The sequence below is a fragment of the Anopheles nili genome, chromosome 3, assembly GCF_943737925.1.
Source record: "Anopheles nili chromosome 3, idAnoNiliSN_F5_01, whole genome shotgun sequence".
In the NCBI taxonomy this organism is placed as follows: Eukaryota; Metazoa; Arthropoda; class Insecta; order Diptera; family Culicidae; genus Anopheles; species Anopheles nili.
In genome coordinates, this window is record NC_071292.1 from 18,404,332 (window position 1) to 18,638,232 (window position 233,901).

Sequence of the window (233,901 nt, forward strand, 5' to 3'; positions counted from 1 at the left end):
CACACATACAGATATTTCGCACGAGCGGTTGATTGGCAAGGAGCGATAGCGTGTGTGGCATATTAACATGATTGGTATCTTTCTCTGGAGTCGGACCTTTCTGGGGCCTTTTTCAAGAAAATCCGCTCGCACACCCCCACTTGCGGGTGGGTGCCATTTTCATGGCCAACTGAAAGGCAGCAGGGTAAAAAAAAAAACAAAAAAAAATACAAAATGCAGTGCCGGTGAGAGCGGAAGGCAACGGCAGCAATAAAAATCAAAAGCAAATGCACCAGAAAGCGCTGGCTCGGTGCTGAATTATGCAAATCCCATCATTTCCCGCCCGCCCGCGAAAGGGCGTACGTTTCGCGAAGGAACCGTACCGCGAAGCGTGCAAAATTATTGCGCGAACGAAGGCATCTTCACGTTACGCATCGTGCGCCACCGCGTGGCATGCGCTTTTTTTTTTTGCGTGGTCACGCTGCGTGGGGATGGGATTTTTTTTTCTACGATTTTTCAAAGCCACATCCAGGTAGGCGACGTTGGACGAAAAATCGATCGTCTTTGGGAAAACGGGGCAGATTTATTAACCACTCCCAATGGGACGTGCTTTGATTGAAACAGGCTTTGATTTAGGGCCTTTGAAGCAGGCTTTTGATTTTATATTAATATATGATTTATTTCCTTTAACGATTCCGGCATGATGCCTTTTATCATCGACTAAAGCATACATAAATGCTAACGAAATCGTTTGTAATTGACCACAATTATGCCACATTTAAAAACGCAAAGCCAAAAACGAACCACCCATCCGGAGACGGACGTGTGTGGGTGCTTTTGCTCATCTTATGCTTCATCTTTAAAAAATGACGCGCGACAGCAGCCCAGGCAAATGAGCCTCACCTACGGGCATTTAATGTTCAGCTCGGCGTGACCGGTGGCTTTGGCTAAAAAACACGCGCTTGAGACACTTAAGCTTTAATTAGGTCGATTAAGCATTCAGCCGCGCGCAGATGTGTTAACTTTCTCCGCGTTGCTTGCCCGGTGGTGGAATTTTCGTGACTTTTACCAATCGACGAGGCGTCGACATGAGAGGCGAGAGAGAGAGAGAGAGAGAGAGAGAGATGGGGAAAAAAGCGCGCGCGAACTGGAGCTTATCGGTGTGCTCTTGAAGCAACGAAATGGTGCAGATGGCATGTGGATTATCGTCCCAATGGTGGACTATCTTTTGGGCAGCTTCCATCTGGCTATCGATTGGATTCGGGATGGCAAAGCAATCAGGATTAAAACGGAGAGTACTCACCAGCTGTCAAGAACACCCTCGAGATGTCAACACTGACAGCTGTCAAGCTAGAGTGACAGTTTGGTAGTATTCGCTTACTTATTAGCCCTCAATCGGTGACTTACCGGGAAAATCGTGCGGTATCTTGTAGCCCTTCTTCCTGCTCGTACCAGCCTTGGTGTTGAACACGTGGTAGCTCCTGTAACCTCGCATATACCGGTACAACAGGAACAAGTCTCCTCCACCGGCTCCCATCGGTACTGAGCCACCCTTCGTCTTCTTGCCCTTCCCTTTCGGGGTGGCATTTCCGTTTGGGCGTTCCGCGGTACTGCTCGATTCGGCCGAGCTCGATGACGTCATTGTCTGATCCCCCGGCTGCCCTCCCGCTCCTCCCGAGGTCGGTGAGATGGTGGAAGTGTACGAGAGGCGGATGACGCGGGGTAACGAGAACCGCTCAAGGAACTGTTCCGCAATCAGCGGTTCCGTTGTCGATTCGTTCGAGCTCAACTTCGAGCCCTTGCTTTCCCCCGTCGAGCAGTCCCCGCCACCACCACCCATCCCACCACCACCACCAGCACCACCTCCACCGGAGGACAACGAGTTAAGCTTGTACCGGGTGGTTCGCTGCCGCAGTAGAGCCGCATTTTCCAGCTCATTTCGGCGAGCTAAGCGTGCGTTTTCAAAATCCGCCACCGAGAACATGTTGGCGCTAGTGTCGTGGGAGTTGAAACGTCTTAGCTTCGGTTTGTTGCCTTCACGACCCCCACCCGGGGCCAGGATCTGCAGCGGGAGGTTCGTTTGGGAGTTGAACGTCGAACCGGCTACGAGGGAGTTTCCGCCTCCACCACCACCACCACCTCCGACAGTGGTGCCTCCTCCACCAACGGCAAGGCTCACGTTGTGGCCGATTTTTGCCAACAGAAACATTGGGCTCGGTTTAAGCTTGGCGCCCTTGGGCTGCTTGGTGCCGGCTAGCTGTTGGAGCTGTTGCTGCTGCAGCTGTTGCTGGTGCTGCTGGAGCTGCTTCTGCTGGGCGGCGGTTGGTTTCGGCATGTGTGGGCTCGATTCGATCAGCCAGTTCGCCAGGTGGCGCTGCCGTTCGTACTCGATGCTGGCACGTTGCTGCATGTCGGTCATCTTGAGTGCGTCGGTCATGATCATTACTGGAATGGAAAATAAATGGCGAAGAAAGAGGGACATGAAAACTCACGTTTTTATTGTGCCATTTAACCCACCACGTCACGTGGTGGGGCATTAATCAAATCTAGCGCTGCACTATGGGCTTGGAACTGTAGCTTTTCGTGACCGAGGAGAAGAAATTTTGATGAATATTTCCTCCTAAACCTTTACTGTTTGTGAATATTTCGCTCAAAAGAGGCTGAGAAGGCGTTGTGTTCTAATTTCTGCTCATAAACAACGTGCTCTTGCAGTGTGAAAAGCATAATTTAACCAAATTCAACAGCTTCCTTGCCCACCGTACCGAAAAGGGATAGTATTTGGAGCTGGTGCGTCCATTTCACGACAAGCCACTTTCACGGATCGTTTTATTTGTGGTGCAATATATAAGGCAGCAAACAAAAAAAGAAGAGATGAATAGGAAAACATAGCCAAACGACGGTCGTGTACTTCCGCATCGGCACCCAATCGGCAACCCCTCCACGTGGCGTAGCGTAAAGTAAATTATTTGAAATTTTATTAAAATTTATTCACGCCACACCTTTGGCGCGTGTGATTTATCCCCGACATCCAGGCCCGGTCGCGCCTGAAGTACACGAACGAGTAGAACGATCCGTGAAAGTGATCAACCCCTAACGCGCGAGATGGCTAGAAAAGTGGTCCCTGATCGCGAACCAGATCGCGCGTCGTCATATTTCCTTGCCGCGTGTCGTGACATCGCGCACATAGAAAGGGCATTTCGCTAGCGTGCCCAAACCCACGCGACTGGATCGGGCTGGCCCAGGGATTTTGGGGCGTCTGCATCGGAATCGGATACGCCGATGTGGATTTAGATTCAAAGCGTCTTTTGTGCTCACGAGTGGGGAGTGAACGGAAATAACTCAGCCCTTCGACCACGCCACAGTTGGGTGGAAGGTTAGAGGGTTGCCACAATTGAGCCGTCACGTTTTATGGGCGGTTTATGTGCATTGGCCATTTCTCCGAGGGCTCCAGCGTTTGGTCCCTCGGTTGGGTTCGAGCATGAGTTATGCTGTTTGTTTCGCGCTTTTTACGGCGATCATTTGGAGGGTAGGTTTATGCGATGTTTACGCCGGGTTTTGCACGAGCATTTAAAGAACCTCGATTTGTACGATCGAGATCATCCAAGGGCGGCGGGTTTGTTTTGTCTAGCGGATAGGCTCTTTCTTCTCTTCCCGGTTGGTGTTGCTCCATTTTCATTTCATTTCATATCTACCAATGCACTATCTTCATCCGATGCACTTCTCATATTTGCATTTTTGAAATTTATTTGCTTATTAAAGAGAGATTTTTATCCCATTTTCCTCCAGGATGCATGGTATATTTTTCTCTTAATCTTATTAGCACGATGTCAGCGTAGTGTCTCACGAAAATTATTAAACCTATCTGGCGGATCGCACTTGGATAAGCAGCATGGTATAATTTCTCAGGTGCACTGTTTTTCGTTTGTGTGAAACTTGTCTTTTCCTGCACAACACTTTTCCCAATTAACGCAGCGAAAACGTTGCCATTGCTCTGTGTCCCTGGGTGCTGTTTTACAATGAATATAACGGATTGCTGACCGAAATCCAGCGCTATACATAAGACGCCACCCTTCCGAGAAGCGTTTCTTTTTTTTCTCAACCCCCGAATGCATTTCACAATGCACCAAACCGCATTATCCCAACAATGAATCCACTACGAACACCGAACGCCCTTACGCTTCATGTCACCGGTCGCGATGGCCTTGAAAAGGGACGCATTTTTCTTGCGCTTCGCGTCCAAATTCACCACCAGAAGCACGTGCATTTTGGGGCTTCCCGACGCCACGAAATCACTGCACCAACTGACGGCAAACCAAGCTACCTGCCTGTCGCCGATGCCACCTTTTTTTGCTTTCGTTTGCAAATTTATTCGCACCACCATTCGCCACCCCGTTTTTTCCTCCCCACGAAACGTAGGGGGTGGGTGTGGGTGTGTATGCATCGGTTTATCATTCTCTTCCCACCCAGCGCTGGGTGGGATGAGTTGGTTATGCTTTATCGGGCAGTTTGGAGTGATCTGCTAATGAGCGTTCAGCACTATCGCACCACCGGAAAAGGGAAAGGGTTTTCGGGTAAAATTGGCACCGATTGCTCGAACGGTTGGGGCGCTTCAGGTGGGGGTACAAGCGGTGCAAAGTATCGTTTGCTTTAATGAGGGAAAAAAGCTCGCTCGAACGTGTTTTTTTACGCATTGGAGTGGTAATTGATGCGTGCGTTGCTCATCTTAATATGATCTTGTTTCCTTTTAATAAGCGCGCGTATTGGGAGATTTTTTCTTTTGCTTTAATGATCTTGAAAATGGTGGTTTAATATTTTTTTTAAAAATCAAGTCACGATCGCAGGGCTGGGCTATCTTTCCGTGCTTTGCCCACACTCCCGTCGAGATCGGGATCGCGATCATTGCAAATGGTGTATCTTTATTTTGTTCACACTTTGGAGGAAACTGTCGAATTTTGCTGACGCATCCAAGGAGCGAAATAATCGAAATAATCAAAACCGAATGCCCTCCTTTCACGCCGCTCTCGCCAGACACGCCGCGGTGCATTCGCTATCGCACATTTAATCCTTATTTCTTTCAACACACGAACGATCACCGTTCTGCTGCTGCTGCGAAACATTCACACACCGCGAGCCCTCGCCGGTTGCAGAAGCGCCGCTTTTCACGCCGTTTTTCCACCGCACCAGCCGCAATTGACCAACCGCGTGCGTTGCGATGCATTTCGTCCGTTTCGGGCTTAATGATTAATCGCAGCACAGCACCCCCAAGGGTGAGGGCTGCTGCTACTGCTACGAAATCCCACTCTGCTATTTTTCTTTTCGCATCCGATCCGAGAGGAAAAATCCATTCCCATCGGCCCAGACGCGAGAGCGCGCGCGTGCCACCCTTTTTCGTTAGCGAGCTCGTTTGGCTCGGGAAATGATTCATCCAATCGAGGTGCAATTGCACACGCGCTGCACCCCAATTCGACGGCCCATTCGACACCCATTTCATGGTGGGTTTTTTTGTTGCTTCTTCACCTTCTTGTGCTTCTTCTTTCACCGCCATCGTTTCCCTTTCACGATGGTGGCTGTTGCGTTTGCAAAATCGGTGGCGCCCTTGCCTTCGGACGGGTGCTGCATCAAATGTCGATTTGCTTTAGCGCAGTCGATGCGTGTGGCAGCGTGTGTTTACTATTTTCTTCTTCTTCGCGATAATCCAGCTCTCCGGTGGAACGTGAAAAAGCTGCTTTAATTGCACATTTTTCCGTCCGTGTTGTTATTGCCACCCTTTCAGTTTCGCTGATCGCTCTCTCGAATTACAAACCCACCACGGTGATGATGGCACGGTGTGTGATTTTTTTTCCATTTTTTTTTCTCGAAGGGTAGCTGGTGCAATCCAATACCCCTGGGGGCCACCCGGCGATGGGAAATATGATCTCGAAATAGGGCCCTTGCGAGGTTCCGGGCGTGGTTTTACATCCAAAACGATCGCCTAAACGATCGGTGCAGGTGTCGATCGAACTGTCGCGTTTTGGGATCTTATTTTTTTGCTCAACCTCCCCCTCAACTGCTTCCTCCTCCCCGGTGATCGGAGCCCCTTTCATGAGGGGCGCACGTGCAAAGCGATCGAATCGTGATCGAATTCCGGTGCGCCATCGCACGCGTCCAACGCGATGCATAATGCATGCGTTTTGGTGGACTTTTGCTTTCAATTTCGCGCGTCTATCCTCTCGACACGCTGCTCGAGTTGGAAAAAAAGAAGCACGAGGCAATGGAAAAAGGAAAAGATTTGCCGGTTAATAAACACCGGTACCGGAGCGATGATGATTTATGTGCAGCGCGGGTGAATTGCAAAACTCGCCGTGGCTGGGGCCAGATTTCACCGCCGGTGGCGCCTGGTGGGAGACGTTTGTTCCGTTTTGGGGTGTGTTTCTAATTTTTAATTTCCCAAATAAACCACCCACAAAAAACACCGCCTTCCGCTCAACCGGGGTGGTGAATATTAAGCTAGGCTGTTACATTACGAATGCGGCATGAGAGAATGGGTACGAAAACTGCCCGTTAAACATGTGCATCGTTGTGTTTTTGGGCGGGCAATTGCTTAACATATTAAGTTTATTGTCGGGAAGCTTGAAACATGCTGTTTGTATTACAAACGGGCTTTTTAGCATGCCTAATTGTCGCAAAAACCATGTAATGCGTCAGCAGTTCAGCAAAGAAGAGCCAAAAGTGGAGACAAAATAATCTAGCAAATCTTGAATAAATCAAATTTAAATTTAAAGAACTAAAATTATTGCAAAATTAGGCAAGCATTTAAATGTTTAAAATTAAACTATTGCTTTAAAACCTTCAACTGAACCTTTTCGTGCTCTTATAAACGATCCTTCAAGCCCCTCTTAAACTCACCGGGGTCCATCTAACGCCATCTAAGCGACCACTGGGACTGTTTCGCGTGCTAAAAAGTTTATCACCTAATTAGACACCTGGTGCAATGAAATCCCCACCGTCTACGGAGCCCGCCGACGACGCTAAAGGCGCTTATCCTGATCGGTGGCGCTAAATTATCCGCCCGGCTGATGAACGAGCACACGCATCGAGGACACGAACACGCACACAACCCACCGAAAGCGCATCTGCATCCGCATCTAATGAACGGCCAATTAGAGGGTGCACTAAAAGGGTAAGCTTTATGTCGCTCGAACGCACCAATAAAACGATCGTAGCGGCTCTCTCCAAGGACAAAGAACGTGTAAGCCCTTTCATCGCCGACGGGGAGGCAAACCGTGAGGCTGCGAGCAAAGGGTTTGAAAAATGGCCGCAAATGATGATGCACCATTTGCGACTAATGAGGCTGCTGTGGAGGGTGCCGTGTTTTTTTTGTGGTCCTGCATTTTCCCTGCACCGTGATGAATCACGCACTGCACCGCAAACCCCATCGGAGCACGCGTATTAATCATGACTAGTTTATGATGATAAGCCGGTAAGTGAAACCGCCTATATACGCCCTTCGGTACGCGCGCTTCTTCACCCCTTACCAGCGGGGGGATGAGTTTTTAGTCGCGCACGAGGACGAGAATCGAACGAGTGCGCCGACGGAAAGCAGATAAGACCATTTTACCCTCGATCGACATCGATGTAATTCGCGTATGTGTTCTGTTGTCTTTCTTCCCCCCCTGGTCGGTCGTAAACGTAATTACAGCTTTATCGCCCGCCCCCCTGGTCGTTAAAGCTTATCGGCTCGAGTGATGAAAAATGTCACTTCACTTGATTTTCTCGTGCGTTCACCCATGCGCTTGCCCGCTAACCGACCGTGGCGTGGTGACGCGTGGTGTTTGAATCGAACGAAACGGCACCAAAAGACGCTTGGCCAAGATGGCGAAGACGCGGCCCATGAACACACCGTCGTAAATTCGGTTTTGCGATGAATAAATCATTGCACGGATCGTGGACGTTCGCTTTCGAACGGTCGAACCGATCCTCCCGCATTAATGCAATTGTGAGCGCGGATCGAAAACTTTCCATTTCGATTCGCGCAAGGCACACAAGGATACGCACCCTCCGCAGGGTGTGGGGAGGGAGCAAAGAAAAAAAAAGGCCGATCACGAGAGAGATTTGCATAACAAACAGATAAGGACGGTACTGTTGCTTTTGAGGGGGTGGTTTGTTGGGGTGCTAGGAGGGCAAAATTGCGCACAATCATACGCAGGTCGGTTGGTTATGAGTTGAGAGTTTCGAGAGACGTGCAGGAATGGTGACGGTGCTGGACGGTCACATCATCGGAATGGGAATGAAACTGGTGTTTGGATGACGTTAGATGGCGTTAATTGCAATTGGAAAAAAATCCAACCGGCAGGGTGGGATTTAAGCTGATGGAGGTGTTGGAGGAGGTGTGGATTTTTTGCTGACTAACGTGCATTATTTACAGATGTTGGGAAGTGATCGAGGACTAATGCTTGTTCCTTTCAGTATGTCGTTAAAGAACTCGGGAGCGTTATAAAAATACTTTAGATTGACTAGACAGCGAAAAGACAGCGAATATTATACGACCCTAAAGGTCAGCGAAACCTTATCACAACAGCCATGGTAACGATAATTATAGAACGTTTTAAAATCTGACATTGCAAATGTCAGTCATGAGCAACCGTAGCCGATATGAAGATGCACAAAAAGCGTGGGCAGCATGAAAGAGCATTTAAATCCCCGAATATCCGGTACTGATCGTTCGATCTCATTCTATCCTGCACGGCACATACGATCGTCATCTTACAGACGCCGCTCGCACACCCATTGGATGCGATCGAGAATGTAGAACACATGACAAGCACCGCGGATCAATTTGACACGTGCGGTGAGATATTTGCAGGTGGGAGTGAAAGAGCGAAAGCGAACAGTCCAGTTAACAAACACATTCAGATCGGGGGAGCCCATTTCATTGTTAAAAAATCAGGTCAAGGTTGGACGCCTTACTAGTCATGCGCAAATTAGCGTGTGTTTTAGATAGTTTAGAAGTTTTAATTTCTAGTTTCCGTAGATGAAACGTGTAAGTTTTATATTTCTGCAACCGTCTCGAGTGATAATTAGATTGTTAGCTGAATTGGTGCGGGATAAATTGAGCGAAAATCGATGAGCGTCAGTAGGCTACAAAAAGTGATGAGCGTCAGTAGCTTGAAAAGCAAAATGGCGTCCCGTTGGCATTTTGGCTTTGCGCCTTACCTTAGTTTTTCGCTGTTCATAGTATAATGAATAGTCTAAAAAGTATACTAAGTGGATCAATACTACGAATTGATAGTATTTAGTGTAAATAATGTGCAATAGTGTCAAAATAGTGATTAATTCGGTTCTTTTGAATAACCGTTCCACCGTGATTGGATCGTGATAGTGATGAATGGGTGTTTGTGGTGAAATAAATGGCCCAAATGCCATCCGTGTTGTGCAGTGAATAGGTTGGGGATGCCATTGTTTAATTTGGCAGGTGTCAGTGATAAAATAAATAGGCCCTAATGGTGAGATTAGAGGTTATAATATCATCCGTGTTGGGAAGTGAATTGGTCTGAGGTACCAGTGATAAAATGTGAAATTAAAAAGTGGTGAATTTTACGGTGGTCATTGCGCATATCATCTATCAACCAATCAATCAATCAATCAATCAATCAATTGAAATCATCTATCAACCATATATTGCACCAGATTCGGATATATTTCGCCAGTAATGCTAAAGCACTACATCAGGTATGTCAAACTAGCCATGCGATCTATAAATATTTTTTGAATATTATTTTCCTAAATGATATTGATTGGTGCAGGGGATTTTAATTTTGAAATTTGTTAAACTGCTATTTGTTACGGCTCAAATCCTCGATTCGAAATTCAATTATTAGCCTGAAATGGCAACATATGATCAATCGTGTCGAGCATTTGTTCCTTTTTATCGCATTACTTTTGCATTATCTTTTTACTGTCTTTTGTTCAACATCGTCTTTGTTGCTTTGGAAGGAATAAAAAAGGGATTTGGTCAATGATTTGTTATTCGCAACACCAATAAACGCTTTTTTCGTGTCTCCAAATATTCCCATAATCGTTTCTGTTACGAAAGTCTTTTAGGGGCTTTGGCTTATTGTTTCCTTCATCCAATCCCAAAAGTTGTAGCACTCAACGTTCGTTTGGTGTCATCGTTTTGGACGAGCGTTCGGATGGATTTTACCATCTCCATTCCAACACGCGATCTTGTTTTTTTGTTACACTCCATCCGCCTTCAACTCACCCATCTCCAGTGTCGATCTCATTGAAGCCGTAGCTCTTTAAAATCATTATTACGCACCCCCCAACTGTCCGCCCGCAACCGATGGCAATCAAAATGGGCTCACGTGTCTCCCGCCCCCCCCCCCCCCCAGCTCCCCTAGAAGTACCTTCCTCTCACCTCGCTCGATGCGAAGGATACGCGCAACGCACGGCGCACTTTCACTTTCACGCTGCAATTCCGCGCCTCCATTCATCAATCATCATCATTTACATAAGGCTCCGCGTTCACCCTCCGAAAATATCGGCTAGCTGGTGATGCTGTCCACTTTTCTTTCCACCATGGCCAAGCGCTGGTGGGAGCCACGCTTCTAAAAAGACTCCAACCCCGCAAGGACCGCGTGCGCCCTCCCATTGGGTGGGTGGGTGGGTTTTATGGGTGGTAAGGGTTATTTATTTACCTTGCCATTGCTATAATTCAATTTTTGCGCCCCAAACAATCGTCAAATTCCACCCCCGAATGGATACACGGTGGCTTTTTACCGTTTCTTTTGCGCTTCCCAAAACGACGCCATGTCGTTTTGTTTGTGTTTCTTATTTTGGACCAGCTCGTTCGAAGGGTGGTGTGAGCGGGTCGGAAGGGCAGGTTGCGTATACTACCCTCTCCCCCTGCAGCATCTCCCGGATGCTGGCCACACGAACATGGCATCATTATGTCGGAGGGCGCCCACTTCGAGCCATTGATGGGGCGGGTGGAAAAGTGGACCCCCGTTGGAAAGGGTGCTACAATTATATCATAATTAGACGCCCCACGAGTGCGCGGGTGCCAGGCAAGTGCTGGGGAGGGCAATTAAGTCGTGCTACGGTCGGGCTTTCAGTTTGGTATATTTTTTTTTTGTTTGGTTGTGTGCAGTTTTCTGTTGACCTCCCTCGCGTGTCTGCCGAAATTTAAATACCCCACCCAACGTGAGAGAGACGCCCACCGAGAGAGAGAGAGAGATCGAGTGCAATATTTACACCATTATGCTAATACTGCGCTAACAAACCAACCAAATAGGCAAACTCCGGTGAACGTTGCCCGTTCGGTTATGGCAGCCTGCCGGGGAAAAAAGAGGCCCGCGCGAGAGAGTGCTCTTTCGCGTTCGATACGACGGATCGGAAAAGCGATATAATTGCGGCTGGCATAATTACACCCACGGGTTGGATGCTCGAGCGAAGAGGTGTACCTGCACTTGCGTGCTGTTGAGACGTGTGGTTGTGTCCGGGATCCTCGTTCGATGCTGATAATGATCGCATAATTGCAATCCAAAGAACCACGCGCGAGACGGAAGTGCGATCGGTTGCTTGATTTGGGTGCAAAGTCGGGTTGCGTAAGTTGGCTTGAAACCCCCTCCGAATCCTCACATTTCCGTGGGGTCAAATTTTCTCCTCCGATCCGACTGATTGGCGGCGTAAAAGGACACTCATACCGCCTGAAAAGGGCTACCGGAGCCGACGGTGCGGATTCGCGTTGCAGTTGTTATGATTTTGTGCGAATTTCCTTCGCTTCACGGTGATGTTTGTTTGGCTGAGAAAATGCAATCCATTTCCCCGGTTCGGGTTGTTTCTCGCCACCGCCGCCGCCGCCAAGAAATCCGATAATCGGCGCGCCATTTGTCGATTGGTTTCAGGTAGCAGAGGGCTCAGAAAACAAATCGTAAAAAATAGAAAACAAAATACTCAACTCCACCTCAGGCAACAACTATGGGCAGTTTGGCTTCCGGAGGCAGTGATGACGGGCTTAAAAATTCCCATAAAAGCTGCCCCGCTGATATGGGTGCCTTTTTGAGATTGCGTCCTTATCGCGATTCCTGGGAAACAAATCTCACCAAAACCCTCACAGTATACGATGCTGTCTCGACGATCGGGAGCTTGAAAAAGCCGCCTTTAATGAATATGTAACATGATCGACGGCATTTGAGGAATGGCAGTGGGAGACATTTTCGTTTCCCTCCCCCCCTCTCCCACCCACCAACCACCTCAGATGCTCCAGTTCCAGGGGATGGGCGCCAAAGATTGATGGCGGCAATAAAATGCTTTAATTGTTTCGGTTGATTCTCCGTTTCGCCGTGCGGGATGCTGGAAGAAGACTCCCGCTGGCTGCCATGTGGTGCGCAGATTTTGGTTTCGTTACATTAAAAAAAAAAAGAAGTATGAGGTTTTCAAATCCCCTGAGAAAACAACACAGGCGGCTAACCGCACTATCGGTTGCCGCCGCCGGAGCTGGAACGGATGAATCTGCCCGGTTATAATTAGTGAAAGATTTCGGTTGGCAACACGCAACGAGTCTCTGGCATGACTGAGGCTCGATAAAGACCTCCGGGGGCCGCGATCCGGTGGTTTATTTTTATGATCATCCATGACAGATTCGGTGAGTCGGTGCGAAATCGACACTCGTTCAGCTCGGTGATGGATGTTGGCGTACATTTTATGCCGCCGCGTTGTTGTTGTGGGTCTCTTTTTGTGCTTTGTCTCGCTCCCGTCTCTTCGCGGTGATTTATGAAGCAATTAACGAAACTAAAGCATGTCGCACGATGCAGTTGCAACACGCTGTCGGCTTCGGGGGCTTTTTTTCGCTTTCTTTTGGATGCTTATCTCCATCGAAATCAAGCCCCGAAGCAGCGAGATATTGCGCTAATCGCGTTTGGCGAACACGTGTGAAATGTGGCGTGGAATAGCTGAAGCTCCGGCTCGATGAGGCTAGAGCCGCAAGCGTTTCTTTAACGTTAAATCCGATTAACGGGTTCCCTGCGAGCAAACGATGCACTCGCATTCGAACGCAATGAAACTGCTTGACCGGTGGGTGCGATTTGGTGGCGCATTTCTTAATCACCCTTGATTGGCCCTAATGCATGCGGTCGATCGAGATCTGTTCGATATCAATTTATTGCGACACCCGAGGCACGAGCCCCGCAGGTTAAGGTCGTGAGCCACGAAGTGTGCCCACGGTGACGGTTTATTGTCCCCCCTTTTGGGCTCGAGAAACGCGAGAAATGAAGCGAGTGTAAGGCATCCGGAGACCGGTTGCTCATTATAGATGTTTAGCAATTGCGAATATTTTAGCCCATCACGCTGATGGAGCGTGATTGCTGTGGTTTTCTGGGTTGTTATTTATAAAGGAAAATCACCTTGATTGCAAAATGTTTTCGAAAATCATTTTGAAAGACCAAACAACTGAAAAACGCGAGAAAATAACTCTCGAAAATTATTGCATTCTCAAGCACGCAAATAAACGACGTTAACCTAGGGCCATGTAGCTCTTTAAAACTTATTACTCTTGATACATATGTTACCTCCATCTTATCATCATAATTGTGTCCGTTCTAACGATTTCGTTTATCATCCCGAGGCAACCGCTCGAAACCCCAATCTTGGACCACCGAATTGAAATGTCAAACGATCGATCTTGGCGGTGCAATTGAACTGGTTCAAACCGTGGCCTCCGGCGTCGTTGTTGGGCGCTTCCAGCCCTCATATAAGCGCAGACACTACCGAAGGTCGTAGAGCGCGTTTCCCTGGTCTGGCTCCGGTTGATCGTGCGAATGATTTATGACCCTGGCGTCGATTGGTAAACGGTCGACAAAACGCGGCGCGGCTGAGATATCCGTTCCGATATAGGATCCGGCGCACGGGTAACCCGGCGACCTTTTGCAACTAATTTGGCCCGGCGGCCAGCAATCGAAAGCTAAGCTAGGACGAGTCCCGCCCGGTTCCTGCAGCGAAAGGTGGCGGCATTCCAATCCGTGAGCACTCGTCGTGAGAGCTGTGTACTAGCTCTTGCATCGTTGAGTGTGTTGAAGAGTCGGCGAAAGGCGGGCTCCCGACAACAAGTCGTCTCTGGGAGTGTGGGAAAGCGATAGGATCTTCCACCGTACATCTCTGGAGCTTGGAAAAAGCCACACCTTTTGCAACGTAACATGTTGCGTGTCAATGATGGTAGATGATTGCGCAAATCGATCATGCAGTTTAGGGGAACAAAGCGTGAAATTCACAACCATTAAATGTTCGTGTTTGAAAGCATGTTTAGGTTTTGAAAAATAAACATTAACGCATATTTGAGTAGTCTAGAATGATGGCGATCACACAACAATCGATCATCGGCGCTATATCGACAAAACGAGTCGACATTCCGCGGCATTCATCAATCCATCAGACAGCTGTCACTTCTTGATGACAGTTAGTAGAAACTAAACTGCAAGTACGCTATCTTTCGTCAAAAACGAACAATATAAACGTTGCCCTCTCGTATCTCCTGTCTTCGTTGCAATAGAAACAAATCTGAAGCAATCACGTCGCGCTCATAAACACAACCACAACCGCCACATGGCAGTGGTCGCAAATGCAAACGCAAACACAGTGTCTGCGTTTAATCCAGCCCTCCCTCGATCTCGTGGCTCGTGCTTGGAAGGGCGCCAAATGCGCACGAACGAAACATTGCACAATGTCGCTCGTCAGCAGGAAGCGAACTTAGACGCTGTTCTCGTCCACGAAGACGCGGGGAGATTGCAAACGCATGTGCACAATTTAATGCACCAAACAAAATGACACAACGTTTCAAGCAAAAGCCTGCGCCGGGAATTCTCTGTGTTGGCGGGTCTGGTGACTTTTTTTTTCTTTCTTTCTTTCCCTCACTCTCTCGCTGTTGATCGAGAGTTAACAAAGGGTGGAAAAAAGGTACCTAACACGGCAGCTACTAACCCCTCGCGTGCGCACACACACACACAGTCACATGCGCACGTATTTGTCAGGGTCATAAAAGTGCAATCGAAAGCGGAACTGCGGCGTTGATAAATGAAACATCGGCGCTCTCGCGTATGAGGGGGAGCTTGCTAGAGAAGAAGGGGTCGCGTCCGTAAGGGTGATGCACCTCTTGGCACCCTTTGCTACCTTTACCCCAGCACCAAATGGATTAGAATAGTCAAACGAAAGTGCAAATCCAAACACACACACACACTACTCGCCGTGGTGTTGTTTGGTTCTATGGCCACGTACCCAACGATTCCGATTCCGGGCGAGAAGGTGGCCTCATTTTGCAACTGGCAAGACCGCGATCTGACCACACGGAACTGGCACGGAGTGGTCAACTCCGGCGAAGGCAACACAACCTATGTGAGTTTCGGAATTATGTTGCAGCTTAACCGGGTTGGTACAGCGGCGGGGGATTTTTATTGCTCTTTACCGTTTTTATTTTCCACTTTTTTTCCCCCTGCCATCTTGCCGCTTGGGTTGCACGGTTCGCTATTGTGTGGCAGCTCGCGACACCATATACTGATCGCTGGTAGCCCTCAAAGCGCGGAACCGGCCCGGGGTACAGCCGATTAGCTCGCGAGCGCAGGATTAAACTAAACGGTTTCCAACCCGCCACGGAACGGCGCGGCCGCGGTGTTATGAGACAGTTATCGTAAACATATGTACCGACCTCGATTTGCCGTTTGTTTCGGCCACGGGAAGGGGGTGGGAAAATGAAGGAAAAACACAACCGAGCACGGAACGTGCCGTGACGAGATAAACCTCCCCGGCATGCATCGGTTTCTTGCAGCAGCAACACAGGAATGGGGCAAGTAAGTGTCGAATGTCACTTGGGCACGAATCAATCCAATCCCTCGCAGCTCTCGCGGGCATTATGATGTTTCTATTACTGTGTTGCGATCGCGGAAAAATGGGGCTAGAAAAACAAGCAAATTTCTGCCCAAACGTGTGGGACGTCGGAAATCGGATCCGGCACACTCCTCCTGGTACACTCTTGAATCGTGAGTAAGCGGAGTGGGAATGTGTGTATGATGGTAAGAACGGTCCAATAATGCCACTGCTACTCGACGAATCGGATGTCGCAGCCAGGAGTAAAGCCTATAAAAGGTGCACGCTCGAAGGCAAAGAATCGACTATTAACCCCGATAGATGGTAGCGAAATATTTCGTAAATGCCCAAACCACCCAACCTCCATTGTGGCCCTCTGGTGGCGGTGGTCGTAAGCTGCCGCGGCGTGATCGACCCTTTACGTGCTGCAGCACATCCGCGTGTCTGGCCCAGGTTTGGTGAGTTAACCCTCGGGCACTAACCTACTGCCGGGAATGGATTTTTTTTCTTGCCATCGGTATCTAGTGCAAATAATTGACCAAGCTATGGATGCCGGCCACGGGAAAGGTCATGCAGTGGTCAAGAAGGTACTGCAGCTTCCATCTAACCGTCCGAGCGTTCTCTCTTTGGACGTCACTCGCCGTAGCACCGGAATTTCCATTCGCCTAATTTTATTCCTTTCGCGCTCCCGCCTTGGAAAGGATACCCGAGGGTGAGGAATGCACGTAAATGTATGTACCTCATGACTACGCAAATCGTTCTTTGCGAGCATCGAACGACGAGCAGGCTGCATCTACCGTCCGGCTGCACAAAAATACCCCACTAAAAGGGTGGTTTCTTCGAGGCGGAAACCCTCCGGCGGGTGACGCACAATTTATGGACACCATAAAAATATTTGTTCCGCAATGAAATTTTAACGAGATGCACAACGGCGGGCCGCATTTGGCGGGTAACGTCCGGATGGGTGCATTTTCGTGAAAAAGACAACCCTCCCGATCCCGATCGAAGGTGATGGTGTGGGATGTTCCGCGTTCTTGTGGCACTCGGTGAGCGGTAGAAAATGGGAACGCATTGGACGCCGCAAGGTTCAAAGCCATTCCATCGATGGACGCAGCTTTTCCGCCCTCGGGAAATGGCACGCAGTAAATCAAAGATTGATCACTTTTGCAGCTGAACTCGATGGGGTGGGGGAGAGCGTGTCTGCAGTGACACGCGAAGGAAGATCGGGTGATCTGATGTTGGTAGCGCTATCTCGGTGTGTGACAATGTCGTACGCTATTCGATGACCCCGTCGGTTGTTTGATTTCAGTGTGCTGAATTTTGATCGACACCGAGGGGTCTTTGCGAAATTCGCGAAAAGCGATTCAACAGTAGCGTGTTGTATATTATTATTTTAAACCACACCCTGGGAAACCCTAGAGCATTGATTCAGACGTGTCTGGTTTAGATGTTAAGAGTTACTGATGTCTGAAACGTTAATATGTTTAAATATATGACAAATTATAACATTGATTGATTCTGTACCTTACTGAGTGCGAGATTTTATCTATTTTCTCTTGAGCAATATAACCGAGTCAGCCCGGGATAAGGCTCTCAGCGGCTGTTGGGAGGAAATGCCTTTCAGTTTACAAATAACTATACAAACTTAAATACGACCTGGCCGTCCATAAATAAATAATAGTAATACTTGAGTAATAGATTTTTTTACTATTTTTTCATCATTCCAATTGATCAGCTGCCAATGTTCTAAATGCTCAAATACCTTTAGTGTGAAGTTTCTCACCATTCACTGTCGTGAATTGAAGATCCACGTCTGGATTATTTAAACCGTAAAAACAAACCACATGCCGTCAGTTCGCATTTTTCAAAATAACCACAATCGACCGTAAACCAGCGCGCGACTGGCTGATCGATGGATCGTTATCTAAACAATGCGACCCAATTAAGGCGCCTTAAAACAAGACATCTGCGCGTAGCAATCCATCACGCCGTCCGGCTACCCAGTTGTGCGGGTCTGTTGTGACAGAAACGCCTATTAATACCTCTTACACTGCCAATAGGCCCAACAGCGTCAACAAACAAACACCCCAACTACCACCGTCGCGTGATCTGATTATCGCACCACCATCGCTCATCCGACGGTGCCGCCGATTCGAGAGCCAACTGCCCTAAAGAACTGGCCTGTCCGTTGGGAGGGAAAATCGAAAGCATCTCGAAAATGGAACCCCCGCCCCAAACACACCCTGGAGCGCATTTGCGTAGTGTTTGGTGGCTTTGGTGTAGCTGAAATCAGCTGAAACGAGCCTCTGGATCAGCAAGCTAGCCTCCAGCCTCATTTCACATTCACGCAGATCGTTGCATCACAGTCTGGGCGCCCGAAAATGCGCCCCTCGTTCGAAATTGGACGATTTTCGTCGAACGCTCCTCGAGATCGCGCGTACAGGGTGGATCGTAATCTTGCTCAATTATTATGACAAGCTTCCTTCCCCCCGTTGGTGGGTGTTTTCCACCCCTTCGAATTCGTCCCCTTGAGACAAAATGGCGAAGGAATGGTGTGGTGTGCATATTCCACGGAGCGCACGTTGGTCACTTGCGAGGTTGCGTGTTGTGAGGCGCTGAATCGGAGGGCGCCTCGGGCCATCGGTGGCCACGGCAGAAGGAGCAGATGACAAGCGATTGGACAAATTACGACCGCCCCTGAGTTTGGGTGGGGTGGGCTGGTTTTGTGGGCACCGATTGGGAGATCGAGAAAGGCGGGTTTGGGTGGGAATCGATCGCGGTCGGATTAGTTAGCTTATCTTGGAGGTTTAAACCCAGCGAGCCCACTTCAGGGAGAGCCTTTCGCGACCTTACGTAGCTCTGCGTCCTCTAGATGGACGAGAAGGCGCTTATGGGAAAGCGCATTTGCCTTCTTTTCCCTCGCTTCGGTGGTTGTTGGAATGGATTAATCACAACGTATCGCGTTGATTTGCGGGCGCATATTTAACGATTTCGTTGCGCGACAAGGATAGATTACGACCGAGAGCGCGCTGGGAACGTTTAATTAACCGCTTGTCCCTTTGGGTGGTGGATCTAGTACGCTATGATCGAGCGACATGGTTTCTAAGGAGTTGTTAGGGCTGTTTTGGACGCCTGTCTAACGAACAGCGTCACAAAAACATTAACTCTTATTGCGGGAACGGGAACTCGCTTACGATGGGCTATAAATATGCAAACATTATTGAGTTGGGCATTTTCCGGTTTTGATGAAAATTGGTGCACATTTTCGGACCTCCACCACAGGGTGGCAACGCTACGAATTATGCTCGCTACCATTACGTCCTTCCATGTAACGCGCCATCGAACGAGCATTAGCGGTGTTGTAATACCGAAAACTGCATCGCGCTGTCGCGTTTCAGTTGAACTAACGCTGTTCCTGCAATACTTCCACCAAATGAGGCAGGAACAACGACACGAGTAAGTGGAACTAAATCTCCATCACTCAACGATAATTCAGCGTTTCTGCGCGCGTACCAATTTGCGGTCGCGTTTTTTTTTCTGGGCGCTTTTGTTTTGTTTTTTTCCTTCTACCTTTGATGTATTATTTTGTTGTTGTTTTCGTTCTTTCCTAAAAGCCATCACCGCCGGTTCGGCTCGGTGACACTAAATTATGCTCGAGCGCTTTCGCTCTCGTCCAGACCTTGCCGACACAATAATGGACAATAAACATGTCCCAAATGGTTTGCCATTCTCCCATTGTCAAACACTCTCGGCCACCAGTCAGTGGACGGAGATTTTTTTTCCTATCCAAAATGTCAATTGTCGAAAAAAAAATATACCCCCCCGATCGTGGTCGCATATCAGTGGGTGGTGGTGGAATAAATTATGCAATTTGCGATACGGTTGGGGGTTTTTGCATGCCCCGGGGGCACCTACTTGACCGTTAATCGATCACCTTCGTTGGTGCTTTTTCGTTCTCCTACTACAACATTATTAGACAATCACACTGGGGCATTGCCAGTGCACATGAGCCACTAAGTATCCATTTAATGTTGCTCAAAGTGTGTTGTATTTTTTTCTCCTTCTTTTTATAACCCTCGTTGACGTGAACGCTTGGGAAAAGTGCCAACTGCAACATCGGTGGCGTTCCTTTCGCATCAGCAACTGGTGCTCGTTGGGCGTTAAAGGCACTAACAAGCTGCATTATGCAGGCGAATGGCGGCTTTTCCGTGCGACTGATTGATACCGACACCAAGCCCACTGTTGAGATCACGTGCCCAGTGCTGGGACGTGATCGTGACACCCTGTCCCGTGGTTCGTGGGAGTCGCCCTTGCAGCAGGAACTCGTCTTGTTCGTTCCGTGGTGTTTATGCCAAAAAAAAAGAAGCGAACGCAACAAAATGACCACAGAATGAAAACATGGCGTTTTGTTGGAGGTCTCTCGTGGTGGCGTTGCATCCAACTTAAAAGCTCATTACACGCCCCGAATGATGCTGTTTCTTCGATGCCCTTCTAGCGTTAGCGCATCGCTTTACAACGCGATGTCATTGTGGGCTCCGGAATGGGTTCTTTATTAAGTGTGAGGAGCGTTTCTAGACACCTGCAGAGTGGCATGCATATTAATAAGATACCCCATTTACCTTGCTGCTTTTTTACCAAGCAAATCCGGACGCCCATTCTTCGTCCATCTCCGTACCACCAGGGAGGCAAATTAATACGAACTTGCGTGCACAATAAGCCACGCACAAGAACAATACGACACCACCGAAGGACGCGCCTGAAGACACGATTTCTTAGCCCGCGATTTAATTGCAAAGTAAACGCTCGCAAAACGAAGAGATCGGTGTCACTCGTGCGAACGGAAGTCACCACCCCGGCAACGAGCACACTTGTCCAACCCCCGGGACGAAGAATAATAAAATTGTTCAACATGGGATTTACATAATGGCTCTTCACCGGATGACCTTCGCCCTAAAGCCCGCCGCGAGTGGGGTTTGAACCGAAAAACAAAGAACGCGACCCTCCAAACCCCAAGAACCAGCTCCAACTTCCTGTGACCTTGCGAAACCGGCCGCCTGAGTGAGTAAGAAATCGTTTAAACTTTGTCGCACATCGTCGTCGAGGGGACGGAGACTTCATGAGGAACTGGCGTGTGTGGTTTTCGGGCAAGTTTTGGGTACTTTAGTCGCGCATATGACCATATTAATCACCGACCATGCGCGGCAGAGGTCAATTGACCTAGACCTCTCTCTCTCTCTCTCTCTCTCTCTCCCTCTCTCTCTCTCTCTCTCTCTCTCTCTCTCTCTCTCTTTCTCGAACCGCGGGTCACCGATGCTGAACGGGTTGAAGCGGTTTTATTCAACTTCAACCCGCTGCCGTGACCTCGGCGAAGAAGTCCGCCGCTGGCAGCTCATTTGGGAGAGCTGCTTACGGGGGTAAATGTAAGTAAAACACACCACCCCGATGCTATTTGTTTAGAGCACTGGGTCAGCAGCAAACCTTTGCATGATTCGGTCCGGCAGATAGACGCGCATCAGCGTTTTGGTCAGCGAAAAGAACACGCGCCCTCTGCCCATCGGTTCTACTCCGTTTAACTTTGCGCGCTGTTTGTCAGGGCTGCTTAAGTGAGAAAGTTTTGCTACTTTGCTTTTTTTTTTGGTTGGGTGCAAAATGCGCTACCCAACACCCGGCCCGAGGTTGAGTGATGGCACATCGTCTTCGGAACACTGGCCTGTTCGTTGGTCCTCGCGGGTGACTTCCCTTTTGTTTTTCGGTGGAAGTGGAAGTGAAATCACGCCGACGTGACCTCGATCATGTGGCCGGGGATGAAAGACGATCGGTGGTTTTGGAAACGGTTTCGAAGCATTAACGCATAACGTAGCGCTGGCATAAACGACACAGCGAGGCAGAACCACCCTTCGTGGAGGATCAACATTGTGGCGCTTGTCCGCGTTAATTATACTCTGTGTGAATTTCACCGACGTCACACGCGGCGGGTTCCTTTATCCTTTGGCTGTTAAATGCCGCCAGCAAGCTTAATAGACGTTAGACACGCGAATAAAACCACCCTTTCGGAGGTTGAAAAAGAGAGTTTTCCAGAAGCCAGCTCCCGTCCGAAGGATCTCACTTTCGCAAACGGACCGTTTGAAGTTGTCGCGATCGTAGCCCCATCAGACACGCACAGGAGCGCGAGATGTCGTGAAAGCGAAAGCAAAACCTCCTTCAAAACCTCCTCCAACACACGCCGCATGGGTGGGAAGTGAGATTTTCCTCCGTTCAGACGGCCTTGCACGTTGGGCTAGGTCCCGTGTCTCGACGTCGCTTCCGCATCGCACAGTTGCTGCAGCTGCGTATTCACCAAACAACCGCCCATTTGTTACGTCCACTCACGTGTCCACCTACGCGTGGTAACCGCAAAGAATTCCTCACCAGGGGGCGACACTGTGCCGCGCCGTGTTTGGGAAGATGCAACGTGCGTTTCTTTCGTTTGCGCGTACGATCATGAACTCAAAACCACCTTCACTCGATCGTGTTGTGTTGTGCTGTACTGGGCGGTCAGTTTGGATCCAACGAGTTGACCAAAAGACTCGATCCTTCCCCCCCTACATGGGGCCAAAATAATTGATCGTGCGAGTGTGCGGATGCTGTCATGGCGTCACGCGGAGCTGTCGAGGATTCCAACCACCGCAATGGTCCTCGGGGCACGCGAGTCTGACGGGGAATTAATAGCAGATTACGTTACGTCGGACATTCGCGCCGTGATCGTGGGCGAATCGCATACGGGGGGGGGGGTGAAGCAATACGGTAGTTGTAGCTCAAAATGCGTGATATAATCAGGACACCTTGAGCCGTTGGCACGGACGGCAGGACTTCCCTGTGGGCGCATTGTTTATGATAAGCCGGTTTTCTTCTTGTCTCCGTTCGATCTCGCGCGGACCTTCGCGATTAGTATCTCGCGCTAACGCAGTATACGCGCCTGTCATCGAGTGGTTTTTTTTTCAACACCCCACAAGCCCACCGAGAGTACCTTTTCCAGCACGCGGATTAAACCGTTGTAAATCACTTCATTTGAATAGCGTTTGCCGAGAGGTGCGAGACGGTGAAGAATCCGCTTGAACCGCCGACGGATGGGTTGTCCTTGAGACGTCATTATCCGGCGTGTGAGGATTAACTTCCCTGGAGTGCGGTTCAATAAAATAGCCAAGTGGCAATAAATGTAAGGAGAGCTAATCAGTTTAACGCAAAAGCGCCGAAGAGCCCGGTAAGAGCTTCCGTTATTTATGCACACGGCGGACGTTTTGTGGCCGTCTTTTCTTTCTTTGCCGGATAGTTTAGCGATCGTGGGAGGCGCGCGTATCTTAATCCCCGCGGCAAGGAATCAGCGGCAGGAATAAGAGTTTACGATGATGAGTGATCGTAAAAAACGGCTCTGCCACGATCGGTTGGTAGCATTCTATTTTCCTAATGCTGCCTGTTGCTATATTTGGTGATTTTGAAACACACTTGATTGGTCGAAGGTGCTTCGAAAGGTTTGCTTCTAATTCGCGGACTTTTTGTTTCGGAACTCGACCACCGAAGAGAAGGGCTTTCGCGTACTCCTTCGAACATGCACACCAACAAAAAGCTGTCCTCAGGGTTGAGTGAACAGAGGGGAAAGCTTTTGTCATCCGGTTCGTTTCAACCCTGCTCAATGACAGGGCGGATTTACACTTGTAAAGTGAATAATCTCACCATAAACATATTGCTTTATGCACCCAAATGTGATCAAAAAACCGGAACACTCGGTTGGAGTACGTAAATTGCACGCTTGATAACGATTTACCCGTGGTACACCTTTGCACTTAGTTCATAATGCCGACAGCAAGTGGCGTTCATTATTTCTTTTCTCGCTTCATTTTCGGATTACCTTCGCCAAATTCCGCCACCGCGTGCGCGGTTACATTTAACACCTCCACGAGGGGTGACTTGCAAGCGCCAGACCCGAACCGGCCAGAGCTTTCAATGCCACCGGCGTTTCGTTCCGTGCCGAGAGGATCGAGAAAAGGATGCGAAAAAAAAAAATACACACAGGGGACATCGTCTCGATGGCCCTCACCCTGGACCTTCGGACCGCGCGAGTGTGCGAATGAAAAAAAGAAAATCTTCCAACACAAAATCCCCACCGGTGCCCAGAATTGACCACAATCAATATTCACATACGCATTCGGAACCGCATTGAAGCGCCAATTACTGCACACCCTGTTGGTGGCGTGGGCGAACGAAGGTTTGTTTTTTTGTTGCTGTTGTTGCTGTTGCTGCGGGGTTTCTGAATTATACCCCCATCTGGTTTGGTGAGTCAAAAATTATAGCACCATCTGCGCCCGTGTGATGGCATTGGTCCGAACCGGAACGTGGGGCTCATTTATGTCAAGTGTCATATAACGCGAGACTTCTTCATTTGGCGTGGAGCAGCTTCTCGGAAGCTCGATCACGAGCGATCGTGGAGCCACTTCGACTGGGCATCCCGTTGCGGGGGATTGAACCGATCGAATCGATCCGATAATTAATATCGAACGCACCGACGAGTGGTGTCCATAAATTGGAAGATGAACATTTTGCATCCAAGCGCTGCGGATCGGATTCCGTTAGCTGCCCGCGACGGTGCACGTGGGTTGAGAGAGTCCTCCAAGCGTGTGGATGTGCCCGGATGCCGGTGTTTTCTGCCCAGATGCACCTCTAGACCGACGGTTGACCGCACAACCCGATCGAATGGCGGTGGAGTCCGTTTGAGCAGCGAGTTGGTAGTAAAATAAAAACCAAACGACCCGCACAAAGCCACCGACGAACGCCACGCAGTTGCGCTCTATGAGGGTGGCTTTTCGTTCATTTTCCACCCGCAGTTTATTGGGGACGAACGACGGACCTACCATTTGAGGGCCATCTCGCGGTCGTGCCGTACTCCGGATAACTCCGGAAACCGTTAGGGTCGATCGGGTTGGTGGCTTTTTTATGGCGAGTGGTGGTCGCCTGTTATAAATTGCTCCTTTTTCCTTCCTTCGTGATCGTCCGTGCCTGGGTGTTCGCTTGGAAATTCGCAATCGTGGCCGATTTCTTTCGACGCGACGCGAAAAATGCAATCAACGCGCGCAAATGTCAACCGATCGCGCACCAACGCCGCCTCGCGATCGCCGCTTCCTGTACGCGCCAACACGACCTTGGATGGTGGATGGCTTTTACCGGCTGCAATGGGTGTCTGGGCGAAACTCGTTCGATTTAAATAATGCCAAAGGAAGCTGAAAATGATTGATCGCGCACGGGTGCCGTGTGGGGTATGGGGAGTCTTTTATTTTACTTTTTTTTTTTCGTTGCATAAATTAGCTTAATTTTTACGACACCGACTCGCCACACGTCAACGCCGGCTGGGAGTGATGATGGCAGCTTCTTTGGGGGGACGGAGTGAAGGAAAGGTTTCTTTTCAAATGCTAAAAGGATGTTGTGCATCATGATGTTGCTGCTGGCATAAAGGCTGACAAATGAGAGCTTGAAGCGAGGTGATGAATCGTGTAGCCCACCAATGAAATTCATCACGTTCTTATCCCATTTGATGTAGAATATAAGGTGATCCTTTGACAAAAATGTGCACAAATAAGAATACCATGTAATACTTTTGCAATTTCCGCTCTTTAAAAGTCGTATTCTAACGATCTTTATTCTTCTACATTTGTATGATCAAGCTCGATCATTGAGCCATCCCAGCAGCGCTAAATACATCCCTGTTCCTTCCCCCTCTTCCCTCATGGAACACCGAAATGGTTGGTAATAAGCGATAAACGTAAAACACAATCATCGCCACCGCGCATCGGTATTCAAATGAGGCAACATTCTACCGTGCCCACTCGGGGCGGCCCAATCAGCAGAACGGAACAGCCATTTCCCGGCAGGCTCATTAATTTACGATTGCACCATCGCCGCCATCTGCAACTCCCATCGGATCCTCGGGCGGGAACGCAAGCCTCCCCACAGGAGCGAAGGCTCATTCGGGATCATCGGCACCAGACTGGCCCCCAGCCTGGGCCATCATAATTTAACGCACGCTGACCTGCACAACCGTTGCACCTTCTCACCGCATGCCGAGGAGGCTAACGTCATGCTAACTAGGGTTAGTCAACTCAATCCCGCGTGCGAGAGGTTCTTGTGGCAAATTATGCCGCCCCAGACGCGCGATAACAACCGCGAGTGCAACTTCTTTTTTTTTTTTGCAAAGGAAAGTGCATTCCCGCGTTTCCACACACACACACACACACGCAGACGGTGGCCGGGAACGCAGGTATGACGCATCTCAGGTGCAGGGTGAGATTAAAATGTATTACTTTGATAAAAGCACTCACTTTTGAAGTGTTGTGGAAAAAAAAATAATGAGCCCTCTGAGCAGGCGAGCTACACGAACACGCGAACCTGGCCGCGAGACGGTGAGATTAATAGCCCAAACCGAAAGGTGGGACTATAATTTATACATTTCCACAAAAGCACCTCCTCTCGAGGTGAGGTAGTAACCCCCCACACATCACCTTCTTCCCGCCAGCCCACCAGGGGCGGTGGTTTTGCTGCAATGCGCTTCTCTGCCCGCTGACGAAGATGGGCACCACCGGTTGTCTTGCGACAGCTCTGCGAACTGCTTCAGCGTCTCTCGGGGTAGTTCTACGGGGTGGCCCTCCAGGGGGTTGTATGCTAATGACGCTCTCGCTCTCTCTCTCTCGTTTTGCGCCGGTTTTCCTGCACTCCGTTAGAACGCACCCGAAGGCACACGGGGGCTAGTTTATCTCAGCTAGGTTGTTTTTTTTCGCCAGTTCGCGCACTACACGACACTCTGCCACACACACACGCACTCGTCGGTGCAGTGGAGGGCGCTTTATCTCTAGGCAAGGCCCTCGTGTCTCCCCGTTTCGCCCCCAGAAGGGTCTAGTCTCGCGTGAATAGATAAGCAATTGAAAGTGTCATTTTTCATATTTCGGAACCTGTGCAAAGGACGAGGCGCAGGATGGCTGGCTGGCTGGCTGGCCGGGACTTCGACTCGCCAACGCCGTAGGGCGAAGAACCGTGGCCGTGGTTGGCCGTTTGTCAATATTTGCCCCGAAGAGGTTACCGCCTAATGATGACGCCCGGGCTCTGGCAATGACACTGGTCGAGTGAGGGTCTTCGGCCTTCGGTTGAGCACCAAGGGGGCAGTGCGAGATGGGGTGTTGGCATGGAAAGAAGGACTCATGAAGAAGTCGGCAGCATTTCTACAGCGCCACTCTTACAATGTTGTAGGACCCGTTCTAGGAAAGGCATCAACGTATAGATTTTTTTTTGCTTTCACGTATAGAGGAACCTTTTTTTTGTGTTGGGCGGACTTTTTGTTTGCATATACCACCAAACCGGATCTTCATCCGATGGGAAAGGAGAATTTTTGACCAGTTTTTAAAAGGCACCCCATCCAGCTTCCACTCGAGCCGGTTAAATGGCGGTGAAAGTGGAGTAGAATCGGTGGCAATAAAAATCGCCGAAAAGCGGACCCTGTGCGAAAGCTGGTGCGGCTAACAATAAACAAAACCAGAAACAAAAAAAAAAAAGCATACAAAGAAAATTATAAACTCAACGTGTTTTATTAGTTCCTGTTGTGTAAGAGTGCGCCCAAGCTAAAAACCACAACCAAACGCGCGCCACAGTCACAGACGAAACTGTGGCAGCAAAAAATGGGCAGCATCGTGGGGGTAATTTTGCGGCTCGCACGACATGCCTTTAATGTCCCTTCCGAAACATTAATAAATTTAACACGACAGCTGGCTTGCAATAATAACGCCGCCAGATGAAAAACAACACACCCATTTTCTCATGACCTTGCACCGAAACTCGGCGTCTCCGGGGTTTGGCGTTGGGGTCTCAACATAAAAGAGCACGATGGAGGAAGTGAACACGAAACCCTCCCCAGTGGAATGAAAAAAAAACCCCACGAATGCACCACAAAATGCGGCTGGGAGAAAAAAAAAAGACGAAAAACAAACAATGACACCGCGTAGAAAGTGAAACAAAAATGGAGCGTCAAATGGAGCGACAACACGAACGGACGGGTGTTAAGGATACCGGATGGTGGTAAGGTCTCGAAGCGCATCGATCGAGTCGCGACATCGTATGAATTATGTAACAGCCAGCCCTCTTTTTCGAAAGCCCACCCTTCGCTCCTCCGAGTGCGGTCAAAGTGACGTAAAGCGAGAGAGAGAGAGTCACTCTTGACTGGGGGGAACGACGACATCTCGAAAATCTCCTGGGAGCCTGAAGCTGCGACCTCACCGATCTGCATACAATGCTCCACGGTGCCCTCCCGATCTACGATCTCCTGCTGTGGGTTCAGGTTTGGCCCCGATTTGGAACCCCATTCGAATGGTGAAGCTTTTGCGCGGGTTGAACCTTTCCATTTCCCTGCGCTAGGTTGGGGTCCCTCTGTGGTCGGTTGAAATCTTCTTTATGATAGCCATAAAACACGTTGCCAGGGTTCACTTTTGGCACACCCCTCGCTCTCACCGGTCCCGGCCCAAGCCACGGCTCAAGGTCTTTCGAGAGGTGTGTTCGAGGGTGAGGGAGTTTTCTTTTTTTTTTTCCTGTTGCTGATCGACCAGGATCTAGCGGTGCAATTAAGCGCTCACCACCCTAAGGATCCGTCAAGGTGGCTAAAGTTCTCGAATGGGGGTTAACGAAAAAAAAAACCACCCCACAAAATTCTAACGGACAAGTCAGCCCCCCAATCAGGCGGGGCAGCAAATTCTGATCGTTAGTGTCTCAATTTTATTAGGCGCGAAAAGCATGCCGCCGATCGTACCCGCTGCCAGCAAGGGTTTGGCAAGCGCCCTGTGCCCTAATCGCAACAATGGAGCCTAATGGGAGAGGAGTGAGTTAAAAAAAAACACACACACCAAGCGATTCCCAATGGGCGATGATCTGCGAAATTTCACCAATAATAATTAATGCCAAACGCGCGACCCACGAGTACCGTTGGCTAGCGGGTGAGGGTTTGCGCATTTCTTCCGCCTATGTTTTATTTCAAAACCCCTGACTAAAAAAAACCCCCATAGCAAAAGAAACTAACGGGGTCGTTGGAGGTCTCTAACGGGTCGTGTCCTTAGCATCATAAACCGCTCACGTGTGCATACCTGAGTGATGTCTGATGTGCGGCACCGAAATAACGCCACCAAAGTGGCCAAAGAATGTGCCTTTCACGCCACCCCCCCATGGGGGTGAAGTAAAAAAAGAAAACCCCCGTTCGATGGTGTGGCCTTTTACCAGCATCTTTCTTTCGGGGTGGGAAAATTTCCCGACCAGCAGGCGCAGGTTGTCGCTTATTTTTGCAAAATGCACTCCCACATAAACACACGCGCACGTGCTCTCTGAGAGGAATTGCATGCAATGGGCGATAAATCAATGCCCGTACAGTTACGGGCTTCCCGTATTACGCCCGCCACCCCAAAAAAGGGCTCACCAGCAGCACCAGCGTCTCGTGTCTCATGTCCCACGGTGGACGAAAATATGACAGCCTCCGTAATAAAGATGGAAAGAAAATAACGAACCCCACCAGCTTTTTTCGCGGGGTCATGCAGAACCACGGGATCATGTAAGCACACACGAGTGCCCCGTTACAAGCTGGGCATGGCGTCCTTTCGTTAGAAAGGAAATTAGTTCGTTACGTCACAAACTACCCTCCCACCGCGAGGTAACCTTGAAAGCAGCAGTAAATGCACGCAGAAACACACGCACACACGCGACCGATCGCACGGGCAGCATAAATCCGTAACCGTTAGCGCATGGTGCAGTCCAGACATTAAACGTCACGCGGACGCAAGCACGCACGAATGCACGCACGCTAAGGTGTGCGGATTTTTTGTTTTGGTTTTCGTTCTCTTCTTACTTCTGCGGGGTTGGTGACGGTGCTCAAAACCCACCACCCGTTAGGTTGGCCTTGTCTGCTGGTGGAACCTCCTCCTTCTCCCGTTCTTCGAGAACTCCGATCGCCTGCACGCGTGCGTATTTGACATTTGCTTTGGATGGAAAAATTTTCAATTCCACGCCATGTGCAACCTCCCCCTAATTTTTTTTTCTCGATTTTCTCGACGTCATGGCGCGGTTTTGCGATTGCTTTTACTTTTGCGAGTGCGGTGTCTACGTCCAAGTCCACCGGTTCTTGGCCCCTTCTTACTGGAAGGTGTGTTTGCGTGTGTGTGTTAGTTGACTCTGGTAAGGGCTGGTGACCGATGTTGGCAAGGTTCTTGAGGCGGAGTAGCCCCATGGCTTTGGGGCGGACCGTAATGAGGTCTCCGCAAGTCGAAGAAAAACTAATTTGCTAGATATTAAGCAACCTGCTGGAAGTGCTGTTTAATGAACTTCCAACTTACTGCACGCCGGGAAAGATCATGCGAGTGTCATGACTATGCCACGATCAGGGATGCAGTTTTAGGGGTACTAAGCCTTTAGCAAACCCCTTCGAAAAACGCAACATATGGTTGGTTTATCTCCCCGACTACGAACATTTGAATTAAGCACAGGTACGCCTTCATCAAACGATCAAACAAAAGCCACCGCAACGATCATAATTAGACACCGGAGGTGTCTAAGAAGGTTCACAAAAGGCCGCACCGGCACCCCCAAAGCAACTTTATCGCTCGCGCGCACACACACACGCCCTCGGAACGACCGAACAATGGCGCCAGAAGTCGTTAACCTTCGCCCGAACCAGAACCAACGCGCCAGCAGAGAAGGATGCAATTTGTCTCCCAGATCACACCGTAAAGGCCTATCGATAGGCGAAAAAAAAAACAGAGCCCCGTATCGGCATAAATAAATAAAAGCTGGACTTTTTCCTCCATAATTAATACCTTTCGCGGGCTTGATTTCATAACTTATCGATCCGCGCACGGAGGCTGCGCGCGGGAGCAAGCCGATGGAGCCATTTCGCGTGGTTTTTCCCCGAACCACGCAAACGGAGGCTGCTGCGTGTGGACGCGCGAAAGGAGCACGCAAAAAAGAAACGAAATTAGCACGGCATGGAAGAGCGGCAAAAAGGAAGGAAGAAAAGGGAACCGAAAGCGCACAGGGTCTCTTCTCTGAAACGTGCAGCCGTTGGTGAGGTTCACGACTTCTTCGAACTTCTCTTCATTACGTCTGTGTTCGCGTTGCAAGCCGCTTTGCATACACGGCCGTTGAGCTCGAGCTGCGCAAACGAACAGGGAAAGAAAATTGTGTGCATCGAGCCATTGACATTGGGTTCTCTCGAGAAGGCTCGCAATTATCGGAGAAGCCACCCCACGGAGCTTCGCATCCTTTTGCTTTTGGCTCTGCGGATCGCCACTTGAGACTGGACGGGTTTCTTGTTGATGAGAAGCAAAAAAAACCACTCTCCGTCCGTGATGGTAATTTCACTTTCTTGTCTCGGGTCTCGGAAACAATGACCATTGGTTGTGCACGATCGAATAATATTGCTTCGTGTGGAGTCCGTGGAGCTTTAGGATGGATGCTGGTGGCGAAGTATAATAAGAAAAACGTCACTCCAAAGCCAACGCCTTTTGCCTTTCGCCTTCGAGCTGCAGGACGCAATATGAAGCGCGCCAAACCGCTCCAACTCTGCTGCTTGTAAAGGCGATCGCCTCCAAGTACGCTTGGTGTCAAGGTTAATGAAAACAACCATCCGAATGCATCTGCCCCTGCAGCCCTGCGGTCATGTTCTGACCGCTCCGCATGTGCGATCGCGTGGAATTGCGGTCGATCCTTGAACTCAAAAACTGCAACGGCCCGCTGGGTTGTGCGAAAGTGGAGCGTCCCCGGGCGTGTGTTGCAGGCGTTGCGCTTTTCCACGTCGAGTGTGTGGCATTTTTGGAACTTCTGCCGCATTTCCTTCGCCGCTTTCGAGCTGGTGGTGTGACGCACGAGAAGGGCACACGGCTGGTTCGGGCCGTATAGGGAAATCCGGCTCCAGCTCGAACTGGAGAACCTTGGCATGGCGTGACCGCGGTGAGAATGCGCACTGCAATGCCGTCGCGCGAGAGCTCGCAAACCAAACATGTCCCGGGCCCCGGTTGTGGGTCGGGTTCTGGTTGCGATCATCAAAGGGCGCTCGGGCGGCAAAGGGCCTCGCGGATCAACGGGGAACGAAATCCGATTCGCAATGCGCGGCATGACAAATTGAAGGTGACAAATCATCGGTCCATCATCGGTGTCGATAAAATTCCAGCACACTCTGGTACCGAAGGGGTGACCGTTGGGTGATCGTCCTGCCGGCAGCAGAAGGGTAGCATGTGCGCATGAATATTCATCCCTTCATTTTCATCACCGTGGAGACGGACTAGAGTCTCGCGATCTCTTGGTCCTGTGTTGGTTAACGTTGACGTTCGAACGCAGGCTTTGAAATGGAAAGTACGGTGGACGGTTTAGCGTTTGCTCGCTAGCAGAGTTGGTCAATGACCAGTGAAAAGGGGTTTAAATGATTAAATGCGACGCTTTTGGAAGATGAAAAGGTGGCCTTGGCTTCTTTGGGTAAGGGGATTAAACTGTTAAGAAGGCACGAATTTGCTTACCTTGGTAAATAAAGTCATGCGCGACGTCATAAAACCATTTTATAATTCTGAAAGGAGAAGAAAAAACGAAACACTGTTTCAAAAGCCACAAATGAAAAGTTGGAAATGTGGATGAATAAGCAAAAAAATGCCAACTGTTACTAAATGTCTACGGAAAGGAAATAATTTACGTCAAGTAAAGTTCCCTTCATTGGTGACGCAAGTCATATATCTATTACTGACACTCATCCTGTCGCGGAACTGTCAAAAAAATACGAGTACTGTCAAATAACCCCACGGGATATTACACGAAGTTTTCCACACGTGTGTGGTACCAATTGATGCAACTGATCAAACTCAAGTGGACGGTAACTGAAAAAAAACCCGATCCATCGTGTTCTACATCCTACATCATCGATGAAACAACAACAAAAACGTGCCACGCAGCTGTTCGTTCCCATACGAAGCAATAAAAAAAAAACACACTCCCATGCGCCAGGTATGCGCACTTATCCACCCCAGTATGGACATAAATATGCATGGGGTGATCAATATTTGAAGACATACACGGGACATCGCGTCATCGACACCCCACTTGACATTGAGCAGGCATGGGGCGCAAGTCAAACAGCCAGCCAGCTGGAGACCATTTTTAGAACACAAAATGAGGGGTTATAATAATGGGTTCGCGAATATTTCAACACCATCGGTCGGGTGCGGGTGTTTCTGAAGGACTCCGGGCTGTCTGACGAGCAGTGATGGATGGGAGATTAAAGACGAATTTGGAGACATCTTTCGGAAGCGTTACAGAGAAGACAAAGCCACTTAAGCTTGACATGTTACCGTGGGTGATTAATTCACTGTTATTTGCTTCTAATATTGCTACCGCAAAAGAAGTACTTCAAAGCTCGTGCAGTGCAGCTCTGAATCGTTCACGTTTGGTTGATGCAGAATTAGTCACCTCCCAGAACAAATCATCCGAATCAATCATCCCTTTACGCCGCATTTTAGCACTCCTCGCTTCGCAAACGGCACCGCGTTCGATCACCGTGTAATTAAAATTACCATTTTTCCTTCACGACGCCAATGTGACTTTGCGCACGCCTGGTATATACCACCTCCGGCAAGAACGCGCTCTAAGTCGGCCCTTTTTTATATTTTCGCAACGGTTTCGTCCCTCCGTCTCGTTCGCCAGCACAAAACGGGGTTAATGAAAACTCGGCGCGTCGCGCAACGAGCCCACTAAAACAATAGGCACATAAATTAATCTTTCCCGAGCCACCTCGAGGAGGGTGGTGAGAGAGAGTGAGGGAAGGTGTTTGTCACAGCTTTAAGGGGGTGGATGATTGCACACCACCCCCTTCGAAGGGGGTGAACTCGAGATCGGCCAATCCGGCTGCCGGCGGAATTCGTTCACACACCGCTCAACAGTCGTGAGATCTTGAGCCTAAGGTGTGTAATCTCGGCTGTGCGTGGCTGTTTGTGTCCCAATGCAAGGGCACACAGGGCCACCCGGTGTAGGCACCCGGTGCACGTGGCACATGTGCACGGAAAGCATGAAATCGCGTGTGCCCATGGTACTAACGGATAATCTCACGCGGCATCGTCAAACTCTTGCCCCCTGGGGGGCTCGCAATTGGCTGGGTTTTGCCGATGGTTAGCAACGTGAAAGACGAAACGGGTGTGCTGTTGATGGCCCCGTGGTGCAATATGGCTGGCCAGTAACGTTTTCTAGATGTAATTTTCACCCCAGAGGACAATAGCGACCCGGTCCGCGAGCGTCACCGAAGTTCTCAAACGTAAACTGCCATTGTTTGATTGGCGGTGGCGGTTGCTTTTGGAGGGGAAAAAAGACAAAACTAAAAACCTCCCCAAAAGTGCCACCTAACGAGATACACCCCCCCCCTCTCCTCCCCCCATTCCCTTGCATACCACATCCATCCTCGAGTGTTGGCTCACGCGTTACGCAGAGCCGTGACATGCGCCGAAACCTGGTGACGAAGCGCTTGTAATTAATTGTCGAATTGTCAAAGACCTGCGCGGCGAGAGAGTGCAATACGTTGCGGAATCGGTCGCTAGTCGCGCAAAAGAGCCCTCCCCTCGGATTACATTTACATGCCGTTTTGTGTAACCGATGGTGCGCGAGTTCCCACGGCACAAGGCGCGCGATGTCCACACACCTGTACGCGAAAGGAAGCCTCCGGTTGAGGTTGAGACGCTCTTGGTAAGCCCGACAAAAAAGTGCCAGCAATTCGTGGCACATTAACCGCGGCTCGTCAGCTAATCGTGCGCAATCGGCCACTATTTACGCGTGTTTCCTGCTCGAGTGATGCGGCTAGCTGTGAAACTAGCGTGCTATTGTTTTGGAACGTGATAGCCTGCAACGCCATAAGCGGACGTCCTCTCTAGGGGTCAGAAGAGAAGAACACCAACACGCTCACGCATTTAAGCTCCCTTTAAGTCCCTACCGCGGATCGAATGACCCGCGGTGTGGCCCTGAAACGGACCCGTTGAAGGTGATTTGGTGCTGTGGTCCATACCATGATGGCCTGACGCAATTCGATCCCTTCACGGTGGGCAGCGGAACTTATCAAGCGGCAAGGTCGCCGTCGGGAGCCTACACAGGCTGAGCGGTCCTTCGTTAAAGCAATCAAGGAAAACCGCCAGAATCGGCCGGAGTGTTACAGGCAGCTTATTGCTTAATGCTTCCTGAGGGTGCCTGATTGGATTGCTTGAGGTGTAATCATCATCCAACACGAGGAAGGCACGATCAGGCAGCGATCGTGTAATGCGCCCTCGAACATCGCCTACCAACAGGGTGTCATATGACACCACGATCACTTCCCGGACGTACTCCAAAGCCATCAGCGTGCTGCATTCCGATGATGTTCCGTGTTATTTTTCACGCCACTTTATCTGCAGAAGAACATCGCAGAACACATGTGTGTATCTCAAGCCCCCGCATGTAGTACATGCACGCAACAGCATAACAGCGAACGATGAGATCATCTTTGCCTGCTTTGGGTTTCAGACGGGGCATAATAAAAAAAAACCTACTGCTCTCGTGGCGCCCCGCCGCGCCCGGATAGTTTGATTGATGTGCCAAAATAAAATATTTCTCCATGCGTGTACCTCATCTGCCGAGAGTGTGTGCTGAGACGATAGCATCAGTCTGTTCGGTTCTTTGGTAACCGATCCCGTGCCAGCGGGCCTGTAGCATGGATGACCTCATTTTCTGGTGGTGCGGGCTCAAATTTCGGCACAAAATATCCCGCCGATATCGAAAAGACGGCCCAATGACCTCCGTCAAGGTCAAATGGAGGAAACGCAGTGTCTATCCAGGATGGGTGACTTGTGGCGCGTCTTATCACGCGCCAGCATGCATCAAAAGCAATGCCGACAGGGTGTGAACACTGCAACCGAACTGCGTCAGACTTGCTGCAGCTGAAAAGCAGTGTTTCGCTGCACAAAGAGTGTGCATTGTGGTGGCTTAAAGTCAATATTTGAGCATGCTTTCGTGGCAGGCATGAGACGCTTGTCGTCTGTGGGTAGGATTCTTGTGTTGGCTAATATTGAAACACACGAAGGCGCGTGTGAAGCTGGCATCAGTCCACGTCCACGGTGGTGGTCTTGGATTTTGCAGCTTTTGCTGCAAAGCACAAAAGGACCCTCTTGCGCTTCGCGGACGAGGTGTATATTTACCTACACTCGGGATCGAACACTCGCTGGCTACGCTCGGTCTGGAAGGGCTGATATCATATCTGTAAGGAGGACAAATGCAAAAGAAATAACGAAGCCGTCAGTTAGATGTTGAAAGGGAGCGGTGTTTGTTTAATGCAAATGCCAGCTTGGCAAATAAATCAAAAATAAACGAAACCGTCTCGACAGCAGAAGCCCTTTTTGGCGTGCAATTTTTTTTTCTGTCCAGTGTTCACCACAACTAGCTATGCAAAGGATTGTTGATATTCGCTATCACACACACCCGCCAGCCCAAAGGGTGCCAATTTGCAATCGGTTTGATTTTTTTTCTTTCTTCACCACCGACAATCCAGCTGCGTGATAGTGAAGCCCGCTTCAAAAGCTCCCGAGACACGCTCGGGGTTTTTTTTTTGCTTTCTCCCACAACCGCGGTCCTAATGAGCGGACGCTAAAAGGACGGCTCTGTGACGCAACACGTGGTGGGCTCGAATTGGCGCGCGCGCGTGTGCGAGACCCCGGCAAAGAAGGTAGCAACAACAACAAGAAAGAAAAAAAAGGCCAAGAAAGAAGAGAGCCGTCTCCATCCATCACGACGCAGGCTGCATAACCGTTTCCGTCGTCGCGCCTTTTACAACACCCCGTACCTGCACGGAGGGCGGTTCCCTGCGATCCTCGAACCGACCAAAGTCCAGCTCCGGTAGGGTTTCGTGGTCGATTACTTCCCGCGAACGAGTGATACTCGGTCGGTTGGTGATGGAGCCGATGTCGGCAAAGGCGTAATAATTTAAATCGAATCCAACCACCAGTGGCCAGGTCGGTCTTTGCTCTTTTGCGTTCCAACAACCACCTAGGACGGTTGGAGAAATTAAAGGCATCGACTTGACGAAGGGAATGGCTTCCCAAAGGCCGCCCAGCATCAAGTACACCCAGGTTTCTCTCTCTCTCTTACACACACGTGGCTTATCACGCGTCATCTCAATGTGCACTTATTAGGAACTGTGGGTTTTTTTTCTAGCCTCGCTTGATCTTTCCCGCACAAGATATATCCCCTGTACACGCTCGATCTCGCCTTCACCGTGGTGCAATCGTAACCGCGTTCAAGTTCCGGTGTGCAATGCGCAGTGGTGAGCAATATCGTTACGAATGCGTTACTAGCTTTGCGCGTGCTCGTTGACATAATTGAATGCGCCAACGGTTCGCTGGAAACGCGTGATCTGTGGTGGATGAGTCAATGGGGGACTTCAGCTTTCTTGACGACAGCTATTGGAGAAGTTGCGTTTCATTTGATAGTGTTTTAATTCCAAAGAACTACGCCGTATCTCATGGCCGTGCATGGGATTTCCAACCGTTTAATGATGATACGTAATATGCAAATATTGAACCATGTTTGTGGCTAGTCATCTTATCCGTTCGTGTTGTTGCCAACTGCATTTCAACGTAGCCAGTGAGTAAGACAAAACGAATCAAAAGCAAAGAAGAAAAAAACACAAATTGATGTCGGTAGATAAAACCCTGTAGCTCCACGCGGCACAACCGTGGTTAAGAACCGAATAATTCGAAGGTTATCCAAACGGATAAGAAACCTCTCCACCCTCACAACCGGAACCGTAACGTGCTGAGGTAATGTCTTACTCACAAGCCTCTTGGGGAGTGAGGCATATCTGCAGCATTTGAATTCGGGCTAACAAATCTTAATGCCCAGGCGCTTCATTACGGAGCTCGGAGCCCAATGTAGCAACAGTTATTACTGTATCTCGAAGCATATGTATATGTAATGGGGGCCGATTTCTTTTTATTCTCTCGCACGGCTGGGTTGCTTGGATGCGTCTGCGGAATAATTCAGAACCATCGCGAACTACCGTTTGCGAGCCGGATCTGAATGGTAATGAACTGACCGCCTCCCTGGAAGGCTATATTTATGTAAGAATCGGCTAACCAACAGTACCTCTTGGCAGTGGGGGTGTGCGTGTTGATCGAGATTTGTAGTGAAAATGGAAAAAAAAGTATGGTACACTTTGCTCCGTTTTCTGTTTTTTCCCTGAGCCGTTCGTTTCCGTTCGCCGCGTTTAAGAGCGTATCTTGAGTTCTTGGACAAAGCTTCATGAGTAACAACGGCGCTATATGGCATATTAATTATCCCCATCGTAGAGAACACTGCGCCAAGATCGAGTTATATTTCTGGAAGATGGGATGATGGACGAGATTTAAAAGCTCGCACATCTACGCAAACAAACCCCACTGTAAGTACGACGTACTCCTCGTTCTCGAGTTGCTTTCAATTCGCATACGATGATTCAACGTTTTGCGATCATTCACCATTCATTCCGCACATAAACACAACTTCCACGATCATCATCAGCAAGACAACGAAGACCCAGAAACACCACGTTGGCCGACAACCCCAACACCCGGTTGGGCCGTTGACACAATTTCACCTGTTTTGGGCAGAAAACGCACACACCCCGGCGTCTGCTAATGTGAAATTCCAACACCCCAGGGTGAGTCAGGATTCGGTCACGCGGAATTCGATAACCGGACCGTTTCGGTTTCGGGTCTTTTTACTTTTGCTACCAAATCAGCGAAAACCGCGCCGCACATTCCGGTGACGTGTTTTGCGTGAAAAGAGACGCGCTTTTTCGTCACCACGGTCAGCATCTCATTTTTCCCGCGCTCAGGGTTATTGACATTTCCCACCACCTCACCACCATCTAGCGCATCTTCCGGACATCTTCCAGCGGCGAGTCTCCAGTCTGCGCCAAACCAGTTGCGCCCGATAATCGTCGAACGAATTGGCCCGACGAATGGTCCGGTGTAGGCAAATTAACTAATCTTGTGGCTCGACCGGCAAGCGTGGATTACGTGCCTTCAAGCAGCCGCAGCAACAGCAGCAGGACTATGATGTCATCGAGCGCAAGAAGTCACCACACACCGCCCAGCAGACCGGTAGCACTAACCTTCAAACCAGTTCGAGAGAGTGTTTCTGCGCGAGGGCTTCGACGGCCCTACACGTCTCCGTGGGTGCTACCAATCGGACCATGAGCACGCCAAAGAAAAAGGACCAGACGCGCGAAGATGGGCGATGTCATCGACGAGAGCGAGAGAGAGGGCGAGAGATGCTTTGGTGCGATGTACGCGTTCTGTGACGAGAAACGGGTCGTGTTCTGTTTCGCGAGTTTTCGATGATCTTCTCACGATATCATCCACTCCACACGAGAATCCTTCGATAGGGACACGTAAAACGCCTTCTAAGGTACACTCGCCAAAGGGTTTTCGGGGTCTGCGAATGGCAAGATCGCGCTCGAGAACCTACGAAAAACCCCTGCCCGGATTAAGCCCGACTTCGGCCCAACACGTGATCGGCTGGAAAACCAGTTTCCGCAAAAAAAAAACCCACATTCTGAGACCGACCCGGCGTGGCGAGTGGCTTGTGTGGGGTGTTCCACCCTCTTGTGGTGGTGGTAGTGGTCAGTACAGCCCCGTTCCGTTCCCGTTCCCGTTTGGTGGGTCTTTGAAAATGTGCCCCTCCTCTCGCGAAAGCCGGTTTTCTGTCGTCGCGCTTGGTTTCGCTTCTTGCCTCTGACTCCAGAGAGCACGAGCAAATTTGCCGACCCCGTGGTGACTACGGCGAGGACGGCTACGTCGAACGTCAAACCAGGCACCGGGGCGTCGTCCTGCCTGCGATTAGTGTGGAGTGTACGCGCGCGCGTGTGTGTGTTGATGTTGGCGCGAGGTTCGACTTCTTGACGTATTTCGCGCGCGCGCGCGAGCGCAGATTGGATGGTGGTTGCTTTTGCGAAAGGAAAATACGACTTTGGGAAGCTGTGTGCCAGCTGGGGAGTTCGGGAGTTGCGGAGAGTGGTTTGGAAATTAGGTGTGACCGTGTACGCCACCATCCGTTCGCCAGGGGGGTGGTTTTCGGTTTTAGTGTTGTGCTGCGATTTACGACTCGTCCAGAAGCTCTTGATGTACTTTCGGTCGTGTCCAGCAGCACTTTGCGGCACTCGTGGGGCTTAGACCAACACAAGAAGAATGAAAAAAAAAAACAGGGGGTTTGATCGATGACTCCGTGGATCACGAGAATCCATTCTCATCGCAATCGCCCTGACCTACTTGGTGTTGGGGCCGGGTGTGGATTGCAACTTCGTTTTCGTGTGGCAGGAGTCCAGGTTCTCGATCTGAACGTCAAGTCAACGAACTCTCCGATCGTTCTGAAGTACCCCAAATCTTTAGAGATAACAAAAAACTAGACCATACTCCGTGACTCGTTTGCGTCCGTACTCTAAAGATGGAAATGGGCTCGAAATCAGGTTCGAGAACTTCAGTAGGGTTTTCTCTCGATCGCTACTTAAGCCACGCAGGCTTGGGGTGAACCGGAAACCACCTGGTAACAGCAGCAAAGGAAAGCGAGCTCCCAAAAAATCCTGTCTCAGTCCCAGACCGACCGGCTCGAGATGACGACACACACGCCTTCGCACCTATCTTGCAGAGTACCGTAAAATCTCCATACCCCGTTCGGTGGACCAGTTCGGACCTTCCGTGGAGGGCTTTGGTACTTCACTTCCACTTTCCAACGGCCACCATCACCACCGATCCTCGTCCGCCAACAATGTTGCAAACCTACGGGCCAGAAGGGCTGCTTTTCACCGCTGCCTTTCCGACTATCGGAAGTGTAGTTGCATGCATGGTGAGTGAGTTATTGGAGGCAATTTGTTTGGGTGTGTGCTGTGCAAAACCGTTGCAACTAAACCGCCGCATTACATAAAACCCTCGTGGCCCATACCGAGCATAACCACGAGGAAGCTGCGCGCGCGGTAATGAAGCCGGGCTCGTGTTGGGTTTCATTTTGCTTTGCATGCCGAAAATTAGTTCCGCTTTAGTGGGAAACGTAAATTGACTGAGGCTTGGGCTTGGGAGAGGGTTGAGATTTAGTTTTGCTTCGTTTTAATATTATTCTTTAGCAGGGAAACTAGTATTTATAAGCGTGATCGCGTAATGGAATGAAACGATCGCGCGAGAGCAGCTAATTCATAAACGTGATCGCGCCCTAATTATGCTGGGCGCTAAGTAAGAAACGGACGATCAGCAATCGTAGCTAATTCCCCATTTTTTTTCTTGGGGAACACCTTCCGCATAACTAGCGCGTATTTTGGGTTGTACGACAGCGTGCATATTTCCATTGGTTGCAAGAGCCACAAAAAAGCCCCAAATCGCAAAGCCGTGCGCGATCTCTTTCCGGTGTGGCGCAAAACCGGTGCCCAATTGGGCGTGGAAAAGCGCAACACGCTAAGCCAGAGCGGGCCAAAAAGCCGTTTACGTCAACGCGATTAAAGCCCCCGGTTACGTGGTGTTGGTGCTCGACGGTTCGGTTTGGTCGACATTTGGACGGTTCCGGTGTGTCAGGGCAAAAGAAAAAAAACGTCACCTCTCGTGGCTTGGGAAGCCATGGTTTGACCTTATTTCGATCGCACCACCCGGTAGACACAGGGTGTCGCGTTTCGCAGACGGGACGTTTCTCAAGCGGCTGCCGGGAGACAGAAAGAGAGAGAGAGAGTGTGCTGAAAAAGAGAGCAAACACGATTGATTTCATCCGCGACGATCGCTTCCCAAGGCCTTTCGCGGCTTCCATCTTCGGTCCTTCAGGGGGGAGATCGATTATTAACGCATCAAACGACCCATCGGAAGGTATTTGAATCCCCCCCCATCCAAAGGGAGGCCGCTATCAATCATCGGCCTGTGAGACGGAACACAAACACACACAGAAACAGACGATCCTGATGCGTGCGTGTGCACAACGCTCACGGCACTCAACATTGTGGTGATCGATCTGTTGCTTGAGCCATATCTTTGCTTGGTTTCTCCTTCCTTAGGGGTTGATGCGCGTTTGGTGCGCGATTAAAATGTAATAAAACTCGACAATTACTCGTGTGCGCGTGCACCAAGGGGGAAGGTCACGAAGGTCGTCCATTGAACTGAGCTGCAGCTGCATCTTGCATACTGCAACAAGCGCAGCTCGGTAGATAACGTATCGATAGGCTGGCATGGCACGATGTGTCGGCTTGATTGATCACTGCTTGACCGATAAAGCTAGGTGGGTCCAGGAAAATAACCTCTTTTTTCCATGTCGTTCAGTCCCTTCGTCGGTGGATGAGTGCAAGGGCTCCAAAATTGCTTTCAATGCCCGAAATGAGCTCAGCAACGGATCTACCCAAAGGGACTTTTTTACGTGAAGAATGAAGCAAACAAAAATTTCAAGCAATCTGGGCCTCAAGGGAGCATAAGGGAATTATTTTTTGTTTGTTAAAGATTGTTTAGCAAAAAAAATGAAAACTATCCGATTCTCCAGACCAGTTGATCTCGCAAGCTGCAACCTAAATTTGTGGCTTTTCGTGCCGTTTTTGTGTGTGTGTATATAACTTCAAAAAGCACCCAGAAAGAGCGAAAAAAAAATCGAGAGCATCTCATCTCCGCCCGGGGCCGAGTTGATCTCATTGTTCGACCCAAAACACCACCGAAAAGGGTTGCAAGTTCACTGGTAGCAAAAGGGAGCCCTGGGCCGCTCCAGGGCCGAAACATCGACCATGAAAGTGTGCCTAATTTAAAGAGTGGACGTAATGCCCACAATAATAATAGAAAAAAATAGGGACGGGGAACAAAACTGCACGAGCTTTGCTAGTACCAGAGACGTGTAACAATGGCGATGCACGAAACGCGTGTTACACAGCGCGGTATAAAGGAGGTGAGATGCTATCATCAACTTTCATCACGCATAGGGGGGGGCCCATTTTTCCTGCGGCAGCCGAAGAAAATTGTTCCCCGATCCGTCGATGCTCCTTTCCAACCGGATGGGGTGGTCACTTTACAATCACGAGGGCTCGCGAGCAACGTTCGGGAACGTTGAAATTAAATGGTTAGTTAATACACGCTCACCAGATCGCGGATTTCAATTTTCATCTCCCACCCGACGTGTGACGTTTCATCGGCATGGGGAGAGGGGGGGGGGGGACGAAAGAAGACGAAAAAGAAGTGGAACTCCATTTTCACTCCATCCCCACGAACCGGTGACCTAGTAAGGTGCCGATCGGTGGCTCATCTTTTGCCGAATTTTCGCCCCCGAGGTCAATGTGGTGTGAACCAACGCCTGGTTGAGGGTGAGTTTTTCCTCGCGCACATCCGGGAAGGGGGTGGAGTTCTATGCCCCTGCTTCCCTTCCCCCCTCCCCCACGAGTCCAGGCCAGTCCACGTTGGCCCATAAATTATCCTGTCCCGTTGGGGACCATCCCGGGGGGGGGGGGGGGTGCGAACTCTTTTTTTTTCTTTATTTTTTTGTATTCAACCCCTTCTCGCCATCAATCGTTTTCTCAAACGGTGTTTCGATCATTTCACAACATCGCATCAACCGTCTGCAGCTGGGGGTCCCATTAAGCCCACCGAAAGGAAGAAAACACGCTCTGAAACACCCCCATCGCACAAGAACGAGTGCGAGAAAGGAAGATGCTTGAGATGTGCTCGGAAAACATCCCCTTCGGCGGACGTGAAGTAATGATAGGTGCGCACCACCAATCGAGAGACAAGCACAATCTTCTAAAAATCAATAACCCCTTCAAAATTCGCCTACAATGGGCCCCCCCTGTGAGAGAAGGAAGACAGTCTTCGACCGATCGTCCAGTGGGAGAGACTTAAAACAAGGCGAACACGAGGGGGTGTTTTGGGTGGGAAGTGAAAAGCAAACAGGGCCCAGGGCACCAGCTGGCGATGACTTTTTGGTCTTGTGCGCTCGTGGTTTCGTCGCTGCGCGCAAATCGCTAAAACCTGCGCGATGGGTAACGGTTTTGCGTAAGCCCCTTCTACCCAGCTGAAGCAACCCCTCCCGGAAGGGGGTTGAAGGAACCAGAAGGGGAGTCTGTTCGCGGGAAATTCTTCCATCTAACAGCATCTTCGGGCAGGCGGGTGCGAAACAATCGGTGCGAAATTATGCTTCCAGCTCGAGGCCTCGGCGATCAAGAACTGGAATTATAGAACATCGGCTCACAAGGGAGAGGAGGCGGGTCGTTAAAACCAAATCGATGTACTACTGCAGGAAGGCAGGCGCGAACCATCTGCTTGATCGGCTGAGTGCATCCGCGATACGCGAGTCTCGATACTAGAACAATTAAAGCGTTTTTTTTTTAAAGAGGCGAGGCGATAATTACGAGATTCTTTACGCGGATGGAGCACAGGCCAACAGAATGGGGGTAGTTTTCTGCTTCTGCACCGTAAGTTGTTATCTCCCGGTGGGGCACGAGATGAAGGTGAGCTTTTTGTGTATTTCGGTAATGGCTCGTCAGAGTTTTTTTTTATTTTCATTCAACCCTACCACAAATGCGGAACGTCCGACACACCTTTTCGAATGGAAACGCCACACGTCGGCTCTTCCGCAAAACCGGGGGCATAAATCTCGGGGAGGAAACAATGTTTAAAACGCCTTCTCCGCGGGCATTTTACCATGTACGGCATTAACACCGCTCGCCGTTCTTCTTAAGGTCACCAAGGTCAGAGAGGCCACAGCACCGAAGTCGATCGAGCTTTAAATGCCCCCGCGGTGAGGTTCCGTTGGTTGGTTTGCATCACGTGGTGTGGCGTGGGGTTGTTTTTTTTTTTTTATTTTGGCGTAAAGAAGGTCCGAAGAAGGTCAGCGAATGTGTGCCTCGGTGTTGACTGTACTGACAAATCGGCACGGTGGTATGCAAATACCACACGCGGAACTGGCCTCCCCCGGTGCGTTAGATGTAATGATGGCCCCGATTTGATGGCGATGCCCATGTTTGGGTGGAAGGAAGCGGCGCGTGTGACGCTGTGCGAGCGAGCTGTGGCATCGATCAAAGGAGGCGTCCTTTAAAAGGCTCTATAAGGAGGGCGATTTGTCAAGAAGTCAAACAATTTCCTAACCAAAATGTTAAAACCTAAGCGACAGAGAGAGAGAGAGAGATTTGTGCGTGAGAGTGGAAAAGTGAACAAGTAAACAAGACGCGTTAATCAAAAGCAAACAACGCTAAAGAGTGCAAAAAAAATATGAAATCAAAGCAAAATTATGGGAAAATTTCAACGCAAACAAAAACAAATGAAAAAAAAAACACACGGTAGCGAAACGAGGCAAGAAAAACATCGCGGGGGCAGTTGCATCACGGGGGTGCACAAGAGGGAAAAGCCTTCCATTTCAAACGGCCACCCCCCCGGGGGGTGCAACATTTGGCTGCTTGACCCACAATTTCCCTCCCCATCGTGGTAGAGCGGCATAGCTGCAATCAATTTCCCAACCGAATACGAATTTTAATGCTTCTGTTTTTCCCCACCCCCGTCCACGTGCACGCTCTTCTGCTTTTCTCGTGCCGGATCGGTGCCAAGTAGCTGCCATCGCGCCGCGTAGGTGGGGGATTGCATGTGAAAATCGCAACCGAAGGGAAAACTAGTGCGCGCCGGTGGTTTTCACGCTTTTAGGAAAAACATGTGTTTACGCTTTGCTTACCACCGGTTGCGTGCGGCGTTCGTTTGCCGGCGATCTTCAACGCCGTTCGGTGGTATTGCCGATGAGGGTTTTTCCGACCCAAGCGGGTGCCAGCGCGAGTGGTCTAATTCCCATGCTATGCCTGTTGGATGGCAAAATCGAACGAGGGAGCAAAAAAAACGACGTGTTGCAGATAGCTCAAACCCACAGTGGCTTGAGGCGTGTTGAAGGCACCACTTGAGCCGCTCGTCAACACACGCTTTTGGTGCTTGGTTTCCTCTTGAGTTGGGTTTGTAAAACCACCGCAAAGCAGCGTCCTCCGTCACGCCAATTGGCAGCCTGCCAACGCACTGCCTGGCGTTCATTAGCATCGATTAGTCACGTGCTCCTTCTCGCGCGCGGCAAATTAATGTCCTTATCGGTGGTCCGATCCAAGGTCTGGTCTGGCGTATGATTTCAATTGCAATAAAGAGCGTTGCTTTTCACACGCAGCGTGCATTAGGGGTGCATTTGCATTTGCGAAAGCAGCGGGCACACCGCGGAATGGCAGCGAAGGTTGCCGAAACCCAACAGCAAAAGCGAGCGCCCCGTCTGGGAACGGGTTGGAAAAGGGCGTGAAAAGCCTGTGCACATACAAATATTTCGCATCGTTTGCGGGCGCCTCCAGTGGGTGGTGGTACCGCCCGGTTGCACATGTAAGTCAATCGGCCAAAGACGGGCACGTCGATTAACGGCGCGATTCCGAGCCCTTGTGTTGAGAGGCGAACGTTGAAAAAACGAAAAAAAAATAAAAGCGAAAGGGAAAAAGCGACCGGTGGAATTTTTGGGGCGGTTTTCGGTTTTTTTTCATTCGATTAGCCGCCGGAATCGGTTACGAGACGGCGCTTAGGTGCCCCGGATCCACACGAACCCTCCGGGTGCTTTGGGGTTGAACCGGAGGGCGATCCGGATTTGTGCGCTACTCTCCCGTTTCGGGCGTGTAAACGGGCGTGTAAATCGGCCGTAAATGAGCCGCTGCATTTATGAGCCACCGGGTCGATCGTAACCGCATTGAAAGCGCGATTGATGGACGTTTATGACGGCTTAGCTTCTCAGAAGCATCATATTTACAAACGTTTTTTTTTGTGGTGTGCTTTTCGAAAGTATGTCGTTTGGAACGATTTCGGGTTGGTGAATAGTAATTTTGTCATTATAACAGCGGGTTCGTCGTCTAGCAAAAGATCGGTAATAAAAGAGCGATAAATTAATCTGTCAATTATGCTCGCAATTTTGCATTTTCTTCGCACTGTTCCGAGAATGGGATTTTTTTTGTTGAATATTCAAATAACGCCTCATATTACCTGCTGGCAAGAAGACGTTCAGACACCAAACAAAAAATCAGCACAAGAAAATTAAGAAAACCCCCGTGAGTTCAACAGGATAGAGAAGGTTTCTCTTTCTCCAGCGAACAAACAGAAAAAAAGGGAACCCAATTTGTCAATTTGTTCACCCTCCCGGTGGTCCCTATAAATCTCTCCCACCGCACGGAATCGTCCCATTTGTGAGTTAGGAACCCGCAGACAGTTCCTCCGCGAATGGTTGGTTTCCGTGTTTTTTTTTTGCTGACTCCTCATTTTGCAAAATGGCGACAATTTGCTAATCGGCTCGCTAAGGGCTGGCATCGTGCTGGGCATTTCGTGGCCATTAGACGGTGGCATTAATTCTGCACCACAGGACCACCGCCCTGTGGGGCGAAATGGGTGCGCTAATAATGCTTTCCGGCGTTCTACGGGGGATGAAGATGGAACACCAAAGGAAAAGCCTTTCGAAAGAGAGGAGGAACCGGTTGTTTCGCGTGTGATGCTGCCGTTGCGGGATGAAGCGCACTATTTTTGCCCATTAATGACTGAATTATGAAAATTTTACCCATACACTATGTGGAGGAAGACGTTCTAAAGATAAAAAAACGTGAGCAACACTCATCGATCTCGTGCTACAATCTGCGGGCGAGAATTACATGAATCCAGAATGTCATGCTGGTTTCGAGGGAGTGAAAGAATTCCTCATTAAGATTAATCTCCCCCACGAACCGCTGGTATCTGCGGGGAGTGGAAAATCACACGCCAAAACCAAGAAAACGTAGGAAACGAAGGAAAACGAAACGCTAACCTGTCGCGGGGTGAGAATGCGCTGGACAAATGGCCACCAATGACACCAAGCGGGGCTGGCCAGCTGGGTGCTGCTAATGATCAAATTAATAACGCCAAAGGGCCATCGGGCAAGAACGCCGCACCGTAGGGCAGCGGGTACGGGTGCGAGAATCCTTCCCGAAGACAAGAATGGGGGGGGGGGGAGGGGAGAAGGGGGGCTGGCAAGGTCGGCCGGTTCGCGTCCACGCAGCGGAAAAAGGGCGTTGAATATTCATGAGCATTGGGTAACGGAATTTAATTGGAGTACGAATGCATTCCCCCAACGAAACAGCAAGCCGATGGCAACAGAGAGCAAGAGAGAGAGAGAGAGAGAGAGAGAGAGAGAGTGAGAGCACGCGCTTGAGGGGCTTAAAAAAAGGGCCCCCTCCTCAAACGAAACAATCCGCGCGGAGTCGGGCTCTTTTGTAGGGCTGACACACATCGAGATCAGCGTGTGTTTTTCCAATCGGTGGAAAAGCGCGCGTGTGTTTCGTTTTTTTTTCGAACCTCTCTTCTCTTCATTCAAACCCAACAGAATGGGGTTAGATTGGAAAATGATTTACCTAAACATGGTGGTGGCTGACGAAGAGGTGAAGCACACACTCGCACACACGCGCGCACGCAGCTTACCGGCGAACGCCCTTAAACCAAACGCGCGCGCTAATCGGGCGTGATTGATTTCGCCCTCCATTCCAAAACCAACCCCCAACCAGCCGGGTGAACCACGATCGTAAACCACCCCGATCGTGCGTTTTGGGAAGGGCCCTTTTCGGAAGGGCAGAAAGGGGTGAGAAACGCGTGAGCGAAACCAACGGACGAAATACACACACACACACAGATACACTCGAAAAAAAAAAAGAACTAGAGCTCGCGCACGAAACAGAAGCTCATTTCTTCGGAGATCACCGTTAGACATAATTGTACGAAATCAGTCGATGCCAATCAACGTCGGTTCGTATGCCACTCCACTGCTGGGTGAACGGGTGGAAAGAGAGAGGGAGGAGGGAAGGGGGGGGGGTTTGGGGGCCACCACCAGGCCGGGCAATTATATAATGGGCCGTTGCGGTGATGATGTGGTGACTCCGCGATCACTCAACTCTCTCCCCCAATGCAACGCGCCAGAGTCAGAGGTTGTGTGAGAGGTAAAGGAGGGTGGCGGAGTGGGGTGAAAATTGGTCTGCGGATAATCGCGCGCATACGCATTAAGTGCACGGCGCGCGAGAGGTGATCGAAACGAAAAAGGTGCGTCAGAGGGGGGTGTTTTTTCTCGCCGCTACTCGGCTTCACACGCGCGCAAGCTGGTAGCTGGAAGTATGCGAAAGTGTAACTACCCTTACGGGCATCAGTGGCCGTCAGCTGACCTCCAGGCCTAGGACAGTGCCGAGTCCGGCCTAGCAATGGTTCTTTTCAACCTCAACGGCAGATGGACCTAGATCTCGTGCGGTTTTGCACTACCGCATTACCATACGCAAAAGAAACCGCATTACCATACCGACTCTCACGCCACGATAGGGGGTAGAAATGCACCACCCACCCCTATTAAATGGCGCTGTTTTTTCCACAGTGAGGTGACAACCCACCGGTGATCCCGGAACGAAACACCCGTCCAGGTGAACGAGGTAGTTTTGCTGGTTTTTTTATTTGTTGTTTGCGATAGGTCAGTTTTGCTCCGCCGCAGGTCCATAAATCATCCGCTTGTTTCGCGATCATTTATTAAGTCACCAAGTCCGAGACCCGCGGCTCAAGATTCCGTGTAGGTGTTAGTCTAAACCACCGCTAGTACGTGCGCTCGACTAACCAGCCAACCTAACAGGCTTCGGTGGGTAGTTAGAACCGCCGGTAGTCGTTGTACCAAACCAACAACGTCCCTTTTGGCTCGACAACGCTACACACACCGCGTAATGAGAAGCATTAATTATGGCGGTCTTGGAACCGAAACGGGCCCCTCCTAGAGGGCGGCACAACTAGCTACCGGGTTCGGTCAGATCGCGCCCACGATTTTGTGCGACGTAGCGAGCAGATGCATTTGTGGCCAGTTCCGAGACAGACCCAGGTGGACTTGCTAAAAGGGCATTCCAGAGGTACCGGGATAGGTAAATCTCGGAGGTGGATGGCCTTGGAAACAAGCAGGATGGCGCATTCCTGGACCCAGAAGTACTGAAGTTTCCGCAGCAAGGATGACGTTGGTGCGACGCCTCCACACTCACGTGAGAGCCAGTCGAAACAGGGTCGTCACCTGGAGACAATCGGTTGTTTGCGCGTAAAATTCACTTAAATGGCAGCAATTAATTCCACGGTTCAGTTTTGCTTGGTGTGAGCCCGCCTGCCCATAGCTGCATCGGTCGCGAATAATAGTCGCTCAGAGGCTCAAGTGCAATAAAGTACTTAGTCAAATTGGCCCATAAAACGCCGCCGTCGGTCTCGAAAGGGAGGCGCGTTCAAATAAATCTGCCTGCTCGGGTGTCGCCTCCTCGAAATGTGGAGGAGTCGATCCGTGGTACTGGCCGTACTTTCGCTCTTTGTTCCAACACACACTCGCCAGCCAGGGTGGTTCTCTTGTGCGCTGCCACAAAATGGCACCCGGCGGTTTTCGCGCATAGTGTCACGGGAGGGTTTTTCGGACCGCCGGTTGGGTGATGTAATGCAAAGCAACAACCAAGCACCACGTCCAATGGTGTTTCGGTGGCTTTTTGCTGTACGAAAAGGCTTCGCTAACCGTTCGAAAATGGCAACCGTTCTGGTGGTTGCAGATTGAAGAGAAGAAACCCCGAAAGGCGGGTGAGAAATTGAATTTGAATATTTATTAGCGCAATCCCGGGCGTGCGCGCGCGCGCCTGCTCGACGGAAAACGATCACCGAAAGTGATCGTGTAGGAAAAGTGTTCGATCGCGAACCTATTACATCGTTCCCTGTGTGTGAGGAGGCTCGAAAGCAGGGAGGCGAGCCTCGTGGATATCGTAATTAAGATATCAATCTTCGCGCTTGGCATTTTGTACAAATACAGCGCGCAGACGGAGCCAGAGAAAGAGCCAGCAAGCGAAAGAGCTTCCACCAAGGAAGGTGTGTGTTTGTTTTAAAATTGAAAAAAGCCTCACACGGAGACTGCCAACTACTGATTAATGGAAAGCCCGAACCGTCCCATTGGAGATTAGTGAAATTAATAAGTTTATTAAAGCGAACAGCAACATCGATTGGGTGGAGAGAAAACGAAGGAGCAAATTGAAGGCTAAGTGGACCGCCGAAAGGGATACGGTATTCACCTTTCCGCCTTTTTCAAGCCACCAAGCCCAGGGTATATCAGTTCACCATCAGTTTGCATCGAATAGCGACAGCGACGTTGAACATGGCATTATCGGGACTCGCGGTTTGCAATTCGATCACGAGCCTTTGGGCAGAAACTAACGAGAAAACAGCTGGGTTTGGTGGCCTGGCCGTACAGGATACATGTAATTTTCGTGCCCGTATTCCAACCAACGTCGTGGTGACATAATATATGTCTCCCTCGGTCTCATCACCCGTTCATTATGCGATGCTTTTTCACCCATACAACGCTGCTCCCGTGCATTCCCGAGATCCCATCCGTAATTGCACACATCGAGTGCCATTTTTTCCAGCCGTTTGATGTGCTGCGGATTCTCAGACGGAAGACCGACGGACGAGGGAAACCATCAATCAATGGCAGGCGAATTCCGTATCATTACATCCCATCCTTGACGCCTGCGTTGTGTGGAGTTGTGTTTTTTTCCTCTTCATGAAATATTGTTTCCCCTTCATCGGATGGTATCATAAATCATGCCACACTCGCGAGAAGACGAATCGATGTGAATGCGGTTCTAGGCGATCGATTGACAGAAAGCTAATTTCTAGCACAAATGGTTTAGAGCCAGACCATTCCTATGCAAATTGCGGAGGTTTGTGAACCTTCAGAGATGTTTCAGCTTGCATAGCGTCGCTGAAAGAACTTCCATCGATCTGTGATGCGGTTCTTCCTGTAAGTGGTGAGGTCATCTTCATCTAGCCATCGATCTTTCACCCGATCCGTCTCCTTCCCGTGGGCGATCGTCACGCATACGTGTGCGTTTTGTGCAACCTCCCTCCGATTGCAGCCATTTTGTCGACGCTGCAGCCATCCCCAAACAACGTACGCAGCCATCACAGGACGCAGCTGCAGCAACGCAAGCAAAACGCACCCCAACGGACAACCTTGAGCCATCGTCCCGTGTGTCGAGTTTTCCCTTTTTTGGGGAGAGGAGATGGGAGCTACGAAATGGAACCTTTACTGTTTAAGAAGAACAGCTGGAGAAGGAAGAAAAAACCGCACAAACACACCCGCAACCGCAACCGTGGAAGGCCGTCACAGGGGCATTATGCAACTGGCGGCACCTTGTTTTTTTTTTTCGCTGTTGTTTCGTCCACTAACCCGAACCGGGGTGCTAACGTGGCAAACGGTTAACGTGGAGGCCTTCGGACACGTGTGCGTGGTTCGAACCAACCGGTTAGAAGTCGTGGAACCAACCCAACACCACCTTCAGGAAGAAGTAACTCTTCATCGGTTGTCAACGAGCGTCTTGGGAGTTTTGCTTCCCTTGGGGCCGTGTGTGTGACGTACTTTAAGCTCTCTATCTGCCGTTTTAGACGTGGACGTGTGACAGATTACACTTGAACGTCCGGACGACGCACTTTCCTCCCCCATCCCTTGCATCCCTCCCATCCACCGCAGGAGGCGTGTGAACACGCGAACGTGCGAATCGTAGTGATGCACGCGATCAGAAATTAGCACATAGTACACGCACCGCGACCAGCTGGTTGGGGATAGCGAAAATGTCAGTAATTAGCGGCAGTGGTTTGGCTAATTGCCGCTCGTTGCTTTGCGGGGGTTGATCCTGCCTGTGATCCGTGAGGGTGTAGAAAAAAAAACCCACCCACCGCTTGTCTGGGAGTTGTGGGGGCGCGCGTGACAAATTGGCGCGCCCTTTTGCTGATAGGCCGCCGGGTGCTATCGGGCGCATTTAAAGCGAACCAACGACATGTGGACAACCATCGACCCGATAGGTGACATAGTCCGAGGGGCTATCTCCGGTGTCGGTGTGTGCGATAATTGCAGCGTGTGACGCCGAGCGACGTTACTCAATGGTGCAGTTGCGTAATAGACGTTTCTTTATGCGCCCTTACGCGGGGTTTGAGCGGGTTCCCTGTCGACGCCGGATGTAGGTCAACCGAAAGGGGAGGGTTTGCGATCCACTTCCAGTTGCGACCCGAAAGCATGAGGGATGAATGCAGTGAAAACGCTCCAGCGTTTGGAGTAAACCGGGAGCCAATGGATAACTGTAAAACAAAGCAAAGAACGCAACCATTGTTGGACAAATAGACCTGACATTCTCGCGGAATGGAGTTCGCGGTTCGGTTGGCATGCCAGCTGATCGCATAGTGGCTCGTGGAGTGGCTTTATTTGTGTCTGGCGCACCATCTCAACCCGTACCCCACGGGTTAGCCCTAGCGACCCTTCGCTCTGTGGGGTGGGTTTTTCTATTTTTCTTTTTTTTTATTTCTTCACCCCTATCCCACCAGTAGCACCCCATTATCTCGCACCCAATTTCCGTCACGTTCGACGGAGACCATCGTTGGCTCAAACACCACCAGCAATTCGCTCCATTACGATCGAAAGGAATTGGCTGGCCCCAAAAAAGGGGTGAGGGCACCCCACGATCGGGAAGAGTGGGTTTGAGGAAAAGCGCGTTTTGTGGAAGCGTTTTTTTTTTTGGGAAAATGGCAGACAAGGAAAGTCTGATCGGTGGTAAAAGGGGCGGCGGTTCAAAACCGGAATGTGCCACACGTTGGAAAGGAACGCGAACAAACGGACGCACACGAGCAAGAGCAAGAAATAATTGCCTGACCTCATTGCGCGGAGGTGCGCATTTTTCGGGTTGGTCCGAGGCTTGACCGGTACCGGAAAACCAGCCCATCGGAGGGTTGGAATCGGGTCGGAAATGGGTCACTTTCGACACTCGGGTGTAGGGCTGGCGTCAACGCGAATCATCTTTTGAACTCTGCTCTGCTGACGTCGTCGAGTGATGGGTATTTAGCGTTCCATTAGGTCGGTGGAGTGTGCCCTCCAGACACAAACACACGCCAAATGGCGGATGTGGATGGGTCGCATTTTTGAATAATAGCTACAATAAAACTGTAGCTCGCCCTCTCGAACATCTCTTGCGGCAGAATCACACTCTGACCTGACGTCATTTTACCGGTGGGCAAATAAGCATCGGCTCACGATGGAAAGATGTCCGTGAATTACGTGAATAAACGCTTACGATCCATTCACAATGCGATCCGATTACTCACGGACCTATAGCACCCGGGGAGATATCAGCAGCCAGCTACAAGCAGTACGTTGTTTGTTAGATAACACGCTGAGATTCGCCCGCAGGTCTGTTTGGGTAGAACAAGCAATCTCAGGAACGAGTTTCTCGTGTCAACGTCACGTTATCCCGCCCAGATGACGTACCACCGTGTTGGGAAAGGGTGTCTCACAAGCCTTCCAGCAGCACAAGAGGCCCTCTTACTCTATCGGAAACACATGGCAACGAATCTACATCGCTATTTCGTTGTCACTTAACGAATGCAAGGTGATAACCTTGGGTGGTGAGTTCAAACTCCCCTAAAGCTTCAGGAATACCGGCATCTAGAGTTCTTTGCCATTTGAAAATGCAGGCAGGCCTGGTAGACCGTTGAACAGGTCCAGTAGGAGAATATGTGTACGGATAGCTTCTAAAGGTTTAGCGCTGTGGGAACGTTGCGTTTTAGAGCTTCGGGGCACGTATGCGAGCTTTCACGAGTTGTTATCTCACGTTGCGGATGCTGCTTAGAACGATCGCGCACCATGCTAGATTGCTGTAAACCATTACCGAGGTCGTCGGGGAGGGTTTATCAGGTTGTGAGATATTTTATACATCACTAGCGCAAGGGACAGGTTTTTGCATAATTCACGACACAACCACACAGCGGGAAGCCTCATCGCGTGCATCCTCTCGTGCGAAATGTTGCGGCCCCATCGACATTCTCCTTCGATCGGCATTTTAGTTCAACATGCGTGGCCACTGGCAAGAAACGGGCTGGGGGTGTCTCCGGTCAACAGGAGGCGAAAGTGCGACACGAGCCACCCCAAAAAATGTTCGACAAAATTACGCAACCTTTCCATCAAATGGTGTGGCATTTTTTTTGGTTTCTCATCTGGTCTTGACTCTGGCCAGCTCTCTCGTACTCTCTCTCTCTCTCTCTTACACACACCCCGAACGTGGCAGGAAATGAGAGTGACGGCAAAATGTGGGGCCGCCGGTGTGACTTCGGTTCGGTTGGGTGGCGAACCGGTGAAGGTTACAATCTCGTGGCGTCATCTTCCTGCGTGTGTGTGTGTGTATTTATCCGTATGTGTTGCTGCAATTCCCATCACGCGCCCGATAAGCTGAACCCAGCAGAAAGCCTCGCACAACTGCAGCGAATAAAAAAGGGAAGGAAAACGTGAAGAAAAACGCGCGACACTGGCTCAATTCGAAATGTCTGCCCGCGTGCGTGTTACAAAGTCCACGGAATTGGGTTCCATCTGCGCGGCCGTAAAGTGTGTCGTGGAGATCTTGTTCGATTTTGCGATTGTGATCGAGCTCGATCTTCTCGTCTTTGGATGCCAACAGCTAGTGTGCGAGTTTTGGCTCCCCTTTTTCTTCGACGAGTGGCCATTTCTCCAAAGCCTCTTTCTTGCTTGCTGTACATTAATAGTAGTACAATTAGGTTAGGACCGAGCTCACGGGTGAGTTTATTTGGTGAGGAACATGACCGTGTTGCTGCTTGGAACATGATCGTTAAAAAAACAGCTTCAATTCCAGAAAGAAAGGTTCTCCCCCCCAAAAAAAAGGGCACCCTGGTCACTGGTCATTCGTTCTCGGTTGTGATGGCGTTAGATCGCGAACCACTGGCCAGCTTAATCCTTCTTCTAGCCCTCAAAATGGTCCCGTTAAAAATCAGACCCCATGTTTAAGGCGCGTCGGGCCCTTTTTTGCCTTTTGTGCCCTTTGCCTCACTCATCCCCACAGTGATACGTTTATTTCGCCGGTGGATCTTCTCCGGAAACTATCACTTTATCCAGAACCTTTTGTTGGTCTTGTTCTTGTTGCTTGCGCGCGTCCCCTTCGCTAAAGGGGAGAAAAACAGGGCGATCGCTTCCACTCATTGCGACCCCACAGCTCCCAGGGTAAATGAAACCGAACTCCCTTTGCTCCACGCTTCGCGCTCGTTTTCGTGGCGATCGCGTTGGCGAGGGTTTTCTTTTTCCCACCAAACCCCAGCTAGCGGGTCTGTGGGACGGACAACCACCGACGGGTTGATCGCGACGACTCGCCTAGACGGCTTACAACTACCACCGTTACACCGCTAGAGACCACGACCGCGGGACCGTCATTAGGGTGCAGCTGCGTCCAGACACTCGCTCCAGAGGTTCCTCAATGCGCTAACGGTGGTTTTAAGGAAACCTCTTCCCATCCCACAGCTGGACAACCAAACACCCGGCTAGCCGGTTGGTGTGTGGAGTGGGCAGAAAAATTGAGTAACAAAAAAAAAACAAGCGATTATTAATAATTTCATCCTGCACACGCCTATTTGGCGAAACCGCCAATGACGATTGATGACGGTACAAATTTGCATCCAGAACGAAGCCGATGGCAACGAACGGTTCTAGGGGTCTCCGAGTGGCCGATAAATTACACGGCCGATAAATATCAGGGAAAGCCGAAAATTCGACCTGAGACCTGAGATCTGGAGATCGATCTGTGTGAACGGCAAGAAGCAAACAAAAAAAAAATACACGCTTCTTTATTACGTCCGCCGATCGCGAACCTAACGGGAACGTGAAGGAATCCAGATTAAGTTCTCAGATGTTTGGCGTTTGGGGGTCGAACAACAGCAAGAACAAGGAAAAAAACCCCAACCAACATCGCCGTAACAAACAACTTCTTCCGGAAATCTTAATAGCCTCGAACGTGGTTTTGGTCGTGTACGAAACCGGACCCCCAGAGAACGGATAAGGTTCTTCTCTTTCGAAGGAGAAAAAAAGGCACGCTCTCGAACGCCGATTAATGAGCCGATTGGGGATAAACTTGCGCGCCCCCTCCTGAGTAAGGATTATCAGCGAGCTCGAAGATTGCGCAGATACGGATCCCCACCCGTGGAAGATAAATCAAACGCCATCGGTCCGAAAAATTCTAACGGCTTCCCTAACCGCGCTGAGGACATCGACGACAGATAGCGATCTACGGAAGGGATCTCCTTCGGTTTTCCGCCACCATCCAAATTTGTGCACCTGTGCCGGTTGGGCGAATGTGTGCAAGCTTTTTCCGTTCTGCGATTGTGTGTTCTTTTCGCATGTTTTTTTTTTTGTTTGCTTTTTAGATGGCATATTTATGGGCTACAGGCCGTGCGGGAGATATCATTTTGGGCGCTCATAATGAGGTGGAGATTTCTTCGACAAGATCAACCGATGGAATGGAGACGTTCATTTTGATTAGAAGCCGGATTCGGTCATTTTCCGCTAAATTCAGACCTTATCGCTAACTGGCAGAAGAGGTGAAAAAAAAACGGAATCAAACCCACCCGGGGTCGGGTTATTTTTTTTTTAAACCAACAATCGCACCTTGTCACTCTGCCCGATAAAGCCATTGCTAGCCAATGGCACCGTAAAAGGGCAAATGAGTCGCTCGCTTGCTGGACCGTAAAACAAACACAATAAAATCGCACCAACCCGCCGCCGTAAGTGTGATTTTTATTTACGCACAATTGTTATAACCTTTCGTTCGCGGGTGTGTACTCACGCGGGAGGGTGACATTTACGACGCAGGGTGGAGGGGTGATATTATTGTGCTTTAATTAAGCCCAAGGGGTGGCTTGAGGGTGGCCCTAAACGGGGGAGACGCCGTTGCTGCTTCTTAGCCGTCTCAAGGACGAGCGGGGGCTTTTTTATTTTCCTGGGATTCAATTTCCGTCCTTCGGCGAACTGGAAACTCCAGCTCGAAGGTCGAACGATCATTCCGGTTGCGTAACTTTGCGACCGGAAGGGATGAATGCGAGCGCCATTTACTGGGGGTCGGTTTTGAACAACTGAAAGAGCGGTTTTTTTTATAATATTTGTTTTTCTCGAAAAAAAAACATGTTTTAAAACATCGGTTTGATGTGACTTGACGCGATAGCTAGCTGTTTCGGTTTCATTTTACTACTTGAACTTCCTTTTGGTGGAGTTCGCTTGTGAAGGTAAAAAAAAGATAACTTCTTATCGTCCATTTCCCGTCAGCTTCAACCGGAAATGAGCCGCTTATTACATCATCCCGCACCTGACTTAACAAACCCCCAAAATGACGTGCCGTGTGTTTTGCGGTGACCATTATCAGTCGGTTTGCAAAACGCCTGCCGTGCCGTGTAACAACACACGATCGTCAGGTAGTGTGGGCGAGCTTGTCTACCTCAAAAAAAGCCATGCCACCACAACAAAATGCAAAACAATGTGCGTGTTTTTGTGTTTTTTTTCGCTAGCCCGCTGCGTGCATTAGTGCATCCGGCGCACGACGGGGTCCCATTATCGTTCGACAACTAATCAAACATCCGCCAGCGGGGTACACACGGTTGTTGTAAAGCAACGGGAAAAGCGAAGGGATCGGTGCGATGAAGAAGAAGAAGAAAAGGAAGCAGCCCACCCTTGTGTGTGCTCGTTTAACGCACCCACCTCGACGACCTTGAGAGGGCACCGCAAGGAACCGAAGACTTGGCCACGAAAGCTGCTCCATCACGAAGGGCAGCCCCGAAGCGCCCTTTTTTCCCACCTCCACCCGCACGCTGCACACCTGAATCTAGGTGGGGGGGGGGGTTGGAAATTTGTTTTCCCTGCACCATAATTGCAGCAGCATCGGTTCACCCTCACGTCTTGTTTCTCATTCTCTCCAATGCACCAACAGAACGGTTAGAGCACGCCACGCTGGAGAAGAACGGTACCTTGGTGGCACGACTTTTAAAGGGCTTTTGCGCCACGATCGTACGCAACCTTCCAAACCCCCAACCCCCTTTTTCCACGACTTCCCGGCCTTGCGCGAGGCCAACGCAATGTGACGGTGGCGTAACGCGTGTGACGAGGGAGGTGAGAGCGAGGGTGCGAGAAGTGATCATCATTAGGGTGCAAAATTCCGGCACCACCGCCCGTTGGGTTTGTGTAAGGGGGGCGGGGGGGGGGAGTGGTAACGCAAGGGAAATGTGAGGGAAAAATGCGTTACGAGCGCAATCGGTGCCGCCGGCGAGCCCCACTGGCTGAGGGTTTTTTTTTCTCGCCAGGTTGTTTAGTAATTATCGAATTTGGAAAATGAAGAGTTCCAGCCCTCTGTGCGGGTGGAGGGCAACGAAGGTGCGTTGGTGGAGAGGGCGAGAAAATATTACTACGCGCTGGGGAAGGAGTTGGGAAGAGGCACAAGTCGTGTTCTCTCCCATCGGCTCTGGAGGGCATGCAGAGCATTAGCCTCGAACCTCGGAGCACGAACGTTGCACTTTTTTTTGTGGTTGTAATTTTTGAATTGGGAAAAGAGAACCCTCGGCAAGCGGAAAGGTGAGGCGGGTGTTGCAGAGTGCATTGACCCGCGTCGGAATCTTAAGGGTTACACGGCGAGGGCATTTTATGCAGCTGGTTCTAAGCTGGAAGTAAGCGATTTGTTGCTATCATATTTTGTATGCGCATTTTTATAAGCTAGTATATTTGGGTGTAGTTTTGTAATACATGTAGCATAATATCCTCAATGTGTCAATTTTTTTATAAAATTTAAACATCTTAAATGAAATGTACATGCAGTGATTTTCTTTTCACCTAGAACTGAATATATACATTATTTGAAAGTAAAATTTTGCTGACAATATTAACTCAAATTTATATGTTAATTCATACTTTTTAAAAATGACAATCGAAATATTTTAAACTGTAAGGTGTCTCAACGTGAAAAAACAAACCAGCCAGGAGAAATATCACCAACTAGCATCGTCCCAAAACAAACCCATTAAGTCGAAAGAGCAAACACGAGACCCATCTCATCAGAATCCGGACGCAAGAAAGCGCCAGCAGCTTTCAGAACTAGAGCAGGCCTGATTAGACGAAACAACACGCGAAAATTAAGATAACACGCCGGATAGGCAAGCGTGCTAAATGGGTTCCTTAATTTGGCGTTGCCATGACATTCGAACGGATAAAAAAAAGAAAGAAAAAAAATACACACAAGCAGAACGATCAAGGCAAGCCTGCGAACGAATGAAGCAATGCAATAGCGCCGTGTAATGGGGCCGCTTGTTCGGTGGTCGTGTTAATTTAGATACCCCGGATGAAAACTAACCTTTAAATGAAATGTGTTTCTAGTAGATAGTCGAAAATGAGTGGGAAAAAAAATGAAACAAAACTACACAAACATAAGCACGTACACAAACAGACAGCAGAGTTCAAGAATCTCTTCGCTAGGAAGAGGGCGGAGAGGAATTTTAGCATTTTATCACAATAAAACATTGAGAGTTCCTTTACCCTCGCCCGGGGCAGTGGTTTTCCCAGCCCCGTGAGGCTAGCCGATGATTTAAGTCACCGCACTTGATTGTGGGCTCGGTGGCATTTTAATGACGATAAAATGTACCCCGTATCGTAACGACATGGTTCGGAAACAAACGCGTCCGAAGAAAAACGCTTTTCTTGCCAGGGGAAAGCAAGCGTTTTTTTTTTGCTTCTGCCCCCCACGACAAAGGCATTCGTTTTCCTTCAAGTAAAACGTTGGTTCGATGTCATAATGTTGCTCTTTTTTTTCTCTCTCGCTATTTGGCGTGTCCAACAACATCCGCAACCATAAAGTTGCCATCAATTTCGCTGCTTGCTAGAACCTAACGAACCTGAGACAGGGATTTTTTTTGTTTGCTTCTGACTTCGCTAGAAGACTATTGGGAATTAAAACGAACCCCAACCTAGCTCGCGTGGGGAAGGTGGAGGAGAAAGTGGCCGTTTGAAAGTTACCCGCCACCGGGTCTTAATTTACAACCAATTTAACTACTACAAGTACACGAATAGAGCGGGTGTGGCAGGTTACAAGCTGCGTTCTAAACCACGATCAAGCGCAAACACCGGCCGCTTTTAGAGCGTTCATTGCCTTTTCCCCATCTCGAGCAGCCAATGTTGGCCTCAAGCGATTGCTCTCGCTCCCATTCGTTTCACTGTGATTCTGCTGCTGCTTCCGATTGCTGTAAAACCGAAAACGACTTCAACCTTGAAACAATTCGGTCCGGTTTCGAGCGAAAAGCCAAAAGCCCGCCCCTGGAAAGAGGTTATCCCAGACGGGGTGGTACAACCCTTCGCAGGCATACGACCGAGAGCGGACAAATATTCTGATGAAAAACCGCGGTTCAATGCACTTCCTTCCCCGGGGGGTTTGAGCAAAGCGATAGAAGAGAAGAAGTGAAGAAAAAAAAAGCATGGGTAAGAGTTCGCGTGTGTCTGAGATTTTTGGTTTTTTTTTTTCGCGCCTCATCCGAGGTTCGTCGCTGGTGCGATCGTCGATGTCTCTTGTTCTTGGCTGCGACGGAGCGCATTTTGGGTGAAACGGAGCGAGCGAAACAGCGCGATTATTGTCCTCGGGCTCGTGTGTGCTAAAACAAAGGGTGAAGAGAAAACTGGGCAATTTTGTGGCGTAAAGAGAGCGAGAGAGAGAGAGAGAACGAAAAAAAAAGGAAAAGTACAACGAAACGGCGTACGAAAAATCTGTACGCAAAACCCAGTGGATGGAGCCCGCGTGCCCGAGCTCCTCCGTTCGTCTGGAGGGGAAAAAATGGAACCAAAAAATTATGCATGAATTGACTAAAAGCAAGCTCGCGCGAACAGGCACTACAAGGTTGGCACGCTTTTGGGTGTCGCTGGACTGGCCGAACCCCAGGACTCGGGGGCTTTTTTGTCGGCGAAGGGGGCTGTTGCCGAAAGGACATTGGCTCCTGCGCCCACGAAGGGGTGCCAGTTACGTTAAGCTCGCCCCACGATACCCCATTACGGCTGTATCATTATCGCTACACCGTGCCGTGATTGACAAGCGAATCGGCTGCCCGATAGCAGTGGCCCCTTTTTGGTCCAGGTGTGGATGGGTTTACTGCGTATTTTTTTTTTTCGCTTGCTCTCTTACCTCCTAGATAATGCCCGGCTATTGGCCACTGATTTGCATGATCGATGCGTACGATGCGAGGCCAACCGGAAAATAAGGACCCACCGTAGGCGCGAGAACACATAAATGGCTTTTAATGGTGCGCTAATGAGCCGCGAGAGAACAAAACAAAAGCACATGCATGCAGCCTTTGCCGACGGGATGAAGTTTCTTTGCTTCTTCTCTATTTGAGTTAGAACCATTTGCGATCGATTGAAACGTGTTTGGTTTCCCCACCCCTCCTTCCACCCCCCACGCCTCCACTTGTGCGACAGGAGTTGCAACTAGCGCGCAAGGATCGTGTCAAGATAAGACGTCGAACAAATTGACTTGGAGCAAAAGTACACTTCCAACAAGCGGTGCGAGCCTTCAAATCAGAACCATTCGACCAGCAGGCCCGCGCAAGGAGGTTTATGATAAAGGATCATTAATAATGTCCACCGATCATTAACCAACCCCTTCCTCCCTTCCTCACTTCACTGGCAACCTATCGTTCACAAGAAAACCACACTCGATCAATTATGCGCCCGCTAGAGAGCACGATCGATGGACCGGTGCCAATGATGACTTGGGTTAAAATGACCGTAGGTTTGGAATGTCTACTCTCCCTCCCCCCTTACTCGTGTGACATTGCATTTGCATGATCCCAAGGTGAACGGTTAAACAGACGTCAGCGAGCGCGGCGTACGATTAATAACGGTGCATGTGCGCGAGAGTGCGTTTGCGGGTTGCATAAATGCATTAGCAATCGTTTAACGAACTCAAGCCAACACCGCTGGACAGGGCGGACCATTTTTCATTCTCCTCGCGATCGCACTGAGGCTTATCTGGTCCACATAAGCTCCACCAAAACGGCCGGGCGAAGATGGCAAGGAAAAGGACAACTTAAAAATGTATACGGCACAACCACCCCCTTCTCTCCCTGCCCGAGAACACTCACCCCAGGATGCTCCTTCTTCGGACCGTTGCGGCTGCGAGATGCGGATTTTTGCACGCGAAACAGGAACGCGATACTAAAAGGAAAACACCACCCCCTCTTTCTGCCGATCACCGATTGTGCAGGGTGTGGGACCCTTTTTTTTTTGGCTCTTCGAACCTTCACCGTTTTTTTTTTGCTTTATTTTTCGGAACTTGCACTCCGGTTTGCTTGCAGCACTACCCGTGGGGTTTCGCTCGCTCTCTTCTCTCCGTTTGCTTCGGTTAAAGAACTTTTATTTTTTGCACACCCCAAACGGTACCGAAAAAGAAAAGCCCACCGCGCGCGCGCGCGCACACACTTAGCTAGTTGTCTTCGAGCACTGGTTGTTTGTTGGTTTTTTTTTAATATGCTCGCTTGCTCTCTTTTTGCAACTGTGGCCTCTTCCGCACGTTTTTTTTTTGCTCGATTCCTTTCAGCAGGAAATTAATCCGATCGTTTGGGATGCGGAAGATTTCGTCATTCTCTCGTCATTCGCCAGCAGCACACCACACCCGTGAACCGCGCCGGAGATGATGAAATTTCTTTTTCCCTCCCGAAACTTTTGCCCAACCTGGCCGAGGATCGAACACTTTCGTGCGTTGAAATCGCGAAACAACACTCTTTTCCGGGGGCCGTACGCGCGCTATATGGTTTTGATTCTCCGCAGAGAATCAACCCTCGAGGGTGCTAACCGCGACTCTCGAAGGGTTGCACTCGCGACTATCCCGTGTGTCAGCTGGTGCCTATAATTTTCGCTTGGGGGGTTTCTCCGTTAAACAATCCGCAACCGTTGCGGGCACCGAGTGGTTTAACTATCCGCACACTCGGGCGCACAGAGCCCACACGATACGTGATCGTACAACTTAAACGCAAACACCCGAGAAACGGTACGCACCATCCGGCTAACTCGAAGCGAATAACGCTCTGCAGGCCAAGCCCAAACTGAACGAGGTCCGGAGCCCCAATGTAACGCTTGGGAGCGGGTCCTATCTCACGGCGCGTTATGCTCTCGCCGTTGTTGATCTCTTTGGTTGGTGGTTGGTGAGAGTAGCGTGGTAGGTTTTCCACTGGACGTTCGCTCCGTCTGCTGCATCTCAGCATCAGTTGCAGGCCGCTGATTGAACATTTGGTTTTAGCTGGGATTGGGGTATGATTTTTATGTGTATACGACCTGATAGCAATAGGTTATATCTCTGCAACTAGTGTGAAATTAAGGCATTGAACTATATTCCACAGTTTTACATTATCAGCACATATTGACCACAACGAAAATGTCACTTTGAACATGAATATTAATGCCATAATACGTCGTTATGGATGTTTTTCATTTGATGCAATTTCAATACATTTGATGCTATAAGTTTTTAAAAATGGAATCGTAATTACGTATGATTATCATATACATTTTTTTACATATTTCATGCATTTTTTCTCAAATTTATGTCAAATTTATTTGTTGATCTTATAGTTTATAACTGATTCTGCATGTATTTATTTTAACATGATCAAATACTCACATAAAAGCAAAAAAGCAGTATTGCAGAATATTTTTTGTTGCTTCGTTGATCAGTAACAAATGTGGTATAAATCCAATAAGCTAATGTTAAAAACAATGACTTCGTCTAAACAGTAGCCCACGAAACGTGATCCGTGTAGAGCTCGATTGTTTGAGCTCAAATTGCTCTCTCATAAGTTCTGCTCTCTTCGTCATGTATTATGAAATAGGAGAAACGAGCTTGAATTGGACACATGGAAGTTATTTCATCGATGTCTCTCTCTTTGCTATGAATTCTCTCATCATAGTTCGCTGTATCTACTACCGCTCTCAACAGCAATTGTCTGACCTGAATGTCGATGTCGACATTGGCCATTCGCGCTGAGTGAAGTAATCAACGTGCATTCATAAGCGACTTGTTTCCTATAATATATTTTTGAATTGATTTTCATTTTTTTTACATTAATTTGTGGGTCTAATTTTCCTTACTTGGTTTATTGTTTTTGCGATGGGGTGTAATTTCCTATGTTTGACCAAACGTTGTTACCATAAATTGCTGGTATTGTTTTGGTTCCTATAACGCTGACAGCTGTTTGTCAACATGACTTCTTGTTGTGCCAAATAACGTCAAAACAAATGAGGTCAATTTCGAATTTTTGGAGGGAAGCCACGCTCGCACGCGCCTTTCTCTCTTGGCTCCCATTTATTTATTAATTTTACGTTGTGAAGTCAAATAATTCTCCTTTTCGACGATTACGACGGCAATGGACCCTAACGATGCCACGTTAACCTGTGCCGTGAATTTGGAGTGGAGCAACCAGCAAGGCACGACCCAGCGTAAGTTCGCCAACAAACAAGCCACGCTCCGGCTCACCCGGAATGTCCTGAAAGAAATGTTCCTCGAGGTAACCGCCGACAAGCAAACACCGATCCAGCTAAAACTGCGCAGTGTTAATGTACATTCGAAGTTTATGGCCGAAGGAAAAGCGAGTATTAAATTCAACGACGAAAAGTGCACCATATTCCTATCGAACGCTCCGCCCGGGCTGCTGGTTCAGTTCCTGAAAGTGATTTTCGTGAAGCTCACGAACTCCAGCAGCGGCGGAGGACCATCGAAAGCCGCGATTGGCAAAGAGGAACCGTTAAAGAAAGCACGTGCCCTTATGGCGGCTGGGAAATCCCTCAACCAGTACGATGAAATTAGCCCAGTAACGACGGCGGAATTAGTCCGTGCACGCAAGCTGGCCATCGGCAGGGGTTCCGTCACGACTCCTTCACCACCGCCAAAACGGAAACGACTGTCGGATGATGCGTTGAAGGATGGAACGGATAGGCCAATGCCGAAGAAGCTGTACGCACCATCGCCTCTTGCCAAAGATAATGTAGCAGCAGGGATTGATGAAATTAAACTGAATGAAGAACAGCAGAACATTTTAACGGTGTGCCAGTCGGGTCGGAGTATATTCTTCACCGGATCTGCTGGAACGGGTAAAAGTTTTCTGCTACGGAAAATCATCGCTGCTCTTCCACCCGATGGTACGGTTGCAACGGCTTCGACCGGAGTTGCCGCTTGTCTGATAGGAGGCACAACCCTACATTCGTTCGCTGGCATCGGTGGTGGCGATGCGACGCTACAAAATTGCTACGAAAAGGCATCCCGACCGATCACGGCTCAGGCGTGGCGGAAATGCAAAAGATTGATCATTGATGAAGTTTCCATGATCGATGCGGACTACTTCGAGGTAAGTTTTTGGGAGAAAAAGAACACCTCAGTATATTCTAATTAATTTGTTTCATGTTTTTCTTGTAGAAAATTGAGGCTGTAGCGCGGTACGTGCGCAAGAACAACAAACCCTTCGGAGGGATTCAGCTAATTTTGTGTGGAGATTTCTTCCAACTTCCCCCAGTAAATAAGGTTATGGATCGATCGCAGCGTGGCCAATTCTCACAGGGCGCGGATGGTGGAGGCCGTGTGCGGTTCTGCTTCGAGTCGAAAGTGTGGCCCGAGTGCATCCAGATGTCGTACGAGCTGCGGATCGTGCACCGGCAGCGGGACCAGGAATTTGTGTCGATTCTGAACAGCATCCGAATTGGACGCGTGACTGACGAAATTACCGAACGGCTGCGTAAGACCGCAAGTCAGCGTATCGAAACGGAGGGAATCCTTGCAACGCAACTCTGCTCGCATACCAGCGAAGTGGACGCGATCAATCATGCGAAGCTGGAGAACCTTCGAAGCGAGGAGAAAATATACGACGCAAAGGATAGCGATCCTTACAGCACGAAGCAGCTTGACCAATTGGTGCCAGCACCGGCAAAGCTAACGCTTAAAATCGGCGCTCAGGTGATGCTGCTGAAAAACTTCAACATTGCCGAGGGCTTGGTAAATGGAGCACGTGGCGTTGTGTTGAACTTTGTGCAAGGTTTGCCCCTGGTGAAGTTTAAGCACCGCGAGCTGCTAGTCCGGAGTGAAAAGTGGACCGTTAAGACAGGCGCAGGCATGGTGATGACACGCACGCAGCTCCCGTTGAAGTTGGCTTGGGCGTTTTCTATCCACAAATCGCAAGGTCTTACGCTCGATTGCGTGGAACTGTCGCTCTCGAAGGTGTTCGAAGCGGGCCAAGCTTATGTGGCGCTAAGTCGAGCCCAAAGCCTTGAAAGCATCCGGGTGCTGGATTTTGATCTCAGGCAGGTGTGGGCCAACACGAAGGTGCTTGAATTCTATCGAAACCTGCGAAAGCAGATAGCAAACGAGAATCTGATGATGCCGGTAGCGGTTAAGAGCGCTGGGTCGAAGGATGCTCGTCTCAAGAAATCCCTTTCTGCGCTTGGTCTTTCGAAGGCGGTCATGAACAAACCGTTGATGACGATTAAGTGAGCAGTATAGGCTTGCTCTCGAATAGTTGCAATTTCCCTATGTCAAATAGTTATACTTTTCGCTCCCCCGTAACCTTTAGATTAAAATGTATTAACAATTCTTTTTCATCGTGTTGCATGCGCCTTTTGGTCTCCTAACGATGTCTATTGCCACCGAGAGCGATATGCAGATGTGATAACTGATCGGAGTATTCGGAAACCAGCAACGCATTTCAGACTGTCACTAGGGTTAATATTAAACTAATCATTAGACAAAATTGAACTATAAACTATTCAGAAGCCTTATAATAGGTGGATTGCAGATTAAAATATTTGCTATATTTGAAGAGTTTTAATGATACGAAAAAAACGAGAATTTCAAATTAACCATTATGTTCCCATTATTTTCACTGGGCTGGATAACGATATGTCCCATTTTTCCTGTGACTTAAGTACCGTTTACATCAACCAACGATTTGCTTTTGAATTAAACAAATCTTTTCTCGAACGACTGAATTTAAATGTTCTTCTACAGCATTGATTAACATATTTTTATGCGATTATCAATGTATATTTCAATCCTCGGAAAATTAAGATTTTACTCAATTTATTTGCAACAAATTTTAGCTTCACTGTTTCCCATTGTGCAGAGTGCTGCTGTCAGCGTGACAGATTTTCAAAACTGATACGAGCACCTGCAAGAAAAATGCAACGTGAAGTACAATGTTATGAATTTCCTACATTATGTTGTTTCTCCTTCGCTACAGTGAAGCTTAGAAACGGTAATTGATCTGAAATTTCCGATTGACTCAACCTCTCCATGATAACTTTATCAGAGCACTTCTTTTGGGACGATGTCAAAGATTTATCTAACGAAAGCACCACCATACAAATGACGTAGTGCAGTTTTTTGCAGCACCGCCTGTAGCACGTTCGCGTTCGCGCAGCCCACTGTAGCGATAGCTGTCAAAACAAACGCCATATTTGTTGAACCGTCGTTGCGTGCGGAGGTGCGTTGCGCGAGCTCCCATTCATAGCGTAAAGTGTTTTGTGTAGAGTAAAGTATTGTAAGAAGTTCCCACACCCACCGGGCTCGGGGTATCCTACAATCGATCTCCTAATGTCGTCGGTGGACTCACGTAAGGGTCCTAACAACGCACCTAGTATCCTAGTGAACGTAGTGCACATGCAGGTCGCAATCGACTAACGTGAAACTGAAGAAAAAAAATTCTAAGTGCGTTTGCGATGAAATGGGGAAGAATTAGAGGGTGGAAGAAATATGGTTTTCTCCTCATCCTTACGCCCCAGCTTGAGCCCGTTCTGTTGCCCTTGTTGCAAAGGTTTTTCTAGTTTCATTTTCCACCTTACCCGGGCGTGCAAAACGAGAATCGGCCTACCTGCGTGATAACGAAGCGCTCTATTGATTATTTTCTCCAAGTGTGCGAGAATGCACGTCGTGCGGGGGTCGCCCGTGTGTTGGCTGTGTCACCGTGTTGTGTGATTTTTGTCCCCAAAGAAGGTGTAAGGATTGCGGAAAACCGTGACCCACTGGCAAAAAGGACCTCAAGGAGGGAAAAGAAAAGTTCGGCATATTATGCCCCAAAAGCGCACGTTTTTTTTTTATTTGCGTGAGCTACACTGTGTTGCAAGTTGCGGGAATAAGTGCCGAAAAGAGTTCGTGTCCCAGGCCAGGCCGCGAAAAGTGCGGCTCGCGTGTCGTGTGTCTGTGTGTGTGTGTGTGCGCGCGCGTTTTTGCCCAGAATCGCAACCCCGCTCAGAATGCACCCGCCGAAATCGTCGTCTCGCGCGATTGTCGCGTATGTAAAAACTGAATGAAGGAGGGGGGGGGGGGGTGCAATCGATGGTGGAAGCGGACGTGCAGCATCTTGCCGCTCCCTCCCCCCGCCCCCACGGGTTTGGAGCGCTTTGGTTGATGAGGAGTTGGAAAGGGTTGCTCCGGGGAGGGAGAGTCATTCCGAGGCAGGGAAAACATTGAGAGCGAGGCGAAAAGAAAAACAAAACAAAAAAACAGGCACCCCACACACGCGTACATCCGCCAAAGTGCCCGCGCCTCCTTTGCACAGGGTGTTTCTTCCCCCTTCCTGCCCGTCCCCATGGTCTAGGTGCACAAGCCGCTGATGACGTCGAGACGTGTAGCGATTGCGCGTGTGTGTGCGCGCACGGTGCAGATACTTGCGTACACACACACACACGCACACGCGGTCCCGGGGTCTGGCGAAAAACAAAAATCGACATTCATCCCTGCCGGGAGGTGGTTGATGGGTGGGTTTTTTTTCTTTTTGGGTGGGGTAGGGTTTGGTGGCAAACGCAGCAGCAGCCCGTCGTCGCCGCGAAATGAATTTACCACAGCATACACACACACACGTACGGATACACACGTGTACGACTGGCTCTTATATGCATTCGCGTCTCGCGCGCGCGTCTTCTCGCGGCGGGGTGAAAATGAAAAGAGACGTATTTTTTTTGTTGCTTCTCTCTGGCCCTCTCCTCTCCTACCCTCCTCTTCTCCTTGCGGTAACCGCCGCTCAAGTGCAACCGTCCTGCTGCGAGGTGGTGGTGTGCGTTGCAGGGAGGAAAAATTCGACCACCGCTTTTCCGCCGGGGTGCGTTTTTGGGAGGTTGCTTTTCATTGCTTTTCTTCGCGTTTTTCCGCCCAGCCTGCTCGGTTTTGTTTTCTTTTTTTTGGCGTGTTAGGAAGGAAAATTCTGCTCCTCGCGAGCATGCCATGCTGCCGGGGTTTGGAAGGAGAGAGCGAGAGAGAGAGAGCTGCGAAGTCGCAACAGGAAACGGAAAAACGTTTTCGGTCGGGAATTGTGCTCCACCCCCCGAGGGTCACGGATGGTGGTTTTGGTGGGGACGCATGGAGGAAGAAGACAGGGAAGAAGTTTTGCAACAACAACAACAACAATGGTGACGAAAAGAGAAACGATCAAAGCAAGCAAAGTAAACCCCGCCATCGGCTGCTGTTCCTTGTGTTAGGCTCCGCGAACTTCACACCCAGACCCACCACTTACCCTTCGCCTAGACGTCCGCGTGGTGGCCAAAAATCTCTCGCTCTCTCACTCTCTCACACGGCATATGCACCGCGCATTCGGCGCACCGTGTGTGTGTGTGTGTGTTCCCCCGAAAAATTCAACCCCGTGTACGGAAAGGGAAACCCTCCGCGATCCGTCGACGTCTCGCGCGAGTCTGCTGCTGAAGTGTAACCGAGCGTATTGTGTGTGTGTGTGCGCGCGCGAGCGAGTGAGGTGATTGGCGCGAAAGAGCGCGAAACACCCGTCTCAACACGTCGCTCGCGGACAGTTGTGCAGTTGTGTGTCCTTTGGCGGTGGTTAGGAAAGCCCTGTGGAGGTCTGCTGGTAAAGGAGTGACACTGAAGCAGGGTGAAGAGAGGGAACTCCCCGGAGTCATTTCGCACCGCGGGTCTAGCGACGTGCGTGTGTGTGTGTTTGTATGTGCGCGCGCGCGCGTTCAATTTTCGGCTAGAGGCAATTTTGTTCCCTTTGTCAGAGCGAGAGGTGCGATGGGAGGAAGGAAGCAAAGCAAAAAAAAAAGAATAGAAAACGCGAAACCATTGCCGCGTGGAGACAGGTTGGGATGTGCGTGTGTGTGCACTTACGCACTGTGCGAGTGAGCGAGATGGCGGATGACGGATGCGAACACAGAAAGCCGTCAAATGCAGGCGCGCGCGCTCGAGTTCGCTTGCGTGAAGGAGAGCGCGCGGGCGCGTGCGCGTGAGCGAGAAAGAGAACGCTGGTCGAAAGCGAGAAGGCAATAGCGCAGCACAGCGAACGCATATGTTGGCCGTGGACGGGTAGAGTGCGCGCGCGCGCGTACGCGAGGGGTCAGACAGTCAGACAGACTGATTCCGAGGGAACCTTTTTCCCCTCTACCACTTCTCTGCCCCCTCTTCCACCACCAACCGTTGTCCTCTTGCCCACCATCGTTCCCCCTGGCGTCGTCGGGAACGCGGGCGCAAAAGGAAGGGGTTTTGCCGCGCAGCAGACAGCAGACGTGGGAGACGTGTGGTGTATGTGTGTGTGCGTGTGTGTATGTGCACAGCATGACAGGACGTTTGAGGTGGTCGAGGAGAGCGTGCGGGGGGTGTGTACGATTATAATAAAACTCGAGTTGCGTAAGTGCACGCGAGTGAACGATGTGGAAGGAGGCGGGTTGGAGCTGGCGCGAAAGGGGATGCGCGCGGTGACGTTGGTGGCGGATTCTCGCACGAAGGGCCCTCGAGAAAAAGCAGAAGAAGAAGAAGAAGCGCCCGGGCATAACACACAATTGCGCACGCGGTTGCTGGTGCTACCTCCTTCATTGTTGTGTGCGCGAGAAGAGATTCTCTTTGGTTTTTTTTTTTTAGCAAAATACGGTTGTCTTTTTGTTGTTGTTGTTATTATTGTTTTGTGGCTCTATTTTCGCATTCCTATCGTGACGCTGACCGCGGTCAAAGGGATGTATACAACCGCACCCTCATGTCTGGTATTTTGAGTCTTTTTTGGGCTTTTTTTCACCTCAAAAGGCATCCAGAACGTCCAGATCGTATTTTCCGTTCTCTTCCGCTGGTTTCATATCGAGAACAGAGCGCATACAAATTTCAAACAAATGCGAATCGTGGTGATTCTCTCCCATGCGTCTGTCTGTTTGGCGGACTCGTGCAGTTACTTCAAACGGTGCTGTCAAAATCAAAGCATGCCAAAAAAAACCGGTCAAAACAATAAACCGATCTAGTATGCGGTATCGGTATCGGTTTGTGCGTGTGTGCGCGTGTGAGTGTGTTTGGCGGCCCGTTTTTTTTGCATTACAATCGGTCACAAAACGTGGCTTCCTTGCGGTGATGATGAACCGTGCGCCACGCAAAGAGGGACATCCGACGGTTGAGTTTTGTAAAAATAAAACCGCATTTTTTACTCTCTCGGGTGCGTGCGTGTGTGTTGCTGCACGAAAATTAAGCGCTAAGAGGAGCACGGGTGAAATGAATTTGCTAAAATTTGAGCGCGTGTGGTGCGGAGAACCGCAACGAAGCCGTCGTGTGGCGGTTTTTTTTCTGGGACTGAAAAGAAGGTGGACTATTTTGACAGAAAAAAGAACACAGGGCGGGTTTTTGCAAGGATTTTTGTATTTTTCTGTGCACAACTTTAGTAAAATGTGTTTCTCCGTTTCGCTGTGGCTAATGTTTTTCTCACCCCTTTTTTTCTCCCCCCGTGGTTTTCCAGCCGAAACCGAGTGAGTGTGTGTGTATGCGCGCCCGCGTGCGTGTGTGTGTGTTTCTAAGTGCATCCAGCGTGCGTGTTGCATTTTCGCGACATCCTTGGGAGGCAACAGAAAAGCAAGATCAACCTCATCCGGCCCGGGCGCAATACGCGACAGAGCCCCACACGCAAAAGGAGGAAGCGCGGCGAATGAAAATTGCCGTGTCCAGCAGCCGGGGCGCTGGTGGGTGTGCCGGGAGAGGTGTGTGTGTGTGCGAGGTGGTGAGAAGAGATAAGGCTGCGAGAAGGCAAACAAATAAATAAAAATAATAAAATAAGCTAGTGGCCAAACGACGCGAGCGCCGCCGCCAGCGCGAGGAGGAAAGCGTGAAAAGAAGGAGCGCGGAGAAAAGCAAGAAAAGCGACCGAAGAAGAAGAAGAAAAATAGAAGGCGCGAATCGAGAGAAAAGAAAGATGGCTCGCCAAAATTATGCCGCACTCGGTTGCCTCACGCGCACCGGCGGCTGCTGCTGCTGCTGCGGTGTGCGATCGAGCTGATCGCGCTGTCTACCGTTCTCAGTCGCACAATTCGCGCGCTCTCTCTCTTACTCTCACGGGAGACACGCACTAAGCGCGCGGAATATGCAGATTACGCTGGCGAATGCGCACCACCGCGAATGAGCCCGGGGCTGGCGTGAGATGATGGCGCACCGTGAGCCAAGTGAGCGATGGTGAGCCACGCGTGATCGCTCAGCGTGAGAAAGAGCTCGCCCCAACGGAAAAGGCGATATTGTGTAGCCGTAAGGTGTGGTGGGGGAAAGGGTGTACGTGGGAGTGTGTGTCCCCTGGTGTGGAAAAGCGAAAAGAAGAAGAGGCAACCGAAAAAAAAAAACCGCGAGTATGGATGCAGTGCGGGGGAGCGCGTGAGAGCGTGAAGCGAGAAACGAGGATAGAAAGCGCGCGAGTGCGCGCTATAGCGAGAAGCGAGTGGCCGCGGTGGTTCGTGAGCAGTGTGTGAGCACGTGAGCGTGAGCCTACGCCACGGTGAGTGAGTGAGCTGAATTGTGGAGTGCAAATAAGCGGGGGTTTTTGGTGATCGAATTTCGGAGGGCGCGTGCAGTGAGCGTGCGTGCGTGCGTGCGCGAGGCCGCGTGTGTTGGGAGTGTTGCGCAGTTGTGTTAGTGCATGTGCGTGTGCGCGTTGTTTTTGCAACCCCCTGCCGGCGTTGTGTTTGGGGTGAGCAAAAAAAAAAGTGGGCCTCACGTAGTGAGAGAAGCCTAGCGAAAGTGAGCTCGTGCGTGCACGCAGGTTTATAAGCGTGCGTTGGGTTACGTGTGTGTTTACGTGAGTGTGTGCGTGCGTGCGTGCGTGCGTTAGGAAGCAAACATGACGGAATACGTGCCACCGCACGTCATCTCGGTGCTGAAAACGTACCAGGACAAAGCACCCCGCAGCCTGCACGGACCCGGCCTTTCACTGGTACACCCCAGCAAGGCAGGTGCGATCGTTGTCGGTCGCTCAGAGACACCGGATCTCCCACATGCCAGTGGCGCTTCCGGTGGAGGCGCCCAACAACATGGCGCCCATCATCACGAGCATGGCCGTGACGAGGACGGTGCTGGTGTTGTTCAATCACAACCACCAACGAGACAACAGCAGCAACCCCTTGGACCACCGGTACCAGGTGTACCGATCATGACCACACCCGATCCAGACTGCGGGATCGTACAGATGACGGTGCTGGAAGGCAAACGCATCGGGTGCTTCCTGTTGGGTGGCGAAACGCGCCTCTGCCTGCCACAAATCTTCAACAACATCCTGATGGACTTCAGCGTGGAGCAGATCAACCGCAGCATTCAGGAGCTAATGATCTACCTGTACAACTGCACCGACCAGCAGCTGCAGGAGTTCAAGCGCGCCAACATCATCCCGGACACGGCCAAAACCTGCGGGTTGATAACGCGCACAAACGCGGAACGGCTCTGCAGCTCGTTGCTTCACCAAGCGCACGAGTTGCGCCCCCGGCTGAAGGGTGGCGGTGGGGGTGGTGTCATGAACGGGTCCTTCCGGGTGTACCACAGGTGCTTCGGGAAGGGTGAAGGTTTGTTCCTGCCCGAGCTGTACAGCTTCGAGGAGCCAACGTGCATCGAGTGTGCCGAGTGCCGGGGGTTGTTCTCGCCGCAAAAGTTCGTGTGCCATCAGCACGAACCGCAGGAGATTCGCACGTGTCATTGGGGGTTTAATTCGAGCAACTGGCGCTCGTACATCCACGTGGCGGAGGCTGAGAAAAATCGGGACGAGCATGCGCTCGTGCTGGATAAGATCTGGCAGAAGGAGCGCGAGTTCGAGCAGGAGCTGGAATGCGAGCGGGCTTTCTGGATCGCGAGACGAAAGGTAAGAGGGGGTTGTGGGTGGAGTGTGGGAGAGGGGGGGGAGGGGGGTGTTGGGATGGTCATGAAACTATCTCCCAACCCCCCCCCCCCCTTTTGTATAGGTTTACTTCTCTTCCTCGGTGTTGTGAGCAATCTTTTGTTGTAGCTTATCAAACCACCCTTTAGAAGGGGTTGTTTCAGGCGGTATTAGAAGGAAGAGTGACGAATCTTTTTTAGTGTGTGTTTCCCTCCGATAAGCGCTAGCTGACAGTCTGCCAAGTGTCTGGCCAACCGACGTCCTATAGTTTAGTTCCGTTGAAGCCGTAGTTGCATACGACGCTTCCTTCATGCAGCTCGTGAATGGTCTAGAATTTCTGATATTGCAATGCAAGAATGTGCAACGCTTTGTGTTGTTGGCGTGCTATTATCATGCACATGGCTCTGTTCTTGCGCTTTGTGCGGCTCGATAGCAACAAGCGTGCAATATCGCGCCTTTAGCTATATGTGAAGACGTCCTATTCGCGTGAAAGATCAACCCCTCAGCAGCGTGCATTCTCAATTTAGAACCCTAGTTTTCTCCACCCCAAGACGCGAGTGGATGTGTAAGTGCCAAAGTCGAGATCGAAACCACTTCGCTGGCAAATGCAACGCCTCCAGCAGCCAATCTCGAGCAGCACTTTGGAGGCTATCGAAGACGAGCATCACTTTTGTGTCACCAGCTGGGTTTGTCGCCTCCCGAACGGCATCGACATTGGTGTGACATTTTGGGCCGCTCGGAAGCTCCTGCAAGGACACACTCGCTTGCCAATTGTTTCCGGCGAACCTTTCTTTACTCGCCCGTCGGGTAAAGCATCGGTTTCCGGCGCCGTTTGAGCCCGTGGAGAAGCGTTTCTTTTGTCCCGCCAGGCAACGCCGGGTTTCTTCCTAAAAAGAGTTCCATCCCGTGGTGTGCTCACTTCAAGATTCCCTTACAAAGTTTGGGCTTTGTAAAGTTTTTTGGGAAAAACAAACCCAAACCAACTGTTAACGGGGCAACAAAACAGTAGTGCTGCTGCGTATTTGCTGCTTGCCTCGCGCACTTTACATCCATTTTCCCATCACCTTCTGATGGCACCCTCGAGGGCAATGGGACGTAAGGGTTGAATTGTGGCGCATGATTTTTTTTTGCTGTGTCTTTCCTTCACTTCATTTTGGTTCGATTTTTTTTTTGCTTCATCCCTCTTTCCGATCATGTGAAGCAGTGAAGGGTGAACCCGACACAAGCGTAAATATAAGTGGCGTTGATACTCCCCAAGCCTCGTGTCGTTGCAAGTGCGTGTCGTGCGTTTAGTTCTCTGGTGATGTCAGCCACTTGTGCCAAGTGCGTCTTTGTCACCGTAGGTGCGTATTGTTGGGTTTGTATTTAGCGAGGGAAAAATAGGCCCCTTTCGGTACCTCACTACACGCTGGGTGGTGTGTAAGCGACCACGATGTCTTCATTTTTCCCATGACACGCTGTCCGATGAAAATCGTGGCGGTTTTTTTCTGCCGTTCCATGCGCAATTTAGAATTATGATCGGTTTGTTGTCTACATCTGTCAAGCCCGTTCTACAAAGCATGTGGACGTGGAAGGACAGACAAAAAAATCGCAATAAATTCAACACCGGAAAGGGCTTTGAAAAATTCCGCCCAAATGTCTTTTTTTGATAACGATGCAAATGTCGTGTAATTCACAGGTTTTTTTTTCCAAGCTCATAGCTCTAAACTACGAATTCCACGCTTGTTTCACGCGCGAGACGTCGTGTCCTTCCACTGATACGCCTTCCAGCAGCGCCAAGGGAGTGTGGAAGGTTTTTTTTTAAATTTTGTTTGCAAAACTTTTACCGCCCGCTTTAATGCTCGGTTTTGAGCACCGCCGCCGCCGCCGTGTGGTCTTTTGGGCAATCGAGGGGGCAAACGAAACAACCTGAAGAGGGGTGAAAACTCACCAGCAGTAGAGGCGCGTCAGTTGCAACACCCAAATCCACCCGTTCAAGAGTGAGCGAGAGAAAGAGAGAGAGCTGGAAAGTGAGCACAAGTGAGTGAGAAACGCATTCGAAGGTGGCGGTAGACGTTGTTCATGCTTCTGCTATTGCAGCTGTACGATGGAGGGTGTGTGTGTGTGTATGTGCATGCGAGTGTGTGTTTGTGCGTCGTTGTCGTGTTGGCTTTTTTTTGCTCTCCTTTTTTTCCGTTCGGCGATTTTCTTTTTCGCCACTCCAAACAAACTTTTCACGGCCATCTCTGGCGTCGGTGAAGGTGCGCGCTGGTGGTGGTAAATAGGGGTAGAAGAGTCGCCTACCATCTCCACCCTTTCCCCAAGACTCTTCATTCCTCCCCCTCCCCCTTATTGCAGCTGGTGTAACGAACGATATGCAAGCAACCGTAGGCCACGATGACGATCGAGAAACGTCCAAAGAGACCGCAGTTCGTTCACACTCAAATGGCGGGTTGTTTTTTTGAACAACGCGTCCAGTGGAGGCGGTCTATTTCATGACCATTTTAATTTTTGTTTTTTGGAGTGGGTGTAAAGCTTTTGGGTAAAGCCCACCAGGAGGAGGCTCGTTTATTGTGCGCCCATACACACCCATGAATTGGGCTTTCTTCCGCTCGAGATTAAGCGGGGCTTAATCGTGATCGCGATCGTAAAAGGTGCCCGATAGCAGGAACAAGATTTATGATAGTCTCCCGGGCTCTTTTGACGTATCGTGCGAGGGACGGAAATCATATTTGCACAATGTACGATTTGTTGTTATTGCCAACCCTTAAGGAAAAAGGGGGGATGTTATGTTTGTTTGACGTAGGCAAGCGAAGGGTTTTAACCAATGTTTGTACAGCTTTTGAAACCAATCTCCTCGCTTCGGCAATGGATCGTTCGTACCCTTCCAGTTGATTCGATTGTGGGTCTCTTCGATGTGTCCGACCTTGACGTTCGTGGTATGGTGAAATGGAAGCAAAAAGGTGTCGCAGGATAGACGCTCAAAGACGTCGTTTTGAACCGGGAACTTCGATGAATCGAAGCAGAAAATTTGAATGGCCCCAGTGAGCAGCATTGTGCTAAAGATTCACTTGCAAACGCTCGTGTAAAATAGTTCTCAGTAGGCAAAATTAAAGGCTGATAGAATTTTAGCTTAAGTTGGTGCTGCTCCTTCGCTTCGATGAAGATACCGGCGGTTTATCAGCTGCTCGCTCACAGCCAGGCTAAAACTGACGCAAATCGTCTATACTTGCGTCTTTTTGCACACTCTATCCCTCTCTTTTATTCTCTCGCACTCACGCTAACGCTCTTGCGGCAAGGAATGCGCTCGTGGAGTGCAATCTTGCTTTTCCCACGCCACGGGAAGAGGAGCTGACGCATGAGGACTGCTGCATCCGGTGCAGTTGGAATGCAGTTGCACTGCTTCCACTTACACATTCCCCCCTGCGGTCGGTCGCTTATATGCGTACTTATTTTATGATCCGCGAACCGCTCCCCGAACGGGGTCCGGTTGGTCATTTTGTCGGTGTAATTAAATCGAAAACTAACTCAAGGGTGGTGGAGGCGCTTTTTGGAGGTGTTGCGAACATCGTTAGAAAGTGGCAGGGTTGAGTGAGAGAGCGTTTTAACAGCTTGTAGTTTAAAAGCGGTAGTTCTTTTCAACATTAAAGGTAATAATAATACTAAAATAAGCTATTTGTTGACGAACCAGCTTCGGTTTCGATGTAAATTATGCAGCTAGACTCCTTCGGGTTATTTTTCATGAGATCGTTATTTTAAAAAAAATCCCTTAGAAAAAAAAACACGCAAAGAAAAGTGAATTTTACAAATAAACCGCGGGAAATTGATTTATGACCATCGTGTTGACCGTCCGAAGGTCTCCTTCTCGCGCTCGCACGGTCGCGTTTTGATTTTTGGTTTTCAACAAACCACCCTTCCAACAAACCACCCTCTATCAACCCCTTTTTCGTCCATCCCTTACCCAGCGCTGCCGCCGTTCGAGGGAGGGGAATTGCTCTCGGCATCGGTGTGTGCACTCACGGTTTGGCGCGCCATTTTTAGTACATTTGTGGCCACGTTTGCCTTCCCTTTTCTGCTGCCCTCTTTCACATGCCGCTGTTGTCTAATCCTTGGCAATCGTGCGCCCGTCGAAATGCTGACCTTCGGAGCGATTTTGGCGCGTCCCGTTATGGGCGGTGCAAGGGGAGGGGGTAGAGTGCTAGGGGTTGGAATGTTTTTTTTTATTGTTTCTTTTTTTTTCTTCCCCCAACAATCCTCTTCTCGACCCGCACTCTCGACGATGATGTTGCTTCTTTCCTCCGTGAGGCGCGGATTTTATTAGTTACCCCCCGGGAGAAGATAAGGCTCTTCTCCCTGGGAGGGGTGGGAATGCAGGGGGTGGTGGTTTTGTTTTTGATTTGCTCTAGTACGGGTGTGTGTGGGTATGTGTGGATTGCGGAGGGAATAGAAAATGAATCGACCTTCGCGCAGTGAGCCATTCGAACGGCTGTGAATTGAAAGCGAGACGAGAATCGCATCCCGCGTGATTTTGCATTCGGATTGTGGCCGGTTTCAACTGAGAGACCGCATGGTGGTAATTGGAAAATGTCGGGAAAATGCTGTCAGATTGATTGTAGATGCTTTGTGGCAAAAATTGAAGCTTATATTGTTCTTCTGAAGTTGTGATATGATTTGTTGGTTGGGATTTTTTGCTTGTAACATTTATTGGACTACTGAAGTTGCTATTTTCTTTAAAACCCCATCGATTCTGGAAGCTATAATTACAACAAGACCTTAAATCAAGGTGAACATTTCGGATTTTAGATTGTTGTCAAATCGAAATATTAGGTTATTTATTATATTAAATGTGAGATTTTAGGTTAAAGCTCAATGAGGATATTTTTTTGCGGTTATATTGCTGTAATCCATATTGCTGACCATGTAGAAGGGGATTGCACTTGTTTTGGGAGGGTGTTCACTACTCTATTTCACGTTCTCTCACCCTCTTTTTCTCTCGCTTGGGTCAATGTTTGATGAGACACAATCACAAAACCCCCCCCAAAAAAAATTGATGCTTTTACGACCCCCTTTCGATAGGCCAAGGTGTGCGTCGACAGACAACACCCCGATCGTTCGAAAAATGACCATTCGAAAAGGTCATTGTGACTTGATCGAGTCTCTTGTCTCGCTCACTCTTACACTCGCCGAGGGTCATCTGTGTTGTGCGTTCGTCCTAGAGAAGGCCATCATCATCATCAACGGTAGCCGCCATCGGTCACAACATCGAATCTCCTATCTCTCTCTCTCTCTCTCGCGCTCTCCATTTGACCGTTACATTGTTGCCGGCCTGCCCGGTTGAATGTTGATGTTGTTTTTTTTTCTCTCCTTCACACCCGTGGTCAGTGTTGGCGTGTTTTTTTTTTGCCTACGAAAGGGGGAGGATTTTCCACACCCCCTCCTTGATGCGCGCAACCCCTTTCTGGGGGTGCGCAACCCCAGCCATTTGTTATTGTTTGTGCGACGTGCGTGTTTTCTTTCGTGCATCAATCCCAGCTCTCCTCCAGGTCCTTCGCGGCCCTTTCTGCCTTTTCTCAGTAACTGATCCGATCTGGGGTCAATTTTCGCCAGAGGCACGTCGCGCTGAAAGCACAACTAATAATCGCGATTACGGCTGTGTGAGCCGGTTATGGAACTCCCGGCGAATGATCGCGCAGACACAACAACGGCCGTTGGGGCGGCCAAATGTGATTGCTAGGGACAGAAGAGAGACGGAGAGACTGAGAGAGAGAGAGAAAGAGAATAAGAGTGGGCTGAAGGGTGCCGATGATCATCAAAATAAGATGCAAAGCAGCAGCAGCAGCAGTCTGTGTGACGCTCTCAAACACGGGTTCATGACCCGACAAGGCTCTAGGACGAGGCCGGGAAGGTCATGGAATTTAATTTCGATACCCTTTCATGTGTGTTTTCCCCCCGGGTTTACTTTTTTTTTGCACACCGCCACAGTTCAATCACACCTCGAGTCAAGGGGGTGAAAACTACCAGCCCCCCCACCCCTTAGGTCGCTTTCCTTGGGCGACACCCGAGAAGGATCGTTGGAAGTGAAATAGATTTAAAAGTGCGCTCGGTGAAGTTTACATTTCCATGCCGAAGTACGGCCACACGAACGTGGGGAAAGAGACACGGGCGGGCAAAGAGGTACGCACGAGTCTGACGTCAGTTCGTTCGACAATTCCGCGCCTTTTTACTTGCAAATCAACCGAAGGCCAGCGTGTTTGAACGGGTCGCGGTTTTATGCGGTTGAAATTCGCTTCTGCTGTCTGTTTGTTGCTCTCCCGGTGCGTCTCTGCAACGGTCATGGTCATGTAGAGGAGGGCCAGGAACCCAAAGAAAGAAAAAAAAAATAAAACCACCTCACAACCCCGAAAACAAGCAACAGAAAAAAATACACGCCACGGCGCGGCCCTACGTTCTTGAGGCCAATCCGCCTCCGGTGATGGTGGTGGTGGTTGCGCGGGGAAGAAGGTTTTTTTTTTGACACATTTGCTAAATTTAGCTTTTGCTTTTGCACCGCACCGCACCCCCCCACCCCATCAACCTCCGCGCACCCTGAACTCCATCCTTCTCCCATCCGTTCATGTAATCCCCGGACAGAGCAAAAACAATCCAAATGAGCTCCTTTTCGGCATCATCATCATCATCAACATCATCAACATCATCGTCCCGTATGTGTGCTTCGATAAATGGGGAAAACCAAACGAAAATTGCCGGCTTGCTGGGGTGGGAAGGAAATTTAACGATCATTTTCAAACGGAAGTCAAGGGTGATTTCTTTTATTGCATCCTGCCGTGTTTGGTGTGCGTTTGCGAGATGTTTTGCAGGTCGGAAAATGCATTTAAATTAAGCTTTCGTTTTCTCGACTTTTTGGAGTGATTCGTTAAACTAAATTTCCTGTATCCATGGTTTATTTTTTGTCGTGTCGTCTAAAGGTCGAAACGATTGACTCATCGCTTATCTTGCGCTGGTGTCGTTTTCGTTATGAATGTTTTTTTTGCTCCTTTCCATCAATTTGGATGGATATTTTGCAACCCCAGCTACTCCTGCACCCTCTAGCGGTAGCGATATAGGTTAAACAAATACCTTTCGCACACCTGACCACCCGTCCGGACCGCCGACCAGGGATCCAGCGCGAGGTGTGGAATTTTTGTTTATCTTGCGCCGTGGTGTTGGAAGTTTTTCATTCATACTCGGGAAGCTCTTTGCTGGCCTATGGCTGTCAGGTACTGCCAAGTTACCACCCTACGTTGCTTAGCAACCCCTTCCAACGCGGGTGGGATAGTTTTTCGCGTGTGACCATCCCATCCATCATGTGTACGGAACGAACAAAGACATCAGGGCGTGAAGGTCTTAAAGCCCTTGTCTCTTGGACGATTTGTCGAAGGAACACACGACTTGTGAGCCTCATTTCAGATAATTGTTTTTCTCTTTTCATTCGAGGAATTGATAAAGATCGTGTAACATCGCACACAAGCTTTTCCAATTACGCGTCAACGATGGTGCAATGCAATTGTGCGTTAATTCGTCTCGTTGTTTTAAACCTGGCGCCCCTAAAATCGATCACGAGAAAGGGCTGATCATCTGAGGTCTGACCACCTCATCACGTCACGACGTCAAGGGCTCGTAAGGTATTCCTTACGGCGACGAATGTGTGTCACGATTTAATGGCTAGAGCTTGATGCGCTCCAGCGCTAAACTATTGGGATGATTTTAAACTAATGACAACCATCAAAGCTCGCGCGCGAGCGTGTGTGTGTGTGAAAGTAAGCCACCATAGGCTCCAAAGATGGGTGACAGGTGAAGCAGGTGAGAAGAAGACCCCACGGCCCTCTGCGCATGTGCCTCCTCCTCCCTCCAAACCCTCACGACTCGTTAGGAAGGAAGTTGTGCGCATCGGCGTCAGTTGCGCGCGTCGGTTAGATCGAACGTATGAGAGTGACAGAGAGAGAGAGAGAGTGTGTGTGAGCGAGAGAGATTAAAATAGCTCGCGCGCTCGCGCGTTCACCGCCTTGTGTGTCTGGCCGACGTCTGGGCGTTTGGATATTCCCCGAGTTTTGTGAGTCGCCGCGCCGTGACGAACTCCGAAGGTGTGGTGGTTAGCAGACGTCTGTAGGGTGGGTAGGTGAATGAGGGATTGAGGGGTTGTATCTTTTTTTGGGATGTTTCTCAGCCGACTAATCCTCGCTCGATGAACCACACACACACCGTCTGGCGCACGGAATGAAGGAATGAAACATAGTAAAGACGCTGAGGTGCCGTTCTACGATAGGTCTTTCAGGTGTGCGCAGATATGAGCGTAATTGGAAAGGATGTTAGGGTGGTAAAAGGGATTACTCATATCAACGTTCTTGGGTGGTGTCCTTCTGTGCTTTTTTCGTTAATTTTTGCGACGTTTTTCTCGATTTTCCATTGCAATATTCCACTGCATTTATGATTGAATTAACCCTTAAGCATGGAACTCTTTGCACTATTTTCTAGTTAAATGGTTTTTAGTGTATTTGCAACATATTGTAGGTCAATTTGACTTTTGATCTTGTCTTAAATAATGTTCTAGTCCCCTCCGTAAGGTGTTAGCGATGCACCAGCACCAATGTTTTTGCTCCTTTACATTACATTCCAACGGTTTCATGCGCTGCGGCTCAAAAACACCACATAGACCACCGTGTCTTGCGCACTGTGGCCAGCTCATTCGAGCGTGAGGGCATATCTATTCTCATCCAAGCCGCGTGGCCGCAGCAAACGATCATCTCCTCACGCGTTCTGATGCGCTGGTCGCGTTTGCGCGAGAGCTGCACAAGCGAACATATGCGCCTGCAAGGGTTAAACCCGCACAAGGGGGTTTCTTTTCGCTGTGGCTGGGTGATTCGCTGGGTCGATCGCGCTTTAGGGGTTGAACAGGCGGATTGAAGGGAAGTTGCATGCGCTGTTAACCAGAGCTCCCTTCTTTTTCGCTTCCTTCCCTGGAGCGTTTCTTAATTCCATCCCCTCCGGATGTTTGGGTCGCAAAGAAGACACCCACCGAAGCAGGTCCGAAAGCAAACGCGCCGTTTCGCCTGGTTTTTAGCTCTTTTTAGCTTTTTTTTCTCGTTTGTCTCGTCTCGTGGTTTCGATGGCGCTGCTGTTTTTTTTATTATTCGTTTTTCTTTTATTTTAATTTTATTTTCTATCGCCGCCGTTTGTGCTCGCGGTGTGCGGCCTCGTGTTTGTGTGTGTGTGCGTGTGCGTATGTGCATCCGCGCTCTCCGCCATGACCCTCCCCCCCTCTTCCTCCTCATCCCTTGGAGGTCCATCCACCCATTGCAAATCCTGTCTGATGGGGCGCGTTTTCTGCGGCGTTCCCTTTTGCTGGGTCTTTCGGTTTTGATCGTTCGTTAAATTTCGTTGAGTACACGGGCTTCTTTTTCTTTTGCGTTCTTCGTTGTTTTGGCCCTCATTCTGTGTTCCATCCGAACCCGTTTTCCGTGCCGTTTGTCTTCGCGGTTCGCCTTTGTGGCCCCTCTTCTGCTGGCTGCTTTTTTCCTCCTATCCGTGGCGTTCTCTTCCTCGTTTCGTGATGTGTTCTTTTTCTCTTGCCTTTTTTTTTTGGCGTTTCACTCATCCCCTTCTTTTTTGGGAGGGCTTCTTGTCGGCTTCCTGGGGTTCCGCCAAGCTCGTTGCGCTTCTTTTTTTCCCACCTGGGTGTCTTGGTGGGTGCGTTTTCGCGGTTTCGGCGGGCCACAGAGAGTCCGATGACCGGCGCGAAACCTTTTCCAGACACACACACGCATGAACACACACGCACACACCAGTGGTGTGTGGGATTTGGAGCGCGTCTGCCAAAGTTGGGGGGCTCGCAAATTTTTAGATCAACGAAGGAAGACAATTGCAGTCAAAAACACTGCCCTAATAGGGGCAGATATGATAAATGTGACAATTTTTGCACTCCCCTAACAAAGGCGTCAGTCGGTTGCGAGATTTTGCATTTGGCGTCATATTTTGGTGGCGTCTTCGTTTTAACATTATTAACACGTTTGAAGTTTTTCGAATGTTTCACGACTCTCGATGAAACTGCCGCTCGTCTTTTACTTTATTTTACTCGTTGAAATGTGCCTTAAATTTATCCATTATTTCGTGTGTTGAGATTCCGTAAGTCTCACTAAATTTTCTCTCGTTCTCTTGAATTTGCGTCTATTTTGAACCGTTTCGCTGTGCGGTCATTTTGAAATCGATCTTCCAATCCTCCAACTCACAGCTAACATTCCAACGAAGGACGTTCCAGTGTTTTCGGTAATTTGGCTATTTATTGTGCCCCCGATCGTTTCCCCGAGGCGTTCGCTCGATCATTTGGCCACCAGAAGACCCACCGTGTGCCCTTGTGCCGTTGCCGCCTTCGTTTAACGGCTGATCTTAATTCATTCTTTTATATTTTTTTTTTCGCTGGCCAACGCTTCATCGGCTCTTGATCGGTCCCTTCCGGTGGCGGGGCAAATATAAAAGATGGTCGTTTGCGTTGTGGTGGGGCCCTTTTTTAGCAGTTCTTTGAATGCCTTTTTTATGGCATACCTACGGCTTTTTGGTTGTGATCGAGTTAAGAACATCGTAGATCTTTACTAATTCCTCGCTGGTTTGGGGAGCTATTTATTAGTGCGATCGGAATGAGCTGTTTTAATTCGCGTTCGCCTTGTTTGCGCTGGCTTGGGTTTGTTTTTAATGCTTAAATTAATTTTCCTATTAACTCATCACCTTCCCTGCCATATGACACTCAAGCCTGCCGAATGGGTCCTATCGTCTCGACTCCCTTAAACCTGGCTCCTTCGTCCTTTGCGAGCTCTTATTTTTTGCCCCTCAATTTGCACCAGCAGCATAATCTGCGTCTGCTTCAGATCCAGTTCGTTTTGATCGCATTCTGCTGCTGCCTTCGAGAGATGCGCCCCTTGCGTTTGCATGTGTTGTGCGTCCCTGTTGGGGCCATCATTTTGCCCTTTTTCTCATGCACAAATCCCCATGTGAACGTGTGTGCGTCTGCGAGACTCGTCTCGCGAGAATCGAGCATTCGAGCACATATGGTCGGTTGGACGCCATCGGTGCTGGAAGATTTCTTTTCGCCCTCCCAAAAAAAAACACGTTTCTGTGTGCAACGACGTCGAGACACGGTGGCTCAGTTGGTGGAGATGCGTCTCTTTTTTTTTCTCTTCTCTCCATCCACCCAATCTTTTCGGGGCTCCGCGAATCCGCGATGGAAGCGGTTTGTGCTTTTGTCGTCACGTTTTTTTTTCTTCTTGTATTTCCACCCCGTTTTCATGCTGTTTCATCCACCACCTTCAACGGTCCTGTTTGTCGCTGGTTTGTCTCCAGTGTCGGTTCAGATTCCTCCGTCCATATCCCCCCCCACCCCCAACCCCCCATCATCCGCCCGTATCATCACCACCCCATACAACCCACCACCGCAAAAGGAAACGAGTTTTCGTTGCGTTTTTTGGAACCATAAAGATTTTCGTTCGCTTCTTGTGTGTTGCGCGTTGGCTTCCTTCTTGTTGTTTGACCCTTTCTGCCTTTTTTTGCTCGCTATTTTGCTTTCGTTGGCGGTTTTTTTTTATCCGTCTCTTCCTCTCTTGGTTCCTCTCTCTATTTGCTGTCCAATTTTTTTGTTGTTGTCTTTAATTTTCAGCATCTTCAAACCGTCCTCCGGCCCACGGTGGCGGCTGCTGCCGGGTTTCGGGTTCTTCTGCACTGCACTAAATTCATGAAACAAAAAAAAAATGAAAACGCGATGCGAAAAACCCGTTTCGTGTGCCCAACCCGGTGTCTCCGTGGCCACTCTTTTCCTGCCCCTTAGGTGCGGGTTGGTTTGGTTGGATTTTTTTTGTGTTTGTCGGTCGGGGTACGTTCCGTCGTCTTCTCAACCTTCTGCTGCTTTATTTTTTTTTTGTTAAGGCCCGTGGATCCGTCAGCGTTCGTGCGCGCACACTCAGTTGACAGTTGCGGTTGCCCGATCGTGTACGGCAAGGCCGCCACGCAATCGGAGCGTTTTCCCATTGCGCTTTTCTTGTGTCCCCCCCCCCCCCCCCTTCAGCCGACCATCGGAACCGTCATCATCATCGCTGGTGGATAGGGCCGTTGTTTTTGTGTTTTGAAGTCTTTCGGTGGGAACATCGAGCCCGTGATTCTCACGGGAACCTTTCCCGGTGGGCTTCTTCGTGTGTGTGTGTGTGTGAGAGAGCGAGAGAGAGAGAAAGAGAGAGAGAGAGAAGGGTAGCTGGATGAAGAGATGGTGGGAGGGCAGCGTAGTAGAGCTGCAGATGCTAGTCAGTCTCTAATACGGCACATGTTTCTTCAAGTCGTACACGCTATGGTGCTCTATAGGTCTGGGACCGAACGTTGGGCTTTTTTTTTCTGTCGAAGCTGTAATTTACAGGCATTAGAAACGATTTTGTGTGGATTACATGATTTAATGTGATAGAACAATGATGATTTGTGTTTAATTGGCATTCTTCTTTTGAAGCCGCAAACACACATTTAAAACAGAGCTATTTTCTTTGTCTGATTCATGGGATCGTTTTTGGTTATTATTTTCTGATAATTTTTAATTTGCAAATATATAATGATGCTTGTTTGTTTCTATACCTTCTGGCGGTATTTTTGATTTTAACGATGGGTAAAATAACGCCATATACGTAGTACATTTATTTAACAAATTAAATTCATACATTTTATCTCTTTTTTTTCCCATTCCAGGTATGTCGATTGCACCTCACTCCTTAGCGATAAGTTAAAACCGTTCCCGGTAAGCCATTTCTAGTACCATATCATTATTGCGCATCCTGATGCCGCCGGAACCTCGCGACCGGAAGTGCAGCAAAAACCGGCCGAGGCGTAGAGTGGCGATAAAATTGTTCGATAATTGATGCGTGTTCGTACGCCTAACGACACGCGACTGATAACCGCGATGTCCGATGAAATGTCGCGACCTTGCACTGAAAAAGAAACCGGAAGTCGGTTAAGCGCAACCTCCCCAAGCACCACGCGCATATGCTCCTCCTTCTTCTCCCAAGGTCAGCCTCGTGCCTCGCGGAATCGTGCCCCATTTTATGCCCATGCGTTTGACGTGAGAGAGAAGAAAAAAAAACACACACACAGAAGGGAAATTCCACATCATCTTCCTTTTTCTCGCAATTTTTCCATCACCACGCCGAGTCGTGATAGAGGACGGCCCTCACTCGGTGACGTAAGGACGTGATTTGCAGCTGTTAAGAAGCCATGTGCCACGGCGTGTCGTCGTTTAATGGCATCAATACCGCGAGTGTGTGACACAATGATGCACTTTGGAAAGCCTGGGGTGTGGCGCCGTGAGCGAGGGCTTTGTACACGCATTTCCAGACAGCACCTCCCCCTCCTCCCCCCCTACCCCCCACCGTAGACAAGGCAGCCGCCGTCGTCGTGTGCTTGTGCACGATAACACGGAAGGCATTATCACGCCGACTGGCGGTGTTTCAGACTCGAGAGCAAGTCTTTCGCCCCTCCGGGCGCTTATCAGCTTATCGGCATCACATCACGTGTGTGTGTGTGTCGGTATTTTGCAGCCGGAACGAGGCAACGGTCTGGCGCGCAGCGATTAAATAGAGTTGTCAAGGTGAGACGGCGCGCGCGCGCGCGGTCGCACACACGCTTACGCTGGCGTTGTTTTCCCTGTTCCTCGAGCGCAATGCGGCGCCATGTTTGTCGTCCTGCTGGAAGGGGGAGGGTGGGTGTTTGGCCAGGGGAGCCAAGGGTCATTTGCTGGTGCATCTGGTGGAGGGTGGAACCGGTTGTGTTTGCCTCCACTGCAGACGGCGTCGGATAGCGACGGACAAATCATATGCCGCCAAGGGCAGGGCAAGAGGAGCTGCATGATAGCATGCTGGGAGGGTGGGTGGGTGGTGAGGGCTTTGGGAGGAGGTGTTCCGTGTCTGAATGAGATTATTTTAGCTTATTTGTCTGCTTCAACTACATCAAACGGAGCGAAATGCGCTGTAATTGATATTCGTGAGAGGCATTTTAGGGGGAAGTTTATTGTTGTTTTTTCCAAAAATTATCTCCAAAATGTGGCAAAAAATGTGTGTGTGTGTTTATAACGATCGATTGAATATTAGGTCTACAGGCATGTGAATTAGCTTCATTTTGCATTCTTGTTAATTTATTTTTGCATTTAAAATTAACAAAATTTTGCTACCTTTAGAAACCTCAATTGGAGCTATATTAACATCGTTCTTTCTGTATTAAACTAAGTTTATTTGTGACAAAAGAGAGCCAACCTTCCAGGGGCATTTGTTTTCACAACATTTTCAGCTCACTGTGCTGCAAATGCACGCCAGCAATCCAGACATGGCTTCTTCTTTAAGCAGACAATCAACCCCGTACGTGCACCATTTTAATCGGCACATTTTACGTTCGATGTAAACGTTTTTCCCTTGCTTTCTCGCTCGCTCACACGCTTCTTCGTACGGTTTAATGTTCTTGCCCCATTACACTTTGTCCCCTCTGGTGAGAGTAGTCCCTTTTGGAGCTGACGCGCGGTCACGAACGCATTTTTGATTCGCTCAATTTCTTCCACTTCGATGTTCTGTTCCGGTCCGGTGGCGTCGGAATGTGTTTCCTGCTGATGTTTTCATTCCCTTCTTTTCCCGCCACCCGCTTTCCACTCACATTCGTCACTCGTCTGGTTCGTCGTTTGTCTGGGGATGGTTCCTTGCATTTCCAAACCGCTTTTTTTTCCTTTTTTTCCTCCCCCTAAAGGGCTGCTTGAGAAATGAGTTTCTTTTGCTCGACGCGCACGTACGAACCTTGCGTTTGCGCATTGCACTTGCGAACACTTCGTCGACCTCTTTATCTCTTTCTCTCTCTCTCTCTCTCTCTCTTTAGCTACCTCATGCCTTCTCTTTCCGCCCTTTTTCCGTCTCGCCAACCGTAATTTTGTTCCCGTGCAGACACACGGCAGTTGCACCGGCCGGTTCTTGGCGTGGCCAACCCATCATCATCTCGTCCATCGTCTTGGCTCTCTTTCTATTGTTTTCTCTCTCTCTCTCCCGGATCGACCGATTGACCTTCACCGACCGCGTGGCGTGTGTGTGTGTGTGTGTGTGCTAGAGCGCCCCCTCGCGGTGGTTTCTCGTGGTTGTCTCTTGCGTTTGTCTTTTTGCGCGTACCAAATTGGCCATTTTGTCTGTACAAAACGAGACGACTCTCCCTTCGAGACGGTTTTTTCACGGTCACCCCACATCTTTCGTTTTCTCCTCCTTCTTCGGAGGCTTCCTTGTCTTCGCTGCCGAACACTTGCACATCTCCAAGATGGGACCGGTTTTGGGTTGGTTTGCGGTGGCTTCCCAGGTTTCCCGGACCCGGTTCCGGTTTCCGGGCAAGCTGCAACCGGCTGCTCGGGAACCACTGGATGGGAAGGAAGCGAAATCCTTATCAGATGCATCGCGTTTTTTCAAGGGCAAGAGCTACACCTTGCGTGTGCAACGACATTTGGCGCGGCAATATTCGGCTTCTTTTCGTCCATCGCACACGGCACGAGAGTAAATATTGTTTCGGTTTGTTCTTGTCCGAATTGCTCCGTGAGTTTACTCAATAAAATTACACGACACAAACAAAGTTCAATCCGATTGTTCATTGAGCTTTTCTTGCTTTTACAGCGTTGTTTTTGGAATGTAAACACTGCAGACTGATTAGTACGCAATTTGTTCCCCCTGCAGGGTTGCCTAACTTTTGCTGACAATTGCGGTGGAAGGTGGATTTTTTCACCCCTTTCGTGGTTTGTTTTCTCGACAGAAAGTCAATGAATTCGAAACACCTTGTACGAACGATGTGCCGCCTTGCTCGTGGCAAATGGTCTGCACCGGAAAGTAAAAGTGTGAACGTGGCAAAATCGCTGCCGAAGCTGTCTTGCATTTTTCCAGCAACCATGTGTCGCGGGGGTTTGCTTTTTGGGTGGCTTTAAACTCCTCGCTCGTCGAAATTGGACTCCTCTTCCGTCTTTTGCTGCAGCGCTGATTCGAGCGCTACACGTTCGATCACACGCGATGAATTAATAAAATCGATACATTAATGAAAAAACCGACTGAGAGATCGCCGCGGCGGTGGCGGTTTCGCAATCGTTTTCAAAATGTTTCTCAAGTGTGTGCAGTGTTTTGGTTTTTGCGAGTGACACAAAATCGTCAGCAACACTCTGGCGCTTCGTTTTCGGTCGCTTTTTTTTTGGGGGAGGAAATCAAGGGTTTTTTTCTTGGCTCCATGAAGGTTGAGCCGGTGCTATATTGTATACATTATTTTTATCAACAAACAAATTTGTTGGGATGGGCGAAACTGTGGCACAGCGTTCGCTGCCCTTTTGCTTGGCGGTGATGACTTTTAATTGTGTGGAACGTTGATTTTTATGAATGGGTGCGAATGTTTAGGGCTTCATTCAAGGAAATCAAGTATTAAGTACAAATGGTGTTAAGAACTGGCAAAATTGTATGATAACATTTTTTTGAGGGTTTGGTGAGGTCTAGTCGCTATGTTTAGGCTAATATTGTAACTATCGCTAAATGTGTACCTATTTATTTTGCCTTTTTGTGCTGGCCCAAATATTAACGATGAAAGTAGCTTAAAGGCAACTCAGAAAAAAATATCTTTAAGTGATTGTGTTTGATTGTAGAGTGAAATCGTAAAACAATGGTAACTTGAAAATGTTTGTTATTTTCGATGTTTCTTTGATTACATTGTAGAAGAGTTCTGAGAATTCGATAAATGCTACATCGTCCCCTTTAGGCCAGTTTCATTTCATTCATTTTTACTCGGTAATGGAGGTTTTATTTTTTATTTTCGTTTTATCCGAAACATACTTCAGTTCGGAGAACATTCGCTAGTGTCTCATTTTCTAACTATTAAACTCTATAGCTACTTCAATTCAATACTTTTCCAGCAGTAATGGCGTTCTTTGGCATTTTTGCACGTCATTTGTTTAGATGGCTTTGTCTTTCTAACAGCCAAGAACGGAAATTTGAATGATAACAGCTCTATTCGCAAGCTGATTGCGAGTGGAATTTTCTCACTTTGAAGTTCAAAGATAGCCAACACTAGTGTGGTATAGTATAGATCGAACATTTATTGTTTGCACTAGATAGTGTATTGTATTGTGTCAGATTATTGTTGATTTATTCCATTTTATATGTACGCGCTAGTCTTTGTTTGTTTTACTTTGACAATAAGTCTATCCCTCGTCATTCAACAACACAATACACACTCTTTAAAAAACGTTCGGTAAAGCGCTGATAGTTTTTTTTCATGTTATTTCATGTCTACCATATCGGTTGACAAATATTTATTCTCAGAATATTTGTCTCGATAACCAGTCGAATGGCACTGAATTGCCGGTTCTTCTGCCGATAGCGTGTGCAAACTGTTTACCTTCTGACGGCGACGCAGCAGCGACGGTAAACAGATTTATCATATTTCGAGACGTGAACAAAGTGAGCAGCAGCAGTTGAGGTCCTTCTTTCATGGACGAACTGTCCCTTCCATACAATGTATCGTACCACGAACTGAGCTTGATTCCTCCCACAGCTGCCTGCACGAATTCGTTTTATGTAGGCGCTGAACGAACCGAAAAAAAAGGAAAACCAGCGAGCAGATCTTAATTTGTCTCCCATCTTGCCCAGCGGTATTATTCCTGCTGACTTCGATTACATTGTTACGCTTACCTTCAGCAATTCTTCCCGTTGACAGTTTGACGTTCGTTCGATCGCGCGAACGCGGCTAATTTTCCCACCCAGCCACATTTCCCAGCAGTCCCTCGCCGGAGGTGCCGTTTCGGAGCTCCATTTGTGATTGACTGGCCTGGTGTTGGCGCACATTGGCCTTGTTATTTTTTGTTGCTGTTCCTCCAGCTCGCCTTGTCACGGGGTGGAATGGCATCAACACGCGGTTTGCGCTGATATGGCTGATAGAGCACCGAAGCGAGCTGCACGATAAAAAGTAGCAAAATGCCGCGAACGGATAATTGCAATGCCATCGGCAAAACGCCAGATGAACGGCGGTGGAGTTGCGAATACAAAAAAAAAACTAAACAAAGCTTAAGAGGACACGACGGTGTGTGTGTGTGCGGTTCGAGATTAGCTTCAGCTTGACAGGTGAAGTGAAGTGACAACACGAGAGCGAAACGTTGCAAAAAGTCCTTCCATTGGTGGAGATTAGTTTGTTGCAAGTTGAATCGAAGGAAAGAGGAGGCCAATTGCAATGTAAGCATTATTTATCTGTGGTTATTTTTTTTTCTTGTTTAAACGACAACGCGCACGAAGGAAGTGAATGAAGTCATTCATTGGTGCTGGCTTGTAACAGTAACAGCTCGTGCAATGACGCCGTTACGATCGATCAGAAGTCATGTTACGGGCAGCAATAAATGTGAGGTTATTTATGCTCCACGATAAATGCATATGATGCCTTTCGCTGGGTTCTGCACACCCTGTTTTTCAAGGGCTTCCCCACACCTGCAGTCGGTGCTGATAGTAAAGCATTTTGTGGGCGTAATAGCTCGAGAGTGAGAGAGAAAAAAAATCGCATTACCACCTCTAGCGAATCTAGGGCGTTCAAGGCGACAATCCTCCTAACTGTCGCAAGCCCTACTTCGACGTGGTGGTCCCTTCAAAGACGTTTTCTCACCCCCAATCAGCCAGTTCTAGTGCTTGCTGGCGGCACAGGAACGAATCGCGCGATCAGAACTTAATGTGGCAATGAATAATGTGTCGTCGCCGGGACCGGATGGAAAAAGGGACACACCACACCTCCGCCGGTATCGTGACGTGGGATCTTTACTTTTGAGCGCACATGAACTGGCGCAAAAATGCCGCCACTGAGTAAACTACCCTTCCGCCGAGGGACCGACCGACGAGGACGAGATTGATAATGATCGATATGCATCTGTAATGTGCATGTGGAGCTGCGGGAAGCGAGGCAGTGCGGTTGGTCGCATTTACATATCAAAGCGAATGTGAAGTGTGATTTTTCGCTGTCAAGGCTACCTTCCTGGCTGACCTAATAGTGCTTTGCTATTTTTATTTGCCTGCAGCCGAGGGAGTTATAGAACTTTCCATGTTAAAGTTAGTTTCGTTTTGAGTGGTCTTATTTCCGATTTAAAACCCTATTAAATTGAAATCATGTAACATTAATTTGGGAAATGTAATGAAAGGTTTTTTTTTAAAGCGATATGAATTGCCTTAAGCCTTAACATTTTTCAACATTAGTTTCATATGTTCATACTATTTACATCGGAATGCTCATACTGTGTTCTTTAGAATGCTAATCGTATATTATTGCCCCCAAAAAGGCCTCAATTGCCCTAATAAACCCTCGATGGTCAAACACGCATGGCACATAAAGCGCTTTTCCGTGCGTTTTCCATAACGCACGCACCTAGCGCCTATTTTCGCACACACCACGCGTACGACAAACACCCGAGTGAGCTTTACACGGATGGCCTTTTTCTCCACCCCCTGTTGTTCTTTGTCATCGCATCGCACCGATGATGCACCGTCGTTTGGCGTGGCTTTCCATTGCAATTGCGCGAAAACCGCAGCACCCTCGGAGCGGTGTATCGAGCGCTAAAAACCCGTCTAACTAATGCGCAAATATTCAAATTAGCGGCATATGAGTCGAGAACCCACCGACGTTCGTCAAAAAATGGCCCATTGTTCGGCCAGGGCTTTCGGCGTCGTTGGTGGGAAAAATTGACCGTGTGCATGCACACCTCACCCGAGCTCGGGCGCGCTTTGATCTGCCGCCTTACGCGAGAACAGAAGCGACGGAAATGGGCACCATCGTAACCGCAACTTGCAGCCTGCATGTAGTTGCATTGCAAGGGTAGGGCTTTTGCACCAACGGCACGTCTGTCGTCTGCTTCCACCTCATCCCGTACCGTGCCACGTGACCTACGCCACCTCCCCACACATCGTGAGGCGTATCGAACGAATCGAACCGATGCGCGACCGTTGATGGACCGTTTCTCCGCACCACCACCGTGATGGTGTACTACTGGAACTAAAAAGGGTTGTTGCGCTGTGTGAGAGGGCCCAATGTGACGCGTGCGAGCGAAGGAGTGGTACTTCAAGATCACCCACGATCACCAGCTTCGCGTCCTATGATGAATGCGGCGTGATGCGAGCGTGCATCGATTGCGTAATGCGGTCTCTGGGTGGGGTGGGACACACTCGAGTCACGTGTGTGTGTGTGTGCGTGTGTTTGTGCACGAGGATGGTTGCCGTGTTCCGGACGTGATCCGCTTTCTGCAATGAATCATTGCATCGAAGCCTCGAAACGACGGGGATGGGGCACTGTTTTGTGGGTCTGTCCGTTGCGAGGTTTTGGGTAGTTAATCATAATGGGTTGTTGCCATAAATTGGGCTTCGATGCATTGAATGCAAATGTGGGCGGTGTTTGTAGTGTTTGGGGTTGACATTTGCGCGGACATTTGCTATTATGCTGGGTCGCGATGGACCTTTGTTGTTAAACGCATGACACGTCGAGGGAGAGATTTTGTTTCGTAATTTGCAAATACGATTTGGCAAATGCATTTGATTTGTCGTTTGTTTTGCGTTGTCTCTTCGTTTCCACTTAGCAAAATGAGGATTATAAAAATAAATGTATAAAAAATTGTATTAAAATGTTTACATATTCTGTATGCTATGTTTTGTAGCTTAACGTTCACATTTAATCAGCCTTTATAAAATTGATTGAATAATAGATTAGCTTGTTTTTTTTAAATTAAGATCTACTTCTAAATTATTCTGTTGTCTGTTTAAAATTCAACCTCCGTGTGCCCTACGTGTTTTAACAACACCAAACGGTTTCTGATAGGCTCCCGAAAACGCGCTCGTGGCTCGAAAATGATATAATATTCATGAAAATTGATCGCCCACATATAAAAACGTTCCGTACCTGTGCCTGTTGCCGGCGTGGCTCTCGCTCATCGCAGTATGTTTTCCATAATGGCTCTCCCAACCGTCGCTCAGGCCGCTAATATCTCATAACCGCGCGAGGTATTATTTATGCGAACATTGACATTATTTCGACCGTTTTCGAACCACCATCGCAACAGGGCACAACATTGTTTGGCCATCCTTCTTGCCGAACCGTTTTTAGCTACTTTCCCGTCTAAAACCACCATCGTCTCCTCGCCGAGCAGCCACCTTCGGTACAAGTCCTTCACATTGTTGGCTGTCGCTGCAGGGCGCGCTGCTCGTAATTTATGTTATTGACATCTAGTTCAATTGCCACCTCGTCTCGAGGACCAGCAGCGTGCGCTGCTCGATCGATGAAGACGTCGTGTGTCCCCTTCTGTCTGGTGCCGGTGCTACCCGAGGGCGAGGGCTTCATCACTTTTCAAGGGAAAGTGAGTGCGCTTCTCCCACGATGGGGTGGTTGGAGGAGGAGGAGAAGGTGGTAGGTTGACGGGGAACAACCGATATCACGTCCGACGAAACCATCTCGCCGACCGACGGACCAACCGCGGAGCAATTAACATTCCGATCGTTTTATTTGATTAGAGCACGCGTGTGCACCGCCACGAGTCATTTTTGTGTGTTCTGGGGTTCTGGGGGGGGTGCTTAGGAAGGTGGAAGAAGGTGGCAAATCGTCTGGCGTGCGAGAGTGTGTTGGTGTGGTGCATCCAAAAATATGCAACCCGCAAATACACACGCGATGCACCGGGTTACGGTTGAGCCCCATGCTTGAGCGAAATCAAATACCAAGCACTTAATTGTCCTGTTTGTGTATGTGTGTGTGTGTGTTTGTGTGATTTTCTTCGACCCCACTCTCGGCACCACAAATCCTCCCCCCCACCCCCCTCCTCCCTTAACCCGTCTGCAATTCAGGCCGGTTGGATGCACTTCTCACCGCGCGTCGGCTTGGGAGGGTTTTAGATTGTAAATGGTTTCATCCCGCGCCTGTGCGATGGTGTGCGTTTTCCTCTTCCTTAACGTGGGCTCCTCGCGGACTCGTCGCTCTGCTTAATTCGAAGGCTTACGGGCGTCTCGGGAAGGCGGGGGTCGCTTATTTTCGGCTAGCGCGTCGCGGTGCAATTAATTATTATTGACAAGGAACATTTCGCTGAGATGCCTCTTGCTAAGGATCTCGTTCGGTGACCGAGCGCCATAAATCTTGGGCTGTGGGACACGTCGGAAGGCTTCTTCTCCTCACGCGGTCGTTTGTTTGATGGCACTGGTTAAGGAATCTGATCGATTGGGTAATCCGTGAGGCAAACGGTGGGGTCGTCTTACAATGTTGAAAGCTCGTCTAGGGCTGGTACTTTTTAAGGAGCTATTTTATACTTTGGACTAAGGAATGATTACATTCTAGTGATATGAGATATTATGCTTCAGGAAGCCTCTAAATGCAGTTCAAAATTAATTAAATTTTAAGCAAAGTTATAATACGTTTTACAGTATTTTATACGCAATCTCATAAGCGTTAATGTGTTCCATTTTAGAACATTTGCTCTTTTATTTTCATCCAAACACACATAATCTGACCGCGCTCAATGAATGCATTAAATATTCCATTTAACACTTCTCCACGTGTATGAGCATGTCAGTGGAAAATCGATGGCCACATTGCATAAAGCGCGCCTGTGCCCCCAGTCGCAGAAGGGCTGTAGTGTCCGAGACATTCTGCCGCAAGAAAGGATCCAAAAACCGGGCACCACAAGAAGGAAGCCCTTCACGCTCGTCCCCGGCGGCATGTGTAATGCATTTTCCCTGCTCAGCTGTGCATGTGTGTGCGCTCGCGCGCGCTATTTCCGTTCCGTTCATACAAAAAAAAAACGTTACACATGACGCACACACACACCCCAGACGATGGTGCAAGCTCTCCAAGGAAGGCTGCTGCCATGTGCTCCCTTTTGCGAAACGGCTGGCCTGCGTCCGTGTGTGCATAATCTTTGTTCGCGTTTCGGTTTGCGCTTGGGGGGGCATTTTTTTTTATCATTTATCCTGCCAAAGCACGCTGCCAGTGGGTTGTGGGATATCAAGGTGCGGTAAAGCGGTAGCTGCCCGTTATGTTAATCGCAACATCGCCGCATCGCGTTCGCGATCTTGCGAAACAATGCAAACCTCGGCGGACACCTGGGTTGGATGGGTGAGAGGGAAACCGTGAAAATGCACCCCGTTGCAGCCTGCAATCAGGAAAACCCATCGGATTCCGGACGGTGATTTTCTCGCCGCGGCGTCCTTTCGGAAGCCATGTGCCGTGCGCGGTGTCGTGATTTTAGCGGCAGCTGCGAATGTTTTTAAAATTCTAAACGCTCGCCTGCCGGCTGAAACTGGGCACTGGAAAAAGGGCTGCGGAGTTGCATAAGCAAATAACACGCATCGTGGCGGGCATTTCAATGGCGGTTCGGTTTCGTTGGGCTCGGAATGGCCGCCAAGCTTTCCAGCTGGCTAGCCATATCCTGGGCCGGGACCACGAGGTAATATTGCCGTGGCCTGCGTCGAGAGAGAACACCATCGATACACAAAGGGTTCCAAAGTATCGGACGCCCTTTTCGAGCTTTTACCGAGTGGGAGTTGGGTTGTGCGGACGCCCATGGTTACTTTGGTGAAATTCAATTAGCCGATCCCAGCTGGTGGTGGAAGCTGCTGGTGATAAAAGGCCCTACGAGCTCTGAGTACTTCTTGCACACTGCCCGGTTCGAAAGCAAGTTTAATCTTCGGTGCTTTGTTAGCTGCGGTGTCGCGTTTGGGCTTTCCGCTGGTCGAGCAAACAATCTCGCCTCGCCCGATCGGACGCCCTTGACCCTTTCATAATCTGATCGCTCGCCAGCTGCAGATTTAGATGCAGTTTGCGTCCATGGTGCTGGGGCTGAGCTAATTTATGCGTTGCGAGGCAGCAGTTATGCGCGTAATGAACTTGAATGTTTTCTAATGGGATGCATCGGTGGACAGTGTTGAGAAATGTTTATGAGTGGTAGGAACAATTTACGACAAACCTGGGTGAGTTGCTGTATTCTTGGATTGGATGGAACATTGGATTTTATGATTGAAATAAGTACCAGGTAGTATTGAACTGTATTTGTCCCGATAAGGGCAACAAACATATCTTATTTTTTCTCGTGAATAATATTATTTTTTTTTGTGGTTTTTTTTATCAACTGTACGAAGGTTCAAAATAATGATTAGATAAGTTGCACAACAATCTCAAGTATCGTACAATGTAGTTGTAACAAAAATCGAACAAACATCAGGAACGATAACACCCAACTCTGGCCACAAACGCGCCCTGCATCCCGAACTGAGCAAATTATCAACGGCGATGAAACGGTGTTTGGTCGTGCAAGTACTATTTCGTTACTCAATTGCGAAGACTGCGAGTTTTATATTACAAATAGCACAAAGATCTTGACTCATCGCAGACATACAGTCGTTAGCAGCCCTACACCCGACAATCCACACGACACTGGCAGAAGCGCAAGCGAGAGAATTACAGAGCACTTCTGTGTTGCAAATAAGCTCGCCCCGGCGGCTTTACATCGCTCCGGATCATGACCAAACGACACGGACCAGACCCCCGGTACGCTGTCAAAACGATCCGCCAACATGTTGCCAACATGACGGCGTGTTCTTGGCGGCACCGAACGTGGCAATTTATCCCTCTCTATCTCTCTCTTTCTCTCCATTGCCCATATCGTCCCGCTTGTGCGTGCGCGCGGTACACTTGGTGGAGAAGATGAGCTGACATCAAATAAATTTAACGTTTATCTCGACAAGTGTGCCTCTGCTTGTTGGGGGATGGAAGCTGTGTGGGGGACAGGTGGTGGAGCCACCACCCTTTGTCAACTCCCCCAAGGAGGGACGGATGTGATGCACATGCGCACTCGCGGGACACTTATCTTGGCCGCGGGATCTCTTCACGATCGCGCTCGATCGTTTGGGTCAAATCCACACAACCATCCTTGCCCGTTGTGACTCCAGGAGGGAAGGTGGACGAGAGGATCACACTGGTGAGGGGGTGGCATTTTGAAAAGTGTCGAGTACGGTCTCCATCGTCCGTGGAAGCCGTTGTCGTGTCGACTTGCTTTCTTCATTGGCCCAAGATCCTAAGCCGTGCGCGATCCAGCGCAATCTGGACGGTACCGTAAGGTTTTGGGTTGGCCTAGGTTATATATTACGATGGTAGCGTGTCCTAGCTCGTGCGACAATCGACAATGTGTGTGCGGGTTCTACCTCGGGAGAGGTGTGTTCGGTGTTGAACATCATGCGTTTGGTTCCGCGCGCGCGATGGAACTATTTTAATTGTGGCTTTTTATGCAGCCAATGCTATTTTCGGTTGCTGCGACGGGTTGTCGGTAACATAATTCTCGGCTCCCCAAGAAGCTGGAAGTGCAGGAAAAGAAGAGATTTTGCGCTCGTAGTTCACATATGGGAGACATTTGGAATGCCGTGAGTCTGGCGTGTTTAGAATAAGTCTGAAACGAGCCGCTGAGAGAGCGGTCGTGTCTGTCCGGAATTAGAATTTCTTGTCACTTTGTAACCAGAATGTGATCTAAGCTTTAGAGCTGCCAGCCATAGATTTGAATTATTTTGTGCTAATCTACGGCTAGCTTGGCGTGATTTTAGACCTTAATTTCAACTGGACCATTGCCGAGTTGTGATCAATTTAAAGATTCAATTCGCATCATGACAGTGTCTCCTGCGAGGCACAAAAAGGGCCACCCGTAGAGGTCCGTATCCCATGTCGATAATTAGTCAGGAAGCATGTTTTCCCATACTCAGCGTTATGTGCTCTCGTGACCTCCCGTTTTCATTAGGGTCCGTGGCGCAGGTTCATGTTTCAATGGGTGCCGCAAATAGCGTGAAACAGAATTCCCCAGCATGTTGGGTGTCGTGCCTCTCCACTGCCATCGATGCATATCCGCGTCGGCAGCGGAACATGTGGCCAAACGCACGGAGGAACTCGCGGATAAAAACATATATTTATTTAACCGTCCGCAGAGGTCCAGAGGTCTGTTGTGTGCAGAAATAGTCATGGTTTTTTGTTCCGTAGCCTCCGTGCCAGCCGAAGCGAGCAAATCTCCCATCCCCAATGAGGGACTCCTCGGTTGAAGACGTCCCGTCCCATAGCGTTATTATATTCGTGATTAGTTGCAATTATAATAATTATTGTGTGTTGGTGGCGAACCGCGTCTCGTCGGAGCGCGCACACACTTGGCGGTGTTTGTTTGCTAGCCGGCGAATAAGTTGGGACCCTCTGGTAAGTTCTAGACCCTCGTGCCGTGATGTCGGCGTTGACTGAAATTAAGCCCTTATCGACGGACAACTCCACCCGTTCAGGCTTGGTCAGAGTGATAGAGAGAGCAACGTACTCGAGTAGTGATGACCAGGAACGACCGAGGGTTAGGAAGTGAGATGTAGTTACACGGGACAGCGCTCTAGAGAGTGTGATACAGGAGGGCCCTTGAATAACTACCACCAGACTGTTAGAGCGAGGGATTGGACCGTAAATTGCGTGACGTCCACGATACACAGATATTATGCGTGGAAATCGTGCTTGAATAGGATGACGGACGTCGTGCCAATTTCGAGCAGTAGTTAGTGACCAAATGTGCAGTAGAGTAATATTATACTGCCTTGAAGTCCGTCCTATCATTACCAATCGTCTCCGTGCCAGTCGACCTTGTTTTAGATCTTCTTAAAGCCCTTAACGTAGACAGCTTCGATGTTGAATTTCGCTTCCTAATAACGGTGTGTACATAAACTGCCACCTGCGTTACCTCGCAGTTTCCCCAAAGACACCCACCAGAATTAACGTCCACAGGCTCTCGCATTGCTACCCATCCATTGTGGACGTGTTGTGTTGCTGATACTGCTGCTGTTGCTGCTGCTTGAATTATTACAGCACAAACCAAGCCGTGTGTATAGCAGCTGGCCGTGTTTTGTGTGTGGCACTAGGGTTTTGCGCTAGATCTCGGGACTTGTGTCCAATGGACAACGATTCCGAGCAGCAGCGCGCCTATCATTTGATTGGATTCTGGGAATCAGTTGGTTTCCGCTATGTGGCCGGTGCTATGCGAGAACACCGAGCGTCTGTGTGTGTGTGTGTGTCCTTTTGCCTCCTTCAGCCTCATTTCCTAGTTGTGCTGCTGCACCTGCGCGCATTCTCGTGAAACCCACCCCCTTTCGGTCCTTAGGGGTTGGAAGTTGACCACGGTTGTGCAGATTTGTAACGTCATCTCCCGCCTGCATATATGGTACCTCCCGGTTCTCTGGTTTGTCGCATCGGGTTGCGATAGTATCTTCCGTTCTCAGCACTTTAAACATTTATGCTGCGCTACTTGCCGGGTGTGTGCTTACTTTGGGTGAGGTCCACGGGTGGGCGTTGAGGGTGGCGCAGAATGACCCAGTTCTAGGAAAATATCCATCCCTGGGTCCCCTCTTTTCCAGCCACCGTAATCTTAATTGTGTGCGATGACCAGCCGCGTCGGGGCTGCTCGTTTGCTTGTGGGGAGTGCTTGTTCCAAGCCGTGGTGTTAAACTTTAATATGCTCCTAGCGCCCCTGCCAACCAGCTGAGCTCGGTTCCTAATGAGAGAACGTGGACCTGAAGTGCTTCGTTACCGTTTGCCCCACGCGCGTTCAGAGGCTCTGGCTCCCAGCAGAGGGTGTTGTTAGGGCAGCGGGTGTTCTAGGTATATCATTTACAAAAGTGCGCTCTCATCGTTATCGTACTCGCTTTGGTGTTGTTGTTGTCATTTGCGTTCGCGAACATTTTCTTTGTCTGGTTCCAATTCCAGCGTCACCCCACGCGTACATAATAGATCTGCTTTGAAGCTTTAACTGACGCAATAATAATAACTGACGTATGTTTGTTTTATTTTGCTTTTTTTCCCCTTCTCTTGTAGGTAAGGTATACCCGAAAGGCTCGTCTAGCTGTAATGTATTAGCGACAACAACTGGTCGACGACGGCGTGAAGGGTTTGTTCTGAATTGGAAATTTGAAGTCGCAACAACACTTCCAAATCGTATTTGTTCATTTGGTCCTGACAGTTGGCATTTGTTGACATAAACAAGCGTCTTACTTTAATGCCTAAAAAAGGTTTGTGTTGGAACTAATATGCCTATCTTATTAGGAATCGAACCAAGCATTTACATAGCTGTGAGTATGGTGCCTGCCTGCTAAAGGTTCAGAATAGAATTAATTTACGTTTCGCAACATTTCCCTGATCGTCAGCATAATATCTTCTAAATCGCCCATCCGTTCGAGCATCAGCCGAGAGATTGCAATGTCTGCATGAATGTCTGCTTCCGTTTCCTGCACGGCTGGCGTGACTTACCCGACAGGAAGCACCGGAAAACTCGCGCCCGTGTGTTCGTGCGTGTGTTTAATCGTTGGGAAAATTGAGAATTGAATTAAATTTGAGCCGCTTCAGGCGGCGGATGGAGAAGCAAACGCGCCCGGTCATGATAAGGTGTTTGCTGTGCTCCGTTACCGCTTCTCGAGAAGCGCGTGGAACACGGTGAGAGCCTCGCTGCCGGGATTTCACATTATTCCCGGACGGGCGACAACCACAAAGCGTTGACTTGCCATCCTCACGATAGCTCGCTTCCTCGACGGCTGGCCAGTGCATGCATGATATTATGTAAATGTGACTCTCAAACCAGCGAAGGCTGTGTTTGTGCACATGTGTATGGGAACGAGCCCGGAAAGGATTACCATTTCCGACTGCGAGAGAAGCCAGGTTCGCTGCATTCGCCACACCACAACCCATGAGGCCTGAAGTGTGATGCAAGGAAAAACAATGCACCAAGCTGCGAATTGCACAAAACGCATTCCTAGCCACAGCCAGTAAGCCAGTAAGCTATGCGCGCCATTGTTCGTCCTGTGAAACGGTCTCCATCGAGTTGTCACTTCTTGCGACGGCTGGGGCACAGAATAGGGGTTTGTCGTTGGTGCAAATAGGGAAGGGAGCTACGAGCTAACAGAGAATAGAGTTTCACGCGCCCAACTGGGACACATTGCTTGATCATGAGGAGGTAGATCTGTGGCTAGACCACGGCAGGACCAAAAATGCATGCAAACCAGCGTTCTCTCGCGTACGTCACTGCTACCGGGCTTCAAAGCGAGAGGAAATAACTCGAATTTAATGTACGGAATCCATTTTGATTGAGCGTACCGTGACCACCCGCTGGCGTCGGTCTCCATGGTCAAGCCGGTAGAATGATTTATGTTTCACGGGCGCACCGAACAACAGGAAACTCGTGCTCTGCCATGCTCTCCGTCGATGCCGTGTGCAGCGTAGAAGGGCATTTTTTTTATGTGTGTTTAATGTAATGCACCAGGGGAACGATTCCCCGTACCGGGAGTTGCTGGGAAAACATGTTGTGATGCGTGAAGGAATCGCGAAAGAACGACAGCACCTTTGTCCAGGCGGTTGGTTTTGCTATTATGACTGAAGATTGGTGCGCGAACGTTTGCATGCTCGTTATCGTTCTTTTTGTATCTTGATGCTAATCTTATCTGAGCCTGTTTTGTGAGTGAAAGTGTGGCGGAATCTTTGCCGGGTGTTAAAAATTGCAACTAGAAAATATGACACACATGGGGCGAGCAGTCACGCGATCACAACGTAACGTTCAAAATTATTATGTTTCTTTTCTGCGCATCGTTTGCGTCGACGATTATTGCGTCTCTGCTTCATGCACCTTTACGGATATTTTACGTCATTTGTAAACATGAGATGAGATGCGTCTTTAGATATTTATTCGCATAATTTTAGTACTTTTAGAAGAACGTCTGTAAAGCAACGTTATTTAACAGACGATTGATATTATATTCACGTGCTTCTTGCAACCAACTGCTCAGGTTAATATGACAGCAAATGCAATGTAATAATGTTGCTTCACGTCAATTTGTCATACCCGCGGTGCTGTTTCCTGATCCGCTCCATACGCCGATGTGATCGAAAAACATACAAAACCATCGCGCCCACGTGCACCGACCATGGACAGATTTGTAAAAACACGTGTTTCGCTCGCCGAATGCAAGATACGCTATCGTGAAGCAATTAGCCCCTACATCGGTTCAAAACCTCTCGTCCGCACCGCTCCATGCGCTTGTAGAAACTCCAAACTCTCGCCGTATGTCGCCATCGACCCACATCCCACCGTCATGTGGGATGGAACACTGGAACTAGGGGTATGAGGGTGCCCATGTTTCCCTGCAACCCTAAGTGAGGGTGAGTTTCTGCAGCAGGAGGAGCTCGTATGCTGACGGAAGATCCAACCTTCGCCTTCCTGAAGGTGTAGGTAGACTGCACCCGCGGACGGTGTAGGTGTAAATTAATTTGAATGTTAATCATTTTCGTCAAAACTTCATTAAAACCTCGCCTGCTTTCGATTCGGGCGGCACGTGAGTGTGAGTTTCCTGTGAGACTGCTACCGCTTTTGCACCAACGTGCTGAGGCTTTCTGTTAAGCAGGTTTGCGAAATAGTTCGTTTAGCTTAAAGCAAGTGCTGCAGCTTCATGCGAGGTACAAGTTTTGACGTTTCATTGCCGCTCGGTGAGGAACACCGGCACATTCGAGCTCTCGCTGTTGGATGCAGAAGAGGTGATATGTTGCTCTCGTGGGTATTCGCTGCTCGAGTTACACTTCTGCATGATTTATGCCTCTCTATAGACCGCAACCCAAACCATGTACCGTCTGTCCATTACTTATGCATTAGTGCTCCAAACCGGCGCGTCTTGTGATGGGTCTTGCGTCTTGCAAAAAGAAAAAATAAATGCTGCTTCCTTTCTCCATATCGGCAATCTGTGTCGCTGTATCGCACACAGAAGAGGAGCTAATTTCCAACGGTGCAATCTCTCTGTTGAGAAGGTGACGAGGTTGTACGATGAATTGAAAGTTTAATTAGGTACGCGACGTTTCGTTCCCGCCGCTCTAGCCACGTGCACCGGCTGCAAAGTTCTATTCTAGACGCACTGCACAGGGCCTTGGTTTATCTTTAGCATGCCCGCTGATTAGCATCTTGGGTCCGACGTAGAACGACGCCAGGGCATCTCGTCGCTTCCCTGCGATGTCTAATGGTATAATCTATGTTTGTCCCTCAAACCGACGCCGATGAAACGTGCGTTGATGCGCTTCCAGTGGGCGTACGGAGAGCACAAGAGTGCAAGAGTGACGAAGTTTCTAGAGCACGCATAATGCCGGCTTGCCAACTTCCGGACAGCTCAGGTTCTCGCGGCTCCAGGGTAGCAAGTTGTCGCGGCGAGAAGAATCTCCACCCCAGCGCCGGTCGCATGTCACGCCATCATCAGCCTCATTAATGTGATCATCTCGTGCACTTGTCGTGCCTGCTTCGAGGAACTTGGGGGTGATTCGATGAACGAGACAAGCACGAGACGCCACAAGGAGCTCGATGGAGGCGCATCCAACAACGCGAAGGGCTAAGATACACCGCCGGAGATTGGAAGACCGTGTGTAGCGTTAAGTTTTTCTTGGATCTTGAATCCACCCCACGCTCCGGTGAAGGGAAATCCACTCCGAGCGAGAAGTTTGCATTCTGACGCGGGCAGAATTTGTCCGATCATCCGATAGGGGGCAGTAGGCAGACTGCGTTCATCTGCGTCGGCAGTTTGAAGTCTTTGGCGCGTTAATGGAAAGCGTTTTTTCCTCCCCAACCCAACATCGGACCCTAGAGGGTAGCTTCCTTGAGCAGGAAGGGCGAGCAAAACGCTCCTAGTGCGGTGTTGTGATACCATCGCAACCTGAAGCGAGCGTACGCATAGAGCCGCCGACCCGATGAGTGATTGCAATTAACTCCCCGGTCGCGTCTTGTCGGCATTTTCTATGCATGGATACGTCCTCCCCCCGAGAGGGTTGGGCTTGCCCTGGGGGGGTAAAAAGGGCCACCGACCAGGGCAGTATTCTAGGCCGACGACAGGGAAGTCCACCTCTTTCTACTTCAATTAAAATTAAGCGTTTTGCTCTCGATTGCACTGGCGGCTGCTCACGGGAGCTGGATCTTTTTTGTTCTTTTATATGAGCCGCGTTTGTCGGTTCCTGCGTGATCCTGGCGTCGTTTGTGATAGTGTAATTGAATCTTGCGTTAGAAGATAAGACGCAGCCCCTTATCTCGCTCGATCGGAGGGTTTCGCTGCTATTAGTGCGTTTATTTTGCGTTTAAGATAATGAATCTGGCGGAGATCGTGCGGCCAAGTATTCCACCTATGGCGAGTTGTATATTTGAACTGAAGTTTAAACCGTATGAACCACCGACTGTAAAAAGGTTCAACGACCTCGTTTGAATGTGATTTGCGTCTCGAGTAAACCAGAAGGGGAATAACACAAAGATTTGTCCCCCTAGATATCCCCCGGATGTTGGATTTTGAAGGGTTTTTTCGCTCATCCGGCCGTGTTCTATTGCATCGAAAAAGGGGATCCTTTCTTTTTTCAGTCCTTTTATCTTCCGTCTTACGGGGGCAAGATTTGCATCCAGCAAATGCGCTTTCCCGAGTGGCAGTAGAAGGGGGCGAAAAATGGTTCCCAAGCGCTCCCTTTTTTCCTGCTCCATGCCATTAAGAAGCCCGGTTTCGTGCGCGGAACACAATTGCGCGCCTCGCGTTTGATGCGTCCCGAAAGTGCAACGAACTCTGAGGTGAGGTGAGGACTAGAAACAGAATAAAAAGAGGATGCTTTAAAAGGGTTTTGATGCGATAAGCCGTAAGACGGGGGCACAAACGGCGCGCACTTGCAAGGAAGCAGATTTGATGCAACTGCAGCGCAATTGCGTTTTTTTCCCCTTTTTCAATCTTGCGCTATGCTGCCTTTTTACATATTTACCCGAATTATCCTTCCATTTAAATTATCCGATCCAGATAAGGGAGCGAGCATAGCATGAGTGTGTGTTCCCATTCACCCCGGGGGAGATTATTTATGCTCCGTGAAACGTGTGTGTGTGTGTGTGAAAGTAAGCGCTTCGAAATTGATGGCGGGAACTATTTTCGCACATTGCGTCGGTGCACACTCAATGGCCGGATCAAATGATTAAGCAAACATGATTCTGCGGATAAGCATTTTTTTTTCTCTCCCTCGTCTTCATATTCGATCGGCTGCTGCGGCTGGAGTGTGTGTGTGTGTGTGTGAGTGGTTGGTTTATCGGAAGAAATTTATGGCGCAGAAACGCACAACCCATGTAGCCGGCACCGCTTACGGGCTTTTCCACGCTTGAGCACCCACGGACACACTTTCTGACGGACCAGCGGCGGTGTTGTTGCATTAAAGGGTAGTGAGTCTTTTTGGAGATGGAAGCCGCCTCTCACGTGGGGTTAGAGACTTTATTAGGTGCGCTGCCGAGCCACTGTTTGATGATGCATCATCTCGTTCGCCTCGCGGGTGCATGTGCATAATTTCCGTTGCCGATTCAGGCCCTGGGGCGTTCTGTCCCTCGCTGGTGGTGTTCGCTTTTGTGTTGTTGCTCTCTCTCTCCCCACGTTGATGAGGATTTTCATCCGTGAAAAGAACGCATGTTGGGGAGGTTGTTTTCTTGCTGCATCAGCTAGTTCTTGTGCTTCAGGAAGGATGAAAAAGAGCCTTTTTCTCTAGTGCTTTGTTTCACCGTGGGTTCTTAGCCCCATAAAAGGGGGTGCTTTTTTACGTTTTTATATAGCTTCCGAAGGAAAAAAAAAGTTTTTTTTGCTGTTATAAGCAAACGTAGCGTTAAGTCGCATTTCGTTTCATTTACATTTCCTACGATCCTACGGTAGATCGGTAGTAAATCAAGTTAAACTCGCTCGTTCGATCATATTGGCACAAGTCGAGCACCAAAAAAAAACCAGTTGGCAAAATCGACAAGCATACGAATAATTGCAAACCGGTCCCGCGGCTTCTGACGCTCTAAAGCGCAAAAATTTATCTAGCGACTAAACTTCAAGCTCAGAAACAGGTTTCGGCTTTAATTTCGGGGTGAACGTTATGATCGCCAGCGCCAAGACTGAATAATGTGCGTGAGCTGGATCATCCACAGGCGGTCGCTTCCGGGCTCGCTGAATTCTAGATCGATTCCAGTTCGGTGCCCTGCCGATCGCGATCGCACAAGCTTTTCCGCGAGCGTACGGCATGCAAATCAGCATGGCAATAAAGATATTTTATTTTAGCTGAAACTCCATCGCTGATAATCGAAGATTCGGGTTCAATCAGGTCGTTCCGTTGGGTGCCGCCGATCGCTTTCAAACGCGTTCATTTTGATCGGAGTTTTTTGAGGTTATCTTTGCAAGTTCATTCATTTATTAGATTGAGATATTTTTAATGTCTGATTTGAGGCTGCATATCGACTGGACGATTTAGGTGAGAATATTTGCGGCTCCGTAACATAAAACTCTTGCTTTCCGTTTTGGAATAGCGCATACCATTTTTTTAATTGGATATCACAAACATAACCTTTTTTACATAAATTTTCTCTTGCGCATTAAATGACACACCTGCGGCAGGACACAAACCGTTGTTAGTTCAAAAGAACTATGTCACCAAGCGTCTAAGAGCTGCTTTTCCTCGTGTACAGTTTCATTCCTGTCTCCAGGCATGCATCAGATTAAATGAATATTTTTTAAAACCAGAAACACTAGAGCACACACACTTTCGCGTGAGTTAGCCGTACAATGCCATGCAACACATCGAGTACATCGTCGCCTCCGGCACTCAGTTCCTTCCATCAGCGCATCCTTACGGATGATAACGTGCCTCTGGATGCTGGATTCTCGCATGCTCACCCTTATTGCATTGTGTCCGTACGGTGGACCGAGTTTCGAGTAAAAGTTCCCCGTCGGTGTCATAACGACAGGCTGCAGCAAAATCCGTGGAAGAATTGGAACAAGGATGCACCGTGAAATATTACACCGCAATCCGGGCACAAAAGAGTGGCGCGCACCAGTTTTTTTCTCCGTTCGTGCAGATGTGGCTATAAGGGACGAGACCGTTTCATAATCCATCCTTGCCGTAATATGTACCGTCGCCGGTGCTTTTCGTTTGTTTTATGCTTCACATACACACGGACGCAGTAGCGTCTTGCTGCGCCTGGTTCTGTTGATTATTCGGTGGTTCATTGTTGTGTGCCCGCGCGAACGAAGGGTTGAAATCGTCCTGCGCGAATCGCGAGCGAAAGAATCTTTTTCGTACCCGTTTATCCTTCTGGCGCACGGCCGATTTCGAGAGCCTGCAGAATCCCGTGGGTAGGTGGGGTTACCCGTTTCCCTAGCGGTTTCCTTTGCATCTCGAAGCCCCCGTGATGGTTGGTTGGCCTCGTGTGTGCTCTACATCCATCATGCACTTGAGAAATATCCGTCATTTCGTGGCGTCGTACGCTTCTGATGCTCGGTGAGGGACCTCGTTCGCTTCGCTTCTGACATGCTTTGAAACGCATTAGGGCTTTTGCTGGCAAATTCACAGGAGGACCTAGAACAACGGGTAGGGTTCCCGGTTTTCTTCACGAAACACCACGAGGAGTTGCGGCATTCGCGCGCGCGGACAAGATGGCGTTCGATGGCGTGTGCGAAAGAATGGAATTCCATTTGCGATGGGTTTTGCCACCGGATAAATCCTTCTAAAGGACACGTTCCCGATCCGTTCGGTCGCATTTACGTGGATGCTTTGCGAGCGCTCGTGTGTGAGCATCTTTTTGGGTTTTTAGGTAATAATTTATCGAGCCGTGTTCGAGAAATAACCCATTTTGGTAATGAGAAATCGTTGAGCGGCTTTTTCATCATGTTTCAATATAAATTGTTTTTAAGCTGTTTTGTAGGTAATAATAAAAAATGCATATTTTAACGTCTTTATTGCTTAAAAAATATGATTGTGGAATGAAGTCTTTAAAAATGCTACCCCTTCTTCCTTTCCTTGACCCATTTCCAATACCCTGGAATGAAGTTGAGTCTGGTTGAAAATTTCTTTTACTTTGGCAAAGAAAGGGTACCAAACGGATGCGATATTTATGGTTATTTGACATCCGTTTTCTGTGCCTGCATATCTACCTTCTCGTTACTGCAGAAAAGATATTAGTTTCCCGTGCGAGTCCTTGACCCTAATTACCGCTGCCGGGCCCGGATTCCACAAATAGAACTATCAGTCCGCCGGCAATTTCCACGACTGTGACTGGCCCGACTGTCGAAAGAATTCGAAAACACACATCATGCACGAACAGTAACGACCTGCACTCGGGAGGGTATTTTCAATTTCAGGCTTGCGTTTTTTTTTCTGTTTTGCTCACTCCTTCCGCTCCATCCGCAGTCTCCATTGCCCGGTCTCTCTGCAATAACTTCCTACAATAAAACCCCGTTCACGGCGGACCCGGCCCGTAACGGCCATTAATCGGGACTAATAAATCTTCTCGGTCCCCCAACGTGCCCCAGGTTTTTCCATCCCTCGGTAGAACTGGCGAATAGACCACCTACTTGCACGAACGAACAAAATGGTGTTGATGCGTGGTGGCGGCGGCTTTTGCAGTTGCAGCAATTTGCAGTAGATTGTGCATTTTTGTCACACATTTTCTCGTACGCTGGTTGTGTACGGGTGCGGGTGGGCGTGGGTGGCGAGTTGGAAATGCATCATTTCGTACCCGCGGTTGTGCGAGTGTGCGACCGTGTGTGCGCGTGTGTGTGTGTGTATGGTAAATGCTAGAATGGCACAGAGGCATCAATTCTAGCGACCGAAGGGGTTGCGCTCCGAGATGCCAATGGCCTCTCGGGTTTGCCGCGCCAATTGTGTGAGGCGCTGATGCTGGGTTTGCATTTAACAAATCGAGAATATTCTCCCCCGGGGATCTCCTATCCGCGTGACTCTTCTGTCGTGATCCTGCCACCTGAACGCGGGGACATGGTGATGAAGTGCACGTTTCATCACGATGGTGGCTCGGGTGACGATTTTCCTCGCAGAATTTGATCTTCGGTGTGTGTGTGTGTGTGTGTGTTGGCCATGATCGTTGTTCGCCGCGTGGCATCGTCCCCGGTGTGTCACATTTTGGCGTCATTTGCGCTGCAGAGTGGTCTGGGTTGGTGTTTTTCCTTTCGTTTGCTCAAGGATTCGAGAAGCTTACCAATCTGCTACATGGGCGCAAAAATCCGCGCATCAGTTCGCCGTTGCCATCAGTTTCGATGTGGTGCAAATGCTGTCAAAACACGAACTCGCGATATGACGTCCGATGCGTGGGTTTGGCCAGGAGTCTCTGTCGTCGGTCAAATCGATCTGTTTTTCTTTCCACCCTGCAAGTCAGCCTTTTTCCGAAGGCCTTCGAGAGGGAGCATGTGACCAATCGTTTAGCGAATGCGAAAGTAGTCAAAATGGCATTTCTTTTACGCTTTTTCTTTTTGCTCCTGTGAAGCGCGATGTAATCTTGTGCATGTTTGTTATTCTTAAGCCAACGAAGAATGCTGTAATTACTGTTACTTCAGGAACACTGTTACTGATCTGAAGTTAGTAATATTTGTCACGGAATGAAAACCCTTCCTTTAGTTAGATATCGTTTTCTTCTTAATTTGTGCTCATCACATTGACAAATGGCAAAAGGGTTTGAAAAGTAGAACGATGGATGTGTAGATATACAGCGCATTCGTGATTCGGCCTCCCGGTGAAACGTTTTCCATCGTTATGCCACAAACGATGCACTGGCTCGCCTGTCCTGTGCTAATCGAATGCACACCAGCACGCATTACAATCCGCATAAAAATCTGTGTTTCATGCAGACATCGTCGCGAAGAAGACATTCCTTTATTATAGTTTTTCTCTCGCTCCTTCTCACCCTGTTAGGTGAAACTATCGTACGAGATATAAAAGGGCCTTTTGGCATGCAGAGCAGGATATCGATGATTCTGATTCTCATGGGAGTTTGTTTTACTTTCAACAAACGAAGGTTTTTTTTTTGTTTTTCTTTCTCCACAAATGGGTGCAGTGACAGTTGTTGTTGAGTCCTCTTTTTCGATCGTTTTTGATCGCTGGCGGAATTTTCCTTTGTGTTGCAAAAGTGGTGGTGTGTGTTCGTTTGCAGTTTTGCATGTTTGGTCAGCAGATGTTGGCCACCGATAGGCATTCCGATTCGTTCCAGTGCGTCGTTTAGCATCATTTAATACGGTCAATGAAGATAATCTATGAGTATTTCTACTGAAGGAATGTGACTTGAAAAGTAGCTCATAGGAACATGTAGCGCTATTTAAAATATCAAAACTAACTTTTCGTTTAAGCAAACTTATAAAAATTTCTGAATCCATATTTTCTCCGAAAGCAAATGACAAGTGGATGAAACATGTCAACAATATATGCTTTTTTGAATTATTTATGCGCTTAGAAGCATGCTCTTTTGCACAAGCAAAAAAGAGAAAGTGTGACGCTTATAACATCCCGACATGGCCGTACATCATTTTGTGGTTATGCAATAATGTCGCAGCAACATTATTGGGAGGACTCGTCGGTTTTTTTTGCCCCTCAGCCAATCGCGCTTGGTTTGTCGACGAGGTCGCCTGGGAGGAACCGTCAACTGGGTCAGTGCACAGTTTATTTGCGAGGCTGATTATGGAGGACCACTTATTTAATTTATTCCACACTGAGCGAAACCGAAACCGCATGTGTTGGTGGGGGATTGCGAGATGGGCTTTTGCAAAAAAATATTCGCACACAAACCGCCAATTTGGGTCTGTAGATCGGAGCCGATCTCTGCTTCCCGGTTGGCCGGCTGTATGCAGATTTATTTCTGCCATTTAGTTTGTTCGATTTAATCAAAGATGGTACCAGGAAAAGGACGGCTTAAGGGACTGAATAGCATATGTGATAGGAACATTTGACCTGCAATGTTCCGTGTGTTATCTATTTTGCTTCTTAATATATTCTGTTTTCTGTATAATATTTGATTTAAATTGCTATTTTTAAGCAGTGCTGTATCTACAATGCGGCTTGCGAATGCTGCAGATGTACGCGACGATAGTGAATTGATCATTTGTCGATAAAGTTAACTTTACATAAAAATAGCATTTATTTCTGATTATAATTTCCTCCCTATTCTTCAACGAGAGCACACGGGCCCAAATGGGGCAGAAATTACCTTAATCCGCTTCAGCTGTCGCTGTTTCCCTCGCAAACGCACGCCCAAGCAATCGGCGCGTATAATTACCATTCAAATCGAACCTGCGATTCCGCCGATCACGTTTTGCTGCGTTTTCGCATTCCGCGATCGGATTCGGATCGCGCGCGCGGATTTCACGCCAAATATTTTCACGACGGCTAATCACGTTAATCGGCTTCGCGCGAGCATTCATACTCACGCACACACACACCAACGCACATTAGCGCCGATCGGATTATGTTTGGATCGACAGCGCGGAAAGCGGCACAAAACAAACCTCAGGTTTCTGGAACCCTTTGCACACGGGGGAGTCTTTGTTTTTCCGTTAATGACACGAAGAGCGCTCGATTCGAGAAGGTGTACCACCTGAAATGAAGTTGTTGTTTGCAGGCATCCAAAGAGGGGTGTATACAGGGTGGTAGGACATTTCGTTGCTAAGGAGAGGCTCATTTACGGTGCGAAGAAACTCACCCATCCGAGTTGATTAGCGTTGTAGCTAAGCTGCAGTATCGATGTGCGGTTGTTGCACTGCGGTCAATTTTCCGGCCGATTGCAACCGACAAAGATAACAAAAAAACAGCAAAAATGTCCGACCACTGTATGATCAGCTAGCGTGTGATCATTAAGAAAAGCTGATGAAACCGATCCCCGATGCGGTGAGCTGAGGCGAACAATTCCGTGTCGAATTCGCAACAGTTGCGCCAGCGCGTATTGGAATGTTGACGCTAGAACACCGGACGGAAAAAAGACGAAAAATCGCCTATACGTGATCGTTTGTCAATCAGCGACAGCCATCGTTAAAAATCGAAGTCACATCCCCGCTAGGCGTAGTTCGAATATTCCTAAACAAACACTTTGCCCAAAATTTATGAGCCACCCCCTCTTGGTCTCACCCTCCTTCAACCCTATGCCGGGTGCTTAAAAATATCCAACCCCACCGGGTGCTTATTGATGGTGGAATATTTTTATTGCGCGATGGGGGCGCGATCGGTTTTGCCCACCGATCGCTTTCTTCCAGCGGAAAAACGGGCCATCCGACGCGACACGTGCATGCATTTTATGTCGGTTGTCATAACCTCACAACCGGTCGGGCTCTCAGCGAAGGCATGTTCACCCGGCTGGTGCAGCTATTTTCCGGCCATTCCCATCGATCGGCGGGTGGCAGATCCTTTCCCGGAAGGGGTGTTTAGACGAAGGGGTGTGAAAAGCGGGGCCCTTTGTCTACCCCTTTTTTCCGTCACCCTGAAGAGGAGCGTGAATGTGTCATCACCGCTGGTGTACGGCGTGTTCGTTGCGACGCGACGACACGACCTGCGAATGGCTTTTAATGGTGTGGCGAGGAAAATCAATGGGACAAGAAAATGGGAAAGAAAAAACAACACCCAAGCACTCGGGGAAAAGGGTTTCCACCCTGCTCGTTTTCCCACCCATAAAACCCGCCGCTGATTCTTCTCTAAGCGCAGGTATTTTGGGCTACTCAAGCTGGAGAAGAACCGAAGTAGCGCGTGTGTATGTGTGTCTCATCCGAGACATAATAATAACTAAATTAATTTTCTTTCTACAACATTCCACATCGTCCCGAGACATGCGTCTGATGGGGCCGCTGCTCCCGGGGTTTGTCGTCTCCAACCGGCTCCAAATGATCACGGCGTTCGTTCGTCTGTTTTTGGAGAGGTTGGACCATCGGCAAGCGGAAGTGCGGCGGGGCCTAGTGATGGGAAAATATTTTCCCGCTTTCAGGCGGCGCCGTGTAACGAAGCGGGATGGTTGCGCACAGGGAGCGGCGAACATTATTATTATTTTCGTCTAGCGCGCCCACCGAACCTCCGCGCTGGGTCGGAGATCTATTTTCTGTTTCCATTTGCCTCGAACTTGTTCGATGTCTTCGGCTGTTGTTGTAATTTTATTGTAGCCATGTCTAGGTTGTCCATATTTCTCCTCGGAGGCGGCGTGGCGAGAGGGCGATGTGACAAAAATATTAACGATAATGTTTAATGATTATGCTCGAGAGCCGTGCCACCCTCTATGGGCATTGGACCGGTGTCTTGAGATGCAGTGTTGGTTCGAATGTTTGCTTTGCGTGATCGCGGACGATTTCTTTCCACCAGCTCATTTATCTACGTTCTGGTTTTTTTTTCTATCCCGCTCGTTATTTCGACAGTATAAAAATGACAATTAGCCTTTTAGTTGAATTGTTATAGTTTAATGCAGTAAAGTAATGAGATATTTCTTTTTGATAAATGATCAAGTTTCTTGCGATCAATAATCATTGAAATTGTGATGATAAAATATTACGAGTACTATTTTCACAAATGATCACGACTTGAAAACCACATAAAAATGACATTCTTAATCTTGTTTTCCTTCAATCATTCGACAGAAATTGGTTCACATTGCACTAATCCAACGTTCAACGCAAGGAAAATGAATAATAGATCGCTTTACAACCGATTGCCGATCTTTATCCTATGAGTGCGGCGGCATGGTGGATTAAATGCAGCAAACATAGATCGAAATTGATGTAACTCACCTTGGCGGTAGAAACCCGGTTCGCCCATAACGTACAACACATTCAGAGCAAAACACGATCATTATCGAAGGAGTCGTAAACCCATATGCATTGCATTTGAATTTATCGCCTTCACCGAACGGTTCCTGCAGCTGCTGCTGCTGCTTCTTGCGGAAGGTCGTAGAGTTGAAGAAAAAAAAAGAAACAATAAATAAAACAACAACACCACATAACCCTTTCGTGGTGGTGCTGCGTAAACGCGCTTTTAAACACACTGAATAATCCACCCACTAAAACCGCTCGGTGGCGGTGAAAAATGGCGCACGAATTCAATGTCAAGCCAGTCGTGTGGCATGGCATAAAAATGCAACCACAAGGCGTGGGTGGGGCAGGGGACGAGCATGGTTGGGTGAGGAGTGGGAAAGCGCTCGAGTGGGGGTTCAAATTAATGTGATATCAAATTTATACTAATTGCATGTGCGAATGGTGTGTTTTTTAGTTGTTTGTTGCTCCTGCTCGACCTCGCTTCCACCTCGCGCACCACACGGCGCAGCCATTTGTTGAAGTGCTTGTTTAAGGCTGTTTTGTCTCGCTCTCTTCTTGTTTTGCCTGCGTTATTTATCGCGTATCGCCTCCTGGGGTCGCCGTGTGTCCGTAGGCGGGCGTCCGTTGTTTATTGCGCGCGTGCGCAAGCCGCAAGTTCACTCATTACGATCGCGCGCGCGACACTCTGTACCACGTGGACTTTTGGGGTGCAGTGAGTCGGTGAAAGAGATGCAACCATGGCGTGTGCATGAAGGTGGGAGAAAGAGAGAAAAAATGAGCAAAAAATTAGTACTTGCACAGTGCGAGTGGCGAGAGCGCGCGCGCGCGCGCGTGTTGATGGGAAAATAATTCCTTCCATTTTTTCTGACGGCCATCTCCATGTGATGGACACCAAACGTTACCGCTTGCTCAATCGAAGGTCAAAGCACAGGCCTGTGAGCTGGAGCGACGGTCACACAAAAAAGAAAAAACGGGCGGCATCGCTTTAATCGCACGCTACCGTAAATGTAGCTAAAAGAAGCGGCTCCATCGGATCTGGGTGCATTCGATTGAAATGCAGCTGGAATATAGATCGCGTCCGCCTGGGGCCCGCGTTGTCGTTTGGCGCCTTATGCAAACCGGCGGCTTCGGTGTCTTCGAAACCGTGAAGTCGTTCACGATGGCGCCCACACGTGTGTGGCGCAAACCGGGAATGGATTGGAGCGAGCAATGGAGGCGGGAGATGACATTAAAAGTGGTTCCTTATTTGCGCGGGTTCGCGGTTGCAATTGCAACGCGCGCTGACAAACGCAGCACGCGAACCGATTACTTTGGTGGGACCCCGTGGTGTGGCTCTCGTTCGATTAGCATTTTAATGGGCTGACGCCGACGCTGTAGCATCGGAAGGAGGTTGGCCATGGATTTGCTCGAGCTGCGGGTCTCAAGACCAATTCAATCCAATCCCTTGCGGATATGGCGTGGTAGAGTTTTCAGGGCCTGAGCGCTAGGGAATGGGCCAATGGGCTGGACTGTGGAGATTTATGGATATTGCGTTTGCCCAAGCTCTGGAAACTGTCCTTGTCCTGGGGAAGCAGCGGTTTTGAAATTATAATCAGAGCATTTTTCTTCGATCAAAATCTAAACGATCGCAATTTGCCGACGAAAAGGTTGAATGGTTGAGAATCTTAGATCATCATTTTCACCAGAATTTCTTTGATTGTGGGAAAACTAAGAATCCTCGTTAAAGCCTGATTACGTCATTGGTAGCCGTCACTAATGTCCCTTTTGCGTTGACGCTGACTTCAACGAATGTCACGAGTAGGTGTCACCGGTCGATTGAGCAATAAAACCCTGTAAGTTCTCCTTCCACTGCTTCCGAACGGTCACCGGTCTTGGCCGGTGGTTCGCGAATTGTGGGATAAAAGCGCGTGCCGCAGCGTAAAGCGGTAGATCTCTCAGTCCAGTCTGTGGATTGTTTTCTACCTTTTACGGACGAAAGTTCAAGGGAGCTATCCTCCTACGGTGTGTGGCCCATAGTGGTCGATACTGTAGTGACATAGTCACTACGCTGGCTCGTGCATTTGATTGGTAATCTCATCGGTTATCCTACGTGGGATATAAGTGCAGAGGTTCAGCCATATTTCGCTGAACTTAGCTCGTCATAAGGCATGATCTCCTCAATCGTGGGCCACATTATTTAGTATCTTCATATTTAATAACAGCAATAAAATCCCTTTTCGATTGCATTTGGTTCATGCAAAGACCTACTGGCACGTTTATTAGTATTTTGAGCTCGTCAAAATAAAAATAAAGCCATTTGAAATTGACACCCTCATGCAAAGGTCGAACTAGACCTCCGCTGGCGATCGTTTATTAATACGAATCCACGACGTGTCCGTAAGTTTGTGTCCGTGCCGGAGACAACATCTCTTTGTGGCTAGACCGCCTACTAATTGAACTTTCGTTGAACTTGATAGTATGATAGCAGCAGCCTCCGAACACTGCATGAGTGAAAGAACAACTCACCCATTGATGGCGATGCAAAGTAAAGCAAACCAGGCGAAGGTTCTCCCAAAGTGCGCCGCCGGCTGTGGTGCAGAATTCTCACGTGCATTAAAACCGAGCGGACCAGGAACCGGCATCCTGGAACGACGCAATGCTCACGTTCCGGTTTGTGGTGGCTAGCACCATGTTCGTATGTGGTGAGGTTTATCGGGCAAAAAGGTGACACTAGTGGTTTCGTCGCAAGACCTCCGCACCACGAAAGCCGGGTGTCGCCTTATTGAATCAATTTATGACCGCTCTCAGATTCGCAAGGAGCAAAACTACGGCTAGTAGAAGTTCTGCAGCTCGAGCGTTTATGTCTAGGGGGTGTTGCTCTAACCATATCGGGGAATATACGGGGCATGTTGGTAGTGGTCTCAGATTTTGGGAATGGCGTTGGTGCCATTAGAAGCGCAAGCGAGTAAAAGGAAAAAAGATGCAGCAAACACTTGTAGACGGGCGTTCTCGCGTCGATCGTGGACGAGCGCAGTGACATTGGCTGAAAATTGGCAATTTAAGCTTTTGATGATGATGGTGATGGTTCTCCTAGTGGCCCAAATTTAACCTGGTCGAAGTGATTGAATTTCCTAACGACGTTTCGTTTTGCTCTTTTCTGTCTCGTTCTATCCTTCTGCAGGTAAGCAGTGGTTCTCTACATGAAAATGGCCTGCATGCATCTGTGGGAGTTTGGAGATGTCAACGTTATTGGCAGATAATCGGTCAAAAAAAAAAGCGAATCTCTACTGTTGGAGGAGCGAAATAGGGTAAATAACGACCTGTCCAGAAATTTATCACCAGGACCTCGGATTTCCCAGCTCATCGACACGAACGTAAACGACACGTTTCGGTTGTGTGCACCAAAGGACGTACCGGACGCGAAATGTCAATCAATCGCGTTCGGAAATTGCCCAGTAATTTCGAGCCACCGAACGACGCAGACATCCGACGTCACACACGCCGGAGAATCTCACCGTATCCTGGTTTAAATGCGGCCAATTTATGCGCCCATGATCATCAGTACACGATATATATGCGCCGTGTGCCATCAAAAGTGGACGTTCCCAATTACTTCATCAGACTGTCCCCCTGCGTGTGTTCCGAATCATGTCTGTGTCATGTACGTCCACTCTCTTTCTCTCTCGAGAGAGAATGTGTGTGGAAGAGGTTATGTCGCTACCATGTGACAATATTCCCCCCGTCGATGGGAAAAGGCGAACCGAAAGGACGAGCTTTTGCGAGAAGTGGAAAGTCAGACCATCTCCCTGTCTTGGACACGATGAAAATGGAGAAGCTTTTCCTCAGCACGTCCTTTCGCCGCATTGCATGGGAAACACACTCTCACCCCACATACACACACTGTTCGGCATTCGGGATTTGGTGTTTGTACGTGTGTACCCGGTATGTACGCTTGCCGGTATGTAAATTTTGATTGCACCGATTACGAACGAAGGCACCGGGAAACATTCAGTCTTTCCTCTCAAACGCCTGTGTGTGTGTATGTGTGCGCGTGTGTCGAGGAGTGTTCTGCACGTAAAATGCTGTCAGTTTGGTTCCGTCAGAAATGACGTTTGATTAGTTTACCATCGATTGCTGTCTCGGGGCTGGGTGGGAGTTTAATACCGACGAACTCCTGCATGTTGGCTCCTGCATATATCCCTTGGGTCACCCCCATCTCCTCCAAGCCACTCTCATGCTGCCGATAGCTGTCAAATGCAGTGTGTGCTTTGGTCCGTGGATCAGGAAGCTTTTCGTGGGGGGCGCGCAGAGTGGTTCGTATATATGTGGCGTCTCCTCTCCTCACACGTTGCCCATTTCCGGCCGAGTTCGGTACGTGTGATTGCTTCCGACTTTCGTATCACCCTCCAACGCTTGGGTGCTCGATTCGGGCGCATTACAGCGCCCATACTTTCACAATTTCCGCACGTGATGCAATAATCCACCAATGCGTCGATCGATAGAGCGGCTCCCGGCAATCTGTGACCCCTGCGGGAATGTTGCACGATGGTAACTTTATTTTATGTTTTTTTTTGCACTATCAGACGTGTGGTGACGTCCTGTCATTTTTATAATTTGATTTTCTGCTCACAAGTGGTCCTTTTAACGATGGTTGAGCATGCTTTTTTGTTTATCATTCGTTTCGACCCATTGTGCGGCTACAATTTATTAATTCCACAATCAATTCCCTGTTCTGTTTCGTGGTTTTATCTGTGTCATACACAAAAAAATTTGTGCTGTTTTTTTTGTGCTTACTCCTGCCCGTTGGCGCGCCACATCCTTTGCATTTCTCGTTTGCATCGTTTCGGTCCCTGGCGGTCGGACGATTCCGGGTCGTTAATTATTATTTAAATTGGGTTAATAACGAGTGGCTCGGGACCGGAAAGCGTATTCTCGCGGCATCGGTTTTCATCTTCCGATGTGAGATTTAAGGGGACCGAGACCGGCCAGCCGTAAATCACCTCATTATGGGCCAACGGGTGGGTCATATATTATGCTTTTGGCGTGATGCAGTGCGATGAAGGTGCCGGGCTGTGTGTGTGTGTGTGTGTATTATTACTATTCGTTCGGCTTGACGAGATACCGTTGGTTTCGTTGGGGCGAAGGTCGGGCCATCTCTTGCACGCTCGCCCCCGGCGGTCTAACATTTTGGGGCGAGATGGTTGGCAGTTTTTTTTTCGTGCACCCTCAAAACTACAACTTTCCGGTGTAGAATTTCTAACTTCCTGTTCGTGTGGATGAGCGAAAAGAATGGACGAAGAGAGAGAGAGAGAGAGCGAATGAACGAGAGCCATTTCTGACTCCACCGGAGAAGAGAAATGGTAGAAGATCACACCCCACCCAAAGTAGGCCAACGGACTCCATAAAAAACCGTGTAAAGAACGAAGTAAAAGAATTTAAAAAAACATACACACAACAACGTATGCACATGCTCCGGTTTTGATACACTGGAAGTGACCTACGGATTCCTAAAATGCCTCTCTTGTTGGCTATTTCGTTGTTTTTTTCCATTTTCATTTGTTAAAGATCTCCCAAGATGAATAGGTTCGGTTGAAGCTAATTTCACGGTTCGACGAATCATTTGAGACACTCGAAATCGGAACACCCTTCGGTCGGTTTCCTCACGGGTTTTGGTAAAGGGACCGCGAACGCGAGCGCGCCTGCCTGTTTTCTCTCCACTGTCCCGATAATAATCATGGACCGGAAAAATGGCTCCGGTGTGGCGACATTGAACCAAGGAAGTCGTACACTTCACTCTGGCCGTTCTGATCGTCGGTGGGTCGTAAAAAGGAACACAACGACCTAGCGAAGGCCCTTCGCCCGTGTGCGCTCGTTGCGTATTTGGACAGTTTCCGGTGACGATCAGAACGCGTAAACGGAGGACTGCCTGTCGTTTCTGTCCTTCCGAATGGGGCCCAGGTTTCTTGCTCTGGCCACTGGATTGCAAAAGGGAGAGAAAGCAAAAGCAAAATAAAAGGAAAACGATTGTTGGTCGAGCGGGGGAAGAAGTTTTGATCGGTGGTGTAAAATTTCCGCAGCCGAGGAGGGAGAAAAATGCGCTTTATTGCGTGCTTGGCGCGCATCTCGCAGGAGATTCGGTTTCGTTCGTAACGCACACACGCCCCAGTCTGGGTGTGATTCTTTTTTCCGGTTCCGGTGTGCCCGGTCGCAAACGCAAAGTGATTCATTCCACCGTAAAGCCTTCGAAATCGATTCCCCCTTCGTGTCTTTCGGGAAAGCGAGGGTGCCCTTTCCATGGTCGTAAAATCCCCGAATCTCGTTGATGACGCCGGGTTGATGACGATTTGAATGGTTGCACTGTCGAATAGCTACCGCAGTAGAAGAAGCACAAGTGTGTTGGCTTCCCGTTACTGGTGGCCATCAATTTTCCACCCACCCGAGCACACACACCCTGGGTGATGATGATCGTGGACGATGAAGACGCTTCTTAGCTGAGGTTTTTTTTCTATATCAATCAAACGACTCTTCACCGGGGCGTGGTCCCTCGAGGGATAACTCTACTAGGATCGTGTTGTTTTTTTTTCTCCGATATTTCATCTTTGCGTTCCGAAAACACGTGATCGAGGCGTGTGTGTGTGTGTATCGAGTAACTTCCAAGCCGTAAATCGGTGTTTGGTACGAGGTCGACATCGAGATCAAAGGATTTTCCTACCAGCACGTATAATTTATTCGAATACGTTTTTCGAACGCTAGCTGTGTATTCAATTCGCGGTTTTTTTTCTCTTCGAGCAGAGAGATTTTTTGATGTTCCTACGTAAGCCGGGGCCATGTTGATTTGTGATTCTACCGTATGAGAACCGATAGCAAAGGGGTTCAATTTACGGAGCCTAATAAAGGCGATTTATTCGAGATTGAGAATGATTGGTGAATGTTTATATGCTGCGAATTTAAACTACCGCCCGTTTGGTTATTGATGCAAAATAGCGAATCGAAGAGAGAGAGAAAAAAAAACGTCTTTTCAACATACTGTCATACTGTTTCGTTTCGCTTCAAAGCTTTAGAAGCATAGACGCGGTGGAAATGATTGAGTTGTCCCATCTGGGCAGGCTTTAATGCGCCGGACAGTGTTGCATGCACCCGACACAACGTTCCCTTGCGTGCTTTCCTATCAGCAATCAAAACGGCATTCCGACACGCTGGGGCACGCCGCATTCAATGCGTTTTCTTCGGATGCAAAGATGAAAGCCCCGTTGCGCCTCTCATGTCGGCTCGTGGATGGGTTAATAATTCGCTAATGAAAAGCAATTATCGTTTCGTGCCGGTTACCGTCGGGTCAGCAGATCGTTCGTCGTTACCTAACACTGTAGTGTCCAACTGGGAGCCGAGTTGGAGGGGTTAGCATTTGCTGGCTTGTTGGGTTTTATGATATTTTTGAATTTTAAAGCTTTATAGGAACAAGCAATATTCCTTACATTTATCGTTGAAATATACGTCACATGCTGTATCATTCTCTACACTTTAAACTCGTTTTTGCATCAAATTTGGTTGTTTTATTTTGTGTAATTTGTACAACGTTTAGCACACTGCTAACATTTACAGAACTATTAAATTTAATGCTTAACCTACCGTCGCTGACTACGCGCAAATTTGTATTCGGATTCGGGCAAGATAACAACGAACCAACAACCCGCAACGGGATGGGGTTATGTTTTGATAATTGTTGACACACTTCAGCTCCAGCAAGAAGTCCAGCTTTTGCACCTTTCCCAGGATTTTGCGCAAATTTACTCTGGAAAAAGGGTACATCCGCTCGAACTCGAACCGTAGAGGGAAACTGGGCTCTGGTAAGGTGGCACACTCATCCGAAGAGCCCAACGCACCAATGTTTTGCTGCCGATAACAAAAGAAAACCGGCCAGTAGCTTTCACACTCAATTGAATTAATTGTGTACGGGGTTTTCGCTATCGGCCTCGGGAGCGCGCGGCGCCAGTTGACACACATTATCCGTGTTTTGGGTAGATCATAGAGGGGAGCGGCAGAGACAGAGAGACAGAGAGAGAGGAGAAGGTCCGTCTGAGACTAAGGGCTTTCGCTGACGTCGATCGATCCCAAAAACCCACCATAATGCTGCTCATGGAGGCGCGGTGTACCCCAGATGGAACGGTGCAGATAACGCCACGGGACGCGCGGCTCGGAAAAAGGACTCCTGGCGTGACCGTGTCCTGGTTTTCCCCTCCATTTAGCTCGAACGAGGATTATTCAGTAGTTTCATCCCGCTTCTCTACCCTTATTGGGTGTCCCTATAGGTCTGGAAGAGAGAGAACGAGTTTCCCTTGCGTGAAAACGAGATCCGAATGCACGCTAGTCGTGTTCGATGCGGTTTGATTTTGGACCGACCAGGAAGCGCTTCTGCGGTTACAGGACGTAGTAAGGAAGAAAAGACACGAAAGGGGAAACGGGAAATAATATCCTGCGTAAACTAACTAGAGTGCTGGAGTCGTTTCTCCCGTTCCCGGTTTGTCGTATTCCGGAACCCCGAAGGACATCGCGACGCACCTCCGGTCGGTTGTCCTTATGCGGTGCGTATGTATGTGTCCTTCAGATGTCCTGACATTTATTACCATATTCCTGTCAGCCGCACAAAGGGTCGTGCGTACGGAACACCGGGAGCAGCCGGCGCGTTGAACGCACGCATGCTTTGAAGGAGCAAACGAAAAGGGGAAAAAAAGGGATAAAACCCGCATCCAGCGTCGTCCCGACAGCAGCAGGGTCCTTCTTGCTGGAGCGCTGAATAAAGGACGGTGGCTGGCTCCAATCGATTCCACTCTGGGTAGGGAAATTGATGTGCCTGGTTAAAATGTCGTACTATGCACAGCTCTATTTTGTTCCACGTTTGCTCGCTCCTGCTATCCTTTTTACGCTCGGAAACGATCATCAGAAGGTCTTCGCGCACATTAAAGCCACGGCCTTTATATCGGCGTTTCTTTCAGTGGCCATTGTTTGAATGCAATATATTTTATACCGGCACTATCGACAACCTCTAAGAAAAGCATGCACTGGCCACGTTTGAGTCCAGTCTAGTGAGATGGAATAAAAAGAACATGAATTAAGTTACTCCTTAAGCGGCAATTCTGGACTCCCGGAACTTCCCGGGCCGGTCAACTAAATGGTCGAACGGAACTCGCCCGACTTCCTTTCAGCGTGATGGCGAATGTGCATAGTGGCGCACTTTTCTGCAGCAACTCCTGCGGGGCGACCCTCAATGTGAAGCCCAGAGAAAGGAGCATAAAATTTTATCACTCCGCTCGTTTATGGGAGCCCCGGAGTTGGCAGAGATTTTCCACGCCGGAAAAGCGGAAAACTCGGGCACTATTTGCGCGTCGGCACGTCGTGATGGAAATCGTTTTCCTCTCCCAAACATTCCACCGACTACGGAGAACAAAATAATGGCGAACGCGCGCTAGTTCGGCGGGTTAGTTTTTGCACTGAATTTTCCCTCCATTCATGCGTTCTCTCTCTCTTTCTCTTTCTCGAGAGGGTTTCTTTTCTTTTTCTCCGTGGTTTTTCTGCAATCTAGAATAGTTTCGACGAATATTCTCTCACTCGCTCTGTCGTGCTTCTCTTATCTGTATCTGCAAGCTGGCCGCCTTCTTTATTCACATAGGTTGAAGGTTTCCGTTTTCCCGGATGTGCGTGGCCATTTATGGTTTTTTTGTTGATGCCACTAAAACGGCGGCAGACGACCGGGACGAACGGGCAGGGGGTCGTTGTCTGCGCCCCGACGGCGGCGTCTTCGGAGTCGTTCGTCTCTGCCAGCGCCAATATTCGTGACGCCTGGCTCTCGCCTCCACTGCCAGGATCCTTCCGTTTCTTCGCTTTCGATCCTTTCGTGCTGGGTCGCGGTCGCTGGGGAGGTTAGAATTGATGACTGCACGATAGGATGGAGCCACTGGGAGGACAGTACGTGGAAAAATCAGGCCAAGGAGAGGAACCATTTGAAAAAAAGGATACTAAAGGGTAGCCTGTGTGTGTGTGTGTAGCGAGGAGAAACGGGACGTTTGTTTCCTTCTCGATTGCATCGAATGCGAGCGAACGCGTCACTCGTGTGTCAGCAGTTTTTCCTGCTCGAACGACGCGCGCGGACCTTCGCCGAATGGCCACGCTCGGATGGATAGCGAAAAGCGGCCAAAGAATCCGGTGTCCTTTTTTGGGGGTGGGGGGGAGGATGCTGGAAAAGCGAAAAAAAAGGTCCAACGACGCCACTCAAATTGGCAACATTGAACGAAAGCAAGTAACTGGGCAACGGGTGAATGCGGCGGAAAATCAGAAGAAAGTGAAATCCATTCCGAACACTCTTGCCTCTCTCTTTCTCTCTCGGTATCGTCATCGTGAAAACGCGTGTCCAAAAATAGAACCTGCTCCTGCCTCTCGACCTCCCGTCGCTTTCGTCTTAAGCGAGACGCGCTCTCGGCACCGAGATTTTTATATTCGCTATTTGTTTTCCTATCGCAAACACACGCACAACCAAACGCGCTCGGTTTCGTGGTGCGCTCGGGCGAGACGCGGGTGTGGTGGCGCTGAAGGACGATGGGGGGGGGGGGGGGGAAATTGGTTCCGTTCGCTTTGTCGCCGAACGAGCAATAACAGAAGCGCCATCGCCGCCACATCAACATGGCGCTGCGGGGATAATGATGCCTCGCTTCGGGTTTTCGTCCTTTCCGCTTCATTTTTTGCTTTTTTTTTTCGCCTCCTCCTACTCTTCTTCATTCCCCATCGCCGTACCAGGGCCAATGATAACGCTCATGGCGATGGCGACGATGATGATGCTGATGGGTGGAAAGCCTTCCCAAGCGACGATCGAGACCACCCTTACGCTGTTTTGTTGACCGAACGGAACGCGACGACGGCGACCTTTTTCCCGACGTTTGGCGCGCCAAATGAAATGGCGACAGCGATTTCGCGTCGCCAGCCAGTCAGCCACCCAGCCAACGCCAGTGAAGAGGCGGGGGGTTTTTTTTCCTTGCCTCCATCACGCCGCATGGATAAGTTTCCCGGATTTCGTGGGTATTTTATTTTTATTATTCTTGTGCGTTGCTTCCTCGAGATGCTGTGCCCTGCGTTGCCGTGCAAAACAAACACATTTTTCATGGTAAATTTGTCATGCCCGGGATGTGGCCGTATTTGGGTCAAACGGGAGGAAAATTACTGCAATTGGCTGCTAATTTAAATGGTAACCAACTATAAGGGTGACTAATTGCTCTGCTCTGTCCCTTAAATTGTGACTTCAATTATGTCGCATGAATGAAGATTTGAGACCGATGTGTGTGTGTGCGTGAGAGAGAGAGAGAGAGAGACAAGATTTGAAGTACTTATGTCCATGTGATTTGTTTAATATTGATACTTTTTTTCTCACATCAAGTGACTGATGGAGGCGCCTGGTGGATTATGAAAATTTTTCATGGAGTGCCTAATAGTGACAGGTTTTGATTGTTTGTTTGAAATTTGTCGAATTCCGTGTTAATTGTATGAAGAACGAAGTGTATTTGGCGCTTGTTATATGATAGGCTTGTTTTGCACAATAAATCATATCTTCTTTTTCTGCTAATTTTAAACGCCCATGCAACGCATTCTCGGATTCAAACATCCCAACATTTTTCATGAACGAAATTTCACATGTTTCTCGATTTTTGGAATTTCCCTCAACACGCCCACTCAACGTCACGTGGCTGAGATCTGAGGCGTTCACTGCCTTGCTAACTGGCCAACCATATTTCTAGCAGCAGCAGGTTTTGGGCTGCTTTCTTTCACGCGAAACAATTTCCAGCGCTTGGATTTTTCTGCCGCCCAATCGCCATCAATCGTGCGCTGGGTGTGGCACTTGCAATGGTTTGCATCGGTTCAATTTTCGTTCGACTTTCATTTTGTGTGCGCTCTTGTTTTTGTCCTCTTCGTTTTCTTGTGGATCCCAGAACGGTTGTGTCGTAGCGCGAGAACTAGGGAAAAGAACTGAAACCTTGCCCCAAAAGTACTCAATATTACATCTAGCGCAGTTGTAACAAAAAGCCCCACTCGTCAGCGCGTTTTTGCTGTGACATACCGTTCTTATTGCTATCCAGATCAATCTTTTCTCGGTTTTCTCATTCGTGTTTTTTTCTGTGCTGCTTCTGAACACTGCTGGTCTGCAGATTTTCCCCCCTTGTCGTCCTTGTCGAGCCTTCGTAGACGTCATTTATTTCACCCGCCCAAATCCCTCTGCAAAAGCGGGCAGCTTCACCAGCGAGAGAGATTTAAATGTTAACCCATTTATCTTCCATCCCGGAGCACCCCGGACGTTTTTGGGTGCGCGAGCTTTAGCGTGGCCCATCCCGGGCCAGTTTAAGATTTTATGTGATTTTCCTCGTTCGAAAGTGAGGGCACAAAACACACACACACACACACTCAAGCCGACCGTAAGCGCCCAGCAGAAGCGGAACATAAACGAGGATAAGATTGATTGCGACATTGTTCGCAGTGCCGGCGGGCGACGTCGAGAGCTCGGTGGTCTCACTGGTCTCGGATAGAAAGTGAAAGACACGATCTTCCGGATCCGGGAAACGCAAGCAACAAGGACCCGGAGAAGGGACTCGAAGGTTGGAAAATATCGCACTCTTACGCCCATGGTTGAACGTAAAATGCGGCATCGCGAAGGAAAACTGGGAAGCTTTTCCTGTTCCCAAAACCAACGTGGGTGGACGGTTTTTCTTTGCCCTTGTTCGGTCAGACGCCACACTGGCGATAGGGAAAAACGTGCGATGTTGGGCGTCCCGTTTCCCGGGGTGGGTGGGTGGGTCCCGAATATTTTCCGGATCTGTTGCGAGCGAGGACACGCCGGACGGGTGGTTTTTCCTTCTACTCCACCGAGTTTTGGGTATGGGTTAGGTTCCCGAAAGTTCGGTGGCAAGGTTACGCGTCGCCATTCCCGGGACCTGTGTGTGTGTGTGTGCGTGTGCGTGTGCGTGTGTGTGAGCGAGACCCGTTACGCGTTACACGTTGCGTGTCTGGATGTTATGTAGTTCAGCGCCATGTTGTTCGATCGTACTTTCTGGAGCTGACCTCAAGCGGGGCCTGGGAGCACTGGGATCGGAAGGAGGCTTTTTTCCCCGAGTTTTCCCACCCGATACACGGAGCAAGAGCTTTCGCTTATGTACAGCTCCGTTTTCTTTCCATCTTGCCTCACCGTGAAGCATCATCGCAACCGGGAATGGCGCTTTTACTGCAACCGATTCCGGCGCCGACAAACAGAAGACGGCGCCTTCCACGCTTCGGCGCTTATGTACGGTCGCGTGGTATTTTGTTACAGGCTCTGGTGCGTGCGGCTCACCTCCGGTTCTTTCTACCGCATCGTTAGGACACGCAACTCCCGGGGCCCTGGTTGAAGCGAGACAAAACAGGGATGGTCTCGGGGATATATGGCGTTTTGGGCGTGGGAGCGAACCTATTCGGTGTTCGGCGTTGCTTTCGCACCTTTTTTTTTGCTGGGTTTTTGTTACACTTTGCACTTGGGAATCGGAGCCTCCCAAGAGAGGAGGGAGCAAGCGGGAGAGGCGCGCTCACTCACTGCTTGCCTTCCAACGCATCTGGTTTACTTTCGATTTTATTCGCCACCGGTTTCATTAGTTTTGCCACGCAGTCCCGGCGCCATCCGTACGGTTGTTGGGCGGGTCTGTGGGTTGGTAGGCGCCAAATGGCAATATTGCGAAATTAGGGAAAATTAAGATTAAGAAATATATACCCGGCGAACGTTTTGTGCGCTCGCATGTTTTCAGGGAAATTATTTCAGGTTTATTGTAATGAGCGTTTTCAACATAAGCCTATCTAATTCAATTTTAGAAAAATTCTTCCAGGATCATTAACAATGATAATTAGTTCCGAAAATGGGAATAAGCATTCATATTCATGCAGTTTATCGTTAACGTCCAAAAAATGCACATTTTTGGGGCGATGTTTAGCGTTACAAATGTGAATCATGTGCAAATTTAACCTATATCGCTTTGACAAATGTTGGGATTTGCTTGTTTTTTTTTTCTCCACACGTTACAATTATTTGCGCAAGATTTACGATGTGTACCCGTCAGGCTATTCGAATTCGAACGTGCGTCAAAATGGCCACTAAAGCTTTAATTGCTCCGATGCTGTATGTTTTTTTTTCTCTTCTTTTGTGTGTGTGTGCTCTCCATTACTTAGGATTTACTCATTCACGTCACCCCGTTGTGTGGCCGACGTGAGCTTGGAAACGATCAGTTAGCCGTGTCCCGTAAATTGTGAGCCGGCATATATAATTAATGTACATAGTCCCACGTTCCGCACTGTGCGCCCGCGTGCCTTAGTTATGCCCACCGCCAAAACGCTATCGGCATCGACCAACACCGGTGGTGTCCACGTGCGTACGGACACGCTGTGTGTTTGGCTTTTCCATTTACTGCAGACCTTCTGTGACCGAAAGCTTCCCGTTTTTCTCGTGGCTGTGGGCTTTTTTTTTTACTTTATTTATTCGTACCGCGCTTCCCATTTTTTTCTCTCTCTCTCTGCTTCCCGGCGCGGAGCCTCTCCATGTCCCGGTTGTCGAGTTTTCCGAGCGCCTGTCACTTGCCTGTCCATCCCCACGCGCGTTGTGCTTCCCTTTACGGTGCCATATTTAGGCTCCGCTCCCGGTCGAGTGCGTTCGGGAATTTTCGGGCATTCCGTGCGAACGCGCGCTCTACATAACCTTTATCGATTTTCTCCCGCAACGGGGATGACGTTTTCTTTTTCCTTTTTGTGTGCGTGTGTGTGTGAGTTTGAGGCTTTTTTTCGGGACTACAGGAGCGCCATATCCCGGGAGTCGCGCCGCACGGTTGCGTTCGGGACCTTCGCGTGGTTCCAGCTTGCGCTGTGCAACACGAGTCCGTGCGCGATCCTGGCGACGTGGCCAAGACACAGGGTGTGGGACCATGCGTAACTGTTGGGAAAAGTCAATTAAGGGCGCGCGCGTTGTTCGTGCGGCATTTTGTTTCATTTTTCCACCGTCAGGCCGACCAGGCGTCTCCTTTGCTTTTTCGGTGGTCCGCTTTTTATGCGGTTTTTGTTAGGCTGTGCTTCTTTTTATTCTTCTTCTATGCCCTTGGGACGGCTACCTCGTGTCGCGCTCGTTGTCGCCTTGTGCGGTTCTCTTCCCCCTGTACCACGGTGGAACGCCCTGGAATCGATGCTACAACAGCACACCCGAACGGGAAGACACAGGAACATCCGTGCGAAATGGGAACTGTGTGAAGGATGGTCATTTTGGTTTATGATCATAAGCAAAAACCCCTGGCGAGGATTGGCCTCGTCCCCGCCCGTGGCTCGGTGTCATTTGGTGAATATCAACAGAAGTAATATAATATGGCGCCCGCCTTTTGGCTACAGCGCTGTTTCGGGCGTCACAAAACGCGTATTTGTTTCATGTCAGCCGAGTTTTTTGTTATCCTCATTCGCGCTCTCTTTCACTCGCTCAGCTTTATCCCGTATTTTATGTGATCCTTCTTCCCTTTGCGGGGCTTCTAATGGCGACGGAGCTATGAAATAATTCATGCTTTAAATGAGCTCCGCCCTTTCCCGGTAGATGTCACGGGGTCAGCAGCGCTTCAGGGGCAAACGGTAATACCTTAGCTCCTTAAATCATTCCCTACGGGATGTGTGTGAGTGTGTGTGTGTGCATGTGAAAGAGCACGCGCGAGAGAGAGCATCATACATTTATTAGGACGAACGAAAAGAACTCCAGAAAAAAAATATACACATTTTCATGAATAATTATGCGAAAGGTGAATAATCAATAACCGTTGGTTCTCTCCGTTTCTCTGCTTCCAGGTATGTGTTTGCCGCAGCGGATCATTATTTGACGGATTACACGACGAAAGCTCGAACGATGGATTACCACGGCCGCCTGGTGTTACAAACACCAGGTGGCTCCATCAACTTTTTCGGGGGTATATTGGAAAAAGGTTACAAATGGACTTTGCACACGTTTGGGTTTGTTTTTTCATCCATTAAAATCGTAGGTTAAGTGTCGTTTTGTTAACAAAATATCAAGAATTTTCAAAAAAAAAATAGGGCATCCTTCAACTCGAATAGCATTCCTTTTTGTTTTCCCACTCTATTTCTCCTCCTCACTAGTGGACATTGTTTCGAGATGCGCTGCAGATGTAACGTGTACGAGGCTTCGAGCGAATTTAGCTCTCCCTCCCGCTGGCAGGCTTCCTACAAAGGATGCCACACCAGAAGCTCGCGACCCAATTTCTTCCCTTTTACTGGGTCAAGTCGGATGTGCTCCCGGCCGCTCGGTGGTTCCCCCGTTCGGTTTGGGCGTGTGAAGTGATACCACTCTGGCTGGCTGTACCTAAAACGGGAGCATTCCAATGCGGGAAATGGAGGATGCCAAAAGAACCCCTTTCAGCGGCGAGAAGTAGATGTGTAGGGAGTGGAAAAAAATGACGCGCCCGGATTGGTCGTAAAATGAAAAATCACATCTCAAGAACACCACAATGTATGTGTGTGTGTATGTGTGCCTGAGGAAAGGATAGCATGAGGATTATGGCACTTCGGGTGCTGGTGTGTGCGTCCTTGAGCAGAAGTTGCCTTTTGACAAGTGAGGAAAAAGCGCCTGATTGCAACAGCAGCAGTATCACTGCAGCAGCCTGTGGCCTGCTTCCTTTGACGGGATGGCACGATTAAATGGGATCCCCTTCGCCCTTCCCGGCAGCCGCCTACCGTGGAAAGCATTCAAAGGATTTCAGAAAGCCGCGCTTCATGGACTCTCGAGTGCACGAGGATGCGCCTTGTCTCTAATGAAAGTTGAGGCCTCTCGGGTGCACAAAGGAACCAAATTGTCACCGAAAAGCCATTCTGCTGGTCTCCACTGCACACAGACAGACGTTTCAGTTCGTTTTGTTTCTTTAGTTAGGCACAGCCTTCTGTTGTTCTGCTCCAGTGCTCTCATCTTCCGTTCACCGATCGCGCGTCAGCTGCACTAGGTGGATACAATTACGATCGAATCGTCCGGAGAAACTTTGGGCATCGATATTTGGCATGGCCCGCCTGAAAAGTGCTGAGCATCGCTGGATACGTGCGGATGGAATGGAAGACGGAGCTTTGGAGCAAAATTTTGAATTTAATCCTTTTGTTGAATTTTTTTCGTTGCCGCTTTGTCATGCCTATTGATTTTTGAAACTCATTTCGAGTTGATCATGTTTTATTTGTCAGGTTTTTCATTTGGAATCTGGAATTAATCAGTGAACATAATCCTTGCTCGTATACCTTTTATTTTTATACTCTGGTATCTTTTTTGTAAAAATTTATTATTTTATTTTAAACTTTTATGTTGATTTACTACCCAGACTAGCCAGACTATCCATTTTATTATCAATTTAAAATACATCAATTATGTGGAAGTATTTCGCTATTAAAATTTGACTAGAAACTTTTCTCCGTTTTAAAAAGGACATTAAATAGCTTGATTTTATTGAAAACAGAAATGACTGAAAGTAAAAAATTATGACTACTTCATGTCGAAATAATTCACAACTATTCGCATACTTCAGCTAGTTCTATTGCCGACCAACTATCTAAAGCCTGCAGCAGATAGAGATTCTACCCTTAGTAAAGAACAGAAAGTGATAGCTAGCGCGACCACTAACGGCAGAACGGGAGGCTGGATTTATGATGGATGCAGCAACGAAGCGGGACTAGCCGCCAGGCTGGCTGTCACCAAGTTGTTGTCACTTGTCTAGCTTGTTTTTAACGGCACGTCCTAGTCACCGTCCGTGTCCCGCTCGTTCCGGCCTTTCGATTCCGCTGTGGCACTTCCGTCGGTACGGTTTTCCTGTTCTTTTTTGTTTTGCGCACCGTGTGCTCCACGACTCCGGGCAGCCAACCACCCAGTCCACCTTCAGGGCAGCTCGAAAAGTTGACCGAAACGAGCAAATATGTCTCCGACGACACTCTCCCTTTGTGCTGCTGTTGCTGCTGCTATTCTTTAAGGTTGCGTTCTTTTTTTTTTGTTTCGTGCCTCTTTCGTGGTCTTGCTATGCCCTTTTCCAATGTCGCCCTTTCGTGGACAAACCGCTGGGCAGCATAAGAAGGGCATCCCAGCAAACGTCCTCCATGTCGCTCGACTCCCCAAGCCCGGCTTATGCTGGTCGCGTCACTTTCAGGGTCGATGTCGTCGAAGCAAGTGTGAGTGAGCGTTGAGATTCGGGTGTCAGCCACCGAACCGGGGAAGGAAAATTAGGCGAGGTGCGAAGGAAAAGCGGGCGAGAATTTCCCCACCAACGCGACCTGCCGCGGGTATCGTAACACGTGAAATTATGTTGACATTGGAACAAATAGATTCCGCTCCGAGCTCGTACCGAGAATACGCGCGTTGTTTGGTGGGAGTTTTCCCTCTCGATTTTCCGCACCCCGCGGTAGTGGCTTCAATGCCACTTTTCCACCGATCACCGGGCGCAAGGAAGCCCGTTTCTTCGGGGTGGTGAAAATCCAATTAGATGGTGTGATGGAAAAGTGCCACAGCGGCTGGCTGGGGTGTGGGCCTTTCCTGGGATTTTTCCCCGGTTTTCCCTTTGGCCAATCGACATCCCCATTCGATGAGTGACGGTTTGCGTCCGACTCGTTTCCCATTGCTTCAGGCTTATTCTCGCGCGTCCCTCATCAATTAGTTGGGTGAAAATTCCAACCGATAAGACAACCCCCCGACCGGAATTGCATCGGAAATGTTTTCGTTCTTATTTTGCATCTGACGATGAAATCGATTGCAAGCCAGGGGAATTGTAAGTTAAGCTGTTGTAATTGCGCCACTAATGATGTAAACTGACAGCCCACCAGTTCCATGGTAACGTGTGGAGCACTTTTGGGGCTGAATGCGCGAGCTCGGGTTTCGTTTTCCGTTTGAATATCGTGCCATTTTAAGGAACAACATTTTATGCTACCCAATTATGCTCAGCAACGCCGCACAGTTGCTACATTACCCAACGGTTCGCGTGGGAGTGAGTGAGGTGGAGGCGTTTTTTTCCCGGCGTTGGTTCAAGGTTGTGTCCCGTCTCTGGGCTCTCTCTTTCCGTCATTGTCCAGCAAATGCGTGGTGGTGTAGGTGTAGGTTTGACTTCCAGCGCATGGATGGATAAGTCAGCCGAAAAATCGAAACCCGCTCTCGCCTGACGTTTTGCTACAGTCAAAATTGCTTTGGGAGGGGTGGCAAATAAAGTCAACCCGGTTGGTCCTTCGTTATCAACGCGTGAATGTTTGCCTAGACGTGTGGCACCTTCGCCTGCAACCGTCTCGCCCTGCTGCGTATGGAATAATTTTCCTCCAGCGTCAAGGAAAAACGAGCAAGCGAGATAGAGAGAGAGAGAGAGAGAGAGAGCGATGGCATGAAAGAACGGATGGAAAAGCGAACCAAACTGTTGACAACTCAATTCCCGGTGTGTTTCTCGCTCGTGCTCGCGGGTTTCACGTTTTCCTGTGAATTTTTCTCACTCCCGAGGGCACTCATTTTCTCATCCTCGCAGCTCTCTTGGTGCCTAAATCTCCGGCTCGGTTTATAGAGCTGCGCACGTGGTAGAAACTCGTCGATACCTGCGTCATAAACCGGGAGCGCGCCACACATCCTAACCTCCCGGAGGTCCTTCGGCAGGCCGTTTGTCTAGGATTGCATCCCAGACAACTTCCGTCTCGCTCTCGCGTCACCCCGTTATCTCAACCATGCCGTCCGATGGGCTCGCGCTCTCTCTCTCTCTCTCGCTCTCTTTCTCTTTTTTGGTCCAGCTCCAGCAGGCTGTCGTTTGCGCAACGGATAAAAGGATGAGTTATTTAGGATACGGCGCGTTTTTGCTGCGCCATCAGCCGCCTGGCATGTCCTGTGAGTGCCTCGTGCCACGTGGGGAGTGGCTCTGGAGGGCACTCTTCGCCCGGGCCTTCAACCGCCCACATCTCTTTCGGCTAGTCCTTCGTTTGGGGTGGGTGCGAACTTCCGCTAGAGGTCATCCGGGGGAGGACACGGTTTCACTGCGTCATAACATGGCCGCGTGAGGCTTTTGGCTGAATTTTGCCCTAAAACCGCATGGATAGAAAAAGAGTTATGTGGATAGGTGCATTTTTTGTTCACTGCTTTTTTCGTTCCTTCATTATCTCTTCCTTTGTCTGCTGCCTTATGGTTGCGGTTGCTGTAGATTAGTCCTCCCTTTCGCGGTTACAACGGTCACGGAGTTTGTTTCCGCTCTTCAAAACTGCTAGCAGAAAGAAGACCCAGTTTTGAATGGGATGTGTTTTATCTTGCTTTAATCGCACAACATGCCGTGCGCACGCCATACCATTTCGCCATGCTTTTCAAACAAACGATGCTGCTGCTGCGGCAGAGTTTCATCCACAATATATTGCCCGCTTGGAAGGGCGAAGGATTGTTTTTATGCTTCTGTTTTCGGAGCGTTGTGGGAACAAACAGCAGCTGGTTGGGGGGACACCGTACAGGAAAACGATAGACCGGATGCAGGTGCCTTAGCAGGCTGCAAAGGCCCGGTTTTTGGTTTTGTGATACGGAATGTGGCCCAAAAACGGGTTAAAACGAACCCACGTTCATCCGGGTGTGGGATATCTTCCTGCAGAAGGACTAATTCGAGATCAGGCTCGGTGTAACCCAGGGAGTTGGTCTATCTCTCTCTCTCTCTCTTTCTCTTTCTCTGGAGTGAGAGTTTCCTTGTGTGTGTGTGTGCATGCTCGTACGTGCCCACCCATTCGAGGGTGGTTCTCACGAGGTGTGCGCACTCTTTCCCTCTTATTTCGTTGGTCCCAGCCGCAACCAAGGTGTGGTGTTTGCTCGTGTGCAGCTGCGAATCCTTGCGCAGAGGAGCTCGAGCTCACGTGCACACAGACAAATCTCCTTCATCACGATGAAGGGGGGGAAACCAAACACGCCATTTGTCCTTCCGATGTACGAGTAAGCGAGATAACCCGTCGGTGCGCCAGACTGACGGGGAAAATGGAGCCGCCAAAGGAAAACCATGGGGAGACGTCGAAGGACATTCGGCAAACGAAGCGCGCGCGCCATCACCGTCGTCGTCGTCGGGACGGGCCGGGCCAGGCCGGCGCGATTATGTGTGCTTTTGCGTAAAATCAATAGACGAGACGACTCGCCTGGAAGGCGCCTGATGGGGTTTCGTGTCGGCCCGTCGTCGTCGTCGTCGTCGTCTGGCAGGATCACGGGCTCCATAGTGCCTGGGTGCTCCTCATGGCCATCGCCATCGTCGCCGCCGTCTAGGGTTTTTTTGTTCTTATTTCGCCAACGCCCGACTCCCGGTCCCCGTTTCATCCCATTTTCAGGGGCCGCTTTCAAAGCGTGTGTCGGTTTCGTTCACTCGCCGCCTTCGGGATGGGAGTGACGCGTTTTTGGGGCGCTCCACGCATTCATTATGCTTTATTATGCTGCGTGCACGAGAGCGAAGTGTCGCCGGTCTTTGATGGGCTGTTTGTGTCCGGGTGTTTTGCAACTGTTGTGACGGTTTTATCTCTTCCCTTTTTAGCACCAAACGGTTTGGCAAGTAGCCACCACCTATCTATCCGTGCGCTTGAGAGGCCCGTGCGAACGCGACGTCACTTTTATAACGTCGCGTGAAATTTATTTGCGCACCGCGTAAATTACACACCAACGGACTCAGTTCACATTCCGGCACACGTTTTCGTGTAAGGGAGTTTTCTTTTGCGTACGATGTAACAGGTACCCTTTTTTCCCGGGAAGTTACGCCATTGAACATGCCACGGTCCTTTTTATCCGTGTAGATGGAATGAATGCGAAAAATGATGGGAGCCAGGCTGCCGATTTTGCGCCTCCAAAAAGGGGCTCATTTCGACGCCCGTGTACGAAAACTGTGCCGATTCCCGACCCACCGTCACGTGATTGATGTTTTTCTACGCAGTATTGCACGCCGTCTACCATTCGGTTTCTCCCCTGTGCGCAAGGAACAATTACGATGGAACGTTAGCTGCTCCGATTCCCTGCGATTCGAGGCGCCGTGAAAACCGATGGGAAAAACAAGAGGGATGGAAAGTCGTAGCCGCCTGTACACGGAGTTGGGGGAGTTGATGGGGTTGTCCCGGGGGTCAACCGCGCCCCACCTGTGCTGAAGGACATTGTGAAGGTTATTTCTCGAAAGTGGGGTGCTGGTCGTCACCACCGACGCAACCACCATCGTCAGGAACGCTATATCCTGCAGGATATGCGCATGGGCATGCCGGGCCTTTTATTGGGCCGTGCTGCGTAGGGATGTCTGTTTGGAATTTTTTTCTTGCTCGAATGTGTGCGTGGGTGTGTGAGGGAATCTGAATGAAATTCCGACGCAGGAGCAGGATGGAAAAGTGTCCGTGTGAGCTCCCACGACCCTACCCGGTGATGTTTATTTTCCTGGGGAAGTTTCTGATGGTATTTATCGGCTTAGAAATAATTGGTCTTTTTTTCGACGTCATAGACACAAGACCGTTCAATAACGTCGGAAAAGAACTTTTTTCGAACACCTGCAGTGTTTTTTTTTGGTATTCGAATCACAACTTTGAACGTACGATACCTTCTCAATTTAGAAATTGAAAGCGAATGTTGTAAAAGAAATTGATTATTGAAGCGCTGCATTAGTGTCATTAAAATTAATTGAACTAAGCTGATTAAAATTAATTAGCTAATTTGTTGTGGAAATTTAATCCATATTATTTTGAATTTTGAGAAATATTTCAGGTTTTCGAAGGGAAATTTTTAATGTTTTCTGGGTGTAGTGAGCATTTAAACGCATTTAATATGAGGTCTAAGATAAATGTGCTCGTCATCCGAGGCTTGCAAGGTCAAAAGTAACACAATTTAAATGCTCGTTTCGCAATTACCTTCACAAAACATGGCACAAAACTGATGTTACCAGATTTTGCGACATATTTTCCACACGCCGGCATGTCGCCAAGCACCGACCAGAGGTCGTTCATGTAGCAAAAATTTACAAGAATGATCGATTTTTGACGCACCGCAAAACGTTTCGACACCGGTGTGACGGTAGAAGGAAAACATATTTTCCATCCCTTCTCTTACTTCTTTGCGTCTTTTTCACAATTTTATTTCACCATCAGATACATACGCTCGTGCCGATTCGGTACTTTACGTACACCGCTCCGGTGTTGCCTCCTGTTTCTTTCTTTTTTCCGGCAAGCACGTCTGGTACGCTTCCTGGATTTTCGCGAACGGTTTACGCGGCACGGTAAAAGAGGGACGCTCGAAAGGAACTTCGGTGGTGGCGTGCATTAGCTCTCGGGCTCGGGCAGTGTGATGTTATTTCTGGCCACGGAAAAGAAGCAGATTCTCTGTCGGCATCAACGGGAGGCGCTGTGTGTCCGTCGGGCTGTGCTAAGGGGTTTGCAGGACACACGGTGGGTGCCGGATCTTTGGCTTCGGTTATTTCGAGCCGCGTGTGTGGAAGGTGTTGGAAGACCGACAGGCCGTTAGGAGCGGGACCGCTGTTGCTGGTGCAAATTCACGCACAAATAAATACCGACGCGGCCCTGCCCGGGATCTAAGAATAAACCACGCGCCGAGTGCCGTGTTCCGCGAGCACTTCGGATGCCTGCGCCATGCTTTTATGTGTGTAATTATGGTATTTATGTTAGCGGAAAAACGGACGGGATGGGTGAGTGCATGGAGAGAGAGAGATAGAAAGAGAGAGAGAGAGAGAGAGAGAGAGAGAGAGAGAGAGAGAGAGAGAGAAAGTAAGCTCCTCTGCGTGTTTCCGCCTGTTGGTCTAGTTTCAGATTTAACTGTGACTGGTGTTATGGAGTGTTTTGCGAATTACGGTATGCGTTTGAAGGGATTTTCATTCACTGATCTCGTTTAATGAACGTTAAGAAAAAAAATCTGTGTGTATTTAAAGGCCTGTTTCAAAACATTTTCATGTTCGGTCGATCCCTGCCCGCTGATCTAGTAGACTGTTGAACGATTTATTTTTACCATGAAGCGGGATTAAACTGGACGCGTTCAAAATCAACCTTCATTCCATTCCCGGAAGCCGTTCGGACAGATACGGTGAATTAAAGTGGGGTTTGTTGTCGCTTTTCTCCCGCTTCGCCACCCGACATCTGACCATTAGAGTTATGCACCTCTGCGATGCACCAAAACAGTGGTGCATCGTCGGAGAACTGCGTGGTGCGCGCTTCCGTTGTGAAAGTTTTCACGCACACGCAACCGCAATCGTTTATGCACGCGACGGATGTGCAATTGTGCTGCACTTTGCTTGTTTACTGGTTCGTTCGTTTATTTATTTGTTTGTTTGCTTGCTTGCTTGCTTGTTTGTTTGGTTGTCTGGCATCGCCCCGGTGCAGATTTGCCATCGCCAGGCGAGGAGAGGTTGTGTTTGTGTTCGCGTTCATTTGTTTGTACGCTGGGTGCGTGTCATTCGAGCCCCCGAGTGATTGATAGTATGCTGAGGAAATGCAGTATTGGGATGCACTTTTCATTGAATGACTGAAGTATTTTATACATTTGTTCATATACTTTACGCATTACAAGCGAATGCCTGATAATGTTTGTGGAAACAAATAAAGTTCTAGCTTGACGTTGTATAGTTTTTTTCTCAATTATATTTCGTGTTGTCTCCTGTCCAGCCATTATTTGTCGTGTGTGCTGGTTTTCCTTCTATTCGAGGTACACATAATTGTGTCTAGCAGGAATGGTTGTTTCATACGGGACAACTCCTAAACAAAAAACATTCTTCCCCGTCGTCGGTGTGTACTGAAACATATGTTTTCCAAGGAAATGGTCGGAAGCACCGTCACCGTCGCGTTTCATGCTTGCTTTCCCGTTGTTTTCTGCAGTGCTGTGGAGTTGCGCGCAGTACGAAGAAAACATCGTTTAGAATACAAATGCCCGCTCTTTTCGCTGGAACATGCCAGGACAGCCTGAACATCGTGAAGGGAAACATGCTCTCACCCCCTTGCGAAGGTACTTCTTTCACCATCCTACCGGTGCCATCCACCAAACTATCCAAAGACAGACACAAACAACACCCCAGTGCCGGTGTTTTGCTGCTAATGCAAATTGCGAATGCAACCGGGCCGTGCACCCCAGCGCGCTTCCTCATCCATTCCCTAACGGTCGCATGATGCATTCGAGCCCCGCGGTGTGTTTGTTTGCATGATTCGATGCAAACAGTAATCGGCTTTTGTATGTGAACCAACGGGCGAGCGCATGCACGCGCGCTTGTTTGTTTGTATGCGAGTGCCGCGCGACAGGTGTAATTAGCAAAAATTGATTTTTATTTGTTGATTTTTGGATGCACCTAAACGTGTCGTTATGCTTACCGCTGCACGGGAAGAGTAAACATGCTAATGTTGTAACACTAAAAGCGCGCCACGCATACGTGTAACAGTCGCGTGCGAAAGTGGGACACCGATGTGGAATAAAATAACGGTTGACAGAAAGTGCATTTTGTGACGATGTGACGAAATTGTCCCTTTGGCAGCGTTTGCATCGCTCGCATATGCACATCTAAGGGTGGGGAAATAAAAGCATTGTGGGAAATTGTGATCCATCAACGTTTGGAATTATTGATTGATCAGCTGTTTTTGTGGCTTGGAAGAATGTTTGGGTAAATGTGATGCATTATTCAAATTATTATAACCGTTTTTGGGATTGCTCAGGTAGAACAAGTTATTTTGTGGGGATGAATTTTGTTGAAAAAAAAAGTTTGATTTTAGTAAACGTTTTTTTAGGGCGCTTCTGTTTTAGCAAATAACTTATTTTTAGCATTTATGATTTCATTTTTTTTTTACTAATTTTTGTTTATTATTTTTTTCTTACAGGTAAATTTTATTTCGTTGGTTTTGGCTATACTATTTTTGGCGAGCTTTATGTAATGGTGAGTTGGAAGAATTTTCGCTTAAATGATTACAATTTCATGCAAATCAATCATTTGCTCCAAAGGCGCACAGCGCGAGCGTCTGAGCGTGAAGAATATATCGCAATCCGATCTGATTGACAAACTTTCGTGACGCGCCAAGGCAAAACGTTTTGGTCCCGCTCCAAGAGTGGTTTACCCCAGCACTTAGCAACATTTCCCGGCGGGTGCATAATACTCCTGCAAATAATGACCTTCCTTTTTCTCTGGAGACTTTTGTGACTCCCTCCTTCCGGGATCGTTCGCGCATCGCAGCACGCTCTCATATCATCCCATCACGCCGGAACCGGTGCCAAAAGTGCACGTCGAGCGTGTACGGGAAAGATTAAAATCAATTAGAATGCCATCATCATCAATCAACCGGCAAACCCGGTTGCCCACCCAAGCGAATATTGCGCCAAGGCTTTACGATATCAAACAAGCAAAAAACAAACTGCACCACGGCGTTCTTAAAAGATATTCTTAATGCAAATGCAATTGCATCCGTGCTCGTGCGCGAGACGACACACTGTGATGGGTACGCTGGTGTACGCCATCACCGGACGTGGAAACCGCTTCTGGTGGAGTGCAAAATTTCCGGTGTCGGTAGTATTTTGGCTGTGAAAAACTTTTCCATACCGCGCACTTTCGTCGCACGGGGCTTCGCTTCGACAGGCAATCGTAAAGCATATACTCTGCTCGTTCGCTGGAATTAAGCGGGAAAAGTGCCGACGAAAAGTTTTCTACTGGCGTGCGTTTTGGTGCACCCGAGGTTTTCCGAGCTGGTTGGGCAAAAATTATCGCGCCAAATGCGAGCTGCAGCTTTTTTTTTTGTTCGGTAGTAGGACTGGGATTTTTGTGTGCATTTTCCGTCCACCTTCACCAGAAAGCTCGGCGCAAGTTTGCTTGGGCGTGGAATTCTGACCGAGTGGCAGAGCTCGCTGACCGTTTTGGTGGTTCCGGCGTAATAAAATGCATTTTGTTTATCGACGCCGGCTTACGCTTTCCGTGGCGCTGGAGGAAGGAAACCACCCGTGTGGATCGGGCGAGAAATATAGGGGACAAAGTTTTTCACTTTCGAATGGGCTTTAGTGCGGGGGAGCCAAGTAGATTAATGGTCGGATATTGTTATTGTACCAGCGGGACTCGAAGTCAACCGTAGAGTGCGGGAACTGCGACCCTCGGAGAGGTCGATGGGACGAAACTTTCGGCTAGTTGAATTTAAAAGTTTAATCGGTTTTATAAGCGCGCTAACGATGCTGATAGCGGTTCGGGCTTAGGGTGAGTTTGCTTAAACTACGGTGTGATAGTGGTGCTAAACCGTAGCAGAAACTCAAATCCAGCGATAGGGCTTTAGTTCAATGTAGAATGTCGTGAAAATTTATTTAATGTGGGGATTTTGCTTCGATGTAGAAGTAGTGAAATTAGATCAAGAACAATTTAGCTAAAATTTTTGAAAAACATTCATAATGCACTAAGATGACAAAAAATAAATGTATTAAAACAGCTTTACGATTCTTATGTTATAAATATTCATGTTGTGTAAGGTTATCTCCACGAATCGTTCAGCTGTCGTTCAACCTACCGTAACTAAGCCGTTTCCTAGTTGAAAGGCTATCAATGAACACCATTTTCTCAGCAACGATGTTGTCTAAAGGCATTCCCCCCTGCTCGTACGGTGACGGTGTATCGATTTATTTTAATTCTCAGCTTTCGTACACCCCTTAAGAGTCAGTGCCCAAGTCAACTACCCGTAAAGCGGCGCTCCTTAGCATGGGCCTCTCGCCTCTAAAAGCCAAGCGCCAGGTCTCGTGCATGATGGCGTGAGAAGAACGCTACCGGACGAATGATTATGGTAATTAGTGCTTGTAATTTGTTACAATAAATACAGGCATAGTTTGCATGTTAAGTTCATTCCCTTCTGTTCGCCCTATCCTCTTCGTTGCCCAAGTGTTTCTTCTCGCAGCCTCGCAAAAGGTGTCGCGTTTTGCGTACGCCAATGCGCACCGGCTCTCGACGGCGCACGCACGCGGTGCGTTCGATGCGGCCAGTTCAATCGAGGCATATCGATCTGGGCGAAACCGGCTTCGGCGGGCTGATTAGTTGCAGGCCTCGTGTCCGCATGCTGGAAGCCGAGACAGGCTACTTTATGCTGCTCGTTTGCATTTTTTCGCCTTCCTCTCTCTCTCTCTCTCTCTCTCTCTCTCTCTCTCTCTCTCTTTCTTGATCGGGGAGCTTATTCTGCGTGGTTTGCGATCGAAGCGAGGCTTTAAGCGGATGTGGCGAACCATTTGCTGGGATGGTTTGATTTTCTTTCAACCCTTTGCCCTTCTCGAGCGGCTCGTGGATTAGTATGATTAGTGCGGGTCGGACCGTCTTTATGCCCACACGTTCGTTGCTGCAGCTCGCTTTATGAATCGTACGCCTGCACACAGGAAATATGTTGTCAATTCGCGGAGGTTCCAGTTGCGCCGTAATTAGCAACCAAGCGGGTGAATGCATCTTTCCTTCGCGCTAGGTGCGAACTGATTGCCACCAGCATACACACACACGCACTCGCCGCGGTTGGGTGCTTTTATGCTCTTTAATATGTTGCCGCTTGATTGGCTGCGGTGTGTGGCAATCCCGGACGAAGATTGAGCACACGTCGGCTGTTTTCCGCAAGGCCGTGGGAAAAGCCCTTCCAAGCAAATAGCGGACAGCAGCAGCGTGTTCTTTGCAGCTCATTTAACAATCCATATGCTAACGATTCGATGACCAGGAGATGTGTCAAGGGTGCTGAAAGGAAGCTTTGAGCCTGAAAGCCAAGAAGTAAATGGGAAATTGTGCATTGATTTTTTATGTATTAGATGTTGCACAATACATCTCAATTTTATATGGTTTTCATTGATTTCAGTGGCTTAATTCTTCAATAATTTGCTACAGTACTCTTCACATTTTTAATGCTACTGCGTACCAGTTTTATAATGCCACTTTGATATATTTTATGTGCTATTTCGTAACTATTTTATCTCGGTTCTAACATAAATTTTAGGGAATTATTTTTGTCTGGAAAAAAACTTTAAAATGAAAACATGAAATTGAATAAAAATTTGTTTTTCTTCACAACCACCCACGGCTCCGCAGCAAACATTTCATAGCTATGTTTCAGCGAAAATGTCGAGTGTCGAATGTGTAATTTTTGCTCGTTCCACACACGTGCACAACGCGGCAGCCCATTTCGCATGCACACTATCACGTACCATCTTTGCGTTCTCCGTCTCCGTTGGACGTGAACTTCTGACCCACCGGCTTGATCGATCGCCGCCCACAATCGACGGGAGCGAGCCCCTCCGATCGCAAGACGAAACTATCATTAGAAGCCATTTGCTTCGACCGCCCTCCAGATGCCATCCCGACCGAGCCGAGCCAGACGCTTCGCCGAACCGGTAGCGTGAATGGTAGCTTCCAGTTTGATTAGAGCCGCATGATTGAAGTCACAATTCATGGGAATTAGCGTCGTAAATCTCGCGGTCCTTCGATTTCCATTCGCCGCACACACAACCACACGGTGCCGATCGGTGCTGATCGTGCTCGCATGGTGCGCTAATGTCGTGCCGTTAAGAACGCGCCACGATCACGCCGATCATTTGGACGCTATGTTCGCAAATTGGATGCGGCACCCCTGATGGAACCGCATGATGGAGGCATGATGTGAAGCCTGCGCGCTATGTTGTGACAGAGCGCGATGGTGGAGTCGCTCGCGTTACAAATCATCCCTCACCGAGCAGGGGGTTGGTCGGAAAAACTGTCGAGCTTGTGGAGACCCGGATTAGATCGTTACACAATCGATTGCGGAACGCCGCTCATGTGTACATGTATGTGTTTGTCTCGGAGGAAGGCTCGAAGGAGCGTGCGCCCTTTTAACGATGGATTGCATTTTCCTCCACGTACGAGATCGAGGAGAGGCTCTTTCCTGATGCGACCCGGTTGAGATGTGTGACCCGGTTTTGCGGGCGAGTAATTTACGATGCAGTTTCTCGTTTTCCCACCCACCCAAAACACCCCCCCCGGGGTGGTTCTCGAAAAGCTGCGTGAGATCACTAGCGCAGCTTCAAATTGCAGGCGCGCTGATGTCACTGTGGGTTCAATAAATGCACTCTCGCTGGTCTCGCGTTGGAGATGGATGGCGCTGGAAAGCACCCCCACGGTGGGGTAAGAAATCAAAAACACATCCCCCACCCTAGCTCTAGCAAAGGACCTCCTGCTCTTTTCGTTTTCTTCGATTATCGATTCGATTCTCGAACGGCATTTGCTCGATTTATAGCTCACATTTCCCGCTGGGATGGGTTGCATCGTAGCCCAAACATCTGCTAATCATCAAATGTTGACGGGGGGGCTGGTCTAATCTCCTGGCGTGTGTGTGTGTGTCTTTGTGTCGAAGGGTGCCACTCGGAATTGTACACACTGGTTGCAGCCAGTGACTGACAAATTTCAAATTATACTTCGCTTTCGATGCTTCGAACGATTGACATCGTTACGGCGGTGAAGGTACGTTGGAGGCAGGCTGGAGGACGGAAAACACCCCTACGAAGGTGTGTAATTTGAAATAATATCCCACCGACGTGCGCCATTCGTTTCCCCGCCTGGCCGTGTTTGTACGGCAGGTTGTAATAAATGTCATTGGCATGCTCACGATTCCGATTCTTCGATGCTTATTAGTGTGCCGTCTGAATGTGGCTCAATTAGAATAAATAATCGACCGACGAGCAGGTTCGGCTGTGCAAACCTTCTCATGGGGATATTCCGTTCCCTTGCCTGGATGCAATAAATTACCACACGTTTCGTTGCTGATAGAGCAACCAATTCCTTTTGGGAGGAGGTTTCGATTGCAAGCAGCGAACGAAACGGAATTCCGAATTACGGCGCGTTCGAATAGATTCGGCCATGGACATTCTTGACCCATCGATGAGCGCCATAAAACCGAACGACCCATGCACATGACCCAGTTGCAAGGAGCGCCGGAATGCCAGAACTTTTGTTCGCAAAAATGCACGTCGTAAAATGCAATGGCTTGAATTTTGCATCGCAAAGCGAACCCCCCCCCCCCCCTCCCCCGCCAAGTGGTAACGTCCCGAAGAGAAAACGGGCTTAGCTTGTGGTGAAGAAAAAAGGGTGCAGTTTTTCCGCTTTTCCCAAACGCGTCCAAATGTCGCTGAACCAATTAAAAAGTGAACAACCGTTTCATCGCTTCGAGTTTCTCCAATCCAGTGTGTTTGTTGTGCATGTGTGTTTGTGTGTGTGTTGCACTCAGCTCCCAATACGGGGGTAGCTTTTATCGTTACATTGTTGGGTGGGGGTCTCGCATGAGCAAAAGGGTGTCAACATCATCGACCAATGCTCGATTGATCCCTTCGATGGCGTTGGCACACAGGGATGGAAGCAAAGGGTGGAAGCAATTCATAGTGCACACTTCCAGACACACATACACACACATACTCGCTCTTCTCTGTACGTGTGGTTGCACTTCGGTGACCTAGCTTTTGGTTTTATGAACCATTTCGAACGGAGAAACCCACGACGTGGGGGTGTGAGGGCTTCGAACACAATGACTCCCGGCTTCGGTTCAGTCCCCGACTGACACCCTCACCTTCACCCATTCCCCTTGTTCCTGCTAGGCAAAGTGCAGTGTCGGCAAAATTTATGCTGCAAGCTCCATTTTTCCCTCGACGCTTCCGAGCGCACTTGCTAGGAGCTCTCTCTCACTCTCTCACTCGAGCATATCGATTTTGCTGTGCAGCTTCAGTTAACGTCCTGTCGGGCGTCCCCTTCGCAGTTCCCAGGACCCGTTGGGAGCCAACCATTTCATACAAAGGATCATCGAGTTTCCTTTCTCTATGCTTTTTTTTTCTTCTCCCCACAGAAAGTGGAGCTGAGCTTCTGTGCGATGTATCCACCCGAACAAAGGATACGGTCGAGCAAGCGAACGGGTCATCCGAATGGTGTGCCGGCGCATTCGATTTTGCTTTCGTCGTCCTTCGGGTGTCCTTGGCCGGGTGGCTCACTGGCTGGCTCGTTGTCGGTGGGGTGGCACGTGGCTACAAAGTTTCCCATCCATCGGGTATCCCTTTTATCCGGTGCCATTTTCCAAGTGTGTCGAAGGTTCACGCTCCTTGCAACAGCAGTTGCAAAAGATGGCGCGTCCGAGACCGCGTGGTTGATTTTTTTTTCGTTCCAAAAAGCGTTGGTAAGGGTTGGTGGGAGGTTGGTGCAATCAAAAGTTTCGATGTAAATGCACTGCCCTTGTGCTCGGGTGGGAAAACGACGCGCGGGCACGGGACAGCAAAGGATGTGCACGAATGGGGCGTGAGTCCGTTTGCAGCATAAATAAACTTTTCTTGTTTGAGTTTACGAGTGCACAAAAACGATACGAAACTTCCATAACACAGCTAAAATATTGTTAGGCGAAGTAAACGCACGCAAACGCAGAGCAGAGCAGGACGGGTGATATTGTTTTAAAGCGAAAAGTTTGAACCCCTTCCTAAGTAAGACCGTTTCAGCGCCTTTTAGTTCCGATATGACATCGGTTTTATTTCGCTTTTATGCGTAGCATATTATTTCTTTCTATTTTTATTTGTCGAAAATATCGTTGCTAAATTTGTTACAAATTATGCAGCTTAAAGTGTTTCAGATCTAGATACAGATTCAGATACAAACAGAAATTAAAATAAGTAATCTCAACCACCCCCTCACAGATGCGAGTGAAAACCATTTAAATTACGAGCTCCTGGAAAAACCCGTTAGAATGTATGCGTGTGTATGTGTCGTATTTCTTTCTGGCAGTTTTGTCTCCCTTCTAAGCCTCCCTCCGGGACCCACTCCCCCCCAACCCAACACCAAAGTGCACGTTTCGCTGCGCTGTTGAGCAATTGCTCACACATTTTCCTTCGACACCTGCAACCCACCACCAGTCCCCACCCCTTAACCGAAGGACACGCGGTGGTGTTCGCGAAATGCACCATTTGCCAGGGCTACAATTACGCCGCCCGCTGGAACGCGCAACCGAGCATAATGCCTTTTACGCGCGCGCGCCTGAGCGCATGTTCCGTGTTTCTCATATTCGAAACGATTCTTGAGCCGCCGCCAGGCGTCGCTTCGAAGGGTGGTTCAGGTGGCAAAGCGGAATGTTTCGCTCGTTCTGGTATTTTTCCACCCTAACGCTTCTTCTCCGTCGCCCAGCGCGGTACGCTGAAGGGTGGATTCTGTTTTTGTTCCCTTCATGCTGCCATTGCACGCGCTTCCTTGGGATACTTTCCTCGTGCAGCCAGCCAACCAGATGGTTCCTCGATTTCTCATGGATTAGGTTTTCGCCGTTGTGAACGCATGCACTCGCCGAGATGCATCTGCGAAGCGTGGTGCATAATTTATGCGCGCCCCGGTAGTGATTCCGTCACACCACGCGTTACCTGCTGACCCTTAACGGGCCGACATGCGCCCGTTCAACGTCACCGGTTTTTCGCGCCACCGATTTTAGCCGGCTTTTATTTTATGCTGTGGCGTTGAGGCGAGCCGACCGTGTGGCTGATCGTGGTATGAGGCCACGCCACGCGACTTTATCGTTTCCTTCCTAGCTACGATGGGCCTTTTCCGCAGGTTTTGGGTGGTGGCTGCTCCGCGCTCGTCACTCGTTGCCTTGCATTTTGATAGAATGTTAATTGAATTGTGCAACACATTTATATGGGCGAACGGTGAAACGAAACTCCCGCATGTGGTGGCGTCGGGCGGTCGTTAGATTGCGTTAGTGCTCGGACTTTGCTTCCTAGTGCGTTGTGCATTTTCCAACATTTTTGCTATTATTTATATTTATTTAATTAAAAAAAAAACAGAAAGAGAATTAAATAAGTAGTTGTTGGAATTTATTTAGACTCTGAAATTCACAAATGTTGGCTACTTTTTATTTTTTAATAGTCTTGGAAATTTGGTACGCAATATTACAAATAATATGTTCCTTATAAACTTAATTACATTTAAGTCATTTGGTTTCGTTGGTTTGGATTCGTTTTGTTCAACAAATTTTCCACTTCACGCAAGCCATATGGACGTATTATAGCCTTTAATGTTTACCAGATTCCATCTGCTGGTGATGGCGAACTTACTTTGCTCCCGGCGCCGGTGTCGATGTCGTCATCTCGCTCTCAGCAGGGAGCCCTTAGTCCACTTCGGCAGCGTGTTGGGACAAATTGTAGCATAAAATACAATTTTACGGCTTCATCGAGGACGCGACGAATATTAAACCAGCCGTTTCTAAATCACCGCTGCTGAGTGCGCTCCACTTGACCCCGCCCAGATGTCTGTTTTTCAGCATGTGCCACTTGCCAAACTGCTCAATTGGAAAATACTTTTTTTCTGGGTCCCAAAATATGTTGCTTATTTAAGGTTTTGTCATGCTTAGAAAAGTAATTCCGGCTCTACATTTCTGGCCACAAGACCATCGAAATTTATTGCTCCAATGCATTATGGATTAAGTACTCATAAATGGTTCCTGCTTGCTTTCTACCCAACCGTCGCGGTCGTCCGTGATGTTTGAAGCGTGGTTGAAGCGATTCATAAGCACCATATGTAAACCGTAAAGGGCCTGTCGCACATGCACAAAAAAACGAAGCATGAACTGCCTAAATCCAACTCATGGTCTTTGATTTTTGTTTTCAATTTTTCGGCTAACAGCCGTTAAGCAAAGTGCAGTAAACATCGACGGAGGGAAACCGTCCCACAAGTGTGTGCCACTCGCGGTCACACGTAGTGTTTTGCTTCCTCCAAAAATTACTCACCAAGTCGCGAATGAGGACGTTAGTTGCGTCTGCCGAACAAAATCACGAGCCCTTGGCTTGGGGTGGAATTGTTCGCGCCCAATCGTCGCGCTGTCCGAAATGCAAAACTTTCCCATGGACTTATGCCCACAAAAGGGAAGCATTACAAACTCTGCACCACGGCGAGGAGGTTCACGCGCGTTTTCCAAACAGACGTATACTAAACATTTCGGCTGGAGGAAACGCTAAAAAATTGTCTTCTTTCCTTCTCGTGACTTGAACGAAGCGCGCACCGCGTTTGAGGTCGTCTGTGGGCTTTATTTTAAATTTGTAGCTAGTGGCTTTCGGCTGGTTTTGCTTTTCCGCGCATCAACATCAACACTCCGCCGCGTGAGAGACACTCATTTTCGTTTGATGCTCTCAGGCGTGAGGTTTTTTGTTCCTACATGTGCAGTTTTTCCTGGACATGAGCCGGTACAAAATATACGATTTGTCTGCGGTTCGTGCGCGCTTGCTGGTTCTCTTTCTCGAGCGTCGTTATGCCACCGCGAGAGTCACGTGTCTGTTCCGAAAGAAAAGTGAATAGCACAAAATGGAAATAAAATAAAAAGGGCTGTCGAAACATTTTCGCGCTAGACTGTGGAAAATTGTGGCGCCTTTGCATTGAGCAGCGGATGCGCATACGTCTGTGGAAAGATTAGAAGACACAGCACTTAAACGAATCTGTCTCTCTGGCGCCTTTGGATGCGATTGGGTAATGTTTTTTCATCACAAACCCAGCGTATTGGCAAATTCCTCGACCCATCATCATTCCTTTGATCGGGTGTCTCGCTTTCCTGTGTTTCTTTTAGCAATTATTTGTTCTTCTTTTAAGAGGGATTTTCCACAATTTCCACCCGGCGGGTGAGTTTTTCGATCAACCAAAACTGTTTGGACAGCGGTAGCGTAAATTCTTTCCGTTTCTTTGAATAATTCGGCATCGCTTGTGTGCACGTGTATGTGTGTTGAAGGCTTGTGCTTTTTTTTGCAGTCCATTTTGGGAGTCGGTGGGAAAATTTCCACTGCCCACTGTAAACATTCGCCACCACCAGGAAGTGTGTGTTGCTCTTGTTTATTCTACCCATCACCGGGCAGTTCGCTATGTTTATATACATGGCACCCCGCTTTCGTAAGAGGTTGAACTGGTCTGGTAAAGTGGGTGGAAAAAAAATCAAAAAGAAGCGTGCCAAATTTCGATTTATATTTACACGACGATTTTGCACAACAAATCATTTTTTTTCTTTCAAACTTCGTTTGATGTTGAACGGCCTTTTTCCTGGCCGTTATGTATGTTGTTACTTCGTTCACTTCGATCACAAACGCAGAATAATCAGGCATAAAACATGTTATTCGAGAATCTGCGTCCCAAATTGCATGTCAAAGAACACTTTTTCTTGATTACTTTAAATCAACGCGTGCGGCCGGTTTAAAAAATAATCGAACCCAAAATTAGGTCACGCTCTTTCTAAGAACTCTAGCGTGGCTCGATTGTTGTCCCTAACATGAACCCTAACCTTTGTTGCATATTGACCCCACCGATTCGTGCTTTGTTTTCCGCGAGGTGCAACGAAGCTGCCCATTGTGCTGCATTTCTCAACCACCAGGTGACCGCCTTCGATCCAGAGCTCGTGCGAGCTTTTTTAGGGCGGCCAATTTATGTGTGTCACCCTCCTTCAGCGTCGTATGGTTGGTTGAGGATTTTCCACCGGTGCATTGGCCGGCGTGGGTGTAGGTCGAGGGTGTGCAATCGAACGACGCTGACGAGACGGATACGGCACGTGACGCAATCGATAGAGAAGGGCGCCCGTTTACCGTTTCGAACTGGACACATTCGCAGGGTGACTCCTGCGACCGTTTCGCGCCGTATTGCAACGTCATCTCGATGGACACAACCGCGCTCGCCATGACTCCTTTGCGTGGTGCAGCGTTGGAACAGGCCACAATTTAAATAATAAATAATCGTTAAGGTTTTACAGTGTCCCCATGGTTTACGGCTTGGTGCTGTGACCAGAAATGGAGGTTAACCGATGGCGAAGGCGGACGAAATCGTTCTCTATATCGTTCTAATTCCGAGCATGGTACCAGCTTTTACCGAGACAATTGTCTGCCTCAGCCAACTCACTCCGCCTTGGTGGAGCTGTTCTTCTTTTGATCAAATCGTTGGCTTTTCCAAGGACCGTTTGTTCTGTGGACTGATGAAAGATGCATGCCGCACCGGACGGGGTTTCCCACATGGCAATCAACGAAACCGATCATCAGGGAGGATTTTATAGCGGGCTTGGGTTTGGTTTTGTTTGTGTTGTGTCGCGTTGCGTTGCGGCTTGGGACGATCCGTTTCGTGAATTATTTGCGAACCAATTACTGATCGGCTGCCTTCCGCGATAAATGCATTGTTTGTGTTTATCGTTCGCTAGAAAAAAGGGACTTTGTTGCAACAGATCGATCGTTTAAAGGATGCCCTATTTTTTGTTTTAATGTCTCGAATTTGGATGCATCAAATGGCACATTCGCTAGCTGATTTAATTACCCATTATTAGCTTAGAGTAAATATAATTAAAATTATAATCGATTGCCATGGACTACGTAATGCTCCGATGCACGTGTTTGCATCTAATTAGCGCCAAAACGATTAGCACATTACCATCAATCATGTATGTTCCGTGCGAAAAGCCGTTCGAGCATGATCGTGCATTTGCGTGCGTTAACAGTTCGTACATAAATAAATGTAAAAAAACCCGCAAACTAACACGCCTATTATGTCGATTAAGCATCATTGCAGTTTCGAAGCATCGATGCGCATTGCGTGTGCTTTTGCTCTCGAATATGTTGTAGGCACGTTTTCAATTAAAAAAATATCCATCCAACAAATGTCAGATTATTTGTGAAAAAGCTAAGCGAGAGTTAGAGGGGTGCGTATGTTTAATGAAGCATAACGATGGAGGTGCCTTCATGGGCTTTCGATAACCGTTACAAAAGCACCCTGACCAGCTCATAAAGTGGCCGATTGATTTTACTTTGTTTATATTAATTGCATTTATTGCACTCGCTCGCTATTGAGCCAGTCAGTTCAATGCTGTAAAAGCCTTGGAATGCTCGTTGTGTGAGCTCGATTTTGACATGCTCTTCTATATCCGAGGTTCTCGCTAAATTCTTTACCTCGAAAGGATGTTGCATAAACAACCCCAACCAATTCGGGTCGTTGATGCAGAAAAAGAAATTTAATATTAAAAAAAATCCAATGCACATAACCCATCCTTACCAAAGAAGGTCAAAATTGGCACGTGGCAGTGGAAATGAGAAAAAAAAAAATCATATGTTTCAACCAAACCTTCGCTATCGTACATCATTTTTAAATTCCAATCTACGGTGGAGGAGGGATGACTAAAAAGGTGCATCAAATTTCGTGCCCAGTGCCCTCTGCACCCTCAAAGACCATGCAACGGCTTCGTTGGTCAATCGTGAAGTTGTTTGTTTAAAGTGTTAATTACAAAAAAAAAAAAGAATCACCAACAGCGCTCCATCAAGAAACGACGGCCGAGGATGATGGCCCCGTGGAAGGTAGCGGAAAAACAATATCAAATCAATTAGAAAATCATCCATCATGCACGGTTCAGCGGCGCGCGAACAGGGTGCCTGATTAGTTTGACAGCTTTTCACGGCTCGCGTAAGGTCTCGCCATCGTTCGCACCCCCCAGCAGAGGGTGGCCTTATGGTGCATTGCGATGCAAAAGGTGTTAATAACGATGCGGTTGGTTCGAGCAGGATCCGACGTTGCAAGTCGGCCACTAAGCTGAGCCGTCACACGATCGCAAGATCGCGGCACCGAGTTTGACTTGACGGGGGCTTAAAAAGCCTGCGAGAGAGAGAGCGCGCCCGGGGTCTGATGGTTGTTGCGTGATCTTATTGCACTGACAGCGACCGAAAACACGAAGTGCAGCCTCATAAATCACCTTAACATGCGCCCCCATGTGGTACCCCGTGTGCGGTGACACCTGGCTGGGAAAATAGTCGATGTGAAAGGGGCAATATGGTATCGAACGATCTATCCAGCAGTGTAGTGGATCGGTTAACAAAGAAGTAACACTGGCAAATGAGTTGATCGAGCTGTGTGCCGGGTTTGTGTAGGATTTAAATAAAAATAATGAGTGATTTCTGAAGTGTCGACTGGGTTGAAAATGTCAACATTTTGTAGAAATTAATACATAATACTATTAGAGGTGTGTTTTTATGGAAAACCGGTCGAGATATCATATAAAAACCGATCAAAGGTTCATATAAATTGCATGAAATACCAAATTGTAACGTCTGACAATCCTCAACAAACTTTTCACTGCGGCTTCTTTTCGTGCCTTTCAATCATACTTTTACTCAATCACCTTTAATCTTGCTGCAACCCTTCGCGCCCGTTCGCAACCGAACCATAAATAAAGATTTATTCCCACCAAAGCCCGAACCCCGAGTGCACCTGATGTTCAGCGCAAGCTCCTTTCTCGACTCATAAAACCTGTCAAATGTTCCTGCGCCGTTCAACCACACGACGGGGGTCACACGGTAGCAAAAAGGGATTTAAATATTCATGTATGCAAAGCCTAAATGATACGAGCGCGGTAACGTTAGCATCACCTTCGCAGTAAAATACGGCTGCTGGCCGCCGCGGTGGCTTCGAGTGCGAGAGCATCCTTCAAGGAGCACCGACCGATCGTGCCGCTTTACAACGCCACCAGAACAGGCGGTCTTCGTTTGCTCGCTGATTTATGCCCACAGTCGCTTGCAAAATTGCTAGACTTCGCGTTCCGTGCGGCATCCTCGAAGTCGAAACGCACCCACTTCCGGTGGTACGTCGACGATGCAACACTCCAGCATCTCATCGGAGGGCTCCTGATGATTGTAAGACATCCTGGGCGGGTTTTGTTAAAGCCCAAGGCCCAACTAGAGCCCCACGTCCCGATTGTGTCGGTTACAAGTGTAAAACCACGTCCGGACAACCTTGCGCGAAAGAAAGGGAATGCTGGTTTCATGTTGCAACCGACTGCCATCGCTTCGGTCTCCTGCCAGTGGCAATGTTCCAGGTATGTTCGGGTGGATTTTTTTTTGTTTCGCGCCCCCATTCGAAGACTCACCGGTGTTGGTGGTGATTGCCAGCGAGCTTGGCAGTTGAGCGGGAAATGCGTTTTTCTTCTTCTTCCCCCGCCATAAGGGACACCAGTTCTAGAGCGAAAAGGACAACCTGTGCCGGTACGTTCGTGTTCGAGCAAACCCTACCACGGCTGGGTAATAAATTCCTCTGTCACAAGTTTATGACAGCGATCGGTTAATTCCTATCTTTCCGCGATGCCTCCTACAACCTGCGGGGTTGCATCGAGAAAATCGGGCCCTATAAATTTGCCCTCCCCTCAGTCCCGTTTTCCCGTTTCCACACCAATCCCCGGAACGCGATACGATCGAGACACGTCAAGCGATCACATTTAATCTCGATCACTGGCGCACCGACGTCTCGGGCGGCCGGAAGGTGAGGTCCGGCTTTAGTGTCGGTGGGGTATTTTTTTTTGTTTAAGCCGCCAGCACTGCATCGAGATTAACGTCGTCGACTAAGGGCCCAGCTAACGGGTGGATGGGTCTGTGCTGGTGATTGAAAGCGGCCCATGCGCAATCGCATCCTCGAAGGCATACTTTGCTTTAGTCCATCCTTAAGCGGCCCTGGAACTGGTATCCTGTAGCCCGAGACGAGTGCATTTTTTTTGTCTGTTGCCCGTCTCAACAACGTCGACGTCCTCCACATGTAGCCAGGCTCACACGTCGGCACGGACTCGAGAGTGACAGCCAACACCGTAGTGGTTGCGTAATGATACGGTACCTCTGGATGTACGTATGGTGTTCCCAAGCGATGGTTTTTTTTTGTGTTTCTTGCATTCAGTTTGCAAGGTTCCGCGCTCGAAATTAAGGGCACCCTGCGAAGAAGGAATGGACCCGCACCATCGGCAAGTTGTTGCGCTTATTTGCCGACTCTCGATAATTACCTCATCAATTCTGAGGCTCCGTAGACACCACAGCGCGCGGGCAATCCTTCTTCACAAACCGCGCGGCGCATGAGTGAGAAGGGCAAGTGAACGTCACCGTCAACGTCCCTTCGAGGTACGCTTAGTTTCCTCGGACGTACATCAAAGAGGCAACGATTGCGAGCGTACCCTCGGCGTGTGTGTCGGTCAATAAATCACCCGGGGTCCAATTCGCGCGTGTCGACCGGTGCGAAGACTGGGACAATTAGCCAGGAGAGAACGGGAGAGATCTGTGCGCTGAGGGTCGGCGATGTAGAGACGTGTTTTCAACTGCATGTTGCATGCACCGCCAAATGCGTACACGGTGAGATGCTGGGGACTAATGAATCTTGATGGAAGCATGTCGATCGCTGTCCGGAGATTAGCGCACGTTCCGCCAGGCGACGTGTTAGACCTCCTGGAAGCGAGCAGTCTGGGAGTCTTGTGCATCGACGCGAGCGCGCGCATTCGATCGCTGGTGTGGGCGATTTCTGGCAATTAGTACGGCCATTGATACTGGAAGTCCCCTCAGGGAGGTTTGTGGAGGTGTTGTGTTCAGCAGACGTACCGGAGTACCTTCATATCAGATCTACTTTGTGCTACAAAGGAGACGCGAGAGCGCACCCGGTGTGTTGTGAGCAACGGAATGTGCAAATCCATGCGCACTGCCGGCGACAGCTGCTGCAACTTCAGGGGTAGAACTTCATTTGCATGTAAATTAATGCTAGCTTCTCCCTTCTCGAACACTATCGCGAGGAGGTCTTCCACCGAAAAGAACCGAGCGAGTTCGCGCTCAACTCGCTGCATGCCCGGTTAATCGGTAATCTCTGGGATTAGTTCTTCTGGCAATGTGCAGTCTTTGGCCCGCTCGATGGTGAAGGTCCCACGTCTCCGTGACTAATAGCGAAACAAATGATCAATGAAGCTTACGCCCGCTTTCCTTGGTTGCCGTGATTTCAGCTAGGCGTTGAAATGTGTCTGTCCATAAAACTGGTTCACTGTGATGACTTCCTGAGCACGGTCGACCTGCCGAGACGGACCTCTGACTGTCCTCGGGCATCCAGTTTCGATCGATTGCGCGCCAATTTGTAACGTCACCCACCGGTACAACTTCTGACGTCGCACGGTGCAGCTTTTTGTGTGTAATTGTTCGCACACTAGGGCTGTGAGCCAATTGGGCTGATCGAATGGAACGAACAAAACCCGCCCCATAGGTGCGCCACGCCAACAAAAGCACCCTTCAACCCTTCGAAACTGTGGACCTCTCCTGTGCCTGGTCGATAATCACACCGCGATCGAGCCCCGCGTGAGGTTCTACGCGCTCATATAAAGCGGCTTGCAGTGAAATATGATGCATTGCCCACCCCCCCGGGAAGTGCATAAATAATCTATGAATAATATTTAATTTTCTGCGTTATTACTGGCGCGCGCGAAGCTTATAATTCACCGCCAATTACCGGCCAGCTGCGCGTGTTTCGATGCGAAAGTATGCGGGAAACTGCGACGGTGCGTGTGCTCGTGTCAATATCGCAAGGGCTCGCTCTATAGACGGTCGTGTCGCGGTGAACAGGAAGTTTTCTTCGAGCAAATGCACGGTGATCTCGCAAGAACGAGCGTGTGGAGTTGGGAAAATGTAATCTGATCGACCCACTTCTACGTGGAGCTTAAACACGTTTCAATGGACGAACAAATATTGATGAGAGCTGTGTCTCGTTCCACCTACGCGAATTCCGAGCGGTTCAAGTTGGTTACTGTCCAGTTTTAGACCCACTATCCGGCTTGTTTGTTGCAGTGGAATTTTACAATAAAAACTGTGTGAAGATGTTTGCCCCATTTCGCTGTAATTACGATCAATAATAAGCTCCGTTCATACTGCAACATATGTCGCTTGTGTGCAATTTTAAACGTCTCTTTAATACCCCAAAGTTGAAGGTATCTCGCTTCGAATTATCCATGTTCCAAGCCTTTCGTACATACTCGCCGTCTCAAGCGGGACTTAAGCGGACGCTAATGGGATCATGTCGACTTTGCGTAATTAATTACTGGTGCGTTTAACGAGCCTTCTGGAACGGTGGCATCGTCGGCTGGTCGGTCGTGTGTGGGGTCTCTACACCAAACACCTACGGCGGGATTAGCACAGATTCCAACACACTGTGTGAACCCATTGCGTTTCGGTTCGAAAAAGGACCCCGGAGGCCGCATTTAATTGTGCGTGTGTTTTCGCTTTATCGTGCGTGTGCGCGATCCCGATATCGTAATCTCATTGGCTCATGTATGAATATTGCTTTTTTGTGTGTGTGTTTTGAGTGACGTTATCCCGGTATAACATCTCATCTCACGGTTATGCCCCAATGAAGCTGGTGTGTCTTTTTTTTTTCTGTTTGTTTCGTTGCAATCTAATTAGGATGGATTTGGGTCACGGCGCGGGAAAGGAAGCAAAAAAACAAAAAAGAGCATGTATATGTGTGATCAAGACCACCCGGGTCGTTTGGGATTGTTTTTCGTTTGCTCGCCTTCCCCCCACCCCAAATAGGCCGGCTGAGCGAAGTTTCCTGAACGCGATGGCCAGCCTGCATATCCTGGCCGTGTCTGTCTCTCGGCGCAGTAGCCGGCCTTATGGTGGGTTATGTGTCTCGCTATGCTCACGAAGCAACGAAATTAAAATTAGACGACGCTAGGAATAGCAAAAAAAAAAGGATCGCAAAAAAAAAGGGCTTCATCCAGACTTGCCCCGGCACCGGCGGCAGCCACAGGACGCCCGTTTATCGCACGGCTTAATCAAGATCTCATTAGAACATGGTTGGTCGTTGCTCGAAGAGGTGTGGGGCGCGTCGGGGGGTAGGGTGGAGGGGAAGGAGCTGCATAGCCGGTCGGGACGCACGCTCCGGTGCATTAGCAATGCGATCGTAATCGTTCGTTTCGCTGTAAATTATGCATCATTATTTTGTTGCAGCGAACCCAACCGCCTGATGCAAATGTGCCGGACGGGGCGGGTGGGAACGAGCGGGCAAGGTGTGCGCCACCCGTACTCTCGCTGGTAAGAGGGGGGGGGGGCGAGATGCAGTAGTTGAATTTGAATATTCATTTTATAGTGCTCTTTTTGCCTACGCTTTTGACATACGAAAATGATTGCACCAGAACACATTCCGGACCGAGATTCTCTTTCTCCGGTGGCGAATGGTGTTGGGTGGGAATTTTGTAGCAGACTGCAGGGAAAAGGGATGGGATTAGGACGTACCGGAGTCATCGTCACCTGAAGGACGTGTTTCTTGGCACGATTTTTTTTGTGGTTGACAAATTGAAGCCAAAACAAATCTATTAAAATTCAACAAACGCAGCTTACAATGTTGAATGTCATTTGAATATCAATCGAGATATTATGGAAACAAAAATGATAGCTTTAAATTGGATTTTGCGCTTTTTTGTCTCTCATTTATTATTTATTAAAAATGAAGGTTGATGCTGCAGCTTTTCACGATGAACAAAACTAATTATTTCATTGTCCTTATATTGCTTCAAACCATATCCGCTAGCCGTAATGGCCGTTACAGCTTGTTAGAATTGCGCTTGACGTTCGTGATTAACGTGCAAGAGAAATTGAATAATTATTACGTCGTTATTTCGCAACCGGGCATGTGTGCTGCAGTGTAAATTATTTTACACGACACGAGAGCAAAGTAACAACAACAACAAAAATAAGTAACGAAGAACGCCACCAAGCCGACACCGCGAAGGATACGGAGGTAAAGTACGTTCCGTCGCCGGAGGGCGAGGTTCATTAACCCCGATTCCGTTCGTCCGCTTCGTCCGTTCGACTGGCCGGGTTGCTGGTGGAAAGCGAAGAGATCGGATGCACTTGTGTTGTCCCCGTGGTGCATCTCGCCTTCGCCAGCATGCAATCGTATAAAAAAAGGGCGCATGAGTCATCTGCGAACGGTTCTGCGACGATGGGCCGCGATCGTCCTAGGAGTTTCGGATTATTTATCCATCGCAATAATTACAAATTGCAATAAATAATATCGCTTCGCGATGGACGCTGACCTGGCTGATCATCGGTCGTTGGTGGGACAAGACAAACATCAGCCGGCAATCCCTTTCGGTGTTTATCCAACCCCCACTATTTTTTTTCTCTTCCTTCTACTCCTGGCCGATCGGTTACAGCAGTCGCGATCGGAAGGGCTGTGTTGATAGTTTGCGCTTGCACTGACCGACCAGTCCGATGATCGGAGGCGTGCAACGAAGATTAATAGCGGATCGTACGGATGACGACGAAACGGATCGCGTGGCTTCCACATGCTGCCCACGGGTACTATTGACCCATTCGAGGCAGGCGATCAAAAGTGAAAATAAAAAACGCGCTGAAGTGGGTTATGAAAGCTTGCGCATCTTTGCTGCATCGGCGGCAGTTCTTTTTATTGCACTATGAAAACATCTTACCAACCAAGAACCGGGGACCGTATGTCGTAATCCAACTGTAACGTTTGAAGTAGCGTTTGCTTCTGCTAGAGTTACATAAATGCTAGTACAAAAAATCGAAATCATAAATTAAAAAAAAATATCTGTTAATTGAATAATACATCTTGTAGAAAATAGTAATCAGTATTCTAAATGGCACATTTTTATTTTAATAATCGAAGTTTATTAAGATACATTACTTACATTTTTTAACTATTTTACATCTTGAATAATTATTACCTAACAGATCTAGCATTTTTTTTCGTTTCACGTCTGCATCATCACGCTTTTTTTATGAGTGAATACAAGTCAAGTAAACCAGATGCATTCGTCACATAAGACTGCTGCACTTACGATTCAATGAAAAAAAAAACCCTTTTTCTCCTTAATCTCCGATCTGGTAGCGGCCGTTAGATGCGCAGTCTAGTCAGAAACAAATATGATTCTCGTTTAATGCACACCACGCCATTGTGTCTCGATTAAGTTCTCGTTCTTTTTTTATTTACCAAACCCGCATTAGCATGCAATTTGCATCAACCGATGCATCGTTTGACGCATTTTGCTTGCCCTTGGAGACTGCCTGGGCGGCGGCTGCCTGGATTCAATTACTTTTGCGCCTGAAACGAACAGATCGCGAGGCCTGCGATATGAATCGCGGACTTTGTGGGAGTAAATTGTGCGCTTTATTGTTGTACCCTCTCACGCTTGCGCTCTTCGCGCGCGGCTCCATGCGTCACATAATTTAAACCGAAATCAATCCATCGCTGGCGCGCCGGCAACGTCATCGTGCAGCATCGATCGCATAACAGCGTCTGGCTTCGACGATCCAAAAACCCCTACGAACGAAATTATAATGTTCCAAACGTAATGTGTCATAAATTTCTCGCACCATGTCGCCGGTCCGACGCGTGCGCGGCTTGCTTTTAGCACTTTGAACCGTGGCTTGGTGGCTTAGATCGCTGAAAAACCGTTGCCCCCAACAAAGAACAATCGAAAACCATCAAACACCGATGCTTTCGGTGCTGCTTCACCACCCAGCAATCACACGTTTCGGCGAAGGCGTCGAATGTCGGCCGGGCCGAGCGTTTTTGGGCTCATTGTGTTTCTATCGATCGTGTCCGCCGCTTCTGAGCCTCCCACACGGCTGGTTCGGTGAGTGAAACATCGAACGAAATCGTACGCGATCATAAAAAAAAATAAAGCATCGAGAAGCGATCGCACGACGCACCGCGGGACATCCACAAGGGTCGGGCAACATTGTCGCGGAAAGAGCCCGCGTTTTGCAAACAATGGAACAATTTTTACGATTTCCTGTCACTTTTTTGTGCTGCGACAAGCCAAAGTGGCCGAGCGAGAGAAGAAAAGATGTCTGCTACACCGCGAGATGGGATGGAAAACAATCGTAATTGGTGGGTCGTTTGATAGCGAGTCTCCCCGGCATTCGAAGGCACCTTGTGTCATGCCCGTGCTTGCTGTTTGCGTGGAAAACCAACGCATAAAAGGTCCACCGTTGCGCGTTGTGCATCGGCCTCGAATGGGGTGTGAAGAGAAAAATCGACAAAGGAAATCATGTGCACATTCCTACAATGTTTCCAATCGATCGAGCTTCCCCGCGATCGGGCCGAGAAAGGAGGCCGAGATCAAGAACCATGGCTTGGGTAGCGTGTAAGTGTGCGTGTGTGGGTGTCTGAGAAGGGTGCGTAGTTTTCCCTCGTCATGCGGAATCACCTTACATCATCCCCTAACCGGCCATGGGCCTGAAACTGAATCTGCCCTAACGACCGAATTGCGTGCCGGTGAAAATCGTGCCCATGCGGCAGACGAGCCGGGGTTCCAGTTTTCGTGTGCTAATCGCCCACCCACCCACCCCACGTGAGAAGTTTTCACACCTTCCACCCCCTCCCCAAGTCAAGGCCTCTTCCATCCACCCGCACGGCATCACGGAACGGCAGTTGCAACCTTCCCAAGGTGGCGTTATTTTTCGGCTCATATTACGTCGCCGTCGTAGTTAGACCCGTTAAAAAGTGACCGTTTCTTTTCGGACGGGTGGTGTTTATGTTGCCGGTCGCGTCATCAACGCCCGCTGTGGGGTGAAACGGGTTTCAACGGAACGACACGTCCCCCAGCGGCCGTAACTGTAACCGTTAAATTACAGTTGGCGACGAATTTAATATCAATCAGTGGAGGAAAAATAGTAAAAAGGCAATAATGAAAAGCTTTTTGTTATTATTGGTTTGCAGAAATGTAGCTCATATCAGGTATAAAATGAAAGAAAATCAAACAAGTAAAATTGTTCGGCAATAGTGTCACTACTCAATGATATGAGTTTTGTATCGAAAAACGTTAATGATAGCTTCATTTTGTGAGAATTTTTGTTATTGTAGCTAACAACAGCTTTTGAAAAATAATGAAATCATTTCAAAAGCCCTTGGAATCGTTTTAAAATACAGTTTATTGCATAAATGTTGATAATTTCGCACAACCTTTTTTGCGTACAAAAGCGAATAAAATTAATTACAGATCTAAAAATGATATGATAAACAAAGTATTAACTTTAGCGTAAATGTGTGCGAAATGAAATCACGATCGTAAAATACACAATTTTGCGAGCGATCGAATATGCCGGGAAAAACTGCTGGAATATAAAATGTAATTCATTCAATTTAACTTGGCATTGGCACAACATCTTAGCGACCATAAACCGAACCATTCCTGATGCCATCCCGCAAAACGAAGTTTTATTATTAGCTAAAACTATTAGCTCGCGTTTTGATACATTCCCGCTCCTTATTGCTTCTCCATTAATTCGACGATTCGCATTCGCATGACCATCGGAGAACGAATGGTCAGTGGGTGGGTTTTTCTTTTTTCGTTCCTGCTATTGATGGTCGATGTCAATGTACGACATCGCGCGCCGGTAGGAAGAGAAAAATGGTACAAAATAATAAAAATAAAATATCAATCTATAGCCTCATCGCGCGCGCGCGTCCCTGAAGGTAGCGCTCCCGTCGACCCCCGTGGGTCGTGGTACATTTTCCACTCTTCGGTGCTGGGGGAAGAAAAAATACAGCGTCTCATCTTCTTCGAGCGCGTGTCTTATGCGTAAGGTCCGGCACGACAACAAAAAAAAACGGCGTTTCTCTCCCCTACCACAACGATGCCGCACAAATTACGACCATCCCGTATCCATAATGAAATCGTTTGGAGACGAAATTTATTGGCCAATATCTGATAAATCGTTCACTGGCAGCACCACACAATCCGTCCAGGGTTGAGAAACGGCTGGCTTGCGTATTATTCGTTGCGCACGCGCAATCGACAATTCCTTCCAGGACGGGGGTCCTTTTCTCGGTGCGATTGCAATTTCAACTACTCCGTGCGGGTCGTTTGGGGGTGATGTGTCTTAAAGTTGAAGCTTTATTCTAGCTTTATTACGCGTCGATGCACTCGAAGTGTGCTACGACTGCTTTTGTCATTCAAACGGTGCATGCTAATGATTTGTTTTTTTTTTCTTCTCTTTTTTCTCCTTACAGGTAAGGTCGCAATGTAAATTCCCCCTTGATGATGGCTGCCGTAGGACACCACCGCAATTTCTGTCACCGCTTGTGAGGCTTTCGTTAGAACGAAACGACGAGCCCAATTGATTGCCGAGAGCTCTGCTGATGATCGCACACGGCGAGGATCGTAAAACAAAAAGTCCGCCGAAAGAATTCGCACGTCGAGGTCGTAAAGTAGCCGGGTTTATCGATGGGCATGTGCGCGAGCGTGCGGTGTGTGACTTCTTTTCGGTTACCTTCCACGCCCGTTCGCGAAAACTCGTTTCCCTCACCGTGACATTGAGCCACGCACGTTTTTGCATGCGATCTCGCGCGCTTTGTGGAGGCGAAAGCGTTGAGATTCTCAAAAATTCAGTTGGGAATCGATTCGTTGATCATTGCGGCTTGAAAAAAGGGGATTTTGAATGAAGGAAGTAGTTCTTCTTAAAATGAAATCCGTTCTGAATTAAGAGATCGCATGAAGAGCTCTCACGTTGGATTAAAGAATTGACCTTTCTGACAAGTTTTTTGTTTTTGAGAGGAATCATTCCATCCACTGCTGAGGAATACTGTCGGGCAGCTTCTAGAAGGTCAAACGATCGAGCGGATAAGTCCTCCAAGTCTCTCAGAACAGGGATCGCCACCAACAGGGATATGATTCCGGAATAGCCTGCGCGAGATGCAAATCTGCACCCATCAAGCGGGTCAGTTTTATGCGTTTAAAGCTAAAAATTGCACTCTTCTGAGTGACGCAAATCACTATTTACGATCGTGTCGCGTATTTGTAGCTTGCTATGTTTGACCAAAACTACTCGATAGTAAAAAGCTAATGTGTGCCATATTTTTCCTGTCACCTTCCGCACGCCTAGTTAAGATAAAAAGACATCAAGCGAGTGTGCTGTGGTGTTAAAGCGACGCATCTCAAGCGTGCTCTTTTTAGAGCGGTATAGCGGATTTAAAACGATATTCGAGAAGAAGTAAGGAACGATGCAACTCTATCTAAAAGTGCCCGAGAGTGCTCACTTTGCTGCAAAGGACAGAAACACTCCGTTCGAGATGGAATGAAGATGAAATGTGTTTCCAACTAACCTTTTGCCACGGGCGCCGCTAGGTGGTATGTAAATGCAGCTCAATTATCCTTCAGCCCCACGCTCGGAGTATGACGAGCGTCTAGGGAAGATATTCTGTTACTATGATCATCTTTCCTACCGTGACTACCGAGATTCAGGACGGTGGTTGATTTATGCTACCGCGTCCCGGGAAAAAGGTCAGACCAACGGCGAATGGCTGCCCCGTTGAACTTGAACCGATCATAAGCCCGAACAGCCATCTCAGCCGAACAGCCCGGGAACCATTCGATACCGGCGTGATGTTGCTACCAGTGTTCGTAGCTCTCTTGCGACTCCTTTCCGAAACCATGGGGTGCCGCTAATGCCTTGATTTATAGCGCTTACGTTTTTGATCGTTTGCATCCACGAGACGAGCGAACGCTGAGGTGCATTAGATAATAGGTGCAGATATGTTACTAAAAGATGTGCCGCCTGTGGTAGTGGTGGGTGGTCGGCAGGGACCTTCATGCCACCCGGGTGCTACCGGTCAAAGATTGATGTTCATTTTATGCTCAAAAAAATGCTCGCCAGCGTCAGGTGTCGGTCGCGTAGGTCAAGTTTTCTGCTGCGATGGAGGTGGCCGTTAGTGCCGCAAAGGTAACGAAGAAACCGACCCAGGATTTTTTTTTCTCAGCTAAAAGTTAGCTTGTTATTTTTGCTTCGTGAAGCTGTATAAAAATGTACGAAATGATGATGTATTTTATAATGCATTTCTACTGCTAAAGCTTGGGTAAATTTTTCTTTTCTATTTTCAAGTTGTGCGCCAAAATCAATCCCTTTGACGCAATGCGAAAAGAGCGCCAGAAAACGCCGGTAGTTAGTTCAAATTTTGTCCAGTATTGTATGCTGCCACTGTGCATAAGTAAGCCAGGAAGACCCATCAGAAGGCAACAAAGTATCGTCAGATCATTTTGCGCATCCAACCTCCGACGTTCCGTCTGTACAATTTGTGCAACTCTCGTGGAAGCATTCCCTGCGTTTGTGATTTGCGTGGGCAGAAGCTCGGAATAAAATAATTCAACGCTCTCTTACCGCGCTTATTAAAATGTCCTGTCGCAAACCGGCAGCGCTATCTCCTCGAGAGGACGGAATATAAAAAGCAAATTTATTCTGCACTCTGCTTGCGAAAAAAAAAAGCGACCAAGAGAGAAAGACGAAAGCATCCTTTCGGTAACCGGAGAAGGCAGTACGAACACACCCGCCAGTTATGCTAACTAGCGAACGCGCCCTTGCGAAGAAAGACGACCGACTTTCTTCGGCACGGGGTTCGCCTTGAACCATCATCACCATCATCGTTCTCGTTTGGCCAGCGGTGGTGTGTCCATAAAATCGCGAGCATAAACCCCTTGCCCGCGGGTTTTGTGCAGCAAACGTCCACCTCTTTAACCTCCGTCGGTTCGTGGTTTGTGGGGGGAATTTAACGGAAAATAAAGAGAAAACAAATGACCCCTCGAATGCGCGAGCGAAGCGATAAGGATAAAACCCGCCGTTCGGTCGTTCGTTCGGCAAGGAGACGCGCGTCTCGAGAAGATGACATCGGAGTATGACCGCGCGGACTCTGGAGAAAAAGGGAGCGGGATTCGTCGTGTTCTATGGCGTGGACAGAGATTCGGAGGACGATGCGGTGGACTTTTGGTCGGAAGGACGTACACGAGGTGGAGAAACGCTTAATTGAACATTCCACCGTCATGCAGCCTTTCCTCGGCAGACCGAAACCAAAGAAGTCGGTGTCGTCGGTCGTCTTGCGAATGGTTTACCACAAAAGTGTACCTCGAACCGGGTGGGGGAGAACGGGTGGGTGGTACACAGGTGGGGTGTCGTCTCGGCACCGCGGACTCGTCCTCCACAACGCCGTCGCGATCACGAGCATAACAATAATAAAATAAATTACACGATCAAACACATCCACCTGCAGAGTAGGGCTTGATGGGGGCAGCAGAGCGTGGTCGTGGGGTTGTGAAGCAAAGGGCTCCTTCTGATGGTCTTTGAGACGTCCCTCGAGCATGCACTTTTAACCCACCGTCTGGACGGACGGCACACGATGTCCTGCCCCCGGAGTGGATGAAGCGTTTTTCTGACATGTTTTTTTTTCTCTCGTTTGTTTCGTTTGTGGCTTGCTTTTTGCCCTCTCGTTTGGCGTGCCCTCGTCGTTTCTTTACGACCTTTGCGCGGAGGGTTGGAGCCACAGATTCGCAGCCTCGCTCGAGATGCACCGTCGGGTGACTGCAGTTGATGGAGATGATGATGTGCAACTGTGATGGAGACCGAGAACCGTCCCGTCCAGCGTCGTAAAGCGGGCGAAGGCCAAGCGAAATGGACGACGGATATTGTTTTCTTTTTTTTTTTTTTTTGGGGGGGGTTTGTCTGCTTTTCTTCGTGAGTTCTGTGCGCCCCGTGGTGACTGGAACATAGCCCAGAGGTCGAAAGTTCAAACCGTTGCACGCGTCCACCGCGGGGAGATGCACATGCAACCGCGAGAGATTGCACTTTTCGGGTGGTTTTCCAAACAGGTTCGTCCGGTGAAGCGCTTTCGGTAATTATGTAATGACCGTAGGGTGGGCTGTTGAAAGAGAGAGAAATCCCAAGGGGTTGCACTTTTCGAACCGCAAATAAAGTTGCGGTTATTTCGCTGATAGGGGTGAATGAAGGCGATGGGTGAGGAGTTCGTTAGAGACGGCGATTCCGGACGCTTGAAGGCAAAAAGAAAATGTCGTTCAAAAGCTTTTGGAACAGCCCGCGATGGCGGTCCTTTCGTTGGGAAAGACCGCGTTTATGATCGCGCTGATTGTAAGCCGCACGAGATGATTGCTCGAATTTTTGGTTTTGTGCGGGTAAAGTTATGCTCCGTTGATTGCGGCACGATGAGGATGAGCAATTAAAGGTGGGTCCTTTCGAGACGCACTCAGGAATGTGAAAATGAGAATCTTAAATGGATTTAGCGGTGTTTTTTTTTTGTCGGTTGTGTCATTTTGATGCGGGGATTTTGTATTTTATGAAATTAAACTCACTGCAGACATGATTGGTGTGCATAATGCTTTTTATAGATTTAGCCTTTTTTCGTGTTTATACATCATGACGTGTAATGGCTAAAGAAATAACTATTTTGTGTCTAGAATATTTGGAGAAAGTGTTAAATCCATTTTTCATTTATGGTACGTATTTATATTAATTTTGTTTTACTAAAAAAAATTAAACGATAGAAATATTTATCGTCAGGCAAAAGTGACATTCTTTTATTCCTTCAAACCCGTAATTTGACACTACAAAATCGCGTGATTTTGTTTGGTTGGAATTTTCCTATCACCGTAAACCCTACATTCGTCAATCTCACAAACCATCCCTCGAAATGGGGAAGAAAAATTACCGTCCTTGCTCACCAGTCACCATTCTAGCTGATCGTTGGCGACGTCTCCTTCTGAGGTATAATTGCATTTTTCCATCACCGAGACGTATCACATTTTTCCAATTTTCTACTACCATTCGCTCGGTAATATTTCACTTATTTACTTCCCCTCTCAACGGTCGCATTTCCACCACAGGAAGCGAGTGCGAGAGTGGATTATTTCGATCGAATTTGCCTCCGGTTGGAGACCGCCAGGTCTAAGGTTTGAAGGATTTAGCGCTCCTGTCGACCGACATGATGCGGACCATCCGTCGGGTGATTCTATCGTTCGAAAACTCGCGGGACAATGCTTGCAGCAGGCGGCTATTTTATTGGGAAGCCGCCAACGGAACGACATCGCCGCTGCGGCCCGTCGTTATTAAGAACGATTTTTATGGTGAAAGCCTTCTTCCTTTGGGGCCCATCCCTTGCTGAAGGAACCGCTTTTAGGCGGGCAAAATGGGGCCACATGAACGCGAGCGCGGGTCATAAACAATCGATTAGCGTCGAGCAGGAGTTTTGCGGTCCCTACTCTGGCTCGAGATGTTTCCAGGGGCAGTACGATTTAGGTCCGCGATCGGTTTGCGATTGACCACTGCTTGCGTTGGCGCTGGGGATTGATTTAAACCCGGACGCGGTATCTTGCGATCGCGTCGCATTATCTACTCCTTCGCCGGTCAAGACGCTTAAGATGGGAGCTACGCTGTGGAGCTTCGGACACGCCTTAATAGCATGGATGGATTTCTGCTTAATCCTCCGGAGAAGCGCTAACCTACGGGAGTGAACGGTGGTTTGAAAAATTGCACAAATCACGCATGTAATGCTTACATGAGCGACGCCCTGATGCAGCGCGGTCCATCGTAAAATGATACTCTCGCGGAACTGCGACCCCTTTGAGGGTCGTAAAACGAGCCATCCTTCGGTCGCGATGTCTCCCGATTGGGGATAGAATCGTTAAATAAAACAGCCACAGATTGGCTTGGGGAAACCCCCCGGAATAGCATAATTTCTCCGAGAAAGGAGCGGATTTCGTTTCTTTTTAAACCAGCGCGGTTATGCTCCTGAGGATCGATATTATATTTTACAGTCACCGATTGGAGATGCCACCCTTCGTGCAGGATGGGGAAAATTTTGCACTACGCTACATTTTCTGGTAATTTTTTGTTGTTGTTGCCTTAAGTCGATGAAAAGCATTCGAAACGGTTCGGTGCATTAGAAGCATTTGCTAGCCACACGCTAACGGCTGCTGATTAATACGTGCCGTCCAGGAATGGACGCTTACCACCGTGCATTCGTTGGCCGGAATGCAAATTTTAGCCGATGAAATTTTACGATCACAATTTTAAGCGATAAAATAAACTAGAAAGAATAGCGCTTTCCCGGAGGAAAGCGCTCACAACGGGGTCCGGAATGGTGTGGCGGGAAAATGTGTCTAAAACTAGGCAAACGACGTCGGTGGTGATGATGGTGCGTTTGCGTTCTCTTGTGTCGTCGGCCGGGAAGGGTCAGTCTTATCATTTTCATCCGCCCCGTGCGGGGAATAAATTTATAGTCCGTAATTATTGGGTAACGAGCGCGCGCACTTCAAGCGGAAACGCTTCCACGGTGGTGCAGAATGGCGAGAGTGAAGAAAAGGAAGAATGAAAATAAAAAAAAAACAGCCTGAGCAGCATAGAAACACACCCTTTTCTCCGCGTGTCCATTTGTCGTCATGCAAAACCGCGAGTAAGGGATGAGCCTGTGTGTCGGAAGGCATGGAAAAACGTTTCACCTACCGGCACTTTTCATCATTGGGTGCGGCCTGTGCGGGTACAGGGTGGTGCGCTGATGCGTTTGTGGTGGAAATGCCCTTCCTGGCCCTTTGCCGCGCTTGATGTGCGGTTGTTATCGCCCTTTGCAAACCATCGGCTTGCCGGAAGGAAGAATGCAAATAACTAACCACCACCGCCGCGTTTCAACCGCTTTTATAAGTGCGTGGAAAGAGGTGGAAAGTCGATAAGAATGGATTAATGCAACGTCGTCCCGGTGGGTGCGGATTGCGGTGAAGCGGAACGGGCTACTCCCACTGGGAAGGGAGGATCATCGTGGGGAGGGGGGGTGGAATGGTTAGCGCATTTCAAGGGCAAGGGCACTTGTCAGCGTTTTACATGAGGCTGGTTTTGAGCCGTGCATTTATTGGTGATAATGCTGGAAATCCAATGGGATTTTTCGTAAATTTACACTATTTTAATTTCATTTTATTTTTACAATGTTGTCTTATGTTGTAAAAGCATGCTTAATGTTGGAAATGTATTTTTCTACGATATGCTAATCAGGTGCTCAATGGTGGAACGCAATATTAAAAACATCCAGCAACACAATAAATTATAGTTCACGCAAGCGTAAGAAAACAAAAACACAAAATGCTGCGCATAATTCATCATCCTTTCCAGCGAGAGATGTGGATTTAATCCCGCGCGCGTACCGGTCGCACATTATTTGCATTACAAAACCATAATTAACGGGCAAATCACAACGGACCCGGCGGTGTCCTGGTTGAATTTCGTGCACGAATCCCCGGACCCGACGCACATTCCACACAGGTCCTTGCGAACGGCTTCCCCGGGGGTCCTTAATGGTTGCAATGTCTTGCATTCGCGAGTGGAAAGGATCGCTCAACCCGCTTCACCGATGACAATGTTGCGCAAATACTTTCGACCGTGAGGTGAGCCTTCGGTGGTAGGGAGAGAAAATGGTGTCTGTTTCGGGATCGCGTCAAAGGACCGGTTTTTATTTTGGACAAGTTGAAGCACAGGGAATACGAGTGCGAGCAATAGCATAGCGAATAAAAAAAAATGGAAACGCATTGAAGGAATCTGGCCCGATAAATCCGCAACAAATAACGCCGAGGGTAATAAAGAACGAAAAGGAGCAGGTTTGAAAGATGAGCCTGAACTCGGGGTGGATTTTTGGTTCGGGGTGCTGTTTAATTTTTTTTTTTTGCATTGTGTTTTGGCCATCGTCCGGTGAGACATGCGCCAGACAGTTTGATAGAGTGGAAAATATAGCGATGCGAAACCCTAGAAAGCGACGAGTTATTCAGGAGAAAAGGTCGTTCGTTTCGTCGTCCTGCCGTGGACGGGCGTGGCACAATTGTGTTTTATTGTCTTCTTCTTTTTATTCATGGACGTACCGTCGAAAGAAGATTGTATGTCCAGCTGAGGAGCAACATACTTGCGATTTTGGCAGGATTTTTTTGTAATATTGAATCTACTTTAATCCGCTGCAGCGTCGTCATCCGTAAGAGGGTACCTGATATATTGCCTTGCGTTGAAGGGATGGATTAACAGCCGCCAGAGACACGAGTGATGATGCTGCACCAAATGTCGTTAACATTGATCGACCGAGGATGTTGGATCGGGTTTCGTCAGTCGCAGTGCGTGATATTTTGCGTTTTTATTTGCACTCACAACAGGGCGATGCATTGCGCTTTAAATAAACTTTTGTTACGTCATTTATTGAAGGATTAATCTGAAAGCAAGTCTGTGATTGTTGGGTTCAAGTTTTTAACGAATTAAATTACCTTGAAATTATTTCGAATAGTTAAAGGTATTATTGAACTCAATGCAATTGAAATAGTGTGATTTTAAATAGAACTAAAATTTTATTCAGTACTGCAATGTACTGTAATGTAGCAACTTATCGTCGATTGTTGTGTAACTATTTTTTAAAGCTTTAGCAACCCCTAATAAAAGTATCTATGCAGACAACTAAGTATTGCAATCACCCCTGCCATGCAATCGATGCAGGAATGCTTTATAACGATAAAAACCATGCTGCGATTGAATAATAATAATTATCCGTCAGTTTCGTCGCATGCATTTTTTTTATTGTGCTCTTGCGACGGAACGTAACGCAACGATCGTGGTTCACCCTCGAAGAACCGTTGGTCAATATTTATAGGCCATTAGAAACAATAGAGTTGACGGAGGCAAGAAAACGCAAGCCAAAAGAAGGCAAATAAAATAACATAAACACACTCCTCTTGCCCGCAGTCACTGCGGCGTGCCGAAATGGTGCAATCTTTCTCCATCGCGTTATTTGCACCGACCACAAGCCGAGCTCACGGTTCATCGCACAGGAAAAGTGGAAGAAACTGTGCGCGCCTGGTGAAGGGAAATGCGTGCAAACTGCATCCCGCCCACTAGCTGCCCTGGGTGAGCACAACGTCCAACAGAATGGCGGAAAAGGCACCTTGAGTCCGAACCGAACGTGTCAAGTCGTCCCCGTGTGTCGTCTTCCGGTCGGCTTCAGCGTAGATGGTGCAACGTTCCAACTGCACGATGCATCCGATGCAGTTGTCCCATCCCTAGCGAAGGTGGTCTTTGCTGGGGGTGGCATGTGTTCATCGTTTGCGCGCCTTCGAGATGGACCTCCCTGGAAATGGGGGCGGGATCGTCAATGCCTTTCCGAACGCAAGCACGACGGTCGGTTCCCTTCGGAGGATTTATGGGGCTATAAATAATAAGCAAATTTATGTCACCAGCATCAAAGGTGATTAAAAATGGCCCCCGGTACCTGAGGTTTTTTTTCTCTCTCATTTCCTCGATTGGTTACGTGCAATAGATGTGCGATCGGTTCCGCAATCAAACTAACCCATCAAAATCTAATCTATCGTGTGCACTTATTTCCCGACTTTGAACCGGCTTAAACCGATCCCTGACGTCGCCGTCGGACGGAGCTGTACAAAAATGAAACCGGGAAACCTGAGGTTAAAAACGAAATTAAATAAATGAACGCCCGAGCGGCTTGCTAACGACGAGACAGCAGAGCGATGGTGGGATGTGAATGCGCGTTTTCTCGCCGATGAGTAGTAAATGAGCGCCAAGGAAGTGTCATTTGTCCGGCGAGGGTGATTCCCGTTCCTTTTATGGGGTGGGCTACAATTGATCGCGTCCATTATGCGCCTGAGTCCGGGGTGCGTTCGGTCGTCGTGGGTTGACGTGCGCCTAGTTAAGCCATAATTAGCCTAATGGGACATTTTTTATACACATCCGCACGAGGCCATGGGAGGTTGAAAAATGACTCCATCGAAGGGAAGGCGTCCACCTTACTGGAGGTCGATGTTTATGGGCGGAATATTGTCAGTTCGTTCGGGACCATTTGCGCAACGATTTGTTAGCATTTTTTCTCGTGAAGAATATTTAGAAGATATTATATTCTTGTTAATGCAATATCAAATCAACAGAGCTGATGGCTTAAACGTTATCTAACGGCTTAGTTTTTATTCACCGCTTCGTTTTTACTAATATGTTTATCATCGATAAAGTTCTTCGGTTCATCGTTGTTTGCCATTTTTTTGTGTTACCAATCATCGTCGGGTTTTCCCCGTTTCCCAAGCAATGATTAATATACTCAGCAAGAAGTTTGTCCTCATCATCGCCTGCGGCGAAACTGAACACCAGCTGTGGTGCTGAGGCAAAAAACCACGATTTCTACTTTCTCCATCCATTGTATCCATACTCCAGGGCGAAGAACAGCACTAAACCTGCGAACAGTTTTCTTCCAAAAACTCACCCGTTCCAGCTGGAATCGGGAAAAGTTTTCCTCTCTTGTACATCCACACGTCCGAAGTTTTGGGACGCGACTTGCGATTCTAATGGTTCGGAGTGGAGCGAAAAAACACTCCCGTAACAAAACAAAAAAACACCGTATTCGGCAATGAATCATGGTGGATAGTGTTTTTGCAATTATTTTCCCTCCCTGTCACCATTATATTCTCATTTATCAACGGCGTGTTTCATACAAGCAGCCTTACTTTCGTACCGTGTAAATGTGTTTTCCTAGCGAGCTCCCTGTTTGACCGTGTGTCGATGTCAAGGGCGAATGATGGCTGATTTTTGGGTAAAAACTGTGAAGGTTTTCCATCGGTAGTGTAGTGCACCATTGTCGTAATTCCAGCACGCAAAAAATACCCGCAACCGATACCGATAGTTACGGTGGAAAAATATTGTCTTCGACGTAATAAAACATCACCGCCTAGTGCCCAGAGAAAAAAGCTTGTTAGTGGCACAAAATGTGTGCCCAGGTAATTCGCGATGGGCAATTAGGTTTACATTTATTCGAAGCGAAAAATCAATTATCCTGTACCTTCCGCTGGGGGTGGTAGGATGATAGCACGCGTGCAGTTAGTGGCGCGCTGCAGCTAAAAACAAACGCAATGCGCGCCTAGAGTGTGCGTTTGCTCTGACGCGTTATAGTTTTATGACGCAGTTTTCCATTAAATTTATGTTCCATTTGTAATTTACAGTTTAGCGCCGTAAAGGGTGCGGTTCGGTCGGTGGGAAATCGTCATCCCACGGAAACGAATGTGCGTTCTGTGCAACCAAACAGTTGCGCTTGTGGTGTCCCTCAAATGGGTTCACATAAGGTGGTACCGGAGGTGCTAGAACTCATCGTTAAACTGTCACAAATCGGTATTATCCTTTTTTTTTCTGTCGGCCCGCCAGCCGGAGCCGGAAAGCGTACAGAATCGTGTGCTGCATCGGTGGTGTGCCACGTTTCAGACGGTGTCCCGTTCGCGGGACGAGCGAATGTTGGAAAAATTACGACCAGGGTGGGAAAATGCGCAATCGCCAGCTAGACGAGATGCATTTTACAGGCCACCACCATCGGGGAGTATTGGTTTTAGGCGCGAGTGTTGGCCGCACCTCTCGGGGCTGTTGGCAGGTTGCTGTCGTGGCAATTCCGCGCAACCATAGAAAACGTGTATAGCGGAAGGCAGCCAGCGGGCTACAGCAAAAATCGTAAATCCTCACTGAAAAGTGCATTTTTATGGCATCTGTAAACGAGCCTCCAAAGAGGAGGAGTACGACTCGTACGCGGCCAATTGAGGCACATGGTGGACACTGCGAACCCTGTTAGAAGCATGGTGTGAAAAACACTAAAACCACGTCCCTGGAATCGCATCGTGTGGTTTTTTTTCAGTTCTTCTTACTTGCTGCAGCTCGACACTAAAGCTGTCACGTTCGGGATAGGATTAATTGATCGTCGGTGACCATTGGAAGAATCCTTCGTGTGGTCAAAACCAATTCGCAAGAGGAGAATTCCAACCACACACCATTATCCGCAAAATGCCTGTCGAAATATTTATCGCACCCCACACGGCCACATGTAAACTTCCAATGGAAGCCGCAAGGTGTCGTGCAAAGCGAGAATATTCTTTACATTTTATGTTGCACCTGCACTTGACGCTAGATGAAGAGAAGTTCTTGTCCTTCTCGCTAACCGATGCCACCACGCTTCGGTTGCAAAAGTTATGTGCCACACTGTGACTCCAGTGTCATTGTGACTTTCGATTATACTCACTTCGTCATGCTTCCTCCAGCAGCTCGCCATCGGGAGTGGAATGGAATTAAATTAATTCTCTCAACCCTACGCCCCCCCACGATGGTCTCCTTCCATCCCACGACCCTTGGGGTACAGGTGCCTTTTGCTTTGTCACTTGGAAAGCCATTACTGGTGCCTTACAAACCCAGCCCCGACTTCTTGTTGGGTCTCTTTTCTGCCCTCGGCGCGGGTCTCGAGTGCAACGACGCGCGCAAAGTGCATATTTAAACACGATATCCCCCAGACTGCAGCGCGAAATGGCTCCGACGTTTATGGGAATTTGATGTGACATATTCCACGACCCGATCCCAACCAAATGGCTTACCCCATCCGGTATCGCGCCAGGAATGGATGCACTTGGTGCAAGTGCACTTCATAAGCCGGTGATCCTTGCGAAAGGGGTTTTTGCGATTAGCTTAAACGCGGGGCTGGCTGATCTGACGGTCGTTGTCGCATACGAATGACAAAGGAAAATGGCCGATCCTAGGTGTAGAAGTCGTGCCTGGTTCCCGGTTCCAGGAGTGGTTGCATTTATTGTTGCCATCTTTATGACCGTTCGACTGGTTGTGCGCCCCCGCCGATCCGTGTGATATGGGCAAGCAAGATAGGGGTGATTTTTATGAGCCAGGCTTTTCGATGCGTTCGCAAATGTGAAGCTAAAATGTCGCGGATGATGCCGTTTCGGGTTGGTTTGCAGAAACCGGTGCAAGGTACGAGGGAAGCATTTTTATGTCCACCAATCCGTGGAGGCGTATGTTGATCCCACCGACCACTTTGTGTGACCGTTCAAACGCACACTTCCCACCAAACGGGGCAGACAACTGCCGATGCGGAATGGATTAGGTTTTGGATTAAATTTACGAGTTCACTCGCGGCGACATTGTTGCCTCCCTCTAGGGGGCTTTCTGACGCACCAGGAGATGGACGGATTAATTGACGCCTCGAACCAGAACCTCGGTACCGTGGGGCGGTTCTCGCGAAACTCACGCCTGATATTTCAATCCATGCGGCTCTTCGAAACCGCCGGTTGGGAAATTAATATTCAACAGCGCCACAGGCAACCAACGCGCAAACATGCAACTGAGCCGCCATCGTCGGGGTGTTTGCATATTCGCGAAAGGGAGTGTCCTGCTTCTGTTTAGGGCACGGGCTGCCAATTGCTACCGTCGGAATGGGGTTCCCTTTCGTGGGAACCAGGATCTCGCCGTCGATGGTCGGTATCAGCATCTAGGCTGTGTAGCTTTCGTGTGGCGCCTCGGTTCAGCCAAAGTTTGTTAACACCAGGCGCAAGCCACGCGACTTTTCGCGACCAAAAGCCTTTTTCCTATCCTATCGCGAGAGGAGCAGGTCGTTCGTCGTGATTGACGTCGCAGGGAAGCTAATTTAATGTGCATGTTAAGCCCGGCTAGAGGCCCATCAGGCACGAACGTGGCGCGTTTGTGCGTCCGTTGCAACGATGCGGGAATGGGTGGCCCTTTTTTCACCATTCCCAGCCGCACGGACTCCAATACCGGTCGCCATGACATCCCAGCTGTGGTGGGCTGGAATTTTGACGTTAAATATACGCAGGCACGCACGAGGACATGGGCGCTCTCGTTGAGGCACGCTCACGCATTGGCGTGATTTGCATCCACTTTCGTGTGCTTCTTTTCTCACCCGGAACTTGGCCGGCGGAAAACGTGATGGGTCTGCCTGGAAAGGGCAGAGGGACCTTTGGGACGCCGAGTCTCGAAACACGCCCTAGTTAATCTCGCTCGCTAGACGTCTGGGGTGCCTTCCTTGCCGTCTGTGAAGGTCATTAGCATCTGTTTAGCATTTGTTTTCCCGATGGCCTGCTCCCAAGGTGGACAATTCGCACTGTTTCGGGAGCTTAGCTGAGCCGTCGCGGGTCCATCCGCTGGTGGTGGTGATGGTTTGTGATGGACAGTAGAATAGGACGCAGCTGTGAACGGTGGAAGCGAGCTGAATGATGTGATTTTTTTTCCATTCCGAACCCCACCGGATTGGGTCATGGGCCGTGGGTAAAGAGATGTCAATCTTCAATTTAAGCTGGCCACAGGAAATATGTAGAGTCCATGTCCAGTGAACACCTTGTGGGTAGGGTAATATCGAGCATCAGAGAAGCATCGTTGTCTGACTGCGAAGAATATGCGACTGAGAAAAAATCTATAAGTTCTGATGATCAACTGTCATTCTGCTCCTATTTATAGTGAATGAGAACGGGTTTTGAGATCATTCATTTGTTGCATATAATTGGAAGAAATGGATTTACGGAGAAACATAATTAACCACTTTAACTGAAACTAATCCATTGATTATAGATACAATGTTCGTGGAGTTTGATTTCTTTAAAGTTCCTGCTTATATTTAGAAGGAATATATATATGATCTAGTATTAATGATATGAATAGAACATGTATTATGTATTAGAACATGGATTTTATGTAATAGAACATGATTTTCCCACTGCACGAGTGGCTCATGCAATAAGAAGTGCACAGTCAGCACCGCCACACACGCGATTGATGGAAAGTACCAAAGGAAAAGCTTACCTTGCACTTGGCTATGGGTAAGATGGAAAGCCTTTTCCATGACCCTCGGCGGGCAAATGATCGGGGTCGGCTCGAACGGATGCTTGCGATGAGATTTCGAGCAGATTCACCAGCGAAGCCCATCATCCTCGCCGCTACAACGACACATACACACATACACACACACGTGCGGATCGACTGATTAGGGCTAGTTTGCTGAGTTGCACACCACGATGCAGCGCTTTCCGGCGGAGGCGTTGATTTATTTTCTCAGGGCCAATTTGTTTATCGCATTAGAAGCGCATTTTGCTGATGAAGCACCACGGAATAGAAGGGAATGGTGAGCGATCTTGGTGCAGGAACTGCCTCGGGCACGGAAACCGGGAACACTGGCCTCGTCAGCGAGGTTTTAATAAATGAGGAAAGCAACAACAAAAAAACGCAGCTGCACCCCTCGAGAGAATTGCATATGCACTTGAGGCAAGGCGAGCGTTAGGAAATGAGATCATCTAGGCAAGAGTGTGCTGCGTTGTATATGGTTGTTCGTTTGACGGTGTTGCACGGCCCTATGGGTCGAGATTATCTTCCGTCCATCCTGTGCGGATGCCTAACGAGATAATCGATGCACGGCCACCGGCATTTTCCGTTATTATTGCGTGTGAGATAAATGTAAGTAAAATTAATTTTTCCTCTTTTTTCCGCTCCGTCTCGTTGCAGGTAAATGAGTCGTCCTTCGGAAGTGGGCACAGACCGGATTCTGGATTGCTAGTGGTGAGAGTATTGTTAATGGTTTGTAGTTTCTTGGGAGCGTACTGATTAGACGATTATATTCGCTTAGTTCGTTACATCGTTTGCAAGCAGCAGATTAATTAAATTATTTTTGATGCCCTTATGTTCATATTATTTTTCTTAATATAACAATTTTTATGCAAGCTAATATGATAAAGGTTGAGCAAGATGTGAAATTTCAAAAGAAAGCATTATTTTTATGAAGGAAAACCGACCTTTGCTCTACGCCACGTAAAAACCAAACACATGTACATCATTTTAGCTGTCTCTCAAAGACTGATTTCGAACTTGGCGGTTGCTTGAGATGTTTTTATATTATTCAGATGTTTTTTGTCGCCAAAGCCGTGGCTAATACCGTGAAAAACACACTGGCAGTAAAATCTAAGCATCGGCATATTTTCCCATCCGCTTCGTCGACACATATGGCCAACATTTGCGCACTTCCCGATACCGGGGAGTTTCATAAGACCGACGGAAACCATTCCGCGCCGTCCAAATGATCCTCGGATTAATCTTTCTTGATGGAAGATGTATGCTGCGACATCTTACCGATTGTACCCCGTTCGCTTGCGTTTGCTTCGCCCTTTGCAACGAGCCTTCCAGATACGCCAATGTCGTGCCCTTCTCTTGGAGCCAAATGGCCGCTTAAATGTGGCCGCCAACGAAAAAAAAAATCGTCTCCCTTGCTTGGCCCTTTCCCACCCATCGCTCGAAAACGTCAACCCGAATTATGTGCGTAAACCATGAAAAGTATCGTATTTCGGTGGTGTGGCTTGTGTTTTATGCTTTCCTCGGTCGAAAATCTTCGACCATATGGCCTCGGTCAAGCTCTGCTTTGCCCGCTTTGGAAAGGGCACCTAAAAACGAGTAAATCAACGTCATCGCCATCTCCAAGAAAGACTCGATGGAGGATTGCTTCAGCGCGTTCTTCTTCTTGTGCACCAGTTTTGCGCAATCAATGTTTGTTTAATCGTATCGGGTGCGCATTCTCGTCTCGGAAGCGTTTCTTGGACCGTTTTGTTTGGGTTTTGGCTGCCCACAATCATGCTTTTCGCTTATTTTGCAAAGAAAACGGCGCGTCGCAGGTCGCCGCGAGAAGGACCCAGCGAGGCGCTAAAATCTCGCCCCAAAGCCGTCAATGAAGCTAGCGTCTTCTCGGTTTCGCACCACGGAAGCGTCCGCTAAAGCCGCTCTCTGGCTGCTCTTTTGTGTTTCGATCGCTTCTTATGCTAACATGGGGTGTTGCTTCACATTCCTCCCATGGTGCGCGCGTATGTCAATATTTTAATTGAGGTTTCTACCTCACCTTCCTTGGTGGAAGCAACAAAAAAAGGGGCTGTGCTTAAAGCAACTCTGGTAGCAGAAACAGTACCATAGAGGGAGCTGATGATGGAGGCAACCGTCGAAAGGCACGGTGGGTAATGTGTTACATTCTTTCAAATGTCACGACGAACATAAATAAAGACCTCAGCTATCCGTGAGCGGTGAACTCCTTGGCGTAAAGAAGCCGGTCGTTTTTTGCCAGCCGTGCGCGTCTGATCTTCGACACGCGGAGTGTGTGAGTTTCTAGCCGCTGAATTTTGATGCTAGGCCCGCAATAATGTAACAACCCCACGGGGAACAGAAGCACGGAAGAATGCAGAAACGTTATGCTGAGCAATTGCGCGGACACGGATTAAAGCAGCTGGAAGTGAGGAACAAAAATCACGCCGCTTCGCGCTTAAGGGCACATCTTAAACATTGAGCGATCGTTTCCTCGCGAACGAAGGAACTTTAGACCGTTTGTGATTATTTTCCATCGTCGTCCGTGCGAAAGGGGGCTCAGTTTGGCGGGAAGAAAATACGTAAATTTTGCCGCGTGCAATCGAAAAGAGCCCGCTACCGTTGGCTCGTCGGGTGTCGGGGACATAAATAAGGATTTACCAGCGACGATGATGGTCAATGAAGATTACGACGACGTTGGCGAATTGGCCGTTGCAGTATGTTTCGTCATGTGTGCCGGTCGGAGTGTAAGGAAGGCAGCAGCAGCACCGAAATGCCGCCAATTCGCCGGAAAAACCCGGTCACGGGGTAATTCGAGGAGCCATCAATCTCGAACGTGGCGTGTTCGTTCTTACCCGACCGGATCGAACCAATGGTACGCAACCGACGTCAACCGGTGGGCCGAGTCGTTGTCGAGGTTTCTGGCAGGTGAATGCTGCAAATGACGTCTTAGCGTCACGTTCGGCTGATACGGGTCCAGGCATAAGCTGCCAGTTTTGAGGGCGGAAAACCTTTCTTTTTCCGGGCATTTATTGAGCATTTGTTTCATTAATTCCCTTTCTGGTAAATGGGAGCTATCCAGCTTTAAAGCGTGAATATCTTCTCATGGTGTTTTTTTTTGTGTATAATCTGCAATTTCTTATGGCAGTGTTTTACAGTAATAAGAAAAGAATAATTTGCTCGCAATTTCGCAGCATTCTCGATTGATGTACAAATCTCCTTCATGGGTGAATATAATTCGTGATAATATTTCAACCGGACTTCCGTTAGGTGCACGAATTAAGAACCTTTCTCGGTGTCTCACCCACCCCCTTTGGATGCACAAGCGAGCGGAAAATGGATTAGCCTAAGGCACGAAAAACCAGATCAAGCACACACCCGACGAAACATCCCGTCTTCTCTTCTGCATCCGCCTGCGAGGAGTCGTTAGTCCGCGCCAGCAATCCCCAACCGTTCGAAGGTGCGGTGCATCGGTCATTTCTAACGGGAAAACGTTAATAGAATTTTACTGCAAAATCACCACCGATCGGGCTTCTCATTTTCCCACCGCGCACCACGACCATCGAGACGACGGGATATGCGCGCATATGATTCACGCCACCCCCGGGTGTCGATGGATTTTCCACTGGCACGATCGACGAGAGCGCCTTGCGGAGATCATAATTGGATCTTGATCTATAACAGCGCCACCCTCCAACAGCACGGACCGAATCCGGACGCATCGTTGCAGCGGATCTCCCGGCGGATGGTTGCATCCGTCCGCTTTGGCCGCGAGTTTTCCCCCACGTCTCGAAGGAGCGAAAAAGAAGGTGCACAACATCCTTCTGCCCCGCACGTAATTGCTACGGAAGTGTGACAGCGTGTGCAGACCGCCGTTGCCACCTGACGGTCTCATCCACCTTCGTCGAGTTGGATTCGATTTTACCGACAACCGACGGATCATCCCTGGTCGTCCAGTCGTGTTGTGTATCCCGTTGTGTGTGCCGTTTTCCGTGGTACACAAATTATCGCGCTACACATTTCCACCGGCGACGGCGACGTGTAAAAGGGCGGAAAAGGCGAAATGGATGGCGTTGATTGAAGATGCGGCCAGCATTAGAATCAACTCCCCCTCGTGCGGATGAGACCGGACGAGGCGGCTGAAAGATGATGAACCGCTTTTCCGAACCTGGAACGGGACCATCCGACTGTGGTGTAAATGCATCGAGAAGATCGCTGTTAATTTACGCCAAAGCGCGTCTGCTCGTATGCTTTTATTTTTACACGACTCATCTTCCTGTGCGCGCCTGTCTGTCTGTCTGCGCGAGTGCGGCCCTTTGGCGAGGCACACACCTTGCGGTACTTCCACGGGGTGATTTAAAAATATGAGACCGGCACTAATAACGACACGTGTGTGTGTGTGTGTGCGTGTTTGTGTTCGACGCATCATGCCCGGTCCCGAAACCGGCACTTTGACCGGCCCGGATCACGCCCGGATATGTCAACGTCGGTTTCGAATGTGTCGGAGATTCCGAGCTCACCAGATTCTTCGTGCTGGCAGGTGTCGGATGCAGACCGAGTGTACGTTTCTTTTCTAGCCGTCCTGTCTTACGCGGGTTTGCGGATCAATTATATCGGGTCCGTTTGGAAAAGGAGTCCAAAGTCCTGACGTGGGGTCGGTTTGAAGCGTCTGGTTTGCGGCATTCGTGACATGATTTCAATCGATGCATGCATGCACACACGTCGCCCGTATTAGGACGGACTGCAGATTAGCTTTTGGTGCACACTGAAACGCGTGACCATTTGTTCCGGTTCGGGGAGCTCATTTGCTAAGAGATTTGCATGAAATTATCCTTTACCACCTGTCAACGACGAGTCATTTTCTCGCGGGTGGCGAACATCGTTTAGTGTCCCTGCTCGTTGAGTTTTTTTCTTTGCTTTATGTTCACTTAGTGCTAGTGTGCTTGCAATGAGAGGCTAATTTGCTGGGAAACTAAACGGGAAAGACAATTGTTTGTGGTGATTTAAATTGCTCATACATTCTCGTAAACAGTTTACAGCACACTTACATGACGTTTATTTGTCATTCGGCATTAGCGAGAGGGAATAGTGATGCTGTTCCAATTGCTTATAACGTCAAGCGTGTATTAATAGCACGGTGGTTTTAATAATGACTAGCTTTTATGATGGCATTTGTCCTCGTACTTATTGATGCTTATAATTGTTGTCTGTAGAAAATCTTGTTGATGAGGATAAACAGTATTAATATTTGAATATTCGGCAATATTGCACACACTATTTGTTGCCGACGTGAGCAAGTGGATAAAGCACCCTAATCTTAGCTGTTCGAGACGAACTAAACGATCGAGCTAGCAATTTCTCTCAAAGATTGAAGACGCCCGCGGCTTCCTGCTTGTTGTGACAGCGGGATAAACACTAATTCACTCGGATAACTCGGCTAGACGTGAAGAATGCGTCAATATTTGTGGTCCCCACTACTTTCCCGCACATTAGTCGTCGCAACCGGCGATGTTTGGGTTTTGGTGTCCCTCCTGTTCCAATTTCCCAGGATGTTGCTCTGAGTCAAACACATTTATACACTTCGCAATCGAATGAACTGCTCAAAAGCAAACACGTTTATTCGCCCTCCATCCAAATAGGATTACGTTAATTGATTTAATGGAATCTAGAACCGGAGGCGTCCATCGAAAATCTGTCCGTCCCTCGGGGGGAATTTGCATTGATGTTCGAAAGGAGGATGATCGTTCGAAGTTTAAACGATCATACATTGTTTGTGAAAGAATTTGACCGAGGAATGGCAAAACGAACTCATTACGCAAACTGCAACTGCATCAGAACATTTTCTGGATATTTTTCTTTTCGAAATTACATGTATCAATTCCAGGTACGTTTTGGGATGCGAAAATTATGTGCCCTGCAAAACTCCTCCAATCTGAAGCTGGCTTTTTTCCGTACATTGTTGCACTACAGCTGACCAAAAAAAAAACTCCTCACCCAGCAGCATGTCCAGCATCTTCATTATCGATCGCGGAGCTCGTTCTCGCCCTTAATTACGAGATAACTCGATCGGACACGCGAGACGACCCAGGAAACAACCACCATAAGACGAGAATATGCGGCCATAATGTGCGCCCGACCGCAGCAGGCCGTAAATTTCCCAACCCAGCCTGCTTAACACGCTCTGCAGCAGGGTTCGCTGCGGCTCGTGCCTTCTAAAGCAAGCCGGTTGCCATCCACGGGGACCTTTTTTTTTCACCCACCCTATAGCACCACCACCGGGTGGAACGAAACAGGGTGACTTTTTAAGCCGCCAACACACACACACACACACGCCAACGGTTTGCGTGCATGTGCCGGTTTCCTCGCCAAACGCAGACGCCGGGATGTCGTGAAGTTCCTATTAAGGCGATAAATTAACCGTCCGGCGCGGTTCTAATTAGAAAGATTTAGTAGATATCGAGTGGCGTTGCCAGTGCGCGCGGTTTGGGCGCGTGAAAGGGGCTTTGCGGTAGCGGATGACACGCGGCATGAGACAAGCATGACGACAAGCAAAACCTACCCAAACCCACCCCCGATCGTGTGGTGGTGGTATGGTCGGTATGGCATGTGTTTTTTTATGTTAAAGCGCTTATTTAGCTGGCTCCTTTGCCTGGATACAAATTATCCTCGCCTAGAGGGAAGCGTGCAGCGGAAGGAGACGGTGCCATGGCCGGAGGTTGGCGTAATACAGTAGATCGCGGAATGAAGTCACCACTGCATATTCGTATGCACTGACTTTGAGGTGTTGTTTGTCGATTTTTTAGGGCAAGGAATGCTTCAGCGAGGATGGTGATAATTTTCACTACCTCGGTCATATATATCCTTTGAGTTTTTAGAAGGGTTTTTGAGACGATTTCCTTTTTGTTATTAGACACAAATATGTTTGCTATTCAATTTGTGTGCTCCAAAATTGAAATTATTTAAAAAATGTTGAATTTGATAACTTGGGTTTCTTCTGACTGCTTATTGTAGTGATACGTATTTCAACTCAAACATTATTTTATAATTTACATAATCATAAAATGTTCTTTTGCATTTACGGATAAGTTTGATACTAAAAGAAGGTCCCAGCATCTGTCGTTCTGCGGTCTCGTCCCTTGTCGTGCTCTTTGTTGTCTTTGAATGTGCTCCATTTCTGAGGCCGGCCCTTTCCACTCCATTCAGCGATTGTTTATTGTGGCGTTCTAAACACTGCCTGGCTCGGCTGCACGATCATCGGCATCGTATGCTTGTTACTTCCATCGTTACCAGCCCGGCTAGCCCGTTTGAAGGATGCGGTAATATATTTAGAAAACAACCCGGAGACCCCAAACAAAAAGGAGCATCCTTATTGGTGACACACCAACAGCACAAAAAAAAACAGACACTTAAAGCAACATAAAGCGAACAGACACAAACACACACACACACACACGAAACTCCTCCTCACAGATGTTGAGAACCAGCTGACAGTGCATCCCTCGCGTGGCCCAGCGCCAAAGCCCTGCAGGAACGAACAGAATGGGAAGGCCTTTCTCAAACATAAGCGTGTTCCCCTTCCGTCCGGTGCCGAAGGTTTTTTTTTGCGCCTTCCCCGAGCTGGAATGATGCTACTTTTGCAACATTGTATGCAAACAGCGAGCGTTCGAAGAAGCGCGATCGATTTCGTTGTCGCCGTCGTGGTGGACGACTCCGTTGCAGAAAATGCCCCGAAGGGTGCGACGGTATCCGTGGGGTGGGCTATGTTGTCTCTAACATTAATTATGCTGGCTATCGCGCGTTAATTTGCGCGTTTGTTTGTTTCTGCCTTCCGCTGCTCGAGGGGAGCTGTTATGCGTTCGTTCGTCTGCTGGGTGCTGAGCGGTGGGAATCGTCTCGTGAGTTAAATGGTTCCTCGAAGCAGTTGGTGAAGTAGATGGGCCAGCTAATACATGAGCCTGGTGCATCGTGTCTGTGCATGGTAGTTGTCGCCGTTCGGAGGTAGTTTTGAAATGATCAAAAAATGTCAAAAGTATAGGTCCTTTTTCGAACAAGGCTTTCAATGGTTTTTAGTAATGCATTTAAGCTGTCTGCATACGTCGTTTTCTGTGACCTATAACATCTCATGTACCTGTTAAAAATGCGCGATAAAATTCGCTCGAATCTGCCTTTCTCTGTCTGCAAACATCTACATTCTCCTCTTGTGACATGCGGCATGATTATGCGATTCCATGCTGGTTGGTGTATACGAAAGCAAATTGAAATATCCACCACTTAACCGAGAGCGACAGTTGAAACTGGGACAATACAATCCAATGCCAGCCATCGTGCGCACGGATTATGGTTTTGCGACACGGAAGGTCACTGAATGTAAGAAAAAATAAATTATCGTCCCGTTACCGTTGAAAGCGCCTGGCCTGCCCGAAGGTGAGAAAACCTACGATACGCAATCTCCATTGAGACGTCCATTGCTCAGGACATATACGCGGGCTCTGGGGTTGGGGTCTTTTTTCTTTTGTTTCTTGCTCGGTCACTTCACGCAAAATGCGCACTCGCATGGAGCTTGAACATTCATCTGCGAGGTTTCATCTCTCACACGTGCTCACACACGCCGCGTGACACAAGGCCAGCCAGCCCAAGACCGAGGCGAGGCGAGTTAATCTGGCCACACGGGAACCAGTTCAATTATCAACCCAGGCAACCCAAAGGCTCACCTCTCTGCATTCCCAGGCGTGAGCTTCTCATCCCCTTGTGTGTCTGCTGCTGGCACAAGGCATTCCCATTCGCAAGTTGGCACCGGGAAGATGATGCGAATCTTTTATCCCTCGCCTCGGAACCCCACGACAGTCAAGGGAGCCACAGAAAAGAATGCAGCCCCCACGGACGGATGATGAATATAAATAAATAAAAGCCGCACGTCCTCCGGTGGTCATTGGGGTCCATTTTCACACTGGTGGACCCCTTTTGCAGAGCCTCACCGGTCCGGTTTGATCGATGGATGAGTTCCATTTCGAGGGCACGGTAAAATGAATGTGCATCGTCGATGCACGGGGTGACTATTGCATCCGCCGGTTTGCACCGAAGCCCCGGATGAGACAGTGTGGCGATAGCGAAGTGAAGGAAAAATTCCACCGTACTGCCAGGAGAATGGCTTTCCCGTCTTACCGGGCACAGGTGAAACAGAACCATCAGGTGATCAAACTGTCGATGGCAGCCTCCGGATGCCGGTGTGAGGCGATTCCCCGGGCTTTGGCATCGGTCACATTAACCGGAGGGGCGGGAATTGACAGCATAGCCGCAGCATAGCAGACAAGTGCACCGGTGGCGGACACAGGAATGCACTCGAATGCGCTCTGAGAGGCACTCCGTCGTCCGTTCTGCTGGGTTCCGTCGTTTCCCGTCCGGTTCGAACGGTTTTTGCGGCGTAAGAGCGGCACGTTGTGATAACTTAATTTATGAAATGACTTTTTACCGGAGCTGACGCGGCGGCATAGCTGGTTGCGGTGCGGGACTTTAACATCCGATCGAGCGCAACCGGAAAACGCCATTTACGGGAAGAGAAGATGCTTAACCGTAAAGGAGAGTTCTTGCTGTCTCTTGGGGTTTTTTTTTTGCTGTCGGCAGCTCCTATTTTCGCACGTTGGGAAATTGAAGGAAGTAAAAGAGGAGCCAAGGCACTGGTAGAACTTTTGTAAGCTCTCTGAAAGCTGCCCGATTACATCAGCTAGTAAAAAGTGTGTTCATTTGCTTCCTATTCATACTGGCCGAGCAAAGGTCCGGCAAGAAAGGGCTCGTATTTTGTATGCTCCTAAGTAAAGCCTTTTTCACTGACTCGTCTTTCGTTACCCTTTGCTCTACTGTCGTTTCAGGCGGCCTTCGAGGACGGTGGTACGCTCGCCATCAAGGCGGAACCCCTGGACATTCCACTGAAGAAACCAAAGCTTATGAGCGACGTCGGTGCGCTCTATCACAGCGGCTGTGGCAGCGGCACAAGCCGATCGCAGCACAACGCAACCCAGCTGCTTGTGCAGGCACACCATCACGCGTACCACCACCAGCAGCAGGCGCAATTGCAGCAGCAACAAACGAGTGCAGCTTTCCGACCCTGGACCGCTCAGCAGAAGGCACAAAAGTACGCCCAACAGCAGCAGCAAGCGCTACTGCTGCAGCAGATCGGACCGTACGCGAACGGCACGACTACGACGATCGTAAATGGCACCATTCGAGCGACATCTCCCGGTGGCAGTATCCTTACGCTCAGCAGCCAGGAACCACCGCTGTTGCAAAACCCCGAGAACGTCGTACCGATGTCGGAGAAGGACAAATTCGAGCGATCGTACCAACCGAACGTGGCGCTTGTCCCACGCAAGTCGATCCTTTGCGGCAAGGATTCATCCAGTTCGTCTGCGGGTGGGCAACAACGGCGTGATTACGACGACAAAGAGCGATCCGTCATCAAGTGTGAAGTGGTGCAGATCAAGCAGGAAAGCCCGCCGACTCCTCCGACAACATCCTCGTCGTCTTCGGCTTCAGGCCGTTGTCCATCAACCGGTTCGGCGGCGATGCATGAAGGATCCGTGATGCGATCCGTGATTAAGTGCGACGTGCAGATCAAACAGGAACGTCCTGGTACGCCACCACCACCGGGCAGTGGCCAAATGGAGCACGGTAGAAGAACCGGATCAGCAACGGGTGGCGATAGCAGCCGATCACCCGGTCCACCACCGACGTCACACATTCCCGTCACATCGCCACCGTCCGGAGGAGGATCGCTTCAACACCAGGGTGCGATCACGATCAGTACGATCATTGCCAAGCATCATGTCTCATCGATGGGTGGCAGTGCGTACGGAGGTGGCAGCAACAGCAACAGTCCTGTTCCGTTGGATGCCCAACAACACTCGGGTTCGTCCGGTTCGAATGAGATCACTTCTTCGACGTCTCCTTTACCACCGGCACCGATCGTCGTCAGCATGGGCACCCTTAATGGGGCGTGTATCGGTGGTGATGGTACACCTGGAAGTGGAATAGACAAACCGAAGCTGGTGTTGATCAAGGAACCGATCAGTCCCCCAGTGGGCGCTCGGACGGCGTCCGTGCGACATTCTCCTCATGGCCATTTGCTTCAGCAGCAGCAGCAGCAACAACAGCACGGTCTTGCGGTGAGTCATCATTCGCAGCAAGGATCCTCGTCGTCACCTCCACCACCATCGCATCATGGCGATCATCATCAGCCGTTGTATATGCACCATCATCAGGTGTTGCATCAGCAGCAGCAGCAGCATCATCATTACCGATCTCATCACGGTGGCGTAGCTGGTACGATAATTCACCGGAATGGTGGGTTAGCGACTGTGGGCAACTCCGAGTTTGAGCTGTCAACTGACACGGACGACGATAGTCAGGCAGGTGAACCGGACAGCAGCAATGCGCCTTCGACGGTCGAGCTGATCGGCGAAGTGTTGAAGGAGGTCGAACCGGAGACGAAGCAACAGATACTGGACATCTTTAAGGTGCTGTTGCAGGAAAGCCGAGTTGAGCATCATCGGTTGCAGATGGAGATCCGCGCTAAGGAAGACCAGATGGTGGACGTGCAACGGCAAAAGGATCATCTACAACAGCAGGTCCATCAACTGCAGCACGAGCTCGATCGGGCGTTGCTGAAGATTGATTCACTCCGGGAGCATCATCATCAGTTGACGGCGCAACAACACCATCATCACCATCACCATCACCAGCAGCAGCAGCAGCATCACATAATGATACGCGACACGCTAAATGGAGCCGGTGAGTCGAGTACGTCCTCGACGCCACCATCGCCACTCTCACTGGTCAGCAACGGTAGCAACAGCAACCACAGCCACCATCAACCGATCGAGCGGCGGAACAGTTTTCCCGAGAAGTCGGAGATCATTATGAAGCCGTTGAAGAAACTCCTTCGCCGCAGTCCGGATGATTCGACGACGGTGCTTATGTTGGCGTCACCGCCACCCCAACCACCGGTTAGTGTCACGTTGCCATCGACCCTTCCGGCGTGTCTGTCAATTACGGCCACCAGCATCCCGGTGGCTCCGAAAGAGTCCTTCATCCAGCGAGACACGGACGCGAGCTCCGAGGATACGGTGCGACGGCAACGGTGCAGTTCGGCAGGTTCCTCCACATCGCCGCCATTGCCATCGACGGTGTCCCAAGGTGGACCGTTGGTTCCCCCATCGACACCATCTTTGCTTCCGCCGCCAGCACAGCAGCAAACACCACCAACAAGTGCCACTAATGTACCTGCATCACCGACAACGATCACCACGGTAGTGAGTGCCGTGAATGATGGCGCTCCGGCAACGACTACTGCGAGTAGTACCAGCACCACCAAATCCTTGGAAAAGGAGGATCCTGTAACGCCCCCGGTGTCCCCGAATGTCGTCGTCATCCCTGTGGGCGGTGGTCCGGCAGCACCGTCGAGCGAAGGGACTGTGGCTAGTCCATCTTCGCCTAGACCGCCTTCTCGGGTAACTTCTCCTGAGTCCGATCGACATGAGAACGGTGCCACGGTTGCCAGCGATCACGAGGATAACGTGGACGAGGACGAACCAATGCCGGAAGCTCCTGCGGCAGCCACTTCTCTCGCAGTGGATGGCGAATCCGTTTCTTCTCCCACAGGTGCGAGCTCGGCGGTGAAATCTCCTACCACAGACACGGTAGTCAACGCGCCAAATAAGGTCACCGGTACGACGAGTAGCGCTGCAACGACGATCGTCAGCAACCAGGACCAGAAGGATTCCCCCAGTCGCACTAAAGGAGAAAGGACCTGCGATGGCAGCAGCAGCAGCAGCAGCGGCAGCAACAACACCTCCACCAGCAACAGCACCGGTGGCAAAAGCAGCTGTGACAACTGATAGTTCGTAATCCGTTGGCACTGAGGCGTGAAGCACTGTGGCCGCGGATCGAACCAACAAACGAGCAGCTAGTTGTAGCATAAGAGAGACGTAGCGCAGAGGAGCGTGTCATAATCACCTTAAAAATATTATTTATCTTTCGTTACCAACCAAGTCGGCCCTTTTCGGTTGCACGGAAGCACACACAGACACCCCCACACACATACACACACTCACATGCCAACACGCTACGTGAAGCATTTCTACGATCCATTCTAATGATAACGTATGCTTCGAGTTTTGTCAAAGCCAAAATCAAAGTTTGTGTTTAATTGGTATTCGTTTCGTTCCCACCTAAATTATTTATACATTAATGGTAGAAGAAAACAGAAGAGAACGAGAGAGAAAGAGAGAGAGGGAGAGACAGAAGTGGAAGAGGAAGGATCCTAGAGAAGCATAGAAATGTAGCGTATCCGCTTGTACGACCACGATACGCGGTCGCTAAACGCGTGACGATGCATTCGCAGGATGCGCAGTTTGCGTAAGCGCAGGATCAGGATCACGCGCAAATGATGTATAACCGTACAACCGCACAAACCGTGAAATGGCCGCGCGGTTGAACGCGGCGGCGATGCCACGAACAACGAACAAACCAACAAAGAAAGTTGCCGCCAGTCGAATGGCAACAGGCGGCGCCGTTAAATAGCAATTACCAATGGCCACCAATAGTAGGGTGAGGCAGAAGAATAAACTCTACTGGACGGTAGAGCAAAACACACATACACACAGACACACATACGAAAATAGCAGCGGCTAAATCCTCTCCCTGGTAGGCATTATATAGTAAGTTCGTGAGATTACACTACGTAAGATTCGCTTCTTCCCTACTTCGTTTTTTCTTCTTCTTCTCTGTGTTGTGGCTGTCCGTTAAGCATTAAGCAGCAGCATAAAGTAGGTTTAATTTTTAATTAACCACTAAGTGGTTTAAATGCTAGTATCGAGTACGCGAGAGAAAAACAAAAGAAACACAAACAAATCGAAACTACGCGAAAGTAAGATTAAAACACAATGCGTACAATGCGTGTAGAATGTACGCGATCCGAATTTTGCCAATAGCTGGGTTAAAGCGAACTATGTAAGACACACAAATCGGATGCGGCGGTACAACAGCTAAACAACAACAAAAAAAACAAGGGCATCCGTCAGCAGCAACTGCGTAAAGCTAAGAGTGAGCAAGCTCTGGTGCAAAGCTAGTAGACCAGCAGTGAAACAAAACTAAAAAAAAATAATAAGTAACAAATCTTCAGCATAGCGAACAGCGTAAGCATGGCATGATCTTAAATTTAAGTTAAAACTGTTTTTAAAACAACCGTTTCACGTAAAATCTAACGATAATGATGATATGGAAAGCGCGATAGTACGCGAGAGGGAAGAAATTACACAACACAGTAACACACACCCACACACACACACACTCACACAGTAGTAGCAAAACACGGAGAAACACAACCGCTGTAAGGTAAGACCCGCAAGGCAAGATCTAGTTTACTAAGCATAGTAGGTTTACGTGCGTCAAGGAACGAAGGACACAAACGCGTTAGAGTCAACCCCTTCCATTGTACATAGTATCCCAGGCTGAGGAAGAAAAGGACATTTGAATGCAAACAGTAATGCCCTCACCAATAAGCATAGCTCACACGCGAGTCTGTAAATGCAACATTTACGTTAGAAATGCTTCTCTCTGCCGCGCGTTGTATGATGATTTCGCTTTCCTTTTCCTTTTTCGTTTTGTTGTTGGCTCCTTTCGGCCAGCAGATCGATCTTCGACCCGGCGATCACTCACGATCATCGATGTTGCGGTGAGACGTCCATGAACACGATGAGGAAAAGAAACACACATCCCCCGTGCCAGTTACATTCTTCGTTCCGCTTTCGAAGCACAGATTTTCGATAGTTTATGTGCTGCGGCACATATCGAGCGGTCGCCAGTGGACCAACATGTGCGTTGAAATCCTTTTATTGAGCAATTTTTTTGTTTCTTTTAATTATTTTAACTCATCACCAAAACGCTCTCGAGTAACCAAAATTAATTGCGAACTTAATTCCCGATCATCGGTGCTGTTGCTAGCAATTTCGAATTATGTTGCGATCTAGGTGTTTCTTTTCTACGACCCTTATTTCCTTTCACCTTCGTACGATGCTCCCCAACGTCAGGGATCTCGAAATTCGGCATTGTGACGGGAGGCGTTGCAAAGCAACGATCCTCCCTCTTCACACTCTGTGCTCCATCGATGGGGCATCTCCGTCGGTGGAGCGTCGACGTGTCCTTACGCATAACGATACTGTATTGCACTTCTCCTCCGCCGTTGGCCTAGGGAAGATGTACGCATAGTGCACATCGCTAGCGTTACGATTATTTATTAGAAGCAACCGTCGTTTGGTTGCGTGCGCGTTTCCTTTTAATTTATCTTGCTAAAAGCTAAGCGGTTCGTGCGAGACGATACGTTAGCACAAGAGATGGCGGTTTCGACGGTTTCGAGACCCACGCTCTAGTGGCTGCTTGCTGCTCTTCCGTTTCCTCGACGTCGGTATGAGTTGGGATCAAATTCCTTCTAGCTTAAAGCTTCGTTTTTTTTTCTTCTCTCATTCGAAATTCATTCGCTCGATGATCGCGATCGGTCGTTTTGAAGCGCATGCAAGCCTGTTTCTGTCATTCGTAAGGATAGTTTGTAAAGCAAGGACATTACATTAAATCTAGACCCCATGAACCCACAATCCGGTAGGACTCGCTTCTGATGATAGGATGAGAGAGAGAGAGAGAGAGAGAGAGAGAGAGAAACCCACACTGACAGGATGATCGCGTGTGTAAGTGTTCCAGGATGTTGTTTTGGGTGTAGCGCATTCAACTAAAGGCAATGTTCTCTTTATAGTAACACTAAAACAAAAAATCATACAAAAGCGGTTCATGCTGCTACTGCAACAATCAATGTCGAATAAGGTTTAGTTCGCGACGCAATCCAAAAATTTCGATAAACTGCCACTTTGAAAAGCAACAAAAAGTAGTAGAACATAAATTTACAACTACATTACAAACGAACAAACACGAAACGACTGTCACCGTGAACGTTTTCAGTAATTCAACGTAACAGAATAGGGCGAAGGTTCTTCATTATACAATACGGCTTGTTAACGGTGTATAGAGTTTTCTTTTACAATGACTTCTTTTCGCTGCTATGCTAGTAAGATCACTTTGTTTTTTGCGATAGTGCGATTTCTTTGCCGTAAGAGCTCTCGCATTGCACATGCACTAAAAGCACTGCATCTGCATCAAAGGGTGTACAGGAGAGACACGCTAAAGCGATGGGCTCATTGCGAACAAACCAGTAGACGTAATAACAGCAAGTAAATAATGCGTGTAACATTTTGCCTTACGTGTACCGTTCTGAGAAAGGATCAATACAATCAAACCCGACCGGGGAGAGCTCGATCACGTTTGCTCCTCTGAGATATCGCTGCCCTTTTGTCGCGAGCAGTACTGCAGAAGTACCGCTGCAATTTGCAAGGATTCCTTTGGGAAGATGTTTTTGTATTGCTACTCCCCACGTTTGCTGTTCTGTTTTGCCGTTCGGTTCAGGATTCACGATCTGCCGGATGCAAAAAACCAAAAAACAAAATACGTTGGTGCTCGCACACATCCAATCGTGGTTTCATGTTATACGATAATAGCAAGGATCTCGCTCCACTGTGTCGATGCTGCGGTTGCTGCTTACTGTGGGGCCAATTTGGGCGGAAGTAACAGCACCGTGGGGTTTCGCGCTGGAGATCACGAGCAACATACAAAGAGACAACAAGCAATTTAGTCACATAAGTATGCGGATTTCAGTGAACCATAGTGTGCGAAAAAAAAATCAATGCTAAAAGATTAATAGAAAGCATAACTAAGTGAAGCAAGCAAAATTCTTGAAAAAAAAACAATAGTTACAATCCTGTCGAGATATAGCAGCGCACCTCATCCACGACACACAGCTCCCCCACAAAAACACACCCTTTGGTGGTGACATTGCAAATACGAGCATTACATTACTTGACACACACTCACTCATATGAAAGGACATAACAATTGCATATTACAATAACGTAAATAAATATATAGATATATATACATGAGAACGATCATCATCGTCAAGATTCACTTTCTAGACTCCTGATTGCGAAACGAAGTACAAATTAGAATGTATGCTTTAAAAACTCATAGCAAAATGAATGAAAAAAAAATCTTTCACTTCTCAAGCACATAACGAGTTACGATATAAAGAAGAAAATAAAAAAACACACACACACAGGCAGAAACACAAACATAGAAACACGATATCTATCATGTTAAACATTGAGCAGTAAAAGCAGACAAGAGAGATAAGAGATATGCATTACCGTATTCAACCACGTTTGCGTAGAGAACAAGGGAGGGGAAACAGCTGAAGTCCGTAGTATCGGAATGTGCTACTTTTGATTATGTTGTTTTTTTGGTTTCTGTTATCCTTAGACTGAAACACTCGTTACTGTTTGCAAATCCTTTCTGTTTCCAGCTTTCATGGAAGTTTTCTGATAATTTTTTCTTCTTCTTTTTAAGAAACTTATGCATGCTTTTTTTTCAACCTTCATTCGTTCATGTTGGAATCTTAAAGTATTTCTAGGCACTTTTTCATCTAACTCCACACTGTTTCTTTGTAGTGCACGTGATGATACTTAGGGCAGCAGTACAGCAGCAAACCCCCGGGATACTGTTTCCATCTTTATGCTCATTGTGCAAACGAACTAATAGCAACAAAACAGAGAATCAAAACGATGACACATGTGTATAGGAGAGCAACCAAATAACATCAACATAAACGTAAAGAAATCTGCACCGTTAATACTTAGCTATACTATTTTTCTACACTACCCATATGTAAAAAAAAAACAAACAAACAAGAAAAGCAAACAACACAAAACGAAAATATGGTTAAAAACAAACACACGCCGCCTGTCGAGAGCAGCGCGATAAATATAACAGCAAATTGCACGGGAGATAAACGAACGGTAAATTAATCGTACACGAATTTAATAGACAAAAGCAACAAAAAAAACGCGCTAGAGAACTGGCTTAGAAATCGATTAGGAGGCAGGCGCAGCAGACAAAGCAAACAAACAAAAAATGCAAGCGATAAAGAAGCATAATCTCTAGAAAAAAAAATCTCTGTATTCTCGACGCATCCCGTGCAGCGCGATGCAGTCCGTTTTCCGTTTTGCCTCGTTCGACCCCAGCATCAACCAGCAACTTTCTTCCGGTTTCGGATGTTTGTCCACTCCTGTAGTGCACCTGCCTGTTTACGGTGTTGCGTACGATTGCTTCCTCCCGAACGAACAGAAAAAGTCGAGGCAAATCGTTAGTAGTGGTTTAGTTTCCCGTGCCGTCGCTGTTAGTGGAACCAAGGTGCGAGCGCACTAGCGCGAAATGCAATAGCAAATATAACGCTACCGACAACACACCCGGCGGGAAGCGTATTTATATTAGCCAAAGTAGGAACTATAAAAGTTCAGCAAACAAGATAAGATATATGAGGAAACATTGAAAAATAACACACCCCCACGTACGGTAAACACAATAGAACATTTTTAAATAGCGAAAAACCGCGAAAAAAAAACATTAAGAGGACGGAAGAGGAAGCGAACAAAAAACAAATAAACTGTGTATAAATGATAGAGGCAGGTGCGACAAACCCGAGAAGAGCGTGAGCAAAGCGAGACTAAATTGATAACCAGCCACAGCTAGTTGCACACGAATGTAAAATGTCCAGCTTGGGAAATGCAATCTTCTGCAGAGGGCAAATCGAGACGGTGAAAGCAACAACATGCGCGCATTAAAGGAAACAATACGTACGTAGTGTTAACGATGGTAGCGAGACAAATTGAAAAAGAAATTCAACAGTTAAACACACAACATGTCTAGTAAACCGTAAGCAGAACAGAAAATCAAACACAAGAAGAAGAAAAAAACACGCAAAAAAAAAACGAATCCATCTTTCACGAGCTCCTCTTCAACCACGTGTGTGGTTGGATGGGAACATTTTTTGTGGCATAAAATCGAATTCCCGAAGAACGCAGGAAGAGCAAAAGAAAGCGTTGTTTGGCCATTTAGCAGTTTACCAATCGACCGTGTTTCTTCCGCGGTCGTCCTGTGGCTTTCACGAGAGATCACACGAGCGCGTTACACGATGTATGACTGAAAATTATAACCGACTTTAAATGCGTAGGCGATCGTTAGGCGAACAACACAACAAAAAAACACCCAATCCATGTTGCCCATCCATCGTCGACACGTTTAACAAGTGATCGCGATCGCATCCCGATGATAAGGTTTAGTTTTATTTTGGCTGTGCTTTTTGAACGAAAAGGTAACCGAGAGAGTTAGAGAACACAGGGGCGGGCGTACGCTTGCGAGAAATATTGTGTTTTTTTCTTAGCCTTACCGATTGAACCGCGCGCAGTACGACGTTTACTTTTAGTGACTTTCCCTCTTTACGTTACGGCGAGACGTATTCACTAGCCTCCTCCCGATCGTACTATCTGTACTATCTGTGTAAAAAAAACACACACACACGCTATGTATTTGTAACCTATGTGCGATCCTTTATGCTATCTCTTTATGTTGAAAACATATAAGCTAAGCCGAGTAGTCATAAGGACGATGTTCAAAAGAGATAGAGAGAGAAAAACCCGTATAGAGGGCGACAAACGATTGCGACAACTTTGTTTCCTCTAGTTTTCACCGTTTGCTTGTTCTTTTTTTGTGCAGCCAACCATTTGTACATTTTGCATTATTTAAGGCTTTCCCACCCGTGCTGGAATCTCGATCGTTCGTCGATCATATGGCATGGCACGCCACGGAGGCACGATTTTAAGGATCGCGGGCTGTGTTGATCCGACGACACGTGGGTTAGAAATGCCAAACGCACTCTCTTTTTTTTTTTTTTGTTTCACCTTCCACTGTTTTTTTTCCGTTTGTTTGTATTTTCGTTGGGCCCCTAAGCCAAGCTTCTTCAATCCGGTCTCCCTCGCCCCGTCGCAAATTGCGGAGAGAAAGAGAGAGAGAGAGAGAGAGAGAGAGAGAGAGAAAGCAAGCAAAAAAAAAACGCGTACCGCAAGAAAACGCAGTGATCGAAACCATTGACCGAGGGGGATTTATTTATTAGAAAATGCGCCAGAGAAAGTCGAAAACGAAGTCGAACGGACAGAGGCATTGATTTTGTGTATAGATTTGCCATTTACATGTTATTTAGTAGCTACGGTTATACTATATAGAGAGAACTGAAAGTCACAAAACAGACGCTGCTGCTAGGACGAAAAGCGAGAACGAGAAAGAGGGGGGAGGGGAAGAGAAGAAAAAAAAAACACTCGTGGATAAAAAAAAAACTATATATATATACATACACTCACACTTACACACACACACACACACAAGCCAGAAAGCAACTAAGCTAGAAGGAAAGAGAACAAGTAAAAGGATGTAATAGAGCGAGATAGAAAAGGCAAAGAAAAGTAAGCTACACTTAAAAAAAAAGGTAAATGCAGAATGATGGGGGGAGGGGGGTTTGAGAAAAAAAATGGAAGAAGAAGCAAAATAAACGAAGAAGAAGCGCCTTCTGAGAGGTGTTAATAAGAGGATAAAAGGGAGGGCTCTTGCAAAACCACCATCCATCGATCAAGCGATGACGATGATGATAGATGATTGCCACCGAGTTTAAGCAGCAGGTTTTAAAACAGAACTCTAAAACACCAGCACACTCTCACCCACACAACAATTGCAAGTGAACGATGCACTCGTGCTAAGGAATGAGTAACAAAAGAGTAACCCAAAAAGGCGAACAAAAACAAAACACACACGTAAAACGTTTAGCGAATGCAGTTACATTCGTTGAAACATTCGTTGAAACGGTGCAAAAGAAGAAGAAAAAAAGGAGGCTCTAACTCTAATTCGGAAGACAAAATGACGTGAGCGAAACAATATCGACCGGCTGCAGGAATGTCCTCGTTGGAGTAATAAATAAATGTTCATTCAATAACATCAGCGAAAGGATGCTTTACGCATTAAACGGAATCGTTCGATAACGAAGCTTAGTTTATCTGAGGATCCCTTGTGGGATGACTTTTGACTTTTGTTACACAGAAACAGGACACAAACGAGACGGGATGGGCACCTGCGTAATACGTAATAGTTTCGGCGGCAAAAAAAACAGGTCATTCAAACATGCGCAAAAATGTAAACCACCTTCCGTTTAGGGAGCATAATCGCGTTCAGTTCTGCTGCACACGGTTCCGGACGCGATCGGTGGCGAACGGTGAAAATCCACGAGCAGAGCACATGTACGACGTGAAGAACGAGGAAGACTCCTTTCGCCAAATGGACAACGCGCGGATGTTGGTGCACTCGAGGAATGCAGCTCTAGCGGCAGGGAATCTGTTCCGGAGCCGAACGAAGCCGTGGGCGTTATATTCCTCTTAACGAGCACAGCAATAGGAGCGCAAAAAGTGACCCAAGTGTGTGTGTGTGTGTTAGAACCCGGACGCGAAGGTACCAAACAGCAGAACAATTCATTCGCTAAATGAAACAAACGAAGAAAATAGAAACAAATCACACGTGTAAAAGGCAGGAAAGCAGTGGGTGGGAGAGTTCGTTTAAAGGCCTGGCGGGTGGGTGGGAGAAGAGAAAAGATCATCATCGGTGGGAGGGGGGGGGGGGGGGTGATGCAAATGCAAGCAAAAAAAACAACAACAACACGAACACACAGACACACGAAACGCGCGCAGCTAAGGCAAAACAACAGCAAAAAAAAATAAAACGAGGCAAACGAAAATGGGACAAAAGCAAGAGGAAGGAGGCGTGGAAAAATAGTATCGGGCAGAAGGGGGGGAGAAGGGAGCGAGGAGGTCCACAGACAGACAGGTGTGTGTGCGGGGGGGGGGGGGGGGGGGGGGCAGAAGGAAGGTGGAAACAAATTTACTGAAATTATTCTAGATACTGAAAGTAATTTAAAACCAGAGAAATAAAATTATAAAATAATTAAAAATCATACACGCGCTCGCTTCGCTTGTGTGCGCTTTTGTGGTTTCAGGCTTGTGTGGGTGGTTCGCGAGGGAGAAGGAAAAAGGTTGAATCATGTCGATAAGAAGGATACCAAGCGAGGAGATGAGGTGTTCGGGACGTTAGCACGAGGTTGATTGATTAAGGAAAAGGGAAAAGAATGTGAATCAGTTGTCTAGCTCCTTAGCGGAACTCTTTACGCGTCTGGTAAGGGAAAGCAAATAAGCCGCCTTGTGGTAGGTCAGTAGGTGTGTATGAGAGAGTTGTATAGGCCTAGGTCAGTTATGTACACCCATGAGCACAGCCAATCGCGTTGAAAAGCCTCCTCCTGGAGATGGCGTTTTTTTGTACTTCAAAGTACTTCCTTAACCTTTTTCCCAGCAATGGCACGTTGTTTTGTTCGAGTTTCTCTAATTGGGGGGGAAATCGAAACTCACACACACACACGCGCGCGCGCATGCACTTCCTTGAGGAGTCGTGTTTCCATTTTCTCATCCTGAGAGAAAGCCACTGGCGTTGTAGAGTGAAGTGCTGTCGCGTTGTCAGCATTGTTCACTATGCAATGAGTTAGCGCTAGCGTTCCATCTTCCAACCAGCGCCATCAGTTCAATCTCATTCCCGTCACCCGCGTGCTGCTGGTGAATAATTAAAACGCTCCCTTGCTTTGCCGTCGTCGCCCGACACCGGCTGGCTGCACGGCCCGTAACGAGGCGATTTTGTTAAGTGGAGTGTCAATATTTTACATTCACTTTTTGCCGACGGTTCACATTTTCCTTCTTCCGAACGACACCCAAATCCAAATGCATCCGAAAAGCAAGAAAAACGGTGCGATTCCGTTGAACTTCGTCGTAACTTTTTCGCCGTCGATTTATTTCCGCCTTGTTGTGGTAAGTATTCCGTGGAATTTGAGCGTTTGCCATAATCTAGCGAGCGTGCCATAAAACTGAGCAACTGCTCGAAATGTATTACATATTGCATACATCTAGGCGCTTTTCTTGGTCGATTTTGCGGCGGTTGGTGTAATACATATTGCATACTGGTAGGCGGATAAAATCGGCCGCCGCCCGGGCCCGGGGTACCAGCTAGTAGCAACCTCCTACTAATCCTGCGCTCCTGTTACAAATGTAAAATTTTTCGGTTCGTTCAAAAACCGGTTTTTGCTCCCGATTTGGACTTTTTGCCCGAAAACGACGAAATGCACCAAAATGACCGGAAATGAGTGGAAATGCGTTTCTTTCACCGTTTTTCTCCCCTAATTCAATAAATAAACGTTTTTTGGGCTTAAGTTAATTAAGTTTCTTTATTTTTCGAAAGAAAATGTCTACAATTTCGTACAAAATAGCCGTTTCTTACACGTTTGTTTACGCAAACTATCGTTTCCTGCCCTACACACTTCCGGTTCCGGTTCCGGGTTTGCGAGTTTCGCTTCCTCTTCTCCCCCTTGCTTAAGCACACCCCCAGGACACACTCTTTACTCGCTAAACTAATAAGTAAATTGATACGCGTTCGCAAAAAGGACTGAAACGGGACAGCGACGCCGACGTCGGCGGAAAATTCAGCCCTTCGGCAGCCGGTTATCCTTTCCCTTTCGTCCCTTTAGCACGATCCTTTATCTAACCGCTACGGTTCCGCCTCACCGAGGGCCCCGCAGGACCCGCTCTCGCGCGCTGTATATGCGTTTTATGGTTTTTTGGCTCTAGAGAATACTTCCACTCCTTCCACGGGGGCTCTGACCGTCCCGTTACTTCGCATTTTCCGGCCCCAAATCGTCCAGCACCTCCTGGGACGAGATCCGGTGGGGTCCGGGGCCTCGCACGCGGTTATGCACCTCCGCAAAGCTGCCCTTTATCTCGTCCAGCGCCTTTCCAAGCCCAAGCTTGATCTGGTTAAACTCCTGCGTCACCATCGACAGCCGACCGAGCAGATAGTTCAGGTTCGAGTCCACCTCCGTCATGCGGTTGGTAATGAGCGAGACCTAACGAAGAAAGAACGAGCATTAATCGAATGTTCAAAGCTCAAAATGCATCAGATCTCGCCCGCCACCCTTACCTTGCCCTCCATGCTGTCCATCGTGTTGAGCGTTCCGTTCACGTACGTTTCCGTCTGTTCCTGGAGCCGATCGAGTGCCTGCTTGCTGGACGAAATCTCCTGATACATGATACCGATCTGGCGCCACACCTGGCTGATCTCCATCTCAATCTTCGAGCTGAGGTTTGCCAACGCCCCATTATGGTTGTCCAGGATGGTCGCACCGATCTCGTCGAACCGTTTCGATACCGTCGCGTTAAGGCTGCCGGAATTCGATTTCACCACGTCACCGACCTCGCGCATGATCTGCAGAATGCCGTAATCGATGCCCCGCTTCGCGTCCAGAATGTTTTCGCCCGCCTTCAGCAGAAACACGGACAGCTGCGCCATCGTGTCGTTCATCGAACCGAACTGCTCTTTCGCCACGCTGTGGAACGCTTCCGCCGTCGTGAGCTCCTCCGTCAGCGTCTTCAGTATCTCGTCCACCGAGGATTGCAGCACCTCGTTGTTCTCTTTAATGCGGGTGGCCGTTTTCGTGAAGCTTTTGTCCGATGCGGTCAGCACTTCGAGTCGCATGTCGTTGATCGCGTCCAGCGTTTCGTTCACAAGCCCTTGGATGAACTGGCGATCGGGCAGGGAGGTGCTGGGGGATGCGGATGACACCGCCAGGGCACCACCGCCGGCTCCTCCGGCGGTCATCGAGTTGCCTAGGTCCTCGAGACGGCGCAACACCTTCTCCTCAAAGTCGACGTTTTGTGTCGCGATAACCGGACTGGTGAGGTAGAACTGGGACAACTTTTCTTCCATCTTCGCGATGATTTCGTCCGCCGACGAGAGCTTCGAGTTGACCAGTTTCTCTGTCTCGCGCAGCAGCTGTCGGTTGACGTCCTGTGGGAACAAAACAGCCTCATTAGCACCTTTTTAGCTTCACCGAAAGCTCACCATCGGCCTCCGTTCTTACCTCGGTGGCATCACGATCACTCTTCAGTTCGGCCAACTCACGGCGTAACTCGCGCACCGTTGCGGCCACTTCATCCAGCTTCGTGGCCACATTATCGTCATCGTCATCGCGTCCTCCACCGGTGCCGGAGCGAGATTCCAGGACCTGTGCGTTGCTCGACAGCCAGTTGAGAATGCCCTCCAGTGAGACGCTCACTTGGCCCTGTTGTTCCGAGAACTTTCCGATCTGCTCGCCATCCTGTGGAGAGGATACATTAGAGGTTTAATAGGTTCTTTGAGGGATGATGGGACGATGGGATGGGACTTACCTTTAACAGGGCCGTTTCGATCTCGCCCGTGCGTGATTCCAAGCGACTGATCATCCCTGGCAGTGGTTCCAGCGCTCGCAGATTCTTCTGCACGAGGATTAAGCTCTTCTTCACCTGCTCGGCGTGGGCACGTTCACGTTGCTCATGGCGTTCCAGCTTGTTGTCCAGCGTGTTGTACGAGTGCACCAGCGAAAGGATGGCGTCACGAATTTCCTGATTGCTGTAGCCGGTTTAGGAGAAGAGAAGAACGTTCGTTAAATGTGCGGATGTGATTTAATGCATCTTTTAGGATGAAATGCTTCTTTGAATGAATAAAGCATATATAATCCTGGCTATATATGGCTTGAAGTGCAAAGTACCTATTGTAGCTTAGCATTTCTGGAAAATGTATTTATTTCCCCATTTTTTTTGAACATTTGCACCTTTTAAAGGATGTTGGATGATGCAATGTTGTACAATTAATTCCTTCAGATTCGATAAGAGATTTGATTCTCTACTTATCATAAGTTCAGTGGAAGTCTTATTGTACTCCAAAATAGTTTAAAACAAAACAATCAGAGTGATTAAGAGCCTTCGATGCATTTCTAACGTTACAAAGGGACCTTTGTAGAAACTCTCAAACCTTTAGAAACTCTCAAAAGCATTTAGCAAGCTTTCTACAAACATCACGACTCATTGTTTGCTTCTCGTAATGGAATTAAACAACCCAAAAACCTACGCAGATGTCTTCACGCATGAGTGATTGGCACGATGGAAAGCTGACCCATCCACCTATCACCGATCAATGCCCTTGGAGATGTGTCCGAAAATTTTCCCCAAAAAGCAACATCTCCTCTAGTATGAACGATCCTAACCGGCTGCGATATTGATCGACATTGCAGCGTAAATATGAAACGTACGAATGCCATCCCGTCATCCTTCCTGTTTATGCAACCGCTGGCATTTGCACCAGAACCTTCGCCAAACAAAGAGGACCCACAAATGGCCCCCCGCCATCAGACCACCCATGTGCACTCCTACAAAACCCCCAATTCCAGGTCCACTGCCCACTGCCAACGCTGGTAAACATTCCTTGGCAGTGACGTTCGGCAAAACGCCACACACGAGCTTCTCCGGTAAATATAGCCAACCCACCCCACCAAAAGGTCATAAAAAATACATGGAGTTTCTTGCGCCTGGTGGCGTGAAAATTGCAGCGCAAATCGTGTATGCACTCTCGGTGCGGCGGAAAAAGGGTACCACCGGAGTAAAACTAACCCGTTGACCGGAGCTCATTTCCCAACGGCGTGTTGCGACCGGCGGCGGTCACCATCAATCTACGTCAGCGCTGTCTAAGAGGCCAACGTCTGGATCCATCACCAGCCGCGCGAATGGAACGGCCTTTTCGGGGTTAAGTCCCACCAATTATGCTCAATTACGGGAACGAATGGCGGTTGCTTCTGCTGCTGCTGCTGCTACTGCTGCTGGTTGGCCGCGAGGGCATTCCGTGTTATCGATCTTTCTCCCGGGAGGATCGTTCTACCACTTTGCCGCCGCAACGGAAACCCGACACGGTCGTTCTATCTTTCGGGTTCATTGCCATCCGATGATAGTGAAACTGCGCCAATGGTTGGCCCGGAGGTGGACCGTTCGGGTCACGGAGACGCAGGAACATCCAGAAAAAGGCACATGCGACCACCCTGAGACCCTGAGACAGTGCGTTCGTTTGTTTGAACTCCGAGCAGGGCCATACCGGCCATTGGCATCGGCGGGTTGGTGGTTTCACGCTTTCGGAACTCAATTTTTTTTGGATGGTATTGATGCTGAAGGAGTTACCGAGAAAAATTCACGAAATAAGGCCACTTCAACCGTCTAATTTCATAGTTCTTCTTCTCCAGGAAGCCTACTTTGTTGCTAGACTATCACCATCATGGAGACCGGTATCTCAACGCCTACTAGCATTGTTTAAAGCGCATCAGATTATCCAACCTAGCACACAGTGCCAATGGCAATGAAAACCCCCACCTATTGTTCCGTATCCTTAGCAAAAAGCCTCTAATTTGTATGATCTCTAAACTACGATCTACATCTGTTTCCTTCTGCTCCTTTGGCAGCGTACTTACGTAACTTCCGTGGCAGGATGTGCGGCTCCGACCGCCTGGTAAGCGAGCGCAGAGAACCCCACCAGGAGCAGCCAACAGAACTGGTTCGTCATCGTGTGGCGGCGGCGACGGCAGTGCAGCAAACACTGCTGGAAAACTGGAACGAAAAAAACCGAAGAGGAAAAATTTTAACCGTCACTTCCATTTAAAACATTGCATACACGCCCGGAGCGCTTTGGATAAGCATGTTAGTCCGCGTACATCGTACAGGCGCTCCCGAAGTGCGCTTAATGCACTGCGCGTTGGGTGTGAGGGATTTTATTCGATAAAATCCACCCTGCAAGAAGCTGCTCTTGAAGGGCTCAGGCTCCATGAAACCATGGTGTGGTGGGAAGTTTAACTCTTCAAGCAAAGAGAGCGTGGTTCTGCGGGCACTTCAGAATAAACCTATATCGTCGTGTCCGCCATCTGGCGCGGGTGTTTGAAAGTACATTCGAAATAGTGATCGTACTTTCGTGCCTTGACGGGCTCTTAAAATGCACGAGATCGCGTCACTGATTGGAGGATACATTAATTAACGTTAATGGCAAATTGTTGCGGCCTTTTATCACCATGCTCCTAGCTGTTTGTGTCACTGCAGTTTGCTTATGCTTCGTACCGTAAACAGAGCTTAGCTTATTCTATTTTACGAGAACCATGTACTAAAGCAAGTTGCTCTCTCTGTGTTTATGCATTCTTACATTTATGAGTTATTGTTGATTAGCTGCGCCGATCAACAACCGGCAGATTCGTGATCTTTCCTTGTTGTTATTTCCCTCACGCGCGAATGTATTCCTATTTTTTTTTTTTGCATGAGCGTTTTTCCTGTTTTGTCCACCCTGCCAGACAGTTAAACAAATCGCGCTTTCGTTCGTTCGATTTGCAAACGATGATAAATCGATTTTCAATTGTTAAACATTCGTAATCGAGCGCTGTGGCTCATCGTTTCCTGGACACTAGGCGACTTCGGAATTGACGTCCTTTTTCGATTGATGCTAGCAGCCAGGGTATTCCTTTACCGTTTTGTTCTAAAGTACCTCTAAACTCGTCTGTGACAACCGCATTTGCGTTTCTATTCGGAGACGATGGAAGTACGCCACTGAATGAGGTTTGTGTGTGAAGTACATAAATCAGCAGCAAAACCGAGCGACCACTCGTTGGAGAGGTTCATCTTCCTGACCTTACCGGCAATCTGGATTCCACTGGCTCCCCCCTTCTTCCCCTTTACTCCCCTAAGCAATCCTAACTACGCGGGGCGGCGTCGTTTTAACCTGATAATCGATTTACGGTTTATTTCACCCGACGGGATCTACAAATCCGCGGCTCGAGGTGGAGAAAACTGAAGCGAAGAAGCCACTCGAACCCATAAATAAATGTTCCCCATCCAATGAGGGTGATATTTGATGTCTGATTTGTAAACATTCTACGGCGCGATCAGCCGCAGCGTTCGAGAGCGAATTCTAGGAAAATTTTTAGCTTTTTTCAAATTCATTAGAACCAATTACCCAGTGATTGGATGGGCCTGGCGAAAGGTTTAAACATGGCTTTCCCACGCACGCACAACGACGAGAAGAACTATGCCAGTGGGACCTCAAAATGCACCCGGATCAAATTTCCTTTGTACATTTGCCCCCTCGAAGGCACTCGATTTCCCATCCCAAGAATTGTATCTCCATGCTGAGAATGGGAAAAGTATACGAAAGTTAAAGGTCCTTACTCAAGAGTATGTGCTTTGGTAGGCTCGATCTCCACTAACGTTTGGAAGGACTGATCCTTGTTGCACTGGCACTGGTACACCGGCTTTCTAGGCTTAGTCGAAACACTATCACAACACCCAACAAGAACAGAGACTAGAGATCTGGCATGTGCAAACGCTCCCAACGACACACGCCGACTAATGGACAGGATCAGACCGGGACCTCGATCCCGCGGGCAATTCTACCACGATCGCTTTGTTCTCGATGATCTCCCACGAGAACACATCCTCTCTCTCTCTCTCTCTCTCTCTGTCTTCGATCGTCATTTTTCCGTTGCTCTCTGTCTCTCCCTGCGGAGGGTTAAAACTGCTGGTTACGGTTGAAAATATGTATGCGTTTGCATGCGGCTCGCACATGTGCGTTTGCTGCGATGAGTGTCCGTTTACAGTTGTTTGATCTCTGTTCGACATGTGCGTCGAAGGGTCGGCGGTTGGGACGAGCTGCTACAAGCACCGATCCCGTGCATCCTCTGGCCCAAGAGCCTAGGCCAACAACAGTGCCGAACAAACCAAGGAACAATCACGATCATGTAGTTTGGGCAATTAATTAAAATTTAACATAATGCGGATTGTTACGTTTGGTTTTAGCGTGGTAAGCTAATTGGTAATTTAATTTCAACCACGTAAGCCTTTACCACAATTAATATGTGAGCTAATTTCTCTTTAAAATACACCTTATCTGAAGTAATGAAACAAATCCTACCAGCACATATATTTGAAGAAATGTAGTATTTGTTTGTGGTTTGGTGTGGTAAACTCTCGTAGAATAACACCCATCTGGCTCATCTGGAGTATCCTTCTGGTGTTTGGATCTAACCGCTTACGAGAAGAATCCCTCAGTCAGAACAAGGAATGGGTAAGGGCCTTAGACTTTCGTTTGTGAACGCCACCGAGGCCCGCATAGGCGATCGAGTTTTGTTTACGTTGCCCCCCCTGGGTTACAAAATTTTATGTTCGTGCCACACGGGTGCAGCTTGGTGCGCCGCCGGGAAGTGGAAAACATATGGACGCCTTTTTATGCATGCTTTCCCGAAGCAGCGAAAGGCCGGAGGACACGGAAAGACCGATTGCAGCGGCGAGGGAGATGCGTGCACTGCAATTCTCGCCCTCGAGATGCAGCAGCCAAACTTCTATTGCTTTAATCGATTCTGAAGAACTGATCGACGGGTGGAGTCGGTTAGCATCGTGTAATTATGTTTTTGTGGCTTTTTAACGAGAATTTTTCCCCATTTTGGTGGTTTTATGTGCCAATGCGATGCAATTGCAGCGGATTCAGTTTCAATGGCTTTCTATGCCCTTGTTTACGTTAGCATAAACAATGAAATTATGATGTACTTTAATTTAAAACAAAAACAACTTCATTTTTTATCCCGTTTCCAGTACGAACACTATTGTGTATAGCTATCGTCCAGTATTCACACTAAACGTAGTAGCATAAAATCATAACTGTGATCCACTAAGATGCTAATATTAAAATTGTACAAAAATTAGTGAAAACTTTAGGTGGCCGGCCTTATATTGAATAATTTCATTCGAATACGAGAGGAACCCAATTTTGTATAACAGTTTTAAACATTGAAGCAAACGTTTAAATAATTAACAAGAACACTCCAGACTATCGGCAGTATCATGAACAAATACTACAATTTCCGTTGAAGAAAACAGTCATATTAAATCATCTTAAAAAATAGAAAAATTATAAATTATCACAGATCACGCTTTAAATGCATGACCATCAGGGTTGTCAAACTAAGCTCAACAACACTCTTAGCAATATTGTTGTCCGCAAAACTGTGGTACAAAAATATGAAATAAATATGTTTTCTATAAGTTTGAACAAATATTTCATAGGCATAAAACACCTTTCATGCTTTCAAAATTAAATGAAAAATATTATAATTCAACGGTTGAACAGAATCGACGAACAACGGATTTGAAAATGAACTGTTATACTACTCTTGACAGTTGCTATGTCTTAAGAAATGTCAATGTGTGCGCAATTGTTTTGCATGGTCTCGAATTTCCAGACGTATTTCATAATTTCTTTAACTAGATGTTTAATAACCTTTCACCGGTCGTGGATACATTCAAAGTCCTGAAATAAGTGTTATGCCCCGTTTTTTGCTGACTGAACTGCCAGCATAGATATCTGCCGTCCTTCATCGCAAACAAGACCAGAAGAAGACACTCACGAAATGTGCTCACACTCGGTGGCGTGCTAGGTGCCGATGGTCTGCGATAATTCAGAAAAACGGAGTGATACGGAAGAGTGAAAATGTTCCGTATGTTGAGTTTGCAAAGGTTATCACAAAGCAAGCACAAAGTTCTCGCCCATAAAAGCGGTATCGTTCGCTTAGACTCCACAGACGGTGTGGTGTTCGCCCCCTTTAGAACAGTTTCGCATTTATGTAATCGAGGGTTGACAAGTGATCTGCTCGTACCGCGCGGTAAGTATCGTTCACGTACTTACCAGATGTAGAAGCGACGAAGAAGATGTTCCATCTTTGCACAGAATGCGTGATTTCTCCAGCAACTCACTAAATATTACGTCACTGTACGAACCATGTGCTTTCGCGATATTGCGTATTTACAATTCTACGCTTTCCGGTGTACTGACTTCTGTTTGACAGCTATGCGTGCCCTTTCTCTCACTCTTGCACTGTGTGTACGAGGATAAAATGTAAACAATGCGTGATTGATGCGTCGTCTCAGCAACCGGCTTTTTTCGTTATCTCATCCACAGGCAATGAAACGATTTACATTAAACGGGTTCACTCGACCACACCTTCGGCTGAGATTTTATCGGCTTTAGGCGCAAAGAAAAACAAACGGAAGCGTTCTAATGCTAGCAAATTTACCGAACTTCTTGCAGGTACTTTATGACTGAGATATGGTGTATGCACACTGTTGTGCAGTTCTAACTTTCTTAAGTTACACGTCGTTCTATGAGACTAATGATCGATCATGTTTCAGTGAAAGATGGCGAAACCAAAGAAACGACTGCGACGGTACAGAAGCTTAAGTCCAAAAAGCTCACCAACTTCATTCACGATCAGATTGCAATCGAAGCTTGCTCAAGCGGTGCGAGCATTGGAAATGCTGATGTACCATCTCTCGAGAACAAAAATACTGCAGCACATCTACCCAAAGATATGTCGCATTGGAATACCGAGGAAACGCCCGTCATATACATCGGCCGAGACATGAAGGAGGCGGACATATCGCCCGACATATTGTCGGAGATTATCGAAAACGTGCAAATGCTTAAGGAAATAAACCAAAAACGAATGCTACGCGGCTTTCCGGTGCAGCATGTTGGACTGGATCCTATATTGGAAGAAGAAGTCGCACTACTGGAATCAGAAGCGGCACTTCCTGAAGAAACCGATCTTGCGTTCGAAGAACCGGACCTAACAGCTACCGTGAATGGTGCGGGGAGCTTCACAAAGGCAAAGCGCAGTACCAAAAAGCACCCTCCGCACGACGGTACGGATAAGGGAAAAAAGTTTTCCTCAAAGTACTACAAAACATCCGAGATCGAGTCCCTCGCCCGGCAGCGCAGCTTCCAAATGACGTTGAACGCCTACCTGCACATGTGCATCTCGACCGCGATGGTCAATCGCGCTTATGCTACAACACTTAACTATCGCCATAAGCGTAAACGTCGCGAATTCAACGTAGGAACTTACAACCTGTTGATCCATGCGTATGCCGGGAAGGGAAATTTAGCGCGCGTGCGAGATATTTTGCATGTGCTGCGTGAAGATCGCATCACTCCAACGGCACAAACGTACGCTGGCATACTCGAATGTCTCGGGCGACTGGAACCGTCCGAGGAGGTGCTGAATCAGGCGCGGGAATACCTCAACGAGGCCAGTTCGGCAGGGTACGCGATGAATGATGTTCTGAACCAAAGCATATTCACGCACGATCAGCGGGATGTGGTGCTGGCGCTGTGCCAGCGACTCGTGCCAGGATACACGCCTGAGTATAAGGCTCCCGTTCTGACGTATAATAATCATTTGTTGAACGCACTCAACGAGCATGTTGTGCCGATTGGTGCAGAAATTTCCGCCGAGGAATCGTGTCCTGGGTCGGAGATTTTGATTCCCAAAGCGGGCTTCAACAAGGAGGAACTGAAAGACATGGTTCAGAAGCAAGTGGAGCTTGAGCTAAGTGGATATTTGGAAGTAAAGAGCATCGAAAAGTTCCCACCGCCAACGGAGCAAGTAAAGCAATATGTAAGTACGCCGAAAGACACATTTCAAACGTACATTCATTTATCGTAATTGTCTTTTCTCGTTGCAGCGTAAGGTAGTTGAGGATCTGAGAAAGGTGTGGGCCAAGCAAATCACGATAGCCTTCCACCGTGACTTTAATACGCTTAAAACGATCACCGAAACCAAAGCTTCTCGTACGATCAACCTTTTCCCCTACCTGAAAGCTCTTACGGTGCAACAGTATACAGAGATTCTGCTGGACGAGGTGCAGATGCTGCTCGAAGGATCGGATACGTTCAGTTTCGTAATATCGCATCTGCACCGGGAGCTCGGCCGGAAGGTCGAATCTCGTTACCATGTGGAGCAGAAGCGCCTGAACGGTGTGCTGGCGAAAACGAACGACATCTACGATCGCTACACGTCGGTTCTGGCGGATGGTCAATCTAGCGACAATCCGCGGCAGCTCTGGCAGCGGCTTGTACACGAATCCCACAGCACGGGTCCAAGTATGGACGTGCAGAGTGTCGCATGGCCCAAGGCAGCCGTGACCGGCGTGGGGAAATTCCTGTACAACATCATGAAGTGCGATTTGAAGATCAACGTGAACGTGATGAGCAAAACAAACCGAAAGGTAAAGCTCGTGCCAGCGTTCTACACGCTCTTCCGGTACGAGGCAAAGATGGCTAAGGAACAAATCAAACCACACCCGGTGCTGATGAAGCTGTTTCGCAAATCACAACCGGATACGCTCAAATTCGACGTTAATCTCGTGCCTATGCTGTGCCCACCACAACCCTGGAGCTCGCCCCGAAACGGTGGATACATTCTAGCGCAGTCGGACTTGATCCGGTTGCCACATCAGGCGCATCAGCAGACGGAACGAATTGACGAGGCCGACCCACAAGACATGTACCCGACGTTGGACGCGTTGAACCAACTGGCCAGTATACCGTGGGTCGTAAATGGGCAGATACTCGATGTGATTGTGGAGGTGTTCAACAACGGTGGCAACGCGAAGCTGGACGTGCCGGAACCACCGTCTTCACTGCCGCCTGTGCTGGAGCCGGCTCCGAGAAGCGAGATGAGCGGATTCGAGAAGTACAATCTGCTCAGGAAGCGGCTCTACCACCGCCGAAAGCAGGGCGATATGTATAGCCTGTGGTGCGACGCGCTGTACCGACTTTCGTTGGCCAACCACTATCGGGATAAGGTGTTTTGGTTGCCGCAAAACATTGACTTCCGTGGGCGTGTGTACCCAATCCCGCCGCACCTGAACCACCTCGGCCATGATCTCGCACGCTGTTTGCTCGTGTTTCATCAGAAGAAACCGCTCGGAGCGGACGGGTTCCGATGGCTAAAGCTGCACTGCATCAATCTGACGGGGCTGAAGAAACGAGAATCTGTCGAAGAGCGAGTGCGATACGCGGATGAAATTATGGACGACATTCTAGATTCAGCGGACCATCCGTTGACGGGGCGAATGTGGTGGAGCAGTTCCGACGAACCATGGCAAACGCTGGCCTGCTGCATGGAGATTGCCAAGGTGCAACGGTGTCCCGACCCGGAGAGTAAGTTAAAGCAAGCAGCAGATCGTGATAAAAAAGAACAGACTTTGCTAACATTGTTTTCTCGTTCACAGAATTTGAAAGTGGATTTCCAATCCATCAGGATGGGTCGTGTAACGGATTGCAGCACTATGCCGCGCTGGGCCGTGACACACCCGGTGCAATCAGCGTTAACCTTTCACCGGCAGAAGTTCCGCAGGACGTATACAGCGCGGTTGCGGCCCTTGTGGAAGAAAACCGAGCGCGAGATGCTAGGAACAACATCAAAGTAGCGGCCGTGCTGGATGGATTCATCCGGCGCAAGGTCATTAAGCAAACTGTGATGACGACTGTGTACGGTGTAACGCGATATGGCGCCCGGAAGCAAATCGCCCGTCAGCTCGAGTACATCGACGAGTTTCCGAAGGACTGGGTGTGGCCGGCGTCGAGCTACCTCACGGTGAAAACGTTCGACGCGCTCAGCGAAATGTTCACCTCTGCTAAGGAGATCCAGGACTGGTTCACGGACTGCGCCCGGTTGATATCGGCCGTGTGTGCGCAAAACGTGGAATGGGTCACACCGCTGGGGTTGCCGGTGGTGCAACCGTACAACCGATCCGATCGTCCCACTCCCCTCGGTAAAACCGCTCAGCTCCCCGAGCACTTTGCAATGGACTCGTTCGAGAAGCCCAACATTATGAAGCAAAAGAACGCGTTCCCACCTAACTTTGTCCACTCGCTCGACTCCAGCCACATGATGCTGACTTCACTGTACTGTGAGCGAGCCGGATTGACCTTCATCTCGGTGCACGATTGCTACTGGACCCATGCCTGCACCGTCCCTACTATGAACAAGGTACGAGGGAAAGCATCTTTGGATTTTTTACATCACCGAAATTGACCGCCGGTTTGTTTCATTTGCATTTCCCCTTGCAGATTTGCCGCGAGCAGTTTGTGGCGCTGCATTCCGAACCGATACTGGAGGATTTGTCAAAGTTTTTGGTGCAAAAGTACAGCTACGATGAGAAGTATGTCAATACACCTTTTCTGCGCTTTTATGCGACTTCATGCTAATATACCTTTCAATTCCTTCCTCGTTACAGTGAAATCAGCAACGACGGTTCGGTAATCGATCTCACTAAGCGCAAGCTGAATCGTATACTACACCAGTGCCCCGACAAAGGAGACTTCGACCTGCGCAAAGTGCTCGAATCGGTTTACTTCTTCAGCTAAAACGCAACCGCGTTAGTACTGCCCCCCTTGCCTCATCATCACCTTCATGCCTTGCAATGTGCTGTCCAGTGAATTCAGCTTGATGATGGGCTGATCTAGTCAGTAAGGTCAGCTCGGATGGAGCGTGCCATCGTGGTCGCGTTTCGAAATGTGACCGAAGGATGTACAGTATTCCCGGTGTACTTCAATCCCGTGGGTTCCAAGCTTCCCTTCCCAGATGTGGTGCCTGCTTAAAGACGAGAAGCAGTCCGGTTCAGTGGAATGAGTTTATTTTCAAACTCGAATCAACCGTTGAGCGGACGAACGGTGGCTTTTCGTTGTGACTATTGTCAGATGGAAGTTTGCGAGCGGTTCGTTATTTTAATCGTGATGTATTTTTTTTCGTTTAGAAAGTGACGCAGAACGTTCAGTGAATAAAACAGGAAATTGTTTAACTAATATGTATTGGAGGAAATTATTGAATGAAAGAAATTGGAGTGGTTATTATAGCAGAGAAGTATTTCTAATGCTAAGCCGTACGGAGCAGTTAAAGATGTGTCAGAAGCTGTGATAAACTGATAAGTAAGAGAGTTACTTTTTGGTACAAGATCTCAAGGAACGTGTACTCTTATTTGCCTCTATTCGATTGCTTGAGTAAAATAAAACTTCCGTCATTTTCCGTCAGAAATGTAGACTTCTTCAAGATTACTTTTAACTGCCTGCGACTCGTTGATACATTCGTGCGGACTTTATTGTTGTACATTTGTTAAAACAACATTAGACAAATACGGCTGGAACGGAGAAACACACTAGCCGCTCGCGCACGCGGCAGCACCCACGACACATGATTATAACTAAAAACACCTAGACACTAAACTGCAGCACTCGCGTACTGCCTCGGACCCGGAAAAACGCATGCACGCGCCTTCCAGCCATCCGTGAGGCAAGTGGCACTGAAGAGGTACACATCACAACTCGATGGAAGAAACCCAAGCGAGAGAACACCAACGCACCTCAATCGAGGGTGTCGATGCTCTGGCGCAATTGCACCAAGGATTGCTTCGCAACATTCGCCAGGATACCCTCGGGTGTGGCTGGATCTTCCCACTCGAGAATCGAACCACACTCGTCCAGTATCTGAGCCGCGTCCGTGAGCTGTTCTTTAAGCGATTTCCCATCCCGATTGTCCTCGCCCCTTGTGAACGCTGACTGGGCGAGCATAATGAGCGGTGCGTGCAGTTCATACAACACCATAGCCCGTGCGCGGGACTTCCCGGGTTCGAACACATCCAACACGCGCAGGATGTCCCGACATAGCGCGACCTTACGCTCCAGCAGCATATCCGGCAGTTCGGCCATCTCGTACCCGGGAATACGCCCGTACAGCTCGATCAAGCTGTGCCGGATGGAGGTGTTGATAAAGTGCATCGGGTGCAACACACTACGGTACTTCTTGTACACCCGCTCGTACGCCTCGAGCCGGCCACCGTCATACTCGAGACACGCGAGCTCATCGATCTCGTTATGCATCGTCAGGACGGCCTTCTGAACGGCGGCCCCGGACGTTTTGAACTCGCACTGGGCGCACTTCCACTCTGCGTTCTCATCTGTAACAGACCGAACCGGATGGGTTTTGTATTTTTAAGCAAAGGACGACTGCGAGAGGAAGGACTTCATGCAGGTTGCAGACAGCACACCGCTTACCAAGAGGATTCGATGAGGTGATGAAGCCTCCGCTACACTTACTGCATAGCAGCGTGCTGAAGTGAGTTCCCAGCTCGGTCGGATCGAGGCAACGGTTGCAGTGGCAGGTGAAGAATTTGCTCACCTTCAGGATCGATTGTCGGGCGATCGTACCGGTTAGCGTGTACGTATACGTCGTGTAGAGCTTCTCGCCTTCCGGGACGTCTACAGCGACCCGTGCTTCCAGCCTGGTGGAAAAGAAGTCCCGCTAGCATCAAAAGTGTGCTGGAATCTTCGACAAAGTGTGCATTTTACGAGTGTCTTAAGCTACTTGTGGACTGAGTGAGAGCATGCAAAAACCCTAGACAACGTGCAACGTGCCCTAACGATCCTAAAGAACGAGCCAACAATGTCGAAGTCAACATTGTACGCCAACCCCCGTTGATCTCTTCGAAATTCCAACAAATCACGAACTCTCTCCTCACGGGCGTAGTCGACGAAAGCTCCCAATTTAGTGCACCCAAGCGAAGGTGCGATCGATACACCTCCCAAATGGGGTGGGAAAAACTCGCCCCCCCCCCCCCCGATGAAACTCAACACATCCCACGGCAGCTGGTTGTTGTGTTGATCGGTTGCAACCACGTCGTCGATCACCGATCGGTTGATGACGGGCAGACTGCGCTGCGCTCGTTGGATGGCGGGAAAAGCCGTCACGCGCCGGTAGTGGTTTTTCTCCCGAAAACGGTGGAAAATCTATTTTTAACAGCGACCTCTCCCACCGTCGGGCGTTTGCTGTTTGCGGTAAAACCGCTCACAGGTTGCAGGAACACCGATTGTGCGAAACACCAAGAGAAGGATAACGTTTCCAAACAGAGTGAGAGAGAGAGAGAGAGAGTGTCATCAGCCTCACCTGAAACCATCGCTCGGATGAATCAGATGCACCACGTTCGGTACGCAGCTGTGTGCCATAACGGCAAGTCGTGGATAAAGCCCTCGCAAGCTGTACCCATTGCTGGTACGACCTTCGAACGCATTCACATCCAACAACCCAATGGCACGCTGCACCAGCTCCACTGAGAACCGCTCAGCCAACCCGCAAGGACCGCGCAGAAACGCGACGATGTTGTGCTCATCCACCTTCCAGTTGGCGCTTTCACGCCGCTCGCCATCATGATATTCCATGGGTTCGATCTCTCGATTCCATCGCGCCTCATCAGCCTCCTTCGCGAGCAACACCCGCAACGGTGTTACGCAATCGAGCTGCACGCAACCAGCCGTCGAATCGTCCACGCACCGGAACCGCACCCGGCTAGCCGCGAACACTTCGCACTCAGGTCCGTGATACGGTAACCGCTCGGACTCGGCGCATTCCTCACACAGCGGCCAACCACACCGCGGACACCGGGGGCCACCTTCAGCACCATCCACCGGACAACAACACTCCAGACAAAGCGGTGGACTGTCCAGTTTGGGACCGACCGCAAACGGGCGCTCGTCGAAAAGCCACTCGCCCGCTTTTAGATCCCGGCTGGTCACACCGTAGCGGCCAAGTTCGGCACACTCCAGCACCTGGTACGTTTCGGCCATCGCGGTGTTCGAACGACTGGGAATCGGATTGCGGTCACCGGGACAACCGGCCGCGTCGCGTGGAGGATGAGCGAAATAATGGCGGTCCGTTGGTTCCCGGTGGGTGCATTTATAGATTGCGCGATTGAAACCCGCACCCGAAGAGACCAGTGGTGTGTGCACAGTGGGACAAAGGCACCGGTTCGAAACATCGGTGAAGGTGTTCTAGCCCGTCCGGATGACCACTGAAGCACCCATCGTGCACGGTACCACCCGGTTTTGTGTTTGTTGTCTCGGTGGGAGCTATTTTCGCGGTCCCGCGTGCTCCGGTTGCTGAGCGGTTGCTGGTGCGAGGTGTGGGTTTTATTTTTAGGATCCAAACGAACCGAAAGAACGCCAGCATCCCGGCTTCCGGCTATGCTTGCGGAGCGCGGTTCGTTCTCGGCTCGTCCTGCGCGTCACTCGCGATCATTGGCCATCGGTGCATCGGTTCGATTTGGCATTATTTTGTGCCGTCGTACGATCGCTTTGCTGACGATCGAAGAGAACTGGCCGTGGCTCGAGGAGTCGTTTGGGGTGTGGCTCGAGGAGAACGCAAGCTGCCCAGGACCCACCCAGGGACATGGGGCCGTCGGATTTTGAGCTATTTTCACGATTAATGGTTCGTGCCTTCCCAGCATCCATTGCAAATGGACTGCCGTCCGCGAGAAGGAGAGGTTGTGCTTCCGTGCGGAAGATGCTGCTAGCGAACAAGTGTTTTCTTGCGAACAGTTCGTCCGCGACTTTGCACCCCTGTTTTTTTTGCATCGCACCCCTTCTGCTCACATATTCCGCGAGGTGAATCACGGGCGCGCAAGAATTTACCCCGTCTACAAGTGCGTAAGGCGCTGGTGCGCATGTCCTCGATCAGAGCAGGAGGATCGTACACTGTAAAAAAGAAAAACCTGGTGGGGAAAATCTGACGAGACGCTTGTTGATAGTACAAGCCGTAGGGGAATAAACAGACACGAGAATACCCTCATGGTGTGAGGTGCTTTTGTGATTGGAGATTCTTCCCCAGTCAACAATAATTAAATAATTTTCACGTTTTTACTTCACATCGTCTGAAAAGCAATAAATACACAAATCTGATGTCTATTGAGCATAGCACAAAAAGCGTTCTAGATCAATTTAAAACAAACATTCCCAAAACAATGACCAAATTTCGTCTAATGCTGTGAGGATGCGCGTGCAGCAATAAAATTCGTAAACAATATATTTAAAGCAATTCCTCTCATCGAATGAAAATATAAATAATAACTAGTACAAATGTACTAGTTACAAATGCTCTGAAGGTTTTTGAGCATCTATATTTCTATCGACTGCTGTATGGTGGTGTAGACAGTGTTCTTTGAATAAAATATCCCTTTTCCTAATGTAAATTCCAATTTAGTTTGTTCCAGACAGACCGCAGTGGTGGAAATATTTCCCAAAGCAAACAGCGTTGCATCGAGTGCAAACAAACGGAGAGAAATGTTACCAACCTTCACCGCCGGGTAGCCATTAAAATATTCCATTTCATAAAACAAAAAAAAACAACAACCGGCAAGCTGATCCTTTGGCTGGTCTTTTCCATCCACCCTTCCATCCGTACCTTTCTACCCTCCACCACGGGAAAGGGGTTAGTAATTACCACCTGGCGGAGTGAACGACGCAATCATCTTCGTTCTGCTATCTCCGGCACCATCAAAGGCAAACTGAGACGGTTGCTCACACACCCACACACTCACACGCGCGCCCTCGCGTAAAAGGTATCCGGATGTAGAGGATTTTCTTCCACCTCCGCCACCAACCGGTCGCTTTTCGCCGTGTCAAAGGGCGGAAGTGGGATATGTTGCCGGTGAAAATGGAACAACTGGTGTTTATCCGCCCTAGTGGAGAGGCGCCAGTCGCCATCCTGCGAGCGAGTGCATCGAATGAAATCATTAATATTTTATCGAAAGCATATTTGCACCGACGGCTCGCTTCTTTCACCCGTGCTGGGTCCTGAGAGCGGCTCCAATTGGCTCGGTGCTGTAAGTATTTGCTCTTTCAGGTCGGCCAAAGCAAATACCGCCGATGGTTATCTACATCCCGGGCGCGCTGGGCGAAGGACCTTTGAGCCGGTTGGAGTTTTGCTGTTCCGACCGGAAGGAGCACAAATAAAAACGCTGCGCTTTCGCGCGTGATTCTTGGGAGGAAAAACTGGCCAAAGACACGTCCACTCGGCAGGTGTGTTTTCTTCCCTCGTGCAAATGGTGTATATTTTTTGATTTTGAGCTAAAGTCCACCTCTGTAAACAGTGCTTTGTAACAGAGTGCGAGGTGGTCATCACGTGTGTTATTTGTCCAGTATGTGGGAGGGATTTCCATTTTCCATGAAAGAGCGACAGAATGCATATTTCACACAGCAGATTCAAAACCAGCCGTGTTTGTTCGAAGGGCTAAACGAAAGCAAATACGTTTGATCCTTAGATCCGGCTGAATGGTTACAGCTTTCAGTTCGGAGCAAAGCGTTTATCTGGTCAGATATAGCATTTACGTACATAAGGGCTTATCAGAAACGATTTAAACTCATTTATGGATTATTATCTTTGGTTGACAAATCTTAAAAGCCGCAAAATCGCCAAAGGCAATTTTATGAAAGCAATGATGGATAACTGAACAAGTAACATATTTCTTGTGTTTTCTTAGATCTTTTGCATAATTTTAATGTACCAATTTGAAAACTAAGCACAAAGCTAAAGAAATTGTATACAATTTAGCATTCCTGATTTTGCATTCCAGAGACAAAAATTGTTACTTTCAGGGGAAGAAAATTCTCCAATGGTCACTTGGATGATGTTACGTCAGAATACAAAAAAAAATCAATCATATGACAGAAAGGCTTTCTTTTGCTATTCTTCACTTTCCCACATGGACTGCCAATTTCCACTCACGTGCTACGCGGGCCTATTGCGCAACACAGCACCCCCGATCGGGGGCAGGTAATTTCCACGGCTTACTCCGGGGCTCGGTTTTGATTAAGCTCGCACTACTTCCCCGTCGGTGCCACTTTTGCTGATTTCCTGCGCCGATTGAAAGGCGCTAGACCGTATATCACGATCGTGCATGTAGCGCACGTCTCCAGAGCCCGCCGGGTGAACACGAGTGCGCAAAACAAATAATAGAAAACTCATTTCCCGGCAGGCTGCGATTAGCGCACCCATGCCCCGGAGAAGAGGCCGAGTTCGGGCCGGTTATCTTCATCACCATCAAACACCCTGCCGAGATGGCGCCTTTTTTTCTGTCTCGTGCCCTTCCATTCTCGTGTCTTTTACCTTTTGCGCCACCAAAAAAAAAGGACACCCCACAACAGCAACCCCAACGGTCGCGCGCGACGGCAAGTGTAAAAAGCCTAATTTTCCCAGCCTTTGCGCCGCGGATCAAACGGTTTTCCACGCTGGGTGTGTCCCATCGGCGTGTGCATCCTTTATCTGTGTTGCACGAGGGGGAGGTTGGTTTCACCCTTTTCAAACAACGCCCCATTGCGGTAGAACAAGGGGGTGGTGGCAATGCAAAACAACCCAACTAACCCTTCCGACGGTCGGCAGCCGGAAAGGATGTTCCGAGGATATTCATTAGCTAGGCGTGAACAAGCTCGCCTTCTTGGTAGGATATAAACTTTCTCTCATTCTCTCTCTCTCTCTCTTTCTCTTTCTCTCTCTGTCACTCGGAACCGCTTTTCCGGTGCACGAACCGATGCACGGATGATGTGATGTTTACCTTAGGCCACGACGCTACAGCTGTTCTATTTGCACAAGATGGGGTGAATGATAATTTATTTCCAAGGTGTGCGTAGGGCCTGCGCTGGTGTGCTCTGGTTGGCGTTAATCCTTTTTTTCACTCCCTTTCTCTCTCTCTCTCTCTCCCAGTCTTGCTTTGCATTCCGAAGCTTGGAAGCGGTCTGGCCTGCGGTACGACAGAAAACACGGCAGCGGCGCAAATGAGCGTGTTTGCACACCGGCTTACTCTGCTCTGCGGATCTCCTTTCCTTCTACAATCCTAGCGAGTCCTGTGCGGGGAGTTTTCCCTGCTCCCATCGCAATGCCGATGCACCACCGACAAATGGGGCCACCGCATTTCATGTGCTTGTTTTTTTTTGCTCTGCATCTGTGTGTTTCTCCAACTGTCACTGGCATCGAGGCTTCTTAATCACGCGAATGGGCTCAAGGCACACGGACCGTACCTGGACCCAAAGACGAACGTTCATTGTTTCGCTGGGTTGGGGGTTGAATGAGCTGTTGGCTCTAATCCTCCGGGAGTCCGAGCTGGGGATTCTAATCAAAGAACGAACGTTTTAATCAATACGTCCCACACCGGATCGGTGGAAAACGGTGTGCAGGAGCTTTGCTAACCATTTTTTTTGGGTTTCTCCAAACCATCGGGTATTCAGTGAAGCGTGCTGCGAGTCGCATTCACAGCAATCGTTTTCCATCCAATTGACGGGAGCTGCGAGTGCATTTTGTTAGCTTTATTTTTCTGTTTTCCGTTATTTTTCTTTGAGTTTTTTGTGTGCCGAAGTATTAATGGGAACCATTCAGAAAGAAAAGTAACTAGCATCAGGAGAGTTCGTTCGATTCGTTAACTTCTGTTTGATGTTAACAACTCTTGGGAATTCGTATCCAACATTTGAAAACAAGAAAACATGCTTTTTCTTGTTATAGAAACATATACTCTTGTTAGCAATTGCAGATGCGGTCCAATGGGACAAACAGTTCACTGGAATTCAACGGCATGTACGTGATGAAACGCCTCTATACGTGGTGTGGAGTGAAGTGGATGAATTTTTCTTAGCACGACGACTTTTCCTTTCAGAATGTGACATGTTGAAAATGATTTTTTATCTACGGTACGATTGAATGTTATAAATCGCTGAAAGAATAATTTCATTTGAGTGGAGAATAATACTCTTATTTGGTTACATCACGCATCGAGTTCTACAAAGTATGACAATGACTTTATTCCCCGAGGATCATTTTCTCCTTTTTTAAATTTAGGTTCAAAGCAACCGGTAGCTATGTGCCGCAATATAAGTTGGTTACCGTTGCAAACTTCTGCAGCGAGAACAACATTCTGCTTCCTAAGGACTAAGAATGACATTGTGCCAAACAGGGGGAAATGTTTTTTTCAATGGAACATTTCATTTGAGTTCATCCTGCTACAGGATGAATGAAATAATATGCTACGAGTCCACTGATTGCTTCAGAAGTATCACCCCACAGCTGTAAATGAACTCTTTGATACGGTCGCATGCGGTGCAATCAGAGGGAAAAAGAAACACATTTTCCTGAACAGGGGAAAATCACACTATCATCATCACGTAACGGTACAGCTAAGGGGAAAACCTAACACATTTTCCTTAAACGGGGGAAAACACACGTCGCGCTTCGAGCATTGAGTGATAATACATATTTCTCCAAGCTGATTCATGTGATTTTGCCAATGATACACATTTTCCGATTGTAAAACATTTCCCCATGTTCCCACATCATGGTATGAAATTCATGAAGCACTGTAAGATTCCACACGCAGCGTGACTTTTCTTGCTATAAATAATCCCAACGAAGCACATTCTCCTCAACCGCAAGCGGGGAAATTTCGCGCATGGCATTTTCCTCCTACTAACCTCCCCATGTTCATCCGAGCTGCACCGATTCACGGACACAAACCGACTTCATTATGGGAAACACTTCCGTGGGCGAGTTTTTCCGTGTATCGGAAAATTTTCCTTGTATCTCACCGAAGTGAGCTGGAAAATCTCCATATCACTTCACCGACTGTTCGGTTTCCTCAGGACACTCTGGAGCAGCGTTATGCTCTCCCCGTGCAGCTTTTCGCACTCTCACTATCTCGCGAACGCGCGTTCGTCCTTGCTAATCTCTCGGGCTCGCGCCGTCGGCTTCAACCCACAACTCGGCGGATTCACCCCCACAAGCGAGTCGGGTTTTTCCGGCCGAACCGACGCACGGGGACGGATTCGCACCCGGTGCGGTCAGGCTGCCCGTCGGTGCCTCTTCTTCAGTCGCGAACCGATCACGTTAGCCGTCCGACATCAAGCATGGTCCGTGCCCACCGGGGGCAGAAGCCGTCGCGCCGCTGTCTTCTGCGGATCAATCTCGCGCGCCCGTTGGGCTGAAGGAAAAACAACCAAGAAGCGTGCGTTCAGAACGAGAACGAAAAGCCAGTGTGAGTGAGTGAGACAGGGTGTGAGCGAGGAAAACCCCGTGTGCGTGTGTGTGTGCGCGTGCGAGGCTGGAAAACGCAAACGAACGAAGTGAGTGGAAGCGACCGTGCTTGGAAATTAATCGGCGAAGCAAACACTGCCCCGTCCGCTCTCCGTGCACGCTGGCTGCGTTTGGTTTGGTGTTTTAGTTCATTTTTTGGGTGACCACCCGCTCGGTTTCGTGTTAGCGTAAAAGCGGGCTTTTTGAGGGGACACGGGTCACCCTGTGCGTGTGCCTGCCCGTGTATCTGTGTGGGTGGGTGTGTGTGGTGAAGGTTAAAGAGAACGCCAAGCAAGCAAGCAAGCAGGCCAGGAAAAAAGGAAACAAAACCAACAAACAAGCAGAGAGAGAGAGAGATAAGAGAGTGAAAAAAAAATCGGTGTGGAGTTCAAAACAAAACCCCTCCCAGCTCCAGCGGGTACCTTCCTGCGAACGTGAACTTGAACCCGCACGAACAGGCCCACGGAAAAAGGACCCTTTCGGTGCAGCTTTAACCAGCTAGGGTGCTACCGGCGCCTCCATCCCCACCTCCCAAAGGTACCCCCTGGGTGGGGTGGGGTGTGTAGCCGAAAAATAATAGCGCTAAGAAGTAAAACCGAACCAAACCGTCGAAAGGCGCCCTTTTTATGCCGCGGGCGTCACGCACGCATATCCTTCTTCCGTGACACACATACTCACACACACACACAAACACCCACACATACACACACGCACACATCGGTGCTGCATTGGGAATGAAATTGCGACCGAAAAACCGGCCCCAAACCCGTTGAAGACCCCAAAATCCGAACTCCGCAAGGAGTAGAAAATAAAAAGAGTTGCGCCCCAACTTTCGAGCCCGATCCTTTCTCGCGGGCTCGCAGGAGGCACGGAAAATTGCGGTAAAAATTGAACCCTTGCGTCCTCCCTTCCTCACCTCCTCCTTCTTGCGGAACTAATCCAACCCCCGCCGTAGCCGCGTTCCGTTCCGTTATGCCATCACCCTCAAAAAATTGGCTCCTTCACACTTCCCAAACTCACCGCCCGCGTACCTGCGAGAAGTGGTTCCGGTTCCGGTAAGGTTGTTTTCGCTTCCTGCACCTCACTTTCCGGGTGTCACCGTGTGTGTGTGTGTGTGCACGCTGCGTGAGTCTTTGAGTTTGTGTTGTGCGTTGGTGCGGTGTTGTTGATTCGTCCTTCGTCCTGGCGTGACTCTATCGAGCGCTTACCACTTGCTGAGAAATAAAGTATTCCCCAACCTGGTGGTGTGAAAAGTAGGTTTTCTCGAGCCAACGCCAGGAGCAAAAGGCTTCGAGGACGACGTATTCGCCCATGCCGCGCAAACTATCGAAGATTAATGACTGAGGTTTTCCGAGTTCGGGTGCAAGCGGGAATTGTCGCCAGGACACGACACAACCAAGAGCCTTTCGACGGTGTTCTAACCTTCTGGTTCCGGGGTGACGGGGACAACAGATTTCTTTGCCAGAAGCTCGCCAACAGTGGCCTACCAACAAGGAGGACCTATAACCTAGTGCGCGTGCGAGCGTAACACCCGAAATCGTTCACAAAAGTTAAGTGATTCCGAAGCCCGTGGCCTCTGCGAGCGTAAACACTATCCTCGCCGGGATTGTGTGGGAACTTCCGGTCGAACACAACGCTGCGAAGTGCTCCTGCACGGGTTAAGTAGGTAAGTTTTGCGGTGCGAATGTTGTGCCTTCATCTATACCAAAACCCCGTGTACCGAAGGCTAGCCCCGTGTTTGTTCAGCTGGCCAACCCAACCGTCCCGTTGGCAGTAAATTATCATCGAACCGGACATCGCCCGAAGTCCGGTGGAAGACATTTGGCAGGCTCGCAGCGAAAGTTGCGAAACTTGCCGGGTTTCTCTTGCTCGCTTGCACACGCTTCCCGGGATGGCGACGGCATCGGGATTGCCAGCGGGGGAGGCAAAGTTGCTCGTTATCCTGGCGGGTGTTGAGTGTTTGCGTTTCCGTCCTGCCGGACGACGACACAAGCGTACGTAATGACTGGCGAGGGTGGCTCGCTTTGCGTTCGAGTTCACCATTCTCGAGGGACAAACTCGCGCTCGAGCGGGGGGCGGGAAATAATTTGAATAACGATTATTTTATGAGTGGTTGCCATGGTGTCCGCTCAGAACTCTGCGTGTGTGTGTGTTTGTGTGCGTTACGACAAAATTCATGAAAATGTCATCAAAAATGTACTCCTTCCCGCTTTTGATGGTGATTTTCCATCGCCACGCTGTCACCGTGGTCACGGAGGCTGGGGAAGCTCGTAATAGAAGCTCATCCCTGAGGCTCGTAAATATTTTAAAAAAGGAAAAAATAACGGCATGATAAAGAGATGGAACGGTAAATTGGAAGTGAGTAAATTTGAGCTATATAAAAAACGAGCAAACAAGCTACATCCGTCGGTTGAGTTGTCAATTTGTAACGGAGAGAATCGGTCCTTTTTCCATAGCGGAAAGGATAAAGCCAATGTGTGTGCTGTTGATGGACATGTGCAGTGTATTATATAACCATTTCGAAATTTCGACAAAAAAACGTGGTAAACTTTTGAATTGGACGAATACGTTTCATGCCTTGCGCAGTGCAAGAAGTGTAAAAATTTCTAGCAGCATTGAACAATAGGGAATTTTTCATGCTGGGATTAAGCAAATATTGGCATTTAATAATAATATTGTGAGGTATATTACTATTTAAGATCCTATCTGAATTTTCAGTACATTATATTAAAAACGTTTAAATTATAAGTTGTCATGATGAAAAACTTTGAAATTTATACATAAAATAGATACATAACATATTTCCAAAAGTATTTTGGTGAGATAAAATATATACACACTTTAGGAAATAAATTTTCGTAAGAATTCACCGGCAAAACTATTTGTTTTAAATTGCGTGAAATGACAATACAGTCCAATAATCTATTAAGTTATATCCCCAGTCCGCCTAATAGCACCGAACCATTTGCTTTGCTGAATAATTAAAAACACAAGCTAAATGAAATCCTAAAATCGAAACCACATTATGAAAATAGTTTTGCCGTACTTCACCGGCAGTTTAATTGGCCACCAGAACCGCCGGACGTGCCGTGTAAAAGAACGGACCACCTCCCAACCACCACCCAAAAAAGCCACGCGGTTAATGATGGCCATTGTAATTATGTATGAATTCATAAATTCAATTACAAGATTTGCGACATTTACGACGCTTCCATTGGCCCGCCCAGGCGATGATGAATGGAGCGAAACCAGCCAGCCGGTCAATCTTGGTCCGGCAACGGTGCGCCGGAATTAATTGCCATCCCGAATCGGATGTCGTGAAAGTCCACCCAGTCGTGTGTCCTACTTCGTCCTGCGTCCCAAACCAAGCCAGGAAGCCACCCACGGCAGCCGGTTGGAGAAATAATTTATGCACTCGCCTTTGGAAGTGGAAATGGAGTTTCCTCACTGACCAAAACCAGGGCCACTCTGCAAACTAGGCGTTCGCCATCGAACTCCACACCAATGGGTGCCATTTCTTTTCTTCCCGTGCGTTCACCCAACGGGTCCGTGCGTTCGGTGTGCGATCGGACCCAAGATCGGGTTCCAGTTAATTAAAATGAAACATTCAAACCGCAATCGAATAAAAGTTCATGTTTTCTCCATTCGGTGAAGCAATTTCCCGCACTCCCAGGGTTGCACCATTACCCGAAACCTGCGCTCCAGGGCCGTGGGACCCGTGCCAGCAATTTGATAAACTCGCTTCGAACCGGAGCAAATTCGGCCGTTGCCAAAAATTTCACCCGCTCGGTCCGTTTTCGAACACGCGTCCTTGTTGCGATGGGTGCCGGGCTATGTAAACCGTCGGAACTCGCGTCGGAACGAGCGCGTCGGAAGTAAACTATTTCCCGGGAATGGATGCGAGCGAAAAACCGCAAGCCACCATCATTCCGCCCAACGAGGACGCCGTGGCGATCGGGGGACCGTTCCTGGGCCGTGGGTAACGCCACAGGAATGTAACGACCGCCGGGACGTCCTGGCTCACGGATTGCCCGGCTAGTTGGCCCATGCCCGAACCGAGGCCTATAAAACCGTTATCGCAATTTAAATAACATTAGCGGAAATCCATACACCCCGTACACGGCGTCGTTCGGCGTCCTGGCGGTTCAGCGGCATGTGTTTGTGCCGCGCGCTGGAGTTGTTTAATATTTCGCCCGCACGCTTTGCCGTGTGTAAGTGCCCCCGATTTTCCCACAAATTCTCCGTTCCCGTTTTCCCACCCCCCCAGTGGAGCAGTTTGGGCTCGTGTTCGCGTGGATGTTGTCGTGCTACAACTTGTTTTTCCAGGCACTTTTTTTTTCTCGCCATTTTTGTATGTTACATTTGAAGGCGAATTTTCCACCCGAACACGAAACCCCGTTTGCGCGCTTCCTGCCGGTTCTATTCCACCGGGACAGTGCTGGAGGGGGGGGGTCGAGTTTTCGGTGGTGAAGTTTATTTTTTTCTCTCCCACCTCAGTGCATCGTATCCTTTGGGCAGGGGGGAGTAAACACCAAGAAAACCATGACCAAACCATACGTGTGCCAGGAGTTCACTTGCACGGCAACTCGTGGGCTCCTCGCTGGGAAACCCCGAACGACCCGGGGGCCATTAAAAGTGCGAGTTCGGTTATTGCCGTTTGGGGAAGTTTGATGAATTTTTGATGGCCATCCTTACCGCCAGCGCCGTCCTCACGGTGCGTTCGGTTTCCGGTTTTTTGGGCACGTAAAAATTGAAAAAAATAAAGTGGAAAACCGTGTGCCACCGTGAGCATCGGCATTAGGCGGAGCTCGAGTTCGTAACGGCACAATTTGTCTCGCGGTCGTTAGTTGGAAGCTTCGGGAGGCTTTAAAGTGGCACCATCAACGGAACCGGAAGATGGTCGGCTAAGAACTTCCGGTCGGATCACGGTTCCAAGCCGGGTGCACTTCTGGCTCGTTTGGTGAGCTCGTTCATCCATAATTCGTAGCCCTGGAACGCTTCTGCGCCACATACGTTCGATGCTTTAAACTCTTGCCATAGCCGCTTCAGGCGCGTTCAGCTTCCGGGAACCGGAACCGCGACCACAAACCGAAGTAAATTAAAACCCTCCCCTTCGAACCAGGCGGTGGTTCGATGCTTTATTTGCGCAGCTGCCAGCCCAAGGGAGACCACTCGCCAGCTGGCCACCGGTGATCGGTGAGCAAACAGAGCCGATAATGGTCTAATGAGTTGCGCCCGACAATTCGCATTATTCAACATATTAACCCTGCGTGTGGGGGCGCATCCCGCATGATTAACCGATTGCATGCTATTTTCGTACATCCTTTTTTTGTCTTACTCACGATTCCTAAAGGTCATCGAAAAGGGGGCCCGCTAATGAGGGGATGCTGCGAGGGTGCGATTCCGAGAGCGGCTTAAGCGGATAAGGACGATAAATTTGGCTCGAACACATCGGGACAAACATGCATGCGGCTCGGGGTGTTAAATTACACCTGAGAAACGAGCAGCGGAGTGGTAAATGGGCCGAATGAGTGCGCGCATTACACAATCATCGGGCATATTTACCGACGTTCATTTATTCGGAAAAAAGCGGTGCGAATACTGAATGAACAGCGATTGCTATTCTCTGGAAAAGAGGGACTTCTTGATTCGTTCGAACGATGGAATATGTTATACCAATAATATCCGTTTGAATATCCACTCCATATTCGGTGCGTGTTCCATATAACCGTTTTACTTTGATTTACCTGAATGATTCCATTCTTTGAATAAAATATTATGGTTACAAAATATGACGTTCATGATGAAATAGCTACTCTGAACGTTGGGAAGAGAGAACCAAAAATATGATCTTCTGCGGAGAAAGACTTGCATAAGAATTCACGTCGTGTCATCAATCACAATTTCATTTTGAATGTTCCGCGCTGAGAGGCACTTAATGGAAGAAAAATGAGTAAAACATTCCGGTGTCAGCTCAAAACAAAAAAAAAGCCCGATACATTTTTCTTCTCGTGTAACGATGATATCCAAAAATTAATAAAAAAAAAAAGAACGATAGCAGAGCATCCTTTTTCCAATCGAAATCATGCACCGAATACGCTTACATTGTTTGATGTCCTTTGTTTATGCTTCCACTTACCACCCCCACGTGTCTGAGCACCCTGTTTGATGGACCCTTCTACCAACAAAACCATCCATTAATAGAAAGACGATACCGAATGCCGATACCCGAAGTACGCTTTTCGGTGCGCTCGCAATCTCTCGATTTCAGCTCATCCCTGCAACAAGGCTCGAGAAAACCGGTTCGTGTTTTGTAATGAAAACCCCCCAGGGGGTGTGGGGGGGATCACCCCGCGGGAATCAATTATTTGACAAGCCTCACGAAACGTCCTCCCAAGCGCGAGCTTTCCCAATTTTTCGCCCCCATCCACTCGACGAAAATCAAAGCGAGAGAGCACTCGAAACGGATCAATTAACGGGAAAATCGGTGCGCTCGTATTGTGCGCGATCGATTGCCAAGGGACGAGTTTTACAAAATTTCACCACCACCAAAGCTCCAGCCCACCAAAGCTCGAAAAACGCGTGCCACACGTGCGCTCGGGAAAGCGCCTCAAATCCCGCAATTAATACCACATCAGCGCCATCAGTTGGGAGGGACGACCCATCCACAACGGGGGGGGGGGGGGGAAGGGGCCGGCAACCGGGAAGGTCGGGAAATAATTCCAGCAAATCAAAACAAGCAACCGACCGTGCTGATTAGTTCGTTCGAAATCAAACACACCCACGCGGCGGCCGGTGCGCGCCTCAATTGTCCTGAACGATGGGAAGAGTGGCTGCGGGCGGGCGGGCGGTATGATAGGGTGCGAAGGTGGACGATGAAGAGGTCCTGCCCCCCCCCCCCCCCTTTTACCTCCCTGCCATCGTCACTCACTCGAAACTGACTCACGACCGCCCGGGCCCGTCTTCGCGTGGCACTGTTTGCGTTGTTAAGAGTTCGTTAAACAATCCGGAGCACGTGATTGACAATCGAGAGGAAAAAGCCGATTTGGGAGTGTGGGACCGGTCGGTGGGTGGGTGTTTGATGGAAAAGATACCCGATACACACATACACGTGCAGGCACAAAATAACCCTCGCCATCAAGAACCCGGTCGATGGCCGAGAAAGAGCAAAAGAGAGAGTGTATAGCGGGTTCGTAAGTAATTCTCAAATTATCAATCAATTTAATAATTCCTCGCATGTCGCAGGACACGGCCATAATGGTGAGGCTCTAGCAAACGGTGAGACATTTTCCAGATTGCCCTCCGCACTCGGGCCGCTGTTAGCCACGATCAGGTAGCGCTTGCTGGAAAATCGTCGTGGCAAATCGCACCGGAATTGAGTCGTGTCCGAGATGAAAAGCAGCCTGAAAAGCAGCCATCTTGCAGGCGGCTGGGAGCGTGATAAGTGGCAAGAAAAATGTGGCCCGTGTGCCCGTGTACGTGTGCCCGGCACATAAGCGCACCATAATAAACCGACCAGCACGCCAGTAGTGATTGCATTGCTTTACGGATTCCACAGAACCCACGGGCAGCGACTTCCAGGACGATCTACCGCTGTGGGGCGTTGTCGAAGTTGGGACGTTTGGACGAGATGCCTAAGCCTCGTCGATCGGGCTGCGGTGATGCAACGATGAGACAAAAAAAATGTTCCCAAAACATTTCCGCCCGCTCAAGGAGCCGCTTCCGAGGGGAGAGGGAATCTCGCTTGTTGAGCTCCGCGCGTCCACGGTGCGTTCGTTCGCTGCTGCTGTTGGTGCTGTTTTTTGCTGCTCCCATTTCTCTCGTTTTTCGGCTGCACCGTCAATAACAAGCCAAGCAATGGATCGTCGTCAGGTCGTCCCACAGGGCACTGGGCACGCGAAGGGACCAGAGTCAACTACGAGAACTCCACAGATCCCTTTCCCACCAAGCCTTCCCCCCCCGGGAATAGGGGGCGGACAGCCAAAAGATGGCCGGATAATGCAATCGGACGGTTGTGGCAGCCAACGGGGGTTCTCTTTCTCTCGCTCTGTTGGGGATTTTCCCGGGAAAATCCTCCGCCCCACCGGATGGCAAAGAAAACAACCATCCACAAGAAAATCGACAGCACCCGCACCCGACCCGTTCGAAGTATTGCACCCGGCCAGCTAAACGGCATCCTGGGCAGCGAAGGCGAAGTCGCACCGGACGTGGCCCGAGCGCGGAATGACCCTGCGCCTGGAAAAACCGGGCACGTTCCGGCGTGCACAGCCCAACCAGGAATGCCAATTTCCCCCCCCCCCCTCCTCCCCACCCCCCTCTCTCTCATGCAGGTTGTTGTTTGCACACATCTTCGCCTCTGGTCTTCGCCTTTTTCCAAGCGGCCGCATTCTCACGTACGGTCGTTTTCCGTTTTGTATCCTCGCTCACTCCACCGTCCGTCCATCCATCCGTCTTTTGGGGGTTTTTTTCTTTGCTTCTTCTTCTTCTTTTCTCCCACAAGCACGAACCACCCTGCGG

General features: G+C 48.8%; 7 protein-coding genes across 7 annotated transcripts in view; 4 read left to right on the forward strand and 3 right to left on the reverse strand.

The window, feature by feature from the left end:
• Positions 1–2,424, reverse strand: part of LOC128723126 (uncharacterized) — an 8,888-nt gene extending 6,464 nt beyond the window's left edge. The window contains exon 1 of the mRNA XM_053816838.1: positions 1,387–2,424. Coding sequence (XP_053672813.1) covers positions 1,387–2,422 — 1,036 coding nt within the window. The 5' untranslated portion in view covers positions 2,423–2,424. The remainder of the gene's footprint in view (positions 1–1,386) is intronic.
• A 62,717-nt stretch (positions 2,425–65,141) lies between these two features.
• Positions 65,142–67,371, forward strand: LOC128727731 (ATP-dependent DNA helicase PIF1). Its single transcript, XM_053821669.1, has 2 exons — positions 65,142–66,119; positions 66,188–67,371. Exons 1-2 carry the CDS (start codon positions 65,142–65,144, stop codon positions 67,253–67,255), a joined length of 2,046 nt encoding a protein of 681 aa, XP_053677644.1. The 3' UTR covers positions 67,256–67,371.
• Positions 67,372–68,224: 853 nt separating this feature from the next.
• On the forward strand, positions 68,225–74,970 carry LOC128723828 (ski oncogene-like). Its single transcript, XM_053817594.1, has 3 exons — positions 68,225–68,300; positions 72,474–74,843; positions 74,944–74,970. Exons 2-3 carry the CDS (start codon positions 73,836–73,838, stop codon positions 74,968–74,970), a joined length of 1,035 nt encoding a protein of 344 aa, XP_053673569.1. The 5' UTR covers positions 68,225–68,300; positions 72,474–73,835.
• Positions 74,971–96,272: 21,302 nt separating this feature from the next.
• Positions 96,273–192,604, forward strand: LOC128723829 (uncharacterized). The gene is made up of 2 exons (XM_053817595.1): positions 96,273–96,302; positions 189,581–192,604. The coding sequence occupies exons 1-2, from the start codon at positions 96,273–96,275 to the stop codon at positions 192,602–192,604; spliced, it is 3,054 nt and encodes a 1,017-aa protein (XP_053673570.1).
• A 10,381-nt stretch (positions 192,605–202,985) lies between these two features.
• On the reverse strand, positions 202,986–207,194 carry LOC128723047 (uncharacterized). Its single transcript, XM_053816751.1, has 5 exons — positions 207,103–207,194; positions 205,001–205,220; positions 204,694–204,930; positions 203,754–204,620; positions 202,986–203,679 (listed from the first exon to the last, which is right to left on the reverse strand). Exons 1-5 carry the CDS (start codon positions 207,192–207,194, stop codon positions 203,446–203,448), a joined length of 1,650 nt encoding a protein of 549 aa, XP_053672726.1. The 3' UTR covers positions 202,986–203,445.
• Positions 207,195–211,151: 3,957 nt separating this feature from the next.
• On the forward strand, positions 211,152–216,266 carry LOC128725454 (DNA-directed RNA polymerase, mitochondrial). The gene is made up of 7 exons (XM_053819198.1): positions 211,152–211,323; positions 211,620–211,748; positions 211,850–213,117; positions 213,185–214,664; positions 214,736–215,496; positions 215,577–215,668; positions 215,744–216,266. Exons 1-7 carry the CDS (start codon positions 211,152–211,154, stop codon positions 215,871–215,873), a joined length of 4,032 nt encoding a protein of 1,343 aa, XP_053675173.1. The 3' UTR covers positions 215,874–216,266.
• Positions 216,267–216,555: 289 nt separating this feature from the next.
• On the reverse strand, positions 216,556–219,122 carry LOC128725166 (SET domain-containing protein SmydA-8). Its single transcript, XM_053818889.1, has 3 exons — positions 218,446–219,122; positions 217,557–217,783; positions 216,556–217,459 (listed from the first exon to the last, which is right to left on the reverse strand). Exons 1-3 carry the CDS (start codon positions 219,120–219,122, stop codon positions 216,867–216,869), a joined length of 1,497 nt encoding a protein of 498 aa, XP_053674864.1. The 3' UTR covers positions 216,556–216,866.
• Positions 219,123–233,901: the final 14,779 nt, after the last annotated feature.

Excerpts from the sequence above, each read along its gene's own strand:
- LOC128727731 (XM_053821669.1), top strand. The coding sequence starts at position 65,142 with ATGGACCCTAACGATGCCACGTTAACCTGTGCCGTGAATTTGGAGTGG. Across the intron at positions 66,120-66,187 it reads TCGATGCGGACTACTTCGAG|AAAATTGAGGCTGTAGCGCG; the intron begins GTAAGTTTTTGG and ends TTTTTCTTGTAG.
- LOC128723828 (XM_053817594.1), top strand. The coding sequence starts at position 73,836 with ATGACGGAATACGTGCCACCGCACGTCATCTCGGTGCTGAAAACGTAC. Across the intron at positions 74,844-74,943 it reads TCTGGATCGCGAGACGAAAG|GTTTACTTCTCTTCCTCGGT; the intron begins GTAAGAGGGGGT and ends CCTTTTGTATAG.
- LOC128723829 (XM_053817595.1), top strand. The coding sequence starts at position 96,273 with ATGGGGTGGTTGGAGGAGGAGGAGAAGGTG. Across the intron at positions 96,303-189,580 it reads TGGAGGAGGAGGAGAAGGTG|GCGGCCTTCGAGGACGGTGG; the intron begins GTAGGTTGACGG and ends CTGTCGTTTCAG.
- LOC128723047 (XM_053816751.1), bottom strand. The coding sequence starts at position 207,194 with ATGACGAACCAGTTCTGTTGGCTGCTCCTGGTGGGGTTCTCTGCGCTC. Across the intron at positions 204,931-205,000 it reads TCGAAACGGCCCTGTTAAAG|GATGGCGAGCAGATCGGAAA; the intron begins GTAAGTCCCATC and ends TCCTCTCCACAG. Across the intron at positions 204,621-204,693 it reads GTGATCGTGATGCCACCGAG|GACGTCAACCGACAGCTGCT; the intron begins GTAAGAACGGAG and ends TTGTTCCCACAG.
- LOC128725454 (XM_053819198.1), top strand. The coding sequence starts at position 211,152 with ATGTTCCGTATGTTGAGTTTGCAAAGGTTATCACAAAGCAAGCACAAA. Across the intron at positions 211,324-211,619 it reads TGATCTGCTCGTACCGCGCG|GCAATGAAACGATTTACATT; the intron begins GTAAGTATCGTT and ends TCTCATCCACAG. Across the intron at positions 214,665-214,735 it reads ACGGTGTCCCGACCCGGAGA|AATTTGAAAGTGGATTTCCA; the intron begins GTAAGTTAAAGC and ends TCTCGTTCACAG.
- LOC128725166 (XM_053818889.1), bottom strand. The coding sequence starts at position 219,122 with ATGGCCGAAACGTACCAGGTGCTGGAGTGTGCCGAACTTGGCCGCTAC. Across the intron at positions 217,784-218,445 it reads CATCCGAGCGATGGTTTCAG|GCTGGAAGCACGGGTCGCTG; the intron begins GTGAGGCTGATG and ends CTTTTCCACCAG. Across the intron at positions 217,460-217,556 it reads CACCTCATCGAATCCTCTTG|ATGAGAACGCAGAGTGGAAG; the intron begins GTAAGCGGTGTG and ends GGTCTGTTACAG.